At 39.8% G+C, this 288,358-nt stretch overlaps 2 protein-coding genes and 1 non-coding gene across 9 annotated transcripts in view; 2 read left to right on the forward strand and 1 right to left on the reverse strand.

Annotated features, from left to right (window-relative positions):
- The first annotated feature begins 15,438 nt into the window (after positions 1 to 15,438).
- LOC126293416 (tubulin-specific chaperone D) lies at positions 15,439 to 192,985 on the forward strand. Of its 2 annotated transcripts, none has more exons than XM_049986639.1 (18): positions 15,439 to 16,050; positions 26,261 to 26,442; positions 26,608 to 26,740; positions 41,700 to 41,895; positions 45,677 to 45,956; positions 63,779 to 63,927; positions 72,715 to 72,944; positions 92,244 to 92,383; positions 100,108 to 100,213; positions 113,686 to 113,866; positions 117,281 to 117,439; positions 121,675 to 121,881; positions 128,943 to 129,113; positions 135,016 to 135,137; positions 144,357 to 144,508; positions 152,285 to 152,483; positions 164,049 to 164,378; positions 191,996 to 192,985. In XM_049986639.1, the coding sequence occupies exons 1-18, from the start codon at positions 15,703 to 15,705 to the stop codon at positions 192,320 to 192,322; spliced, it is 3,612 nt and encodes a 1,203-aa protein (XP_049842596.1). In that variant the 5' UTR covers positions 15,439 to 15,702; the 3' UTR covers positions 192,323 to 192,985. The 2 variants fall into 2 exon arrangements, with proteins under 2 accessions (XP_049842596.1, XP_049842597.1); XM_049986640.1 differs by lacking the exon at positions 191,996 to 192,985 and adding an exon at positions 172,634 to 173,788 and having other exon boundaries at positions 15,653 to 16,050.
- Trnat-ugu (transfer RNA threonine (anticodon UGU)) lies at positions 33,591 to 33,665 on the forward strand. Its single transcript has one exon. It is a non-coding gene; the product is annotated as a tRNA-Thr (tRNA).
- An 80,170-nt stretch (positions 192,986 to 273,155) lies between the features above and the next one.
- Positions 273,156 to 288,358, reverse strand: part of LOC126293440 (CUGBP Elav-like family member 4) — a 669,441-nt gene continuing 654,238 nt past the window's right edge. For all 6 annotated transcript variants that reach the window (XM_049986670.1, XM_049986672.1, XM_049986673.1 and 3 more), the window contains one exon: positions 273,156 to 282,695. The gene's annotated coding sequence lies outside the window, so the exon portion shown is untranslated. The remainder of the gene's footprint in view (positions 282,696 to 288,358) is intronic.

Raw genomic sequence — 288,358 nt, forward strand, 5'->3', positions numbered from 1 at the left:
CAAGCAGTAGAAACTCTCGCCATGTGCAGGCAGGTGTTATCTTACTGAAATATAAGCCCAGGATAGCTTGACATGAAGGGCAACAAAACAGGATGTAGAATATCGCTGATGCACCACTGTGCTATAAAGGTACCACAGATGACAACCAAAGAGATCCTACTATGAAAAGAAATGGGTGTCCCAGATCATCACTCCTGACTGTCAGGCCACGTGGCAGGCGACAGTCAGGTTTCTATCCCACCACTGTTCAGGGCATCTCCAGACATATCTACGTGGTCATCAAGGCTCATTTTGAAGCAGGACACATCACTGGAAGACATTTATACTCAAGTCAACGAGATTACAGGCCAAAGAATATTAAAGTACTGTGTTGTGCATGTTAGCCCTGTATTTAGCCACATTTGTAATTTTTGCTTTAGGAACAGTCAGTTTCCTGAACAGTTCAAGTACTCAGTAGTAAAGCTTCTTTATAAATAGGGCAAAAAGGATAATGTAGACAATTTAGACCTGTTTCTATGCCACTACTGAGTGCTAAAGTTATTGAAAAGTCTGTGAATATAAGGATAATTGATCATTTTATATCACACAATTTGCTATCAACTGTACAGTCTTGCTTTAGAAGTTATTTAACAACTGAAAACGCTATATTCTCTTTTCTCTCTGAGGTTCTGGATGGATTAAACAAATGGTTTTGAACACTAGTCATATTTTTTTATTTAACTAAGGCATTTGATTGTGTTGACCACTAAATATTGCTCCAGAAGTTGGAGCATTATGGAATATGGGGAGTAGCTCACAATTGGTTCACCTCTTACTTTAGCAACAGACAACAAAAGGTCATTATTCACTATGTTGAGAATGGCAGTGGTGTGGGGTTTCAGTGGGGGGGGGGGGGGGGGGGGAGTGCCCCAGGGATCTGTGTTGAGGCCACCCCTGTTCCTTATTTATGTAAATGATACACCCTCTAGCATTATGGGTAAATCTAAAATATTTCTGTTTGCTGACGACACTAGCTTGGTAGTAATGGATGTTGTGTGCAACATTAGCCCACTTTCAAATAGTGCAGTTCATGACCTAAGTTCATGGCTTGTAGAAAATAAACTAATGCTAAATCACAGTAATATTCAATTTTTTCGGTTTCTAACACACAATTCAACAAAACCTGATGTTTTACTTTCACAGAATGGGCATATGATTAGTGAAACTGAACAGTTCAAATTTGTAGGTGTTCAGATAGATAGTAAACTTTATGGAAAGCCCACATTCAGGATCTTGCTCAAAGACTTAATGCTGTCATTTTTACCATTTGAACAGTATCTGAAGTGAGTGATCGTTTGACACAAAAATTAATCTGCTTTGCTTATTTTCATTTACTTATGTCATATAGTATTATATTTTGAGGTAGCTCTTCCCATTCTAAAAGGATATTTTTGGCTCAGAAATGAGTGGTTTGGATGATTAATGGTGGATGTTCTCGAACCTCTTGTCGACCCCTGTTCACAAGTCTGGGTATTTTGACATTGGCCTCTCAATACATATATTCCTTACTATCATTTCTTGTTAACAATATTATCTTATTCCCAAGAATAAGCAGCTTTCACTCAGTTAATACTCAACAGAAATCAAACGTGCATTGGATCATACTTCCTTAACTCTTGTGCAAAAATGTGTGCAGTATACTGCTGCAATAAGCTACCCCTTGAATTCAAAAATCTTAACAGTAATCCAAGTGCTTTCAAATTGAAACTGAAGAGTTTCCTCAGGGGTCACTCCTATTCTGTCAAGGAGTTCCTAGAAAAATTAAGCTGATTCTTATTGTTTTGTTGATTGCATTTACTTAAACTTATGGATTGACTTTTTTTGGGTTCATAAACATTTTATTTTTATCTGTCACTACTTTTATGTTGTAATTTCATGTACGGACATGTTCTATAACCTTGGAGATTTGTTCCTCAATTTGGTCCTACAGAACGTGATGTGTAAATAAATATGAAATAAATCTAAACACAAAGATGATGTAACTTACCAAACGAAAGCGTTGGCATCTTGATAGACACACGTGTCTATCAACATGCCAAAGCTTTCGTTTGGTTAAGTTACATCATCTTTGTTTTTAGATATATTTTTCCCACATGGAATGTTTCCCTCTATTATATAAATATGAAATAAGATACAACCCAGAGAGTGATGGGATACCATCCCAACTGCGGCCGGAGTGGCCGAGCGGTTCTAGGCGCTACAATCTGGAACCGTGTGACTGCTACGGTCGCAGGTTTGAATCCTGCCTTGGGCATGGATGTGTGTCATGTCCTTAGGTTTAAGTAATTCTAAGTTCTAGGGGACTGATGACCACAGCAGTTAAGTCCCATAGTGCTCAGAGCCATTTGAGCCATCCCAACTGTTGCCCACCATACTGCCCGACAGCCCTGAGGGGTGGTCTGGGGTGCCATTTCTTTTCATAACAGGACCCCTTTGGTTGTCATCTTCGGCATCCTTACAGCACAGCTGTATGTTGATAATATTCTACAGCCTGTTTTGTTGCCCTTCATGGCAAGCTATCCTGTGCCAATTGAGAATTTTTGGAGTATTATGGGCAGGCTGCTCCAATCATCTCAGGAATTTGATGATCTAACACACCAGTTGGACAGAATTTTTCATAGTATCTCTCAGGAGGACATCAAACCACTCTATCAATCAATGTCAAGCCAAATATGTGCTCGAATAGAGGCCAGATGTGCACCAATGTATTATTGACTCTCTCAATTTGAGAAGCTTTTTCTCTTCAATAAATCATCCAATTTTTCCAAAATTGTAATCTGTGTACATCACATGTAGGTGCTTCACTTTTTTTTGTCATGTGGAGAAAAATACTAAAAAGGTCACAGTACCTACTTTTTGGAACTAACACATTCTAAGACAAAAAATGAAGGAGTTATCTGAAAGGACCATGAATCAGTAGATGTGAAGTATGTGTACAAACAAATGATTACAATGTCAGAAAAACTGGACAATTTATTCAAAAGAAAGACCTTCACAAATTAAGCAGGTTGATAACGCATTGGTCCACTTCCTGCCCTTATGCAAGCACTTATTTTGTTTGTCATTGTTTGATAGAGTTATTTGATGTCCCCCTGACCGATATTGTGCCAAATCCTGTCCAACTGACATGTTGTGATTTTCAACCAATTTCGGATAATTCTGTTGTCTTGTGTCACTGTTTTTGTCTTAGAGTGTAGTTCCTTCAGCTGGGAAGAGAGAGAAGCATCTTGGAGAAAGTTAAAGGGTTAGGGCCAGTGATCCATGCTGTAGCACAAGAGAGACCCACTTGCATGAGGATGTGTGTAGGTGAATCTCTCCTTCCCATTGCAAGTGGGTCTCTCTCAAGCTAGTCTTCCTCTTTAACCTGCTCCAATATATCTGTCTCTCATCCCTGATAATGGAACTATTAGTTCTGGAAAGTAGGCAAAGTGATCCTTTTACTATTATATGTATCTATCGGCAGAATTATATATTTCTCCTTCTTTAGATAGGTACCATCCAGAAATTCTGTCTCCTAAATTACTGCTAGATATTAATATTATATAGGATGGTGGACAATCAGCTACTGATGAAAACATATTTTTTACCCCCAATAATAATAAACACAAATTATTATTATTGTTGTTGTAATCATTATTAGTCATATGGCAATTACACATCCCTTAAGAAATGTAAATAGAATGTCTACATAATTTAAAAATATAGTATTTACATATTTGATCATGTGCTGTAGTGTCATGAAGTGTGAAGGGTTTCCCGAGTAATAGTTTTGAGGTCCCTCTTCAATAATATGTCTGACAGTCTGTCTTGAAAAGCCACAGGTACACTTCACAGTGGTAAATTTCATGTCCTTTGGAGTGTTATTATTCCATTCTAGCACTGAGGCTTTGCAGAGACTGGAGTTATGGTCCACCAAGTCACTAAATGTTCTGAGTGGAGGGATGTCAGGAATGGAGTCTACTGATTCAGATGGAATGATTAAGGTATGTCCTCAGGAACTGAAGGCCGCTGTCTCTTGCAGATTTTGTTATAATTCCTCAAAAGGATATATTTTTTCTTCTTAGGTTAGGTGGTGAAATACTGGAGTGGACTTAATTGTACCAGTAACAGTCCACATTGTTTGCTTTCATTGCACATCTACAAGCTTCATGTGGTTTCTGTTTATTCAGGTAGGGCTCTAGTATTCTGGACAGGGCCAAGGCCAGATGATTGTAAGGTCAAAGCTACAAAACACAATGTTGTACATGTTGCACTAATTCCTCAAAAGGATATATTTTTTTCTTCTTAGGATAGGTGGTGAAATACTGGAGTGGACTTAATTGTACCGGTAACAATCCACATTGTTTGCTTTCATTACACATCTACAAGCTTCAGGGGGTTTCTGTTTATTCAGGTAGGGCTCCAGTATTCTGGACAGGGCCAAGGCCAGATGATTGTAAGGTCAAAGCTACAAAACACAATGTTGTACATGTTGCACCACATAATTTTTGCAGAATATTATTCATTGACCTCAGTTTAGATGAGGACTGCTTAAATGACAGCATTCTGTAAAGTATAAATCCAAGCTACTGTGGATTTTTGCTTTGGGTCACACGATTACCCTCAAAACATATGTCCAGTTCACGGTTGGCCAAAATATTACTCAGATGGAAACATGTGAATCCAGTTTTTTGATGTCCATGTTTATGAAAATATTGTCCCATTTTGTTGATATATATAACCTCAACATGGGAAAAATATATTAAAAACAAAGATTCCAAGACTTACCAAGCGGGAAAGCGCCGGTAGACAGGCACAATAAAATAACACACAAACACACACACAAAATTTCTAGCTTTCACAAGCAATGATTGCTTCTTCAGGAAATAGGGAAGGAGAGGGAAAGACGAAAGGATGTGGGTTTTAAGGGAAAGGGTAAGGAGTCATTCCAATCCCGGGAGCGGAAAGACTTACCTTAGGGGGAAAAAAGGATAGGTATATACTCGCGCACACACACACACACACACACACACACACACACACATATCCATCCATACATATACAGACACAAGCAGACATATTTAAAGGCCTTTATATATAACCTTTATATATATAATCTCAGTTTGTTTGTTCTGTGTCACTATCACTCAGTCATCAGCATAATCAAACTTCCTCATTTAAGTGTCTGGCGTATCTTCAAAATACAAGGTAAATAGTAGTGGAACTAGGACTGTTCCTAAAACACAAAATGTGAAGTGTTCATAAAAACAGATAAATAAAGTAGGGATGGTACATCAGTGGACAGATGGACTGTAATGAACACAGACTAGTTCTTACTAAATAAATGAAAAGTGAACCACACTGACTAGAAGTAATGTTTAAATATGATGTAAGCCATATTTCTTTTCTGAAAAACAACAGATGGTAGAAATATGTAATGAAAATATAAATTACTTTTTTAGAATAAAGGAAAGTTTGTTATGGAGTTCCTCAAGGCTATCTGTGAAGCCCTCTGTTATTACTGATTTTTGTAAGTGATTTACTGTGCAACTTCTCAGCAACAGAGTTAGTGTTGTTTGTGGACGATGAAACTAATTTAGAGTTGAATATCTCTGTAACAGGAGAAAAAGCAGGAGTATGGTTTTGGGTACTGCTACGTGGAAGCATGTATAATATTTAATTGTTTTTGTACCTCATTAAGATTCAAAAGTGATATAACCTACATTTTGTGAAACCTACACATTCTTAAAAGTTACTTGTGTATATCATTACCCATAATGAACAAAGGATGAATATTTATTTTAGCTGGCAATTGGTAGGATAAATACTATACAACCAAATAAATTACACAGACACTTCGAATAGTTGTTACACATGTGTCCTTAAATATTTATTTTCTGAAAATTGCATATTTAGTCATAATGTACAAGAGTTTATTCTTTCATTTGAGAAGATGCAAAGAAATTAAAATGTCATCCGATATATACAGATGGAGCTGGCATGAAGAACTGTGAGATAACCACAAGATTCTTGGTCACAGATTTTTTTTCAAATCTTGCATAGAGACCTGTCTGTGAAAACTGCATTTAGAACAAGCAAACAAACTATGATTCAGCATAAGAGATATTGTCGTATTCAGAAGAAGGGGAATTCAAGATTTATAATTGGTAATGACTTGCTGGGAAGTATCCAAGGTTGAGTGCATTTCCATCACACTTGTTATCAATTTCCTTGTGAACTTTTTGTAACTGGACAAAGGGTTAGGTGGAACAGCTTTATTTATATTGAAGCATACCACTTCATCTACATCTACATACATACTCCACAATCCATACGGTGCATGGCGGAGGGTACCTCATACCACAACTAGCATCTTCTCTCCCTGTTCCACTCCCAAACAGGAGGAGGGAAAAATGACTGCCTATATGCCTCTGTAGGAGCCCTAATCTCTCTTCTCTTATCTTTGTCATCTCTCCGCAAAATATAAGTTGGCAGCAGTAAAATTTCTGTTACAAGCTACAGATAAAGTTCAGTAGTCTTTCCAACAAGTATAATAATTTTTCTCTTCAACCCACAGATTGAACAGTGATATAGGAGTAGATGAGTGACAGAAAATTCCTGATATTATTGATTGCAGACTTTGGTAATTGCTCTACCTGATCATTGTAAGTAATTCCCATGTGTGAAAGAATCCAAATGAAAGAAGAAATGACACCTTTATCACTGTTTTCATATTGTTCTCTTTGACTGCCAAATATTAATGCTTCTCTGATGGCTACCTTGCTTTAGCTGTGAAGATGGAAGAGGGGTCTGGTAGGCTAAACTGTCTGATCTGTGTTAGTTGTTGACATAAAAAAGTGAGTGGTCCAGTTTATGCCTGGATGTGTCAGTGATACAGTGATATCTGCAATAATGTTGTTGTGTTGAGTTTACAGAATAGTACAGTGTCGGCAGGGTGGCAGTCAGTGGCAGGTGTAACCATGTTCTGCAAAGAAGTGCTGATGCCTCATCAGAAAGACACAATATCAACCCACTGGTCAGTGAGCTGTGGCTGTGTGCTGTGCTGGCGGCAAGGTGTGGTGAGAAGGTGTTGCCCACATGAAGTTCCAAGGTATAGTGCAGCTCTCACCTCAGCACTCTCGAAGACAGTCCATTCCATACTCAGGTGGGGACTGTTGCTGTGGTTCAGGCTGTAGTTGTCATGAAGACTTGACCTCAGTCTCCCACTATGGATCAACTGAGACTGTAGCAAATACTCATAAATCAGCCAGGTCACAGTATGAACATGATGTGTCTGGTCGATGTGGAGATGGCAACTTCCATATCATCTGTGATGACCCGTAATAGAGAAGGGCTGTCTGCACACCAGTCTTCTCATTAGTGATGGTCCACTTGCAGCAACAGAATGCTACAGCTGTTGTATGCTCCAGGTTGGCTCCATTTCGCTGTTGAAGTCAGCAGGAGGATAGCAGGCAGATCTTCACTGATCAGCTTGTTGTGGTTTCAGCAAAGTTCAACAGACTGTCAATCTCTCTGGTTCTAGTGACACAGACAGAATGACAACATGACTGAACATATCTCTGAGCTCTGAAAGGTTTGTTATTTAAAGGGCCAGCCAGGTCTGTGCCTATGATGCAGTGGTTCTGGGTGCACAAGTGTATTTACCCTTATTTATCAGTCACGTCTGTGCTTGTTTTCTTGCTGTGGTATTAAAGAGCTGTATGGACCTACCCGCTACTCATCAGGAACACTGAAAGCTGCTGACAACTCCACCATTCTTACTGAAAGTCAGGACATCTTAAATCGTTGGAAAGAGCACTTCAGCTCACTGTTAAACCGCCCTTCTACTGCTGCTGGAGATTTTCTTAAAAATGTCCCACAGCACCCTCCACAACCATGGACGGCTGAACCTCCAACTTTTCAAGAATTTTGCGAGGCACTCAAGAGTGTGTAACCTGAGAAGGCTCCTGGACCTGACAGCATCCTGATGGAGCTTATGGAGGGTGGCAGCTTGCCTCTAAAACCTAGACTCTTCTCACACATTCGATTAATGTGGGAAACCTGCAAGGTACGAGCTGACTGGAAGAACTCCACAATTGTCACCATCTTCAAGAAGGGCGACAGAAGCATCTGTGGTAACTACGGGGGAATATCTCTACTGTCTGTCACTGGCAAAATTTTTGCAAGAATCCTTTTAAATCGCCTCCAGACACTTTCAGATACTATACTACCTGAGTCTCAATATGGGTTTCAACCTTCAAGAGGGACAATTGACATGATTTTCTGTGCACGACAACTACAGGAGAAGTGCAGAGAACAGCAAAAGCCTTTACTACTTTGGCTGCCCTGAACATTTTGTTGACTTGATTGAAGGTCTCCACGATGATATGACTGAACAGGTCCTCTGCCAGAATGAAACAACTGGTGAATTCCCAATAACAAGTGGGCTCAAACAAGGATGCGTTCTTGCACCAACATTATTTGCATTGTATCTGGCAGCTATTCTTTACGAGACATCCATAAACAATACAGGAATAGAACTAAAGTACAGGTTCGATGGAGGATTATTCAACCAGTCCAGAGTCCATTCAAAAAGGTTCACCAGTTCCACTCGTGTGACTGAGCTGCAGTATGCTGATGACAATGCGTCTCCAGCTCATTCACCTGCAGAGTTGCAGCTGTCAGTTGATTCCTTCAGCAGGACGTATGAACGATTTGGTCTCTCCATCAATATTCCAAAGACAAAGGTGATGGCACAGCCAACTTCTGGCTCCTCCGTTCCTGATTTCAGCATATCCATTTATGATACACCCTTGGAATAAGTGGACCATTCCCTCTATCTGGGAAGTACACTGTCATCTAACTGCTCATCTGTGAAGGATGTGGAGAATAGATTACATGCTGCCCATGTAGCATTTGGACGTCTTACAAAATGTGTCTTCCTGAATAAAGACCTAACACTGTACACCAAACTGTTGGTGTACAAAGCTGTAGTCATTTCCACCCTGCTATATGGTTGCGAAACCTGGACGTTACGTTGCTGTGATCTGTAGAAACTAGAACGCTTCAACCAACAGAAGCTAAGATATATCATGAACGTGAAATGGGATGACTTCATATCCAACACGGCTGTTCTTGAGAAAGCAAACATGTATAGCATAGAAGCTCTTATCATTGGGCATCAACTCAGATGGGTCGGACATGTCCAGCGGATGAAAAATGACAGACTTTCAGGCCAAATGCTGTACAGCGAAGTGAGCATAGGTAATAGGCCACGAGGTGTCCCTCTCAAATGTTATAAGGATCAACACAAGAAAAATCTGAAAAACTTGAACATCAATCCGAGTAACTAGTCCACAATAGCAGAAAATCGAAGTCGCTGGTGGTCAGTTGCCTCAAATGCTCTTCAAAACTTTGAGCTGGAATGTAGAAGAATGAAGAATGACAAACGCCGGAGACATAAACTCCTCCAGGCTCAGCCATGTCCTCCACCTTCCATCAGCTGTAATGTCTGTGGCCGCCTGTTCCACACTAGGATTGGATTGCTAAGCCATCAACGACACTACCACACCTGAACCATGGCAAAGGAAATCTCAGGTGAGAAATGAATACTCGGATACGAGTATCAGCCGACGACAATGATTCAATAATTATTCTGGGTTGCCAAGTTGGGTCTTTCGCCTACCTTTGACTTTGTGGTAGCCACATGAAAAGAAATGAGTCATGCTCGAACAGTGCCCTGTCACATTGTGTCTTTGAACTCAGCCTTCGGTATAGAGAACTGTCGGGTAACAAGTTGACGTGGGTGGCACAAGGCGGGTGGTCTTGGCATAGTCATGACATGGCAGACTGTTGAATGTCTGACATCCCTCGGTGCACCAGATGGGCTAATGATTTTGGGAAATTTGTCCAGAATGTCTGTGTACACTCTGGGGCAGATCAGACTGAAGGTCCACGCAAATGTGCAGCATAGTACAGATTCTGGTGATGTGTGCTGTGCTGTATGTTTTGACTGTTCACAGCTCTGAGGGACATTGCCTCAGTGGTCCAGTGGCCCCTCAGCTTAGCTCGTGGGGCATATGGAGAGGTCAGTACCCATGTCAACAAGGTATCTATCTGACACATGTCACAATCACACTGTTCCGACACAAAGAGATGCTTCAGTATGGCACTGCAGCCAGGTGCGTCTAAGCTTTGTTTCACCTAGCATTTGTGACTGCGCAGGGCAGCTAGTACTTTGGTCATGTCATTACTGAAGTGGGCACGATACCAGCAAATGGTATTCCGCAGATGCTCTGAAAATGGTGGGATACCACTAGAATGGCAGGTGCTGCACTGTGGGTTGCGTGAGCCGGGTTTCCAGTAACTGGATTAGCTGCCACTACAGTGCCTGTTGCCCTCTGTCTGTGGGTGCCCCAATGGTTGATCAGCATACTGAGTGCTGCCACTTGGATAGCCAGATTTTGTGCTGGGTGGTGCAGATCGGCATCCGAGGTGGGAGATGTGATAGGCACATGTTACTGCAGACTGCAAATTGCTAGGGCTGGGGCTTAGTAGGTTGCCGTGCCTGAAAAATTGGGTCCCGTTGCCAGTGAGTCGTGCAACCGATCAGCAAAGTCCACAATGGCATTGCTGTCTATACAGTATCTTCTTGCACTTGGTCTGGGAGGCTGCACACCCAGATACCACGCAATAGTGAGTTCAGAACCGTGCTAGATTGTGTGATTGTCCACAGGTGGCGAAAGAACTGAGATGGCATGCTGTCACTGCATTAATACTGGTGCAGCAACTGATGGACACATTTTCCGGTGGTGATGAAATGCACATCGGCAGCTTAATTCCGGATAAGCTGATTCAAGTTATGTCCGATTTTGGTGAGGTCATAGGTGATGTTGTTATTCACGAAAAACTGCCTCCTCTGGTCTGAACCACCTGAATGGGAGGTAGCCTAGCTAAAACCCTCGCCTGGTTGTCGCCACTCTAGTAACAGTAGGAGGTGTCAGTGGGGTGGCACTTTGCATGTGTTAGATGCTAGCTCTGGATGGGCAGAGTCAATTCCTGTGAGGCATTCCTGCAACTCAGCCTCCAGCCTCTGATTGTAGTCTTTGTTGGAGGGCCTTGCTCATAATGCACCAAATGTTCTTAATTGGTGAATGATCCAGTGACCTTGCTGGTCAAGGTTGGGTTTGACAAACACAACAACAAGCAGTAGAGTCTCGTAGTGTGTTTGGGTGGGCTTTATCTTACTGAAATGTAAGTCCAGGATGGGAGTGGTGAGATGCCAACCTAACTGTTGCCCACTACTCAGCCCGGAAGCCATTATTGATGGTCTGAGGTGACATTTCTTTTCATAACAGGACCCCTTTGGTTGTCATCTGCGGTACCCTTGTAGCACAGTGGTATGTCAGTAATACGAGACGTGTTTTTTAGCTAAGGTTCGTTTTGTTGTAGACACTAGAAGTTCGAGCGCATACCGCAACAAGGCATGCCTTGGGAACAACTGTGCTCAGTTTCAGCTCTGTAGCTAACCTGTACGGTCCTTTACTGTGCTTTCAAAATGTTTTAGACTAACAACTTGCCTGCTGCGTGTGGGGTTCGCTCAGTGATACGGTTTTTGTCAGTAAGGAACCTGTTGCTGCAGAAATTCATTGAGAGATTTGTGAAGTGTACGGTGATAGTGTTATGAGTGAAAGCAAAGAGCGTATGTGGGTACGAGCATTTAAAGATGGCCGTGACAACGTCCGTGATGAGGAACGCTGCGGTCGCCCTTCTTTGATTACAGACGATTCAGTGGCTTCAGTTGAACTGAGGATTCATGAGGATAGGCACTTCACAATGACAGGTCTCTCAAACGCAGTTTCTGATGTGTCGATATCAGTTCTTTACAACATTGTTTCTGAACACCTAAAGTTTAGGAAACTGTGCTCCCGTTTGGTCCCGAAACAGAGGACCACAAAAACCAAAGATTTGAATGTGCGATGAAGTTCTTGACTCGTTATCACGAAGAAGGTGATGGCTTCTTGAGTCAGATTGTAATTGGAACCAAAACATGGGTTTCGCATATCACACCTGAATCGAAGCAACAGAACATGGAATGGAGACACTGTCCCAGTGCAAAATCGTGGCGTCGGTGTTTTGGGATAGGCACGGTGTATTGTTGGTCAACTTCATGCAACGAGGAACCACTATCAATGTAGAAGCATACTGCCATATCCTGAGAAAGCTACGCAGAGCGATTCAAAACAAAAGACGCGGCATGCTGACAAAGGGAATTGTACTTCGCCATGCCAATACAAGACCTCACACTGCAGGTCAGACCCGCGATTTAATGGACAGTTTTGGCTGGGAAGCTTTAGACCACCAACCTAACAGTTCTGATCTTGCGCCGAGCGATTCCCATCTTTTCCTCCATCTCAAACAACACCTCAGTCGCAACCAATACAATGATGACGACGACGTGAAAACGGAAGTGAACTCTTGGTTATTGGAGCAGGCGGCAAGTTTTTATGAAGAGGGTATTTTAAAATTGGTTGAGAGATATGATACGTGTGTGAACAAACTTGGCAACTATGTCGAAAAATAGAGGGAAGTATATACTTTCTGAAAACAAATTTACTTTTTTGAAATAGCCTTTCGTTGTGTACTTATGTTCAAAAGGGCCTTACTTAAAAAATACCCTCGTATTCTACAGCCTGTTTTGTTTCCCTTCATGGCAAGCCAGCTTGTGCCAATTGAGAATGTTTGGAGCATTATGCGCAGATCCCTCCAACCATCTCGGTATTTTGACGAGCTAACATACCAATTGGCCAGAATTTGGCACAATATCTCTCAGGAGGAATCCAACAACTCTACCAATCAGTGCCGAGCCGAATGTCTTTCAACTGGCAATCACAACAGTGGCATCTGCACGATAGTTCCACTCGAAAATTGTCCTTGAGGGTATACACTTTACAGTGACAACCTCATTGACTTACATGTAACTGCAGGAAAACAATTGACACATATCTGTAATCAACTGAACTTTATATACCGTGTGCTTCATAGACATAATGAAATGAAAACAAAAACGACTGAATAGTGCCAAAAAAACTTCCATTTGTGTTGGTGAGGAGCTTGCTTTGAGCTCAGCCCACGTGGTCTGCAGCTTGCCGGAATAGACACTGGAAAAACATGTTTCCATTGTATGGTGGCTCAGCTTGCACTGTTTTGCGTCCCTTGCTTCAGTGCACTGCACTGTTGCAATGAAGCCACACGCTTTGTGTTGGCTGTAATGGTATCCCTGCTGTTCACACACTGCTGTAGTACTGGTGCCATTACTTTGCAGTGGAACTTTGATTTGAAGTTATGTAATGTTACTTCACAATGCCTTGTTATGTAGCACTGCAAAATTTGCAGTTCCGCCTTCCTCGCTCAGAAGTTGTGTGGCAATGCTCGCTTCATGTCCTGACGTTCATCACACGGTTGATACGTCTTGTTGGCATTCTGACTGTTACACCAGCCCAGAGGTAGTCTTCTCTGTTCTGAGCTCGCCTGACAGAACTTTAAAAAATTTAAAAATATACTGTGAATATATTCTACTGTGCAACATTCCTTCCCTGTTTATAGAAATTCATCCTGAATTTTGTGTTTTATTATCTTCTGCAACAATTTCATAGATGTATGTACATAATTGACCATTGTGCCTGTTGAACTAATGCAGCGACCACTTCCTGTCACCAACATTGAGACCCGGTCACTGGGACCGTGGTCTGAACAGGAGGCCGAGCATAGATTGTGGACAAGTGGTTCAGTTTATGCCTGGAAGTTCCAGTGACATTGTGCCATCCACAATAAAGTTTATTCATTGTGTTGCATTTATAGAGTTACGGAGGGTCTTCAGGGCATGGTCAGCAGCCAGGAGTAACCGTGTGCCGGGAAGAAGTACTGTTGGCTCATCAGCGAACAGTGATGTTGCCCTGCAGATCAGTGTGCTGTGGTGGTAGCAGCACGTGTTCAAGAAGGTGTTGCCCACACGTTGTTCCACAATACAGTGTAGCTCTCAGCTCAGCCCATCGCTCGCACATGTAGAGACTGCCAGCTGTGGTACAGAATGTCTGTTGTCTTTAAGGCTTGGCCCTGATTATCCACCATGAATTGACAGAGACCGCAGCAGATATTCACGGGTTGGCAGGGAGGCACCATGAAATTGCAGTGCCTGGTCAGTGTAGAGATGACGGCTTGTAGATCATCCGAGATGACACCTAGTGGAGGAGGGCTGACTGCACACCAGTCTTCTCATCTGTGATGACCCAGTAGATGGCAATGGTAGACCAGAGCTGTGATGTGTATCAGATTAGCTGCATCTCGGTGTTGAAATTAGGAAGGAGGAGGCGGGCATACCATCATCCATCAACTTGTTGTAGTTGCACTGAAACTCAACAACTGTCATTCTTCTGGTTCTAACGACAAGGACAGAATGGTTGCATGACTGAATTTGCCTTTGGGCTGTGTAAGCCTCATTATTTAAAGAACCAAACCTATGCCTATGACATGGTGGTATGGTGTATGCAAGCATTTGCCTACCTTTATTGGTCCCATCAGCACTTCTTGCCTCACTGTGATAATTCAGTAATTGTTCTTGGTACCCGATCTTATGTGTTTCTGCCAACGTTTGGCTTTGCAGTGGCGCTTTGACTTTGAAGTTATGTAGTGTTACTTCAACGTGCCTTGTTATGTAGCACTGCAACGTTTGCATTTTTACCATCCTCCATCGGAGTGTGTGTGACAACTCTCACTTCATGCACTGACGTCCATCACATCGGTGATATCCGGTACCGGTACGTCTTGCTGACACTCCGATTGGAACATCGACCAACTTGTTTGTTGGTGCCTTCTTATCGAAATTGGCCTTCTCTGTTCGGAGCTCGCCTGGTAGAAGTTCGAAAAATTTAAATATGGAGACCTACACTAAAATTATCCTGCTGTGCAACAGCATATTTTATTTGTGTAAATATTACGTTGCTCTCGCAGATGGGATCCGCTAATAATAATAATCGTCGTACAGGAAACTGACTTTAATTTAGATTGGCGATATAATCCACTGATTCAAATAATGGAGGGATTCACGAAAAATGACTTGACTCTTGCATGTGGTTTAGAAGAAACTTGTTTGTTGGTGCCTTCTTATCGAAATTGGCGTTTCCGCTGCTTCACCTAACAATGCATTTTCTTGGTGTTGATCGCATTATTTTGTATTCTCGGTATCCTGCAGCTTTCATTACGTTAATACACGAAGAGAGAGAGCGAGAGAGAGAGAGAGAGAGGGGGAGGGGGCTGCTTGTTTATTTTATTTTTGCCGTTTTTTAACATGTATCACTATTTCATCCATTTAGCTGTTGTTTCACTGTTGACGTTGCCATAACAACCGGCCAACGAAATGGTATCTTTCACTGTGCATCTTATTTCTATAAGTATTAAAAATAACAACAGCTATCTTATTATGGAGACTTTAAAATGAAATGTTTGAGATTAAGAAAGGGGAATAAAATAAAGAAGAGACTGCTAAATCCCTATTTAATTAAAAGTTCGACCCTGCATTTAATATCGATGAGATGTGTCGAGGCATAGTATCGAAACGAGTTATCTCGTATTTACGAATACGAATGTTGTGAGTAGTTCGACAGTGTCAAATTTGGGAAGCGCACGATGGAAGTTATGAATGTCGAAGATGAATCCGAGAATATTGGTCTCGGATGTGCCCTTGAATTGTTCAGTGAAGTGGATGAAGTTATGGATATCTTCGATAAGTTACAGAATAATTTTTTTGAAATTGTGCAGGAGAAACAATATGAACGCTTTCGTTATGTGTTGTCTTTGTACCAAGAACAGCCTCATTTGCTGGATCCACATCTAGATCGAATGCTTGAAAAACTTGTTAACATAATACGAAAAGATGACAATCCAATGGATCTAAAACATGAAACATTTAAGTATCTACACGTGATTACGAGCGTCAGAGGTTATAAGTTTGTTGTTAGGCGTTTGCCGCATGAGGTTTGTATACGAACATATTTTGATTTATAATAGTTTTTGTAGTAGGTTTGCAGCTGTGTGGACAACCTTATACAGCAGTACAACTGAGAACAAAATTGCCGCTGGACGTTCGCTGCTAATAATACAGCAGTGATGATGAGCATCGTCCTCTCGTTCGTACATAAACAAACAGAAATGCAAGTTAGCACATTGATTTTATCAACGTCGTGTACCATAAATACCACCACAAAAGAGATGTTTGAGGAATATATTAGTTCACGGCAGCAGTTACTTCAAAGATAATACTGTCAATTGCGTAAAAAAAAAAAAAAAACCCCAGATTATGCTTTGTGTTCAGTGACACATGAGCTTCCCCACGTTTCTATTGCCTTTGAGAAAAAGCGTGTTTAAGATAATATGAATGCATTTACGGTTTTAATGCAGGTCAGAGACAGCATATTTCCACACTCAATAAAATTTGTTTTGTTTTTGCTTCTTGCAGGATACTATTTACCTACCAGATTTTAATTAAAATGATAGTCAATACTGTGCAACCTGTAACAATTATCAGCCACAGTGAGGAGAGAAGACTGTCTTAAATGCGAGTTTAGAATATGATGGGGATTTTCATTCAGTGACAGTACTGGATTCAAGTGAAAGTAAATCACTTGTTTCTATGAAAGTTGAAATTCAGTCCTTGTAGTCAGATTGATAATTGTAACTACTATGAAATATGTCTTCTTCAGAAATAAATTTGGCAGAAGTAGCATATTTACTCCTGGATGGATCTCCTACAACTGGGATAGTAGGCCTACATAGTGGTTGACAGTGGCCAAGCCTTGAAAGTTCCTGTAAAAAAAATGACTCTGCTAATCTCATGATTGTTTATTCTGAAATTATGGCAAAACTATGGGGTATTTGTCTATCATCAGCTGTGAATCACTACTGTTCTAAATTTCCCAATAGCGAAAGGAATGTGCAATAAAAAAGTTATGTATGTCAAGGTGTTGCCATGCTGTTTTAAAATCACTTTTCGGCTTACTCTGATTTTAATTACAAAAGAAAATTATGGATATTGTACCGGAAATATTTGTTGAACAAATGACTCTAACCATAATTCACCGTGACTGGAATTAGGTTTGTATTAAAATAGAATTATCTTTCGATACACTGATCAAATATTTTCAACACTTAACTTCTTTAAGGAGAATATATATTTTAATTGGAATGATTATTTTAATAGAACTGTGTTAAAATTTATTTGCTTAAAAGCTTCTCTTTCTGTGACTCTAAAAAATTATTTCGGTGGTCATCTAAGTTTTCATTTGTTTGCTGCTCTGGCAGTTACTACCACCCTAACAATGCATCAGAAGCAAGGCCCAATAGTTAAGCAAAGCTTTGAATGATTAATTTGCCAAACTGATTATGTAATACAAAATTGAAAATTCTGTTATCCTTAGAACATATAATTGTACCTTAATGGTGACATATCCCTTATCTGTTTTGTTATTTCACCATTGGCTGACCTGTGTTGTATTTTGGCTCTCAGTACTGTTTTGACTTTTTTCACATCTTAAGTGTTGCTGGGTCGACAGGCGCCCTCAATATGCGTCATTGGCTTCGGCCAGTGACATAATATTAACGGTTACTGTTGCATCACCTGGTGATGCCACTGGTGTCACATTATATTTGCTATGTTATTTACGATGCTTGTCACGTGTTTCTTATACCACAGGTCAAAGCCTATGACTCTTGTTGAATATCCTCTTTATCTGGCTTACTACTGATTTCTTTAAATTCTGATTTTGCATGAATTACACACATTTTCACTGTATTCATCTTGAAGAGTGAGAGGAAACTTGTGTTCAGTGTTAGAACATGTTGGTGAAATATACTTCAATAGTATAATTCGCCTGAGAAAAACAGGTAGTCTAATCCCTTTCAGAAGTTATGAGATGAATTTCCATTGGCACACAATGATAGTTTTTCACTTACAAGAAATAAAGTGTATACTTTGCAAATAACACACTATTTATGCCATAGCAGAACCTTAGTAGACTGAGGCACCAAAGAAACTGGAGTAGGCATGCATATGCAAATACAGAGACGTGTAAACAGGCAGAATACAGCACTGCGGTTGGCTATGCTTATATAAGGCAACTAGTGTCTGGTGCAGTTCTTAGATAGGTTAGTGCTGCTACAATGGCAGGTTATCAAGATTTAGTTGAGTATGAACGTGATGTTATATTTGACACACAGGTGATAGGACACTGTATCTCCGAGGTAGCTATGAAGTGGGGATTTTCCCGAACGACCATTTCATGAGTGTATTGAGAATATCAGGAATCCGGTAAAACATAAAGTCTCAGACATCGCTGTAGTTGGAAAAAGATCCTGCATGAATGGGACTAATGATGACTGAAGAGATTCATTCCGTGTGTCAGAAGTGCAACCCTTCCTCGATTTGCTGCAGATTTGAATGCTGGGCCATCAACATGTGTCAGCGTGCAAACCGTTCAACGAAACATCATCTGACGGCTTTATGCCTGGCCTGGGCTCGTCAACACAGACATTGTACTGTTATTGAGTGGAAACGTTATCTGGTCGGGTGAGTCTTGTTTCAAATAGTATCGAGCGAATGGATGTGTATGTGTATGGAGACAACTTCATAAATCCATGGACCCTATATGTCAGCAGGGGACTGTTCAAGCTGATGGAGACTCCGTAATGGTGTGGGGCGTGTGCAGTTGGACTGATATGGGACACTTCCGATATGTCTGGATATGACTCTGACAGGTGACATGTACGTAAGCATCCTGTCTGATCAGCTGAATCCATTCATGTCCATTGTGCGTTCTGATGGACTTGGGCAATTCCATCAGGACAAACGCTTCTGGTACCCACCAAATTATCTAGGCACGAACATTATTGAGCATATCTGGGATGCCTTGCAATGTGCTGTTCAGAAAAGATCTCCATCCCTCATACTCTTTACGGATTTATGGACAGCCCTGCAGGATTAATGGTGTCAGTTCCCTCCAGCACAGCTTCAGAAATTAGTCGAGTCCATGCCATGTCGTATTGCAGCACTTTTGCATGCTCGTGGGAGCCCTACACGATATTAGGCAGGTGTGCCAGTTTCTTTGGCTCTTCAGTGTAATTATCAGATAATGATCCTTCAGTAAGATATTTAAATATTACTTTAGGGAGGGATTTTAGTTTTCTTCGGTTATCTTTCTACTAAAAGTCTATTAATAATTTTTTAAACAATATTTTGATATGACCATTTCTCATAATTTTTTTGTTAGTACATTAAGCTATGTATCTGATAATACAAGTTTAATTTAGGTTAGTTTGAGTTTTAGGTTCAACCACCCCCACTTCCGAAATCTTGATTGTGGCAACTTGTTAAGCCATAGTTTATCCCGTGGTCTAGTGTAGATTGAAAGTAACAGTTTACTTGGTCAACCCAGTGAATATGAAATGAAGGTTGTGGTAACAGATTGATTTAGAGAGTAGTCAAAGATCTATATTCACTTCATATTTAAGCAATTTTTCGATATAAACAACCTGCAGGGTGAATTCAGAAAAGCCGCGTTACACAGTAACCAAATCAAAGTTTTTAGTGCATCTTGTATATAGATATAATTAATTAACAATGGTATATAATTTTATTGTGTTCCTTTGTACATGTATGTCAATTTTCTCCTGTATTCTTTTTTCGGAAGCTCTTAAGTTGTTTTATTCCTCTCAGGTGTTTTCTGTATGAAATTAGTGTTTTAACTGTGTCCCCTTCGCATCAGTTTTACCATTTGTCATTTCAGGTGTTATAACTTGTCCTATATCATTACACACTTTCCTGTACCATGTGTGATTTAGAGTACCAGTAAATAAGAAAAAGTGCATTGTCTCTTAGGTACCCTGTCTCGAGATTTTTTTCTATCAGTCATCAAATTCCGAATACACTTTCTTTTATGTTTGACATTTTGTAATTGTCCGTGATGTTAGCTGGTGCAAAGGCAGGGAGAAACTTGGACTCCAGGAGATAGATGAAAACTACTCCTTGGTAGAGGCATGAAATACCGGTAACGACAGAAAAAAGTCTTGTTATTTTAATTAGAAACAGAATGATACATTCCAATTTTACATAACATCAAATCAGTTTGGTACAACAGATAATGAAAGATTGCTTGTTCATAGCAACAGGAGAACCTAAAAAAAATTAGTAAACCCACAAAAAATTCTCTTGTTGGGGCACAGAAAATGCGAATATATTTCTCTTTAGAAGACTCGAACAGAAAGTGGGAAACCAGCTGCTTCAATACTCATTCTAACCTTGGAATCAAGAATTCTAGTGTGTGAACATAAGCACACTCTTTTAACACACAACAATTTATATAATTTTACCTAGTCTCTCTTTGTAGTTAAGCTTTCATATTCAGCATCTCTCTCTCTCAGTGCCACTTCCGTGAAACTGATGGCCATCTGTGGGGTCCCTGGGTTTATGAAATGATCCTCCTCACCTGAGTTTTGTTATGTACAGACTCATTGAATGGCCTTCTGAGTACTGTTCAGTGTTTTTTCCGCCATTTTGTGGTGTCTGTCTTGTCACTCATCTTGGCACTGCTGCATGTTCAGTTGATTTGCTTTGTGTTCCCAGCCATGTGGGTATCCCAGATAATTAACTTGTTGATCGTCTGCGGTCTCCATGACCCCTCTTTTCTCTCTCTCTCTCTCTCTCTCTCTCTCTCTCTCTCTCTCTCTCTCTCTCTCTCTCTCTCTCTCTCTCTCTCTCTCTTTTTTATTATTGTGGACTGAATGGGGGCTACACTCTTGTCTAATAAACTTCATGCAACCAAGGAGACATGTGCCATGTGGCACTCTTCCCCCTGTCTCAACCAGTGGGTATCTACCATCCTCTGCTGTCTTTGTATTGGGCATACTAGGTTGACCAGTGTTTTTCATACTCTGCAGTGAGCTGCCAGCTGGCCCCTCCCCCCCCCCCCCCCCTCCCCCCTTTTGGAATTGTGGACCCTCCCACAATGTGGTCCATATTTTGCTGGACTGTTCCTGCCTTTTGGTCCTTTGCATGAATATGCTCTCCCACTTTCCTTGTCCTCTGTGTTAGTAGATGGCACACTTTTCTGTCAGAGTCTTCTAAAGGGCAATGTATTTGCGTTTTTGTGCTCTAACAGTAGCATTTTTGCACTGATTTTCTTCTTTTGCCTGTTGCAGTAGACCGTGCTGCTTATATATAAGGGATGTTCAAAAAGAAACAAACTGGAGTCTGGAATGTGCATACCAGTGACAGGAGGGTAATATCGAGGCATGTGTGATGAAGTGAGGTTCCAAGCAGTGTGTGCAAGTCCACAGCCCGTCGCTAGAGGGCATGTGTGCACATCTCGTGACTATACAGAGCTACCAGCAGCTTGCATCAATTGTCCAACGCTGCCGTTTTTCTGTGAACAAGATGCCCCCCTTCTGATTCATTTCGTGCAGCACGGGACAACAGTGAATGCCCAGTGTTACTCACAAACCTTACCCACCCTTCACCAAGCGATCAAATCAAAATGACTTGGCAATCTCACATGTGGGGTCGTTCTGCTGCAAAACAATGCGAAGCCTCATACGGCCAACACAGTTGCGGCACTCCTGCAGAAATTCAAATGGGAGGTTCTTGGTGACCCACCATACAGTCCAATACTGCTCTCCCTGTGATTACGCCAATTTTGGTCCCCTTAGAAAGGATGTGAGGGGCAAACGATTCACCTTGGACGACGACGTCGAGCTGTATGTGCAAACTGGTTATCGCAGCCCTGGGAATTTTATGACACGATCATTCACCGCCTTGTGTCACAGTGGGACAAGTTTCTCAACAGCCAGGGTCAATACTTCTAACATACAGTTACTGGTTTCTGTAATTATGCCTCCGGCTTGTTTCTTTTTGAATGCCGCATATAGAATGAGTGCTGTATGTCAGTAAAGGTTTGACAGTTTATTTGTACCCTTTGACACATTTATGTACTTTTACACATATAAACAACAAGTAAGTATGCGTAATTCAAGGTTAAAATGCCGGGCGTTTGATTGGTTAAAAAACTTCCTGGCAGATTAAAACTGTGTGCCGGACTTTGCCTTTCGTGGGTAAGTGCTCTACGGTCTGGCATACAGTTTTAATCTGTCAGGAAGCTTCATATCAGTGCACACTCCACTGCAGAGTGAAAATCTAATGCTTGAAACATCCCCCAGGCTGTGGCTAAGCCATGTCTCCGCAATGTCCTTCCTTTCAGGAGTGCTAGCCCTGCAAGGTTCGAAGGAGAGTGTCTGTAAAGTTTGGAAGGTAAGAGACGAGGTACTGGCAGAATTAAAACTGTGAGGAAGAGACGTGAGCCGTGCTTGGGTGACTCCGTTGGTAGAGCACTTGCCCGCGAAAGGCAAAAGTCCCAAGTTCGAGTCAAGGTCTGGCACACAGTTTTAATCTGCCAGGAAGTTTTTTAACAAATCATAAGCCTGCTGGAATGAAGTCGCACACAGCACCACCCTTACATAATGAGTCAAAGCAGACTGGTGGAATCGGATGCTCCAATTGAACCTCAGCTGAATAATATACCAAGCAAGTTGTGTCCATTGGGGCTTCTAAAATTACACTTTAAATGCTTCTTCCCAAGAAAATAACAAAATATAATGCTGACAAGTTGTAAAAAGTTATGGATTGGAAAAGAGATCAAACCATCATATATAAAGAGATAAATACACTCCTGGAAATGGAAAAAAGAACACATTGACACCGGTGTGTCAGACCCACCATACTTGCTCCGGACACTGCGAGAGGGCTGTACAAGCAATGATCACACGCATGGCACAGAGGACACACCAGGAACCGCTGTGTTGGCCGTCGAATGGCGCTAGCTGTGCAGCATTTGTGCACCGCCGCCGTCAGTGTCAGCCAGTTTGCCGTGGCATACGGAGCTCCATCGCAGTCTTTAACACTGGTAGCATGCCGCGACAGTGTGGACGTGAACCGTATGTGCAGTTGACGGACTTTGAGCGAGGGCGTATAGTGGGCATGCGGGAGGCCGGGTGGACGTACTGCCGAATTGCTCAACATGTGGAGCGTGAGGTCTCCACAGTACATCGATGTTGTCGCCAGTGGTTGGCAGAAGGTGCACGTGCCCGTCGACCTGGGACTGGACCGCAGCGACGCACGGATGCACACCAAGACCGTAGGATCCTACGCAGTGCCGTAGGGGACCGCACCGCCACTTCCCAGCAAATTAGGGACACTGTTGCTCCTGGGGTATCGGCGAGGACCATTCGCAACCGTCTCCATGAAGCTGGGCTACGGTGCCGCACACCGTTAGGCCGTCTTCCGCTCACGCCCCAACATCGTGCAGCCCGCCTCCAGTGGTGTCGCGACAGGCGTGAATGGAGGGACGAATGGAGATGTGTCGTCTTCAGCGATGAGAGTCGCTTCTGCCTTGGTGCCAATAATGGTCATATGCGTGTTTGGCGCCGTGCAGGTGAGCGCCACAATCAGGACTGCATACGACCGAGGCACACAGGGCCAACACCAGGCATCATGGTGTGGGGAGCGATCTCCTACACTGGCCGTACACCTCTGGTGATCGTCGAGGGGACACTGAATAGTGCACGGTAACGGTACATCCAAACCGTCATCGAACCCATCGTTCTACTATTCCTATACCGGCAAGGGAACTTGCTGTTCCAACAGGACAATGCACGTCCGCATGTATCCCGTGCCACCCAACGTGCTCTAGAACTTGTAAGTCAACTACCCTGGCCAGCAAGATCTCCAGATCTGTCCCCCATTGAGCATGTTTGGGACTGGATGAAGCGTCGTCTCACGCGGTCTGCACGCCCAGCACGAACGCTGGTCCAGCTGAGGCGCCAGGTGGAAATGGCATGGCAAGCCGTTCCACAGGACTACATCCAGCATCTCTACGATCGTCTCCATGGCAGAATAGCAGCCTGCATTGCTGCGAAAGATGGATATACACTGTACTAGTGCCGACATTGTGCATGCTCTGTTGCCTGTGTCTATGTGCCTGTGGTTCTGTCAGTGTGATCATGTGATGTATCTGACCCCAGGAATGTGTCAATAAAGTTTCCCCTTCCTGGGACAATAAATTCACGGTGTTCGTATTTCAATTTCCAGGAGTGTAGTATGCAGTTATTAAGGGGAGTTGGAACACCCTATCCCAACAATGTTAAATTTATTGGCTTGGCTTCCCTGTGTTTCAGGAACCTCTGTAACCATTAACATGAAACTTTTACAGGACATTAAACTGTATGTTCTGAGTCTACAGAACTACAATTAGGCCTATTGCATTTCAGCCACTGCTTTCAGAAATACAATTTTTTAATTACATGGTTACAATTTGGTGCACTTTTTTTGTACTTTACCCTAAATAATTTTAATTATACATAACATTATGTTCATCTTTTAGTTCATTAGGCTCAGGATATGTATGTTATTACTACCAGAAAATTTGAATACTCTACTCGAAGTAGTTTCTGAGATTTAGGAAAAAATGCAACAGAAAATCTAAATTTTCAGAAATGGTTTCTAAATTTTAAAAAGACTGTAATTCACTTAATATATGCTTATTATTTTGTTTTTAGTCGCTCAGATGCACCCTGCACCATAGTGTATATCATCCTCTTGATCTTTTTCCAAGTTTTTTCTTTTGCCTGGCGTCCTTAGTTGCCAACTGTGCTGCAGAACAATTCGAACCTCGTCCATCTGTTCAAGTTCTCTGATGCAGTTTGCTCCAGGATTAATTCCCATGTGCTGTAGCACTTTCTCCTTACCCATGTTGCCATCATTAAAAGCAATAACAGCATCACTGATCCCCCACTTTAGTGCCTTCATTTCAACAAAAATATTTTTTGGTAAGCAAGTCCTTATAAGATTATTGAACGACTCTTTGGGATTTTGAGTCGGACCGTGCAGACACTTCTTCAGTAATTCAGGATTTGTCAGGTCTCTGTAAATAGGTTTTACGATATCCATGACTGCTGCTTGGATGGAATGTTTATGGCTGTTTGAGTACTAGGCATTGCGGTAATTGCACCATGAATCAGATCCAGGAGGGCAGAGGTGGTCTACTGGTTTTTCATCAGTTGACAGTTTGAAGAAGACAGACCAAACTGCCCACTTCATTTTCAACAAATCCTCATTATTATTTCTAATGGCCATCCCATAATACTGCTGTAGTTCATCAATCATTTTGTTTGTCAGCCTGCCTGTTGTGGTTTTACCATCAGAAAGTTTCTTGTCTCTCAAACTTTGTTTCAACTTCCTCAACCTGGTGCCCACCCTCTTCTGGACATGACAGCAATGCACAGCCTTCTATATAAAAAATTACCAATTTTATTAGATCTTAACGTAATGCACTTAAAAATTCTAACATTTTCAACCAGTGTAGGTTATATTAAAGCAAAAAAAAAAAAAAAAACTTTCTACATGAGTTTATAAGTGATATATAACATTGATTCCAACACTTACCAAGCGGGAAAGCGCCGGTAGATGGGCACAATGAATAAAAAAACACACAAACAAGATATTTTTCCCATGTGGAAGTTTCTTTCTATTTTATTTACATCATCATTATATATAACATTGCAAATTTTATAATGAGATAAAATGCGAAAATATGAATTTTTTTTTCTCTAACTCCCCTCAAGACGAGCAAATCAGTAGGATTACTTTCATATTAAAGTAAGTGTGCTTGAGTGGTAAAGTGCCAGACTACTAATTCAGAGGTCAATGGTTTGATTCATCCATAGTCACTCCTTGAATGATTTTAATCTCTTGTCTCTCTTAACATTTTCACCTCTGGCAGTGTTTGTTAATGTGAAAAATGCTTAGTTGAACCATCGGCTGAGTTCATGTTAGACTGTAGCTGTCCCTGCAGCTGGCTGGTTATCAGTTCAAAGTCAAAAGATAGGGGTATGACCTCCAATACGACTGTGGTGTCAAAGCCGTCCTTTAGGTTGGTGGGAGCTGAACTTAAAAGAAATTGTGTGCTGTCTTAAAATTGTTAACAACTTCTGTATGCATGAACAGTTCAAATAGTAAAATTAAATCTGTGCGGTAAATAAGAGAAACCAACCAATCAGAAATGGAATCTGAGGATTTTGTAGTTAAAGAAAGTATCCAAATAAGTGATAGCACTCAGATTGATAATTATTGTTATTTCATTTTCAGGTTTCGGATGTGGAACCTGTTTTACACATGTTAGAGTGCCAGGACCCATCAGATACGGAGACATGGCAAACCCGTTATATGTTGATACTGTGGCTCTCGATCATTGTCATGATACCATTCCACATGTCACGGTTAGACAGTTTTGCTTCAGGAGAAGGAACGAGAAAAACTGTCATGGAAAGGTACGCAGAAAGTGAAAAGTATCTGGTCATTTTGTTGTTCTTTTATATCAATGATTTCCTCTCCAAGTTTAACATATAATGCAGATAATTCCAGTTGTATTTTTGTATTCTGATTGCTTCAACTACTTTTTGCAAGTAGAACTCTCTGTCTCTCTTCTTTCTTAGAATACTCGAGATATGCAAGATACATGCTGTAAAAGACTTATTCAGAGTGTCAGCATTTTTGACATCGCATTTTCTCACACGTGTGGACGTTAAGGACCTCTACCTTGTACCCTTCTTTGATTGGGCCCGAAATGTAAGTTGCAAATGATTTTGTGCTTAATTTTAGTGGTAAAGTGGTTTTGTTCAGTAGAGCAGTGACTTGAGAAGTTGTCAGATGTCAGTATTTGAATTTTTATTATTTTCTTTTTCATTCATGAATTCATTAACACACTGTTTCATAACCATCGTAAAGAGGAGCTTTCAGGGTTGAGCAACTTTTGTAAAGTATACTAACACCAGGTTATAACTAGCACTAATCTACTCATAATTATGATTTTGAATTACGTAGACATTACTTAATGTATGTGATTTAGCAGAAAAGCCACTGCCTAAAAAAAAAAAAAAAAAAAAAAAAAAAAAAAAAAAAAAAAAAAAAAAACACCACTACATCTCTGCTTACAACTATTACCTACAGTTATTTTCTATAACTTGAAACTTTGCAGTTATGTAATTTTCCACAATCCACTATCAGCTATCAAAAGAAAGTTGAGGTCCAGTTAATACAAACATAAGACCATCTGGCCAATTTAGGTTTCTTGCACGATGTCTGCATCGGAATATGAAACTTAATTTTTAAACTCTAAATAGGGAGCATAATCTATATTGAAATAGTTTTTAGTTTCAGTCTTATGGTTCTGAATTGCACAGTTCATCATAAATTTATTCAAATTATTAACAAATTGACTACTATAGGGCACCATCACTGTACCAGAGGCATGCTGTGGCCACCGTTGGCCACACGGCAGTCAGTGTGTTAATCACATTCCGTCCTTTTTTCATTCATCCATTCATTCATTCGTTGATGGATTGTGTTCTGTAAATCTCATGATAAAGAACAGTCTGGGAGGTGATTACAAGAGATCAAGTCCAGGAGGATTCTGTAATGCAGTGATATATCTGGAGTTTAGGAAAATGAATAAGAGATGAGAGAATCCAAATAGCTCATGTGGTGTAGCAGACACTCAGACACATTGAGTCATGCTGTAGAACAGCGATTCGCAGTGGGGGCGATACTGCCCACCAGTAGACATTGAAGAGATTCAAGAGGGCATTCTTGATCTATGGAAAATTTAAGACTGGAGGCATTGGGGATCAACTACCGTATTCCCATCCCCCTGCCATGCTCCCTGACACACACCAAGAAAATCACTACAGGAGGAGATGATAGAACTGTCAACAGATGAAGAGCTAAAATTGAAATTAAAAAATGGATATTAAGAATTTTGACTTCAGAGGCAAATTCCAATATTATATCCAACTTTATGTTACAGTGAAGTAGTTTTTCACCACCTACGCACTATCACATGTAGCCCAAATGGATTTTATGTTGTCAGCAGTTTACTGACAAATGAAAGAATCAGATTTCCAGTATTAGATTTAAGATTGGTGATGTCATAAATGACACCAAATATCGAAAAATTTGTCGCTGTTTTGCTCACTAATATTACTGTTTTAATAACATATGTATATTAATCATTTTTGAGGAATAAATCAATATTGTTTATATCGTTTAGTACAATTATTTTAAAAATCTGATCTTTTTTCCAAAATATATAATATCTTTCACCCAAACTGCCTGAATAGCCAAGCATATGAACACACTGCTTCCATGATTTGGAGAGGGTAGCAAGCCCGAGACTGAATCTGCCACGTGGATTAACAGCGAGGACTGGTGAGCCAGATAGCCTGGATGCGGCTTATACACATCTTTCCACATTAGAGCAGGTGAACACTGAACTGATCCCTATGTCCCACCTCAGATACACACTATGCAAACATTTAGAAAACGTTCTCATATTCAAATGTGAGAACTCTGTATGCAGAGAGGTGGGGTATGCGCGTTCTATCCTGGGGAGACTGGTGACATCAGGAAGAGGGTCCGGCTCCCTGACTATCACTAACATTGCCAGAACCAATGACGAATGGTGATCCCATAAGGAAAAGGTGAAGATGAAGAAGGAGAAGAAGAAGAAGAAGAAGAAAATGTTTTTCGCCCAAGGGAACACCATTGAATCATCACATGAAAATGAGCTATGATCCAGAAAATCAGGAAAACTACGAGTTAACTTATTGGTTTCTGTGTGTGTGTGTGTGTGTGTGTGTGTGTGTGTGTGTGTGTGTGTGTGTGTGTGTGTGTGTGTGTGTGTTCTGAAAATGCATCGGTAAGTAATTTTGTTTTATCAAAAATCAAGACAGGTTGGGAACCTGTGCTTCAGAGAATGTTCGTCAACTCTGTACTTGGTGTCTACTTTTAAATGCATGTAGTAGCAATGTTGGGAATTTTGCCTCCTGAAAGTAAATTACTGGCTAGCCATTCTGATTCTCTACTTTGAATAAATACTGCGATGGTCACAGTTGATTAATAAAGTAATGAGACAGAGAAACATTCAGTTGAGAAAACTAATAAATTATGAGACAAAATTGCTGATCTCAGGAAGCGAAATGTGTAGTATTGTCAATAGACACTTTAATAATTGTGCTACAATTTTCAAATTTACAAAAAATGACAAATTCTTTGTGTCTTTCCACTTCCACTGCTTTTGAAAGATATTGCTAGTATTAGAACTGTTTGTAGTAGGATGGTACTTAAGCTCACCTTGTTGTTGTAAGGACATTTATTGATCTTACTTCACTGTAATATATTTTTATGACTGGATTGACCATGCTTGTGCAAAGAAAAAGTTAACACACTAATTATGCAAATAAGGCACATGTGACTTTGAAGTTCATTTCCACTATATTAATTGAAACCAGTTTTTATGAACATTTTCACATACTGTCTGAAGCAGGCAAGCAAACAAAGCTCTGCATTCTGGCCCTCGTGGGAAAGTCATGACTGACTGACTGTCTGTCTGTCTATTGTCATCCTCTGTCAAATGCATCATTTGGGTGCAGTGTGGAAAAGTGTGATGTCGACACACTGCTCTCCTGGCCGTTGTTGGCTCTGTTGACCTTGTCACTCATCTATCTCCTCAGTTGGCCTCATGAGGCTGATTCCACCTCACATATTAACCGAATTAATACAAAATCTGACTTGATACTTACTCCCAACAGAGACCATCTCACATTGCCACTGATGCACCACATTAAATAAAATCACAACTACATATATTATTATTGTTACAGCAATTAAATTATAACCAACATTTTATGTTTTACAAGAAGTTTGTATATAAGTCTCCAGATATTATAAAATTTTTGGTTGAGCAGCATTTTCATATGACAGTGAAATAAATGCTGACCTTTTCGTTATATATTTTTTCATTATATTTTAATTACTTTATAAATCCGATCACTTAAATGTTTTCAGTGTTTGTATGTATTGTTGGTTTGTTGTAAATATACCTTTTGAGGTGAATAAACATTAGTGTCTGATCCCAGAGCTGTTGACTAGATGATAATACTAGAATCTCTATGTACATTAGATTTATGTAATAAAAATAAATGATGGGTCTAAAGTACCTTAAATATGACACAAAAGTGAAAATAAAACCCTCAACAAGTGAAAATACGAATAAACAAAACATAAGTTATCCAAAATGTACCAAGAAAATACGTGATTGTAGGACCAAAAATGTCACTAGTTGTGATATTAGTCATTTTAATATGTACTTCCCTGTCTGCCACATTACAACACACACAGAAATGATGACACTACCTAGCCTCTTCCCCCCGACACCTGACTGACTCTGACACCTCCCCTTTCATATTTTGTGCTGTTGTCCTTACTACAGGTGGCTCCTTCTCATCTTACCATCCTGGGGTCTCAGAGATCTGCAATTCCCCAATCTACCCCTCTCTCTTTCCAGTGCAAAAACTATTGGTTCTGAAAGCTGAGTAAAATGTCACTTTCTTTTGCATGCATGTATTGGCATTGCATGTTTTACTTCTTGAAGGTAAGTTCTGGCCACAGATTATGTCATACTATTTATTAAGCAGGTTTGATTAGGAGACAGTGAGATAACAATATCACACCTGGAACTGTTTTAAGTAAGAAGTTTCCCCAAGTTTGAAACCTAGTTGTTGGACAGTTCTATTTTCTGGCCGAACGTTGGCCTGTGAAAGTGTAAGGTAACTCTTTCACCACAGTTCTCTCTCTCTCTCTCTCTCTCTCTCTCTCTCTCTCTCTCTCTCTCTCTCTCTCTGGTTATGATTAGTGAGCTAATATGCATGTATTAAGAAATGTGGTAAATGTGCACCTTCAGCGTGCTGCAGCTTTTCCATTAGGTGCTGCAGTTGGTAACTGTTTATGCAGTGAATGATGTTAAGTGAATCCGATGAATCAAGTGTCTGATGACTACAGATTAGTCTGTCACCACAACCAGTTTTCTTTCAGTCAAATTCTGGAAAACAAACTTGGCCGTGGTTTACAACACAAATCAGTCCTTCACCATAGCCAATATTTTGTCAGTCACATTCGTTGGCCTTGCCAACACACAACCAAATTATAACAATGGAATATGAAACAGTGGCTCAATAAATCCTGTTACCTTCTGAGAAACATACAGTTCAAGAAATAAATACAAAAATCAGAACCAACGTCACAATCGATAATAGCCATATGAATAATTTTATCTCCCGCACTCTGTATTGAAAACAAAAGTAATCTATTCATCAACCACTGAAAGAAGTCAGTAGATTGACCGATTCTCATTGGCTACTGTATACCATCACCTGATTGGCTACAAACAACAATAATAAATTTATCAACAGAAGAACTGTAGTATGCAGTAGTGCAGTGCACTTTACCTGGAAATGCAGATGTTCTCAGAACCCAAATAAAATCATAATTTAAATATTTTATAAGCTAGGTGGAAATGAGGGGAATGAAAATCAGTTACTTTGTTACTGTGTGTGTGTGTGTGTGTGTGTGTGTGTGTGTGTGTGTGTGTGTGTGTGTGTGTTTCACACCACAGAAAATGTTTGTTGTGGGTTTTTGAGAAAGAATCAACCAGAGATGATGCTATGAGTGCTGTCTGGCTGTTAATGATAAAAACTTGAAAATGAATCGCCACAGTTTTAATTAAGCGGTGTCTGTGAAATTATTCAAAAAATGCAATGTTCTTTGCATGGTATATGTACCAATGTTAGATATATTTTTTCTGTAATTTTTTAGAGATAGATGAGAAAAACTAAATGGGAGATGAACACTGAAAACAGTTATTAAAGATTGTATACATATGTATTGTAATTTGATTTAGACTGACTATAGTACATTATTGGAAAGAGCTGATTTTCATTGTCTGGACTGCAACTTTCTGTTAAGGGTAAAATAATTTCTGGAGTTGCAAGTATTAGATGTTGGTTTGCTCTGATAGAAGTAGTAATTTTGAATCTGAGCATTGCATTTCACTTACATGTGGCCGATTTACAGAGAGCAGCATAGCTCGCCATTGTATCTTCATGCAAATAAAAATATAGTCAGCTTCACAAGAGTTGACAGAAAATATTACTAATATGATGGCAGTTGTGTTACTGTATTCTTATGAAATGCGTTGGTTAGACATCTGCACACTGTTCTGTGTATGTGTGGTAAATATTACCTCCTATTGTGTTAGTGGGAGTGGTAGTAACATCTTTAAACTCGGATACCTTTTTTTTGCAATAGTCGGACTGCAGATTGTTAGTCTCTGAAGTTGCCACACCAATAATTAACTTTCTAACAGCAAACTCGCCATCATTTCTGATAGAATTGGTTTGATTTACAGTGTACTGTTACTGCTACTGATATAGTAGTAGTAGCAGCAGCCTCTTAAGAGGATTTACCAGAACCAACACCTGCTTAGAGAGGGCTGTGAAATTTCAGCAAGCAAAGTATCTTAGGGTCACTTAACTGTTAGCACCCCTGAAAGCCAAGTGCAGATATGTTGGTGCTGCCCACATAAAGAGGAGAACTTGAACAAATATTTAATAGGGACTTGCATAAAACAGCTAAACTGAAGATTCCAAGTTACCAATAGCAAGATGCAAATTCCATTGGAGATTCACTAATAACTTGTATGAGGGCATGCTGAAAAGTAATGCTTCCAAATTTTTATTCTGTTCTTAGTATCAGTTGGGGTATTACATGTCACGTGTATTACTTTACCACTTTGCTGACACAAGTTGCAATCCTCTGTTGCTAGAGGGCTGTGAATTGTAGGATGTAACATGGCAGTGTAACAGAACTATGTCGGTGCCTGAGAGACCCCTCAGAAAAGTGTAAGCACAAATTTGAAGAAGTTACCCGTATGTGGAGCACCCTCTTCTTTAGCATGACAATGCAAGACCATACACGAGTACTGGAACAACCGCAACAACCCGCCATGTTGGGTTCACTGAACTTGAACACGTTTGAGGGCTTAATTGTGATAGTGATGAGGTGGTCCAAACTGAGGTGAGATTGTGGCTCTGTCAATAAAATCAAACAATCTACAGCGACGGTGTCAATGAATGGCCCTCATTGGGAAAGACATGTTTGTCGACAGGGTGACTTTGTTGAGAAATAAATATGTAAAAGTGAAGACTAAAGATGTAGAATGTTAATAAAATTGGTTTTATTTGAAAAGCTTTTAGAGTTTTCGTGAAAAATTCAGAGGCATTACTTTTCAGCATACCCTCATAAAAACACACAACAGCATGCAAACATAGGAACCTCGTTACTTTATGTAAGACACCATATCCATATAAGTATATAGTTCTGGCACCACCGACCATGACCTCCTTCTGTGCGGATGCACACATATTTCCCGAACTTTTACGGGACTTGATAAGAATGTCTTCCACGAGTAATGAGTGTGTTGGAGTAGGACACTACGAATGTAGTGTGTGGACATACAAGGTGAGAATGTGGGTCTTGCGGGAGGTGTGTGTGAGATAGTTCCTGCAGTCGCGCTATCCTCTGTGCCCTCAATGGCTCAGATGGATAGAGCATCTGCCATGTAAGCAGGAGATCCTGGGTTCAAGTCCCAGTCAGGGCACACATTTTCACATGTCCCCTTTGATATATATCACCGCTTGTTAGCAGCAGAAGGTGTTAATATAATTCCAATTTCATATGGTTCATGGCCAGCTGATATTGTGGCTTGAGACTCGCAGTCCAGTAACCACTGTACAATGTGAATTTTTTGAATGCTGTTTTGCAGTTGACCATTTTGTCACTTCGTGAGCCCATGTTGTGAATGTTTTTCTCCAGAAATACCACACTATGGCCATGTTTTTTGATTTGGAGAAAGCCTACGACACCTGCTAGAGGACTGGTATCCTCCATACTCTATACACGTGGTGCTTCTGAGCCTGCCCCATTTCCCCCATGTCTTTTTAAAAGACAGCGTGATCCAGTCTGCTGTGAGTGAAACATCAAAAAATCGTCTTCACATTTTTGCTGATAGTCATGGCAGAAGCATGGCTGATATAGTGAAAAGCAGTTTGAATGGTGCCGATGTTTGTGGTATCGTAAAACCAGGTGCTAAACTTCAAGAAGTTGTAGCGGGGTGTGATCCTGAGAAAGTAAAAAACGAGTGTGTGATCTTAATAGGTGGCTCAAACAACGTTGCCTGCAATGAAGGGAATGATGTCGTACAGTCGCTCAGGAAGAAAATATCGGCGCTTCATCAGTCTAAGGTATTTGTTGTGAACATTCCAAAGAGACATGACTTAATCCCACAGTCCTGTGTAAATGAGGCTATCTCACAAACGAACTCTAAGTTAGCAAAGTTGTGTAAGCATTTTAACAATACTTGTGTTGTAGATATAAGCAGTTTTGGACGAGAATTATTTACAAGACACGGTATGCACCTGAACAGATCAGGAAAAAAAAGAATTAGGTACCCTTTTAAAAACAAAAATATTGGAAGATGTCCACAAATGTACCCCAAAGTTGGAACCAATCGCACTTAAATGGCTCCAGCCAGCAAGTCAGACTCAGTTTCAATCTCAAATATTTCAGGAAAGTGTTAGTAATGAACGTACTGCTTGTGTAGCTTCAGATAATTTTTTAGGCAAAAGTTTACATCTGCATCTAACTCCAAAGCAATGACAATTTTTCACCAGAATGTGGGAGGACTTGGAAATAAAGTAAATGACATTACTGTTCTGTTAGAGGAACCACAAGGAATAAAAGATACTGATGTATTATGTTTTAGTGAACATCATGTGAAAGATATTGAAAGGTTGCAGCTAAGCGGTTACTGTCAGGCAGTGCATTACTCTAGAACCATCATGGAAAAAGGTGGAATGGTAATTTATGTAAAAAACAACATATCTTACAATGCATTAGGTTTAGAGAGCCATTGTATAGAGCAACAAATTGAAGTATGTGGCGTTGAGATTACTGTAAATGACATCACGGTTATAGTGTTAGCACTGTATAGATCTCCCTCAGGGAAATTGAATGTATTTCTTAAGCACTTTGATTCTTTATTATCCAAACTGTACTCAAAGTCCAAGAACTTAATAATTACTGGTGACTTTAATGTTGATTTCCTAAATGAGAGCAATAGTAAAGCTGGTTTAGTACATTTAATGGAGTCTTATAGTCTGATGGCAATTGTAGATTTCCCAACTAGGGTTACTGTTAACAGTAAAAGTCTGATAGATAATATATTTATAGATAAGTCTAAATGCAATGAGATCACTGTACATCCAGTCCTTGGCCTTTCTGATCATGGTGGTCAATTACTTAGGCTCAAATACATCAGTGTGTGCAACAGTCCTGAGCATTCCTGGAAATCTTTTAGGATAATAAATGAAGAGGGCCTTATGAAATTCAATGACAGCCTAAAAGAGATAGATTGGAGCCCAGTATATAGGGAAACAGATGTAAACAAAAAGTACAATTCATTTTTAAATGAATTTATGTCCTTATTTGAGTCCATCTTTCCCAAAAAAAAAATAGTTAGAAATAGTCATACAGGCAATGCCAAGAAGTCTTGGATCACTACAGGGATAATAACATCATGTAGAACAAAGAGGATGTTATACAGTTCTCTCGGGATTTGTAATGATCCAAAGAAACGACAACACTACAAACTTTACTGTAGCATTCTCAAGAAGGTTATAAATAAATCTAAAAGTGTGTGCATAAAATCAGAAATTGAAAGCTCAGAAAATAAAATTAAAACTATTTGGAATGTAATAAAGAGGGAAACTGGCAGGAAAACAGAGAACATGTCTCAGGTAGAGATTATAACAGGGGACAGTATCATAAAGAAACCTGAGTTGGTTGCAGAAATATTTAATAACCACTTTTTGAGAGCAGCAGAGAAGACAGGCTGTAATGGTTCTATGGAAGAATCATTGTCCCTCCTACAGAAAGCTATTAGCAACAGAATCCCACAGTTATCTTTACCTCCAGTTACTGTAAGCAAAGTCATAAGAGTAATCAGATCATTAAAAAATAAAAATTCTGCTGGTGTGGACAATATTTCTAGTACAATACTAAAACACTGTTATAAATTTGTTAGTCCTGTCTTATGCAACATATACAATACATCCCTACAAGAAGGGATTGTCCTTGACAGACTAAAATTGGCTGTAGTGATTCCTCTCTTTAAAAAAGGTGATAAAAACGATGTAACAAACTATCGCCCAATATCCCTATTAACTACCTTCTTGAAAATTCTTGAGAAACTCATACACGGGAGGATTGTGGATCATCTCAACTTCCACAGTATCTTAAGCAAAAATCAGTTTGGTTTTCGTGCTGGTCTTTGTACCGAACAGGCAATATTCTCTTTCAGCAACCAAGTTTTGGAAGCCATTAACAAAAAAATGTCTCCAGTGGGTATTTTTTGTGATCTTACGAAAGCCTTTGACTGTGTAAACCACCAAATTCTTTTGAAAAAGGCAGAATACTATGGTTTAGGTGGTACTGTTGGCTTGTGGCTGCAATCGTATCTGAAGGATCGGAAACAGACAGTAATGCTAAATGGCTCTTCTGGAAAACCTGCCTCGTCTGAGTGGGGCACAATATCATGTGGGGTGCCTCAAGGCTCCGTTTTGGGCCCATTGCTGTTCCTCATCTTCATCAATGATCTTCCTCTTTGTTCTGAGACGAACAGCAAATTTACGCTGTTCGCTGATGATACCACAATTCTAAATGATGATTTGATAGATCACAATCTTGAACAAACTACAAATACTGTCTTTAATGACATCTTAAATTGGTTCTCCTCAAATGGTCTCTCACTCAATGCAAATAAAACTCATTATATGAGGTTCCATACATCACAAAGTAATCTCAATGAAATTAACATAAAATGTAGAGATCAACCAATACAGAAAGTTGAAGATACAAAATTCCTGGGTGCTTATATAGACAGTAAATGTAATTAGTCAGTTCACATTCTACATCTATGTAAGAAACTTAGCTTGGCAACATTTGCATTACGGGTAATTTCTTCAGTGGCTGAAGTTGATGCGATTAAGGTTGCCTACTTTGGCTACTTCCACTCATTGATGTCATATGCTATCATGTTCTGGGGGAACCAACCACTTGCAAAAAAAGTTTTCACCGTCCAAAAAAAAGCAATCAGAATAATGTGTGGGGTCCATCAAAGACACACTTGCAGGCACTTGTTTCGAAAGATAGGTATCCTAACAACTGCCTCACAGTATATTTTTTCCTTGCTGACCTTTGTGTGCAAAAATTATTCTACCTACCAAGACAACAGTAAATTCCATGGCTTTAACACCAGAAACAAAAACAATCTACATGTCGAAATGAAACGTCTCACTCTGGTACAAAAAGGAGTTTACTACTCCAGCATTAAGCTGTTCAATGCTCTCCCACTACATATCAAATGTGTTCATACAGAACTGCCAAAATTTAAACAAGTTCTCAAAGATTACCTGACAGAGAGATCTTTTTCTACTGTGGATGAATATTTGAAAGAAAGTGTACATCATTACTAAACTTAATGTGTCTAGAACTAGTTCAATTGATTTTATTGAGCATTTGAGCATAATCACAGTTTTTGCAACACCAAATTGGCTGTACCTGTATTTACTCATGTAGGCCTAACGTCTGATTTAACCTTGTGCTCTTATTTGTAACTTTTATTTGATACTTTTTTCTGTTAAATAGTTGTTATGTTATTTAGCTGACATTGTATATATTACTGTATTCATAGTATGTCTTACTTAGACTATGTACAATTTTGCATTGAATTGCCCTTGTATTTATTGTAAGTTTGACACGTTCCGTATCCTTGTGATTGACTCACTAACTGGATCTACGGAACATGAAATTAATAAATAAATAAATAAAATCAAGATACACGTGGGTTCAGCTTATTTGGACACCTTTATCCGGGAGAATGGGGTGCTTCAAGGATCCGTCCTGAGTATCATTCTCTTTGCTATGGCCATTAACCCTATTATGGACTTTCTCCTGTGAGGCATCTTTGGCTTGCTTTTCATCATCAACCATGCAATCTATTGGTGTTCTCCTGGACTTTTGTACTTGATCGATGTCTTCAGTGATGTCTGATGTGTGGATCGTCTTTATTCGTGGAGCTGTCAAATTTCTACTGACAAAACTGGTTTTATAAATTTATGGCAGCACAGTGGGTTTCTTCCAGTGCCTTTACATATTGGGCCTGTTGGTCTTCCACTTGCTGAAACTTCAAAATTCTTGGGGCTCATGCTTGACAGGAAACTTTCGTGGTCATCCCACGTCTCACCTGGCTGCTCGCTGTACCCAGTCCGTCAGTGTCCTGTGTCTCCTAAGCGGCACTTCCTAGGGAACGGATCGGATTACCCTCCTCTGTTTGTACTGAACCTGTATCTGTTTGAAACTAGACTGTGGGTGTTTCATTTATTGATCAGCACATCTGTCCCTCTTTCGTTGTCTTAATACAGTCCACCATTGTAGAATACTCTTGGCCACTAGTGCCTTTTACACTAGCTGGTTGAGAATCTCTCTGCAGAACCTGCCGAACTACCACTGTCATACTAGCATGATGTCCTCCTCCTCCTCCTCCTCCTCCTCCTCTTCAGTGGATACCCATGTCGTTTTTCTCCCATGTCTGGCCACCCATCCTATGCTCTGTTTTTTGATGACTCCCTTGACCACCAGTATGGGATGCACCCTTCTTCTCTGTTACCTTCTGGCATTTGCATTCGGCTACGGCTCCTGCAGCTTTAACTTCATGCTACTTGCCATGCTCCTGATGGTTGTGAATCCTTCACTGGCTTGGCTTTGTGCAGCACTCCATGTTCATCTGGAACTTCATTCGCTTCCCAAGGACACTACTCTAGATTCAATCTATAGCTGTAAGTTTCTTGACTTTCACATGCAACTTAGCAACAGCACATTCATGTACAATTATGGCTCTAAGCCCGACTGTGGTGTTGATTGTGCCTTTGTCATTGGCATCAACTGTTTTTGGTATTGGCTTCCAGAGCACTGCTCGATTTTTACAAAAGAGCTCTTTGCCCTCTATCAAACTGTGTAGTACATCTGGCAACAGGCTTTTTAACTGATATGCTCTGATTCTCTCAGTGCTCTTCAGAGCCTCTGCATTCAGTGCCCTTTCAGAGCTTCTGTGTACACAACCCATCCCTTATTGAAATGGATCCAAGAAAGCTCCCACTTGTTCACTGTTGAGGACTTCCTGCTCACATTGGTCTAACAGGAAAAGAGGCTGCTGATGCTGCCACCTAGGCTGCAGTCCTGCATCAGCCTGCAGTCCTCCTACATCAGCCTGCTAGCTCTTCTATTCCTTCGGATGATCTCTGTGTTGCTGTCTGTTGGCAGATGGTGTCACTTTGGCACCACCACTGGTTTTCTCTTTACGAGTACAAGCTCTGTTGAATTAAACCACTCCCAGCAGTTTGGCCGACCTCTTCATGACCACCTCATTGTGACATCATTTTAGCTAGGTTTCCCATAGGGCACTCTCATTTTAGCCATTGCCATTGCCATTGCCATTTTTTAGGTGATGAACCACCACCACTTTGAGCTCATTGCCATCAACTTTCAAGGGTTTGCCATTTCTTGACCGAATGCCCTTTTTTCAGCCGCTTGTGTTCCAGTGTATATTTGCCATCTGAGTTATCGGTTGTTTTAGTGAACAATGCTCGTACTGTTGAACATGTTTTATTTTTTATCCACCATAGAAATATGACAAAGACATTTAATTTTCAGTTTGGGACCTCCACTGTTTATACGAGATATTTTATGGACATTTCTCCAAGGGGAAGTCCTTGTTTTTAGCTCTTTCTTTCCGTCGTTTTGGCTTGAAGTATAGTCGCTTTTAACTTCTCTTACTTATTAGAGTTAATAGTTATGACATGTTCACTCATGACCACAGTTCTTGTTGCGCCTTAAAAATAAACAGACAAATAATAATAATAATAATAATAATAATAATAATAATAATAATAATAATAACAAAAGCTAATTTGGTTGTTACCACACAGTCTATAGAGGCACAACTCCATTTAAAAAAAAGTTTTCACCTGGTGACATAACAAAAGGAGTAATTCATTCTTCCTTTAGCACTGTGTACATGGCTGGCAGATGGCATTGTTATCACAACAATTTTTAGCCACAAAAGAACCAGTATTTTTTGTTAAATAAATACTTTTATTTAAAACTTTACACTACTGTGTTGTCTAGTTTAGTCAGTCATATTGACTTTAACTAATTGCATTCATTTAATGCTGTAATTAATAAGATCTGCACATAAAATTTGATAAGAGCACAATCATGCACACATCTGTGATGGGCTAATACTTAGCAATTTTTGAGCCAAAGACATTATTTTATGTCCATTCATGAACTCAAGTTCCCCATACAGTGTATCAACTCACAGGTGATTTTATCATTGGTGTACTTAACAGAGAGTGCTTAAGAAAGCTTGCAAGGTGAAGTGAGCACATTTATAATTGGTCTCATAGTTAGTTGTAAATCTGTAATCAGGCACCATTGCAGCCCTACAGTTCAGTAATTTTGGACATGCACTCCACCTAACTAACTTAAGGACATCATACAGATTCATGCTGAAGGCATGGCGCCTAGAACCTCTCAGCCACTCTGGCCGGCCATGCAACCCTCACACTGACATATTTGTGGTTGAACGTTACTTATATATCAGCATTAGCTAAATCTGAAGACAGTGTCTAAAAGACCAAATAAGGCATGAGCAAGTTTTTTCAGAAAGATATAATATGAAAGTAAGCAAGAAGAAAAGCAAAATCCTCGTATGAAAGTAAGCAAGAAGAAAAGCAAAATCCTTGTATGTACTAAAGTTGCAATAAAAAGAAACCTATTTCTGATGGGAGAGAATCAGAAGGAAATTGCCAGCTTTAAGTACCCAGGTAGTAGAACAACATAGGAGGGTATATCATGCCATTGCTTGGAGCATTGCCCTTTATGGCTCAGAGACGCAGACAGCTGAGGAACCTGAATGGAAAAGACTGCAGGCTTTTGAGGCACAGTGTGTGAAAAGTCCTAAAGATTTGATGGACAGAGAGAATGACCAATGGATTCTTCAACATTGTAGAAGGGGAAATATCATTGTGGAGTACTGTAAAGGAAAGAGGAGGCCAGTAAGTTAGATACCTAGATCCATTCTTTGTAAACTTAATAGGAGGAAAAATACTTGGGACGAGTGGGCAAGGAAACAAGACTCTGATATTTTGAACAGATTGAAACAAGACCTGAAACTGTCAACATATTTGGAACTGAAGATACTTGCAGAAGAGAGAGAAAAATGAAGAAGAAAATTACTGGCAACCAATCAACAAACAGAGCACAAAAGTAGAAGAAAAATAAGTGTATTAATTTACAATAATGTTTGCTCATGATTGCAATCTTTGTAACAAAGACAAAAGTTAAAAGAAAGTATATTTGCTTCTGCAGACTAAAATAGTAATTAAACACCAATGTACTTTGCGAGCTGTATAAAAGAAGACATATTTTATACAGTTTATAATTCCTCCATGTTTGTGTGTGTTTTAAAAGTAATTAAAGTAGACTCTTGACGGCATTTGCTCCTGCTCCACAGATAATTGCAGATGGAAACAGCCCAATAGCTGCTAAGTGTGGGTGCCTGGCAGCCATTGCAGCTATTCTGAAGCACGGGAAGCGGGAAGACCTGCTGCCACACGCGCCCGACTTGTTGCGGTTCCTGCTCGGTATCAACTACCGTAACGACTCAGAAATTGTTCGGCGGTATGCTGTCAAGATTATGCAGAGGATAGGTGAGCGGTGTGTCTGTCGTTCTTTTCATGTGCGAGTCATTTTTATCCATTTTTTAGTTAAATTTATCAGTATTACTTGAAACTGAGAATGAGTACGTAGGACTGATGAGCCATATTTTAAATACATGGCATGCAGTGGTCATCCTCCTAACCACAGAAACGTCCTTATTATTAAACCATATGGCTTTCCCAACCAACATCCATACCGCATCTGCATAAAGACCAAAGACATCCGCTGTATTGGACTTATAATAAGCAGATGGGAAGAGTTGACTTGATGGATTCTCTGCTTGCCCTTTACAATAATGATAATAGAAATCTTAGAGGTACATGACAATTTTCTGTGACATGCTAAATGTACCAGTGATAACACTCTGGAAGTTGAATGAACAAGAAAAATATAGATCCATTAGCATTCAAGAGTTTCCTTTGGTAGAATGGACACCTACAAGGGGAAAGTAGAGATTAGAAAAAAGGATAGAGGTTGACTTTCAGTCGAAGTTGTTGTCGAGACATTAAAAAAAGAGAGCCTGTCATTCCATATCCAATGAGTTAAGATTTAATGATGGATCGCAGTGGCCTGCTAAGTCAAGTGGTCCAAATTCTGATAGATATTAGAGTCAGGACTATTGATGTAAAAAATGTTACATCTGAGATAAGTGTAGTGTTTGTGTTTCCCTGGGTATATGAAACATTTTCCCTCCACAAAATAAAATTCAAAATAGTGTGTACACTGACTTCATGAAGTATTTGTTATTACTAATAAAAGTTCCGTGTAAGATGTAGTAATTTTTTTCTCACAGTCCCTGCATGAGGACACCTTCATAATGGTCTAAGCAAGTATGTTTTGTAGCAAATTCTATATAAGATAGGTCTTAAAGTACCAAAAATAAATCAACATTTTTATTTCAATATTGACTTCATAATTTGTGTGAGAGAGGGCTAAAGTTATGTTTATTGCTGGTCACCTTTGTATCGAAGTGCCCACATAACTACTCTCAACTCAAAGAGGTGGCACATTGGACAGCACACTGGACTCACAGTTTGGAAGATGACAGTTCAAACTCGCATCTGGCCATCTTGATTTGGGTTTTCCATGATTTCCCTAAATCAAACAAGGCAAATGCTGGGATGGTTCCTCTGAAAACGCAAAGCCAGTTTCCTTCCCAGTTCTTTGGAAATAATCCAAACTTGTGCTCCAGTTCTAATTACCACGATGTTGGCAGCATGTTAAACCATAACCTCCTCCTCCTCCTCCCTACTACTATAATATTTTATAACTATGTATTACAATAGTTTGTTTATCTACTATCTTTGACCGCCTACTCTCTGTGACAAGGAATCTGTAAGGGTGAAGCAGCAGGTGTACAGGATAGGAATGTGGCTCGGGCAACAGAGCTGGTGACACTGTACGGCGTACAATGATGGTGATACGAAAGTGAGGAATAGGAGGGAGTGACAGGACAGTGTACAGAAGAATAGTTAGGTTAAGGGTGAGGATGCAGTGAGTTAGCTGAGATTGAAACCAGGAGGATTGCAGAAGCAATGGACACATTTCAACGATACGTCCCATTTGTGCAGGTTAGGAAAGCCGATGCTGGGGGAAAGATAAAGATGGCAGCCATTGAACTCAAGAATGTTGTGCACAGCAGCACTGGGTGGTCATCTCTATTGTTGGTCACAGTTTGGCAGTGACCATTTATTCTGATGGACACTGGTCATGCCTACATAAAATACTTCCCAGAAACTGCACCAGAGCTGATAAATCACATGGCTGCATTTTAGGTGACTGCTTTTGTTGTAGTGGGATGAGCCTACTCCAGTCCTGTCACAAACTTATCCTCCATATTCTTTGGCCTTTTTTTGCAGTGTATTTTCTTCTTATTGCAACCACGGGGTGATTGCTTGTTTTTAGGGTTCTGTACCTCAATCGGTAAAAGCGGAACCATTATAGGATCAATTTGTTGTCTGTGAGTGTGACTGTTCAAAACCATATATCTTAGGAGTGGATGGATGTTTAAAGTTGTCACACTCTAACTCTATAGTCACTTGCTCATGTAAATAAATCTAACATTCTAAGCTAGTGCAACCTGAAGATATGGCGATTCATGTAACATATTTTGATACTCGCAAACTGAGCTATCAAAACCTACAGGCTATTTCCCATTGGCATAATCATGAAATTTGCCAGGAAGCAAGGTTTCACACAACAACCAAAGGAAAAAATCTAATTTTTTTAAATTTGTTATTCTATCCCTTGAAGAAAAGTATTTTTGTCATTTGCTATCATACTGTCTGCCTATTAAGACCCCTTTTCCTCAGGAGCAGATAGACATATGAAGTTAAAATTTATATCACACACTAATATCTATAGTTGCTTGCTAGTGTAATAAATCAAACATTTTAAGCCAGTGCAACCAAAAGATATGACCATGTATGTAACCTATTTTGATACTCACAAACACATTCTTCAAAACTTTCCCCTTGATGTAGAACTTCAAACTAAAACATTCTTGAAAGCCTTTGAATCCCTGGAACTGACATCTTGGCAGTATCAGTGTTGATATGCCTCGATTCCTGGAATGAATGAACTGTCTACATACATAATTAAGTTTGCCCGGGACCCTCAATGCGCAAGTCATACTCCAACTGCCCAATTATTTCATTGACTGTTTCTGAGTACCGAAAACAACAGCAGGCATAATTCAGGAGTCAGTTCCCTTTGTACTGAACAAATTTAAGATTCAATGTGAATGACTCGGGTTTCTTCCAGGCATCCCTTAAGAGTCAGTCAAATGAAAATGAGGAAAAAAAGTATCAAAAGTAATCACCATGAATGTTAACACTTTTATCCCACTGAGAGAAAAGATGGTTACTGCCCCCGTGGAAAAAATATTTATGATTGTCTATATAACCATGATTGTACCTAAGTGTGGACCTCTTCATTCGAAGCAAATCAACAGCCGTGAAGGGCTTCCCAATAAAACTTCTGCAGTGTAGCATCATTCTGTAGCAGGATGATGCCTGCCCACATGTTACCAGTTTCATTTAATCATGTTGCAGAAGTTTCACTGGGAAGCCTTCACACATCCTCCATATAGTCCCAATTTCTCCCCATGCAATTTCTATATTTTTGGAGCCCTGAAGAAAGATATTCGTGGCCACCAGTTTGCTTTGGATAAAGAGGTGCATGCCTACATAGAATAACGGTTTCATACACTACCATTAACATTTTTCCATGAAGGCATTGACTGTCTTGTCTCTCAGTAGGATAAATCTATTAACAATTATGGTGATTATTCCTGAAATAATAAACACAATGTATTATGACTACTCTCTGTGGCTGGCTGCACTCTGTTTGGTCTGGCTTCAGCAGCCTGAGGCAGTGGTCGCATTTGTGTGTGTGTGTGTGTGTGTGTGTGTGTGTGTTGTCTAATTCAGAACAAGGCCTTTTGGACAAAAGCTTACTTATTTAACAGTCTTTCTGTTGTGCTTGTCTGCAATTCAACATCTCCATTGTCACTATTCAATCCTGGATTTTCCATTGTTTGAAATAATAGACAGTTTACTTACTTTTTCCATTTGTCTCATTTCCATTAGACTGCTCCAAATACTAATTTGTGTGTCCTGTGTGAGGCTTAATATGAAGTGGCAATATGCTATTTTTTCTAGACTCAAAGCCCCTTGCCTAAGTACATGTGAAGATAGTGTTTACTGTTTTTTCCACCTCCAAGCTGCAACAAAGTGTAAAAGACTGAACAACACTTGTTAAATATATCAGGTCTGACATTCCTGAAACCCCGAGTTGCCAAGTGGCGGTACAACCGTGGCAGCCGTTCACTGGCGGCAAACCTGAGTGTGACGCGGACGACTGCCAGTGGTGACATTGGCAGTAGAACTGCCAACGGCGCCCCAGCAACTATCCCTGTCATGCCACAACACCAGCAGCCCGTGGTAGCAGCGCCAGAAGATGATGATGACGATGTGGAGGTGCCAGAGGAGGTGGAGGAAGTGATCGAAGAACTGATGCAAGGGCTTAGGGACATCAACACGCAGATCAGGTAAGACTTAATTTTCACTACAGTTTTTAGATTCTTTTCTGATTCATAAAGAGACTAGATATTCTCATTACTGAGGAGTCACACAGGTGAATGAAGCCTATAAAATTTTGTTTAGGTTTACCTTAGTATTGCGTTGTTTTTACAGAATTGAAGATGTGGTTGTTAAACATTACTATTATCTTGAATTACCACATTCAGCCATTTGATATTGTTCTTATTGTTGAACAAAGCATTTGGAGAGAGAACAATCTCCCTTCTTCTACCTGTACGTCTACACATGTACTCCACAAGCCACTGTATGGTTCATGGTGGAGAGTGCCTTGTTCCATTCTTAGTCATTTCTTCTCCTGGGCCCCTCATACATAGAGCAAGGGAAAAATGACTTTCTATGTACCTCCATATGAGCCCTCATTTATCTTATATTCTTGGTTTTTACATGCTCATCATCACTTTGTAGTGTTACGCCTAGATATTCAGTTGATGTTACTGTATCAAGCAGCACACTACTAATGCTGTGTTTGAACATTACATGACTTTTTTTTCTGCTCATCTATGTTACATTGATTTTTATGTGTGTCCATACGAGATTTTCATTAACAACATTTCCCATTTGCAAAGTGTTTATATAGTTAAGAACCATATACCACATATTTAAAATGTGCATCCCATGTCCGTATTAACATTTATTGTAGTATAATGTATTAATTTGAAATAAATTTATCAAGAACTTTTCGAGAATTTTGGTAACATCTTTAAAGAGCAACTTGTCTTTTTATAATAGTATAGGTTTGTGGTTCTTACACAAAATATATGTTGACGCCAGTAGAATCGTTCTGCAGTCAGCTACAAATGCAAGTTTGCTAAATTTTCTCGATAATGTCCTGTGAAAAGAACATCATATTTGCTCCAGGGTTCCTTTTTGACTTTGCAAAGCATCTCCGTAATAGGTCCCTGCCCCACAACCTCCTGATGCTGTTCCTGTTGGCGGTCTAGTCCCTAAACTCTCTGCCAAACAGTGCTCTCTCTCTCTCTCTCTCTCTCTCTCTCTCTCTCTCCCTCTTGCTCCCTCCCCCCCCTCCTCAACCATACACTGCTATTCCTTCCCCTCCCCTGCCCCTCCAGATTGGTGCCTCCATTCCACGTGACAGTTGCATTGTGGTCTGAGCTACCAAAGTTGGCTGCCGTGTGTGCGTGAGGTGTGCTTGCTTGTGTGAAAGAATGGTATGTGTTTCTCTTTCTTTTTCTGATGACAGCTGTGGCCGAAAGCTTACGTATAACTGTCTTTTAAATGTGCCTGTCTGCAAATTAACAAGTCATCTTTATGGTAAGTAGCAATCTGTATTTTCCTACATTGTTGATATTCCACTCTGGAGTTTCCATTGTTTGACACCTATATATTTAATTGATGCGACCGTGTGAAGCAGCATGCTACTTGAATATCACAAGATTGTTTTTCCTACTTGTCTGCATTAACTTTCGTTTATCTACATACATTATTTGAACTAGAAGTTTTGTCTAAGTTGTCCTGTACACACACTCGTACACCCCCAGCATCATCAGCAGATTGCTGCTCACCATGTCTGTCAGATTATTTGTGCGTATAGAGAATAAGAATGCTCCTATCACACTTCCCTGGGGTACTCCTGATGATATCCTTGCCTTTGAATATGCAGGCCTATACCATTTTCTTTGGCACTTCAGTGTATATTCCAAGTACTTGTGTATAGTTGTGAACTTATTTTCGTGTCAGGAACTAGTGACAAAGTTTGTTATTGTTTGTGAAGGTCAACAAAGACCATTTGTGTTGAACTCATTGTGTGTTTAAATGTAGAGGATGAATTACATGCTCGTGTGTTTCTTTTGGAAGTGTTCCAAGTGCACTTCATATTCGACCTCAGTACAAGCATTGTTTTTGTCAACTGCAATGAGCACACTCCTTATTACGTCATCTAATCCAACTTCCCAGTATATGTTCCATGACTTTCAAAATGTTTCAGAACTTTCTGCTTCAGGTTTCAGCCAGTTCTGGGTACCAAAATAATTTGAGCTTAAGAAATTTCCTGGAGGGCAGTAAATTCAGAAACTTCATTATGAATACTTTGACAGTTTACTGATAAAATTTTGCCAGATGAGCACAGTCTGATTTTGCTATCTGTGTGTTGACTTGCAAGTGTTTTCAACTCTGCTATTTTGAAACCTAACTCTTCTAATGAACAAGTGCTCATAATTTTTTAAGGTATGCATTTTAGAGCATGCCTGTACTGGACACTCTTTCTTGTTTTGGTCCATACTGCTACTTCCCAAAATATGGAAAGCAAAGAGCTTGCAGTAGAAGAGATTTGTTTCACAGTATCGAAGATGAAAAAATGAGTGTAACTCTTAAGGTATGCATTTTTGACCCTATGTTTACTCAGACTTTTTTGCTTCTAGTATTGTGTATTTTCAACTTTATTCATTTACACCATTGATTATGATATGCCCTGCTTGCACTTGCATGGGGACTATCACAAAAATTTCTGTTGTCACCTTTGTGAAACTTGGTTAGCTAATACTTAGGAAGTCATGGGATGTGAATCTGCTGTGTTGTCTTTGAGTGTGGGAAAGTTGGACATTCTCGGAGAAATTGAATTTACTGAAAAAATTGAGGAAATCTCAGAGAGTTTTGAGAAGTTATGAGGGGAGGTGAAATGTTTATTGACAGACATGAATATACTTAGTCATTTTGATAGAAATCACTCTGAGTCTGCTCCAGAAATAATCAAGTGTGGAGTCATATAAGGAAAGGTGAAGAAGTGCATTGAGTTGTTGTCATTTTTTTCTAGTGTTTCTCTTTTTGCTTAGTAGGGAGGATGACATGGTTATGTAACTGTGTTTCAAAGTATTACAGTTGGATATTATTTCTCTATCAAAGAAAGAAAGGAGTCAGTTTTGTTTATATCTCGTTTTCAGTCCTAGCTGAACTTGGAATAGTCACTATTCATGACATCGCAATTCTAAGACTAGTGAAGTTAAATGTACTCTTACAAACAACAAAAAATGGTTCAGGGAAATTTGTAATTTCAACTTGGAAGATCCTAGAATATCAGAGAAGTCTTTTGATGATGTAAAAGTTTCCATCCTGTGAACAGAGAGCTTTTGAAGAGCAGCATGTTGGGTGAAGAGGAAGAAAAAGTACTGTGCCTACTGCCATTAAATATAGAGAGAAATGAGAATTTCCAATTACAGTTACAGCACAAAATTGTGGAGGTTCTATGTATCTAGCAATTTTTGTTTGACTCGTGGACACAGCGACAGTTGGCAACAGTATTGTTTGCCTGGCATGTGTGCAGAAGGCCATAGCTTGGCTCCTGCTAAAGGGCTCTAATGACATTACCATCATATTCCTGCAAACAATGCTATCATGTGTCTTCAACTTTCAAACAAGGTCACCATACAGATTGTCACACTGTGGACAGTGGCAGTTGCTACTTGCCAGCAGTAACAAACAGTCATCACCTAACAATGTCAAACAGAAACCTCGAGGAAATTTTGTGGAACACATAAGACAATTATCTGGTGACAGATTGGAGAGTCATATATTGAAAATTATGTAATTGGAGGCTAAGAAATTAAATGCAGGTTTTTGGTATCTGCACGATCATGACAATGCCACGAAGCCGTCCAGTTGGCACAAATGTAACTAATATAGCTGGCGATGGCTTGATTATGGAAGCTGCAGAGTTGGAGCCTGTGAGAGGAAAACAAACTCGGCGGGTGGGTCAACCTATGAGGGAGCAGAGAGTCCGAACCCTGCACAGAAAAAGGCACAAAATGTGACCGGTACAAATGACTTACAGCTGGCATGCAGAACTAAGAGCATGGCATGACGCGAAGGTCTTGTCCAAGTTGATCAATTTCAGCGTATGAACTGACTGGTCAGGCTGATCGTCACTGGAAAGTAAAGTGCAGGGTCAGCAGCTCTGCCCATATGAAACTTTGTGTGCACCATCTGATACATTTTGCTGCACTATGCTGTCGCGAGACCTGCACCAGCTTGTCTATTGATGTCCACTGTCAGGGATACTAAACAGGTGATCAAGGAAAGGTTAAGAACTGTGACTGTGAGCCCATCACTAATTCCATGCCCCTTCTTCCATCTTTTGATATAGTTGTCTGTACTCTTATATTGAGATTTAGTAGTTAATATAATGTCCTTGGTTGTAGTTAATAATTAATAAGAAATGTTTGCAATTAAAGTCACTGTTTATTGGTTAGAATTTCAATGTAACTATGTTTCAGTTCGCACTAACTTATCACCATCTTAACATCACTAGTTTCATTCCAGTCAGTGTCACTCTGGAATATTTCCCTTGTAAACTACTGAATCTTAAATCAATTGCCATTTTACACAAATAAGTAACCCGCTGCCCACTCTGATCATTTAATGAATGGAAGTCCCATGTATGAAACACCAGATTTCCTTAACTGTGTGTTGTAAAATGATTTAGGCCTAATTTTGAAAGTGCATTCAGTGGTATATTTAACACTGTCTTCGAATAGTGATAAAGAAGTAATAAATTAAAATGTCATTCCTGACACTGTAGTTTTACTGCATCAAAAGTGAAAAGGTAGTAAGCAATCAGGTTTTATCCTTTCCTCATTTTGTGGGGGGTGACAGCAAGGAAAACTTTTGTAAAGATTTGAAATTACATGCAAAGTTTGTCAGATGTCGCTAAGTGCTCTCATTCCCAAGTGCTGGATGAATATTATCTGGGTAATTTGTTGATATAGGTTATGCTGCGTCAAGACATCTACACAGTTTCTAACTGTAATACTTATCTTACTGTGTTGATATAAGATTATATCTCTTAAAGAGTATATTATGACAGAATTTTAAATTTGGTCGATAACTGTACAAAATATTCAAAACCTTGCTTTTATTGTAGACAGGCAACCTGCAACAGGGATTGTGTCCTCAATTAACCATTTAGTAATGCAGATTCAATTTCTCATTTAACCACTAAACCTCTGACACATTCCATTCCATTCCATGGAAGTCCTTAATTAATATGTTTCCTTTTATTGCAGTGCAATTCTTATTTCCTGTTGCCATTTATATCACTGAGAACAACATTATGTTGCCACTCACTGTAAAGACAACTCGTTGAGTTGAAGACTGGCAAAACGAAAAGACTTGTGCAATGAGCGTTTGGCCAAAGCCTTCTTCAGAATATAAAAGAAAAAAACACACACACAAGCACACTTCGTGCATACGTGACCAATCTCTCTGTGGCCAGACTGCAATGGTCTTGTGTTGAGTGGTAGCAGCAATCTGGAGTGAGGTGAGGAAGAGGAAGGGATAGCAGGGTATGAGTGGGGGAAGAGAAGTCAGCATTGCCTAATGGAATATGCAGGAACTAGGTGATGGCCAGACAGCTCCCTGGGATAGCTCCGTCTTGCGTTGTCGAGATGCTGTGGGCGAGGGATTGGTGGGGGTGGAGGTGGGAGGATGGGGAGCGGGAAAGATGTAGAGAGGGCAAAGGCTGGTGGCGCTGGCAGAAAGCAAAGCAGCATGATGGTGGGGGACATAAATTGGGGTAGGTGATAGGACAGAGGGGGTGGTATCTGTTGAGTGGAGGGTGTGGAGACAGTATATTACTGTAGGCTGAGGCTAGCCAGATTTTGGCAGCAGATAATGTGTCGTAAGAATAACTCCCATCTGCATAGTTCACAGAAGTTGGTGGTGGTGGGGAGGATCCAGATGGACCGAGATGTGAAGCAGCCAATGAAATCAAGCGTTTTACATTCAGCTGGTTGTTGTGCCACAGGGTGGCCCACATTGCTCTTGGCCACAGTTTGGCAGTCTCCATTCATCTTGGTAGAAAGCTGATTGGTAGTCATACCAATATAAAAAGCTGCGTAATGATTGCCGCAAAGCTGGGATATGTGACATGGTCCCGCCTCTGATGGGGCAGGATAAGCCTGTAACACTACTAGAATAGGAGATGCTGCATGGGCAGATTGAGCAGGTCTTACACCTGAGTCTTCCACAGTGGTATGATCCCTGTGGCAATGGATTGGGATTGGGAGTGGCATAGGGAAGGACTAGGGTGTTGTGGAGAATGGGTGGGTGATAGAACAACTTTAGGAGGTGTGAGAAGGCGCCTGGTTGGGATTATTGTTATTAATTTTTAAAATTTGCTTTCAGGGCATGTCATTACAGCAATCTCAGCAGTGGAATATTAGTATTGATGATACGAATGTGAGGACAACACAACACTCAGTCCCCAACTGGAGAAAATCTCTGACCCAGCCAGCGATCTAACCTGGGCCCCTCCAGTTAGCAATCCGCTGCAGTGACCGTGCAGTTACCATGTCAGACATCATCATCATCACTCATTTCAGGGAATGATAATAGATAGCCAAAGCCCTTTCAAAGAATGTTGTTCAGTTGTTCCATTCCAGGGTGGTATCGGCTACTTAAGGGTGTGCTCCTTTGTAACTGGTGTGGTTAGGTGGTGGTTGGATTAGGGATGTGTGGTGATATGTCAGTAGAAATTGAATTGTGGACAAGGTTTGGGAATAATGCCTGTCTGTTAAGTCCTTTGTGAGACCTTCATTATTCTAGGGGAGGGAGTTCTTATCACAGCAGATATGCCATCCCTGGCTATTTGGGCTGTATGGTAGAGATTTTTTGGTGATGTAGGAATGACAGCTGTTGAAGTGCAGGTATTGTTGGCGAGATTAATGACAGATGTGTGGACAGAGTGATCAGAGAGGAGGTTGACATCCAGGATGATGACATGCTGGCGTAAGGAGGACCAGGTGAATTGGATGGGGGAGAAGGTCTTGAGGTTGTGAAGGAAGGTGGATAGGGTGTTGTCTTGGCCCTAAGTTCTGATCATTAAAGTCTCATTGTTGACCAGGTGTTTGATATTCCAACTTGGACTTTCCGTTGTTTTATTCCATTTAAGATATTCTGAACCTCTGTACTGACTACTCAAAAATGCGTACACTCTCAGTTCTAAAAACTTGCATTGATGAGATGACATTGGGTGCGAAAATTCCATCCCTCAAATAACTTGTCACCCTGGGATTCTAATGTGTAAATAAATAAGATGTTTTCAGTCTCAGTTACACAAAACATTTCAGCAACTGTTAACTGACTACTTCACTTCTGTTTTTGCAGAAACCAACGTATTAACACAGTGCTGAATAATAAATGAAAAGCACCAGTTATTATAATGTTGTTCTACCAAGAACCGACGGAAGATTCAGTTAACAGTGTTGAATGTTTTCTACAGTTAAAAATCAGTTAATACCAGTCAGTACCATCGAATCTTTATTGATTACACTACTCCTATCAGCCACCTGTCTGAGAGTCGTCTTTACAGTGCCAGTACTGTTAGTATTGCAGCAAGTTTAAATGTGGAGAACCCTGTTGCTCTGTGAGGCACAATTAGGCAGCGTAAGGGATAGAGCTCTGCGAACGAAAAGTAGATGTTAGGCTTTTGACTTTCAGTCTTACACTCTGTGTTAACTCCTCACATCTTCTGACAAGGTACAACATTATGACTGCTGCCTGCTGAGAGACTGAATGCTACTTGGTGACATTGCAAGTATATGATGTAAGGAAAATAGAGTGGGGTAGAGATAAATGGGTGATTGTTAGAGTGACGATATGGGCTGTAAGCAGTTTTGAGCAGGGCAGATTGCTAAGGCCTGGGACTTTGGAACAAGGAACTTGGAAATGGAAGAGCTGGTTGGCAGTTTGTGTGCTACTGTTGTGAGCCTCTATTGAAAGTGGCTGTATGACAGTGACACCATGAGCAGGTGACAAGTTGTTGAAAGTTCACACCCCATTCAGATCTGATGTTCGGTAGCTTACACAATCTGTAAAGCGGGATTGGTGGCAAACTGTGAGGGATCTGATGACAGAATACAATGGTGGTGCAGGCTCAAGAGTTGTGGTGCACACTGTTCAGGACACACTGTTGAGGGTTGTGTTCTTCAGCAGACAACCCTTACGTGTTCCTGCATTTGCTCAATGATGTCATCAGTTATGATTGTTGTAGGCACAGGGCCATCGAGATTGGACTGTGCATTAGTGGAAATGTGTTGCCTCGTCAGAAGGATGAAATTTCTTGTTACACTAGGTCAAAGGTCGTGTCCGTGCAGTGCAGAAACGTTTGACACGGTGCCCCTATGCAGACTGTTAATGAAGGTACAAGCATACAGAATGGGTTCCCAGATTTGTGAGTACCTTGAAGACTTCTTACATAATAGAACCCAGTATGTTGTCCTCGACAGTGAGTGTTCGTCTGAGACTATAGAGTATCGTAAGTAGTGCCCCAGTTATCTGTGACAGGACCACTGTCATTTTCTATATACATAAATGATCTGACAGACAGGCTGAGCAACAATCTGCAACTGGTTGCTTATGTTGTATGGGAAGGTGTTGTCATTGAGTGTAGGTGGGCTTTGAACAAAATTTCTAGTTGGTGTGATGAATGGCAGCTATCTCTAAATGTAGAAAAATGTGAGTTACTGCAGACGAGTAGGAAGAACAGTCCTGTAATGTTGAAATATAGCATTAGCAGTGTCCTGCTTTACACGGTCACATCATTTAAACATTTGAGCATAACGTTACAAAGCAGTGTGGAATGAAATGGAAAGAGCATGTAAGGGTTGTAGGGGGGAAGGTGAATGGTCGACTTTGGCTTATTGGGAGTGTTTTAGGAAAGGGTGCTTTATCTGTAAATGGGATCATGTGTAGAACATTAGTGCAACCCTTGCTTGCATACTGCTTGAGTGTTCAGGGTCCCAACCAGGTCAGATTTAAAGGATGATGTTGAAGCAATTTAGAAGTGGACTGCTAGTTTTGTTACCAGTAGTTTCAGTCATTGCACGAGTATTACAGAGATGCTTCAGGAACTCAAATGCACATTGCTGGAGGGAAGGCAACATTCTTTTTGGAACACTGTTGAGGAAATTTGGAGAATCGGCATTTGAAGCTGACTGCAGAGCAAGTCTGCTGTCACCAACTTACGTTTCACATAAAGATCATGGCAATCAGAACAGGAAGGTCCACTGTGGGTCTAATTTTTTCTGTAAGACAACTGCAGGAACAGCATCATGAATATGGAATAGATCTACTAATGACCTTCCTGGACATTGAGAAAGTGTATGACAGTGTATGTAGAAGCAAAGTGTGGAAAGCCCTGGAGAACAGAGGAGTAGGAAAACAGATTATTTGGAGGATAAGGGAAATGTACCATGGAAGTGTGAGCTGTGTGAAAGTGGGAGAGGAGAGATCAGCTTGGATTGAACAGAAGAATGGCTTGAGGCAGGGAAGTGCACTTTCACCATTACTCTACATTGTAGTGATGGGTGATATTAGGAGTACAGTAGCACAAGTAATTGGTGAAGGAAAGATGAAAACTATGGTGTTTGCAGATGATATGATGATTTGGGGGATAAAGAGGAGGAAGTACAAGAGCATTTGGACATATGGGAAAGAACCGTACAAGAATATGGGTGAAATTTAGTATAAGTAAGAGTGAGATGATTATCAAAAGAAGAATGAAGAGGAGACGAACAACTGGAATAACAATCGGAGGGGAATGATTGAGGAGAATGAAGAATTTCAAGTAGCTAAGAAGTGTGATACAGGAAGATGGAAAAAATGACAGAGAAATAAAGGAGTGGGGGAGAAAAGCAGAAGCAATTTGGAAGAGTGTCAGAAGCCTGATATGGAGCAAGGATGTACCCCAAATCAGTAAAAAGGTAAAATGTTGGTAATACTATGTCCCGATCCTGACACACACATCTGAAACCTGAGTTATGAAAGGAAGAGAGAAAAGCAAAGTACAAGCTAGTGAGATGAAATTCTTGAGGAACAGTATTGGAATGACAAAGATAGACAGGTTAAAAAAATGAGAGGATCAGGTAGTTAATTAAGGTAGAACCATTACAGGAGGAGATAGAGAAATCAAGGCAGAGCAGAGATGGTATGGGCATGATAAGTGAATGGAGGAGAAGAGGATACCCAGGAGGATACATGAGATGAAACTGAAAGGATATAGACCAAGAGGAAGACCGAGAGACAGATGGCTGAAAGGAGTGTAGGAATGCATCCAGAAGAAAGGAGAAGACTGAACCAAGGTGAAGACGGAGATATGGTGGCAAGACAGAAGATGATGGAGAGGCTTATGTTCTAAACAGACCTAGTCAGAGGCTGGAAACTATCCAAGATGATGATGATGACCATGGTGAGAAGAGAAAATAGGGCTCGTTCAGAGGCACATCATATTTCCCTCGCTGTATTTGCAAGCATAACAGAAAATGAAATGACTAGTAATGATACAAGACACCCTCTGCTGTGTACCATATGGTGGCTTGTTGGGTATGCACGTAGCTTTGATGTAGATGTAGGACCGGTGCCATGGATGTAGGCTTATGCAGGCAATATTAAACAATGGGAGACATTCATCTGGGCTTCCATGGAGACCCTGAGGAAGTAATCAAGGGTTCAAGGCCAGAGCTACTTTACAGTCGTTTTAAGAGTCTTATAGTAAAAAAAAGTTGATGTTTTTGCCACCAAATTTGCCTTATCTGAACCTTATGGATTACATGTGGTGCACTATTCGGCATCAGCTTTGCACCCACAAATGACTGGCTCATACTCTATGGGAATTATGGCTATGTGGTGTCACACACCTTATGGAAAGTACTAAGGACTTGTCAGAGCCATGCAATGCAGACTCATGTTGCTGTATTGCTTTTCAAACTGGTCTGACACACTATTAGGCAAGTCATAACTTTTGTCTCATCAGTGTATGAAAAACGAAGAACTATTATGTAAAAAAGTAGATGAATTGGATCTTGATAGACTGACAAAATTAAAATACAGAACAATTTAATATTACACATTTCGCCAGGGTGACTTTCCAAATCTTCCTTACTACTGTTGATAAGACGAAAGTAACATCTAGAGTTGATACATGGCAAGTACAACTATCAGTTAAAGATATCTGCACTTATGTGATTCTCCATAATGTCATATTTCAAAATTTCTACAATATTTTTTTTTTTTCTAAATTATGTTTTCAGCCTAAGGTCATGTCAATAGAAAGTTACTTATTTTCATGACTTAGCAAGTCATCATGGAAGGGGATGTACTGTTGCATTTTGATGAATTACGTCATAAATTCCAGAGATCACATCCAGTTATGATACCATTTGTCTGACCTGACTTAAAAAGTAACAAAAATGTTAATGCTGGAAGCTCCACAAGGATGTTTATGAATAATGCTGTTGTATGCAGAGAAGCCACAACACTATTAAACTGTAGCAAAATATGTAGGACTAAGGCAAGGTGCTGGGGTTGGCAGCTGATCCTCAGTATAAACAAATGAAATGTATAACTGAATATGAGTAGCTTAGCCTGTGAGTTGAAGTGGTTCCATTGTCGTTTCAGGTAACAATTGTTTGTATGTCTTATTTCTCAATGGATTCATTTTTTCTCTCATATTAGTGTTATTGCCTTTGCTGGAATGGTAGGCCTCCAATGGTTTACTGTTTTCTTTGGAATGACCTCATTTAGTGGCTTTCTGACTGTGTTGTCTCATTGTGTGGTTACATATTCTAGGTTGCCATTATCTATCAGACTTAGAGGTGTCGATAATCCATCTTGTATTATGTTTTGGTATTATGTCTAGCTTATGACCAGTCATAAACAGATGCAAAGTCCCAGTGAAACACACCTATTGAGATAACCAAATGTGCCAACTGCCAGGGCAAACACTCAGTGCTGTCCTATAAATGCAACAACCCCCCTAAAGAAACCCTTAACATATACACTCAGGTGTCAGCAAGGCAGTAGCTGAGCCTACCCCCTGCCCCACTCAACAGTAAAACTCACAACAGAAGCAGTCATGAAAAATGACTTTGTCAGGCTACTAACAGATGTTTTCCTGAATGTGTGTTGAGACAAGAAACACAAAGTGAAGACAGTAGTAACAAAAGTAATGGAGCAGCTTCTAGGGAAGGATTTATAAGTAACACAAAGGAGCAACTGTATCCACGTGACAGTCACTGAAACAGTTAAGTGGAACCATCTCAGAAAAACAAAGGCCATTTAGCCTTTATGATGGTAGGGCAGGGTGACATTAATCGAAAGACAGAAGACTGACATAATGTTCATCAATGCTAATGAATTGACACACAAAAAGACTTAAGTGATGCACAGTTAGAAACAAACAAACATCTACATCCTTAGGGTTGCTGAAACATAACTAACAGACCAAAGAACATGCAAGTTCAATAGGTACGACTGCTACTTCGTAAACCACCCAGATGGCTGCGAGGTGTGGCTGTCTTCAGTGACATAAATGCCCCCATAATTGAAGTTGTGCTCCCCAAACATCTCCAAGGCACAGAGGCTGTTCGAGTACTGATGAGGGCACTACAGTGCAAACTAACATTTTCTTGTTTATACAACCTGCCACAATAAGCAGTTCTTCATGACTTCCAGCAATACCTAATGATTCCCAAACACTTCTTAGAAACACAATGATCGACAGCAATACACGAGCACTCTTCAACATCCTCATCATTAATCCTATAGTTAGACTCCCATTAAGTCAACTGACTTTCATAGTCCACATGGGCATGTCAACCTCTGACAGTATTCTCCATAGTCCATACCTAACTTTCCACCCTGACTGAACCACAGTTGGGATACCCTGTGACTATTGATCATCTCTCCTTACTGTTCTTCACCACAGCAGTAAACTCATCCATCCCCCAGTCGACACAGCACACTGTGCAACTATAAGCAAAGACGCACTGGACATGATAACAAAATGTAATACAAGGTGGATTGTCAATCCCTCTAAGTCTGGCAGATAATGATAACCTCAGAACATGTAACCCTGCAATGAGAAAAAAAAGGTCAAGAGGCCAATAGATGAGGTCACTTCAAAGAAAAAGGTAAACCATTGGAGACCTACCAACCCAGCAAAGGCACTATCACTAATACGAGAGAAAACACGAATCTACTGAGAAATGAGAAGTACAAACAATACTGACATGAAATAACAATGCAACCATTCAATCTCAAAATCCAAGCTATTTATATTCAGTCACAAACAAAAAGAACTGAACGACACCTATAGAAAATAGAACTGCAGAGAGGGCAGGAAATAGTGGAAGAAATTTAAAACACTTTCTGGCCAAGAACAGATCAGAAACAATACATTAACAATTTGAGTGCCGCATCCATAATGTTACACTGTCTTCAACATTAGAAAGAAAGCAATACCCATATTATGGACTTGATATCCTAGTGAGGAGTGATACAAGTAATATAACAATCGTGGCAATCCTCACTGAGATGTTGTGCACTTAATATTATGCGTATGGCATTTTTTATAACATTAAAGAGAACACAATATTATGGTCATGGCATTCAAAGTGTTAATAATAAACAGTGAAGCCACCATGGATGCCAAAAAACAGAGCCAATGAATTCATAGAAGTCTCATTTCCAACAGATAACAAATTCAGTGACTCTTTCAGGTGCCTAGTAGAGGCTGACTTACCTGATACACTTACAAGCACCACAGTAGAGTAAGAGGACGACACGCAGAACTGACAAAGCCAGTCTTAGACACAGAAATCACTGAAGCAATCCCAGGACTAAACATCAGTCGAATCCATCTCTAGAAAACCATCTTCTCTATCAGTCTCCATACTATCCCTAATATACAACTACTGTATGATGACAGAAAAAGTACCTGAGAGATGGGTGACAAGTAAGACTATAATTATCCCTAAACCCATCAAACTAAGGACTGGTCCACTCTTGTACAGACCTATATCACTACTAGACGTATTAGGAAAAAACTTATGAATGAATAATGATTGACAAACTCCGAACACACACACACACACACACACACACACACACACACAGAGAGAGAGAGAGAGAGAGAGAGAGAGAGAGAGAAATACTGCCGCTCATACAGTCAAACTTAAAGAAAAACCATTCCACCTGTGACCCACTCATTAAACCGACCAGTGATGTAAAGAAAAACTTCAGCAGACCCCAATGCACACTAGTCCTGTTCCTTTCTGTAAAGCAGGCATTCAACTAATTGTGGTGTGGTGGACTATTTATGAACTAGTTATGTAAGGACTCCTGACCAAAATATTACAAATCATCAGAATACCGATAGTAGTACAAACGTGTTTTGTACTCGTAAAGGATATCAGGTCAGAAGCACCCCAGAAGCAGGAATCCCACAGGGAACTACAATATTCCTGCTACTGTATGCACTGTGCAACAATTACATACTGACAACTATTGACCAAGATGAAAAAATAGCCCTTTATGTAGATAACACTGCCTGCTGGGGTGCAAGATTTTGCAGAAACACCATATGGTGTAAAACAAATAGGTACCTAGACAAATACAAAAACTGGATGACTAAATAGAGAATATGACCTAACCTCCACAAAAATACAATCCATGTTATTCCACCGCAGTAACTTAACAAAAAAAAGTCAACAAAGATGCACAGACATAGAACTCAGACTCTTGAACCAACTTCTACAATTTAATGACATACATGGTATCTCATTAAGTAGAAACTCATAAACCTAAAGACACATCTCCAATACTTGCTGAGTGAGATGAGAAAATGTCAAAACTTAGTGAGACAAATAGAAGGATTACTATATGGCTGCTCCACCAGGACAGCTATATACAGGACCCTCATTAGACCCATCTACGAATACACTGCTGCTCCTGTAGTAGAGAAGCTTGCTGAGAAGTATGGCAAAACTACCAACCCTCACCCGAAACAGTGATGTGTACAAAATAACAGGAACGGTTCCTCTAGAGATGAGACTTACAAAACTGAGGGTAAGATACGGAAACCACATCATCAACAGACCAGACAAAATGCTTACTAACTACAAACCACTAATGACTAGGTGACCCAGGTTTTCACACACACACACACACACACACACACACACACACACACACACACACACGAGGGGGGAGAGAGAGATTTGCACAAAACATTTGTAATGAATACCCCTGCCATGACACAGCTGATACACGAAGAGACAATACTGACCCACCTAGACAACAGGGATCAGAGATGACACAATGCAATACCACAATGGCCTCATGAGAGAAAAAATGGCAAAAAACTGGTCTAACAGTAAACTAAACATGAGGATTAAGAAAACGTGTAATACTCAGGTTCCAAATACTGTACCATCAGGAAAGAAGAGCCTCTACACCTAGATATAGAATCTATAATAGCAACAATTTTACATGTAAAGCCCAGCTTTTAAATACTGCTGTGAAATGAAATGTTGTGATACGAGGGCCTCCTGTCGGGTAGACTGTTCACCTGGTGCAAGTCTTTCGATTTGATGCCACTTCGGTGACTTGCGCGTCGATGGGGATGAAATGATGATGATTAGGACAACACAACACCCAGTCCCTGAGTGGAGAAAATCTCCGACCCATCCGGGAATCGAACCCGGGCCCTTTGGATTGACAGTCCGTTGCACTGACCGCTCAGCTACCGGGGCGGACAATACTGCTATGACAGGAAGAGAAGGGCCTGTGCACCTAGAATATTTCTTTAAATTTTTGTCACAATCATTATGATTAATTAGAACTATAATGACAAAAAAATTATTTTATTATTATTTTTTCTCCTTCTTTTTCAACTCATATAAACCCACATTGAAACCCTATACATGCATTGCCATGTAATTTAGATGATAATAAAAGTGTATATAAATAAAATAAATTGTAACCCTCTGGCTGGAGAAGGGCAAGCCAGATAAGCCTTAAAGCAGCCTGCCTTTTCCCTTAAGGAAAGCAAGTGCAACTTGCTTAAAAAAAAGTAGTATGCTTACACATTTGGCAAACAGTCACTGGAAGCAGTCACATCCATTAAATATCTGGTAGTACCCATATGGAACTATGTGATGTGGAATGACCCCATAGAAGTAATCACAGAAAAAAAAACAGATTCCAGTCTCAGATTTGTTCAAATAATCCTTAGGAAGTGTAATCTACCTCTGAAGGAGGCTGTAACACCAATCACAAGGGAGTGCAAAATGTAAGCATTGAATGTTACACGGTGAATTTCTGTATATAATACTTTCAACTGAACAAGAAATGCCAGCTGCTAGATTTGCAGAAGATTCTCAATCTAACATCTGCATCCATTTCTGATAGCAGAACTGAAGGCAGTTTGCTTACCTCTTGTCTTGTAAACATGACTCATTGTCTTCGTCCCGATTGGTTTCTTCTCTGCTGGCTGCAGACTCTAAAATGCGTGCATAACGGAAAGGCAAATGGGAAAAATCTCAATGTTACTATAAAGAGAATTGTGAAATATTGGGATACCACCTGGTTTTATTTTTAATGATAAACATCACAAAATCAAGAAAATGATTTCTAGAGCCAGTCTAATATTAATGTTTGCAGCAAAATTACCAGATACTAATCATTATTTCTCGATCACTGTAAAAATTCATGGAAAATACTTGACACACTCTTAAGGATAACATGAGGTTGCACATGTACATTTCCCAAGGCAGCTTTTAACAAACTGTTCTCCTTATATGCAAAATCACACTTCACACACAGTCTTGCTTGTTGCCTCTTTGGAAACTTACTGAACTAGCTTAACTGTTTGGTGCCTGTCTGCTCCTGGCACACATGTGATGGGTCGATTCTGACCACTAATGATTATCAACATTAATTACAGTTTGCAACTAGTTTCTAAGTGTGAATTAAGATTTCTTGAAATTATTGATAACGAGTTATCACTGTGGGGAATGTTAAGAGCATTTCTTGGAGACGTATATCAGTGTATAAACAGTAAATTTAAGTAATGAAAGATACACTTATTTGTGCCAAGCCTCGTAAGTGAATCAGTGCTGTTTCTATATGTTCTTGCATGATATGGTTTCTACCTGTCTCATTGTTCTCGCGCTCTGAGACCACCTGTCATTTAGTCAGATGGTAGTTCTAATGATACACTTCTTGATAGCTTACAACAATGTGAATCTATTAAAATGTAATAACAAAATGTAATAAATGTAGACGGATATGTGGCATGAACAGTACAGTGTAGCTTACAAAACCGCAGTTTCACGAGTACTTGAATATTGCACGTTAGTCTGGGAACTGTGCCACAAAGGATTGATAGAGGAAGTAGAGAAGACCCAAAGAATAGCAGCACACGTCATCACAGATTTACACAGTAAGCACGAAAGCACAGTAAAGATGTTTATCCAATTCTGGTGGCAGACACTAAAAGAGAGGCACTGTGCATCACAGTGTGGTTTCTGTTAAAATTTTAAGAACATGTATTTGTAAAAGAAACAACTGATACATTGCTCCCTTCTATGTATGTCTTGTGAAAAGACCACAAAGTTAAAATCAGAGAGATTCGAGCTCACACGGAGGCCTACAGATAACTGTTCTCCAGCGAACCGTTTCTGACTGGAACAGGAAAGGAGAGGGAAGCGGCATATACACTTGTTCTCGACAAGACGTGGTGGAGTGTAACTCTGGGACTACAATCATTTTTTCCCCTTCTCCTTTACATTCACAAATGGGTTGTGCAAAGAACAACTGTCAAAAAAATAAAGTGGTATACAAAGTACCTAAATCACGCAATGTACAGTGGCTTTAGACTCAGTATACTGCTTTATTGTTTCCTGTAATAAGCAGCATTTAAAATAGCACATAATTTATCTGTGATTAATGTTTACTGATTCTGAGTTTTATTGTGCAGATGGTCAGCAGCAAAGGGCATCGGGCGTGTAACTGGCCGCCTTCCAAGGGACCTCGCAGATGAGGTCCTTTGCTCTGTCCTGGAGCTGTTCAGCCCACGAGAGCTGCACAGTGCTTGGCACGGGGGTTGCCTCGCACTCGCAGAGCTCGGTGAGTTCTGTGTCCTGTCGGTCAGAGTGAAGAAACTGTGTTAATACTTATCTCGTCCATTCTTGACATTATTCACCACTGTGATTGGAGTAAATACAGCCAGTCATGATTTATTGGTTTAATCCCCTGGCGTTTTTTGATGAAAACTCATTGTTAAAATGTTTGAGTGGAACCAAAGCGACTCCCTAGTAGTTACACAGTCGATTTTTTTGTCCCATTTTTTATAGCCAAACAAAGAGTTGGAAATGGACAAATAAGGTATCAAATTGACCACCATGAGCTGAAAAAAAGAGTGATTTGAAAGTAATCAGGATAGTTAAAAAAAGGAAAACCATTGATCATATGTTTTATGAAATGATTTGTCTAGGAGTAAGATATAAAATACATTAAAGAAACATTTGTTGTGTGTTTGAATGTTACTCAAAACTGTGTATGGCAAATGAGACTGCATGGTCTACATAATCGTCCAGGCAATATCATGTAGTACTCTTTACAGATCTAATCTAAACAATGAACTTTTAGTTCTCTGTCCTCACCCTTATTTGCTTTACATGATGTTGAGCATAATTCAGAGGTATGTCAAATGTTTCTCTAATCTATTTTATTTCTTACTTTTAGCCGAATCATTTCACAAAACATTTGACCATTTTTTTCACATTTCAAAAATAAAAGCTCAACACACGATTTTCAGTATCAGATCTTCCTACATCTCTGTTTTTACCTGAACTTAGATAAAGGCACAAAACACTTAGGCTAAGAAACTTAAATAAACCAACTTTTGCTTCTAATCTGGCCTAGCATGGAGACATAGATAATAGTGTGGAAGAAAATCTAGAAGTACTACATTTCGCTGAGCAAGCAAAGAATTTATTGGAAGAAATACAAATATAAACTACATTCACAACAAACCTGACTGAAGGCTAAATTACTAAGTAGAATTAAGAAACTGAATGTTCGCAAAAAATTTCATCCAGTTATAATGTTGTACTGTTAGAGGGATTATGTCTACTGGCATAGTTAGCTTAGTAGCTTATTTATAAAAAGAAAAAGAAAGAAAAATCAAATATTACTGGAAAAAATACCTTCATTTGACAAGTCACTACTTTTTTCATATTAAATGTATAGGTTTTCATGACAGTCTTGGCTAAGAACTAGAATCATAACTGTAGAAGTATTCCATTATTTAATCATCTTGTTCTATGCGACCGCCAATCAAACCAGTAACAGTCTGACATCAACTTTTAACACATGTCTAACATCTTGTCTTCAGTCTAGCACATGGTTTAGCATATCACACACAGATGATGCTGACTCCTATGTCATATTTTATACAGCTAAATTTTTCCTTGAGTAAATAAAAGGTAAAGACCTTGTGTATAATGTAAAACCTATTTGTAAACCAGATAATCATGACTATTCTGTAACTGGATTGAACAAGACTGTGAAATTCGTACGAGAAATCCTCACTTCTGTGTGCCTGACAGCAGGCTCAGGTCTGACACTAGTAATGGTGAATTAAATCATTCATTTATTAGATGTGGCTGGGTGCAGATATTCCTTCACTAATAATACCATTTATGTTTGTAGAGGAACATGATCATAGTTGTAAATACAGAAATATATAACAGACCAATGTCATAACACATTTTTTTCGTGACAGTGAAAAACAAGCTTTACCACATAGGAATTTTGAGCATAAAATGTGAAGATGCCTTTGACATATCACATACCAATGCTTTTTACATTCTATGTTGTTTTCTGGGACGTATTTGTCCCATTAACTGCAAATGTACAAACCAGCAAAATTTCTGAGGAGTGTTGTAGTATTGTTTCAAAACACTGTCTGTATTCTGAATAGATAAGGAAACACAATTGCCCATGTAAGAGGTTCGTAGAATGGAGAAATTGGTGACTTGATTTGATATTTGTGAAATAGTTGCGCTGTGCCAGCCATAAACTCTGCCCTACTTGACCACTTGCTGCCTTCTCTATATCCAGCTTGTGATTCAGAGTATTTTTCTCCAAGTTCTAAAAGCTTCTTGCTAGATGGTAGCACTAGACTGATGTGGGGGCATAGATACCCCAACACTCAAAACTGCATATTACTTTAGCAGGACATACATTGATGAGCCAAAATATTGTAACAAGGTACTTAATAGTGTGTTGGTCCACCTTTGGAGCTCAGTGCACCCACGATTCTGTGTCGTGTGGGTTCAAAACATCTTTGGTAAATTTTCAGAGCTGTGTGGCACCAGTTGTCTACACATAGAATATGTAATTTCCATAAATTATGCACCGTGCTTTGTGGACATGGAGCTAGCACCTGACAGTATCTCAGATGCATTCCACTTCTGGTGACTGAGAACATAAGTGTGAGTGCACTATCATGTTCCTCAAACCACAGTAGTGTGATTATGGGCTCTGTACGGGCTTGGGACCCCGCATTCCTGAGATAAGGTTTGGTAAGTGCTGCCAGTCCTCTGTCACTGTAAGCTCTGGGCGTGCTTCAGCGACCACTGTATGACGTGGCAGTGGAATGTTGTTTGTCACAGGGAACTGGGGTTTTGGCTTGACTGCCCAGATCATGTGGATGGAAAAAGCCTCTATAATAAAACACTCAATCTCAAGGTGTGCTGTGTGGTGATGAGATGCATGACTGTTGATGTGGAACAGTTGTTAGCTGGCAATCTCTGGAAAACCTGCTGCACCTGAGGTGTATAAGGCTTACCTAGGCTCATGGGGCTCTGTGTAGGTGGACTTTTATATTTTCTTAGCTGCTCATGGAACTGAGATGGATTCTTCGAAGTTTTCTCTTCCACCTCCCAGTGGAATGGATGGGCTTCTAGTAGGTACCAATACCCAATACCCAATACCCAATCAAATAAGATGGCTGGTGTGTGTAGTAAGAGAACGCATGCTTCTGGCCATATTGTGTTTTTATTGGTTAAACAAAAAGAGGGAAGTTTTGAAAAAGTGTTACCTTTTTACATACAAAAGGATTTATAGGGGATTGCAGGTACTTTAAAATCAGTTAAGCGGCTATGAAATAGGACACTGCTGATGGAAACAAGTTTCTGACAATTACAAACCTGCAGAAGGCCAAAACTTCTGGGGAATATGCCATTGAGACTGACCTCCACACCACATTAAACTACATTAAGGACATTGTGGCATGTAGAGAATAGTGGACATCCCCAAGGAATACCTGAAAGTTGAATGGGTCCAAGATGGCATTGTAGATGTGCAGAATATTGTGAAAAGGGTGGAAGGTGATATGATTAAATCAGACTTATTCATCCTCACTTTTAATAGCACAAAACTCCCAGAACATATTAAGGCGAATTTTCTTCACTTAACTGTGCAGCCCTTTGTCCTTGACCCAATGCGCTGTTTTAAATGCCAGAACTTTGGGCATGCCACCTTAGGAAGTAAGGGTGAAGCCACTTGGGACAAATGTGACAAGGAGTTGGTTGCTCCTCCTTTCTGAAGTGTATAAATTACTCTGGGGATCACCCTGTCTGCAGTAGTAACTGCAGTGTTTCCCTTGAAGAAAGGAAGGTACAGGAGATTAATACATTGAAACGCATGCCATATGGTGAGACCAAAAAGATTTATAAGGTCATGCAGCCTTCCACATTCATTGCATCTTTTGCTTCGACCCTTAAATAGCCAGTTTCGACAGTCAACTCTTCTATCCAAATGGAGGTTTCTGGTGTCAGCACTGGTAACTGCGTCTGTCAATGCACTAGTCAAGCTGCAGTTGTTTCAGAGCCCATAGCCCTCCTAAGGAAATTGTATAAAGCAACGGTTGCCACTATTGTGGAGTTCCTGTACCTGCAAAGGCAGAGCTTGGTAAAAAATCTTGCACTGCCTCCACCACTGCTGTGGTAGCTCGTACAAAGCCCTCCTGGACCATAAAAGCAAATGAAAAGCTTCCACTGCAGGTGAAAACAGGTGGTAGGTCATCAGACCAAGCTGATGTCGTTCAACTTCACGATCTATTGCTTCTGCTCCAGAGCCAATGGGCTGCGAAGTCTGCCTGCTCCAAAGCTGAATGTCAACCTGTTGCGAGCTCCCCACCCCAGCGGAAAGACAAGTGAAAGTGCAACCCCCACGATAAATGTTCCCATGTTACAGTGAAACATAAATGGGTTCAGGACTTGCAGAGGAACTGAAACATTGGCAACGCCCCCCACCTCCCCCTCTCGTGCTTGTATTTACAGAAAACACATTTCAAAGCCACAGACACCCCTGTGCTGTGGGGCTGTACCCTTCACCAAAATGATGGCCTGACTGGAGAAAGAGCCAAGCGAAGGGTTGATGTGTTTGAAAATAACACTCACTGCTCCTCTGTTGTCTCCTCGATTACTGACCTACAAGCGATAGCTGTTGCTGTTCACGGGGATTAGAAGATTGCATCTTCATCCTGTATTTACCTCCGCAGGATGCAGTGGACTCAGAGGCTCTCACAGTGCTTATAGCACAACTTCCCCACCCATTTCGCCTGCTAGGTGATTTAAATGCCCATAATGTATTATGGGGTTCGACCTAGACTTCCCAGAGGGGTTGAGTCTTGGAGAACCTCATGATATCTCAGGAGCTGTGCATCATCAGCACAGGCAGTCCCATTCGTTTCACACTGGTACTGGGTCGTCCTTAGCCATCACTACTTCCCATTGTGGAACCAGCTACTGGATGGAGAATTGCTCAAACAGAAATGGATGGTCAGCAGGGCTAACTGGAAGCTGTTCAGCCAATTGGCTGTGTCTGAACACTGTGACATCATCTAGGAATGGGTGGTCCACATCGTGGAAGTGATCCGTCGTGCTGCTGACTTATGCATCCCAAAGTCTTCAGGCCATCTTAGGAAGTGATCTGTACCTTGGTGGACTGATGAGCGCCGTTCAGCAATCTGGAACAGGCATGCGGGTCTTCGTCGGTTTAAATGCTGCCCAACAGCAGACAACCTCACACCCTTTCAAGCCGCAACAGTCAACCTTGTAGCCTTTCAAGCTGCAAGAGCCTAGGCTTGACGTGTAATTAAGTAGAGCAGAAAATGGTTGTGGCTAGTGTTCCTGGACTTCACCAACTGTTCCACTTGTATAGGAAACCATCCAGATGATTTCTGGTAAACACATTCGTTTACCAATGTGCTGAAATGGGTGTCTCCAGACAATGTATGGAGACAGTGCTCAGACAGTGGCATAGCATTTTGCAGTGACTACTGCCAGTGCCAGGCAGGATCTGGCATTTTGCCGCTACTGTGCGACTGCAGAGTGGAGCAAGTTGGACTTGAGATCCCACAATTCTGATATGTACAACTGCCATTTCTCCCTGTTGGAGCTGGAATTGGCACTGTCTGAGACTCGTGATACTGCACCTTTTCACGACCCTATCCAGTACTGCATGCTTCGATATTTGCCAGCACCATCCAAGGAAATCCTCCCCAAATGTTTTGGCCTTATATGGCAGACAGCCAACTTTCCCAACTCGTGGAGAGAAGTAGTTCTGATTCTTCTCTTCAAACCAGGAAAGGATTGCACATGGCTCAGTAGTTACCGGAGTGTTGCCTTAACAAGCTGTGTAGGAAAGACCCCAGAATGAATGGTTAACCATCATCTGGTGTGGTTGTTACAGATCAGGCAACTGCTTAGCTGCTCTCAGTGTGGATTCCAGAGAATTTGGTCCACTATCGACAACCTGACCTTACTAGAGGCAGCCATTAAACAGGTTTTCCTATGTAAACATCACTGTCTAGCTATATTCTTTGATATAGGCAAGGGGTGCAGGACTACTTGGAGACACAATAATCTCTAGCAACTCCATCAATGAGGCTTTCATGGCCACCTCCCCATTTTTGTATGGTCCTTCCTAAATAAATGCTTTTTTTTAGATCAAAAGTTGATGATGTGCTGTCAGACCTTCTTGAGCAGGAGAATGGTGTTCCTCAGCGCAGTGCTTTAAGTGTTACCCTCTTTGCCATAGCCATAAACAGGATCATGTCTGTGATAAGGAGTCCTGTACAGTTCTTCTTATTTGTGCATGATTTTGCTATTTTTTGTTCCTCCTCCAGTCAATGACCCGTCAGTTGCAATTTATAGTACAGAGGTTAGAGGAATGGACATCAAAGACAGGTTTCAGCTTTCTGCAGATAAACCTGTTTATGCTCAGTTTAAAATTGTTCTCATCATGTGTTTAATTTACCTGACATGCATATGAGGGACACCATTCTACATTTTAAAGATTCAGTGAGGTTTTTGGGCCTGATTTTTGACTCCAAACTGTCGTGGTTACCACACCTGAGAGACCTGAAAGCCAAACCCAGACGGCACTGAATATTGTAAAGTGCCTTAGCCGCAGATCCTTGGGAGCAGACAGTGTGCATCTGCTCCAGTTTTATAGGACTTTTGTGTGTTCACAGCTAGACTACGGATGCTCGGTGTATGGATCAACGAGGCCATCTTTCTTTAAGATTACTGATGCTATCCACCATGAGGGGATTAGGTTAACTCGAGGTGCTTACACGGCCAGCTCCTTACCCAGCTCTCTGCTGAGGCTGGTGAATCACCATTTACTGTCCGACAAGAACAACTCATTGTGCATCAAGCATGTAAGTTCCTCTTAGATCTTATTTCACTTGTATAGCATATACTGTTGCTTGTCCACCTCAGGTACGCCTCTTTTCTGCAAATGTTCACAAGCAACAATGGCTTTTGGGATCCACGTGCAGTGTGTGCTGGAGTCACTTTGTGTGGAGCACATACAGCCCCAAGTCCAAGTTTTTAATCAGCTGTCACCATGGTTAATGCAGAGGTCCACTCCTGCATATGTTTTTAATATATTATTTTCTGCCATTTTAACTGAGCACCACAAGTCTACAGATGTCTTTACAGATGGGTCGAAACAAGGGACTATGTTGGTTACTCTGTTGTTTTTACTGATTGTGTCCTCAAGATCCAACTGCCTCGAGTCTTAGAACTGTGTACAATCTTGCAGGTACTGGAGCAGATGAAGCATGCATGGAATGCTAAATTCCTTGTCTGTTCCAATTCTCTGAGTGCTCTTCACTTTCTACAACATTTGTACCTGGCAGACAAAGTAGTCCGGAATATCCAGGATGCCCTCCTCCAGCTGCAACAGTTGTGGAAGGATGTGTCTTCCTGCTGAGAACCAGGGTACATGGGTACTGCAGGGAATGAAAGGGCAGGTGTCACAGCCAAGGATGCATGTAGTGATCCTCAGTTATTTCAGTGTGCTATTTCCTTGTATGCTGTCACCTCGCTGTTGAGGTACAGAGTCATGTGTCGATGGGAAGATGTGTGGCTGGAAGTGACTGACAGTGAGCTGCTTCTAGTAAAGCCCACTATGCGATCATGGCGTACTTCCTTTCAGCCACAAAGACAAGATGAAGTTCTCCTTACCCATCTGCACATAGCCCATATTACTGTGGCACATGGCTTCTTGCTCCAGTGAGAGAATCTTCCCATGTGTGGTGCTTGTGGCATACAGATCACTGTGTGTCACATTTTACTAGACTGTGTTTTATTTTCAAACCAGGGCAGTGATAGATTTGCCAGCAGATCTGCCCTCTATTTTAAGTTATGTTGAAACAAATGTGATTCATGTTTTAGGGTTTTGTGATCTATCCAACTTCTTTCCTAAAATTTTAGCAAGATGTTCTTTGTGTGATAACAGGGTGACAGCCCCCATTTTTTTCCCCTCGAGTGGTCAGCCAATAACGTTTCCCTTTGCCTTTCGTTTTGATCTTCTGTGATTTTACTTCTGTTTTAATTCCATGTATAGCGCCTTTCACCCTTCTCTGATGTATTAAGGCCTGTGAGATAGAGTGATTGTGTGGTTTAACCTTAGTGAAGTGGGAGTGAGTGAATGAGTCTCATTTTATAGGTTTCCTCTAAACTGTGTGATAAAGGGGTGCTGGTGGCTTTCAATAATGTTCACATAGTCCACTGCTATAGTGTTGCTTTCAGTTACTACCACAGGCCCCATTGGAGCTTAGGTGAATGTGTTTCACAGAGTAATACTGCCTCCCCCTCTTAACCTTAGTGAAGTGGGAGTGAGTGAATGAGTCTCATTTTATAGGTTTCCTCTAAACTGTGTGATAAAGGTGTGCTGGTGGCTTTCAATAATGTTCACATAGTCCACTGCTATAGTGTTGCTTTCAGTTACTACCACAGGCCCCATTGGAGCTTAGGTGAATGTGTTTCACAGAGTAATACTGCCTCCCCCTCTTCTCCCCTTCTCTAACCTTCTCTCCCCTCCTCCCTCCTCCTCACTCCCCCCTCCTCCCTCCTCCTCTTCCCTTCTCGCTCCTCCCTTCCCTCCTCCCTCCTCCTCTTCCCTTCTCGCTCCTCCCTTCCCTCCTCCCTCCTCCTCTTCCCTTCTCGCTCCTCCCTTCCCTCCTCCCTCCTCCTCTTCCCTTCTCGCTCCTCCCTTCCCTCCTCCCTCCTCCTCTTCCCTTCTCGCTCCTCCCTTCCCTCCTCCCTCCCCTTCTCGCTCCTCCCTTCCCTCCTCCCTCCCCTTCTCCCTCCTCTCTTCCCTCCTCCCTCCCCTTCTCCCTCCTCTCTCTTCCTCCTCCGCCCCCCCCCCCCCCCCGGCCTTTCCTCCCTGGCCTGTGTCTGTATAGCAGGGCGCATAAACCACATTATTGAAGAAACAGAAGAAATATGAAAAAAAGAAAGAAAATAGTTTTACAGACTACTATAACCTTTTTTTATGCTTATCCGAATGCCAGAACAGACTAATGAGCCTAATATTTGGGGTTTTCAGGTCGCAGGGGCCTGCTGCTGCCAGCCCGCCTGCCCACTGTGGTGCCGGTTGTGCTGAAGGCTCTGACATACGACGAGCCCTGTGGCAGTTCCTCTGTGGGGATCCACATACGGGATGCGGCCTGCTACGTTTGCTGGTCGTTTGCCCGTGCGTACGATCGAGACGTGCTCGCACCCTTTGTGAAGGACATTGCGGCGACGTTGCTTGTGGTTGCATCGTTTGACAGGGAGGTGAGTATCTAGCCAAATTTCTGCAAAAGTACCCTGTTGAAGGTGTCGGAGAGATATAGTCGTGAGCCACATGGAACTACGATTGAGATGCAGCAGTTTAAAGTTTCACGGAAATCTAAAAATGTTTAATACAAAATAGAAGCCTTCTTTGTCCTTCAAAGAGTTGCTTAATACTTGCAAAGCATGTAGTGGAATAGTCATTTCTCGTCACACTACATAATATTGATTTTAGATTCAGTGTAATTAAGATGTAGACAATAGTGCCTTATGAGTATTTCTCCCAGAAAATAATTTAAAACATAAAATATACATTTGTAAGAATTTATCTTCACATATTCTTATGCAGTGACCAGTATTTATAACTTTTACACAAGTATACGTACATTATAGGTAACTGACAATAATAATTATTTTACACTGAGACCATTACATCAAGGAAGTTCCTCTACCTCATCATTGTTCACATTATTTCCAGCATATGACCAAAAAAAATCTTGTATGCAATAAGAGACAGTACATCACGAGTTATTTTTCTGACTAATTGGAAGGGCCTTCTATACTTTATTGGGAGCTGATACAGATCTGGTTCAACAAACCTTCCTTTCCTCTTGATACGAATATCCACTGAAATGACGGTTCCTACATCTGAATAACAGTGCTTTACACTTATCTTGAAGGGATCCTCAGACTCAAACTGTATAGCTTCACTGAAATAAAGGGAATCTTCAGACGTGAATAACATAGATTTTGAGATCATTGTCTTCAGGGATTCCAGGCTTCTGAAGTCTTCTCTTTCCATTTTAGTCACAATGAAATTTTTTGGACTATAGGATTTATTACCTCTGCCCAGTCATCTAATGTGTAGAGTATTAGATGTTTGTTTCTTGCATACACTTCATTGTGACCAAAATCACAATTGCAAGGGAGTCTGATGTGGCCTACCACAGGGAAGTAATTCAGAACAGATTGAAATCTTCTGGTAGCAAGAAGGGACCTCTCCAAAGCAATAAGAGTCCAATTCTTTGCCTCTCCCTTGCAGTCCTTGTATGTAAATGTTTTTTTGAGGATTAATCATTTCTAAGTACTTTAACAAGCAGCTCCCAATGTCAACCGAACCCCTCTCTGTATCTTTCTCACTACACAGAAACATATAACCCTTAATTGATCTGCAGTCATGGATACCAAAGGCGTATGTATATATGTTCCTCTTGCGGAATGTTTGTTGCATGTCTGTTGCTGTCACATGGTGCTCTTTGAAGTTATGGCGCCCAATTGCATGCTGTACAGTAGGCACTATGTGGAAAATTATTACAATGGCCCTCTACGCTAAAGACTGATAAGACAATTATTATGACCTGCAGTGCCTACCCTACTGTTGCTTTTAGGCAAACATTAAGAAGTTCCTTGTCTGAACCAAAATGATTGTATAGTTGTGAGCATTTAATTCAAGAGTTTGTCCATCAGTTGTTTACGCCATAGTAATGAACATCCCTGGCTATCAGCGAGTCATTTATTGCGATCTGTTCCTTCATGTAGCGAAACTTTACTCATTTGTAACAGTGGAATATATTATGGTGCACTTAGCATATTATTTGAAAGCTAGTAACAGCAATGTCTCTTGAAGATTTTTAAGGCTAGTATCTGCAACTGAAGAATTTTCATGTGACACGCCACTCGAGGATATTAAATATTGCAGTGAACACTGGGAAGAAGAGCTGTAATTTCTCACACAGCTTGACGACACTTCACACAACCATCTCACATACAAGGAGTATAGCATGGACTTAGTTCCTTTTGACAATTAACTTGACAAGGCGAAATGTGCAATTTTCAAAGCCTGAGATGCTATCAAGAAAAAATTGTCTGTTTCTACTGTGACATTGTGTTCGAATGATCCAGTCTCATATGTGGTTCTGATTTCTATGTCAATTAAATTGCCGCCTATATAGCTTGAACCTTTTTTGGAGACACTGAGAACTGGCCCAGATTTTGCGAACTGTTTGAAAGCTGTATTGATAGTAATGCTTCTGTGACTACTATTAATAAATGCGTGTTCTTAAGAGGATATCTTGAATGTGAGTCCAAACAACTGTTCTATGGCATTGCAATGATTTCTTCAACTTATGATGACACTAACTATACTCCTCAGGTACGGTATGGAGACTGCAACCACATTATACAGGGTTACTTGGCGTACTTAGAACCATTCAGGTTGAATGTCTTGAATCTAATAATACAACATGTATAGAATACAGTAGGCATATCCGAGCTCTGAAATCCTTGAGTGGAGATGTAAATGCCTTTGGTAAATTTCACATGCCAAAAATTTTGCGCACTTTCCGCACAGACATTTGTCCTTGCTGAGTAATCTACATAAAGAGAGAGAAACTATCCAAAGAAGACATTCTATGTTTAATGAAATTTTTAGCCAAAGAGATTGGTAGTGCACTCACTGCACAAAATATATGCAAAGACACGGCATTCACAAGCACATTACCTGCTGACACAGCTCTCCCTAATTTTTAATTTCAATCGTGGACATTCGGAGCATAAGATCACATGTGCCATGAAGCCTTATTGCAGTTTTTGTGAATGTAGTGACCCCTGGGCACGAGAATGCAAGATGATAAAGGATATTCCAGAGCAGCTCAAGATATTAAGCTCAAGAAATCTGTGTTTTATCTGTCTCTATCAGGGCCACAATGCCAGAACTGTTTGGAGAAAGAAAGAGCAATCTGCTCTTACTGGACAATATACCTGATTGCAGACCAGCAGCGAGTAGTTCGCCTCTCTTGAAAATTCTCCGTCTTTCCACTCAACAACTTTCACGATGGTTTTGCTGCCTTTAGATAATGCTGTAAAGATGGTCTAAGACGTGTTTATGGCAATTGAATGCCAGAATACATTAAATAGATCATGTTGAGTTGGCTCCTACAGAAGAATCTACAAATTCATTTTATTTGCCTCATTACTTGGTCAGTATCTGTGCATGGGAAGAATGATTCTAAGTCTCTGTATTGGCTCTAATTTCTATAATTTTCTCGTCATGGTCATTATGTGAGATGTATGTTTGTCTAACTCTTCCTGGAAAGCTCTCTTTCGAAATTTCAATATTAAGACTCCATGAAGCACAACACCTCTCTTGTAATGTCCACCAATGGAGTTTGTTGAGCATCTCAGCAATGCTCCCATAGGGTGCATCCCATATTATGAACAGCACATAAGACTCGAATAAACAAGCTCCTTATAAGCCACTTCCTTTGTGGTTGAGTTACATTTCCTTAAGATTCTTCCTATGAATCTCTGTTTTACATTCCATTTAAGGTCACTCTGATAGTTACTCCTATATATTTTACAATAGATGCTGTTTCTAGCAGTTTGTCATGAATAGTGTAGTTGTATGGTAGTGGCTTTCTTTTTCTATGTATGTGTAATATGGTACATTTGCTTTTGTTCAGGCCCAACTTCCAGGTCCTGCCCTATTCGTCAATCCTCTGCAGATCATTCTGCAAATCAGTACTGTCTTCTAGCATTGACCACATCATTCACGAACAGTCTTAAATAGCATCCAATGCTTTCTACTAGATCATTGATATATGTTGTAAACAATAACTGTACTATCACACTTCCTTGGGGTACCCAGACATTACCTTTACATCTATCAGTTTTGTTCCATTAAGAGCGACTTGTCGAGTTTTATCTGCAAGGCAGTCTTCAATCCAGTCGCAAATGTGGTCCGATACTGGTTAAGCACATTTTATTTCACTGGAAGGTGGTGTGGGAAGGTATCAAATGCCTTCCTGAAGTCAAGGAACAGGGCATCAATCTGAGCACTTTGTCTGTAGCACTATGGATCTCACGGAGAAACAGAGTGAGCCAAGTTTCACAAGCTCTCTGTTTGAGGAATCTACGAGGGTTGACTGAAAAGTAATGCCTCCACCTTCATAACTCTTCAACAGTTGGCAGCATTGGTATGCGGCAGGAACTGGCTTGTTCCGTAGCCTCTTCTCTACTGCTTCAGTTGGCAGCAAGCCTCAACATTGAACAGTTGTGTTGTTACAGTGTTAAGTATGGAACCCTGTGCAGATGGTCTGTCAGTGCGATTTAAGCAATGTGCAGTCATTGAATTCTTGACAGCAGAAGGTGTCACCCCAAAGAAGATTCATCAGAGAATGAAAGCAGTTTATGGTGGTGGTGTTGATGTGAGTACTGTGTGTCATTTGGCAAGTAATTTTAAAGATGTCGACGTGGAACAAATAAAGAGTTGGACATCCTGTGTCAGCAACCACCGAGTTTCACAAGCAGAATATTGACAGATTGATTCAGGACGATCGTTGTATCACTCGGAGAAATTGCAAGCACAATTGGCATTTCACAAGAATGTGTGGATCACATTATTGCTTTGCTTGGCTATCGGAAGATCTGTGCACGATGGGTACCCCAAATGCTGACTCCTGAAATGCAAGCGCACAGACTTGAAATTTTCCAGGAACTCCTCTTGTGTTACAAGAATGCTTTCAGGGACTCTTCTCGCGTTACAAGAATGAAGATTACACCTTTATCCATTCAGTTGTGACAGGAGAATGGTGAAGATGATGTGAGAACTGTGAGGCTGTGGTTGCAGGAACAGTGTGACGACTTATTCTGTGACGGCTTCAGAAAACTTGTTCATCGTTGGCAGAAATGTATCCAATTCGCTGGTGATAATGTGGAAAGGTGAAGGTTTGTATTTAAAGATCACGTTGTAAGGATAATTTTTGAGTTTGATTTATTAAAATATTCCCATCAAAACCCAATTAACAAAGGTGGAGGCATTACTTTCCATTCAACCTTCATATGCTAATTTTTATAGAGGAGATTTTTGTTCTCCAAAAATGTCATAATTGTTGAGCATTAAACATGTTCCATAATTCTACACCAGAGTGACATCAATGATATAAGTCAATAATTGTGTGCATCTGTCCTGTGTCCTTTCTTTAAAATGGGAATGACAAGTGCTTTCTTCCAGCACCAAGTACCCTTTATTGCCCCAGCAGTCAATGATAAACTGCAGCTAGAAGGGGAGAAAGTTATTTCACATAATCTTTGTAGAATCGTATATGTATCTCATCTTGTCTTGATGTTTTTCCACTACTGAGTGATTGTAGTTTGTGATATTACCCTCCCACGCATCACTGTTAAATTCACTGTGTTAGTATCATTACTATTTTCAAAAGTTTCGAGAGGTGTAAGATATACAAAATAATAACTTTTTCTTATCTTCATTATCTAATTGTTGTTGTTGATGGCTTGAAGTCTTGTGTAGGGCTACATTCTTGCAGCTGGAAATTTTGATTTCTTAGGTCCTTGAAGACTAATATCTGTTGAAGATTGGTCTGTATTATTCTTGAATTTTATTTTATCCCATTCTTCTAAAACACACTGACTTTACAATTTTCACTTCTATCACACCACAAATTACATTGTTGTTGACAAGTTTAGCAAAATACATGCGTTTCCATCAGAGGCATACCTATCACTACTTACATTCTGCAGTACTCGCAATTTCCAAAGACTTTCAAAGCAAAAGAGTTTAAAGAACAAAAGATGAATCATTACTAAAATATATCATTATTTTACAAATAAACCCAGAATTAAATTTAATAATTAGTGTTAGATTGTGCAATTAATAATATGAATTTTAAATATTCCAGATATTTTCGTAATTTCAAATATTTTTATAAGAAGAGTAATTTTAACGATTATTACATATCGATTGTAACACATTAATTTCTTTTATACATTTTAGCCTGAAATATAATACATCATATACAAAATCATATGAATTCTTTTAGTGAAACAGCTGAGATAATTTTTATCTATGCAAGAATCGATAGTATACATGTATCAGTTATTTCTATTAAAAAAATTTAATGTTGGAAAAGGGTTACTCACTATAATCTCCCTCACAAAATTTGAAAACAACATGTTTACAATATTTTATGACCGACTATAAGGCTTGCCAAATGGTATACAAAATGATGCTCAGGATAGGAGGTAGATGTATAGAAGTATCTGATTCGTAGCATATTACAAAGAACATAAGAAAAATATCTAATAAACAAATCATAATCTATACATACATCAGGATATGGCACTCAAATTTTCAGATCTGGGGAACATACTGTCATAAGACAAATAATACACGGTCAAAACTACAGCATTACACCACTAAACTATAGAAATAAATACAGATACAGTGTGAATTACTAGTATTACAATTTTTAAGTTAAGACCTGTATATCACACCTTCAAAAACTTCAAGTGAGAAGAGAAAAAATTTCAGAGCCTTAAGTGTACGACAAGTGAGTGCATTCGAAAAACTCGCAACAATGCGTACAGACCAGAAGAATATGCTGAATAACACTGTCTTTAGCAACCTTGGCTAACAGTTCACATATATTAGTCACAACACATATCCAGCAAGCAGATGCTCAAGTATGTTACCCAGTAAGATGACTGGTTCAGCAGGGTACAGCCCCACATCTTCTTAGATTTAGGTAAATGTCCATAAACGTCCGAATACATGAAATCTAGGTGACTATTTGGCAGTATGTTTTGCATTTGGTCTCTACTTGTTTGGTTACTTACCTTCGTTCTTTGACATCTGTCACAGCTCGCAATCTTCTTCTTGACACTTCTTCCTATGTTATAAAAATAGATGTTTTCCCGAATCTTTTGTGCACATTTGGTTATTCCACAATGACCAAAACTCTCATGTGTATAAGTAATTAAAGTATGATTAGACTGTTTCGGCCAATCCTCTGAGTCAGTCTTATGTCTCCTGAATAAAATAACCTTGTGTACCTTATAATACTGTTCTGTTTTTTTCCTCCTTTCTTAACCAACATGCTCTTACCCCATTTCCAGTTTTGAACATGATTTTGTTACCTGTGGATGTGTGTGCAAATTTTCAAGATCTCTCTTTCCTCTGTTACACCTTTCAAATACATAAATTCAAACTCTTTCTCACCTTCTCCAAAGTTGCTAGATAGTTCACCTCCTAAAGGTAGCCTAGACAAAGCATCAGCAACTACATTGTTCACAATTAAACTTTTGTAAAAACAAGGCCCAGTGAGTAATTGTGTTATGGTACAGTTTACACACCTGAAGATAACATAATGCTTTATGATTAGTATAGATGATGGCTTTGGGATCCAGTAAATAATTTTCAAATTTGTCGAACACCCAATGTAACTTTCTCAGTTACAGTGTATGTATTTTTATGTTTGTGCAATACTCTTCTAGCAAACGCAAGAGATCTACACTCCTGGAAATGGAAAAAAGAACACGTTGACACCGGTGTGTCAGACCCACCATACTTGCTCCGGACACTGCGAGAGGGCTGTACAAGCAATGATCACACGCACGGCACAGCGGACACACCAGGAACCGCGGTGTTGGCCGTCAAATGGCGCTAGCTGCGCAGCATTGGTGCACCGCCGCCGTCAGTGTCAGCCAGTTTGCCGTGGCATACAGAGCTCCATCGCAGTCTTTAACACTGGTAGCATGCCGCGACAGCGTGGACGTGAACCATATGTGCAGTTGACGGACTTTGAGCGAGGGCGTATAGTGGGCATGCGGGAGGCCGGGTGGACGTACCGCCAAATTCCTCAACACGTGGGGCGTGAGGTCTCCACAGTACATCGATGTTGCCGCCAGTGGTCGGCGGAAGGTGCACGTGCCCGTCAACCTGGCACCGGACCGCAGCGACGCACGGATGCACACCAAGACTGTAGGATCCTACGAAGTGCCGTAGGGGACCGCACCGCCACTTCCCAGCAAATTAGGGACACTATTGCTCCTGGGGTATCGGCGAGGACCATTCGCAACCGTCTCCATGAAGCTGGGCTACGGTCCCGCACACCGTTAGGCCGTCTTCCGCTCACGCCCCAACATCGTACAGCCCGCCTCCAGTGGTGTCGCAACAGGCGTGAATGGAGGGACGAATGGAGATGTGTCGTCTTCAGCGATGAGAGTCGCTTCTGCCTTGGTGCCAATGATGGTCGTATGTGTGTTTGGCGCCGTGCAGGTGAGCGCCACAATCAGGACTGCATACGACCGAGGCACACAGGGCCAACACCCGGCATCATGGTGTGGGGAGCGATCTCCTACACTGGCCGTACACCTCTGGTGATCGTCGAGGGGACACTGAATAGTGCACGGTACATCCAGACCGTCATCGAACCCATCGTTCTACCATTCCTAGACCGGCAAGGGAACTTGCTGTTCCAACAGGACAATGCACGTCCGCATGTATCCCGTGCCACCCAACATGCTCTAGAACGTGTAAGTCAACTACCCTGGCCAGCAAGATCTCCGGATCTGTCCCCCATTGAGCATGTTTGGGACTGGATGAAGCGTCGTCTCACGCGGTCTGCACGTCCAGCACGAACGCTGGTCCAACTGAGGTGCCAGGTGGAAATGGCATGGCAAGCCGTTCCACAGGACTACATCCAGCATCTCTACGATCGTCTCCATGGCAGAATAGCAGCCCGCATTGCTGCAAAAGGTGGATATACACTGTACTAGTGCCGACATTGTGCATGCTCTGTTGCCTGTGTCTATGTGCCTGTGGTTCTGTCAGTGTGATCATGTGATGTATCTGACCCCAGGAATGTGTCGGTAAAGTTTCCCCTTCCTGGGAAAATGAATTCATGGTGTTCTTATTTCAATTTCCTGGAGTGTATGTTTAATAACACCATCAACTGTAACCTCCTGAAATAAATGAGCACCCAATCCGACATCACTACTGTCTGTCATAATACAAAAAGGAAGAGACAAATCTGGTCTGAACAATATCTGACTCTGACACAACTATCGTTTGATCTCATTGGAAGCATCTTGACACTCTTGATTCCAATCCCAAATGGTATTCTTCTTCAAAAGTTTACACAAGCATGGAACATTCAAAGCTTGGCTGCTACAAAATTTTTTCTAAAATCTAGTTAATCTAAAAATGATTTAAGCTGTTTTTTGTTGTGAGGAGCAGGAAAATTAGCAATAGCATCAAGTTTCTCTTTATCAGATGCAATTTCTTTTTCAGATATAATGTGTCCTAAAAATTTAGCTTCTTCCACACCAAATTTACACTTACCTGTTTTCAAAGTCATGCCTCCTGATTCTAATTTTGAAAACACATCTCATAACAGATCCAAATATTGTTCCCAAGTCTTTTCAACGACTATATTGTCATCAACAAACACAATTAATTTTGAACTCACTTCACTTCCTAAGAGAGAATCCAGAGCTCTAATGAATTCGGCTACAGATACATTTAGCCCAAATGGCACCACACAGTACTGAAAACACTTACCTTTATACAAAAATGCTGTACACTTTCTAGAATTGATTTCAAGTGGGATCTGGTGAAATCCAGAAGTCAGGTCCAAACTTCTCATGTATTTTACATGATCAAATTTGTGTAACAGCTCGTCCATGTTCTCAGGATGGTCATTCTTCCTGATAAGAAATTTATTAAGAGGTCTAGAGTCCAAAACAATTCCAACTCCACCATTTCTCTGACTTACCACAATGAAATGATTATTGTAAGCACTCCTACTTGTCTCTGTTACATCTCATGTTTCCATTTTCTGAATTTCTTTCTTTACATCTTTCCTTTTTGAAAATTGTATATTATATGGCTTGAGAAAGAAAGGTTGATAATCTTCAAGGTAAAGCATGCACTGATAGCCTTTCACTCTCCCTGGTTTTTCACTAAACACATTTCAAAACTCCAACAGCAAATTTCTAAGTTGTTCCTTTTGTATGTCATTAAGAGTCGTAGCTACCCTTACTTTAGAATCCACTTTACTTTCAAAATCCTGATCCTCAGTCTCATCAAAATTTATATAATCATCAAACACCTATACTCACTGTGGTTCACAATGTTTTGCAAATAGTTACAACTTTCCTCACAGTTTAAGATACAGAAATTAGTTTTCACATAACTATTACTTTTAGGTTCCAAAATAAACATAGCATTCCATCCATAACAAACCTCAACTTTCACTATCCAATCCATACCGAGAATTATATTTTCTTCCAGACTAGAGATAACGAAGCATCGATGTTCAAAGCTTTTGCCTCCTATGTTAAATGTTAAAAGCACCTGAGATTTTAGCAATTTGCTTTGCTTACCTGTAGCTCTTCTTATCTTTACATCTACAATGGGCATTTCCACAAAATTCTTCCTAAATTTAATCTTGTTTCTAAATTGTTCAGATACACCACAAATCAATCGAACAGTTCCCTTCCAACTGATCGATCTTAATCTTAATGTAAGGGCATCCAAAATCTGAATCATTATCCATGTTATTAGACACTTCATGTGAAAGTTCACTTTCAATTTCATCAAATGCTACTTCTACACTGTTTTTGCAAGGTTTTAACAACTTGACTGGTATCATAGCATTACTTTGGTGACAAATGTTGTCAGGTAAAGATTGAACACACTGAATGGATTCCATAGCACAGCTAACATCACTTATTGCAGAATGAACACAAAATATATCACTGTCAAAATTACACTTCCTAATTAATCTCCTTTCATTTCATTCCACCAATTTGGATTCAAGTTCTGACTAACCACAGCTAACTTATTGCAGAATGCAAATTTATCTATGTTATCATCAATATGTTCCCAAACAAATTTCAAAACAATTTCACCTTTATTCTCTAAGTTTACTGATAACCCACCTTTACTGTTTGGATCATTACTCTGCATGACATTAATGAAAAATTGTTTCGACTGGACTGGTATTCCATGACTCTCACATCATCACACACATCACTTATCTTACCTGTATTCATAAATAACACTGAAACTTCATTATTCTTAAACTCCACAAAAATCTAAGAATAGTAATAATAATAAAACCGCGGAGGCCCGGGAAAAGAATAGGCCTCTGGTATGTTCTGTCAGTCGTAAAAGGCGACGAAAAGAACAAACCACTAATAGGGCTAACCCCCCTTTTAGTGTGATTAGTTGGTTCAGGACAGAACTAATGAAGCCTCGGACAAGCGCTGTCATGGTCGGGGACGACACTTGAACACTATGCCCATCCACAATGGTAACAACACTGCTAGCCACACGGAAAATGACTTAAATCCAAATAGAGGTGTTTTGCACGATATGTTTCCTGCAACCACTCTAGAAGGAAAACAAAGACAGTGGATGAGATGGTCAGATTAAGTTAACTGACACCTCATGTTCTGTTATTACCAAGCAACAAACTTAGGAACAAACACAACTGGATACAGATCACAAGTATACACAACATTTATTACCAGATACCCAGAATTAAAATTTTTAACAGAACAGTGACTAGCTGATCAGATTCATGTAATAATAAAAATTAACAGGATACCCCAGTCAGAATTAGAAAACATCAAACAACAAGTACAACAAATACTAGAATAAAATAATGTGCAATCAGAAGAAGAAGAATAAGAAGAAGAAAATACAGTAATGGACTCAAACATCCCAGAGCAAACAAACAAAGAACAACACGCATCAATTAAACAATCAGAGGAAAACGAAATCTTAAGACAGCCACCAGAACAAGCACAAATAGAGCACAAAGTGACACACATGTTAGATATAGAAGAAAAATTTCAGCTGACATATATAGAATACAAAGACACAAATACAGACATTAGACCATTCTTGCATAGACCACCAAATAACCCACAAGTCGAAACAACAATAACAACTATCACCACAATCATACACAACAAAATAAATGAAAACACAACTATGGAAGAGTTACAACTACTGGTTTATATAGGAGCACTCACTACTCTAAATATACACACCAGGCAGAGATCAGGACCAACCAACACACAGAAGAAACCCACAAAACCAGCTTGGCAACACAGACTACAGATCAGAATAGAAAAACTGAGAAAAGACATTGGACAGCTAACACAATTTATAAGAAATGAAATATCAGACAAAAAACGAAAAAGGTTAGGTAAAATCTCGCACCAAGAAGCGATACAGCAATTAGCTGAAAAGAAGCAGAAATTACAAGCATTGGCCAAACGGCTTAGAAGATACAAAAAAAAAGTGAAAATAGAAGGAAACAAAACCAAACATTCAACACAAACCAAAAGAAATTTTACCAGACAATAGATAAAACACACATTAAAATAGACAATCCACCAAACATAACAGACATGGAACACTTCTGGAGCAACATATGGTCAAATCCAGTACAACATAACAGGCATGCACGGTGGATAGAAGCAGAAACAGACACATACAAGATGATACCACAAATGCCTGAACTGATAATTTTGCAACATGAAGTCACCAAACCAATTAATTCTACTCACAATTGGAAAGCCCCTGGAAAAGATAAAATAGCAAATTTCTGACTAAAGACATTCACCTCAACACATTCACATCTAACTAAATTATTTAACATATTAAAAACAAAGATTCCAAGACTTACCAAGCGGGAAAGCATCGATAGATAGGCACAATGAATAAAAAACACACACACACACAGCATTTCGAACTTTCGCAACTGGCGGCTGCTTTGTCAGGAAAGAGGGAAGGAAAAGGAAAGATGAAAGGATGTGGGTTTTAAGGGAGAAGCAGCCGCCGGTTGCGAAAGTATGAAATTCTGTGTGTGTGTTTGTGCGTTTTATTTATTGTGCCTATCTACCGGCGCTTTCCCGCTTGGTAAGTCTTGAAATCTTTGTTTTTAATATATAGAAAGAAACTTCCACATGGGAAAAATATATTAAAAACAAAGATTCCAAGACTTACCAAGTGGGAAAGCTCTGGCAGACAGGCACAATGAACAAAACACACATACAGAATTACTAGCTTTCGCAACCGATGGTTGCTTCTTCAGGAAGGAGAGGGAAAGACGAAAGGATGTGGGTTTTAAGGGAGAGGGTAAGGAGTCATTCCAATCCCGGGAGCGGAAAGACTTACCTTAGGGGGAAAAAAGGATAGGTATATACTGGCGCACGCGTGCGCGCACACACATATCCATCCATACATCACAGACACAAGCAGACATCTGTTACAAATTGCTTTTCTATTCTGAGATCAGTACTCTCTATATCTGGCATTTCAACCATCTTAAAGTGATTGAAAGCAGGGACCATGTAACGATTTTCCACGGTGAAACAAGTTCAGAAAACCGAATTCAATATTTTGGCCTTCCTTCTGTTATCTTCCATTTTGGTGCCACTATGGTCACCGAGTGAATGAACAGAGAGAGGATTTAAACCTCACAGGCTTTTTATTCAAATTGGTTAACAAAGTTTTACTTTCAGTGTCATTGAATGCTTCCTTCATTGCTCTCCTTACACTCATTTTTGATTTGTTCAACTGCTGTTTGTCAGCTAGGTTTTGACGTCAGTGTGAGAAGAAGCTGTCTTCAATTATGGAGCAGTCTTCTGACACAGCTACTAAACCACATCTGGTCTGCAAAGTGAGGAGACAAGAGAGCACAAAATGGCAAATAGTCTTCGATGGTTCCTTGCATGAACAGTGTGTACTCTCTCTTAAGGATACTTTGGAAATTTGGCATAACTTGTTGCCTGAAGTGATTGACCTCCTCCTTGAGAGTCCATCTGTGAACTTTGCAGTCATTTCTGAAATTATTAGAGCCTTTGAGCAGCTCTCTCTACAGTACAAGAATCAACACTAACAAAGTTGAAGATCACATTAATGCAAGACAAAGGACTATTTATTGATTCTCACGTCTTTCTTTAAGCCTTGCTTGCCCAGTTCTGCACAGCTGCTGCCTTACTGAATCAGAACATATACATGGATGACTTTGCTGCAGGAATTGATTCAGGGGGCTGCCTAGTCTCACTGTTTTAAGAAGCAAATAAAATTGCTGACATCAAAATGATGACTAATTCACATCAGTTATCCCCAATTTGAAAAATGGAAGAAAGAGAGATCCAAATGAAAATGATGGTTCTAGGAATGGTATGGTACTGGAAGATGATACATTCTCAGTGACTTAGTGACAAGTGATTGAAAAATTTTCAGAGACAACAACAAAAAGCAGGTCTTCATGATACTCTGGGATTAAAAACACCAGTTTCTCTTCCAACACACTTATTCAGACTACTTTGGGATGAATGTATCTGTTAAATGGTGCATCTGAATGTCAGTCAAACCTTCCTGAGCTATCTAATGCTACCATTCCAAGATGAATCCTACAGAGAATGAGATCTTGTATATTGCTATTTTTTTTTGATGCATCTGAGAAAGCATAAGACACTATCTTATATATCCTTTCGCTGATGACATTCCCAAAGTAATTTATAGTAAGAGGAAATTAGCATCCATGAAGACAATAACACTTCCTTGACTTGAACTGTTAGCGGTATTGACAGTGATCAGGCTGCATTGCTGCTATTGCAATGTCACAGCTTGTGATCTCAGCAGAGTGCCACTCTGGACTGGTTCTGTCATAACACTTGCATGGATAAAGTGTGACTCCACTATGTGGAAAATGTTTGTACACAACAGGGTTACATAAATACCATACTGTCTCAGTGGAGACATTTCCATGCAAAGATTTAGTTTCAAGAGGATCCATGCCTCAGATGTTGCAAATATTGGACATGTGGTATTATAGGCCACCACACCTAATCTAACACCCTAATTTGTGGCCAAGGAATTATCATGCATTTCTTAAATCTAGAGAGATTTCCTCAGACTTTCATCATTCAGACTTAACAACTGCTCGTAGATGCAAATATATTCAGCTCTTACTCGAAGCTGTTGCAAACCACTTCCTACATTATCTTCCTACATGTGAAGAATTCAGTGCATAAGAGATAGCAGGGGCTCGTTTATATTGGATTAAGATCATGCAGCAAGAATTCTTCCCCTCGAAATTTGCTGCTTTAAGCAAAGATTTACCACTTACTAGGACATAAAAAATAAAATGCTTCAACCCCATATTTACATGGCGACTTATTGCACGTACAGGATTGCCTGCAACATGCCGAGTGGTTAGCACACTGGACTAGCATTTGGGAGAATGATGGTTCAAACCCATGTCTGTCCATCCTGATTTACGTTTTTTGTGACTTCCCTAAATTGGTTTAGGCAAATCCTGGGGCGGTCCCTTTCAAAGGACATGTCTGATTTCCTTCCCAATCCTTCCCTAATCCAATCTTGTGCTCCATCTCTAATGATTTCGTTGTTGATGGGACATTAAATGCTAATCTTCTCCTCTGCTGCTACATTGTGCCGAGGCATCCGATGAAGAATGGCATTCCCACATTATAGAAGAAAATTGTCTCTTCATCAAACTTCTGATTATGTGCACGCATTTCAGTGTACACTCTCTTGGATTAAGAGTGGTTCTTTTACAACTAAGAAAGTCATTCTGGATACTCCACAGTCATCTTGTGACTGAAATGGTCCTCATAGTCTTCCCTGTAAAATTGCACATACCATTGCTGGCCAACAGATATTAGTGCTACAACCAGCTGAAAAAGTGAATCCAGTTGTTTGAAGTTTCCAGAATTGATTTTGCTGGTCCCCTATATGCAAAAACAGGCATCACTATAAACACATGTTAAATTCTAATAATCAATAATCACCTGTGTTGTAACCAGAGCCGTACATATGGAACTAACCACAACACAACTGCAGACCTATTCTTATTACCCCTTCAAATGTTTACAGGTTGGTGTGGCATTCCACACACTATTTACAGTGATAATGCTCAACCTTTCCATGTAGCAAACTCAGAGATAACACAAATATGGACAACTAACTGAGAGATATCAGAGGTATTACAAATGTGGGCCTTTATCTTACTGACAAGACAGGTCAGTTTATTGCACAACAGGTTATCACGTGGAAATTTATAGCACCACAAGTGTCTTGGTAGGGAGGATGGTGGGAACAGATGATTGGCTCAACTAAACAGTGCCTCCACAAAATGATAGGATGCTGCAACAAGAATGAGGAAGATGTACAAAGAATACTTTTGAACATAGAAGCCGCACATAATTCAACACCTGTCACACTGAGAATGAAGTGCTTACCAGAGATCACTTTCTCATTGAGGCCCTGAGCCACAATAAACTATAGACTTGGTAAGACGATTTAAGCTTCAGCACTAGTGTGGAGCAGAGATTTCTAATTGGTCTATCGGACTTTCCATCAAGTCAAGAACACTGGCAAATCATTGAAGGTCCGGATTGGAGAGATTGTACGTCTACTAGAGAATGTCGTTTCCTGCCGTTTAGGGAAAAGGGTAGGGTAAAAGAACCATGAACAGTTCAAGATGGACTACCTAGAACTGTAATCCTCATTACCACAGATGGGAGGGATGTTACCAGACCAGTCCAGTTGGTCACCCCACTGGAAGTCAACCAGGGTGGGGAGGATGTGGATCTGTGACACCGTATACCATTTTCCTAATAGCTTTATCTTTGCACTTCTGCATATGTAATATCACTGCTGTCATGTAGATATAACTAAGTCAATAAACAAAATAAAAAGAAACTTCCACATGGGAAAAATATATTAAAAACAAAGATTCCAAGACTTACCAAGCGGGAAAGCGCCGGCAGGCAGGCACAATGAACAAAACACACACAGAATTACTAGCTTTCGCAACTGATGGTTGCTTCTTCAGGAAGGAGAGGGAAAGATGAAAGGATGTGGGTTTTAAGGGAGAGGGTAAGGAGTCATTCCAATCCCGGGAGCAGAAAGACTTCCCTTAGGGGGAAAAAAAGGACAGGGCCTAAATATGTCTGCTTGTGTCTGTGTATGTGCGGATGGATATGTGTGTGTGTGTGTGTGTGTGTGTGTGTGTGTGTGTGTGTGTGTGTGTGTGTGTGCGCGCGATTGTACACCTGTCCTTTTTTTCCCCCTACGGGAAGTCTTTCCGCTCCCGGGATTGGAATGACTCCTTACCCTCTCCCTTAAAACCCACATCCTTTCGTCTTTCCCTCTCCTTCCTGAAGAAGCAACCACCGGTTGCAAAAGCTAGTAATTCTGTGTGTGTGTTTGTGTGTTTTGTTCATTGTGCCTGTCTGCCGGCGCTTTCCCGCTTGGTAAGTCTTGGAATCTTTGTTTTTAATATAAGTCAATAAACAGTTTTTGTTCAAGTGATCAGTCTTGTACTTCCTTGTATTCATGACTCAGTAACAGAACAAGTGGTTATGGTCTGCCCGCTGGCCTATATCCGTGTCTGACACGCAGCCCACTTGATACTCCTGTACCTCCTGGTGTGGCCGGAAGCAGTGATTGTCATAGGAATGAGGTGTAACACCTGTGAATCACAATCAATACCTTTATAGTTGAGGATACTGAAACCATGAAAAAAAATTGAGCTTGACTGTGAAACTTTTTAATGGAGTTAATCCTTTTCTAAATCTGAATCCTTTAATATGACATTTTCCCCACCAGTGGATGACTTTGAGAAGTGATTGAATAACTCTGCATTCTAGCTGTTCAAGAAACGTTTCACATTGAAAATAACCTCATTGTGGTTATAGAGATGCTTGCCAAGCAAGTAAGATTTCAATTTCTTCTAGGATATTGAGTATCCAACCTTTCTCTGGCAGAATTAAGACAGATATGTTACCATTAACCTGCTGCAGCTGATGTTGGTAGTCAACCAAATGCATTGTCAAAGCTGACCTGGAATTAGCTTAGGTCTTTGAATTCTTTAAATCTCATATGAAAATTCCTACCTGTGTGGCCAACATATGTGCTCGTGCACATCCAGCTTTTGTGGAATTTCATGTAATTCCCCACAGTATATATGTTTTCTTCCTGTTTTTATTGCACCTTACATGTTTTGTGCTTCTGGTGACTTTCAGTGTCTGGTTGTGATGGTTTTTTTAGATGTTTCTACGTCCCCTCGTTTTTACTCATTTGACATGGAGCTTTCATTACATGACAACATTGGGGTGAGGATGACCTCAGATGGTTAGGAGATATTATGTATATACAACACTGTGTTCTCTCTTTTATTTTTCTAAATTTTGCAGATGATGGAACTTAGTGTTCTGAAACCAGTCCTTTATGCCATAAGAGATTGTTGAATCAGCAACTGTAGTGCAGTTTCTTCATTTTACAAAATGGACTTATATGCTATTTTGTCGAAAGTTGACATGTTGAGAAATGTGGCTGTTGTACTATAAGGTTTATAATTTATAAAAAAACAGCTACCAGCCACATGTATGGTTAAAAAGGTTTATTTTCTTCAGACCATGACCGGTTTTGGATTTTTCTTCACAAATCCATCTTCAGATGCCAGTTACAAGCATTCTTAGTTGGACCTAGTTTTGTTTTTGTTATTCGTTTGCTGCAATGCATGTGTAGTTCTGCCTGACGAAATATTCGTGCGTTTTTGTTTTTGAACGCAAGCTTAATACACTTTTCAATATGCACTACGCGAGTGCTATGCACTGCAGCAAACGAATAACAAAAACAAAACTAGGTCCAACTAAGAATGCTTGTAACTGCCATCTGAAGATGGATTTGTAAAGAAAAATCCGAAACCAGTCATGGTCTGAAGAAAATAAATCTTTTTAACCATACATGTGGCTGGTAGCTGTTTTTTTATAAATTATAAACCTTATGGACTTATACAGTTGCAGCTGTCCCACAGTATTTCTCCTTGTGTCACTAGAATGAATCTCCATTTGTCTCTGCTCCATTTATATGCTTTCCTCACCATATCACATTTCTACAATGCCATCAGGTGGTAGTTGGTATCACAATGGCCAGTGGTCACAATGTTGTGGCTCATCAGTGATAAGTGCATGGGAGATAACTGCAGATAGCTAAAGGCAATCGTCCTGCAATTTGATAGAAACAAGTAGTTGTTCTAACAGTATTAAGAATGGGGCATTTCCGTGTGCCACATGTGTGTCTCTCGAAATGAGAGGGTTGGTCTTTTTGGGATATCAGTAGTAAGGCACTATTAGTGCACTGCATTTAATGACATTTTATGTTCTGATGAGGCCACAAACCAAAGTCTAGCGTGCCATCTGACCTCTGTTTCAGATAATAATGCTGTGAACAACACCTAGAATTCTTCTAGAAATGTCACAAGAGAAATTTTATTATTTGTCCATAGTTTGTACCATGCACTTCTTGACGATTTTTCCATCCTGCAACTAGTGTTACTTCTTTCTTCATTTCTATTTGTTCTTCCATCCTGGAATTTATATTATTTCAAAATTATTGGTCAGCTTAGAGGTTCCTGTTCTGCTTTTTTAGAAGGTGATGTCTTTTTACAGATAAACTGCCGGAAAGCAGCATCTGCAGCATTCCAGGAAAATGTGGGTCGTCAAGGAACTTTTCCCCATGGAATTGATATTCTGACTACTGCAGATTTCTTTGCAGTTAGCTCAAGGACTAATGCATACCTCAGTATCAGGTATTTAATCTGCTTTGGCTAATATATAAGTGTTGTAGGAAAGTTCTTGGAGAATGTAAATACTTTAGGCTTCAAGGAGACTACTCACCGAAAAGCCGAAGTGTTGAGTCATTGATAGGTACTCACAAAAAGGATGGAAAAGTTGGTAGCTTTCTCAGTTATCCTTTGATGAGCTACAACACACACTCACTCACTCACTCACTCACTCACTCACTCGCACTCGCATACGTATGCCTGTGGCCCTACATGGTGCCGGCTAGAATCTAGTTTAGCCAGCACCATATAAGGGCATAGGGGTGCGTGTGTGTGTGCGTGCACTCTAGCTCATCACAAGATAACTCTGAAAGCTAGCAAGTCTTCTTTCTTCTGTGTGCCTATTGACAACTCAATACATTTTCTTTTTGGTGAGTGGTCTTGATTAAAGCACCTAATATATAGTTTGTGTGCTTATGGTATCTTAGGTATGTATTGGTTTGCTTCCTGCCAACATTGGCTCTCAAGGAATCATTAGCTATTTATGTAATGTGATATCTCATATTTTCTCAGTGCAGTTGGTTAATAATGAACTTCTAGGTGTTCTGCAGAGTAATTTCCATTTACTACACAATATTTTGACAATCGATTCGGCCGTTTTCCTCAGATGATGTGAGTTTAGCTGGTCTCATGGCACAGGCAGCAAATACATATAACAGCAAAACTCACAGCACGTGAAGAAGATGGTTGAGTCAAGTGTTGAAATATTGTGTGGAAAATGGAAACAACAACTTGGCAGAGCACCTGGAAGCTCACTATTAATTTGTGTAATACTTGCAGGTAATAGAGGTATGTAAACCTGTTTTATAATCACTAACAACAGTGTTTTGTATAGCTGTTTGAATGGTACTCGCACATGACAAGAGTCTGCAGAAATCCGCCTCTCTCTGTGTATTGGCATCACTTTTCTACAACCTGGGTACTGTGAACATATGGCTGTGACAATTAGTGATATTTCGATAGTTGTAGATTTCCAACAGAGATATCTGTGAAACAAATTTTAATAGAATTTCTAGCAAATTCTTTTGGCCAACATAAACATAGGCTGTGCATTTGAAAATTAAATTAAATTTTTCAAAAACAGTCATGCTTTAAAATCAGATTGTTGAGATGAAGAAACTTCTATGTGTACAAGGTTTTTCATTTGTTGAGCAGGACACTTCCTCTTCGTAGAAAATTACATTTATGCAGGAAGGTTGCCTAGAATTGATCCTCTTGTGCACTATCTTCCAATGGAACAGGGATAGGGGAGGACTGCTGGTGGTACCTGAAGCGCCCTTTGCCACCCACTCATTGTAAGGCATCTGAGGAAGTATGCTTGCATCTGTCATATCAGTCACTGAAATGCTAATCACTTTGGAATATTTATTCGTCTTAGAACAACAATATTATGAAAAGGCTAGATTGCTACATGCAACATAGAGGAGATGTTGAGTTGCAGGCAGAAAAGCACAATGAAAAGACCACTAAACATGTAACCATTTAGACAAAAAGACCAGACACACACACACACACACACACACACACACACACACACACACACACACACACACACACACACACACAGATATTAAGATATTAAAGCAGGTATAACTCACACACACGTGGCTACTGTTGCCAGCTGCTGTTGCCGGACTGCAACTGCACGTGATGAGTATAGCAACCTGGCATGGGTGGTGAGGATAAGGAGACCACAAGGGGGGGGGGGGGGGGGCAGGGAGTGGGAGGAATAGCAGGGTAGCAATGGTGGGAGGTGTAGTGCTGTTCGTAGAAGCATGTTGGGATGTAGTGGGAGTAGGATGGGCTGTGGAGTGTGGATTCATGAGGCTGTGCTGGGAGGATAGCAGAGGAGAGGAGAGACATATAGATAGGGTAAAGCCTGTAAGGGCATTGGTGGAATGTGTAGTACTGGAGTGGGAGCAGGGAAGGGAAAAAACAGGGGAGCACAGGGACTACCAAAGGTCGAGGCCAGGGGATTATGAGTATGGGAAATATGTTGTAAGGAGGGTTCCCATCTGTGCAGTTCAGAAAAGCTGATGTTGGTAGGAAATACCCAGATACCGCAGGTTGTGAAGCTGTCATTGAATTCACACGTGTTGTGCAGCATGTTCAACAATTGGATAGTTCAGCTGTCTCTAGGCCACAGTTTGTCAGTGGCCATTTGTGTGGATGAACAGCTTATTGGTTGTCATGATCATATAGAATGCAGCACAGTGGTGGGGCAGCTTAGCTTGTAGATCACAAGACTGCTTTCACATGTAGCTCTGCCTTTGGTGGGATAGGTGACACTTGTTATTGGACTGGAATAGGTGGTGCTTGGAGGATGTATGCGACTGTCCTCACATCTAGTTCTATTACAGGGACATGAGCCATGAGGCTAGGGGTTGTGGGCAGTGGTGCCATAGGGATGCACAAGGCTATTGCTTATCTTTGGTGGGTGGCAGAACACCTCTGGAAGGAGGATAATGGGTAGGATGTTCTTCATTTCAGGCCATGATGAGAGGTAGTAGGAACCCTGGCAGAGAATGTGATTCGGTTGCTCCAGTCCTGGTGGTTTTGAGTCATGAGAGGAGTGCTCCTTTGCCGCCTATCACTGGGAATATGGGAGGGTGGGAGATTGTAGGTGACTGGAGAGATCAGACATGGGAGACCTGTTTCTGTACTAGGTTGTAAGAGTAAATTCAGTCTGTGAAGCCCTCGGTGAGACCCTTGGTATATTCTGGGATGGACTGCTTGTCACTGGGTAGTTAGGCTGTATGGAATGGGTGATGGCTGTCGAAGTGGAGGTATTGCTGGTGGATGGTAGGTTTAATATGGACAACTTTGAGGTAGAGATCAACATTGAGGAAGGTGGCTTGGTGGGTTGAGAATGACCAGGTGAAGTGAATCAGGGAGAAGGTATTGACGCTCTTTAAAACATTTTGATGTCTCAATGACCAGTTATTGAATGACTGCAGGTTGATCATCAGTTGGCAGGAAATTTAAAATTTGTAGCAAGTGGGTGCAAGTCACTGGAATTGTGGCAACACATAATCCTGAAATTTGTGATTACGACATTTTAAAGGATCCATTGTGGATCAGTGTGGAGTATGAAAGCACCTAGTGAGATGGGACACTTCACCACATGTTGATCTCTGGTAGAGTTGTAATATCGTACAATTTTGATGTGTGTTCGGGATGACTGGCTCACCGATGTTTTGCATAAGTGATCATAAAGTCACATTCGTGCAAATCTGTTTTAGTTTTCCTCTTGTCTTGTGTTTTAATTGACAGTTGCAATACATCTTACCATTTTAATGCTATCGTTCATTGTGTGAGTTAGTGTGATTGTGCAGGTGATAATGGGTGAGATTGGAGAGAGTGTGTGCAGTTTATCTCAGACTTTGTTATATTTCTTTTATTGCAGTTTCTGTGTTTTAACCACATTTGTTACTACTAAGCTTCATATGGGCACTGATAACCTCATTGTTGAGCACTCTTCCCCACACACACACACACACACACACACACACACTATATCATTGCATAAAGGACATAAAGTTGGTTTGAACGAACACTGGAAATTCCAGGATGGAATTACAATATTAAGTAGCACGTGGAGACAGCAATGGCTATATGTATGTTTTGTTTTACACGTGCAGAAGGGATTTGTCTGAGAGCTTATAATATCTGGCAGTCTACTATCAATGTGTCTGTTTGCCTTTCAGTACCTATTCTGTGGTGAGTAACAATCTATCCTATTTCATAACACCACCATACAATAATGGAAATCCCTGGATGGAGCAGTGTGTAAAATGGAAAAGCAACCACTCATCTACAGTGGACTGATGCTTGTACCACAGAAACATGTAACAGAAAACAGCATTCACAATAGCTTTTGAGCATTTGCCCTTTTTCTAGCAAAACTACAGACATTTACACACACAATGGGAGTGTGTGTGTGTGTGTGTGTGTGTGTGTGTGTGTAAACATGAGTACTCTGGGTAATGTCAGTTTAGCTATATACCAGTAAACTCCCAGTTCTTTAAAGAATCAGACTGCCATGTATAAATTAGCTTCAAATATCGACAATTATGAAAACTATATATATATACATTGCTACTTACTGTGAAGACGACACATTGAGTTGCAGACATGCACAATGAAAAAACTGTTACACACTGAGCTTTCAGCCAAAGCCTTCTTCAGAAAAGAAAGGAAAACACCCACATTCACACAAGCAGGCACACCCCACGCACACATGCACATTGTCTTGGGCCGCTGTAGCCTAGTTGTAATTGTTGATATTCAGACGTGAACTTCAAAAATGAAGTTACTCTACATATGAGTTAATGTGTGAAATATTTGATGTTAAGCATGTAAGTGAGAAAAAGTTTAGCAAATTATTGAAATTATTTTTAAGCCTTGCAACTTGATAAATAACAAGAAAAGAATTTTAGAAAGAAAAATGTAAAGAATACTTTTCAGAACTCCTTAATTTCCTAGATCAGATAGACATTACCAGCAGACACCACTTAGGAAAGGAAAGATGAAGAATAACGGGAAGTGACTGAAGAAGTTATGATGATTTCAATTTAAAGACTCACGAACAACGAACCCCTAGAGCAGGACAGAATAACAGGAAACTCAACCCAACAGGGGGGTGGGAGATTGCACCTAGAAATATAAAAACTGATCCAATTGTTACGGAAGAATGAAACATTGCCAGAAGAATGGAAATTGGCCATAATATGCCCAATATACAAGTAGTGAAGCAAAATGGAGTGTGGTAACTGCAGAAGTATGCTGTATTTAACTACAAGGTACTGTCTATCATCATCCTCAGAAAATTACAACCATTCATAGAGAACAAACCAGTTGAGAGTAGGTCACATTTTCACTCTAACACAGTTGTTTGCAAAGTGCTGGGAATATGATAAAGATATCTACAGTCGATTTTCATTGTTTGTACAACAGCAACTGTATGAAATGCACTGTGTCACTTCAGAATCCCTGAGAAGCTATTGAGAATGGTGCAAACTTGTTTGGATGGGTTAAGAGCGGCAGTGCATTTCCGAAGGGTCACATCAGAAGTGTTAGAGATTGAGGCAGGTTTCAGACAAAGGAATGCTGTCTCCTGTGTTATGGTAAACAACATCTTACAGAAAGTAATAAGTGAATGTAGAGCAACAGGAGTGGGCTGGAGCACAGGTGGATGGTATTTTCAGTTGTCTCACATGTGCATAAGATATAGTACTACTAAGTGAATCAAACCAGTAGTTAAAAGAAATATACCAGAAAATGGACAACTATGTGTGGAAGATTGGGATAAAGGTGAAACAAGACAAAGTGGAGTTCATGCAACGAGGAGAAAGACAAGAGCAGGAGGAATTTCTTGATGTAGATGCCATGAGGTTCAAAAGAGTTCAAATACTTGGTTTCTACATTTATCAATGACAACAGCACAGAAATGAACATCAAGGAAAGAATAGTGGTGGGAATGAAATGTATGTATTCCCTCAGGGGGATGCAGAGCTCAAAATCAATATAAGCGAATACAAAGATAAGAATCTATAACACAGTGATAAGCCCAGCAGCATGTACGGTTCAGAAACCTGGAGCATGGCTAAATGAGGAAAGGAAAAACTATGAGGGTGTGCTGAAAAGTAATGCTTACAGAATTTTTGTTCTGTTCTCAGTATCAATTGAAGTATTACATGTCATGGTTATTACTCGGTCTCTTTTTCTGCTTTGCTGTCACGAGTTGCAACCCTCTACTTCCAGAGGACTCTGAATTGTAGCGTGTAATGTGGTAGCATGTAACATAACAATGTTTGTTCTGTTCTCAGTATCAATTGAAGTATTACATGTCATGGTTATTACTCGGTCTCTTTTTCTGCTTTGCTGTCACGAGTTGCAACCCTCTACTTCCAGAGGACTCTGAATTGTAGCGTGTAATGTGGCAGCATGTAACATAACAATGTTGGTATGTGGAAAACCTCAGAAAAATTAAAGAGTTTGTTCGCACACGGAGCATCCTCTCCTTCAGCATGATAATACTAGGCCCCATCCGATCTTAATCTGTTTCCAAGACTTGAAGAACACCTTTGAGTACTTCACTTTGATAGTGATGAAGTGGTGTGAGCAGAGGTCAGGTTTTAGCTCCGTCAACAAAGTCCAGTATCAAAAAACTGGTCTCTTGTTGTGAGAAGTCTGTCACTTGGGTGACTGTGTTGAGAAGTAAATATGTACACATAAAGAGTAAAGATACATAATGTTAACAACATATGTTTTACTTTAAAAATTTTAACAGTTTTCATGTAAAAATTCGAATGCATTACTTTACTCGTATAATATTTTAAAGAAGAGTAAAAGAGGAAGGTGTGGGGAATGATCTCCGATGAAGGAGAATGGATGGGCAGGAGGAAGAACAATGAAATGTACCTCGCGATGCAAAATCCAACAATCCTACAGAAGCTGAAGAGCGAAAGAATCCAGTTTGTTTGTAGGAAGTCAATAAGTGTCCTCATTATGAAATGTTGGCTGAATATCATCTGGGCAATTTAAGCTCCATTTTACTCAAAACCACATTTTTTACACATCTTTACATTTATGTTGTCATATTTCCTGAACTGTGTGTTGTACAATTATATATTTTTCCAAGTACATTCAGTGGAATATATTGCAACTGAAGTTAGTAGTAAAGAGATACTAAATTAAAATATCATCCCCTATGCTGAAGTTTTACTGCATGACCAGCAAAAGTCTAGTGAAGCCATAAACATTTTGCCTTTCGTCATTTTGTGGGGGGGCCGCCAGCGGGAAAATGTTTGTAAATGTTTGAAATTACGTGTAAAGGTTGTTGCGAGTCACTAAATGCTCTCATTCCCAAATACTGGTTGAATAATGTTGTATTTGTGAGACGTCAGTTATGCTGCCTCAAGACACACACACACACACACACACACACACACACACACACACACACACACACAGTTAAAATTTGTTGCCCCATGAAGCTCTAAGATAATTCTAAATGGTTCTGGTTTCCGGGATAGTCGTGTATCAAAACTGTGATGCAGTGAAATGTGTTACCTAGTGCATTATTACTCTTAGTGATTAAACTGAATATTTGTAAGCTCTGTGTTAAACCTCCTGTCACCAAGTGCTGTGTTTTCCACACTGGTTTTGAAGTGCTTTGTTCAAAATGTATTGGTTTATGTGAAGTGTATGTAGCCAAATAACACAGCTGTCTTATTTCTGTGTACAGTTTGAAAACTTATCTAAAGCAAATGTGTCCCAGCTTTAACTGTGCCTCATGTGATGATGAGTCTGAAGTGCCTACAAACTACCCGCAGGAGCAATAAATTTTTTTAAAAACATTGAACCAAGTTGTTACAGTTTCCATAAAAATCATCTACTGTTTAACCACAGGCTCACTGTTTAGCATCTCAAATAGATAAGACAGATGTAATTCGTTGTTGTTGTTGTTGTTGTTGTTGGTGGTGGTGGTCATCATCGTCGTCGTCATCTTATTTTTGTAAGCTGGATTCTTTTTTGACTTTGCCTATTCTGGCTTTCTGGCTACCATTTAAATGTTTTTGGGGTATTGCAAGTAACATTCTTGTAATTGTTAGTTTAATGTTTTGCAGCTTTAGTATTTTTGTGCATTTTTTCTTTGACCCTAATTTTTATTTCTCCGCATTCCACAGTGTGTATATAGCACAATTTGAAGAATATACTCTGCCTCTCATAAACCATTTGGTTGAGAGGAAGGTAGACCATTGGGATATTGCCATTCAAGATCTTGCTGCAAAGGTGTGTATTTGTTGGATCTACTTTCCATATTTAAAAAATTCTTTTTTAGTTACAAATTTATTTTGTGAGATATGTATTTGGTGAGAGAATCAGTATAACATTGCTTCTCAAGTAACGTAACTTGTTGAGTGGCTTTGGTGCTGGAAAGAAGTGAGGTTAAATGTTATGTGTGGCAGGTAAGATAAAGGACTCCTCTGTGTGTGGGTTGGTTTGAGCACTGTAGTGCTGTACTAGGCACAGTTGTATGGGAGGTTTTACATTATTGCCATCCTCTCCAACCTTTGAATGAACATACCCTGTTGTAGGGTGTGAGATATAATCATATGTGGACGTCAGACCACAGTGCAATTTGTCATTCTTCAAATAAGGTAAGAATGTATGAGAGTAAAAAGTATCTGCACTATATTTACAGTGACATCATTTCTCAACATAGTCACTCTTCTATCTAATGCCCTTGATCCACTGTTGCACAAGTTTTCACTCTTGAACAGCAGGCCACATATGCACTGCTTCCTTGAGGTCTTCATCGGAGCTGAATTGATAGTAAATAAATGAAAAGCTGGCAAGGCAGGATGCTACAGTACCTGTAAATGCACATTGTGAAGAGCATGACTGGCGTAAGTAATGATAAATGGGAGCATGTTTTGTGCAAATAAGAATGCTGTTTGACAGTAGCCCTTGGCATTGGTTCTGAATTTTAGCCTGCAACTTCTTGCAAAACAAATCTCTCTTATGATAACTGTTCACTGTTGATTAGTTTCCTGAGGAATGTTACAGAAAATATTGCGGAACTGGTGTTTGTTTGTCCCAAAAAGTTACCATTTTTCTGGAGAGCGTCGACTCTTGAATTTATTTTGGTTTGAGATCTGAGGTGTTTCTGTTCTGTGCTCTGGTGTTTGCTCACTGCTTCAAAGTGATGAACCTGTTTTATCCTCAATGATGATTCGCATCAAAGATATTTCACCTTCATTAAAATAACAGTGCAGTAACTGCTGACAGATTCTCACACAATTGTATTTGTCTCTCCACAACTTGTTTTGGCGCTTCTCTTGCACAAACAAGTTGGGCCTTTTACGGATAAAGTTGTATGCAGAATTGTGCATTTGGTTTGCCACTTCAGCAACAGTCACTCTCCCGTTATTCAAATTTTGCTCAGTGTCGGCTAAGGTGTGCATGTGACTAGATCTCCTGCTCTTTCCTCGTCCTTCCCACTTTTTTGACGACTTTTGAATTGTTCATTCCACTGCTAGATTCTCTGTCACGGTAAAACATTGTCCCTGTATTATGCTGAAAGTCTGCTATGGATTTCAGCTGCTAGTACACTTTCAGGAAAAAAGGATTACAAAAGGCTGTTCTTCATTCATGCAAACAAAGAATGTTGTAGTTGTGTTTACTTCACAAGAACACCATGGTTTTTTTTTTCCTTTTTTCGACGATAACACAAAATACCTTATTGCGTGACATCGAAACCTGCCACGAATGAAAAGAATGGTGCTGTGTATTTGCTGGCGAGCACACTGAGCTGTACTACTAACCAGATGATGATTAGAATGAAAGGGCTGATACTCAGTGACTTGCCATTGTATATTACAGTGGTTGTGCTGTACTTACCTTCAGGGTGTGAAATTCCAAGTACACACATTAAAAGTAGAAAAAGGAACTTTTCTTTCTTTGGAGAGGAATAGGAAAGGATGAAATGGGTTGGAAAGGAGATGCAGGCCACTCAGATCCTTAGTTGCGAGGAACCAACAAAAAATCACTGTGCACAACAGTATTGTTAGTTACATATTTGAAACTGTTGCTTTCATTAAAGTTCATTATCATGGCTTCTAAAAGTGAACCTGTTACGTTAGACCACAAGCAAAGTCTTGAAATTTTAGATAAGCTGAACCAGTGTGCTTCACTGAAAACGAATGCTGCTGAGAAGAGTGTTGGACGAGCAGTTTTTTTATGACCCTTTCGCTTTTTTGTGAAAATGAATGTGTCTTTGTATTTACTAAAGTGTAGTCCATGTGTGTTGAGACTAAATTTGAGACACTCTCAGTAATCCCACACTTCTGCTAATCTGGGTCCCATGTGTAGAGGGAATGGCTAGATTAGTTAGAGTCTAGTGTGTAGTCTAGTGTCTCCCATTTGTTTACAAACAATTTCAAAACCTTTTATGGCTTCATGTTCAGGCACTTACATACAGTTACCAAAATGAAATACAGCCACTAAATATCTTTTGCGCTGTACCATATGTTCCTCTAATATGAGTCTAATATTTACAGTATTATGAAAAGGATAGATTGCTACTCACTTTATAGAGACATTGAGTTGCAGACAGGCACAGTGAAAAGACTGCTGTACATTACCGAGCAGGGTGGCGCAGTGTTCACACTGGACTCACATTTGGGAGGACAACAGATCAAACCTGCATCTGGCCCGTGAGATTTATGTTTTCTTTAATTTCCCCTAAAGTAGCTCCAAGCAAATGCTAGGATGGTTCCTTTAACAGGGCACGGCCTATTTCCTTCCCCATCTTTGACACGAATCAAGCTTGTGCTTGCTCGATGTTGACGGGATGTTAAACCCGATCTTCCTTCCTTACTACACATTATACTTTTAAGCTGTGAGCCAAAAGGGCTTCTTTTGAAGTAGAACACACACACAAAAATCACTGTCTCTGGCGACTGTGGGCAGACTACGGACTGCAACTGTACCTGAAGGGAGCAGCAATCTGGCATGGGTGGTAGGCATGAGGTGGGGAGGGCAAATGGTGGGGGAAACTGTATTGCTGCTGCTTGTGGGAGTATGGGTGTGATGGGACAGGGTATAGATAATAGGTACAGTTTGGAGGGGGAGGGTGGGATTTAAGTGGAAAATGATAGAAGTAGAGTAGGTGTTTTGGTGGAGTAGGAGGTGGTGTAGTGCTGAAATGGGAGCAGGGGACGATTTTTACGAGTTTTTACCACATACTTTTACACATTTTTTTAAACATCTATTATGGATTATTGCTTCTTCCATCTGTGCCAATACACAAATGTTTCCCAATTTGCACCCAAAACCCTGTCCCACATACTGTTCCTACATTGTTGCCTAGCTCATGGAATCCTCCCAAATGGGCTGACCATCAATTTATTTCTCCCCAGCTGCAACCCTTTCTTTCACAATTACCTCTATCTGTTCACAGTCCATCAGTTCACACTCCTCACCAACCTAGTCCTACAAAATCATGTAAATCAGGCCAAACTGTCTTGCAATACCTCCTTTCCATATGTAAAATACCTCCTCCTCTGTGACCACAAATTCCTGTATTCCATGTCTCACATTAGAAACTCTTGATCTCCTGGAACTTTAGTAGCATGCACAATGCAAACACTTGCAAATCTATTCACCACCTACTCCCACCTTCAACTACCAATATCCATAACCTTTAGAGGAGCCTCCAAACCTCCCATGCGTTCTCTCATAGCTGACAAACTGTGTCTCGCAGACCTGCTACATAATCCACACCCTCCAAAACTCCCTGCCACCACCACACAGATCCAGAACTTAAACAGACCCGAAACACAATAATGAACCCTTCCTCCAACAGCCTTAGTCTCACTGAAGTATCAGTCCTTTCCAAAGGTCTTACTCTTTGCCTTATTCCCAGACTCAGTCACGCAGGACTTGTTAAGACCTTTTTCACTACCGACCATGCCAGACTCAACCCAAAACCAATACTCAATCGTACCTGACTTGATTGACTCCTACATCCTATGGTTATGCTGCCTCACAGGTTCAATATTCATTTGCTGAGTACGGGCTTGGTGACCCCAGGGTTCCTTAGCTGGGGACGGGTAAGCACCGCCAGCCCTCTCTAACCGTATGCTTAGGGCATGCTTCAGCACCAACTGTGTGGCACAGTGGTGGAATGTTGTGTGTTTTGGAGATTGAGGGCCTTGGCTTCAATCCCTGGACTGTGAGGAAGGTACACACCTAATAATATAATAAAAAACTTCATCCTCAAGGTGTGCTATGTGCTGATGAGGTGAATGGCTGTTGAGGTAAAGAAGTCTGTAGCAGGCAATCTCTGGGGGCATCTGCCACCCTCCAATCATATAAGGCTTGCTCAGGCATGCAAGGCTCTGCCTGAGTTGACAGTTATTTCCCTAACATCTCATGGGATCCCTATGGAATGGTCTCGTCAAACTACCACTACTGACAGGACGCGTGTACTGTCAGATAGTACCTACACCAACTCATCAAAGAGAGCTCGGTTGGTCAGTTCTGCCAGACAGAAGGTTCAGAATCATAGTAACAGGGCATTATTGTACCATAACACTTTTCATTGTAACCAAACAAACAGGGAAACCTTTGAGAAGGTCTCCACTTTTTATAGCCACAAGGCATTGAAAGGTATTGCTGGGTCTCTAAAAAGTGTCAAACAACTTCATAATGTAACGCTTCTAGTTGAAACTGCTAATTCAAACCAAATATCGAAGCTTCTGGGATGTAAGGCCTTAGATGAATACCCAGTCAAGGCTGAGTTGCATAACACCCGTAACTTTGATAACCCCACAAAGTTACAGGAAGAATGGAAAAATATGGGTGTTCCAGAAGTGCAGAACGATATGAGGAGAGTTAATGGCAAATTGGAAAAATTGGCAACATTTATTCTAACATTTAGTTCTCCTTAATTGCCTGAACATAACCTTGCAGACTGTATCCGCCTTAAGTTTCGCCCATTTGTTCCTAACATAATGCAATGCTTCAAATGTCAAAGATTTAGCCATACCACTATGGGATGTAATGGGAGGGCTACGTGTGGCAGTTGTGGAGGCTCAGCTCCTGAATCAGGCAATTCTTGTGCACTTCCTCCGAAATGTGTAAACTGCTCTGGGGCTCACCAAGTGTGGAGCAGTAAGTGTAAGGTTTACAATGAGGAAAGGAAAATTTAGGAGTGGGAAGTTAAGAGACGCATACCCTATGGAGGAGCTAAAAAACATTTCAAAGCTATGTAACCTCCAGTTTTTGCTACTTCTTTCACATCCACCCTTAAGACACCAGTCACCAAGTATGATGCCTCCACACAAACTCAGACCATAGATTCAAGTACGAGCGTATGCACTTGTGGGTGTGCCTGTGGGGGGAAACACTCCAGTTGAAACGGAAGTCATTCAGAAGCCGTCAGCAATGGGCTTACCATCTAAGCCCCATATCATTGCCCATGATCAGAAGCCAAACTAAGCAGCCTCGCAATCCAAGCAACCACCTCCTTTCATAAATAAAGAAAAACGACCTTCAAAAAGTAGTTCTGGGTCCAAGAAAGTGGTAGTTAAACCTTCGTATTGGCGAGCTCTCTCTCTCTTTGATGGGGGCTACGCCATTGAGCATATGAACTTCCAGTCGGACGAACCAGGGGGCCAGGAACTGGCTAAGTTCTTCCTGACTTCCGTGGTCATTGATGACAGATGTCACTTCTCTCCTGTCCCTCTTACCATGACCATACAAGCAATTGCTGTGAAGGTTCTAGCACCCTTTAATATCACAGTGTGTTCTTTCTATCTTCCACCTAATGCTACTTTGGATGCAGACACACTGAGAGAACTTTTCCGGGCATACCCATGCCCATTCCTCCTAGTGGGGGACTTCAATGCACACAGTGTGCTGTGGGGTTCGGCCACTATTTGCTCCAGGGTTGGGATGATTGAGCAACTTGTACATTCTGAGATATTTGCCTTCCGACTCAAAATTAACTTGGCTCTCACACCTAAAAGACCTATGAACAAAGGGCTTCCAATCATTGAATATTTTGAAATGCCTCCTGCAGTTTCATAGGGAATTTGTTCGATCACATTTAGATTATGGCAACATGGTCTACAGATCAGCCCATACTTCCTACCTCAAGATGTTAGGTGCCATCCACCATGAGGGCGTTTGGATATCGACTGGAGCCTTTCGGTCCAGCCCAGTTTCGAGTCTGTGTGCAGAGGCTGGTGAACCACCACTCTAGATGTTGCACTCTATCCTTTTGGCTCAACTGGCACTGAAAATCTCACCGGCACTTCAGTCATTGGAATTTAGTGCAGTGGTCCAACCCACCTCTGTGTTCAGAAATCGGCCCCATGCGACCAAGCCATTTGGGATACATGCTACAGACTGTCTGAATGATCTGGATCTATCAGACATCAAAATACATAGCCAGAGATGGACAGCATTTCCGCCTTGGTGTCTTCAGTGGCCCAAAGTGATTATAAGCTTGATACAGTACAAGAAAACTCGTACCCTGGATTATGTTTTTAGAACTTTGTGTTCACCTATGTGGGTAAGTACTACAATTTTATCGTTGTTTATAGAGATGGATCCCAGCAAGAGAATGTCCTCAGTTGTTTTGCTGTTCTCCCTGATAGGGTTTTTAAAGGGTGTCTTCCTGATCAATTTACAAATTATGCTGTGAAATTATATGGCATTCTGATGGCACTGAAGAGGATTACAGACATCACCATACAAAATTTCTTATCTGTTCTGATTCACTTAGTGCACTGCAGACACTTTACCTTTACCAAATATACTCGGTAGACCACCTGATTAAGCTCATCCATAACACCTTACTATGGCTCCAACACCATGCCAAGGAGGTGATATATTGCTGCGTACTTGGCCACATCAGGATACAGGGTAGCAACAAGAACGACAAAGCTGCCAAGGAAGCATGTTGGGATGGTGCTGTCCATCAATGTCCAATCCCACAGCACGCCATCATCTCATTTTCTGACAGATGCATCAGGTGTCAGTGGGAGACTGAATGGTTGCAAAGGACAGAAAAGAAACTGTGGTCGCTCAAATTGACCACAAAGGCCTGGCGGACTTCATGCCAGCCTCACTGCTGGGAGGAGGTTCTGCTTACCAGACTGCACGTCGGATGTAGCCCTTTAACACATGGCTTTCTCCTCTGGTGGGATGATTCACCATTCTGTGATGTTTGTGGCTTGCCACTTTCAGTTCAGCATATTTTGGCAACTTGTGTCCTATATACTGATATTAGGTCAGGCCTTAGTTTCAATGGAGAAAGGCCCACCATCCTCGCAGATACTGATTCCAGTGTTACAAGAGTGGCGAATCCCTAAATTGGCGAGGAAGAGAGGCAGACTTTAATACATTATAACCTGTCCCGCATGTGGGGACAGCCTTCGTTATGAATTGGCATGCTGACTTTTCATCATAGCACTGATGACCGTGATGTAGAGCATCCCTCACCTCAAATCATCATCATTGGTGGTTATCCACCCCCACTGCTCTCATATAACCCTCTGTTAACATCCCAAAATTTCTGAATCTCAAACCTCACCATTGTTTGCCAGATTCCTCAACATGGAAACTAACTTTATACTGGCACAAAGATCTGGAGTCCACCACCTAAAATCTCCCTTCCTTGTTCCCACTCCAGCACTACACAGCCAATGCACCCACTACCCTTTCTTTCCACTTCTCAACTACTCTACTTCTCCCCTCCCAACTGCACCTAGCAGCCCTACCCTGTCCCCACTGTCTCTCTGTACATTCCCAAAGCAGCACTACATCTTCCCTCACCCCTCCCCTGCTGTCCCTTCCCCTCCCTGCCCATGCTGTCTACTTACCCTCAGTACCCACAACTGATTGTTGGTCGCATCAGACACAACTTCACAGTCCTGTGGGCTGCAGATTCCTTGACTTGCGCCATAGGGTGGTGGGGTTTCGGGTTCCGCTGGATAGGTCAGGAGTCCACTACTCGCAGCAGGCAGCTACACAGGTAGAGGGGTTTTGTGGCATGGACTGGGCGGGTTTTTAGGTTAGATGGCCTCAGGCAAGTACAGAAAGGGCAGCAGCCTCAAAAGGTGTGGGGCAAAGTCAGGACATGCAGGGGCCAAGCAGCAATCAGTATTGTAATTGTGAACTGTCGAAGCTGCATTGGTAAAGTACCGGAACTTCAAGCGCTGATAGAAAGCACCGAAGCTAAAATCATTATAGGTACAGAAAGCTGGCTGAAGCCAGAGATAAATTCTGCCAAAATGTTTACAAAGGCACAGACGGTGTTTAGAAAGAATAGATTGCATGCAACCGGTGGTGGTGTGTTTGTCGCTGTTAGTAGTAGTTTATCCTGCAGTGAAGTAGAAGTGGATAGTTCCTGTGAATTATTATGGGTGGAGCTTACACTCAACAACTGAGCTAGGTTAATAGTTGGCTCTTTTTACCGACCTCCCGATTCAGCAGCATTAGTGGCAGAACAAGTGAGAGAGAATTTGGAATACATTTCGCATAAATTTTCTCAGCATATTATAGTCTTAGGTGGAGAATTCAATTTACCAGATATAGACTGGGACACTCAGATGTTTAGGATGGGTGGTAGGGACAGAGCATCGAGTGACATTATACTGAGTGCACTATCCGAAAATTACCTCGAGCAATTAAACAGAGAACCGACTCGTGGAGATACATCTTGGACCTACTGATAACAAACAGACCTGAACTTTTCAACTCTGTAAGTGCAGAACAGGGAATCAGTGATCATAAGGCCATTGCAGCATCCCTGAATATGGAAGTTAATAGGAATATAAAAGAAGGGAGGAAGGTTTATCTGTTTAGCAAGAGTAATAGAAGGCAGATTTCAGACTACCTAACAGATCAAAACGAAAATTTCTGTTCCAACACTGACAATGTTGAGTGTTTATGGAAAAGGCTCAAGGCAATCGTAAAATGCGTTTTAGACAGGTACGTGCCGAGTAAAACTGTGAGGGACAGGAAAAACCCACCGTGGTTCAACAACAAAGTTAGGAAACTACTGCGAAAACAGAGAGAGCTTCACTCCAAGTGTAAACACAGCCAAAACCTCTCAAACAGAAGCTAAACGATGTCAAAGTTAGCGTAAGGAGGGCTATGCGTGAAGTGTTCAGTCAATTCGAAAGTAAAATTCTATGTACCGACTTGACAGAAAATCCTAGGAAGTTCTGGTCTTACGTTAAATCAGTAAGTGGCTCGAAACAGCATATCCAGACACTCCAGGATGATGATGGCATTGAAACAGAGGATGACACACGTAAAGCTGAAATACTAAACACCTTTTTCCAGAGCTGTTTCACAGAGGAAGACCGCACTGCAGTTCCTTCTCTAAATCCTGGCACAAATGAAAAAATGGCTGACATCGAAATAAGTGTCCAAGGAATAGAAAAGCAACTGGAATCGCTCAACAGAGGAAAGTCCACTGGACCTAACAGGATACCAATTCGATTCTACACAGAGTACGCGAAAGAACTTGCCCCCTTCTAACAGTCGTGTACCGCAAGTCTCTAGAGGAACGGAAGGTTCCAAATGATTGGAAAAGAGCACAGGTAGTCCCAGTCTTCAAGAATGATCGTTGAGCAGATGCGCATAACTATAGACGTATATCTCTGACGTCGATCTGTTGTAGACTTTTAGAACATGTTTTTTGCTCGCGTATCATGTCGTTTTTGGAAACCCAGATTTTACTCTGTAGGAATCAACATGGATTCCGGAAACAGCGATCATGTGAGACCCAATTCACTTTATTTGTTCATGACACCCAGAAAATATTAGATACAGGCTCCCAGGTAGATGCTATTTTCCTTGACTTCCGGAAGGCATTCGATACAGTTCCGCGCTGTCACCTGATAAACAAAGTAAGAGCCTATGAAATATCACACCAGCTGTGTGGCTGGATTGAAGAGTTTTTAGCAAACAGAACACAGCATGCTGTTATCAATGGAGAGACATCTACAGATGTTAAAGTAACCTCTGGCGTGCCACAGGGGAGTGTTATGGGACCATTGCTTTTCACAATATATGTAAATGACCTAGTAGATAGTGTTGGAAGTTTGATGCGGCTTTTAGCAGATGATGCTGTAGTATACAGAGAAGTTGCAGCTTTAGAAAATTGTAGCGAAATGCAGGAACATCTTCAGCGGATAGGCACTTGGTGCAGGGAGTGGCAACTGACCCTTAACATAGACAAATGCAATGTATTGCGAATACATAGAAAGAAGGATCCTTTATTGTATGATTATATGATAGCAGAACAAACACTGGTAGCAGTTACTTCTGTAAAATATCTGGGATTATGCATGCGGAACGATTTGAAGTGGAATGATCATATAAAATTAATTGTTGGTAACGCGGGTACTAGGTTGAGATTCATTGGGAGAGTCCTTAGAAAATGTAGTCCATCAACAAAGGAGGTGGCTTACAAAACACTCGTTCGACCTATACTTGAGTATTGCTCATCAGTGTGGGATCCATACCAGATCGGGTTGACGGAGGAGATAGAGAAGATCCAAAGAAGAGTGGCGCGTTTCGTCACAGGGTTGTTTGGTAACCATGATAGCGTTACGGAGATGTTTAGCAGACTCAAGTGGCAGACTCTGCAAGAGAGGCGCTCTGCATCGCGGTGTAGCTTGCTCGCCAGGTTTCGAGAGGGTGCGTTTCTGGATGAGGTATCGAATATATTGCTTCCCCCTACTTATACCTCTAGAGGAGATCACGAAAGTAAAATTAGAGAGATTCGAGTGCACACGGAGGCTTTCAGACAGTCGTTCTTCCCGCGAACCATACGCGGCTGGAACAGAAAAGGGAGGTAATGACAGTGGCACATAAAGTGCCCTCCACCACACACCGTTGGATGGCTTGCAGAGTATAACTGTAAATGTAGATATAGATGTAGATGACAGTGGTCATGTGTGTATATTTTGTTCTTGTGTGAATGTGAAGACCATTTTTTTCAAAAGTTTGAATGTATAGGACTCTTTTCCTTGTGGCTGTCTGCCATTCAGTAGCTCCTCTGTATGGTGAGTAACAGTTTATTCTTTTCATAATACCGTTGCTATTCCATCCTGGACTTTCCTTTGCGTAGTCTATTATTTTCCCTTTTTCCAAACTGGTGGCTGCCTCAATTGATTCTTGCCTGCCAACCTGTGCACTTTGAGCCTTCATGCTTTTGTCTCTTAATCAAAAGATTTCCCAGAAAGAACACAACTTTTTAGTGAATAACATTGAAATTTATCACTGAAAGTAAGTAATTCACATATTACTGCTGTAGATACTACCTGTCGTTATGCATGAAATGCAATATTACTAAAATACTCTCCACGACTGTTATAGGCGTCCAGATAGCTTCATAGTAACACTCAAAATCAACCTCATAAGAGACAATATTTGTTTTTTCACTGCAGTGACCCCCCCCCCCCCCCTCCCTCGTCCTATAGCACCTAATCTGTCTCTCCAGTATATGTTCCATGATTCGCTAAATACATCAGAAATTTCTATGTCAGATTTGAGCCACCTCTCGGTACTGGGAATAATCTCAGTGTGAAAATTTTTCTGGAGGGTAGCAAATTTAAGAAATTTGTTATGAATTTTTTGACAGTTTACTGATTTTTGACAGTCGAAGCATCTTTACTCTGAATGCGGTCTGATTTTGCTATATGCATGTCTACTGACAAGTGTCCGTCAGAGTGCCTCAAACAACTGCCTAGCATAAAAAAAGTCCAATGTTCACTCCAGAAGTACTCTGCTATCTAAATAGCTGACCTGTCAAGGGGAGACTTACAACTCAACACCCAATAGAGCAGGTCTGGAAATCTGCCCCCAAGACCGTCATAGACTGACAAAGCCTTTGGTTGAGACAACTCTACACTCAATGAAGGAGGTCCGGAAATCTGCACCCGAGACTGTCATAGAGATGACATAGCCTTTGGTTGAGACTCTCCACTTGGCTCCAAAATCGTTAGGACCCCAATCAAACCCTGCGAACAATGCTTCCAATTGTGTGCTCTGCTGGCACTCCACTTATAAGGTCAGCAGCTTTCGTCACTACTGCCAGCCATCTGTATGAACTGAGGATGGCCACAGAAGCCAGGCAACAGGTGTTATTGGAGATAGTGAGAGTCACAACTTACAGACGACTGCACTCTACATGCTCGATAGTTGCAGACATGGCCGCCTACACATCTCCGATGAGGCCCCTCGGCAGAAATACTGAGGGCACACTGACTTTCTTTTCTAGCTCTGAATGCTGTCTCCCTAGGGGGCTTCACAAGGTGCCTAACATTAGCGCTCCTGATAACTAGCAAACTCTGCCCATGTGTGCCTGCTGGGACCCTGCTGAAGGAGCGGCCACCTGCTCAGGTACAGGGAGAATAAGCAAGGCCAGCATCAATATTGGCCCTCGACTTCAAGCATCGCACACTCGTTACCAGCTGTCAGTTACTCTGTGGTGAGGATGGGCTCCCCATGACAAGTCCACCAGAAGGTGCCTTGGCAGCAGAGTCTGTGGGTGAAACAAGTAACATCTGAGGTGTTCCATGTGACTGGTCCGATGCTCTGCCACCAGTACACCCCGAGGCAGCAAGCTGAAGACAGTGCCTTCAGCTGTTCGTGAACTGCAACCAGCTCCTCCTGTGTCTGCACATAGCATGCACACACCTTGCCCATCCTAGCACACAGCACACAGAAAAAGCTGAATATATAACTTGTTACTCTGTAGGTGTGTAGCAGATGACAGTTGGAACCTGATATTTAGGTAATATTGATGAACAGGGAACTGATCCATAATTTTCACTTGACATGTATTATTCATTTTACATTGTCAATATCATAGTGAACAACACCTTTGAAAATTTACATTTTGGGTAATTGATGCTACTAACATAACAATTGGTTGCAGATTCCCCAGTTGTAATCTAAGTTATGGTAAATATGTATTTGTGGAAAGACTTCAGCTGTCAAACATCACCTATTGTGTTGTGACCTTACATGACAAGCCCTTCCCGTGACCATTGTCCACCCTATTTGCCACACCGTCTCCACAGCTGTGGGTCAAGTTGTTTACTATTCACTCGGCATTAGTAAGCACTGTACAAACTTCAGTACAGTGCTGATAGGACGACAGGATGAGAATAAAAGGTGATAGAGAGGAAGAGAAATGAAATCAATACTTAATAATGATGGGGAAAGTGGAAAAGGAGATAGGGAAAGACCAAAGAAGGAGGGAGAGGGGGGGAGGAAAAAGGGAGGGAACAGTGATGAAGTCTTGGAGGGTGGCAAGATGTCATGCTTTTTCTTTTTTGTCCTGTATATTGGTAGTACTTAGAGTTTTGCATTCTCAAAATAAGTACTGACCAGCCATTTTGTCTTTGTAGTTTTATTCCTAACCTAACCTAACCTAACCGTAGTTTTATTCTTCTTTTCAAGTGAATGTTCCTTTTGACTCGGGAATTACATCATTACAACTGAAAACAGTTGCAGGGGTTACCAGTAACTTATTTTGCATGCAATCACACGCATGCTCGTCTGAAAAACACACACACACACACACACACACACACTCACAGAGAGAGAGAGAGAGAGAGAGAGAGAGAGAGAGAGAGAGAGAGAGGGGGGGGGGGGGAGGATGTATTTGTATGTGTTCTATTATACTGCAAGATGAATTTGTTAAGATGTAAGATTTTTCCCTCTAGGCACTGCACAACTTGACACCTAGAGCACCAGAGTATATGGCAACTGCAGTGATGGATAAACTCCTGATGCAAACCTTATCTATTGACATGAAAGCTCGCCATGGTGCTGTGCTTGCAATTGGTGAAATTGTCCACGCATTGTCATTATTGCCTGGAGAAAAAAAAATTGAAGACCATTTAGGTGAGTGAGGAATGTATAACTTTAAATGCAGGTAACTTTTACCATAGTTTATAACTTTTACTGTTTTCAGTACTAATTTTCCTATTGTAACTGTGGAATTAATATTCCTTTCCAAAAGAGGGTAAGAAGTCATTCCAATCCCGCCCCTAAGGGAAGTCTTTCCGTTCCCGGGATTGGAATGACTTCTTACCCTCTCCCTTAAAACCCACATCCTTTCGTCTTTCCCTCTCCTTCCTGAAGAAGCAACCATCGGTTGCGAAAGCTAGTAATACTGTGTGTGTGTTTGTGTGTTTTGTTCATGTGCCTGTCTGCCGGCGCTTTCCCGCTTGGTAAGTCTTGGAATCTTTGTTTTTACTATAAACTTTGCTTTTTTTAAATTTTTTTTTCCTCTCTCTATCAGAAATTCTGTGCCCTCTTCACATCTTGCTTTCTCATAAATGGACATTTCTGCCACCTACAAATTCAGCATGTTATCTTCTCATCTTGTAGTGCTCTATCAGTTTTTTACCCATAATCACTGCATAAGATGTCAAGGAACATGTAATACGTTGGGCAGTCATTTCAGTTTTTCTCATACAACCTTTCTCTTCTCAAACACAATACATAGGTTGATTATTAATAAAATGGACAAACTGCAGGGTGAGATTCCTGACTGGAAATGGAGGAAAAAATGTCGTGTGAGAATGTGTCCAGAGATGGACGGTGTGTGTGCAGTGAAAACAAATCATCACTGAACACAGTAGACAGCTGCATCAAATCCGCATTGGATTAGATGTTTAAAGTGGCCTCCATGGGATGTAATGCATGGGTCCACATGTCACATCATGGATTGCCATACGTTTTCGCATGCTCCAGCTTCTCTCCAAATAGTGTCACAGACATTGTGAACACACCGTTGAAGGATCTGCACATCAGGAATTGGTTCAACATATACAGCACTTTTCAGAAGCCGCCTTAGATAAAAATCTAGGGGGTTGAGTCTGATGATATAGCTGGCCGTGCTACAAGGCCTCCGCATCCTATGCAATGTCTTGGAAAAATGTATTGAGGTGTCGGCTAACTGCAATGCAAAAGTGGGGTGCTGCTCTGTCATGCAGAAACCACATAACCTGCCAGGTTACCAAAGGCACGTTCTCAAGTAGCCCAGGCAGAGTATTTTGCAGGAAGTCCAGATACATTCCTCCGTTGAGATGTTGCAGGATAATAACCAGTCCAAATATGTGGTCGCCAAGAATCCCTGCCCACATATTGATGCTGAACCTAAGCTGATGAGATGCCTTGAACTATTCCCTGAGGATTTGCCTGTAGCCCACAGCTGATGATTAAGCAGATTGATGATGCCAGTTCTGGTAAAGATTGTTTCGTTGATAAAGAGGACTGATGACGGGAAATTCATAATTGTTATGGTATGGTGCAAAACCATCAACAAAGTTCTTCCCACAGAGGGAAACACGATGCTGATTCCCCTTGCCATTGTTGCAGGTGATAGGGATAGTAGCAGTTGTTGTGAAGGATACATGTAATCGTACTTCAGCTTATACTAGTTGGCGAGCCACTTGCCTGGAGCTTGAACTATGTTTCATCTCAATATCCTGTAGAACCTGGTCCTCCAAATCTCGTGTATGCACAGTCCACTGCATCCCAGTACATTAGTCTGTCTGAAAGGATGCTGATCACACAGCTGCCCCCTAAGGGCTTGAAGTGTTGTGTGATGATTTTGGTGTCTGTGAGGGTACTTGTTTTGGCATAGCGGTGTTGCTTCACTACCATTTCCATCTCCTTGGCTGTGCACAAACACCATCTCAGCTTGTTCCTGACATGAAAACTGGACCATTCTCCTGCTTAACAGTACACTGTGTCAATCACACAGCCTGCAATGCACAAGTAACACACAGCTCGTAGGCAGAGGAACTTTCATTAGTCAGCACTGTCTACCATGGCAATGATGTATTTCCAGACATATGTTCATAGAATCTTCTTTCCTCCATTTTCACTCAGGAATGCTTCCCTGCAGTTTGTTGGTTTTATTAACGTTCAGCTTGTATATGTTGGGGCTACTTTTGCTCTTTCCTCTGCGTATCTTCTTATGCATGTTCTCCAGAGTGAACCCAAGATATATCTGACCTGTGGTCCTGTTCTTTGCTACATGATTATAATCTCTGGCATTTATTGCAGTGGGCTGCTACTAGATAATCCTCCATACCTATAGCACCAAAGCCTTCAAATGCCTTCTGCTTGTTGAGGAGGGACTTCTTCATGTCAGGTCCTACCTTTATTACGTTATGAAATACTTTCCTTTTTTTCAGTGCAGTTTTAAGTTTTTAATAAACTGTGAATCATAATGACCCCCTTCAAGTTCCCCTTCAAATGATCTCTCTTATGCGCTGCATCTCCATGTCAGTAGGGATTAGGTATTATCATGAGAAGTTTTCTCTCTCATAGTAATGTCCAAATGAGGCTCTGCTGCAGTATAGTGTAGTTCATTTGTTTTGCAGTATAATCTGCTGAAGCAGATTCAGTAACTGTACTTTTCATTTGATGCATCTGCTTTATGTAGATTTTTCTCCGTTATTGAGTTGACAATAGTTAATTTTGGTTGTACAGCTTTTGCATCCTCATTTATATGAGACTTTACAAAAATAGAACTGCTGTGTTTTTTAATTGCATCATTAATTTTGGTGGCTACATTTGCTCCTTTATTTGTGTACTGGTGTGTCTAGCCATTACACTGGGATTAGAAAGTGTGTTCATTTTCTCTAGTTCAACAAGAAGAAAACAATATATTGAACTGTTCCAGGATTTGTGAAATACGGACCTGTTTCATACAAACAGAAGAATGAGTGCAGTTATTACTTAATAAGACTGTGCCGCAGAGGACATTCAATTGACTAACATTGTATGTGATACTCAAATAACATTTTTATCGTTCGTATTTTCAGGGATATTTTACATTACTGCTGCTACTTTTAAAATGTCTCTTTATTGCTGTATGTAATTAACTCACTTTCTTTTACATTCAGAAGTTAACCATTAACCTACAAAAATGATTCAGATGGCTCTGAGCACTATGGGACATAACATCTGAGGTCATCAGTCCCCTAGAACTTAGAACTACTTAAACCTAACCAACCTAAGGACATCACGCATATCCATTCCCAAGGCAGGATTCGAACCTGTGACTGCAGTGGTTGCGCGGTTCCAGACTGTAGCACCTAGAACCGCTCAGCCACTTAGGCCGGCATTGACCTACATTTTTTTTTCTTTAATTATTTAATTTTCCATTATTTGGGGTCATGAGTTCGTATGGCTTAATAACATGATTGTGTATATATATATGACTGCATAATTATTGACAAATAAGCTGTTTATTATTATGAACATTTCTTATACTCATCAGTACAAATGATATTATAGGTTCTGAAAGAGTGGAAAAAATCCGTGGTCTAGTTCCTCAGTTCGAGCAGAAATTCTACTTCCGAGGCATGGGAGGCGAACTAATGAAACAAGCATGTTCACATCTTATCCAGAGGTGTTCAATGGCACATCTGCCATTTCATGGCACATCCACAATTGGTAAGTGGACTGTGGAAGATTTGTGTAACATTCCTTCAATAAAACTTTTGTAATCAGATCGAATAGTGTTTGATGTACATTCCAATTACATTACTGTAATCTGAGCTCAAAATTGTTTTAGTTTGTATCTCTTCTTTCGTAACTGCTGATAAGCAAATGTATACTAATAAAAATAATAGCACGAGTGCTAAGTTTATCAGATAATGAAGGGAATGTCTGTCTTTTGTCCAAGTAATGATGTAGAGTAATATTGTCTTCCATATATAGGAGTAAAATGGTTAATAATGGTGTGAGAAAGAAGTAACTATGTTTTTCTGTTTCTGAAGGAAAGGTTTCTGTGAATAAGAACAGCGCTTATTATGTAGAAGATATGCAGAAAATAACACAGCCTTCTGGAATTGTGAATATGCTACAAAAATCATTGGAGGTGGCCTCCATTCTGCGATTCACATAATCGAAAACTACATTGTAGCTTTGTGTTGAGGATTTGTAGCAACACATTGTTCCATTCATTTGTGCTACTCAAGAATAATGTGAGGTTGACGTATGCAAGTGACATCCTTAAGATATGCACATAAAAAATGTCAAGTAAGGATAAATCAGGGACCGAAGAAGGCCTCATTTCATGTCATGTCATGCAAAATGGTCTAGACAGTAAACAGGAAGATGCTTCCAAATAGCTGCAAAGGGGCACTGGCTAACTTGATATTTTGTGAAGTAATTTGAATGAAGGGAATGAACAGCAATACAAAATTTTCGCTGAATTTCTGTTAAAGGTCTCCTAAGTGAATGCTCTGAAGGTACAAGAGGTGTCTGAATATGGAGACAAAATCCCCTCGGAGGAGGTAGATGAAGCTAAAAATCGAGTGGCAGAGGTAAAATAGAATATAAGTCTGGACCCCGGGCTCGGCCAATATGGAGTTGTCCTACCAACCTCTTGTACCAAACTAATTCCCCACATCCAATCCATGGCAGCCGTATTTGCATGCTTGTGACATTCCCTGTCACACATCGAATCAATGCTCTAGTTGATGGTTCATAGTGGCTACTATGGCAATCCTTTCATTCACATCTACATTGTTGAAACTGGGATATTGGTATGTGCTTGGGTTTCAGAGCAAGAATTCTAGTTGTGACAGGGGCAACATGACAGATCAGCTGTAACTGCCATACACCAATATATACCAATGTTGTTGTTTTTGTTGTTGTTGTGGTGGTCTTCAGTCCAAGGACTTCCGCAAGGCGTTCGATACAGTTCCCCACAGTCGTTTAATGAACAAAGTAAGAGCATATGGACTATCAGACCAATTGTGTGATTGGATTGAGGAATTCCTAGATAACAGAACGCAGCATGTCATTCTCAGTGGAGAGAAGTCTTCCGAAGTAAGAGTTTCAGATGTGCTGCAGGGGAGTGTCACAGGACTGTTGCTATTCTCAATATACATAAATTACCTGGTGGATGGAATTGGAAATTCACTAAGGCATTTTGCAGATGATGCTGTGGTGTATAGAGAGTTTGTAACAATGGAAAATTGTACTGAAATGCAGGAGGATCTGCAGCGAATTGACGCATGGTGCAGGGAATGGCAATTGAATCTCAATGTAGACGAGTGTAATGTGCTATGAATACATAGAAAGATAGATCCCTTATCATTTAGCTACAAAATAGCAGGTCAGCAACTGGAAGCAGTTAATTCCATAAATTATCTGGGAGTACGCATTAGGAGTGATTTAAAATGGAATGATCATATAAAGTTGATCGTCGGAAAAGCAGATGCCAGACTGAGATTCATTGGAAGAATCCTAAGGAAATGCAATCCGAAAACAAAGTAAGTAGGTTACAGTACGCTTGTTCCCCCACTGCTTGAATACTGCTCAGCAGTGTGGGATCCGTACCAGATAGGGTTGATAGAGGACATAGAGAGGATCCAACAGACAGCAGCACGCTTCGTTACAGGATCATTTAGTAATCGTGAAAACGTTACGGAGATGATAGATAAACTCCAGTGGAAGACTCTGCAGGAGAGACGCTCAGTAGCTCGGTACGGGCTTTTGTTAAAGTTTCGAGAACATACCTTCACCGAAGAGTCAAGCAGTATATTGCTCCCTCCTAAGTATATCTTGCGAAGAGACCATGAGGATAAAATCAGAGAGATTAGAGCCCACACAGAAGCATACTGGCAATCCTTCTTTCCACGAACAATACGAGACTGGAATAGAAGGGAGAACCAATAGAGGTACTCAGGGTACCCTCCGCCACACACCGTCAGGTGGCTTGCGGAGTATGGATGTAGATGTAGATGTAGATGTAGATGTAGACTGGTATCATGCAGCTCTCCATGCTGCTCTATTCTGTGCAAGTCTCTTCATATCTTAGTAATTACTGCAACATACATCCCTCTGAATCTGATTACTGTGTTCATCTCTTGGTCTCACTGTATGCTTTTTAGCCCCCCCCTCCACACACACACACACACGCTTCCCTCTAGTACTAAATTGGTGATCCCTTGATGTCTCATATGTGTCCTGCCAATATATCCCTTCTTTTAGTCAGGTTGTACCACAAATTTCTCTTCTCCTCAATTCCATACAGTACCTCCTCAAAGGTTACATGATCTAACCGTCTAATTTTCAGCATCCTTCTGTAGCACCACACTTCAAAAGCTTCTGTTTTATTCTTGTCCAAACTGTTTATCATACATGTTTCACTTCCATATACGGATTCACTCCATACAAATACTTTCAGGAAGGACTGCCCGACACATAACTCTATACTCGGTGTTAACAAATTTCTATTCTTCAGAAATGCTTTTCTTGCCGCCGCCAGTCTACATTTTTATATTAAAAATAAAGAAATTCCTCCAGCTGTATTTAAGGTGACGGTTTTGTTTTGGCAACTAGTTTCAACGTTGTAACAACGTCACCTTCAGGCCCATACACTTCGTGAGGTCAACTGCGCGCATCTGATACTAGAAGTCAGTGGTGAGATATGGACGTCCAGTTATTTGGTTGTTGTGGGGTTCCAAGAACAGTAGTAATAACAAGATATTTTATTCAGCACTACTCGTGCAGCTACTGTGCGTAATGTCTTGGTGACACCATCAACCCAATGCAGCAGTGCTCACACTGCCAAACACTCAACAGCACGTGTTGGTGACAGTAGTAGTTGTGCTCGGCAAAGAATAGTGGCACGTCAGGCTCTGCAGTTACTGTGTCCCGATGACACTGCATTGGGTGTTGCAGTGATCCGCCTGGCCTCGGGCTACATGCTTCAGTCAGCAATGACACTTGTAGTGGGCTTGGCCTGTAGCACTGGCCGGCAGCTTAAATGCGAGGTGAGTGGTTCCCCAAATGCGGGACCTGGACAGAGAGCATTGCGTCAGTGCTCTGGCAGTACATCAGGCACATACTGCAAACTGGAGACCCCTAAAAAATGGTCAAGAGTCAGTTGATGTCAGTGTGCTGTAGCCCCCAGCCATATGGTACCAGTTCGGGCTCTTGTAGCATGAGTACATGGAGCAACTCGTAGACCAGTGGCTAGCAGAGGCAGTGGCTAGTTGTAGACAAGACTGGACAGCCCGGATTGGTTCAATAGTTGGTGTGGAGGCACTCTCCAAGTAGGAATCAGTCAACAACAGATACAGCACATCCAGAGTGCCTCGGCCCAGTCTAGTTTTCATTAAGTGCTGGTTGCAGCGACATAGAAGGGCCCAGGCAGCATGGCGCTCGGTAACCCGACATTCCACCGCACCGGACCAGTGGCCCACATTACATAACCCCAGCAACCTTGTGGCCATGCCAGTGGAATTTTGAAGGCAGGATCCTGGCTCACCAGTCTATTTGGTTGCGATGCCGCCTCGGGATAGGTGCTGGTGCACCAATGCTTAATGGTGCTTAGAATTATTAGAGGTGTGTTGTACTGCTTTAGGGAACTGACGTCCAGGCTCTGGCCTTCAATGCTTCAAGTGTGAAGAAAATAAAATAGGACCTGACCATAAGGTCCTTTGTAATTTTGTTTTATAAAGTGGACAGATTTCTTTTCTTTTCCTGTCTAATATGAAATTTAGTGTAATTTTGTTTTATAAAGTGGACAGATTTCCTTTCTTTTCCTGTCTAATATGAAATTAAGGGAAATAAATAGCTTGGCAGCACCCAGTTATCAGATAGTAGGTTGTTATAATCTACTCTCACTGGACCCTACCTAATTTAGAAGATGTGTACGTCTGCGTTTGCAGAGGAGTGGCAGGCCCTGCTGGACCAGTGCCTGCCCAGTGAGGTGGAGGTGATACGCTCTCGAGCCTGCTCGGCGCTGCCTGCCTTCTTCACGGAGTATTACCAGGGCCCGGCAAATGCTGCTAAGCGGGATGCAGTTGTCGACCATTACATGAAGCAGCTGAATGCTTATGAGCAAACTGTGAGATTGGGTTTTGCATCAGCTGTAGGTAAGTTCTGGTGATATTATCGCAGACAGATTTGTTAATGAGGTTTCCGCCAACTGGTGCTCTGCTGCACTCAGACAATTTAAGTGTGTTTATTCTTCTTAGGCCAAAAACACGTTTACAAGAATGAGTGTATCCATTATGAATATTGTAGAACATGTGGCCATATATTAATTGAATACAAATACGGATAATGGGAACCAGACATTCATGAAATATTTGTTAGTTTTTGTAAATTATTTTCTTATCCCTTTTCTGACAAGGCATGCAAATGTTACAGAATTATATTTGGAGTGTGATGCTAGACACTGGCTCTGTGATAAGAAAAATGAAAACCTTTGAATTAATCACCTCGAATATCTTGCCAAATGGGCAAGTTGGCTGCCAAGTGACGTATGTCCAAAAGTCAACTTCCTCAGAAGAGCAAATTTAAAGTTTGCAGCTCACTATAAATTCATAATTATATAGTTGTTGTGTGTATTATGGCATGGCAATAACTTATAAACTTTCAGTCACAGGTGCTACTCTATTGTTGTAAAATGTAAACTGAAAACAAACTTTCAGTACGTGCAGTCTACTTTACGGAGCATTTTAGTTGGCATGAGTCTGTTTGAACAATCTGATACAATTTCCCACGGTTTTAAAACTTTTTTGTGATATCATGTTGATGTCCATCATATTTTCTAATCCTTTTCGACCGTGGAACTGCAGCAGTCAAATCCAAATTTTTACGGTCTTAGGTCCCATTATTTTTGTCTTGAACAACACAAACCTAATAATAGGAACATCACACAGACAACAGAACACAGAGCACACAGGTAATTGAGTTTATCACATGGTGATAGGAGACTCAGGTGCCAAAGTGCTTAGCAGTTTTGTTCAGTGTAATAAGAGTCAGTACTCTCTGTGAGCAAACTATTGACCTAGGACCCACACCTGTTCTCGGATGCAAAGATCTGCCTTTCTAGTAATGATAAATGATGTCAGTACATTTTTGAACAAATTTTTGTGACTTAAATCACTTTATAGCCATCCCACCCACATCTATAACACTCAAGGTGATCCATTAAAGTGTATCCCATCTTCTTGTCACAGAGCCAATGTCCAGCATCACACCACAAATATAACTATGTAACTTCTGTATGCCACACCTGCAAATGAGTCTCAATTGGCCAAAAAACTAATTAATGGAAATAAACAATTATTTCATTCAGTCATTGGTCACAGTTATCTGTTATTTTATTTTATTTTTACTTTTTTTATTTTATGGCTTTCATTGGTCCACCCTAGTCAGTTATATAAATATTCGTACAAGTTGTTATTCAATACCACAATGGAGTTCAATAATAATTCACTAGACAATCCAGTATTACATTGCTTATATAATGATTACTATAATTTATTATTGTATGAAGGGTGTTTTGCTCTTCTGTCTGCCCAATACTTCTTTGTTCTTTCAGATATTTTCTTTCTTTCTTTCTTTGTCTGAGTCCACTCTTCCTGCAGTTCCAGATATCTATACTTATATTCAAGCAAGTTTACATGCTAAGCTGTTGTATTAAATTTCTTATTGATATAGCTATTCGTTGTGCAGCATCTGTTATTCAGAAAGTCGTTGTCCTGTTCCTTGATAAGACTGTTTCTAGGCATGGAAAGAGCAATTTTATTTTCCTTACAGAGTACACTAAAGGGATATTGTGGGGTGGCTAATATTGGTACAAATTACTATCTGTCGTGCCCTGTACAGTAGTTTATGGCATGTGGAGTCCCAAATATTTATCGACAGTATCATGTAGTTGGTAGTCAGTACTAAACTAACAATTTTGAGACAAGAAACTGGTGTTCGCATATGATGATTTTTGTTTTTTACTAACACAACCATCTTCCATCTTTTAGCAACAACTCGAGTGACAACTGCCTGTCACATTACTCATGCCATGAAGGCACTTCAAATTATTCTGCACACCCTCTAATGTCTCTTTATGTGCTGTTCAATGTGACATGTAGTGAGAACCCTCACAACCACATTCTCTTCAGTTTCTATTGTGGTTTCATAAACAAACCTAGTGAAACCTTACAGGCAAAAATTGATAGGAGATTGTGCTGGCCATGAGTTAGAACATCCACTTTGAATCCAACATTTAGTCCGTGGGGGAGGGGGGGGGGGGCAGATTTTTGGTGGGGGGGGGGGGGGGTGGGAAGTGTGTTGTGTAGGAAAATACGACGCAGGAGGTATCAACTCCATTAACAGTGGCACTATGTCTCAATTAAACTCCAAGTAACTTGCACCATTTCAATGAGATCCCTAACCTCCTGCTCCATCTTTGTTCATTGTTAATTTATTAGACCATTTGGTTATTGTCACATGATCCCACTGGGAGCTCGTGCATTTAAAAATTGATTTTAAATAAGAGGAAGAGTTCAATAATATTTTCTTATTAAGATAAGGTCAATAGATTGCCGTGCAATAAAGCAGCTGGGGTGGATGAAATTAAGTCGGAACTCATCAAATACAGTGGAATGGCTACACGGGATAATTGAAATGGCTTGGGAGTCGGGACAGGTTCCATCAGACTGGACAAAAGCAGTAATCACACCAATCTTTAAACATGGAAACAGAAAAGATTGTAACAACTACAGAGATATCTCTTTAATCAGCATTGTGGGTAAAATCTTCTCAGGTATTGTTGAAAGGAAAGTGCGAGTATTAGTTGAGGACCAATTGGATGAAAATCAGTGTGGGTTTAGGCCTCTTAGAGGTTGTCAGGACCAGAACTTTAGCTTACGGCAAATAATGGAGAAGTGTTATGAATGGAACAGGGAATTGTAGCTATGCTTTATAGATCTAGAAAAGGCATATGACTGGGATTTTAGGAGGAAGTTATTGTCTGTTCTACGAGATTATGGAATAGGAGGCAAATTTTGCAAGCAATTAAAGGTCTTTACATGGATAGTCAAGCAGCAGTTAGAGTTGACAGTAAATTGAGTTCATGGTTCAGAGTAGTTTCAGGGGTAAGACTAGGCTGAAACCTGTCTCCACTGTTGTTCATATTATTTATGGATCATATGTTGAAAACAATAGACTGGGTGGGCGAGGTTAAGATAGGTGAACACGAAATATGCAGTCTTGCATATGCGGATGACTTAGTTGTGATGGCAGATTCGATTGAAAGTTTGCAAAGTAATTTGTCAGAGCTAGATCAGAAATGTAAGGACTATGGTATGAAGATTAGCATCTCCAAAACGAAAGTAATGTCAGTGGGAAAGAGATATAAACGGATTGAGTGCCAAATAGGAGGAACAAAGTTAGAACAAGTGGACAGTTTCAAGTACTTAGGATGCATATTCTCACAGGATGGCAACATAGTGAAAGAACTGGAAGCGAGGTGTAGCAAAGCTAATGCAGTGAGTGCTCAGCTACGATCTACTCTCTTCTGCAAGAAGGAAGTCAGTACTGAGACTAAGTTATCTGTGCACCATTCAATCTTTCGACCAACTTTCTTGTATGGGAGCGAAAGCTGGGTGGATTCAGGGTACGTTATCAATAAGGTTGAGGTTACAGATATGAAAGTAGCTAGGATGATTGCAGGTACTAGTAGATGGGAACAATGACAGGAGGGTGTCCACAATGAGGAAATCAAAGAAAAACTGGGAATGAACTCTATAGATGTAGCAGTCAGGGCGAATAGGCTTAGATGGTGGGGTCATGTTACACGCATGGGAGAAGCAAGGTTACCCAAGAGACTCATGGGTTCAGCAGTAGAGGGTTGGAGGAGTCGGGGCAGACCAAGGAGAAGGTACCTGGATTCGGTTAAGAATGATTTTGAAGTAACAGGTTTAACATGACAAGAGGCACCAATGTTAGCACCGAATAGGGGATCACGGAGGAATTTTATAAGGGGGCTATGCTCCAGACTGAATGCTGAAAGGCATAATCAGTCTTAAATGATGACGATGACGACGACGACGACGATGATAAGGTTAACAGCTTCACACTTAGCTGAGTGCACCATCTTTCCAACAGCAAATGTTGCTTTCAGTGTCCCAGTTGTCTAAAATGATTCCTTGCTGTGAGAAGTTTATTGGCTTCACGTTCACCTCAACGTACTCCTGTTGATAAAAATGAAATATTTCAAGCACAATTTAACTGATTTCTTAAATTCTTATTCTTCCTGTGTTTGCAACAACAGTTCTGCGTCAGAACACTTTCTCACAGTTTTATAATTTATACAGAATACATGTTGTTCACTCAGGCTCCAGGATGGAATTGCAGTGAAAAAATTACATGCAACGAGAGCTCACAGTTGACCCTCTCCAGTATTTGAGTATTTGACGACATTCCAATTTATTTAGAAGTCCCCTTTTCTTTCATAGATATTTTTGGTTTATGTAAATAACTATTTGTGTTTCACAAACAGATAATTTTAATATAAATGTCATTAAATTTATATGTTGCTGATACAAATTCCGTGACACCCATGCCAAAATTTCATGAGGAATTTATGAATATATTTGTATTTAAATTACTTTGTATTTCAGAAAGTCAAAATTTCTTGTAACATACACAGAGGAGAGCTAATTTTCAAATAGTACAAAACTTTAAACATAGTACAGGGTGTTTTGAAAATAGTGACCTGATTTTAGATGGTAATAATTATGAAGCATGCCACATGCTGGCAAGAAAATGTGTGTTGTTTGTATGGACACATCCTATAATTTCATAAAATTGTTGTTAGATTTCAGTCATTGTGTTTTCTCAGTTTGCAGTCAGTCAGAAGAAGATGGTGTCAGCTCAACAGAAGGCATTTTGCGTGCTGCAATTTGCAAAGAGTGAGTTGGTGATTTCGGTCCAGCATCCTTTTGTCAGCATATTGGCATTGATCCACCTGTACACAAAAACATACGTTGTTGGTATCTGCAATTTGAAAAGGTGGGATGCTTTTGCTAAAGTAAGAGTCCGCGTTGAGCTTGCACTTCTGAAAGGAAAACACTGTAACTGGAATGACGTATCTTCAAATACTGGAGAATTGGCTTTTTTTGCAACTTCTGGAGGACTCTGATAACTTCATTTTCCACCAGGCTGGAACTCCAACACAGTGGCACAGCAACATGTCAGTTTCTCAGCGACACTCTGCCTCAACTCTGGATAGGGCACATGGAACACCGAGACACTGCGTATTCTTAGCCTCCACATGACATGATCCTATGCAATTTTTTTCTTGTGGGTGTATGTGAAGGAAAGTGTGTTCATCTCCCCTTGACCTTATGACATACAAGAAGTGAAGAACAGAATAACAGCTGCCATAACTTCTCTGAAAGCAGATACACTGTGTAAAGTTTATGATGAATTTAACCATAATTTAGATGTCGTTCATACTGGTGCAGGTGGACCCACAGAGCATTTATAATAGCGTAGCAGAGCCTTTTACAATTTATCACACATTTGTAGTATGTTTACATAAAAACATAGTGGAGTTTTGAAATCATGTCAATGCTCTGTGTATACATCACATTTTGTTAAGAAAAAGCACAGTTTCAACAATTTAATTTTTACTTGTATTATTTTGCAAGAAATATTAGTTTCTCGGTCATTTACATAGAGATTAAGGTTACAAACAATTACATACACATTTTAAATGAAGCAATTAATAGCTTATGAGTGAATACTAATACATAATGAATTAAAAGGTGTCAGACTGTTCCGAAATTTCAAATATTTGTGGATGAAACAGTTATAAACAGGAATGTTTGTTTTACTCGCCTTTTTGTAAATGGAGAACAGTGTTGACTTCTGCTCATTACATTCATTTCCAGTGATTGTTCTCCACAGCTAGAACATTCTCTTGGCTTTTCTTCAGTCACAGTCACGATGTCAGAGCAAAGAGGTACCTGTCATCTATTCCACAGTTTGTTGTAGTCAAGTTTTGCATGCCAGAGGGTGCAAAACCATCCAAAGTTTTGAAAAGACTTGTAGCACAGTTTGGGGAAAACACCCTCGGAAAGAGTGAAGCATTAGCACATGACACAACCAATTTTTATGAGGACAAGAAACAATGGAAAATGCAGCTCACTGATGTCACCCAATGACCAGCATGACTGAGAAAGGTTTTTGAACAGTTTTTTTCTGATTTTAAAGGAGTTTTAATCGATTCTTTCCACGAATGATGCATATTATTACACACGTTTGGACCAACAAAACGTTCATACCATCCAAAAATGTTCACATTTCAAATCTGTGAGAATGATTATGCTCCATGTCAACACTCAACCGCACACAGCTGCCCAAACTCAATAAAAAATTCAGTAATTGTTCTGGACCACACTAAATCATCTTCCCTACAATTCGAACTTGTTGCCCTGCAATTTTCATTTGTTTGGAACACTATAGAAAGCAGTCGGAGGATACCTTCGGCGTGAGAGGCTTTGTTGAAGAATTTGTGCACAATTGGCTGCTGCCGCAACCATGTTCTTTTATGAAAACCAGATCAAGAAATAGCCTATCCACAGGAAAAAAATGTTTTTTTTTCCATTTGGAGCCTATGTAGAAAAATAAGTTTGTGTCTTTGAATTTTTCTGATGCTCGAATAAACTGATTAAAAAATTTCGGTTTATATTTGATTCGCTCTTGGTAGATCTGTAATAAAAATTACCTGCTAGTGACTGTCATCAAAATTTATCTTGGAAAAATGTTTTCATTTCACTGTTCTGCCAAATAGTCTGATCACTGTTGCATGTGATCTGACATGAGCATGGGCTATGGAGTTTTATCACTCCAGAATTGCTATACTGGTTATTTTCACAAACGACGCAGAACTTTTCATATTTGCCTCAATGTGCATGTGCCAGCTTCCTGTTCACAACACTTGTACAACCATGACAATTTTGATGTTTCTGTTACACTTTTTGTAGTTCTTATTGACATGTTATATGCATTAGATAGTTATAGCCACTTGTAATTTTTTTTAATTATCTTGTACAGTACTATTTTTTGTATACAGTTGGTATTTTCTGATAACTGCAATACAGTATGAGCTATATAGTGACACCCTTCACTTTTGCCCCAGGTTCATTCCCGAAGTTCATGCTGAATGGTAAGGTGGCAGATGTTCTTACAGCTTTGGTACACTGTTGCCATATCACAGATTCAACATTAAAGTGGTCGGAAAGTAGGAGAGATGCCATAAATGCAATCACAGCTGTTGTCAAGACTGTTGGAGTCCAAGGAGTTATGCAAGGTAATTGTGAAGCTCATGTAATTAATTGTTCATGTTTTGAGACTTTAGCTTCTGATTTCCTGCAGTCATAGAAAGGTAAAATCTGCACTGTTCATAAATATTTTTCCTCCACACTTTTATGTTCTTCCATGAGCTCTTCTGAAATAACACAGTTTATCATACATAAGAAAATTGTATTGACAGATCGTAAAGAGACTGAGACAGCCATGGAAGAATATTCTTGTGAGTATTACACACTAGTATACTTGAGGTGGTTTAGTAAGTTGCATGTATTACACTCTGCAAAAGAGATTGAGAGAGAACAACAAGAAGTTGAAAGAGAAAATATGAGATCCCGGAATCGGAAGAATCTGTGTGAAGTAGGAAATTTTTGGCTGTAACAAAACATGGTGTACATATAACCAGAAATAATAACGAAATTGTCCAATTTGTTGTGACATATGTTCCATGGATGAGTAATGTAGATTATGTGGGGCAAGTCAAAAAGTATTTGCCCAACTTTTTCTAATTTATTATAATGACAGCACAACATTTGTTATGGTGTTATATTTAGTCATGGCCATTATGCTTTTCAATGCACTTTACAAAATTTCCTTGCGAACTCTCTCGTCATTGAACGGCGAAGACGAGATTACAAACAGTATGGGACTTGATTGCGCTTGGATGAGTGACCGTTTGGGTTTGGCGAATGCTGTTGGCAAGTGGGGTGCACTCAATCCTTCCGAGGCAAACTGAGGAGTTACTTGACTGAGAAGTAGTGGTTCCACTCTTGTAAACTGACATATGGCCGGAAGAGCAGTGTGCTGACCACATGACCCTCCATACCCACATCCAGTGATGTTTGCGGGCTGAGGATGATGTGGCAGCCGGTCAGTACTGTTGGGCCTTCATTGCCTCTTCGGGAGGAGTTTAGTTTAGTTTTTACATTTAGGATTTTCACCTGTCTCTAGGCTACAAGGCCCGTCAGATGAATAGTAAAGTGAGGTGACACCAGTAATTGCGTAAATTAGCAAAAGTGTCAGTTTTGCCTGCTTTACACATAAAAATCTTTTTCATTGTGCAGAGCTTTCGCTCAATTCTGCCCAACAGCATAATCTGCTGTGGCATTGCAACTACTGTCAGATAAGTATTTATTCCGAGAAGTGTGCTTCAGGGAGACAGTTATTTTTACACAGACTTGCCAATACATGCATCCCCTAATCATATTGTGGTTAATAGTAAGAGTGAATGTAGGAAAAACTTCGCAATTCACGGTCACAGTACTAGATGTAAAACAAGTGTTCTTAATTTCATTTATCATATTAAATGTTTCAGGAAAGCCTGTAACTATATCATTCATGATTTAAATAATGAAAACTGCACCACTTACTTATTTTTTATATTCTTAGCACAATAAGTTTCGAGAATTTACTCTCATTTTCGAGTGTATTTGTGAATTTGTTTACATGAATATGTTTGCTGATGTTTGTATGTGTGGTTTTCTGCCTCTCTTGCTTCTTTTTGAAGTTAGACTGCAATCGGAAAATCGGACAAAATGAATCTGTGTATGTTTTTATAGGCTAATGTTAGAAATGTTATTTTGTTTATCTGCTTACAGGTATTGTGCCTCCTCCATTATACAGAATATCACACACACAAATCATCACTTACACTGTTTGTTTACAAATCTTGCTACAAATGTATTATGGCACTACGAGGAAATGTTCATATTTGTGAAAACTGTTACAGTTGTCACATGTAGGAGAAACATTTGAAGAAAATAACTGATTCACTATCTAGTTTGTAACAGAGAATTTTTTCTCTTTGCTTTTTGTGGTGTACAGGAATTCCAGGTTCCTCCATTAGAACCGTTGTATGAGATTTTTGAAAGTGGTTGAGTATCTTAAGATCTTTCTCTATGTTTTTGAAAGGGTGTTCAGTGTTTTTATGTTTGTTGCTATTGCTGATTTGTAAATTGTTTGTGTGTAACAGCTGATGTGCTCAGTCTCTCTAATTTAAAAAGCCCTGTCAGTTTGTCCTATGTAGCAGCTTGAGCAAGTTTTGTGTGTTATTTTTTATGTTTATGAGTCTGAGAATTTATCTTTTTTATTGTTTAAGATGTGGAGTAGTTTGTGTTGTTGTTTGTAGAGATAGCTACTTTCACTTTATGTCACCTAAGTAGGTTTGCTGTGTTTTGAGAAATGTTCCCTACATAAGGTAAGCTAGACAAACATTTGATTGTATTATTGGTTCCTTGTAAAGAACCAGAAATTTCATTCTTTCTTTATCTGTCTGTGCATACTATCTATCTTGAGCTGTGGAAGTCATTGGCCACCGCAGTTTGCTTAGTGATGTTTAACCCTTTGCTCTTTGTTCATTGGGATTTTGTTTTCTGTGTGTATCATCATGTGATATGCAGCTTTAATGTGTACATCTGGGAGACATGATGTAGCACGAATTGTGTTGCTAGAGTTTCTTTTTTTCAGTCCATCTTAAAATTGTGCCTGTTGTTTTTGTTTTCTATGCAGAAATATAGTAAATTAATGCCACTGTTTTTCTTTTATTCAGCTATGAAATTTATTGTGTTGTGTACATTATCAAACAAATTTATGATGTTACTGGTGCCTTTGTTGTTATCTTTGAGTTACATTAATATATCATCTACATACCTTTTGTAATATACTATATTTTTTTCAAGCAGTGTGATCCTGGGTATTAAATATTTTCTGTTGTATGCGGCTTAAGAAAGTGTCTGCTATAGTGCCGGGGATGAGGCTGTGGGTAGTCACTCCATCAGGTTGTTGATAAATGTTACCATGAATACAAAGTAGTTGTTGTTGAGCATTATTCCTAGTGACTCTATAAATTCAGTAATTTCAGCTTGTGAACACTTTTTGTGCTTTAATAAGTTGCTCTTTATTACTGCAATGGCTTCTTTAACAAGGCTATTGGAATACAGGTTTGTGATGCCTAGTGATATGAAATGGGCACCATCTCGAATTTTTATTTCTTTTATTTCAATGACTATTGTGTTATTGTTTTTGCAGTATATGTTGTTTCATATGTGAAATACATTTTAAGAACTGATTGAGCTTGTGAGATATTTTGCATGCGTGGCTGTTCATACTGTTAAATACATCGGCATCTACATCTATACTCTGCAAACCACTGTTAGGTGCATAGCAGAGCATACATCCCATTGTACCAGGGTTGTTTCTTCCTGTTCCATTCACTTATGGAGCATGGGAAGAATGATTGTTTGAAAGCCTCTGTGCATGCAGTAATTATTCTAACCTTATCCTCACGATCAAAATGTGAGCGATACATATGGGGTGATGACGATGTTTGGTTTGTGGACTACTCAACTGCGCAGTCATCAGTGCTGATACATATGGGGCTGTAGTACATTTATGGAGTAAACATTTAAAACTGCTTCTTGAAACTTCGTTAATAGACTTCTCATTCTCTGTGACACTCTCCCGTGGATTAAACAAATCTGCGACCATTTGTGCTGCCCTTCTCTGTATATGTTCAGTATCCCCTGTTAGTTCTATCCGGTACGGGTCCCATGCGCTTGACCAATATTCTAGAACTGGTTGCCAGAGTGATTTGTAAGCAATCTGCTTTGTAGACTGGTTGCACTTCCCTAACATTCTACTAATAAACTGAAGTCGACCACCTGCTTTACCCACAACTGAACCTATGTGATCATTCCATTTCATATCCCTACAAAGTGTTGCAATCAGGTATTTGCACGAATTGGCCAATTCCAACAGAGACTCATTGATATTATAGTCATAGGATACTACTTTTTTCATTTTGTGAAGTGAAATATTTTACATTTTTGAACATTTAGAGCATGCTTCCAGTTTCTGTACAATGTTGAAATCTTATCTAGATCAGACTATCTTTTTGATAGTATTTCATTATAGATAACCGCCTACTCTGCAAAAAGTCTGATTTTGCTATTAATATTGTCTGCAAAGTCAGTAACATACAGTATGAATAACAGGGCCCCCAACGCACTTCCCTGGGACACACCCAAAGTTACTTCTACATCTGACGATGACTCTGATATGCTGTGTTGTCACTACTAAAAAGTCCTCAACACAGTAACAAATTTCACATGATACCCCATATGATCATACTTTTGACAATAAGCATAGGTATGGTACTGAGTCAAATGCTTTTCAGATATCAAGAAACACCACATCTACATGGTTGCCTTGATCCAAACTTTTGCCATTCTGTTCAAGATATACCACGTTATATTTGCGCTCAGAATACGTTCTAAGAGTCTTCAACAAATTGATGTCAAGGATATTGGACAATAATTGTGTGGATCACTTTTACTACCCTTCTTGTATACAGGTGTGACTACGCCTTTTTCGAAGAACTGGGCATGGTTTTTTGTTTGAGGAATCTATTTTAGATTATAGTTAGAAGAGGGGCTAACTCAATCACAAATTCAGCATAGAATCTGACAGATATTCCATTGAAGCCTGGAGTTTTCTTAACTTTTAACGATTTCAGCTGTTTCTCAACACCACTGACACTAGTAATTATTTCATTCATCTTTTCAGTGGTAAGAGGATTAAATTGGGCTTTCCTTTGTAAAGGAAAATTTGAAAATGGAGTTAAGCATTTCAGCTTTTGCTTTGCTACCTTCAATTTCAGTTCCTGTCTCATTCGCCAGGGACTGGACACTAACTTTGGTGCCACTAACAACCTTTACATATCAGAATTTCTTTGGGTTCTGTGAAGGATCACTTGACAATATTCTGCTAGAGTAGTCATTGATGACATCACACATTGCTCTCTTGACACCCAAATGAGTTTCATTCAACATCTCTCTATCTGTAGCTCTCTCTCCTTCATTAAATACCCATTTGTGACCGATGAAATAATGCTGTTCTGTGATAGCTCACCAGAGAGTACCATGGGGCTGACCAAGGTGGCCTCTGTAAGCAGGCCTGTAAACTGTATGGACGCATGCTCTCTGAATTCACAGGCATCATGAGGGAAGGTACATCATTCCACTATTAAGATCCAAACGTAAGCTACACAGGAAAGGATGTCCTGTAAGCTCAATCATTTCCTAAAAATGTATTTCATATATGGAAAAATGTATACTGTAAAAAAACAGTAACACACTAGTCACTGAAGTAAAAGAAACATTCCATATGGTGCCCATTTTATATCACTAGACATTGTAACTCTGCACTCCAGTATCCTTGCAGTAATAAAGAACAACTTAACAAAGCACAAAAAATTATTGAATTTAAAGAGTTACTAGGAATAATCCTCAACAACTACTGCTTTGCTATCAATGGTAGCATTTATCAACAACCAGATATACTATCCATAGCCTCATCCGTTTCTGGCACAACAACAGACATTTTCTTAAACTACTTAGAACAGGAGCACTTCTTAAAAAGCATAGTATACTACAAAAGATATGTAGATGATACCCGAAATTTACTCAAAGGTGTCAGCAAAGGCACCAGTAAAGCCATAAATTTGTTTAATAATGTATGCAAGACAATAAATTTCACAGCTGAATAAAAGAAAAACAGTAACATAAATTTTTTTGGTCTGTGCATAGAACACAAAAACAACAGGCACCAATTTTAAGATATACAGAAAAAAGAAATGTTCATCTAGTCCATTAAAGACAGGATGATGGTCCAAGAAAAAATATTATGAGACTTCAAGAGACGTAATTCCAGCTCAGTAAAGTTACAAGACTTTTGTGTCATATTTATTGTGCCTGATTTTGTATCGTCACATTGCTCTTCTTCACATTGGGATTTACAGAACACGATGAATGACCGACTGAATGAATGAATGATTGCATGAGTGCCCATTAGAATGTGTACTAGATAAAAAACAATTTAAAAAACTTATTCTCACTTCATTACAGCTAGCCGGACTTTAATGGAGGAGGTACTGGAGTGCTTTCTGACTGGCCTTTCAGAGTACACCCTGGACAGCAGAGGAGACATTGGCGCCTGGGTCAGGGAAGCTGCCCTGTCTGGGCTGCAGGTGTGTGCCATATGTAATGTTAGTGACACACACACACACACACACACACACACACACACACACACACACACTGTTGGTTCAGTTATGGCGCAAGCAACTACTAAACAAACCAGATGATAAAATAAGCAATGGAGAGAGTAATGTTTACCACTCACCAGAAAGCTGAGTTGTTGATAGTCCCATGAGCCAGACCAAAATTGTGTGATTTTTCTGATTTCTCATTGAAATTGATGAAATCTAAGTTGATATGATCCAGTGTCTAGTGCAACCATTGTTGATACTGCCTGGATGACAGGATATCTGCAAATATGCATCAACCTGGTGTAACAAGACAAGTTAAAGCTTTATGAAGACAAGCTTAATGGCATGTTGTCTCACATTTTGATATCAATACAGCAGGAATTCTGCATGGCATTTGACAGATCGTTCATAGGTTTCCAGCAGTATATAACACCAGATGTCTACACAAAGATCATGCAATTCCTGTCAGTTACGGGCTGCTAGTTTATGGGTGTCAAACTGGCACCAGTAGCATCCCAGACATGTTCCAAGGGGTTCAGATAAGTGAATTTCATGGCAAAACATTAGCATGACTTCTCTGTCATACTCCTTGAACCACTGCCGCATGATTCTGTCCTTAACAAACATTTATCCTGCTGGAAGATGTCATTGCCGTCCAAAGATTTTGAGCGTAAAAGGATGTAGGGAGTCTGTAATAATATTCATGTCGTCCAAAGCTGTCATGGTGCCTTTAATTACTACCGTATGTCCCATAGAAGCCCAGGTGAAAGTCCCCCTGTGATGGTTTGCCTTCTTTGTTTTTTCGTTTGTTGTCCTCAGTGTTGACCTACTATGTTGTGATACTGGCTGAAAAAATAGGAGGTGGACATGCAGTACCGTCTACTGTAAATGGTGTAGCCGACAGATGCACTGTTGCGTTTCACAGTACTTAATTTCACTGTTCACAACCACCCAATATTACAGTTATACGGACATTGCACTATTGATTAAACTTTCCATAAGCATCGTTAACAGATTGCAGGTGGACATCTGCATACTGCTACAATAGTTTACTGTTGAACATCTAAGAGCAGTAAAAGCCTAACCACACAGTTCACAGTCTTTCAAATAAATTGAACAGACACTATCATTGCTTTTAACACACAGCCTATTGGTGTAACACTTATTTCACTGTTAAGTTGATGCATAGTTGTTGTTCTAACCAACACAGGTTTCTCGTCTGAAACAGGGCCGTGGACTGACTGTCTCGTGACAAAAAACTGGGTCCTTATATATCCTCACAATAATAGGTACTGAAACTACACATTGAAGTTAATTTTACAGAAATTACAATTAAAACTTAACTCATTCAATCAATTGAATATATCGAAAAATTGATTCTTTTCAACAGTTTCTTCTATTACAAAAGTTAGGCCGAATTATTTGTTTAAATCATGAAATTAACATATATAGTTACACAAACAATACTTTTGACAAAACTGTTAATTACTTAGGAATTAATTAAGGCCTGGTTTTGCTAACACATTTCTGACTAGAACCAAATACATACTTTAAGAGTGCTATTGTTTCATCTTCCAAATGTTTGTAATTAGTACAGAACTTATATTTATTTATATGTCAGCAATAGAATTTAAGTTACGAAACAATTACTGATTTCACCCTATAACAAAAGATACTAACTAGGAATAGTCGAAATAAATTAGAAAAGCAATTACATACCTAAGACTAAGCATAAAATTAGATCGGGTGTTATATTCTCTAAAACTAAGGGCCAATCTTTCTCTTGTATGAAAATGCAGATTATATTGAAGTATGTTAATGGTAATTAGTTAAAACTGGGAAAAAAAATTAAGTAGGCAGATGGCAAAACAAGAGGGGAAATAAAAATATCCCAGCTTGCTTCGTCACACCCAGATAGCACGGCACTGTGCCCACTGACCTACATCTGTGGTGTGGTGCACGTTTCGAGCAGCCTTTTAACATAATGGTGGTGTATCTGCAAATGAGTGTAAAAACGGTATAACGAGAAACATGATTCACTCGATTAGGTGACACATTTCCGTTGAACCACGGCCTGAGCTTGATGATCTGACACCTACTCCCAACTGTTATTGACAGTGACTGGATGAGTGTCTACTCAGTGTATCAATAAAAGTGATTCACTTGACTAGACTACATGTTTCCATTGGTCTACAGTCCAGTCTCAATGATCCAGTGTCTAGTGCAACCATTGTTGACAGTGCCTGGATGACAGCATATAAGCCTCAACCTGGTGTAACAAGAAACGTGATTCATTTCATTAGGCAACACATTTCCATTGACCCAAGGTCCATTTTTGATGATCCCATTCCCTCTGCAATTGTTATTGATGATGTCATTGCAGGTATATAGTGATCATCTGCCGCGGATCGCCAGGTTCGACCGTGTGCTCTGAGCAGTGCGGTCTGTAACAGTTGTGTTTGCACCATCTGTGTACTCTGTCCTCAGATCTGGCACAAATAGTCGCCTATCCTGCTTTACAGAGTGGCCAAGCCACCATGTTATGTGATGAGGCGTAGACATGAGAAACCTTGTCACCTATTCACAGATTCACTGTTCTTCAACGATTTTTCCATATACTCTAACTACCATACCGTGTGGAAAGCCAACAACAGTAGCTGTTTCTGAGATGCTTTTCCCGGGTGCTGGGTCATAACGTTCTGTCCTTTCTCAAAGTTGTTTGTCAGTGTATTTTGCCACATGCAGCCCTTATTGTCACTGATACCCCATTTGTCTCTGCTTCGTTTTTGTAACTTCCATACATCCTCGTGTGTCCGCAGCAGTACCAGCACCAGATGACATTCTGTGCACTGGGCTGTGCTCATAATGTTTTGGTTCCTTGGTGTATGTTCGTTATGTACTACATTGCATTTGCACTATGGTTGGATGCTAAAGACAGTAGTTTCAACAGTTCTGACTACTGTGCATGTTGTGGCATCATTCTGGTGCATTATAAACAGTGAAATTGGAGATACAATTTCCTGAAACTGGTCTGCAAAAAAATAAAAAAAAAAAGGTTAAAAATTTAAAGAAAGTCTAAAGTTGTTACATGGATTTTCTTTCCCTACAAAATAGATTATACGGTTGCAGACCTAATGAGGAAATGCATGAAGATATGGGTGTTGTCTTCTTAAACACAGAGGGTTGTTTTCTGCTTGAGCTTCTTTGGCCCTCCGCACCTCTTCCACACTCATTGCACATTACATCGTGCATTGCAAGGAAGAAGATTATCCTTCTGCATGACAATGTGTAGCCTCACACTGTACACTCCCTAGAGAACTGATTTGTTACCTCCAACTACATTCTTTCCGATTTTCCCAAAGAACAACTCCGAGACCAATTATCTCAGTTGCTGGAGTTGACTGGTCTGTCTTCTGGCAGCCAGAACAGGCTACTGTCACATCAGAGTTATAAGATTTACACAATGATGAAAAGAATTTGTACAAAAAAATTGCAGACTGAAAATTTTTGGGGAAGTGGGTGGGTAGTTGTCTTACATGCACAATAAATTTGAACAACAGAACAAGTTATTAGCATCATATGTGTTGATGAACTGATGCTAAAAGGCTGGGGTACCTACTATTTATACCTCTGGATGCCGTCAGTGGATCAAGTCATTCTGAAGAAACTTATAATAGAAGAAAATGGCCATCTACAAAAAGCAGGAAAACAAATAATAAAGGATTAAAAAAAATTACAAAGCCATCTGCACTGTGACCCTGTTTTTCTCCTCTGAAAGAACTATTGAAAGACCCATACATATAACAAAACCAAGCATGTGTGTGGCCACCTCAGGGCCTGCTGCCAATACAGAGTTGAAATTCCTGACCAGAACTCGTAAAACAAGATGGCAGAACATGTAATATTTTGTAAAAGTGACACAGTGCATTTTAGCAAATACAGCTTACATTGAGGCATTACAATATGGAAATAAAAGAAGCAAGCACAAACAAATTACATACACCCTCACTTCCCCTTCCCCCCACCCACAAATTTACAAAGCTCATCAATAGCTACATATGTTCACAGTATATATAGAATGTTGGGAATACAAATACAATAATCCCAAAATTACATACACTATCATGCAAAACTTACACCCGTTATTCGACAGAAAAGAAAATGAACCCACTAATGTTAAATCTTGACGGAAACATGTGGCTGTTAAAGAAGAAAATTTTGTTTACCTAAGGCAGAACAACAACGCGGGAATTGTGAGTCCGCCTTGATGGAAAACACTTTTGTTGTTTTCTTATTTATTCCCCCAAACTAGTTTCAGCAACAAATATCACCATCATCAGTGGGTTTTTAAAAATCTTATTTATTATACATTACAGCTTTGTTTTAAGATTGTTGTCACTGTTTGTGGCATATTTTCTGTGGTTTTCTGTTGCCATTTTTCTTGGCATCTGCAACTGTGCGATTGCCTATTAGTAAAGAAATTTAAAAAAAAAATAGTGAACTTAATGCATGTCAGCATTATACAATTGGGATTTTGCTAGTGTTGTGGATACAGTTTTCGTGTTACTTAATTTCTTGTTTACTCACTTTCATTGGATGGCTTGCAGCTACTTTTATATACAGAAAAACATAACTTCTGCTCTTCGTTCATAATCCAAAAATCTCCACCATCATGAAAAGTGTATCACTTGTTGCAAGAAGGATATGAAAATTGTAGTGGGAGTTCTGACGCTGGCTGTTCCTCATTAATGTCTCTGCGTGTAATGCGGGGAATGGTTCTTTTGCATGTGTGTGCTTTCTCTTCTGTGTCAGTTCTCTGTAAAGAGTGTGTTGTTGCAAAGTTTTGTGTTTTCATGTATTATATTTTTCCCTTTCACTATAGCCTTTTGTATGTGATAATTTTATTCTACTATTTCTTGTCATATAGACTGTGTTTCAGGATGGTATTGGTGGAGTCATGGTTTCTGTTCATTACGTTTTCTGCAAAAGTAGAATTTGTGCTGTCACTCCTTGGAACTCTCATGTGCTCCGTGTACCTAGTTCAGAAATTTCTGCTTGTTTGTCGTATGTATTGGACCTGACAGAAGTTACAAGTGAGTTGCTATATTCCAGCATTGCTGAATTCATCTGAGATTCTTTTTTTTTTTTTTTTTTTTTAACTGTGTTATTCATTCTGAATATTATTGGGATCCCTTGTTTTTTGAAGATGTTTCCAATTTTATGTGATATTTTATTATTATATGTTAGTGTGTACCCTCTGTTTATTTTTCCTAATGTGGTGCAGTCTGCGTGTTCTGTCTCAGGTTTTCAGATCTGTTGGTTGTGCTCTTGAGTGAGTGGCCACTATTTTTGTGTTTCGTTTTTATCTTGCTGTTGAGTTTCTTTATTATGTCTGTTTTGCAGTCGTTTTTGATGGCAACTTTCTTGAGTGTATTTAGTTCCTGTGTGTAGTTTTCTGGTTTAAGAGGTGTTCTGTTTATCCTGTGGAGCATGTGTGTGGAACTGGTATATTTATTTACTAACAGCTGCTCACACAGTTGCAGATGACACGATGTATGCTGAGAAAAACAGCAACAGAAAAACACATAAAATATGCAGCAAACAGTGGCAACAATCTTAAAACGATGCTGTAATGTATAGTAAATAAGATTTTAAAAACTCACTGATCGTGGCGATATTTGTTGCTGAAACTAGTTTGGGGAAATAAATAAATAAACAACAGAAGTGTTTTGCATGAAGGTGAACCCACAGTTCCCAAATTGTTGTTTTTGTATGCAAACACAGACAAAATGGAAGAGTTCCAGATAAAATAAGGCAGAACACTGTTTCTGTAATTGTATATTTGAAAGCAAAAACTGACAAAAATTGTCCTTCAACCACAAGATGTTGTTCAGTACTGACCGCCGGCCGCGGTGATCTCGCGGTTCAAAGCAGCAGTCCGGAGCCGTGCGACTGCTACGGTCGCAGGTTCGAATCCTGCCTTGGGCTGGATGTGTGTGATGTCCTTAGGTTAGTTAGGTTTAAGTAGTTCTAAGTTCTAGGGGACTAATGACCACAGCAGTTGAGTCCCATAGTGCTCAGAGCCATTTGAGCCATTTTTTTCAGTACTGACTGTGTGTCCCAGCTTCCACTTGGCTCACTGTTGATACATATGGCACCCCACCATTAGTCTGTCCAACTTGCTACTTTTCCATTCAAGTACACTGATACAGATTCCCTAAAGGACTTGCTGTGACAGTATCCTGAGGTTAGGTTAATAGGACTACCTGTGATTCCAATTTCAATGATTTCTGTTATGATGGAGTCATGGAATCATAATTTGGAGGTGTATATTGGTACTTTTGTATAGTTGAAATTTATGAAGTTTCCCTAACTCGTTCATCTTAAGTCTGTGTGTACCATTTTACATTCATCCACTGTTCTGACTGTTTTGTCTGTATATGATAAACCACACGGGCGAGGGATTGCAGCTTGGTGACCCACGAATTGTGTTTTACACTACCCAGGAGAAATGCTGTATTGGTGTTTAGACAGAATGTGCATCACACCCCATCACTTCCATAACTCGATTGGTGATGGCCAGGTTCTGTTGGCGTACCGGATGATAAAAACTCATTTTGCTCTGAAAATATTGTGCATGTCTGACGTGACAGTCTGTTTGTTCATCCAAGCACTTTTACTTTGTGACATATACTGGAAAAAGCCAAAAATAGAGACTACATTGAAAAGTGAAAGAGAAGGTTATAGAGTAAGATAATGTATGTGATGAGTGGTAACCTTTGCTCTCACTGTTTGTATTGCACCCGAGACATATAGTACTGCGTAAGTGATAAACTGAAGTATGTTTACCCAAAAAAAGTATATAATTGTAATGTCAGAGGAAACTGACTGGAATACACCCTTTAAAATTTAGGAATTTGACTGCAGTCAAAGAACTTGAAAGGGAAGCAGTAGTATAGAACGTAGTGAGATGCGGTTGTAACCTATATCCCATGTTGTTGAATCTGTACATGTGGCAGGTAGTAAAGAAAACCAATGAGAAATTTGAAAAGGGGATTAAACTTTGGGAAAAGAAATAAAAACTTTGAGGTTTGCCAGTGAAATTGTAATTCTGTCAGGTACGGTGAAGGACTGGGAAGATAAGTTGCATGAAGTGGGTAGTTTGTTAAATAGAGCTTATAAGATGAACAGAAGTAAAACAAAGCTTTGTCTGCATGATTAACACTGCCAGACTGTAGCCAACAGACAGCTGGACCACTCGGTTGCCGAGCATGCCACACAACACGACGTGCTTCAGTTTGACAACTGCTTCACAGCCGCTGCCACCTGAGTTCTTCCTCCTGACAGCAGCTTTTCTGAATTACATCAAGTAGGAACTCCCTCTGCAACATATCCTTCATACCTGTAATCCCCGTGCCCTTAACCTTCGTCAGTCCGTAACCACCACCCGCTGCCTCTATTCATTTCTCTGCTCCCACTCCAGTTCTGCACATGCCTTCTGTCCCTCCAACTCACCTGCATGGTCTTTCCCCCTCTCTACTTTCCTCCTCATCCCTTTGTGATGCTCCATTTCCACCCCCCTTCACCCGTCCTGCTAACCGAGCGAGGTGGCGCAGTGGTTAGCACACTGGACTCGCATTTGGGAGGACGACGGTTCAATCTCGTCTCCGGCCATCCTGATTTAGGTTTTCCGTGATTTCCCTAAATTGTTTCTGGCAAATGCCGGGATGGTTCCTTTGAAAGGGCATGGCCGATTTCCTTCCCAATCCTTCCCTAACCCGAGCTTGCACTCCGTCTCTTAATGACCTCGTTGTCTATGGGACGTTAAACACTAACCACCAATACCCTCCTGCTATCCCATAACACAGCCTCACAATGCTGGCCCTAACTGCCCCCACCATATCCTTGCATTATCCCAAAGGTAAGTGCTACTATCTTCTTCCTCCCAATTTCACACTTCTGTCACTCACCGAACAGTCCAAGATAACTGCTCACCTCAGATGTAGTCACAGCTGGCCATTAGTGTATAGAGATGACAGTGAACGTGTGTGTGAGCTACGCATGTGGGAATAGGTCTGTGCGCGTGCGCGCGTGCACACACACGCACATTTCATCTACAGCTGATGAAGGACTTAATCCAATGGCTAAATAATATCTATTAGCCTTCATTTAATGTGCCCATCTGCTACTCAGTGCTTCCTTTATGTGGAGAGTAGTAGTCTTATTCATTTCATGTTGTTAGAATGGAGTGTAGTAGAATTAAATCAGTTGATGCTGAGAAAATTAGATCAAGAAATATCAATCTCAGTTTTATAACAATGAAAACAATCAATTATTGATAAAATTATTTAATTGGGAAGATAAAAAAATCTACTCACCAAAGGGGCAGCAGAACTCACACGTGAAAGACTGTTGTGATTGGCAAGCTTTCGGAGCCAGTGGCTCCTCCTTCAGGCGGAAGGGTTGAAGACCTCCTTCTGCCTGAAGAAGGAGCCAATGGCTCTGAAAGCTTGCCAGTCACAACAGTCTTTTATGTGCGAGTTCTGCCGCCACTTGGTGAGTAGATTTTTTATCAATATGTTTTGTTGTTTGGGCCACAGATTAACTGATGATGGTAGTAGTAGAGTGGATATAAAATTGTGAAAAACGTTTGTGAAAAAGGGAAATTTGTTAACATCTAATACAAATTTAAGTGTTAGCAAGTTTTTTCTGAAGATATTTGTCTGGAGTGTTGCCTCGTTTGGAAATGAAATGTGGATTATAAACAGTTTAGAAGTAAGAGAATAGGAGCTCTTGAAATATGGTGCTACAAAAGAAGGCTGGAGACTAAATAATGATGAGGTACTGAAAATAATACAAGAAAAAAGAAATTTGTGTCACAACTTGACTAAACGAATGGATCGGTTGATTAGACATATTCCGAGATATCACTGAGTTATCGGATTGGAAACGGGAGAAGGAAAAGTGGGAGTTAAAAATTGTAGAGAGAGATCAAGGGTTGAGTAAAATAACCAATGTCAAGTGAATGTTGTAGTTGTTCAGATGTGAAGAGGCTTGCACATAATAGACTGGCATAGAGAGCTGCAGTTTGAGGTTTGAAGTACACTGTAACAAATTGTTTGCAAAACAGAGAACTGCCAATTCAACCTTTTTTTTTATGAATACTTTTTGTTACTGCTTACTACTTATGTGTGACAGGTTGTGGTACTCTTGCTGGCACGGGAGATGCCAGAAGCTCTTCGTCCAGACACCGTCAACCGCACAATGGTTGGAGTGGTACAGCATTGCTTGGAGAAGATTGAGAGGGTGCGAGCTCATGCCGGGCGGGTGTTTACGGCGCTCCTTCATAGGTAATTCGAACTGATTAAACATTGTGAAAAGGATCTGTTTTCTTTCAGGTATACCAGAAAACACTCTTGCACTTTAAAGATGAACATTACTTCTAATATGGAAAACATCAATTTTGAAGTAACAAATATGTTTAGTATTTATTCCGAGAACATAATGTCAGTGGAAACAGTTCATGGTGAACTGTCCAAAATCTATTGTTTCGCCCCATCTCATGTAACCCAGATGGACATATAAGCGAGGCATCAGGCAAGCAGTAGGCACAATCCTGAACCACTGACCAATGTAAAATCTGACAATTTGGTTTGATGTAGGGAAAACCCAATTGTACAAAATATTATAATTTTCCAAATGTGGAGCAGGGTGTATACGACCCGGGACAACCAGGAAATCCGGGAAAAACCTGGAAATTTTTTCATCTGGAAGAAAACCGGGAAAAACCCGGGAATTTTTCGGAATTTCGAGAATTTTTTATTGTTTTAGATTTCAGTTAAATTTTTGTAATTTTGACTGCAGAATTGATTCTCTAGCAAAGAATGTTATTGTATCCTGCTACTGGAGAATGATACTGCAGCAATAAAATATAAACAAGAGGGAAAAGGTAAAACTTTAGTGGCAAAGGGACTGTGCAATTTACAACAACAAAAAACTGTGTACGCACAAGCGTCTGCAAATAGCAAAAATATGTCAAAGGCCGTAGGGTGCAGACTGTAATTCTTCATAACAATAAACTGTTTGCTATCAGCATGACGTCACAACTGTTCACATTAGATTCATTTGACCAATTGCCAACGGTCTGTTGCGCATGCGCATTTGACTCGCGTACAAGCAGTACCTTCTCCCACTTCCCGCTAATTGAAGTTTGGCTGTTAGCTGTATCGGTAGTAGCAGCAAGCAGCCAGATGCAAATGAGAAAAAATTTTCTCGCGCGCCCTAGCTGCCAGATTCCCGTTTGCACATAGTTGTCCGAGTTGTAGTGGGGAGGGGGTTAACTTCCACATGACCCGTGTTTACGTTAAGTGATTTCGCTGCTTCTCTTCGTGTACAGCTCCCATGTCAAATAAAAACAAATCGGATTTCTGTGGCCGGGAGCTATCAAGTGAATTAAAATACATTCACATATTATGGAGGGCAAAAATACATTATTAATTTCAGTTTTCTGATTTCAGTTTATTTCCAAGTTAGTAGCAGTCAAGTATTAATCGCCTTGCAGAATAGTGAAGTTATTTTTGCAAGTTTGCTAAAGAAATTTGGCTTTATTAATCTTTCCGCTGAGGCAATCATTTTATTTGAAACGAAGTGTTTTATTCTACAGTATTGGCTACTTCCAACTGTTCGTTGAATTTCAAGTGCAATTTCAAGTCCACATTACTATCTTCTGCTATATATGGCATTATGCCATAATAAAGAACCAAAAATGAGATAGTAGAGTACTGGTACTCCAAGAAAATTTACATCCCAAAAACCACACTGAAAAGCTTAATATCATATGGGACCTACTTCATTGTGAATCTGGAAAAAGCCAATTTGCACTTCAAGCCGAATTATGCATTTTAGTATGGTTTACGAAATTCAGATGCTCTTTGGAGTATCCTCTGATTCACTGTTTCTTTTATGGTGTAATGTATGCTCTCTTAGTGCTTAATACACACGAACATACGGGCTTCCTAAACCACTGCAGTTGCACACGCACAATAATGCCTGTTTTCTGGCGCTCTCTGGCAACTGGAAAATCGAACCTATTTCTAACAGTCTCCGGATAGTAATGCGAACGATGGTTAGAAAAGCATTACTTTCAAAGTAAATTTCTTTTTACGCAAGATGAATTATGTTACATGTGAGAAAGTGGGATGGATATCTAAATCGCAGAGTGTTCGAAACTGAACAGTTTGAGGACCAGCAACTTACAAGAATTTCAAGCCGAGACATTTATGTCACAATTTTAAATTTACTGGCACATTTGTGTAATGTGCCTTAAAGTATAACACATGCAAAAAAGATCACTATTACATGTGAAAGCTTAGCTTCTGTTGTAGTGTGTTAATGTTAGAGACTAACATTAAATGTGAAAGCTTAGCTTTTCTTGTAGACATACGGTACTGTGTACATTAATGTAAACCGTTAACTTTTCCTCTTTCGTGTTCATGCTATGTAACCAGTGATCTTGCTATTGGCTGACTATAACACGTGTCCTATGCTCTGAATAGTTGCTGTCATCGGCTGACGAAATCTCGTGGCTTGAGATATGACTTGCTTACAAAAGGACATCGCAACCTTGGTTTCAAAACGCTACGGAAACTAATGCGCTGTGTTTGGTGCAATCTGAATTTATACTTTCGTAATACGAAAATATGCAGCGTATATGTTGCTGCAAATCAAAGGTCTTTCCAAAACTTCTCTCCTTTTTTTCAATTTTTTTTAAAAAAAAAAAAAAAGGTCTCTCCAAAACTTCTTTGCCCTGTCTTGTCTTTTTTTTTTCCGGGAAGTTCCATGCGATTGTGTAAAACGTTAACCATTCAAAGGATTGATAAGTTTTACAGTTCCGAGGGAAAATCTACGGAAAACCTACTGTCACTTAGCACAGAAAAAGTGTATTTTCGCCCGGGAAAAAGCATATTTTTTTATACAGGATATCCGGGAGAAATCTGGGAATTTTTTTTTCCTTGTCCCCGTATACACCCTGGTGGAGGCTTGCAAAGCCACACTATGGTTTTCTTAGAGCTTTATTGGAACATTGAAATAAAGGATAATTTCAACAATTCTTTTTTAACTGTTGGCAACTTACAGCGGGATAGTTTCAGTCATTACATGTACAATCAGTAACAGGGTATGTTTAGAGAAAAGATCTTACAATTTAAATCCAATTCTTTATCAGTAGTCTTAAAAATTAATATCAATAGTGTTTATTTTAAATGGTTCTCTTACATTGTAGAAAAGGGTGTTCCAGAAACCAATCATAATCATTGACTTAAAAAATGTTTTAGGGCAAGTACTGAGCAGATTTTAGAAATTGATTTAAAAGATTCATACTAGGTAGTTTGTGTGCATTTTTGGTCTTTGCCAGAAAGCAATTTCCTGTGACTATTGTGTATGCTGAAGTCAGTTTCCGGTAGGAAGGAGGTTTTCTCCAGACCTGAAATGATGGGATGGTGTTTCCTTAGTCGTCGCACATTTCGTCATGTTGGAGGACTACGAGGCTGGCTCAAGGGTGAGTGATGGCAGGAGTTTCCAAATATCTGTTGGAAATAAACATCTGAACACCTGTGGCAGGAAGCAGTACTCTGCAGAGCAGTGATTAATACATGTGGTAAATGGCCACTGAAATTGCCTGCATGTGGCCACCTACACCGATTGGCTGAAAGACCCGAATGTTAAATAATTTCATGGACTAGTGTGGAGCTCACGAAATGAAGGAGCCAGGAGCTCGTGAGGTATAGGTGGCAAGTTGTGGGACATTTGAGTGGAGCCACTGTTTTAAAATGTGTTTAGTTGAAGTTAGGAGTTAGTGATCCTGCCCAACCAACACAGTTACTTTTCAGATATGAAAATGCTACAAGAATCAGAAGTGTGCTCCCGTGTACAGGTATGATATTCTGTTTAGTCTGTTTCTAGTCTTTTAGGTGGCTGTTGCTTTTTAGTAAGTGTGAAAGTGGTGATAGGAATATGTGTCTTACATCAAAGAGTGGAGCATTAGCTAACTGAAGGTAATGCTCACTGAGTTAAGGATCCGAGGTGAGGTGTAATTGGCACAAGTACCATTTGTTTCTATGAAAATATGAATGTGTTTTGTTTTGTCCTATTGACAAACTGAGTGATTGTTTCGTTTCTGTGGAGATTAGCTCCTAGATGAAATGGAAAATCATTAATTGGAATGAGGAAAAGAAATGGACTGAGCTCTGTGGCCCACCAGTCCTAATTTCCTTCAGTGAAGAGCATCTGTTTCTAACTGAAACACACTGCCTCTTGTTGCATAAATAGGACATGATTACAGATAAAGACAGCCTGTGTATGCCATAAAATAACAGCTTCCCAAGTAAACTGTGAAGGGCTGCTTAGATAAAAGCTTTACTGAGATCACAAAGTGCAATAGATATCAGATCCTTATTTTCAAATACAGTTATATCTGGTTATATGCTCCATGAAACCATTTCCATTTGGAGCCACAGGCCCAATTCCAAGTGTGGGATTGGATAATAAAAGATGATATTGCCCTCAGCTGCATACCTAGAAATGTCCAATATTGATTTCATCATAACCACGACCCTTTTAGCAATGTAGGTTACACCCCCTTCTGAGACTACACAAACTGTTCCATCTTTTGTTGATAAGATCTCCCCTATTCTCACCTTCTGAGTTTGTTTATATTTCAACATATTCTCTGTTGTTTGAGTAAAACACTATGTGCCATTTAGTCTGGTTAGAATATGATGTACCATTTCTTGTACTTTTCATTATCTTCTTTTCTTTTCACTTTTAACTCTGCCTTTTAAAATTATGCCAATTAGAAAATATAAGTACCTCTCGTCTGTGTACTGTTTATTCTGCTTTCAACATTTTGTCAAAGAGAGCAATATTACCTGTACAAGGGAGCACACTTCTGATTCTTGTAGCATTTTCATATTTGAAAAATAACTCTGTTGGTTAGGCAGGATCACTAACTCCTAACTTCAACTAAACGCATATAGAAGTTCTGGTTTTAATATAACATTGTGAACTATGATTCTTGTCATTTGTTTATGAAAGTTTGTTTTTAATATTCTGTTTAATTTATTCCAACTTGTTACATTTTTCTCTGTTTGTTTGGTTTGCAAATTGCAAAATATGACCCCAAAAACATAAAGTTTGTTCTGTTATTTTATTATTGCTTGAAATGTGTACTCTCTCGTGTATTTTTTCGCAGTTAATACTTTTGTTTCAGTTTCTAGGCATGTAGACAAGACAATCTCATATCATTTGTCACTAAGTGACTTTCCCACCATAACTGATATACACTGAGGTGACAAAAGTCATGGGATAGTGATGTGCACATATACAGATAATGGTAGTATCACATACACAAGGTATAAAATGGCAGTGCATTTGCGGAACTGTCATTTGAATCCATGTGAAAATGTTTCTGACATGAATTAACAGAATTTGAATGGATAGTTGTAGCTAGACGCATGGGACATTCCATTTTGGAAATTGTTAGGGGATTCAGTATTCTAAGATCCAGAGTATCACGAGTGTGCTTAGAATACCAAATTTCAGGCATTACCTCTCACCACAGACAATGCAATGGCTGACAACCTTCACTTAATGACTGAGGGCAAGCAGCAGCATGTGCTTAGACTTGTCACTGCTAACAGACAAGCAAAACTGCGTGAAATAACCATCAGAGTCAGTGTTGGACATACGACGAACATATTCATTAGGACAGTACGGCGAAATTTGGTGCTGATGGGCTATACAGGTGGCAACCAATGCCAGTGCCTTTGCTCACATAGCTTGCAGTGCCTCTCCTGGGCTCATGACCTTATCATTTGGACTCTAGACGACTTGAAAACCATGGCCTACTCAGATGAGTTCTGATTTCAGTTGACAAGAGCTGATAGGAGGATTCAAGTGCAGCCCAGATCCCACAAAGCTGTGGATCTAAGTTAACAAGGTGCTGTGGAAGCTGGTAGTGGCTCCATAATGGTGTGGGCTGTGCTTACATGGAAGGGGCTGGGTCCTCTGCTCCAACTGAACTCATTATTGACTGGAAATGGTTATATTCGGCTACTTGGAGATCATTTGCAGCCATTTGTGGTGTTCCCAAACAACAATGGAATTTTTATGGATGACAATGTGCCATGTCACCAAGCCACAATTGATTCCCATTGGTTCGGAGATTATTCTGAAGAATTCAAGCGAATGATTTGGCCACCTAGATCTTCCGACATGAATCCCATCAAACATAATAAGGGATATAATCGAGAGACCAGTTTCTGCACAAAATCCTGCACTGGCAACTGTTTTGCAATTATGGACAGCTGTAGAGGCAGATGGCTCAATATTACGGCAGTGGACTTCCAACAACTTGCTGAGCCCATGCTGTGTCGAGTTGCTGCACTATGCTTGGCAAAATGAGGTCTGATACAATATTGGGAGTTATCCCATGACTTTTGTCACCTCAGTGTAATGAACATAAATGTGGAATAACTTGCTTTCGCAACCGTCTGATAAGTGTAATGCTGACCTATATGTATTGCATAACCAATTAAAGGTCTGTAACCTCCTCCTCCTCCTCCTCCTCCTCCTCCTCCTCCTCCTCCAACTTCTGTTAAGGAATTGGTACAGTTCCATTGGGAAACTCGTATCATTGACCTAATTACAATTTTTTTATTCATTCCATCTGACGCCATTATTTGAGCAGTTCTGAGTTCTAAGCAAAGAAGGGAAATCAGAAAGGTGAAAGGAGTATATAGTGGGTCTATACAAGGGTGATGTACTTGAGGACAATATTATGGAAATGTAAGAGGATGTAGATGAAGATGAAATGGGAGATACGATACTGCATGTAGAGTTTGACAGAGCACTGAAAGACCTGAGTCGAAACAAGGCTCCCAGAGTAGACAACATTCCATTGGAACTACTGACGGCCTTGGGAGAGCCAGTCCTGACGAAACTCTACCATCTGGTGAGCAAGATGTATGAGACAGCCGAAATACCCTCAGACTTCAAGAAGAATATAATAATTCCAATCCCAAAGAAAGCAGGTGTTGACAAATGTGAAAATTACCAAACAATCAGTTTCATAAGTCACAGCTGCAAAACACTAACGCGAATTCTGTACAGACGAATGGAAAAACTAGTAGAAGCCGACCTCGGGGAAGATCAGTTTGGATTCCGTAGAAATGTTGGAACACGTGAGGCAAACTGACCCTATGACTTATCTTAGAAGCTAGATTAAGGAAGGGCAAACCTACGTTTCTAGCATTTGTAGACTTAGAGAAAGCTTTTGACAATGTTGACTGGAATACTCTCTTTCAAATTCTGAAGGTGGCAGGGGTAAAATACAAGGAGTGAAAGGCTATTTACAATTTGTACAGAAACCAGATGGCATTATAAGAGTCGAGGGACATGAAAGGGAAGCAGTGGTTGGGAAGGGAGCGAGGCAGGGTTGTAGTCTCTCCCCGATGTTATTCAATCTGTATATTGAGCAAGCAGTAAAGGAAACAAAAGAAAAATTCGGAGTAGGTATTAAAATCCATGGAGAAGAAATAAAAACTTTGAGGTTCGCCAATGACATCGTAATTCTGTCAGAGACAGCAAAGGACTTGGAAGAGCAGTTGAACGGAATAGACAGTGTCTTGAAAGGAGGATATAAGATGAACATAAACAAAAGCAAAATGAGGATAATGGAATGTAGTCGAACTAAGTCGGGTGATGCTGAGGGAATTAGATTAGGAAATGAGACACTTAAAGTAGTAAAGGAGTTTTCCTATTTGGGGAGCAAAAGAACTGATGATGGTAGAAGTAGAGAGGATATAACATGTAGACTGGCAATGGCAAGGCAAGCGTTTCTGAAGAAGAGAAATTTGTTAACATCGAGTATCAATTTAAGTGTCAGGAAGTCATTGGATATAGTAGCATGGAGGGCTGTATCAAACCAGTCTCAGGACTGAAGACAACAACAACAACAACTGATTGCCGAGATTGGTGTTGGTATTACTTTGCCCGAACAAAGTAGCAATGTTATGTCATCTCTGTTCTAACAAAAATATTGTACTTTTTTTTCCTTTTAACTGTTTCAGTGAGTATCCAGTTCCGAGCATTCCAGACTGCAATGAACTACGTTGCATTTTTCCTGCACATGACTGTACCCATGTGATTAACTGGAAGTGCGAATCAGAGACATATCCTTCCTTCTGCCAGCTGCTTCCTCTCACACCCTACACAGCTTGTGTCATGGAGGGTCTCCTTACATGTATGGGAGGTGACATTATTATACTGGTGAGTAATTTGGAAATTAGCTAAGCTTTGAGTATGCTTGGAAGCTAGTCTGGTACGTAAGTGTGCTTTTGAGCACCTGTTGGATTTGCTTCTTTCAACCTTATTTTGTAGTGCACAACTTTAACCCAACTGATATTTAACTGAACATGATTGTGCTGTTAGAATGTAAAATATGGTGGAAGATTCTTTATCAGAAATTAATTTTTATGAATCACACTCTTAGATTTAACAACAAATATTTTTACCAATTGAAAGACATGATCTTTGATATTCATTTTTTTGTTATGTTTTATTTTCTTTTACCTTAAGTCGATTTAAAGTAGAAGATCCAGGATGGAATGTAATGAGTCTGGCTGCAGTAGCCAGAGACTGTTGACATGAGTGTTTGCGTTGGGTGTGTGTGGTGTGCGTACTGTAAGACCTTCGGTACACACACCTTCAGATTATTTGACTTGTCGCTCTAACGAAGTAGGCGAGTGTCAGCAATAAGTCTCGTGGTCTTATCGTGGCGTGTTTATCTTCTGCCATTTGGTCAGACGATAGAAATGCCACTTGCACACTTAGAGTAGCAGATTGACAGTGACAAACTTTAAACAGAACTTGATTAAATTTTCACTCACATTTATTAAAATAATAACAAGCATAAAATTACTTAACTTGATTCTGGATGCTATTTACAATTGATAATCCGAAGTTCCTTTGGTCTTGGTACGTTAATCTTATTCTCACATATCTCTGATACTTTAAAAAGTTGTTCCATTAAGTTTCGGGTGTGCAGCCACAAGAAATCTCCTTCTTCTTCTAATATTTTGTCCGTATAACGTTCAGCCATCTTCAGAGTGAGTCGAAATATTAGAAGAAGAAAGAGATTTCTTGCGGCTGCACACCCGAAACTTAATGGAACAGTCTTTGCGCCACCAAAACCTGAAGATTCACTTGACAAAGTGTCTATACATTTATCTTCATGGCTATGTACAGGAATATGATAATCTTATTAGGTGCAGACTGAAACTTGACTATAGACCGGTACAGACTTATGTAGACTTGTACAGACTGGTGCAGACAAATGCAGACTGACTAATCGGAGGTCTGTACACTCGTTTAATACCTCGTGCGTTCAGGTATCACTGCGCGAGTGTGATCCTCGAGGAGAAAAGGTTCTACGTTAGCAGCAATCCCGTTGGCTGCATTACATATTAATACGCGGATCAGCAGAAGCAGAATTTTGTCCATCTCTAAGGCAGCGCCATTTCGTAGTGCAGAGACAGACGAGCGCTGCACCTGCGCTGTTGTGCTTAGCATGGCGTGCTCTAGTGGGAAAGTTGTGTACGCACTGACTACACCGAACTATGTACACAACAGTTTGTGTGTGTGTGTGTGTGTGTGTGTGTGTGTGTGTGTGTGTGTGTGTGTGTGTGTGTGTTTTGTCTGTTTCCAACAAAGGCCTGGTTGGCTGAAAGAGCACTTTCAGACAGCAGCAGTTTCAGCGGTGTTTCTGTATTGCTCATAGGTTAATAGCATGTCAGTTTCACCTAGCCAATGGGATGATAGTCTCACATAGTCGGTGAAAGGCGAGAAAAGAGGCAATGTATTTTTAGCACCAAAATTGAAACCATTGTGTTGTTTTCTGTTGTTCGGTGTGTATTTTTTAGTTTTGTGAGATATTTTTGCTATAGTTGAATTGGAGTCCATAAAGTGATACAATTTAAGTTATTTGGTTTCGCATGGTGACATCATCCGACAGTACATATCTGGTGAATTAATTGTTAAGACATGAAAATATGTAAAATGTGGTAGAGAAATGGTGCTGAAAGAGTCAAACATTTCTGTGGATGGAATCATTCGCAAGTGCAGTGAAAGCCGTCACTTTTTTTAAATACTCTGTCTGAAAGAATTCCTTATTTTCTGGAAGCAAGTTGAAAATTAGTGTCATACTGCAGTTTATGTATTTGTGGGTTTGTGAGTATAAATCAAAATGTATATACCATGAACTTCACTTGGCCAAGTAAACTGTGTGGGAGACTGGAGACAATTTTGTTGAGAAATTAGTGTGGAAGTGTGTGTGAGACAGGGCAAGAAACTTGGTGATGAAGGACAGATTGTTGGTGTCAGTAAATCTGTTTGATAGTAATAAGTTTAGGAGAGGGGTCAAAAACAGAAATAGAAAGATGGGTATTGGGGGGGGGGGGGGGCGGTGTACTCAAAGATGTACGTACAATTGTTTTCATGTTATTTTGTAAGCATTCAAAAGCTGTTCTCCTGAAAATTGTTAAAAGAGAATGTTTTACCAGGGACAGCAATAATGTCAGACAGTTTTTCTACATATAAATGCGTCAAAAACAAAGATTTCAAGCACCTTACCGTGAATCACAAATTCATTTTCATGAATGCGACAACAGGTGCCCATACATATATTACAGAGGGCACGTGGTCTGCTATTAAATGGTTTGTGTATGATACAGTACACTGGAAGACGTATTTTGACAGCTATCTCTTCAAATATCTGTGGAGGAAACAAATCAGACTTATTTTTAGATGTTTTGTGGGCTGCTGCATTGATGGATAATCAAACTAAATAAAATTTGTTCCAAATTCATTTTTCTTAATTTTTACTTGTTATTGTTGTTTCTAACATGAGCAAATGTTCTATAATAGTATCGGTTGCCACCAATATTTGACTAATTTTCACGTTTATATCAGTTATTACAAGGTTTTTGTTAAGTTTGGATGTGAAAGCTTCCTTGAAAATTGGCAAAGGCAACAAATCTGAAAGCTAAAGAAACGTTCTTGTGGTGAGCTGTAGCTTGCACACGAAGTCTGCGTTAGGTTGGAATGTGACAGTTTGACTCACATAAATTAAATTATTAATATTTCCCTTCAGAAATATTTTAGTGCAATTTTCCAAACATGTCACGAATTACAATGTTGTGCTGACTTTAGGAGTGAGTAATGCAGTTTACATAACTTGCTTCAAGTAAACAAGGAGAATTACATTAATTATAGTTGTTGACAAATATTTCATTGCTTTTTTCCCAATGTGCCACAAATTATGATGTTATGGTTAGACTCTGTTGTAATAACACAGCATAAATTGCTGTGTGTGAAACAAGTAGGAATTACGTTAATAATATTTATTGTCCCAAGTACGTCATTTTTCTTTCTTTTTTTATGTTATGAATTATGAGATTATTATTGGATTTGGAACTGAAAGCACAGTTTATAAATTGCTGCAAAGAATCAAGCAGCAATTACATTTATAATCTTGACTGCCAAACCTGTTTCACTGGTTATTCAAGTGTAGTTCCTCTGACGTTAACAGATACTAGCACAATTTGACTAGTTGTGAGTCATAGAAGGAATAATTAAATGTATAATTGTCTCTCCATTTCAACACTACTATGCTTCAACGTCTCTTACACACTTTAATTTATTATTCGTTTCAAGTAACATGCCTATTTGCACTTTCCTGTCCTTAAACTTCTGGAACAGTTCTACATCCTCCGTACAGAGACATCTTACATTCTGTGATATTAACTCAAGAGAATCTGTTACTCCAAAATTGTTACTCTTGTTCACCTTGGCCATTTCCACTGAGATCCATCTGGGTTTGTTTTCTGTTGAAGACTGCTAATGATTCAGTGTACCCTGGCCTCATTATGGGCACTTCAGAGGGATAACTCAGTAGTGGGACTACCACTTCACTGCCTCTTAGCCAGCAGGATTTGTCTTATGTGCTTTCTCCACTAGGCAGTTAGCTCCATACAAACATCGCCAACTGACAATCTTAGACTGTGCTGTTGCCACTTCCTAAGCCTTCACCACAGGGAAGGTTTGGAAAAAGAAAGAGTAGGTTTTTTAGTGATCTGTCTTCTGATTGATTTGATGCAGCTCACCACTAATTCCTACCCTGTACATCTACATCTACATCCATACTCCGCAAGCCACCTGACGGTGTGTGGCGGAGGGTACCCTGAGTACCTCTATTGGTTCTCCCTTCTATTCCAGTCTCGTATTGTACGTGGAAAGAAGGATTGTCGGTATGCTTCTGTGTGGGCTCTAATCTCTCTGATTTTATCCTCATGGTCTCTTCGCGAGATATACGTAGGAGGGGGCAATATACTGCTTGACTCTTCGGTGAAGGTATGTTCTCGAAACTTTAACAAAAGCCCGTACCGAGCTACTGAGTGTCTCTCCTGCAGAGTCTTCCACTGGAGTTTATCTATCATCTCCGTAACGCTTTCGCGATTACTAAATGATCCTGTAACGAAGCGCGCTGCTCTCCATTGGATCTTCTCTATCTCTTCTATCAACCCTATCTGGTGCGGATCCCACACTGCTGAGCAGTATTCAAGCAGTGGGCGAACAAGCGTACTGTAACCTACTTCCTTTGTTGTCGGATTGCATTTGCTTAGGATTCATCCAATGAATCTCAGTCTGGCATCTGCTTTACCGACGATCAACTTTATATGTTCATTCCGTTTTAAATCACTCCTAATGCGTACTCCCAGATAATTTATGGAATTAACTGCTTCCAGTTGCTGACCTGCTATTTTGTAGCTAAATGATAAGGGACCTATCTTCCTATGTATTCGCATCACATTACACTTGTCTACATTGAGATTCAATTGCCATTCCGTGCACCATGCGTCAATTTGCTGCAGATCCTCCTGCATTTCAGTACAATTTTCCATTGTTGCAACCTCTCGATACACCACAGCATCATCTGCAAAAAGCCTCAGTGAACTTCCGATGTCATCCACCAGGCCATTTATGTATATTGTGAATAGCAACGGTCCTATGACACTCCCCTGCGGCACCAACTTTTTCATCTCAGACTGGCACTAGCAATCTACGTCCTCAATTATTTGTGGTTATATTCCAATCTCTGTCTTTTACCATGTGTCCTATCATCCTGTTCTTTCTTGTTGTCAGTATTCCTTTCCTTGCTGATTCTGCAGAGAACCACCTCATTCATTACCTTACCAGTCCACCTAATTTTCAGCATTCTTTTATAGCACCACACCTCATATGCCTCAATTTTCTCCTGTTCCAGCTTTCCCACAGTCCATGTTTCACGAACATACAATGCTGTGCTCCAGTCGCACATTCTCAAAAATGTTTTCCTCAGATTAAGGCCTGCGTTTGATACTAGTAGATTTCTCTTGGCCAGGAATGCCCTTGTTGCTAGTGCTAGTCAGTTTTTATGTCCTACATGCTCCATCCATCATGGGTTATTTTGCTGCCTAGATATCACAATTGCTTAACTTCATCAGCTTCATGATCACCAGTCCTGATGTTAAGTTTCTCGCTGTTGTCCCTTCTGCTACTTCTCATTGCTTTCATATTGCTTTGATTCACTCTCAGCCCATATACTGTACCCATTAGACTGTTTTTTTTTCCATTCAACTGATCCTGTAATTCTTCTTCACTTTCAATCAGGATAGCAATGTCATCAAAGAATCTTATCATTGATATTCTTTCACTCTGAATTTTAATCCTCTGCTTGGATCTTTCTTTTATTTCCATAATTGCTTCTTTGATGTATAGATTGAACAGTAGGAGCAAAAGTCTATGTCCTTGTCTTACACTCTTTTTGACCCAAGCACTTTGTTCTTGGTCCTCCTATCTTATTTTTCCCTCTTGGTTCTTGTACATATTGTATGCTACCTTGTCTTCATTCCCAGCCCTTTATTTCTCAGATTTTAAAACATCTTGCAGCACTTGATGTTGTTGAATGGTTTTTCCAGATTGACAAATCTGATGAATGTGTTTTGATTTTTCTTTAGTCTTGCTTCCATTATCAGCTACAACTTCAGAATTGCATCTGTGGTGCCATTATCTTTCCTAAATCCAAACTGATCGTCATCTAACACATCCTCAATTTTATGAAAAAGATTGTTGTTGCTAACCATATAATGGAGATGCTGAGTGGCAGATAGGCACAACAAAAAGACCATCAGAAAGTGAGCTTTCAACCAACAAGGCCAATGTCATAAATACCTCTCCCCCCCCCCCCCACACACACACACACACACTAATCCACACACACATCACCACTGTCTCTGGCAGCTGAAGCCAGACTGGCTTCAGCTACCAGAGGCTGTCATCATGTGCATGTGACTTGCATTTGTGTGTGTTTGTGTGTGTGTGTGTGTGTGTGTGTGTGTGTGTGTGTGTGTTTTCAATGGAGGCCTTGTTAGATGAAAACTCATTTTGCGACAGTCTTTTTTTGTGCTTATCTGCATGTCAGCATCTCCACTGCATGGTGAACAACAGCTATCCTTTTCATAATATTGTTACATCTCATACTGGATTTTCGACTGTTTGACATCCTTGGCATTCTTTTCCATTCTTCTGTATGTTATTCTTGTTAGCAACTTTGATGTATGAGTTGTTAAGCTGATTGTGAAATAATCTTCATGCTTGTTGGCTCTTGCTATCTTGGGAATTGCGTGAATATTGTGTTTTCAAAAGACTGATGGTATATCGCCAGTGTCATACATTCTACACACCACCGTGAATAGTAATTTTGTTACCACTTCACCTAATGATTGTCGAAATTCTGGTGTGATGTTATCTGTCCTTTCTGCCTTATTTGATCTTAAGTGCTTCAAAACTGTTTTAAATTCTGACTCTGATGCTGGATCCCCTGTCTCTTCCCCTAAACTCATGCTTCTTCTTCTTCCACGTTTTCAGACAAGCCCTTCCCCTCATAGAGGCATTCATTGTAATCTTCCCGTTTATCTGCTGTCTCCTCTGTGTTTAACAGTGGAATTCCCATTGCATTCTTAATGTTACCAACATTACTTTTAATTGCACCTAATGTTGTTTCGACTTTTCTGTATGCTGACCCGGTCTTTCGAACAGTCATTTCTTTTTTTATTTCTTCACATTTTTCATGCAGCCATTTCACCTTAGCTCTGCTGCACTTGCTATTTATTTCATTTCTAAGAGACTTGTATCTCTGTATTCTTGAATTTTGCTGAGCAGTTTTGTACTTCATTTGTCGATCAGCAGAAGTATCGCAGGGGTAGGTAGGGAACAGAAGTAAGGAAGATCAATTGTTATAGTGCACACTTTGTCTGGCCCCTGTGCTGAGACCTGCCGGGCTAGGTTAGACCTGGCAGTAGCTACACTACTGCTGGTATAGCTCTTGGCTTCATTATCGCGCACACACACAGTCTCCCAGCAGTTGAGGAAAGTATGAATAGCAGTAATTTTCCAAATGTTATGATTGCACAGTTTCATGCACTCAGGCAGTTTAATTGTCGGCGTTCATACGCTCAGCCAGTTTAGTTGTCGGCATTCATGAGCTCAGCCAGTTAAGTTGTCAGTCGTTCATGCACTCAACCAGTTTAGTTGTCGCCGTTCATGTGCTCAGCCAGTTTAGTTGTCGCCGCTCATGCGCTCAGCCAGTTTAGTTGTTGCATTGATGCACCGAGCCCGTTTAGTTGTCACGTTCATGCGCTCAGCCAATGGGCACAGACGAACTGTCTGCCTAGGAGATGTCCAATACCCAGTAGCAGAGCATGCCCTCCAGCATAATTCTAGGGACCTAGGAACCTGCTACACCTTACATGCCATTTGGCTTCTCCCACACAACACCAGTACCTCGGAACTGCGGAGATGGGAACTTGCACTCCAACACATCCTTTCATCCCACCATCCCCCTGGCTGAACCTACGTTAACCAACCTCACTCCCATTTACTCTTCAGTCTCTCCTTTTTCCCCCTCTCCTCTTTAGCCATTGACGCATCTTTTCTCCCTACATAGTTGTGTTTATCTTTATACTATGTACCTCTTTGCTTCTGTATGCATCCTCTTTGGTTTGAAGCTGGCACAGTACTTACAGTAGAATATCTTTGACTTCCCTCTGACGACCATACCTCCATCCTTACTACCCTCCCTGTTTATCTTTCCCTGATGCTTCATAACCTGGGTTGTGAGTAACTGAATCTCTCTCCTCCCTGATGAAGGAACAAAGTTCCGAAAGCTAGGAATGTAAATTTTCTGTTTTGTTTTGTGTATCTATCGGCTGTACTGAGCTGAGGTAAGTACCGGCCTGCCCCTCAATCTCTTTGTTAGTGTACAAGTAATTTATTTTTTTCATATAGAACATAATTCAATAATGTGAATGTGTTCAAAATAAGCTAAAACCTTCTCTCCAACTGGAACTGAAGGGATCTGTGTTAGTCATGCTGGTAATCCATTGTTATTCTGTTCTTAGATGGAATTGTTTAGTCTTCTGTTAAAAAGGAAGTTATAACGTTAGCTTATCTCCTTGTAATATAAACCGTATCTGACAATTGTTAATACCTGATTTTGCTGCAAGCACAATATGTAAGATACACAAGTGCTTGTCATGTTGTAGTAGATGCCTCATTTGATCTTCCACAGACATAATCAATATGCTACGAGCTATAATACTCTTTCAGAAGTGCTGCTTGGATCAAAAATTGTCTATAAAATGACTTAGAACTTACAGGAAGTGCATGTCACAAACTGTTGACACATCTTGCAAAGTTTTACAGCTTTACCACATTTATTTGCTGAAGTGCAGCACTCAGGCTTATTCAAAACTTTTGAAATATCATTGCAACACTTCATCACTCTTCATCTGAGAGGCTCCTGCTGCTGAAGTATTAAAATGTTTGCACTAAAAATTTGTATCTGAGCTGTTCGGTAAACCTACACATAAAATGTGAATAAAACCTGAGATGTGTATGTAATGATCCCTAGACCACTCGACATTTAATTAACCAGTACGTTTTTTTTAAAATTACGTGTAAATTTTCAGGTCACGCAAGCGATGGAATTATCAGTTCAGACCTATTAACCAGTCATCACCAGATGAGTTGAATACTTACATAGCAATTCATCAGTTGAAAAGAACTGAAGTGATTCTCATGAAAAAAGAATATTCACTTCCTGGCAAAAAAAGTGTAGCACCTAGAAGATATGCTCGAATGTCAATGCAACTTTGTACATATACTTGACATTTGGATATGTAAATGATTAGAATTGCAATAAGTAGTGTCTGCGGTGTCATATGTTGAGTAATCACCATTTTAGACAGATCTGCTGCGTACTCGTGTGAGGCAGTGTTATCAGCACCTGACGACACAGTTTGTAAAGGATCTCATTATCAGTCTCCATTTGGCTGTCTGTTTAGATGTATTTGTGGGCCATTCAGCTGTGACAGTAGCTCAGTGTTAGTTTGCATGGAAATGTGAAGGCAGACATATTCATTGTCAAAGTTCCGGAGGACCACACCAGACCACCACAAGGGAGGATTGCAGTATTGTGCACCAAATACACTGTGAACCCTCCACATCTGCACCTGCCATCTGAGGGCAAGTAATAGACTCCTTGCAATATTCTGTGTCATCTCACACCATTGGTTGGAGACTAGCCACAGCCGGACTGGGGAATTACCCTTCCGTGTGTAGGCAGCCGTTAACACCGCAACACCAATGACTGTGTTTGAAGTAGTGCTGTGACCGGTGATTGAAGTGTCACATTCTGTTCAGTGATGAATCGTGGTTCTGCACTACCTCGGATGACCGTAGTTTGTGACTATAGCAGCAGTCTGAGGAATGGTCCTATTCTTCCAATGTTTCGGAGAGGCATAGCGATGTTACTCTTGGTTTCATGATGTAGGGGAACCATTAGATAGGACTTCAGGTCATGGCTGGTAGTGATTGCTTACCTGATTTAGACAAGAGACTTAGGATTTTTGACCTTTTCTCCTGCCTATTGATTATTCCATATTTATGTATCATTCATATGCTTTTGGGCCTTGGTTGAAGTATTTTGTTCATTAGTCTTTTTTAATCCATGTACATACCAAAGTTCAAAGAAATCAGAAAGTTGCACACAATCTGCATATCAGTTGTTATTTTCCTCATTCACATGAGTTTAGTAGAATGTGCATTCATATTGCTCAGTGGTGTGCTCTGTTTGGACTTGGGTTTGGGTGTCTTCATTGTGCTTAAGTGTTGTGTGCTGTCATTGTGCTTAAGTGAAATTGCTTGTTATTCATGTTTTATAATCAGTATAAATGGATGTTTAAAGAGTTATTTTGTTACCTGAAACCCTGAAAGACTTCATTTTGTATAAGCCATTACTTCTTGTGTATCGTATACATCATATTCATAGTATTTTGATTTTGTGTTTTGTTTCTTATTTAGTACTTTTTGTCGAAGTGACATGCTGGAAAAAGCAATGTTTCAAAATGTGTGAACGAAGAAGCACCAAGAAAATCCTAAGTGTGTGAATAGCAATAAAAAACTGGAATTCATTGTTAAAAATGAAAGTGACTGTGTGATAAATGTTGAATGCTAATTTACATTGTTTATTTTACAACACAGTTTGCCAATAAATTGTGCAGACCATATGAGTCACCTGTTCAGGAAAATGTCCCTGAATAATATATGTATATAGTGGACTGGTGTGTGGCACACAGAAACACATAATAGAAAACAGTTAACACAACAGTTGAAAACTTATGATTGAGGTGTTATAACAGAAATAAATGGCAAGTGACTTGTTTTCTATTGTGTGTTTCTGTGCACCACGAACCAGTCCACTATAGGTAAGTGGTGCCCTTTCCCTTACTTCACAGATTAACATTTTAGGCAGTTCTAGTCTTTTCATTTGAGTTTTTAAAGCCGTTATATAGCTTTGTGACATCAAAGGAAAAGACATCAGTTGTCTCAAAAGATTGTACTGATAATGAGACACAGTTTTAGTCATTTATACCTCCCAATTTTGAAACTGAATCTCCTGATTTTTTTTTATTTTTGAAAGTTGCTAGGTATGTGATTGACAGAATGGCACAGCAGTATATCACAGACATCCTGCTTACTCACATGCTACCTCTCATGCGACACTTTGTGGTCACTTTTTTGACAGGACAGTTCCTGTCTGCATGTGAAATGTGTGTCTTTTAACTGTCTGGGTGATATTGAGGTACTCAAAGGCCAGCAAAATACCAGATCTGTCCCCCATAGAACTCGTGTGGGACCAACAGGGACATCAACTCTGTCCTAGTACCAGTGTCCAGGATATCAATGTCAGTTACAACAGTCGTGGACCATCTTGCCTCAGAAGGGGATACAACAGCTCTGTGCCACCCTTCCCGAGCTTCCAGGAGAGGATAGAATGGCTTCATGATAACCTTCCCAACGAATCGCTGCATGCATCCAGGCCTGAGGTGATGCAGTGTTATACTGATAAGTGGTTTCATACTAGCAAGTTCTTTGTAAATGTGGCTTAATTTTGTAATCACTGCCATAACATCACATGCTGTCTCAACCAATGAAGGTTCATTCCTTTTCTCTTACCATTTTGCGTGCTTCTCCTCCCCCCCCCCCCCCCCTCCTCCCCACTCCAGGTAGTGTATAGTTGAAGAACATTTACAGGATGGTCAGTGTGCACTTAAGACAGTATGTCTAGTGTGTCATTCAGTACTACTATCACGACAAACCAAATTGACAGTAAAAGAAAATCTGTAAAAATTGGAAACAATATCAGCACAAGCTTAATTTGATGTTTCTCCTCAGGCCAATCGTGCAGGGGCCACGCTGATCGCCCACCTGCAACAGTTACGTACAACCCGGGATACTCAAGAGCTGACTCGCCTAGCTGCAGCTGCCGTGCTCATTTGGCGCGAGAACCAGTACAGTGAGCGTGTCGCCGTGCCTGTGATGAAAGCACTCAACCAGCTGCTGGAACGTGGCTGCTTCGACGTGATCCTCAAGTCCGAGGATGGGAATGAGGGAAGCAATTTGGCGAAGGACCTCCTAGAACTGGCACTAGCTGAAGCCAACAAAGCTGGTCGCAGTGCGAAGAGGATTGGCGCCATCATTCCACTACTCTGCCAGCTAATCCAGGTGTGGCTTTACAACTCTCCCCCTGTGTGTGTGTGTGTGTGTGTGTGTGTGTGTGTGTGTGTGTGTGTGTGAGAGAGAGAGAGAGAGAGAGAGAGAGAGAGAGAGAGAGAGATGATCATTCATATTTAAGCATTTATGCATTTATCATATATTTTAATGAGCTGACAGATTCTCTCCGCACAATACACTGAGTGTGTCAACCACAGACCAATATCACTGACTTACACATTTTGCAGGATCCTAGAAAGTATTGTGGTTTCAAACATTATGAAATTCCTGAAGGAAAACAAGCTTCTCTTAAGGATTCAGCATAAATTTAGAAAAAAAATACTCTTGTGAAAAACAACATGTTTTATTCATAGACAGCATCTTGTAAACAATAGATTCCATTGAACGAGTAGAGTTTATCTTCCTAGTGTTACAAATGTGATTGGCACTGTGCCACATTGTTAACTACTAACTGCCATAAAAACATGCGGAACACACACACACACACACAAATATGCGATTCTGAAAAATGTATTTCTAGCTCGAGCAATGGTTAGGTGTGTGTGGTGTCCTGAAAGTGTGGCCATCTAAGTTACTCCTTCAATACGAGTGACCAGCGAGGGTGTTGGGGTGGCTGGCTTCGAGTGTGTGTAACACATTGTCTGCTGCTGTAGGTAGAAGCAATGGAAAGAGTCGTCAAAATACTTTGACTACAGAAGGAGACCCTCAGTAATGTGCTACTAATAACAAGTACAAAAAACCATAGTCATTATTTATTAAGCACACATATGTAACAATAAAAAGAGGTATTTAACTTAGGAAAATGTTTGTTAATGTTCCTTTGCCAGAATTAACCCTTAACTACTATGGATGTTGACAGGAAACAGTTATTACAGTGTGGTGTCTTAGAGCACCTCTTTATTTTTTATATACAAAACCGGTGTCTTGCTGAATATTTTTTTCATTACTTCCTGACATTAATTACACTTATTGCAAGTAGATTTTGTAAAAATTTGGATTTAAAACACTTAGACAAATAAAACTCAGCAAAATTTGTGGTCTATTTTTAATTTGTGTATTACAATAATAACAGTAGATAGAGACTCCGCAAGATCTCTTTCTAGAGTTTTCATGAAGATCAATCTCATCATTACTTCTTGCTTAGGATAAGTTTGCAGCACCACATAAGACTTCAGATCACAAACAACATCCACTAATATGAAGAAAATGACCGAAGGCCATCTTCTTGTCCAGCAACTTGATGAATAAGCTGCACCCCTCTGGTAGAGACAGTCCACACCACCTTTTGTCATGTTACAAAAACTGGATGATCTCAAGTTTTCCTTATTCAGGACCACTGTTTACTGCATGATACATGGAAGTGATCAGATTGGAGCTTTGGACTTTGTGGGCACAAAGGAAACCAGTGTCATGTCTTCTGTAAAACCATAAACAATTGTATTCACACCCGTTTTCTTATTAGTTATAAACTGCTGTGGTATATCAGTTTTATTTTTTTTCCATTGTACCGATGTATGTGAGGCCTTTTTTCCAAAAGTTCAATGACTCGTTTTACTGATGAGTATGAGTTGTCACCTGTAATATTTCTCCATATATTTTCAGTAGGTTTTACCAGTCTCAGAAGAGCATGTGTGGGAATACTGTGATCTACCTCAATTTGAAAGGATGTGATCATCACTGCCTTTTCCAGAATAAATGTATGTTTGTACAAGTAATTTGTACGTACGTGAGTAAGCATTGAATTTTCAGTCTGTATTTTGTCAGTTTGTTTGACATATAAAATCTAAACCCACACCTTCCACAGAAATGTACAACCATTTCATCAGCACACACCATTGCACCAACAGAGTAGCAGAGTTGACTGTTCTCAGTGAAATGCAGAAAGATTTGAGAAATTACAACTTGTAACATTACAGGACATATTTGGACATATTGAAGTATTCGATACTGTAGACTTTTAGGGGATGTCGATACAGATATGCAAAATGTAAAGGGAAACTTTGGTGATGTTTAAATATTGTACTGTGTCAATATTAGGACATTTTGCACAGAAAGAACAAAAATAGAATTAATGTAAATATATATTAGTAACCTATTTTCATTCAATTTTGTAATTATATTTCATTTTGTAAAAGAAAGACTTACTGTTTGCTGTAGTTCTGATTAATTGTATAAATTATCAGTTTTGAGCTAAATTATTTCGTATAATATGGACAAGATACTTTTAAAAACTCACCAGCTAAAGAGAAAGTCTATAAATGAACGTTTAATGCACACTTCTGGAACTTTCTATGGAGAAATTCTATATTATGATCGCAAAAATATGAAAACTTGTGAAAACTGTTTCATAACCCAATTTCGAAAGACAATTTGTATCAAGAAATATTGCTAAAAAGATTTATTTATGTTTTGAAACACGATTTAAATCATTTTACATATAAATAGTTGTTCTAAATCACTCAAGAAATATCCAGAATCAAATGTCAAGATATTTCTGGAAACGTCGGTGCAAGTCTGGTGAAGGTTATCCAGAAGCTGGTAGAAAAATGTTATAAAATCTATTTGGAAATTATGCTTGTAAGAATTTATATGTACTGATCCTTTTACTTACTTTAATCTGTACTAAAATTCTGTAATGTCTAATTTAGTTTTAAGTCGTGAATTGCTATCGTATTGTAAACAAAACATTGTCAAAGACTCTCATTGTTTGGAAAGATATTAATACACCTAGGAGTTGTCAGTTGTCAGTTCAGTGCGGATATGCAGTGCGGTTAGCTCGGAGAGTCAGTTGTTGAGTCTGTGAAGTCTGTCAGTTCTGTTTGTAAATAAACGTCTGTAATGAAGAATTACTTGTTGTCGTCAATATGAACTCAAGACCTTTTGCACGAAGCAGACACCTCCTAATGCAACGTTTTAATTTGGTGTTGAGGAGCTGAAATGTTATAATTTGGTGCAGAAAGTCCTGGGACGTTATAATTTGGTTGAGGAAGCTGGGATGTTTTAATTTGGTGGAGGAGCTGGGATGTTATAATTTGGTGGAGGAAGCAGAGGATTTGACGACCACCCGGTGATTCTTCAAAATAAAATACGTCTCTTCTGGGATCACAAGAAGAAAATACGTCTGTTTTGGGACCACAAGAAGAGGATATACGACGGACCAGTCATTCTTCAGAAGTAAATACGTTGATTCTGGGGTCACAAGAAGAGGAGTGAATCAACCGAGCGAAACCATCCTGGAATTGAAGAAATTTCGCAAAACACGGACACCAACGACCGCCGACGGACACTAAGATAAGTACCTGCTTTCTAAAATAATGCAAAAAGACGCAGATTTCAGTATTGACAGTGGTGTAGCAAGTACACCTATTAGGGAAAGTGCTTCTGACAGTGTAGGAATGTTGGAAATGTTAAAACAAATGTTTTCAGAGTTAAACTCGAAGATCGACGATTCTCGTGCCGAATTACGTTAACAAATTGAACAGACACAACAACAGATGGACAGGTCGATTTCGAAGGCTGTGTGTGATTTAAAATCAGAAATAAATTCAAATACAGAACAGATTGCTCACACTAATCAGGTTCTCGAAGAATGGCGAATTACTTTTGAGTCAAACCAAAAAGAACTTAGTTGTCGTGTGGACACGGTTGAGAGCAAAATTTCTGTCCTTGAAACTGATTTAAGTAACGAAATTTCAAATAACCAGTCAAAACTTAAAAAAGTTGTTGATTTTGTAAATGAGGAAAATTCTCAATTGAAAAATGAATTTGACCAGACAAAACGATTTTTTGAAAGTGAAATTGAATCTTTCAAATCTGATTCTGACAAAAAGGTCACAGAAATTTGTAGTAGAGTAGGTAATGTCGAAAAAACTGTAGACAGAAAATTTGTAGAAATACAAGAAACTATGTTGCAAAAAGGTTTTAGTAATAGTTGTAATGGGGTATGGGGAAATTTTCCCATTAAAACTTATCCCGGTGACAAGAATATACACCCAAAAGACTTCATGCAATTCTGCAAGGAGCAGTTCACGTCCATAATGACAGATAGTGTTAAGATAAAATTTGTAAAGAAATTACTTGATGGTGAGGCGCTTTCGTGGGCCAATCAGAGTTGTTCCGCGGAAATGTCCTTTGAAGATTTCGAAAAATGTTTTCTAACCAAATTTTGGTCTGAAACTGAGCAAGCTCGAATCAAAAGTGAATTCTTGAATGGTCCTAGTTACAGAGAATCTGATGGGTCAATGAAAGCCTATTGTGAGAAACAGTTGCAAAAATTAGTGCATCTGGATAAACCATTTGATGAGCTAACTCAAATTGATGCACTAAAACGGAGACTTCCAAAAAGAGTACAATGGGGTTTAGTATATGGTCCAGATGAGTCCATAGAACAATTCTTGAAATATGTGGACAAACTTGATAGAGCCTTTGAACAAAACAACAGATTTAACGACTTTGTAGGTTCATCACACAGAGGGTGGGAACCGAACCGTGGAAATAATAACAATAATAGTGAACGAAGAAACTTTAACAACAACAGGGATAATTATAATAGCAATGACAGAAGAAATTTTGGTAGGAATGATCAGCACTGTAATTCAAACAGAGAATGGGAAAATCGAAACAGGTCCTAGGGTAATGACATGAGAGAAGGTAACCCGAGGCAGGGAAACGACAGACATAGGCCTTTAAACAACTAAATGCTCCACTGGGAATCTGTCAGTTTGGGGCAAGGAATTTTCAAAATCAGGCTAATTTCACCTGGAACAGACAGCACTATAATCAGAGACCTAACCAGTATAGACAGTATGCTTATGATCGATCTGTAGATAGAGGTAATGAAAAAATTAAATTTGACAGGAAATTTTGGAATGTCATCAGAGAAAATACTAAAAACAACTGTAATAGGAACCAGGCTACCTTTGATGAAGTAGGCTTAGAAGATGATATAATTGCAAATTTATATAATCAAGAAGAAGCACCTAATGCTGAAATGAAACGTAAGGATAACTTTGATAATTTTGGATTGTACAAACTTATGTGTGGTGATGTTTCAGATGTAAGTTGTCATAATGATGTTCGTACTGAAGTTTATGGAAAGTCTGATATTCATGTGGATGTGGTTGGTGAAGATGGTGGTGTGAGTAATGTTGGTGATACTAGTAGTGTTTGTAGTGTAAGCTCAGGCAATGATGATGATAATGTTGATGTTAAGGCTAATGGTGATTATGTACTAGAAGATTTTGATGGTGAATTGGATGGAATAGTTTATGTTGAAGTTAACGAGGATGTTATAAGCAATAGTGTTGAGAAGAGTTGTGCCAGGAACTCTAACTACATTCCACATGAGAATCAGATTGTGCCAGTCCAGCTTAGTAATACATCAGGAGACAGGGGGGTTGATTGTGCTGATGCATCTGAGATTATTTTGAAATCTGTTTGGGACAAATTTAAAGATTACAGTGATGACAATGATGTTAAGATCAAATTAAGGGAAATTTGTGAACCAGTTTCTGCTTTTAAGCCTAATGAAATCATCAAACGGGGTACTAGTCAGTATGTGTGTGAGGTAAATAGTAATCCAGACATTCCAGTAAATTCCAGTAGACCTAAAAGTTTGAAGAAAGTATTGCCTAATAAAGAAAACCTAAATATGGAACAGAGGTATGATGAGATAGCAGAAGATCTTTTGTATGAAGAACAGGAAGAAAGGGAAAACACCACTATTGGTAGTCCATACATAAAAATTAAAGCTGCAGGTTGGAAAGGGTATTGTTTGATTGACACAGGGAGTCCAATTAGTGCCATTTCAAGCAAATTAAGAGATATAATTAAGCATGATCCTGACTTTGTTGAATTACCAGTTGTTGGAATAAAAATTGGAGGCATTACCGGCAAACTGAGCAAAATTGTTAATAGACAGGTGTTGTTGTCCTTCAGTATAAATGATGTACAGTTTACTCAAGGATGTCTTGTAATAAGTGACCTAAATGAGAATGTACTGTTGGGTATGGACTGGATATTAAAAGCTAATGCAGCATTTGATTGGGAAAAGAGTTTGTTTACCTTTATTGATCCTAAGACGAGAGTATGTTCCAGTACTGACATGTCGGTTCAAAACTGTGCTGATAAGGGAATTGAAATTAGGGACGTTACATTTTCTAAAGACAGTGGTTATTGTGTAGAGGAAATTACTGAGGATTATGATGATGGTGAATATGGGGATATATTTCAAGAAAAATTAAGGGAATCAGATAATTTAAACCAAGAACAGAAGGTAGAGTTAGAAAGATTGTTGTGGAATTACTGTGATGTTTTTGATGATAAACCTGGCAGAGTAAAGAATTATCAGTGTAAACTCAGATTAAAACCACATGAGCCATTGTTTATAAATCTTATAGTGTACCCATTGCAAAGAGAAAAGATGTAGAAAAGGAACTTCAAAAGATGGAAGAGTGGGGCATCATTGAGAGAAATAAGAGCCAATACAATAATCCTTTGGTAGTGGTTGCAAAACGTGATGGCAGTGTCAGGCTTGTACTAGATTCAAGACGCCTAAATAAGTATCTGGAAAGAGAGACCGATCATCTCGAGAATATAGACGAATTACTTCATAAATTTGAAAGAATGAAATACATGACCAGTTTAGATCTCAGATCAGGATTTCACCAAGTAGAATTAGAAAATGATTCCAGAAAGTATACTGCCTTTTTGTATGGGGGAAGATGTTACCAGTATTGTGTGGTACCATTTGGGCTGAATGTCTCAGTAGCCGAATTCATTAGAGCACTAGACTTTGTTTTGGGAAAAAATCTTTTATCAAAATTAACTGTGTATGTAGATGACATTTTGATCATTGGAGAAACTTGGGAAGAACATGTTAATACTTTGAGGGAGGTTTGCAATAGATTAAGGAAAGGGGGAATGTCACTTAAATTATCTAAATGTAAGTTTGGTATGAAAAAATTGAAGTTTCTGGGGCACAGTATTTCTGAGGAAGGTATTTTGCCAGATCCTGAAAAACTCGAGGCAATTGCAAAATTCCCAATTCCAAAAACCAAGAAACAACTAAAGTCATTTTTCGGGTTTGTGCGGTTACTACAGAAAGTTTATTAGTACCCAAGCTCTAAATGCTCCAAGTCTTAACAGATTGCTGAAGAAAAACGCAATGTGGGTTTGGGATCAGGAATGTGAAGCTGCTTTTGAAGAAATAAAATCACAGTTATGTAACAGTCAAATTTTGTACCGTCCTGATTTAAGTTTACTTTTTTGCATTATGGCAGATAGTAGTGATTATGGCCTAGGTGCTCACCTTTTCCAAGAAGTAAATATAAATGGGAAAATAGAACACAGGTCTAATTCTTTTGCTAGTCGAACCTTGAAAAAACATGAGAGGCAATACACTGTTACCGAGAAAGAGATTTTGGCCATTTACTGGGCATTTTCTAAATTCAGAAATTATTTATTGGGAAACCAGGTAGTTGTCTACACAGACCATAAGGCATTAATTTATATTCAAGAATGTAGGTTGCATCATGGAAGGATTACCAGGTGGGCACTCTTGTTACAACAATTTAATTACTCAATAAAATATCTTAGAGGACCCGATAATGTAGTTGCTGATGCTTTATCTAGACTACCTGTGGGGGTTGACTTTGAAGATGAAAGTGGTGAATTAAAAAAGTTTTTTGACATATTCATTGGACCGTTCAAGATTCAGGACAATCCTCGTCCGAATGCTTACCGTCTAGTCTACCCAAATTCTGGCAGACTGTTTGGCCTACGAAACGTGACCGAACTGAAATTGTATTAAAAAAACGTAAAAAAGTATTTTAGATAATAGATGTTTAAAGACTTTTATATGTAATCTTACCAGGATATTTTTGTATACTTTGTTATGTTGTATTTATCTGATTCCTCAGGGGAGCATACATTCTTTGTGTGCTAAGTGTTTGGCGAGCACTGGGTCCCCTAGCTATGCAATTGTCATATTTCATTTTCGTATTCTGGCATTGCATCTTACACTTATTCTGTGATCCTGTATAATCAATTTTCTCCACCTGTCAGTCTATCCTCTCTTAGCTTTAAGAAATTATTTAGAGTAAATTTTCCTGAGTAATTAGACTTTAGAGAATTCAAATTTCTGTGTCATTAAAAACCGGTCCACCGACTATTAAATGCTTTTACTAATGTTTAACTGGGTTTGACCACTGTATGCTGTATATTCATAGCGGACTGTGCTATTGCAGCCTGTGATAGCCTGCAGTGTATATGGAAACCATACGGACTGTGAAGATGAGACTGAAATACAGTGTGTGGCATTGAGGTATACCGACCTTCAAGAAAGAAGATCACCGGTCTTCAAGAAAGAAGACACCAAAGATATGTGTAAAACTTTTCTGTTTCGTAATGTAAGGACATCAACCCTTCCGTGTTTCACGTGGAAGTGCTGATGGGGGGGGTTGTGTAACATTACAGGACATATTGGGACATATTGAAGTATTCGATACTGTAGACTTTTAGGGGATGTCGATACAGATATGCAAAATGTAAAGGGAAACTTTGGTGATGTTTAAATATTGTACTGTGTCAATATTAGGACATTTTGCACAGAAAGAACAAAAATAGAATTAATGTAAATATATATTAGTAACCTATTTTCATTCAATTTTGTAATTATATTTCATTTTGTAAAAGAAAGACTCACTGTTTGCTGTAGCTCTGATTAATTGTATAAATTATCAGTTTTGAGCTAAATTATTTCGTATAATATGGACAAGATACTTTTAAAAACTCACCAGCTAAAGAGAAAGTCTATAAATGAACGTTTAATGCACACTTCTTGAACTTTCTATGGAGAAATTCTATATTATGATCGCAAAAATATGAAAACTTGTGAAAACTGTTTCATAACCTAATTTCGAAAGACGATTTGTATCAAGAAATATTGCTAAAAAGATTTATTTACGTTTTGAAACACGATTTAAATCATTTTACATATAAATAGTTGTTCTAAATCACTCAAGAAATATCCAGAATCAAATGTCAAGATATTTCTGGAAACGTCGGTGCAAGTCTGGTGAAGGTTATCCAGCAGCTGGTAGAAAAATGTTATAAAATCTATTTGGAAATTATGCTTGTAAGAATTTATATGTACTGATCCTTTTACTTACTTTAATCTGTACTAAAATTCTGTAATGTCTAATTTAGTTTTAAGTCGTGAATTGCTATCGTATTGTAAACAAAACATTGTCAAAGACTCTCATTGTTTGGAAAGATATTAATACACCTAGGAGTTGTCAGTTGTCAGTTCAGTGCGGATATGCAGTGCGGTTAGCTCGGAGAGTCAGTTGTTGAGTCTGTGAAGTCTGTCAGTTCTGTTTGTAAATAAACGTCTGTAATGAAGAATTACTTGTTGTCGTCAATATGAACTCAAGACCTTTTGCACGAAGCAGACACCTCCTAATGCAACGTTTTAATTTGGTGTTGAGGAGCTGAAATGTTATAATTTGGTGCAAAAAGTCCTGGGACGTTATAATTTGGTTGAGGAAGTTGGGATGTTATAAACTGACTTGTCTACTTTCTTTGTCCCCTCCGATCATGTGGGTTGCGAAATCATAATGAAGATAAAAGAACGGAAATCTTTCTTTAGTAACAGTGCATCAGAAAACATCTCTGCCTTTTCCATCAATTGCAAACAAGCTGTAAACTAACTCATTCCCAGATTTGAAAATGGCTGAATACACTAATAGACCAACTGTTGTTGTTGTTGTTGTTGTTGTTGTGGTCTTCAGTCCTGAGACTGGTTTGATGCAGCTCTCCATGCTACTCTATCCTGTGCAATTATCTTCATCTCCCAGTACCTACTGCAGCCTACATCCTTCTGAAACTGCTTAGTGTATTCATCTCTTGGTCTCCCTCTACGATTTTTACCCTCCACACTGCCCTCCAATACTAAATTGGTGATCCTTTGATGTCTCAGAACATGTCCTACCAACCGATCCCTTCTTCTTGTCAAGTTGTGCCACAAACTTCTCTTCTCCCCAATTCTATTCAGTACCTCTTCATTAGTTATGTGATCTACCCATCTAATCTTCAGCATTCTTCTGTAGCACCACATTTCGAAAGCTTCTATTCTCTTATTGTCTAAACTATTTATCGTGCACAGTTCACTTCCATACATGGCTACACTCCATACAAATACTTTCAGAAATGACTTCCTGACACTTAAATCTATACCCGATGTTAACAAATTTCTCTTCTTCTGAAACGCTTTCCTTGCCATTGACAGTCTACATTTTATATCCTCTTTACTTCGACCATCATCAGTTATTTTGCTCCCCAAATAGCAAAACTCCTTTACTACTTTAAGTGTCTCATTTCCTAATCTAATTCCCTCAGCGTCAACTGACTTAATTCGACTACATTCCATTATCCTCGTTTTGCTTTTGTTGATGTTCATCTTATATCCTCCTTTCAAGACACTGTCTATTCCGTTCAACTGCTCTTCCAAGTCCTTTGCTGTCTCTGACAGAATTACAATGTCATCAGTGAACCCCAAAGTTTTTATTTCTTCTCCATGGATTTTAATACCTACTCCAAATTTTTCCGTTGTTTCCTTTACTGCTTGCTCAATATACAGATTGAATAACACCGGGGAGAGGCTACAACCCTGTCTCACTCCCTTCCCAACCACTGCTTCCCTTTCACGCTCCTCGACTCTTTATAACTGCCATCTGGTTTCTGTACAAATTGTAAATAGCCTTTTGCTCCCTGTATTTTACCCCTGCCACCTTCAGAATTTGAAAGAGAGTCTTCCAGTCAACATTGTCAAAAGCTTTCTCTAAGTCTACAAATGCTAGAAACGTAGGTTTGCCTTTCCTTAATCTTTCTTCTAAGATAAGTCGTAAGGTCAGTATTGCCTCACGTGTTCCAGTATTTCTGTGGAATCCAAACTGATCTTCCCCGAGGTCGGCTTCTACCAGTTTTTCCATTCGTCTGTAAATAATTCACGTTAGTATTTTGCAGCTGTGACTTATTAAACTGATAGTTCGGTAATTTTCACATCCGTCAACACCTCCTTTCTTTGGGATTGGGATTATTATATTCTTCTTGAAGTCTGAGGGTATTTCGGCTGTCTCATACATTTTGCTCACCAGATGGTAGAGTTTCGTCAGGACTGCCTCCCCAGGGCCGTCAGTACTTCTAATGGAAGGTTGTCTACTCCGGGGGCCTTGTTTCGACTCAGGTCTTTCAGTGCTCTGTCAAACTCTTCACGCAATATCTTATCTCCCATTTCACCTTCATCTTCATCTACATCCTCTTCCATTTCCATAATATTGTCCTCAAGTACATGACCCTTGTATAGACCCTCTACATACTCCTTCCACCTTTCTGCTTTCCCTTCTTTGCGTAGAACTGGGTTTTCATCTGAGCTCATGATATTCATGCAAGTGGTTCTCCTTTCTCCAAAGGTCTCTTTAATTTTCCTGTAAGCAGTATCTATCTTACCCCTAGTGAGATAAGCCTCTACATCCTTACATTTGTCCTCTAGCCATCTCTGCTTAGCCATTTTGCACTTACTGTCGATCTCATTTTTGAGACATTTGTATTCGTTTTTGCCTGCTTCATTTACTGTATTTTTATATTTTCTCCTTTCATCAGTTAAATTCAATATTTCTTCTGTTACCCAAGGGTTCCTACTACCCCTTTTCTTTTTACCTATTTGATCCTCTGCTGCCTTCACTATTCCATCCCTCAAAGCTACCCTTTCTTCTTCTACTGTATTTCTTTCCCCCATTCCTGTCAGTTGTTCCCTTATGCTCTCCGTGAAACTCTGTACAACCTCTGGTTCTTTCAGTTTATCCATGTCCCATCTCCTTAAACTCCCACCTTTTTGCAGTTTCTTCAATTTTAATCTACAGTTCATAGCCAATAGATTGTGGTCAGAGTCCACATCTGCCCCTGGAAATGTCTTACAATTTAATACCTGGTTCCTAAATTTCTGTCTTACCATTATATAATCTATCTGATACCTTCTAGTATTTCCAGGATTCTTCCATGTACACAACCTTCTCTTATGATTTTTGAACCAAGTGTTAGCTATGATTAAGTTATGCTCTGTGCAAAATTCTACCAGGCGGCTTCCTCTTTCATTTCTTTCCCCCAATCCATATTCGCCTACTATGTTTCCTTCTCTCCCTTTTTCTACTCTCGAATTCCTGTCACCCATGACTATTAAATTTTCGTCTCCCTTCACTACCTGAATAATTTCTTTTATCTCATCATACATTTCATCAATTTCATCATCATCTGCAGAGCTAGTTGGCATATAAACTTGTACTACTGTAGTGCTTTGTGTCTATCTTGGCCACAATAATGTGTTCATTATGCTGTTGGTAGTAGCTTAGTTGCACTCCTATTTTTTTATTCACTATTAAACCTACTCCTACATTACCCCTATTTGATTTTGTATTTATAACCCTGTATTCACCTGACCAAAAGTCTTGTTCCTCCTGCCACCAAACTTCACTAATTCCCACTATATCTAATTTCAGCCTATCCATTTCCCTTTTTAAATTTTGTAACCTACCTGCCCGATTAAGGGATCTGACATTCCACGCTCCGATTCGTAGAACGCCAGTTTCCTTTCTCCTGATAACAATGTCCTCTTGAGTAGTCCCCGCCCAGAGATCCGAATGGGGGACTATTTTACCACCGGAATATTTTACCCAAGAGGCTGCCATCATCATTTAATCATACGGTAAGGCTGCATGCCCTCGGGAAAAATTACGGCTGTAGTTTCCCATTGCCTTCAGCCATTCGCAGTACCAGAACAGCAAGGTCATTTTGGTTAGTGTTACAAGGCCAGATCAGTCAATCATCCAGACTGTTGCCCTTGCAACTACTGAAAAGGCTGCTGCCCCTCTTCAGGAACCACACTTTTGTCTGGCCCCTCAACAAATACCCCTCCGTTGTGGCTGCACCTACGGTGCGGCCATCTGTGTCATTGAGGCATGCAAGCCTCCCCACCAACGGCAAGGTCCATGGTTCGTGGGGGGGGGGGGGGGGGGGGGGGGGGGGGGGGGGGGATAGACCAATTAGTGCCTTCAATTCAGTGATATCAGCATCTTGTAAGTAGGACAAGTGATATTTGCATACTGTACTCTAAGCTTAGTTATTTTCAGATTTATCCATGGAATGACTTCGTCTACATTATCTTGGGTAAAGAACAGCTTCCATACCTCTAGAACAGCAGGGTTTTCTCTGAGTCTTTTCGCTATCTGTTGCAGTCCAGGAAGCTTCAAGACAGTGTTGTGTTACCTTGTTATTATGTTAGCTGGCGGATGTTTTTTTCTCCAGCAAAAACACGAATATGTATGTTAGCTGGCGGCTGTTGTTTTCTCCAGCAAAACCATCTGTTCTTACCGAATATGTAAGTATCTCCATCATCATCAGGTGTCATATCTTCATCACTTTCAGTTTCCTATTCTGAATTATTGTCGTGATACTAAATATCTCAAAATCAGGATTGTTATTGCTGTCATCAAGGCCTTCACCTGAGGATTCACTGAGCTGTTCTTGAACATCCACATATTGCATGGAAGGTCCAGCTGTCCTCACAATTGAGAAACAGCACCATTCGACAGAACGATGATGCACAAACACTGTGGTACATCTGTGAGACCTCTTAAGGCCCATAAATGAGAAACGAAGAGAAGCAACAATACAAGAGTTCACATGTAGTTTGTCATTCAATAGAAAGGCACGCAAAAGAGTCCATTTTGCTTCACAGGAGCATGTGAGATATCATGAGATAAAAAATCGTAGCAATCTGAAGGGTGATGCTTAGTAGTTAAGGTTTAAGCAATTAATTTGTCCTCTTACCTCCCATATTGCCACAGTCTATTACACCATTCTGAGTTTCATGTCCCAATTAGATATTTTCTGCGAAGGGGCACCGTTCGGTTTTTATGCATCTTAGTTTATTATTCAAGGCCCCATTTAATCCTCGGGGATGAAATGTTCTGAGCATATTTAGCATTATGAACATTTATTTTGTACTCTTATTTGGATTGAGATACCTATTTGCACTGAAAGAAAATGTTTTGTTTGGTAACAGTGATGTAGAACATCACGAGTTTTGTAGGCAGTCTTCTACAGTGAGCAATGGAGCCATTACTACTGCTCTTATTTGTTTCAAGTAAATTTTCACTATAAAAGTAGGAAGCACACGAAATTCACTGCCCCATGAAACCAGTACTACGTGAAGACTGAGGTTAGAGACTGAGTCCGGTTTGTTGCGGTGTCTCGCCAGTGGTGCCAAAGCAGTCATTTCGTGCAGGAAGCCAGAACAAATCCCCCTGTCTAGAACATTATTCTAGACAGAAAATGTTCCACAGAAATGTGGGTAACACCGTATGTGCCCTAAAGAAGCATAATAGGACCTCTTATCTTCTCAGTATATTGGGTGAGTCACTAACTATTGCCACCTAGGATAACTCCAAAAGTATGATAGTAGCTAAAACGTTTGTGGGAAAAATGCTGCATGGGACAACAGGATCCATAATATGATGTTGGTTTTTTATTGCTAGGTGGGCTTGTGCCAGAGATTTGGAGGTCAACCCTTTTTTTTTATTTTTAAATGGGTTGCTATAATTTGGTACCTATTTCGTGGTAACAGCTACTGAGATGAATCCAATGATGTATAATAGTAAGGTCTTTGACAGTCAACAAAGGTCAAAAAGGTGGCATGAATGTCTATTTACAGAAGGTGTCCGAAGTGATGACCATTGGTATCAATGCAGTGCTGCAATCTTCTTCTCATGGATTGATTGGTATTCCTTATCACTTCTGCACTTACCGTAGCACATGCTCTGACAATTCTATCGTGCAAATAATAAATATTCGCCGAACACGGCGTATCCATCTAACATGCCATTGACATGTAAGCACCATTTGACAGTTCCACAATACAACACTTAATAGGAAAGGTAAGACTAACATCATCAAATCAAGTGAATGTGAATGATGTATTCCTTCAAAGAACCAGTCGATATGCTTCTCATGTATGGAGAATGCCAATGAAATTCAGTGAGAGCTAGAGACTTATACACTTAAAGATATCGTCAATGTACTCACCCTACATGTCGTATGTTTAAATATGTCTATGATAAATTGAGAACAACTGGATCTTTAATGCATTGGAAACATAACCGGCAAAGGAAAGTTACTAACGAGTGAACAGAAATTGGTACTCTTGCCACTGTGGTTCAAGATTCTTGTGTTAGATTACATCAAATCACAAGGGAATTTGGCATGAGCCAGAGTAGTGTTGTTCATGTTTTGCATCACCGTGGATATCATCCTTATCATATCAGTCTCCACCAAGAATTAACTGGTACAGATTGTGTGCACCACATTGAATTCTGCCAATGGGCTCAACTTCAAATTCAGAGGGAAGGCACACTTATTAATTTGATTTTATTTAGTGACAAGGATACATTCACGAACCATGGAAATGTTAATTTGCATAACTTGCCGTATTGGGCAACTGAAAATCCATGTCGGTTGCAGCAAGTTGCACACCATAAACCGTGGTCAGTGAATGTATGGTGTGGGATTCTGGAGGACAGAATTGTAGGCCTCTATTTCATCAAAGGAAATCTTAATGGTAGGAAGTACACCACATTCCTGCAAGAAACATTAGCTCTGTTATTGAAACTAATACCTTTAGGAACAAGGGACTGAATGTGGTATCAATATGACGGGTGTCCAGTATATTTATTGCTGATGCCTAGAAATGAGTTACAGAGACAATTCCCAAATCGTTGGATTGGACGCAGAGGAGATGTGTCGTGGCCGGCTCGTTCACCAGACGTTATGCCTCTTAATTTTTCCCTTGTGGGGATTCGCGAAAGACATTGTTTATAAAAAAAAAGTTCTAACCACACCTACAGATATGTGAGAGAGAATTGTCAGAGCATGTGCTTCGATACGTGCCGATGTGATAAGGAATACCACTCAATCCACGATGATAAGATTACAGCACTCCATTGATACCTTCTAATGGAATTCATGCTACCTTTGTGACCTTCGTTGACCTTCAAAGACCTTACTGTTACACATCATTGGATTCGTCTCAATAGCCACTATCAGAAAATAAGTGCCACATTATAGCATCCCATAAAAATTTTTTTTAAAAAAGTTGACCTTCATATCTCTGAAGCGACCCCACCTAGCAACAAAAAACCAACGTCATATTATGGCCCCTGTTGTCCCATGCAACTTTTGTCCTACAAACTTTTCAACTCCTGTCATACTTCTGGAGTTATTGTTGGTGGCAATAGTGACACACCCTGTATATAAAGTGTTTATCAGGTTGTGTCATCAGCACTATAAAACTGTTCAGTGAAGACGCATTTGTGTACAATGAATTATTTTCCTTTGAGAATTGCAAGGGATTGCAAGAGGACTTGGACAAAATTTTCATTTGGCATAATGAAAGGCAGTGCTGGTGGGTAAATGTAAGGTAGACCCTATAGTAAAGAGAAAGAACCTGATATTATCTGATTAAAAGATTAAAGCAGAGCATTTTGATAATGTTCCATCATGCCGTAAAGGCCTTGTAGTGCAACGGGTATCCATACAATACTGTTTCCCCCCAGGAATGATGTGACAAGCAACAAGATGCAGCAGGTGGCAGTAGTCTGGTGTATGGCATGTCACTGCCAGCCTCGGCAACTTCCAGATATGCCCTATATTTACTCAAGACTGGAAAGTGATATGCCTCTCCTTCCGGCATTAAAAGCAATTGCAATATGTTAGCTACATTTCATGCACAGCATTGTATGACCTAAAATGCACCAAATGTAAGCTGGCAAGCAACTCCATTTCTTACCACAAGTTTTTCAAAATATGCACTGTAATTTTACTTAATTTCGAAGTATGACAATAACAGTTGACAGTAGTGGAAAACAAACCAATTAATTGTCAAGCTTTGATATTAGATTGTAAGATACCAAAAAATCAATTTTTTTTAATGAATAGTTTTTGCAAAATTGAATGAGAAAGATTGCATATTGGAGAACACACATGAATCCCAAAACACTAGTTTTTAATTTTTTTACATGAAGCGTAAAACTCTTACCACAAAACTGCAGTAAAACCCCTTCTTAAGGGTATACGGAACGCCCTATGCTAGTTTTTAATTTTTTTACATGAAGCGTAAAAGTCTTACCACAAAACTGCAGTAAACCCCCTTCTTAAGGTTATACTAAGTGCCCTATGCTTACAATATTAAATTGAGCTAGAAGTTAGGAACATTTTCTCATTTGTTATTTGGACGATACTCTTGATTTTTTCACAGAACGCAGAGATATGTTCTGCTTTTATGCTGAATTATTAATTTTGAAAAAAATAATGTATAGTTTTTCGGATATTTTATTTTCTGTAAATGTTAAAAAAGTTATACATTTTAACAAGTATTTTAAAATTTACATCCATTAATACAAAATAATTCCATATATCTTTTAATTCAGATATATTAAAAGGTCTTAAGGAACAGCTACAGAAAATTTCATCTTTCTACTATAAATAGGCTCTGAGAAAGTGTACCTTATACACAAAAAAACTAAAGTTACGGGAAATTAGCTTCAAAGTTTTTACTTCAGTACAAGCCTGCTCCATAGCTTGTATCACCAGAATTGTCCAACAGCTTCCTCTTGATGACTCTGCTATGCTGTCTAGCCATCTTTGAATATACTTTTATGGCATTACCTGAAGACCTGAGCCGTTCCTTGTCCAAATAAAGTGTAGCTGCGGCAGTTCGTAGTCCTACACAGAGCCCCAACTTCTGCAGAACTTTGCACTTTGTTATATTGCCCTGATTGAATGATGACACAGCATCATAAACGCCAAAGTGAAGTGTGTTTATACCCACAAACACAGTTTTAGGTAGTCTATTCCATATCACATGGTCCACACACTCATTTGTATTTTGAGTCCGGCCATTAAGACATTTCTTTAGTAGACTAATATCTGCGAGGTCTCGGAATATTGGTTTTATTTCATCCATTATGGCAGGTCGCAGGTGATGAGGGTGACTGTATTGTTTCTTAGTTACCTTGCCTCTGTTGTACTTGCACCAACTATCGTCTCCTTTTGGACATAGCCCATGTTGGGGATTCTCATTGTTTGAAGCTGTATGAAAAAACAGAGCCCAGACTGCTCTTCTCATTAATTCTGCATCTGCTGTATTCTGTCTTATTGCTAGACCACATCACTTCTGAATATGATCTATTGTAGCATCTGTCAGTCTATTTTTCCCATCTAAAGTTTTTCCATCGCTCAATTTCTTCCCTTTCATGCTAGCCTTGAGCCGTCGAAGTCTTGATCCCATCCTTTTCTTAACATGGCCAACACACTCCAGTTTGGAAATTTTCACATCATTACCATAGGGTCTCAGTTCCTCAATTTCTTTGAAAGCTTTTGAGTCACCATCTCCAAGATAATTCATGTATCTAACGTTGTACCATTTTACTGAGCGTTCATAAATCCTTCTAACACCAGCAACTTCCATACTGCCACTTGACCCATAGTAATTTGCCATGCACTCCTCTTCATGTTTATTTTTCATTTTCTCCTTGCATCTGCAATGCTTGGAAAGTATTGCCACATCAACTACCTTACCAGTGTCCACACTTGTAGCTGTTACTACACCATTCAGAGATGTGTGGCCTCTCTTCTGCCAACTTCCATCAAAAGCTATGGACAAGTCTCTGCTATTATTATTTTCAACAACTGCTTCCTCAACAGCATCTTTCATGTTTTCCTGTGCCACATCTTCTACAGCAGAGCCCATTGCAATTATATGTTTGTTAAATTTTGAAGGTGGAGGAGTGAGGTTCATCACACGACACAACATGGCACCTGCAGCCCTGCCCTTTCCTATACACCGTAATCCATAAACCAGACTAATGTTTATATCGTATAGTTTCCCTTTATATGCAGTAACATGTGAGGAATTGAAGAAAGTAACACTGTGTTTCCAATAACTGCACATCAACTCTTATTCACAAGCAAGTCCTACATGTAAGTTTGTTTTCAATGAAACACCACATTTTCCACATTGTTTGCAGCACACATTGTTCTCCAAAACGTCTGATAATAAAGAGACGTTAATTACCTCATATTTTGTTGTCCCAGCATTTAGTTACTTGTATTCTTCTTCAATTCCAGCTAGTTTTCTTCTTGAAGCACTTTCCGGTGTAGTGGCAGCAGCATCACTCAATTTATCACTACCAGTGTTGAGGTTAGTCGCTACTGGGACATCAGATACTGATGAAGATGAATCAGACGAATTTTTAGTACACTTTACTTTCTTGTGCCAATGTACACGCTTTCTAAATACCTTCAGACTAGGTCTTGGCATGTTGAAGGAAAGAAAACTCAATGACTTCTCCACATACGACTTTCACAACACTGACATGGATGTACTCACAAAGGAAACAATAGAAATGGTGCAGAATCTATTGTCAACTGTCTAGCAGTGTAGCCAACAGAAAAGCTAACTCTCTTGTGCTCAATTATGTCTCTGGCAAGGCTGTCTATATCAGGTATATTTCCTGTCTCATATACAAGGTGCGGAACATCGTGTGTCAAAATTATTTTAAAAAATTATTTTAAATAGTTCTATTCAAATAATCCAAATATTTTATACATTGTATGAAACAGGAGAGTCTAAATTTTTCGAAAATGCATTTACCCAAAAATCGATTTTCTCATCAAAAAACTCGTATCGCATACCCTTAACTAATCTCTTGGGGGCCCATATATTTTTTCCTTAAATAGGGGTGTTCTACAAATGGGGAAAGAGGTACCCAGAACCATATTTTAAGCATGTTTAGGTGATACACATGCTATTTAATTACAAAATTACCAATATCCTATGCTGCAAATTTAAATGTAGTAAACATACAATTATGAAAGTTATCACACCATTTCGCTTTTTAGAAAGAATCTAGAAGTCATGGTTGTTTTGTGCTTCTGGCGTATGGCAGTGAAAGAAGTTGTCGCCCAGCTGGTTGATGTAAATTAGAATTGATTCATCCACATTAAGAAAGGAAAAGAAATTCCTGGCAGTATCAGTTCCTTGCATGGCATCAGCAAAACTTGAGGCAATGTCCTTCTTCTTCTTCTTCTTCTTCTTCTTCTTCTCCCTCATTATCACTGCCAGCTTCTACCTGTGTTGCTTCATAAGCAGTTTATTTGCATCAATCTCAGGTACGGAAGTCAGGACGTAATCATCACAAATCTTTGGAATGTTTCATTTTCAGAAATGCCAGTTTTGCTTCTTCATTCTGCTTCTGGAACAGTGTATTCTTCAGTAGCTACTGGTGTGACACAGCCACCCTTTGTGAAACTGTTTAACTCAGTCTGTTGTGTTACGTAATACCTGGCAGCAACAAATGTATACACAGCCTGTACACAGCCTGTACTCCTCGAACAATGGCAACAGTAAACCATCCGTTACCATGACCAAACGTATTGTTTATATCTAAACTAAAATTAAGTCTACAACCGACGAAAACAGCAAGACCATCCAGCAGAGCTTGTGCAGCGACAGACTTAACTGGAATACGATTCTTCTTGTCTCAAGATGTTGTAGCAAATTCGATGTTCTCGATGGTCTTGTAAACTGTTTGTTTAGAACGGCGGCGATATCTTCTGTGTACAGTTTGGAAAAAAAAATTTATTTATGGAAATATACAGTACAATCACCAACAAATTTTACATATTCACATACACCTTTGCCTTTAACCCAAATGAATACAGATTCGTTTACAGATATTTTCCTCCTGTTACGAGTATACAATGACAAGGAAGAAGGAGAAACATATGCAGATTTACCAAAATCCTTATTAGCCAATTCGGAAATATGATAAGTGCGAAAGGCAATAATGTCTCTGTCAACAAAACTTTCAAGTCCAGGAACACTTGGTACTCCAGTACCTCCTCGAACAATGGCAACAGTAAACCATCCGTTACCATGACCAAACGTATCGTTTATATCTAAACTAAAATTAAGTCTACAACCGACGAAAACAGCAGGACCATCCAGCAGAGCTTGTGCAGCGACAGACTTAACTGGAATACGATTCTTCTTGTCTCCAGATGTTGTAGCAAATTCGATGTTCTCGATGGTCTTGTAGACTGTAACCGATATAAACGATACGTTTGGTCATAGTAACGGATGGTTTACTGTTGCCATTGTTCGAGGAGGTACTGGAGTACCAAGTGTTCCTGGACTTGAAAGTTTTGTTGACAGAGACATTATTGCCTTTCGCACTTATCATATTTCCGAATTGGCTAGTAAGGATTTTGGTAAATCTGCATATGTTTCTCCTTCTTCCTTGTCATTGTATACTCGTAACAGGAGGAAAATATCTGTAAACGAATCTGTATTCATTTGGGTTAAAGGCAAAGGTGTATGTGAATATGTAAAATTTGTTGGTGATTGTACTGTATATTTCCATAAATAATTTTTTTTTTCCAAACTGATTTGTAGCGTAGCTTATAATCGGACATGGGTACATCTAGAACCGGGGGGGGGGGCTCAAGGAGGCAACAGCATGTCACGCCACAAAGGCGGCTGACGCAATCCGCCGACCAACTTACGTAATCTTGGCAGCGCGCCTGGCTGGCGCACAGCGGACGCGAGCACCTAGATATACTAGTGCTCGCGTCCGGTATAACGCTCCGCCAGCAGGCAGAAATATTCTAAGTCCGAATCAAGGTCACGCGTGTTCGGACATGTATATAAGCGAGCGAGTGCCGCGTAGCGGCTATGTCGCGCTGCTGCTGCTGCACAGGCACCTGCATTGAACGCTGCCAAGGTGCCTTACAGAAGATATCGCCGCCGTTATGGTGTGAGGAATCCTAATGTCGTATCAGTGTCCGAATCAAGGTCACGCGTGTTCGGACATGTATATAAGCGAGCGAGTGCCGCGTAGCGGCTATGTCACGCTGCTGCTGCTGCACAGGCAACTGCATTGAACGCTGCCAAGATGCCTTACAGAAGATATCGCCGCCGTTCTAAACAAACAGTGTACAAGACCATCGAGAACATCGAATTTGCTACAACAGCTGGAGACAAGAAGAATTGTATTCGAGTTAAGTCTGTCGCTGCACAAGCTCTGCTGGATGGTCCTGCTGTTTTCGTCGGTTGTAGACTTAATTTTAGTTTAGATATAAACGATACGTTTGGTCATGGTAACGGATGGTTTACTGTTGCCATTGTTCGAGGAGGTACTGGAGTACCAAGTGTTGCTGGACTTGAAAGTTTTGTTGACAGAGACAATGAAATTGATTTCTGCACAACTGCTACTCTGTATCTGGGTTTAACAGAGTGTATTATGTCCAGGTTCAGAGATACAGTGGCTGCAGATGACTTGTGCAGTTTGGAGAACACAACATTTACATTCCTCAGAAATTACGCTTCCTTCGAATGTACAGGGCAAAGGTCAATAATAAGTGTACTTCCTTTCTGCTGCACCCGTCTTGGTATCTAAATGCCTGAAAAAGTTGTATAGATTTCCAACATTTCCAGGATCTGCTGTTTTACTCATAAGTACCAATTAGAGTTTTATTATTTTGGAGACACATGATAATTAGTAGAAACAACTTTTTCAGTTCCATTATATGAAATGGGACGATCGCATAAATTCAGTGTTAATGAAGGTGAATGGAAGACTTAGATTTGTTGAAACAGTTCTGGGAAAGTTCAATGAATCTGTAAATGAAATAGCTACAAGACATTAGTGTGACCAATTCTAGAGTACTGCTCCAGTATTTGTAGTCTTTACCCATTAGGCACAACAGCAGGCATTGAACATACTCGGCAATTCGCTGCCAGGAATGTAACAGGTCAATATAGTCTTAAGAGAAGTGTAACAGAAATGCTCTCAGAGCTTAAATGTAAATCCTTGTGGAAGAGAGGTGACATGGTTCCTACAAAACACTGTTGGGTAATTTTAAAGAACTTACAATCAGAGGAGACTATATGGCCACTATTGTGCCACTTATGTATGTTGCATAGGTGTTGTGAGAAAAAGATAAGAGAGATTAAGGTGTGTGTCAAGCTGAATATAGATAGTCATTTTTCTCTCACTTAATACATGATAGGAGTAGGAAAGAAAATCTGAATTATTGGTATCATATAACTTCTGCCACACGGTGTACAGTGTCTTGCAGAGAAAATATACAGATATAGATATAGGTAAAATTCTGCCGTATGATGTTGCAGTCAGTTGAAGATAGCATCCTGAAGTTCTTCATTGAAGGGTAGGGATCCAAGCATTAGCATAGGAAACCCATGTCTCATCACTGGTCAAATTTCTGTTCGATAGGCCTTCTGGGAAAATTTTATGAGAAACTGTCCAAGCTCTGACTTCCCAAGTGTACATTAGTAACTCCAGCTGTGAATTGTAGTGGTAAGTTTTGATGGTTGAACAGCTGATTTGTACAGCCAATGTTGCTAGAATGTTTACATTTCAGTCTTGGAAGAAATAAATAAGTGTTTAGCATAACAACAACTTAAAGAAACTAGAGTGCAATCAAAGTGAATGCTTGCAGGGACACATACCCACAAACGTATAATAAATAACTTAATACAGAGTTTTCATTATTTACTTTTATCAGACTTTTGGGGTTCATGGTGTTTTTAAAAGAAAAAAAGAGCCCACTATTATCCTCTTTCTGGCTCCTTCCATCTCGACACAGAGAAGGCCTTCTCCTTCCACATCGTAATAAAAAAAGACGTCCAGACAAACATTCATCAATTAAGTTTTGTTGTTCTCTGAAGGTAGTTTTGGATCCAGAATGTGTTGGGTACCCTTTGTCTCCTCCCCTCTGCCTCCCCTCCCAAGCACAGAACACCACAAAAAGTTTCCTCCGTCATAAAATCATCATGAACATTCATCCTCTCATGCTTAAACAGACAGCAGAATTGATATATAACATTTACATTCCATTGAGCTTGCAGTGTTGAAGATATGTCTTAGAGACTATATGTAATAAAATCCAGATTGCTGCTGTAGTAATTTAGTTATGTATTTCCTGTGATGGATCCATTTAAGCTAATTTCCATCTTCAGATCACCCGCGGAAGTTACATAATATTTTTTTAAATTTTTTAATAGTGTTCGTTAAGTGTATTTTTGGATACACAAATTTGGTGATTATATCCATATGTCATCAGTGGTTGCTGTCACTCTGTATTGTATTACGACATGGTATAGATTTAGGACTCTTATGCTATAAACTGTTTTGCGGTTTGCTCATGTTGTTAATCATCCATTCTTGTAATTTTTGTAATTTGATGTTTTATTTTCTAATTTGACAGATTAACAATAGTGACAGTTGGCCAAAGATGTTATATGGTTACAGTCGGCATGGTGTGTTGATTTTGTCATTTTGGGCTGTATGTATGATCTTCGTGATTAGTGTGTCTGTGGGTAATTGTTTCTGTGTACCCATTGTCTTTGGTTAAGAAATTAATAATGATGTGAATGAAATGTTAATGTTTTAAATACATTCGTTCATTTAAAATATCACCAGGACATTGTAATGTGTGTACACAGACTTTTCTTTCTTCAAGTATGTTCAATGTTAAATCTTTGAGTAATAGTTGTAAAATTTTCATTGCTAGCTCTATTCATTCTTCTTTAAGGTTATAGCTCTTTAAGTGGTTGAAAATGTAGATGGATAATTTTTGCTAAATCTTGCATGCTCTCGATATCTTATACTGAAGTAGCTGTCCTAAGTAAAATTTATTGCAATTGACATTCGATTTTGTGTAGTTCTGTGTATGTTGGTAATTTTGTTTTTCCTGACTGAAGCCCATGCTGTATAGTATTGTTGGTTCTGTATGCGAATTGGAACTTGCATTCTTCATTAGTGTGTTTAATTTGTTTGATACTGTACGTAAATATATTATAGATATGAATGTTGGTTTAGTCTTTTTTGATGGTTCTCTTGAGAATTTTATGTCCTTGTGAATTTTTGGTTCTGTTCTCGAGTTCATCGACAGTCAGAGTATTGAGATTTATAAGAAAATATATGGCACTCTAAACTAAAACCAATCCGTTGCTTGCAAATATTCTGAAGTGGTTCACAGTAAACTCATAAGCAATAACAGTACAGACAGTAGATGTAGTTTGTATTGCCAAGATTTATTGCTTATGAGTTTACTGTGAAGCACTTCAGAATATTTGCAAGCAACGGATTGGTTTTAGTTTAGAGTGCCATATATTTTGTTATAAATCTCAATACTCTGACTGTCGATGAACATTCTGAAGTTACTTGCTTTGTTGGAGGACAAAAATAGGTAAATTAATTTATAAGAGAATCAAGGGACCTAGAACAGATCCATGTGGGACTCCATAATGTGCCATTCAACAGTCATACCCTACTCTTGTTATCCATTCCTCTTTTACATCTAAATCTGATGCCTGCGCTGTAAGTAAGATCCTAGTCAGTTACCAATTAGTCCACTGATTCCACAGTGGCTTGCTTTCTGCAGAAATGCACTGGTGTGCAGAACTTAAGAAAAAAAGTATCTTTCTCATGATGTATCACTGTCAGTGAAACTTGGACCATGCATAGGACGAACTGCTGCAATATAGTACAGAAGATAAACCGAAAGAAATAAGCAAGCTGCAATATAGTACAGAAGGTAAACTGAAAGAAATAAGCAATGAGATGAATATAAATGACACATTTATTCAAAGACAGTAATTACACTGCAGTAACTGCAATGTACGATGGTATTCTGGACGTTGCCAAAGGCAGCATATGGTTCCTTAAAGTATGTGTGATCACCACAGACATCAGTGCAGCTCTGTGATGTGTTCCTGAGCTCTGCAATGTGCTCTTGTGCTGGCCACAGAGTTGGTAAGGAGCTGTTTGTGGTCAGGTGTTCCATTCTTCCATCCACACAGCTGATAACTGCTGGCTGGACATTGGTGCATTTGGATGTGCTGCAGTACATCCACCAACACATCATACACGTGCATGAATGGATTTAAAATGGCTTTAAATTGAGGGAATGGGCAGGCCAAACCATTCACTGAATATCCTCTCTTTCCAAGAGCTGGCCCCCCCCCCCCCCCCCCCACTGCTGTTCAATGCAGCCAAGTGTTGTCACCAATAAAAATGGATTCAGGGCTAAATGCATTCCTGAAAAGATGCATGCACATAGTAGCCAGTCTCACAATAGTGTTGACCGGTGAGCGTAGCATGTTCAAGGACTTGGAATCAGTATGCCCATGCATCATTATGGCTTCCCACATTGCAACACACAGACCATCAAAATGATCAAGTTCAACACGATTCTGGACATACCCTCATATAGTGAGAAGTGGGAACATGTAATGCATCCAGGAACACTGTCTAACATTATCGTTTCGGTGGTCTAGGTGTTATGGTGTGAGGAATCCTAATGTCGTATCAGTGTACTGACCTCCAAATCTTTGGACACAGCACACTCACCAGGCAACATTATTTTGGCACTGTACTCCTGCATGTGCCTTGTTTCAGGGGTGCATTCAGCCCAAATTTAATTTTTATGGGTGACAATGGGCAACCACATTGAACAGCAGAGATGGAATGGAGGAGCTCTTGGAACTACAGGATATAAAGTGAATGGATTGGCCTGCCTGTTTCCCCAACTTAAAGCCCACTGGGCATGTTTTGGTGGGTTGGGGAGACGTCTTGCTGCATGGTCCCATACCGTGTACCAACAAACATCCAGCATTTGTCAACCGCATTCATCACATTGACTTCATTGCGTTTATTGTCTTTGAATAAAAGTGTCATTTCTGTTTGTCTCATCGTGAGTTTCTTTCAATTACCTTCTGTACTGTCGTGTAGCAGTTCTTTCTATGTATAGTCCAAGTTTAATTGAGCTATGTTACTGGGGTGTGACACATCATGCAAAAGTTATTTTCATCCTTATGGTTTGCATACCAGTGTATCCTGTGATGAACACAGTCAGACTCTTTTGAAAGATCGCGGAATATACAAGCATGCTTTCCAAGTTAGCATTAATCCCCCCAACTAGTAATATGTTAGGTATGTGGTTACAAAGGGAAGTGGCTATTCCCCCCCCCCCCACCCCCCTCCCCCCCACAGAAGCATGGACTGGTTTGAGAACATCTTCTCACACAAGCAATTTATCATTTGGTCATTTGGCGTGCCCCCCCCCCCCCCCACACACACACACACACACACTCTCACTCACTCACTCACACTCACTTTTCGCCTGTGTCAGTTATTGCTACAAATTGTTATGCTCACTGTTTACAAATCGTGCACTTCGCTGCCCCTCTCAGCTCGGTACCCCAAGCAACCGCTACTAATTGTGATACATCTTATTTAGAAATCTTCCAGTTGTAGTGCCTCTGTAGCGCTCTCAGCTTGACACTCCAAGCAGTGACTTGTGTCCTTTGGGCCTTAAACTGGCTCTGAACATAGGCTAAACCTACAAGTCGCTGACAACATTACTAATTGAGCAGGAAGTGTAACAAAATTATTTTGCTCTTTTTGTTACAGGTGCCAGGGACTGTGCGTAAACGTGCCCTAGGTCGGCTGGCTAGGTACATATGCCAGCCGTTTGTGTGGGCACGGAAATTGACAGCATCTCAACTGTACGAGGCCCTGCTGATGTACGGTGACGAGATGTCTGAAGCTCCAGATGTCGACGGAGCGATGCAGCTGCTTAGTGAAACTTCGTGGAATGAAGCTGTGGAGGAGATAAGACCTATAAGGAACAAAATCTGTAATATGTTGGGAATACCTGCACTTGTACCAGTGAGTGAGATAAAGCCTGGAACAGCATCATCAGCTAATTTAGAAGGAAGTTCCAGTAAAAAGTCTTAATTTAAATAAGGATAACGAGGAAGCACAGGCAGAGCTACCCACATGGGAAGTGTCACACCTATTTGAATAAAAAAAAATACTTAAAAGATTTCACTCTCGGGCTTTGGTTTCAAACTAACTATCTTTTGAATGCACAAACGTAATCCAGTGATAAACTTAAGGAGCTTAATTTAGCATTGCGTACTGCTGGCAGGATATTCAAATTACAAAGTTTCATTATGTTGCCAATTACATTAATGCACAGAGTAGATAATGCTTTGAGATCACAGAAACATTTGTTCTTCAGCCATGTTTTTATATGAAATACATAATCATTACATTTTGTTGAACTGTTTTTAATTAGGTCAAAGTTCCTAAGCTCGACAGATCCACAGTATCAGTTATGAGTGTGACCAACTTTAGTATCATACTACAGTACGATATGCCACATTTATTGAAAATTTTACTGTCTGGAAGCTAAGTGAAGCAAAGCATAAATTGGGATGTGTATGTGAATAGTATTTGCATATATTTGTTTGTAAAAATTGTATTAACGTTTTGCACTGTTATGTTTATACTAATTATTTAATTTTTTACTGTGTCAGTCATTCCTTGTTCTTTTTCATACTTGATGGTCTATGCCTTGTTCAATTTGTATAAAGAATAAACCATTATTTCCAAATAGTGAGTAGCTTGGTTGTGAATATGTATGGTGCTTAACCTCTAGAGTTCTGAAGGTTGGTCTGAAGTCTGATTTTATTGAAACTGATATTCACAAGCGTTAAGGACACAGATAAATAAAAAATGCAGAGGAAAATGTTATTTTCATTTTTATATATATTTTTCAGATGGTATCATATGTGATACCTGCAGTCTATGTTAATGCAAAGTAATACACATGAATGCTACAACAAAATTATTCTTAACATATAAAATAATCCTGATTTTATGTGAGAAATGTAACAGAAGTTCAAAGTCACTTCTTATGAAAAACAGCAAAACAATTTCTTTCAGATGTAAAGCAAAGGAACATTTGACATATGCTACATGGTACAAATGTTAGTCCTCTACGACCCTCTAACCTGCATTTTGATTTTTTTTTTTTTTTTTTTTTTTTTTTTTTTTTTTTTTTTTTTTTTTTTTTTTTTTTTTTTGTACATTGTTCATCATTTGAGGCATGTGCTAAGCATTTGATACCTTGAATGGCAAAGTTGGTAAAGCTTTGGGTGCTCTTGCCCGCTTTGCTGGTGGACCTTCATCATCAGTACCCTCATCATCATCATTGCTTCACTCTTATCTTTGCTCATTTTCTGATGCACCATAGAAAATAAGATTTTGTGCAACATCAACCTTGAAAGCTTGATATTGCATGATGTCTTTTCTCTTAATTTTTTTACTTTGTGTTGCTTGCCTGTATTCTAGCCAAGCTGCTGCAACAGCAAAATCTATGAAGTGGTGGGTCACACACACTGTCCATTTGTTAGTTCTTCTCCTCATTGGGTATTTTCCTACTACCCTATCCAGGAGATCCACACCACCCACATATTTGTTATATTTGGTAACTGCATTTTGTGTAGGAATTTGGACATAAACTTCATCTTTCTTTGACCAACATCAAATTCGGACAGTGGGATGAACGCCAAAAGCAGAAGATGCAATGTAAATACGTTTATTGTCAAACCATTTCATTGCAGCTATTTTTTCATCACTGCTTACAACCTGATCAAAAGAACCTCTGCCCTCTGTTTTCAAATCTAAATCTCTCTTGAAATTTACAGCTTTTGGAAGATGATTAGCCATGATAGTCCCATTTGCTAAGATTGGCCCATAAGTTAGGAGTCTATCTAGTAAGGGAACAGATTTGAAGATTTAGAACAACACATCCTCCAATATCAAGGTTGTCAGGTACTGGAGTTTTTCCAGATGTGATGTCTTCATCCTTTGGTTCTCTTTGCAGATGACACAAGTATTGTAATCAAGCCTAAAAAGCAAGAATCAGCTGAGGTAAATGCAAATAATGTTTTTCAAAGAGTTATTAGGTGGTTTTCTGCAAATGGACTTTCATTGAACTTTGAAAAAACACTGTACATACAGTTCAGTACAGGGAAAGGCATAACGGAAATAAATATAGAGTGTGGGGGAAAATCTTTAGCTAAAGCAGATTGTTCAAAATTTCTGGGTGTCTGTATTGATCATAATTTAAACTGGAAGACACACATTGACAATCTACTGAAACGATTGAGCTCAGCTACCTATGCTATTAGTGTCATTGCAAATTTTGGAGACAAGCACATCAGTAAGTTAGCTTACCATGCATATTTTCATTCGTTGCTTTCTTACGGAATCATCTTTTTGGGGCAGTTCATCACTAAGAAAGAAGGTATTTATTGCACAAAAACGTGTTATCAGAATAATGTCTGGGGCTCATCCAAGATCATCTTGTAGACAATTATTTAAAGAATTAGGGATATTGTCAGTAGCTTCACAATATATATACAGCCTAATGAAATTTGTTGTTAGTAACCCAGATCACTTCAGAATTAATAGCACAGTCCACAGCTACAATACTAGGAGACAGGGTGACCTTCACTACTGTTCATTGAATTTGACATTGGCACAAAAGGGGGTGAATTATACTGCCACAAAGATTTTTGGTCAATTGCCAAACAATATCAAAAGTCTGACAGACAACCAATCGGCATTCAAAAGTAAGTTAAGGGAATTCCTGAATGACAACTCCTTCTACTCCATAGATGAATTTTTAGACATAGGCCAAAGAAATACAGTAAGCATTAACAATTGTACCGTATATAAGACTAACAATGATTATTTGGGATAAATGAATCTTGTGTACTTTGACACGTTCCACATCATTACGAAAGAATCGTGTTCATGATCCATGGAACAAGTAATATAACTAACTAACTAACTTGGCTATGTACCCATTTTCAAAAGTGTGGTGTAACTCATCAAATGGACTAACTGGGTTACAGTCAAAACTTTTGTGTAATTGTACACTGATAAAATTTAGCAAGTTGGCTGGACTTTAAAACTATGAGGGGAGATCAAATATGAAAAGGAATTTTTTTTGTAAGCTTTATTGAATAAACCAAAACAAAAATACACCCACCTCTTTTTTCTACACAGTCACTTATCTTGTTACATATTTTTCCCACCGAATTGGCGACTCTTTCACGCCATCCTTGAAGAAAGAAGGGGCACATGGTGTGCAGCCACTTGCACATTAACTCCTCTACCACTGGGCTGTCATCAAACCAGTGTCCTCCAACTTCTTCCAGCAGTCCAAACCTGTGGTAGTGGCAGGATGATACCCGTAAATCTAAACTGTAAGGAGGATGCTTCAGAGTTTCCCAATTAATGTCCTCCATTTTCCCCCTGTTAATGCAGCAGTGTGTGGCCTTGCATTGTTGTGCAGAAAAATCACATTTCGGATCAATTGCAGAAATGTTTTTTACAGTATATACTATTGGCTGAACAGATGATTTCTGCCCAAAACTGAACACACATTCTCCTCTAAATTTCTGCAGGTTCAGTGCCTTCTTTCATGAGAAACTTGATGGTTATGCATTGTGCAAGAGACATATGTACTCTTACTCACTCATGGAGCTGTAACTCGAATGGTTTTGTCACGCTAACTATGGCATCTCAATGCTATTCCGGACACCCACCAACATCCTGCTGAGGTCGCATCCATTTTGTCTACTACTACAGCTGCCAGATGTAAATTCCAGTCATATTTGATTCACCCTCTTAACACGGTACCAACTGTTTGCTGATTAACAGTGATGTGGCTTACCACTTACAAGTGTAAGGATGTCTGACAAACACACAATATTTGAACACTTTATGTCTAAAAAATGTTTTGATTGTAACCCAAATATGTCCATTTGACATGTTGTACAATGCACTCTAGGAAATGGCTGCACAGCCGAAACTGTAGTTGTAGAGAATCCAAAATGCAGTGGGTTGGCCATATGGGGAGGAATCTTTTTACCAAATAATTGTGCTCATTAGTTCATGGTACACAAAGAAAAGAAATCAGATGAATCCAGATGTGTCCATAAAAAGAATGAGGAAATGCTCCCTAGCCAAAGTAAGTAATGCATTGTTATATTGTAGCTGCTGTCTGGGGCTGAGTCTTGTTGTGGGCAGATACACCACCCCACCAGTGAACATGGCACACCTTTTGTTTCAGAATGATGATATTGACAACATAAGCCTTGGTCCTTATGGTTTTATCACTCTCCAAAAAGTGAATCGGCAATAAACCTTGTATGCTCTAGAAACCTGTGCACAGGATCTTCCTAATGGGCACAAACATTCTGAATTAGGTCTTCTGTGGCAAGGGCATACGCCACCTTTCTGTGGAACAACATTTTGTTTCTAGAGTGTATCTTTTTCCCTGTCATGCTATAATTCAGATAACTACCACCTTCCTCACATAACTATGTCAGTACCAATAATGAGATCCCTATTCCTCTGCTTTGTGAAATACTCTGTTAGCAAATGTCATGCAGAAACAGCTAGCAAATTTGTGGAGAAGGCACAGAAAAGGTTCTGTGGTGAATTTCTGCTTCTCATGTACTTTCTCTTCCATGGAATTTACCAATTTGCCAGTTAGTAGAGGTGGTCACCAATTTTGTTCCTCATTGTGCAGTTTCATTTGCCCTGTGTTGACTATCGTCAATCTGTGGGGCATTGATACACTTCTGATCTGTCCTCCATAGAACTGCATGGCGAAGGTTAATAGCTAAACGATTGTGTGCATTGAGAAGACATATGATTGTGCTCACTTGATATATAGTAGGATTATAAATGTTGTCGGATATTTCAATAACCCACTTTCATGTGACTACATTGCTGTCATCTTTAATAGTGATGCCTCTCTTCCACTGTTGGGTCCAATTAGTTGTAGCATGTTGAGATAGTTGCGCATGTGCTGCATAAAACACAAAAGGAACTTACATCTGGATACTGCTTGAAATATTTGTTTACTAGATTGGAAGGTAGTTGCAGGTCAAGAAAACACACACAGTTAAATGAAATATTTGGAGCAGCAATAGCAATGTCCAGAAGTATATCAAAGAGGAAACGGGGGAAAATGTAAGGTCAAGATGAAACTTAATAATTTCCCTCTTGACTATCCTGCTGTCTCTCTTGTGTTTTGAGGGTCTTGTTGAATGTTGATTCTTTAAAATTCTATCTTCTTCTGAAGAAATACACAAAACAAAACATTCCAAATTCTTCATTCTCCTGTATGTGACTTAACCCCTCTCAGTAATGTAAGTAAACTTTTTCTGCCTTTATTTGGCTGAAGTTTCATTTTCTATAATTGCTTCCTGTATTATCGAGCTGAATTTGTCTTAGATGTAATTAAAACCAGCAACCAAAACAGCTAAAAACAAGGACGTTGCAATAAAGATAAAATGTATTGTCGGCCAAACTGGCAGAGACTGGCTTATCCATTGAGTAAATTATTGACATTTTATCCACAGTCATGTTTTTATTGTAAAGAAGTTCGAAGAAAAGATTGTCATCATTTATACAATTCTATAACCTGAATTCGAAGTTAGAATGAAAACTCTCATGTCATTGTTTGCTTCCTTGGTGACTTCACATTTAAACTCTCCTGTGCTGTGTACATGCATTTTGAAATACATGTGGTTCTGGAATGTACAGAGAATGGAGCAAATAATTAGCCTCAATTTTCATTTAGTGTAGGCCTGCTCCCTATGGGAGAAGACAAAAATACATTGAAATTAAATTTTTGGGAAAGGGAATACATGAAAAATTATGTAGGGTTAAAATTAAGTTATGAGCAAGGCACAGTGTATTGAAATTGGGTTTTTTAGGGACTGGCGAACCCGTGTTTAATTGAGGAAGCCACGTAACAAAACATGATTTTGTGCAGTGAGTCGTCATATCTTTGATCATAACACAGTCCCCTGTTAAGGTGTTGATACTAAGGAAAATCACACATTGTATACTTACTGATCATTACTGTTTAATGAAACATAACTCTGTGTTCTTACACTGATGACATCCATGTGCTTGGGAAAATCTTAACGATTAAGCTACATAATGCATATATTGCTAGCTTGTGTTGAAAACCTATCCTATTGGCAATAGAAATATCATTCTGCACTGTTAGTTGGGAGACACCTGGGTAGAGGTTCAGCTGCTTAATTATCTTCATGCAGGATGACAGCTTACTTTTGTGCAGTGCAATATATGTGTCTTAAATGTATATGTTGGGTTTTAATGTTGTTGCTGATAATGAGGGAGAAGTGTGGGTGTGAAACTCAGTGCTGGTACAGTCCCTATTTGTCTGCAATGGCTTAATGTACTCATCTGACATGCAAATCACCATGACAGAGCCACATAGTCTCACTCCATGAGAGACTTTGAAGGGGTTCGGAATTTCACCTGAAACATAGGCGCAGAGATAGGTGATGGTGAACTGTACACCATTCCATCTTCTTCCCTTGTGGGCCAAATACTGGTGGTCAAATTTCCTTTCACTATCAGGATTCAAAGCAATTACCTCCAACATGAGTATTGCCCCACTATAGTTAGAGTCACAAACAATGGAGGTAGAGTTTAGGTTTTTTCTGCGCACCTCTGTCATGCATTCTCCGGCAGCCAACGAGTGTTCAGAAGTGTTCTGAGTGCTCTGTTATGAATGCCGTAGCTGATGCGAGCATTAAACATTATCATAGTGACTTGTTTAGCGAATTTTTGTTTCATTTGTTGCGAGCAGTCATTGCTGATGGTGGTAATTGATACATTCCGCATAAGGAAGTGAGAGACTTAATTTGTGGGATATACACTTTCATCAAGTGGAAGGCACACGCATGCACATACTGCAACTGTCGCGCGGAATCGTCAACAATGCAATCCTCGTCCGTGCCTTGTTGTGCGTCAACCGCCATCGTCCGTGGCTCGCACTATTCAAGGTATTTCTAAAAGAACTTTACAACTTTAAAAATTCATATAAATTAATTGAAGTGTTATTTTGTAGGGAAACACATCAAAAGTTTTTTTACCTTAAACTAAAAATGTTGTGGCTTCTATTGGTTATCCTGCACACATCCCACAGACGTCAGTTTCTTCCCAAACTCACTGTAGCAGTGCAAGTGTAACTTGCTCAGTGGCAGCATAAATTCTTGCTCTAAGTTCAGGTAGAGAAGCCAGCACAGCAGGTACAAACACAATATTTTTGACGAATCCCCATGTAAGCAAAATTGAGCGGCGTCAGGTCTTGGGAACATGGGGGCCATGCGACTGTCACATCATGGTCAATCCATTGACCTGGAAAGCAGTCACTGAGAAAATCCCAGACATCAGCCAGGCAGTGGGGTGGTGCACCAATCTGCATGAAGTAAACATTTTGTTCTTGGTTATCCTCATCGATCTGTGGTATCAAAAATCGTTCTAACCTATTCCGGTACACTATCCTGTTGGTGGTTCTCTTATGGACAACATGATGATTTCCATTGTCTTACTGAGCACCCTGCTTCTACAAAACATTTATGCCACACACAAATTGTAAGCTTACTAGGACGATCTTTAGTGTACCTGGTATGGAAATTACGCTGAACTGTTGTTGCCGACTTTGATTCTTCAAACCAAAACACACAGCTAGCATGTTCAGTTCCTGTGAAGGCAGCCATCTTTAACGCAACTACCACTAGCACTCCTTATGGTGTACTTCAGTACTAGCAAACTATGCGAGACAAAACTTGATGTATTTCCCTAAAAATTGACATTACACTCACCTCTGTAGGTACTATCAATTGATTTATATGAATTTTGAAAGTTGTAAAGTCCTTTTTGAAACACCTTTATCATGTGTCACTTACCTCCGCTACAGAAGCAAGTGCTAATATCTTCAGAATACACAGAATTATAAAAAAAATGTTGTTTGTAAATCTAAATTTACCTTCTGGTATGGGACTGCTGTTGCAGTTGCTTTATTTAGTGCTTCCTAAGGAGAAAAGACAAAATTATCTTTTTGTGTGATTGAGGACTATCACCAGCATGAATGTTTTAAATGAAAATACTTTTTATACTTAATGATAGTGCTGATTGTAATGGATATGGTCGTTTTATCAGTATTCAAAAGTAATTCTTATTTGCTCAAAGAACTCACCAGACATTGTTAAATATTGCAAGTGGTAAGAATCATTATTTTCTTAGATTTACTATTGGATACCATGTAAACAGGGAATAGAGTGTTAATTTGTTCCAAATCTTTAAGACTGTTGAATATTTTCATTTTAATAATTTTGTGTCAAAAAACATTAACTAAGGATCAAACTGTGGTAATAAACATTAGTATAGATGTGCACTAAAAGAAATTCATTTGTAGAGGTATTACTTTGTTTCAAGGTAGGTAGTGATTAATTAATTTTATTGATATTGAAAGTTAAGCGACTGCAATTGCACCACCAGATGACAAATTTCTTGGAAAGTATTAAAAATCACCAAAGTTGCTCATTTCATTCAGATGTGTATTTGTTGTCATGAAAGCTTTAATATTGATGTGTTGTGAAAATGATAATATGTTGCTCTTTTTGTAAGGTATTTATGCCTAATAAATTTATATTATTGTTAATCAGTGTTTTTCCTGACAAATCGCATCAAGTTGATGTTGACATTCATAGAATGTTATGGAGATGTCTGTGGTAATCAAGTAGCACTTCACTGTAAAGCCTATGGGCGATATTTTTTCTGTGGTTATTTCTCTCCCCTCTTCTTCTTCTTTTTTAATTACCTATAAAAATGGTTTTGAACATGGCTGTCTTTCAGCAGCTGTAAGTAAGTCTCAGTGGAGAAATATTACAGCCAACCAGGTGCAAGTAATTGTTTAGTACATTGACCTAACTTTCGACACTTCAAAGGATGTCTTCATCGCAATGAAATTTTAAAAGTTGTAAAGTTATATTGTGAGAAGGTAATAATCAAAGTTTAGAGCAGACATGTTCAGGGGAAAAAAAAAAAAAAAAAAAAAAAACGGTCTTTGGTACATACGTCTTGCAATGAACTACATCAGACTTAGGTTGTTGGTTTTAGTGTGTTACAGAGTGGCTGGCTCATCCTTTATTATTCCAGTGATCATCCAGCCAAGAATTCTGCTGCACTATTGAATATTGAGTGAAATGTTAAAATTTGTGTCAGTCTAGTACACAAACCTGTATTTCCTACTTTCCGGAAAGAATCACCTTAATGATTAAGCTGTGTGCAGATGTTTCCTGGACTAACCAAACATCTGCTGTCGATATCACTGTCGCTAATTCTTTCCATCTATGATTTCTGAACACTGTGAAAATCAACAAACATGCAGCTATATAATTACTTACTGGGTTAGTTGAACTGATTATTACATTAGCTAGAAGCGGCAGTCAAATGAAAATTAGATAGGTGGAAAAGAGCAAGTAAAAAGGTTATTATTTCAAACTTAATTGCTTTAATTGTTAATACATTTATCCCACTTTGAGACAAGATAGTCATTGCCTTCATGGACAGTGGTTTCCAGTTGCCCACGGGACCACAATTGCACGCAGACATTCACTTCTTCATCCAAAGCAAATTGACAGCCAGGAATGTCATTCTTCAGGGCTCCAAAAATATGGAACTTACATGGGGAGTGGTCGGGACTATATGGAGGATATGTAATGGCTTCCCAGTGAAACTTCAGCAGCATATTTGAAACAGCCATGGTAACATAAATGGGGGAATGACCGATGATGACCAAAGGGATTGCAGAACATTGGAACAAACATTGTACCATATTTTTTGCACAACTACCCAAAAATGAAAATCATCAGTGTCTGGAAAGGGTTTGCAGATGCAACGCTTGCAGTGGTAACTGTCTTGAGTCACTGGATATCCAGCTATGACAGGAAATAGATGTCTCAACGTCTTTTAGCTACTACCAGTCCTCCAGCTTTCATTATCACCTATACACATGTATGCATGTAATTCTTTTTCCAGAACGTAGCCATACATCCATCTCTGTAGACGAATGTCAGTTATGACAATACAAACATAAGGACAACACAATACCCAGTCCTCGAACAGAGAGAATCCCTGACCAGGTCGGGAATTGAACCCAGGTGCCTTCAGTTAGCAATCCATCCTGCTGACCGCACAGATACCAAGGTGGACGAACATATATGTATCTGATTTTACTATTTCATCTTATTTTACTGTATTTTGTATTAGTTTACTGTACTTGTAAAATATAATTCTATAAGCCATACACTAAACAAATAAATCAATAATTCTCTGTCAGGAAATAGTGTTTACAGTTTTGTTGAATTTTTTCAGTAATGTGAGTTAAATTTTGTTCAGTTTTCTTAAATGATACAATTAGTCACCATTTCTTTAAACAGTTTTTTACAATGGGCCTGATTATTGCTTCTTGCTAGTCTTGTGACCTTGTTCTATAGTTTGAATAATGTGGCAATATTTAGGGAACTGTATCTGCAAAAAATGAAAGTACAGCTAAGGAATGTATGTACACAGGAAAGTACCTATGTAATTACAAGACACTTAATATTATATTCTGTTGATGAGATTCTAAAGCTATAACATGCTTTGTTAGGCTCACTTATAGATCTTTTATACATTGTCAGAATATTTTTGCATCTCATCTTCATATTGACAACTTCAGAAGCGAGTCTTTATAAGATCAGAATTTAAGTTATAATTTCATAGTACTAATCAGCTTGTGACGTGCTGAGTTACTAAGATATAGACAAAATTCCAAGTTTTTTTATTCTACTGCTGTAGCATACTGCACTGTGAAGTACACATGAAGCAGAACACTAAATAAAAGACTGGAAAAACTTAATATGAAGTGTCCTGCTGAGTGGTGGACTAAAGTAATGAATGAGCAACTCACACGCTTGAAGTAACACTGTTTGTTTATTATACAAGAGCGAAGTCTGTACTGTTCCAGGAAAAAGGGGAAACATGAAATAAACTGAAAATATCCTTCTGTGATACTTACGGAATACAATGGAAACAATCTTGTGTGGTGATACTTAGCCAGTACCCAGAAGACGAAGTTGTGATCATCGGTAGAGGTGACGGAGCTGTGGAAGCGGGGTCTTCCGGAATGGTGATTGCACAGAGGTGCCTAGGAGCTAGGTGAAGATGTGAGATGGCACTGTCAGTTGTGTTGCTGTACTGGCAAGCATCAGGAGTCTGTAGCGTAGCCTCACGATACGGCTGGTGATCTGTCTGGAAGCCAGAGTTGAACTGACCATTTAGTGGCTCGGCAGTGACCTGACTACTCACTGTGGTCACGTGTCCAGCTGACTGTGTGGGCACAAGTAGATCTCCCACTGTTTGCACATCATGTAGTGGCATGGACTGCAATCCCAGATGCTGTGGTGGCCACAGGAGGCTTGGTGGTAAACAGTGATAAACAGCTGCGTGCGGTAATGCATGGGCAGTGCTTGGCTGGTGTAGCATATACATGAACTTGGTGGCCAAATAGGCGGCGGGGGTGGAGGGGGGAGGGGGGACAGTCCTGCATATATCACATAATACACTTTACTTGGTACTGCTTCTATGAGAGCTATACTTTTTAAAATTAAGGCGCAAAAGGTACAGCTCTGATAAAAAAATTCTCTTACAGTCATCAGTTTTGTATGTACACTGTCAACATAAATAACTGTGAGTCCATCTTGACAGAAGTTATTCAGGTTACCTTCCTCAAAGGCTGAAGAGATAGGGTCACGGGGAACCTGTAACATTTCCTTGTTCATTGCAAAGAACTCCAGAATACTTGTAACTTCACACAAAATATTCAGCCAGTTTTCATTTTCTTCCAAGATGACTGATGTGATGTTGTTGTAACCCCAGTGTCTAAATCACTTGGTAGATGTGAAATACAGGGTGATGCTTAGAGTACACAAAATAAGATTTAACGGTGTGTTGAAATAACAAGTGAGTCTGATTTTTCTCTGTCCGTGTATTTTGCCAATCACTATCCATCATATTGAACTCTGTCAACTCATACTATTACTTCAGTGCAACAATTTATATGGACAGGAAGTGGAATTATCTTCTAAGCTTAATTGTAGGTAAAGCAGGTGGTAGGTAGAGTGCTGGGATAATGCAGTCAATCTACAAAGGAGAACATCACTCGAGTGTGGGTCCCATACAAAACAGGACTTACTGCTGATATAGGACATATTACAAAAAAGCCATCACAAATGAATTCAGGTTTCGTCATCGGAGAGAGTCACAAAATGTTGAAAAATCTAAACTGGTGGATACCTGAAGATAGATGTCAATTATACTGTAAAACGCCTATTCCAGAATATGTATAGATATTGTGTAAGTTTTATATTCCATTTTGTATTGATGTCCCACGTATAAAACACTTTCAGATGTCTGATTACTTTACAAATCAGTTAATGTATTAAATATATGGCACAAATCAGTTAATGTGTTAAATATATGGCACAAATCAGTTAATGTGTTAAATATTTGGCAGTAAGCATGTAAGCAAGACAAGGATTAGAGAAGGGTTGAAATTCTGTTTACAGTTTGTTGGAAGTTGCAAAGAGCTCTCATTATGTAACACAGGATGAATACAGTCTAGTAATATGCATTTCATTTGTAGCAGAAACTATTTTCCACGCATCTCACTGTTTTGTTGCTGCATTTCCTGAACCAGGTGTTGTACAGTGTTATAATTTTGCAGGGATATTCAGTATTATATGTGGACACCATCTGCAAAATATTTTGTGATAGTTAATTGTAAAGAAGTAATGATGAAGTTTTACTGCATGAGCAACTAAAATATAGCAAGTATTATTTTTTTTCCTTTCATTTTGTTGGATGTGTCAGTGAGAAAAAGTTTCAGTAAGATTTGAAACTACGTGCAAAGTTTGTTGTAAAGTCGTTAAGTACTCTAAGCCTCAGCCACTGGATGTATTTAGTGTGGGTAATTTGCGCGTCATGAGTTATATTGCCTCAAGACAAATGTAGAATTGCTGACTGTAATACCTGACGTACTGAAGCTTTTAACGTGAAGATCATACCTCGTGGAGAGTAGATTATGACAACATTTTAAATTTGGTTGATAATTGAATGAAATATTGGAAATAAATTTGCCGTTGCCCCCTGGAAGTCCTTCGACAGGCAACCTGCAAATGAAACAATGCACCAAGAACTTGGGTTAGCCGTTTAATAGATTATTCACTGCTGGCCATCATCAGTACAATTTAGAGATCCCTTCAATTAGCTACTGCTTCAGTATTTGTGGAGTTAATTACGTATTTGCATGTTCCATGTTTAATATGTCTGACTTGCTGTGATATGCAATGAGTCAATACAAACCATTGTAATGATGTTCTACAAACAGTGAAATTGGTAATTACCAGGGTTAGGAAAAACACAAGGAAGGACTGGGGCCCTTTAACTAACGCCATGTAGCCTTTTGACAACAAACATATTTTTATATTAAAAACAAAGATTCCAAGACTTACCAAGCGGGAAAGCACTGGTAGACAGGCACAATAAATAAAACACACAAACACACACAGAATTTCTAGCTTTTGCAACCGACGGTTGCTTCTTCAGGAAAGAGGGAAGGAGAGGGAAAGACGAAAGGATGTGGGTTTTAAGGGAGAGGGTAAGGAGTCATTCCAATCCCGGGAGCGGAAAGACTTACCTTAGGGGGAAAAAAGGACAGGTGTACATTCGCGCACACACACACGTTTCCATCCGCACATACACAGACACAAGCAGACATTTGTAAAGGCAAAGAGTTCGGGCAGAGATGTCAGTCGAGGCGGAAGTACAGAGGCAAAGAAGTTGTTGAAAGACAGGTGAGGTATGAGAGGCAGCAACTTGAAATTTGCGGAGGTTGAGGCCTGGCGGATATCGAGAAGAGAGGATATACATATTTTTATATTTTTTACGTATTTTTTTAGTAGCAACAGTTTCCATTGAAGAAAAACAGGTAGGAAAATTCCAGGTTAATTTGCCATAGTCAGTTTACAGACATGATGGCGTTCAAATTATAGAATGACACACGTCACCTTTGCCTCAAACAAAATTCATTATAATAAGACTTTAACAATATTGGCCTTTGAAAAGATTTAAATAAACCAGCCAAAAAAAAAAAAATTAAAACTAAGTTCTAGAAAAATTTCTTCAAGCGAGCTCAAATCTGAGATGTTTGGCAGATCCCCAAAAGATAAATATTAACTAGTTAACAAGAGATAACAATTGCCCTTTACAGCTTACCCAAACGGTATACACCAAATAATTTACAATAAAATTTAGTGCAAGGGTACAATGTGTATTAAAAAAAATAACATTAAAGGGAAAATTTCCTGTGTGAATCAAAGGCTCCTTGGCCAACAGTAAAATTTTATTTACAGTGCATGTCAGATAACATAAGAGCTTGAGCACAGACAGTCAAGACCCATGACTACAAGAAGCTGCTGACCCAGAACACTCTTCCGGCAACTTCGTAGGTGCTATTAACAGACACTGAACATAAATGTCTCACTGAATTACACTACAAATGAAAGTAATTGTTTAACCATGATTGCACTTTCAGAGCCTTTTCAGTAATGTCATATGCCCTGGAAAATAAGCTTTGCTAAAAATGTAAGCTGTAAAAGGTAACTACTGAAAGGGAGCTGAAAACTGTCCCAGGAATGAATATAAATAGGAGACTGGTTTGAAAAGTTGTCAGAATCACCACATGAGGTCGTGCAAGTACGAGTTGTTCACATGATATTCATTGGACTGTTGCCTGTAAACACGTCAGTGCACTAGGAAGAGAGCTGTGGCGGTGACATCGCTCTGTTGTTGTTCCCATGTAGTAATTTGTGAAGATGAAAAGAATCTTGAGTCGAGCAGTGATTAAGTACTTCGTAAAGAAAGGTATGAAAGCAAAGGACATTCATGCCGATTTCCAGAATAGCTGGGGGACTCTGCTTCTTCATATTCAGCTGTTGCCAAGCAGCCAAATGAATTTAAATTTGGTCGGGAGAGCTTAGATGATGATCCATGCAGTGGTCGGCCAAGATGTGTCACTATTCCAGAAATCATTGCAAAAGTGCACAAAATAGTCATGGAGGATCGCCGATTGAAAGTGCGTTAAATTGCTCACACTTGCCAGATGCCATCTGAAAGGGTATATCACATTTTAACTGAAGAATTAGAAATGAAAAAATTATCTGCAAGATGGGTGCAACTAAAGTATGAATCGTTGCCACACCCACCTTATTCACCTGACATGGCTCTGTCAGACTTCCATCTCTTCCCAAAATCTTGGTGGACAAAGATTCACTTCAAACAAAGAATTGACAGCCGGAGTTAACAACCATTTTGCAGGCCTGGAGGAAACTCATTTTTAAAATGGGATCAAGGCACTGGAACATCATTGGACCAAGTGCATTTATCTACAAGGAAACTACATTGAAAAACGAAAAAAGTTTCTGTGATGTAAGTACCTTTTTTTTTCTCTTCTGTTCCAAGAACTTTTCAGACTACCCTCATAACAACTTAGTAAGGTCTTACCATTTGCATCTCAAAGCACACAGAACTGAGAGGGCTGGAGAATAGTAATACCAGAGAGCACACCAACTTCTAAAACATAGTGATAGCAAATACTAAATATCAGAAACGGTGTGTTTTCTTCCAAAAAAACAAAAAACAAATTTTAAGAAACTAGCTAATTCATAGGCTCCTGATATAATTATGTGTGAGAGCTGGACACATTATGAAACCATGACAACATTAAGAATGGCAATTTTTTAGAGACAATGCTGGTAAGTTACTTCAAAATCACACAGAGTGGGCAGGCCAGTAAATGGATCCTAGAATCACGTAGAGTCAACAAAGGTGTGCATAATGACTCATTGAATATAAACACAAACAGCTTGCAGAGAGGGAAATCGGTGCACAGAGCTGAATAACTAGATATGTATGGCATAACCGAACCTTTAGCCTACTACGTATCCCTGGCAAAGAAGGGTGTAGAATGACCCAGAAAGACATCATGCCTATTCGCACCATGTGTCTCTTGCTCTGAGTAATGCCACTGGCCCCAGCTCCATACTGCATGAAAACTCCATGTAAACTGCTTGCACTGCACTGTTGGAAGGCCTCTGGATGCCACTTAGTAATGGGGTGACAAAAACTGTTTACTATAGAAAGTTACCCTGGACATTTGTGTGAGTAGGGTCTCTCTGATGTACTCCACCACATAATTAAGACTTTCCTGCTTGCGTTTCGACGTTGTTTTCTCTTTTCAAAGTAACTTTACACAATACGAGTATATGTACATGATATGAAACTTTACAAGACCTAACATGGACTCAGCACAGACTAAATTGACTAACTCAGCTCTCTCTACACTCAGTGCTGACTTAGCGGACATCATCACTGCTGTATGTATAAATACACAAAAGTTGCCGTATCACAACCTGTTATTGAAATGTTAATAAAATTAGAAGCAGAATTAAAAAGTATGAGTTTACAAAACTGTGAGAGGACAATACTATATTTTGCAAATAGAAAAAAAAAATGCCGTTACCAAAAATTTGGAAAAAGGTTTTTTTACAAATTCTAGCAGGTAGGGTTTTTTAAACAATTCATTTCAAACAACATTAAATTTCATACTAATCACAAAATTAATGATATGAATATAATAGAGGGAAACATTCCACGTGGGAAAAATATATCTAAAAACAAAGATGATGTGACTTCCCAAACGAAAGCGCTGGCATGTTGATAGACACATAAACATACACACAAAATTCATTCCAATCCCGGGAGTGGAAAGACTTACCTTAGGGGGAATAAAGGACAGGTATACACTCTTGCGCACACACACATATCCACCCGCACATCCACAGACCCTAAGGTAAGTCTTTCCGCTCCCAGAACTGGAATGACTACTTACCCTCTCCCTTAAAACCCACATCCTTTCGTCTTTCCCTCTCCTTCCCTCTTTCCTGATGCAGCAACCGTTGGTTGCGAAAGCTTGAATTTTGTGTGTATATCTGTGTTTGTTTGTGTGTCTATCAACACGCCAGCACTTTTGTTTGGTAAGTCACATCATCTTTGTTTTTAGATATAATTTCAAAATTATTTAGTCTGATTTCATGTTCACAAAATCTTGAGTTTGCTTAGTTTCTAATTACCTTATAAAATATGACATAAAACAGAATCAACATTGTTATTTTCGGAACATTAATTTTACATGAGATTAGATGTGATGTAATTTCAAAGTAATCATGATTTTAAATACAATATAATTTTTTATACACATAAAACATCAAATAACAAATGATAAAGGGGTAAACTGTATTTGTAAAATGGTTTCCGTACATGTGATCTAGTGTCAAGTGCTTCACTATTGAAGTGTATACTGAATGGTAAACTAAAGGATTCTCAACCTAGTACATTGTATCAATTTTTCACATCACTTGGTAGGTGGTCAAAAATTTTTATGTCTGAATAATTCACACCAGTAAAAATAACATAACTGGAGAGATTAAAAAGTCTACACAGCAAGCAGCAGCTCACAAATATAAATGTTACAGAAATATGCAAGCTTTTGGGGCCAGTGACTTGTCCTCCTGGCATATGGGTTGAAGGGGAGGGAAGAGGGATGAAGAAATAGAACTGGTGAGGTTTAGGAAATGGCGAGTTTGGAAAAGATGCACAGAACCCCATGTCAGGGAAGGCTTACCCACTGGGATAAGAAGGAAAGACTAATTAGTTGGAGACTTCGCTGGATGTGATGTGAAAACCTGAAGGCTAAGGGGTGGAAGATAGCATAATACGCAAGACAAGGGTTACTGACAAAATGTCATGCAAGAGCAGAAAGCTAAGAACATTGTATGTGGTAGAAGTAGGGCAGGAAAAATTGGCCAGAAGAAAAAAAAATAGAAAACTAAAAGGAAGCGAAGAAAGGAATAGTTTAATGAGAAGAAATACTGAGACTGAATAAATTAACATAAATTAAGGCCAGGTGGATGGCGAGAACCAAGGCCATGTTGTAGTGCCAATTCCCATCTGTGGAAATGTGAGAAGCTAGTGTCTGGGGGAAGAATGCAAATGACACATGTGTGAAACAGCCACTGAGTTCATGACTGTCACGTTGTACAGCATGCTGTGATACAGAATATTGTGTGTTGCCATTGTACACCCTCTGTCTATGTCCATTCATCCTGACTGATAACTTGTCAGTAATCGTATCAATTTAAAAGGCGAAACACTGTTTAAATAGTAGCTAGTACATGATATGTATCGTTTTACAGGTGGGTCTCCCTTTGATAGTTTATGTTTTGCTAGTTAAAGGGCTGATATAGATAGTGGTAGAAGGGTGCAAAGACCAAGTCTTACAGTGGAGTCTGTCACAGAAGTAGGAACTATAGGGTAGGGAAATGGGAGCAGAAGTAGCATAAGATCTGACAAGGATATTGTGGAGGTGACAGAAAGCTATTCTAGGTGTGGTGGGCCGATTTTCAGACAGGGGGGATTTCATTTCATGACATGATAATTGAACTGGTCCATTATCTGTTGTCAAAGATCTCAGACTGTGAAAACCTGCCACCTCACTAGGAGATGATAGTCACAACTCTCTGAAATAAAAGAGTATGCACAGTACAGCTAAGAGGTCTCTGTGTCCTATCTGCAAGTGCTGCTCTGTGTGACACCGGACAAGTAGTGTCTGTTGTTGTTGTTGTTGTTGTTGTTGTTGTTGTTGTGAGTTGAGAGAAGATCCTGTAAGAGGTGTTCAGTGGTGCTTTCGCAGTTGAATGTGTGGCATTGTTCCTTAGCTAATATCATGCACCTTCCAGTGGAGTAACTGCGGTAGCCATAGTGGATGGTTGGTGGGTGAGGCATATTAATAAAGGTGCTCCATATCATCAACCAGAAACACCAGACGGAGTTGTGAGCCACTCCCAATATTGGTTGTCTACTGTGGATGCATCTTTAGATATGTTTGCTGATGGACAACAAAGCTGCAATTCAGTACATCGTGAGAATCATGTCTGTCTGCAGGTAGTTTTTCACTGGCATTATGACAAGAGGCTCATTTGTGCTCTGAACGCTCAGCATGTGTCTGGGCTTTGAAGTTTGTGAATCAGATGGATCCTAAGGCTTTGTTGACTTAAGAATTGTTGTTTTAAAAATAGAGGTTAAACTGTTGATATTTCATTATGTTTTTGTTGACATATTAAATTTTTTTACTATGTTGGCCCACATATTTTAGTGCTGTTATACTTCTTGTAGTTGGTTCTGAATTTAAGTGGTTATGATGCTTGAAATATGTTACAAAAGATTACAGTTAGCTTGTAAAGGCTTGTAGCTATCTGTCAGCTCATTATACTGACCCAAAATTGAGTTTACATAATTTGCAAGCGTTAAAAATCTACCTTGAAGTAAAGTGCATTTTCTGTTAAAAATGTTGTTTGGTCCTCATGACTGTAACCTTTTTAGTAAGTATTAAGTTTTATTACTGGTTCTTAAGCTCCCTTAATTTAAATTGATTTTTACCTCATGACTGGTTACATAAGTGTCAAGCAGGTTTCCTTTTAATTATGTTGAATGAATATTTGGTGGTGTACGAGGTGTGTCAGTGAAGTAATGAGACTGATTTTCTTTGCAAGATGTGGCACCCCTGCAGCCTTTCATAGTCATAGTATCTTTGACCTTGGTGGACACACTTATGTTTGTTCTGTGTGGAGCAGGCAGGAAATGGAGCACTATTCTTGGGAGAAAAGGGAAGACACGTACTATGTTTACAGGGTGGCAGGTGGAAATGCTCACGCTGCTCACCATTTGTTTGGTGGTTTGTATGTTTGGTCAAGCATCAAATCCACACACATTTACTGTCATCCACAGATCCCTATGAGCTTTTAGTCCAAGCGGAACATTGATGCAACTGCTCATTCGTGAGTTGTGCTGTAATAAGGTAACATGTGTTTGTGTCTCTCACCACGGAAATGGAACCACATAATATTGTGCAACGGTATGCCATTTCTTTTTGCGTTAAGTTGGGTGTTATCACTGGTGATGAATGTTGGGTTTTTCAATATCATCCTGAGACAAAATGCCAAAGTTCACAATGGTGCTCAGAGGGATCACCCAGACCAAAAAAAGCTCGCATGTCAAAGTCAAAAGTCAAATGCATGCTTGTGTACTTCTTTGATTCCAAGGGAAATGTTCATAAAGAGTGGGTGCCTCCTGAACAAACAGTTAACCAATATTACTACAAAGAGATTTAGAAAGACTTTGTAAAAGAGTTTTTCATGTCCGTGCCAACATTGCTGATAATTGGATTATGTATCATGATAATGTGCCATCCCATACTGTTCTGTCAGTACAGCAATTTTTAACCTCAAAACAAATTTCAGTACTACCACTGCCATCTTATTCTCCAGATATCACACCGTGCGACTTTTTTCTATTTCCAAGAGTCAAAACGGCGGTCAAGGGACACCGTTTTCAAACAACACAAGATGTCCAAAAAGCTGTGACGAGGGTCTTGGAGGATATTACAGAAGATGAGTTCCAGAAAATGTTAGCCTCAATGGCAGAAGAGCTGGAAAAAGTGTGTGCAATCAGAAGGGAACTACTTGGAAGGAGACAACACTAAACTTGACTAAAACGGTAAGCAACTTTTTTTCACATCAGTCTCATTACTCTATTGTCACACCTTGTACGTTTTGTAATATTTTTTTAATCAAGTTTGTTTTAGATTTTGTCTTTACCCAACGTGTGTTAATGTATTCCTTGTAGGCAATATTCGGCAAGGCCATAGGGGCTCCTCGAAAGAAACTTCCACGTGGAAAAAATATATTAAAAACAAAGATTCCCAGACTTACCAAGTGGGAGAGTGCCGGTAGATAGGCACAATAAATAAAACGCACAAACACACACACAGAATTTTGAGCTTTTGCAACCGGCGGCTTCTTTGTCCCTCTTTCCTGACGAAGCAGCCGCCAGTTGCGAAAGTATGAAATTCTGTGTGTGTGTTTGTGCGTTTTATTTATTGTGCCTATCTACCGGCGCTTTCCCACTTGGTAAGTCTTGGAATCTTTGTTTTAAATATATAGAAAGAAACTTCCACGTGGGAAAAATATATTGAAATCAAAGATTCCAAGACTTACCAAGCGGGAAAGCGCTGGTAGACAGGCACAATAAAATAACACACAAACACACACACAAAATTTCTAGCTTTCGCAACCAACGGTTGCTTCTTCAGGAAAGAGGGAAGGAGAGGGAAAGACGAAAGGATGTGGGTTTTAAGGGAGAGGGTAAGGAGTCATTCCAATCGCGGGAGCGGAAAGACTTACTTTAGGGGGAAAAAAGGATAGGTGTATACTCGCGCGCGCACGCGCGCACACACACACACACACACACACACACACACACACACACACACACATATCCATCCATACATATACAGACACAAGCAGACATATTTAAAGGCAAAGAGTTTGGGCAGAGATGTCAGTCAAGGCGGAAGTGCAGAGGCAAAGATGATGTTGAATGACAGGTGGTACGAGTGGCGGCAACTTGCAATTAGCGGAGATTGAGGCCTGGCGGATAATGAGAAGAGAGGATATATTGAAGGGCAAGTTCCCATCTCCGGAGTTCGCATAGGTTGGTGTTGGTGGGAAGTATCCAGATAACCCGGACGGTGTAACACTTTGCCAAGATGTGCTGGCCGTGCACCAAGGCATGTTTAGGCACAGGGTGATCCTCATTACCAACAAACAGTCTCTGCCTGTGTCCATTCATGCGAATGGACAGTTTGTTGCTAGTCATTCCCACATATAATGTGTCACAGTGTAGGCAGGTCAGTTGGTAAATCACGTGGGTGCTTTCACACGTGGCTCTGCCTTTGATCGTGTACACCTTCCGGGTGACAGGACTGGAGTAGGTGGTGGTGGGAGAGTGCATAGGACAGGTTTTACACCGAGGGCGGTTAAAAGGGTAGGAGCCAGAAGGTAGGGAAGGTGGTTTGAGGTTTCATAGGGATGAACCAAGAGGTTACGAAGGTTAGGTGGACGGCGGAAAGACACTCTTGGTGGAGTGGGGAGGATTTCATGAAGGATGGATCTCATTTTGGGGCAGGATTTTAGGAAGTTGTATCCCTGCTGGAGAGCCACATTCAGAGTCTAATCCAGTCCCGGGAAGTATCCTGTCACAAGTGGGGCACTTTTGGGGTTCTTCTGTGAGAGGTTCTGGGTTTGAGGGGATGAGGAAGTGGCTCTGGTTATTTCCTTCTGTACCAGGTCGGGAGGGTAATTGCAGGATGCGAAAGCTGTTTTCAGGTTGTTGGTGTAATGGTTCAGGGATTCAGGACTGGAGCAGATTCATTTGCAATGAAGGCCTAGGCTGTAGGGAAGGGACCATTTGATATGGAATGGGTGGCAGCTGTCATAATGGAGGTACTGTTGCTTGTTGGTGGGTTTGATGTGGACGGATGTGTGAAGCTGGCCATTGGGCAGGTGGAGGTCAACGTCAAGGAAAGTGGCATGGGATTTGGAGTAGGACCAGGTGAATCTGATGGAACCAAAGGAGTTGAGGTTGGAGAGGAAATTCTGGAGTTGTTCTTCACTGTGAGTCCAGATCATGAAGATGTCATCAATAAATCTGTACCAAACTTTGGGTTGGCAGGCCTGGGTAACCAAGAAGGCTTCCTCTAAACGACCCGTAAATAGGTTGGCATACGAGAGGGCCATCTTGGTACCCATGGCTGTTCCCTTTAATTGTTGGTATGTCTGGCCTTCAAAAGTGTAGAAGTTGTGGGTCAGGATGAAGCTGGCTAAGGTGATGAGGAAAGAGGTTTTAGGTAGGGTGGCAGGTGATTGGCGTGAAAGGAAGTGCTCCATTGCAGCGAGGCCCTGGACGTGCGCGATATTTGTGTATAGGCAAGTGGCATCAATGGTTACAAGGATGGTTTCCGAGGGTAACAGACTGGGTAAGGATTCCTGAAATCCATCTGTATATGTATGGATGGATGTGTGTGTGTGTGTGTGTGTGTGTGTGTGTGTGTGTGTGTGTGTGTGTGTGTGTGTGTGTGCACGAGTATATACCTATCCTTTTTTCCCCCTAAAGTAAGTCTTTCCGCTTCTGGGATTGGAATGACTCCTTACCCTCTCCCTTAAAACCCACATCCTTTCATCTTTCCTTCTCCTTCCCTCTTTCCTGACGAAGCAACCGCCGGTTGCAAAAGCTCAAAATTTTGTGTGTGTGTTTGTGTGTTATTTTATTGTGCCTATCTACCGGCCCTTTCCAGCTTGATAAGTCTTGGAATCTTTGTTTTTAATATATTTTTCCCATGTGGAATGTTTCTTTATATATACGTGTGTGTGTTTTTTTCCCTGGGTTTGTGTCCATGGTCCTTCCATGACAGGAATGAACGTGCTTAAGTTTTTATGTAGTAGTATGACCAAGACAGCTCACTTTCTTTCTTGCCCTGGATCACAATAATCACTACTTACAAAGTATTTTTATATTATATATCCTTTTCTTATACAAAGAATAATGATAGGGTACATACAGATTTTTTAAGTGTGGGTATTGTTACTTATTGGCTGTGTTTCCAATTGTGGAATATACTAGTCAGGCATGTCCTGGGTCAGTACTCTAAGCAACAGAAATAATTACACGGAAAGTGTTAGTACATCAGACTTTCTAGACCCATGCATGATGTGGCTTTAGGGCCCTAAAATTGCAGAATGAGATGCAAAACAGCAAATCACAAAATACGCATATGACACAAACGGTCAAAGCATAAAAGAAATTTCTTAATTATTTCATATGCTCAAACTCTTACAAAACAACCTATGGTTCAGTTTGCCTTTTGACACCATAACAGGAGGATACAAAAAAGAATTGAAACAACACTACAAGAAGAAGAAGACAAGTTATTGTAATTACAGTGTATTAGTATAAACACAATATAATGCTCTTCCATCCAAGCAATCATTTCCTCTGGCTTGCTACTTAAACTAAGGAATATTACTGTGTATAATTTTTCACACAATCATTTCAACATACACACATACACTACTATTGGCAGAAGGTTCAATTCTAGTTAGGGAGTTCTGTTTTGTTAGTCTCAAAACACACCCAGTCTAAATTATTTGATTCATCTAAATTATTTGATTCATATACAGGAGGCACACCAAAATTGTGGCAAAACCTCATCATAAAAAGAGAACAACTTATGTTAATAACAGCATCCTAATAATTATACACAATAAAAGAGCTACACTAAGTTATTCCTTGCTCAAATTATCATTATGGCCTCTATGAATTCTTCTGCTGGATAATAGCATTTCCCTCAAAAAATCTTCTGGAGCTATTTTTTAATAAGAATATCTGGTGTCAAATTAAATATGTATTTATCTCTTAATTTATTATACTGGGTGTATCTAAAATGAATGTAAAAAAGGAGAGGGCTGGTAGAGTCGATCATAACAAACATATTTCATATAGCAACCCATGTCACCATGCCGTCATGGTAGCACATCTGTAGGGCAGCATTTTCAATGTATTTGTGGCATCAAGGTAAAAGAGAAGACAGGATGGACTTTTATAACCTTCATTTGAAAACATTTGCAAAAAGTGCCCAAAATTACACCCTCCTACTTGAATGCATGCTGTGCAACAACGCTGCAGTGACTGTCGCATTCTTTCAAACATTTCTGGTGAAGTGTAAATTCCATAGGGGGGCTGCCATAGTGCACACAATCAGCTCTTCATCAGTCTCAATGGTTGTTTCATAGACAACAGATTTCAGATGGCCCCAGAAGGAAAAACTCAATGACCATCATCTTGGGGGAACATGCAGGCCGTGCCACTGGTCCACAGGACCCTATCCAGTTCTCGCCAAAGGTTTCATCCAAATGTATTCACACTGCATATGCAGAGTTTCTTGTCAAAAGATTAAGTATCTGTTTGTGTTCTATCACAAGGGGAGCATGCATGGACTATTTATCACCTACCAAGCCAGTCAAGATGTTGACAGCGAAGCAATCTTGGTGACCACGAGCAAAGGCAGCATGTGGATTTTCCTGTGCCCACCAGTGTTGATTGTGGCTGTTGAACATACCCTCTTGAGGAAATGATGCCTTATCTATAAAAGGAATACAGTTTGGAAAGTCTGGTTGAATGGCACACCTTTGCAAAAACCACTGGCAGAATTCAGGCAGTAGGGGTACAAATTGTCTTCATGTCACGCATTAAAATATCTTCCAACATATTTTGTCAGCTAAGTTAGGCAAAAAGATCATGCAGCCCACTGTGTGAGAAATTCTGTGCAGAGATGGAGTAATCCATGGATGCCATATGTCTGGGGAGTGGTTGGGGTGTCAAAACATCGCCACCTGCTGTGATGTGGGGCTGCTTACTCCACGCTGGCACTGTAACTAAGATGAGCTCGACCCACGGAATTGTGTTGCCGATGACAATGTGAACCAGCTTCTTCCCTGTGCAGATACATCAAATTTGTTGATTCTGGACCTAGGATGACGAACTGCCACTTAGAGAACACTGTCTGCTCTGGCGACTGTAATATTAATCTGGTGCTCTGAAAACTGTAAAACTTAGTGAGGTGGCGCAGTGGTTAGCAGACCGGACTCACATTTGGTAGGATGACAGTTCAAACCTTCTTCTAGCCATCCTGATTCAGGTTTTTTCCAGCCATCCTGATTTAGGTTTTCCATGACTTCCCTGAACTGCTTCAGGCAAATGTCAAGAAGGTTCCTTTGAGAGGGCATGATCAACTTCCTTCCCTAACCTGATGGACTGATGAACTTGCTGTTTGGTCCACTCCTCCAAATCAACCAACCAAGATGTTAATGTGAAATGTTATTTATGAGACTGAAGAATATACAAGTTGAACTGACATCTGAGTATTTCTCGATTTTTCGACATTAGTTGGAGAACAGTCTCTCTTACATCTCCATGTATAACTGTCATGTAAAGAAGAATGATTAGCATAGAAAACCAGAATGGAGTAGTGGGTGTGGCCCACTGCTGCAAATATTGATTGAATTATTTAAGAAAATCATGAGTATTCAGAACACTGGATGGGACAGTATATGCACTTTCATGTACAACATACATAAATATAAGCATCTATAAAGCCACCTCAACATGACAAAGTAAATAAAGAAGTAAGAATAGTAGTAAAGTTTGTACAATTCAAAAGGCCTCTCTATAAAAGGAAACAGCTGCTGACACCCAAAAACATAAACCTTGAAATCAGAAAAAAAAGAAAAAGAAAAAATACATGAAATGCTGTATTCATAACGCAACTCTGTATGGGTTCTAACTGTGAATGGTAGTGGAGACAGAAATGAAATAGAATAATTTTTAATGTGGTATTACAAGGAACTGTTCAAGCTTAGATGCATTGATTCAGTGAAGAATAGTGATTCTCTACATAGACCTACTACAGTAGTAGAAGTTTATATGCCAACTAGCTCTGAAGATGATGAAGAAATTGATGAAATGTATGATGAGATAAAAGAAATTATTCAGGTAGTGAAGGGAGACGAAAATTTAATAGTCATGGGTGACAGGAATTCGAGAGTAGAAAAAGGGAGAGAAGGAAACATAGTAGGCGAATATGGATTGGGGGAAAGAAGTGAAAGAGGAAGCCGCCTGGTAGAATTTTGCATAGAGCATAACTTAATCATAGCTAACACTTGGTTCAAGAATCATAAGAGAACGTTGTATACATGGAAGAATCCTGGAAATACTAGAAGGTATCAGATAGATTATATAATGGTAAGACAAAAATTTAGGAACCAGGTATTAAATTGTAAGACATTTCCAGGGGCAGATGTGGACTCTGACCACAATCTATTGGTTATGAGCTGTAGATTAAAACTGAAGAAACTGCAAAAAGTTGAGAATTTAAGGAGGTTGGACCTGGACAAACTGATAAAACCAGAGGTTGTACAGAGTTTCAGGGAGAGCATAAGGGAACAAGTAACAGAAATTGGGGGGAAAATACAGTAGAAGAAGAATGGCTAACTCTGAGGGATGAAGTAGTGAAGGCAACAGAGGATCAAGTAGGTAAAAAGACGAGGGCTAGTAGAAGTCCTTGGGTAACAGAACAAATATTGAAATTAATTGACGAAAGGAGAAAATATAAAAATACAGTAAATGAAGCAGGCAAAAAGGAATACAGACGTCTCAAAAACGAGATCGACAGGAAGTGCAAAATGGCTAAGCAGGGATGGCTAGAGGACAAATGTAAGGATGTAGAGGCTTATCTCATTAGGGGTAAGATAGGTATTGCCTACAGGAAAATTAGAGACCCTTGGAGATAAGAGAAACACTTGTATGAACATCAAGAGCTCAGATGGAAACCCAGTTCTAAGCAAAGAAGGGGAAGCAGAAAGGTGGAAGGAATATATAGAGGGTCTATACAAGGGTGATGTACTTGAGGACAATATTATGGAAATGGAAGAGGATGTAGATGAAGATGAAATGGGAGATACAATACTGTGTGGAGAGTTTGATAGAGCACTGAAAGACCTGAGTCGAAACAAGGCCCCCGGAGTAGACAACATTCCATTGGAACTACTGACAGCCTTTGGAGAGCCAGTCCTGACAAAACTCTACCATCTGGTGAGCAAGATGTATGAGACAGTCGAAATATCCTCACACTTCAAGAAGAATATAATAATTCCAATCCCAAAGAAAGCAGGTGTTGACAGATGTGAAAATTACCAAACTATCAGTTTAATAAGTCACAGCTGCAAAATAATAGCGCGAATTCTTTACAGACGAATGGAAACACTAGTAGAAGCCGACCTCGGGGAAGATCAGTTTGGATTCCGTAAAACGTTGGAACACATGAGGCAATACTGACCCTACGACTTATCTTAGAAGCTAGATTAAGGAAAGGCAAACCTACGTTTCTAGCATTTGTAGACTTAGAGAAAGCTTTTGACAATGTTGACTGGAATACTCTCTTTCAAATTCTGAAGGTGGCAGGGGTAAAATACAAGGAGCAAAAGACTATTTACAATTTGTACAGAAACCAGATGGCAGTTATAAAGAGTCAAGGAGCGTGAAAGGGAAGCAGTGGTTGGGAAGGGAGTGAGACAGGGTTGTAGCCTGTCCCTGGTGTTATTCAATCTGTATATTGAGCAAGCAGTAAAGGAAACAAAAGAAAAATTCAGAGTAGGTATTAAAATCCATGGAGAAGAAATAAAAACTTTGAGGTTAACTGAAGTCATTGTAATTCTGTCAGAGACAGCAAAGGATTTGAAAGAGCAGTTGAACAGAATGGACAGTGTCTTGAAAGGAGGATATAAGATGAACATCAAGAAAAGCAAAACGAGGATAATGGAATGTAGTCGATTTAAGTCGGGCAATGCTGAGGGTATTAGATTAGGAAATGAGACACTTAAAGTAGTAAAGGAGTTTTGCTATTTGGGGAGCAAAATAACTGATGATGGTCAAAGTAGAGAGGATATAAAATGTAGACTGGCAATGGCAAGGAAAGCGTTTCTGAAGAAGAGAAATTTGTTAACATCGAGTATAGATTTAAGTGTCAGGAAGTCTTTTCTGAAAGTATTTGTATGGAGTGTAGCCATGTATGGAAGTGAAACAAGGATGATAAATAGTTTGGACAAGAAGAGAATAGAAGCTTTCGAAATGTGGTGCTACAGAAGAATGCTGAAGATTAGATGGGTAAATCACATAACTAATGAGGAGGTATTGAATAGAGTTGGGGAAAAGAGGAGGTTGTGGCACAACTTGACAAGAAGAAGGGACCAGTTGGTCGGACATGTTCGGAGACATCAAGGTATCACAAATTTAGCATTGGAGGGCAGTGTGGAGGGTAAAAATCGTAGAGGGATACCAAGAGATGAATACATTAAGCAGATTCAGAAGGATGTAGGTTGCAGTAAGTACTGGGAGACGAAGAAGTGTGCACAGGATAGAGTAGCATGGAGAGCTGCATCAAACCAGTCTCAAGACTGAAGACCACAACAACAACAACAACAACACATAGACCCTGTGAGAAAAAATGCTTAATGAGCCAAAGAAATTTGGAATTGCCCTTGTGTCACACGCTAAACAATTTGAGAAGAGGTGGGAAAGAGCATGTACATTCTTTCCAGATCGAGTAGTTTAATGACCTAGGACAGTAACCAGTAAACCCCCTGAATGTTTAAATAATTGAACTCCCATTTATAACAGCTTCAAATGTCTGAGTGCTGTCTAAATCAGTTAAGATGTTAAAACTTTTTGTTAAGTATATACACAGAAAAAAGTTTAGAAAAGGTCTGAAATTATGATTTAAATTTGTTGGAAGCTGCTGAGTGCTCTCATTATGAAATATTGCATGAATATAGTGTAGGTTTTCATGCATCTCAGTGTTCATGATGTCATATCTCGTGAACTGTGTGTTGTACAACAGTATAATTTTGCAGATGCTTTAAGTGTTATATGTGGTAACTGTCTGCAAAATGTGTTGTAAATAGAGTTGGTAGTAAAGAGAGAATAAATTAAAATGCCAAGCCGGATGGCGAAATTTTACTGCATGAACATTGTATTTGTAGTAAGTTATATACTTTTTTTATTTTCATCATTTTGTGGAGACTGTCAGTGAGAAAAAATTTCGTAGGTGTTTGAAATGTTATTTAAACTTTGTTGGAAGTTGCTAAGTGCTCTCTCATTCTCCAATACTGGGTGAAAAAAGTCCAGCACTTGTGGGCCTATAGTGCTGCCTCAAGGCAAAAACACAGCGTTAAACTATCAATGTGAGATTGTAGCTCTTGATGAGTAGATTATGATAGCATTTAAAATTTTTAAGTTCAACCAATAATTACATGAAATACTGTAAATGAAATTTTTGTTGCCCTTGCAAACCATTAGATAGGCAACCTTCAACTGTTACTAGGTTTCAGATTCCAGGATCATTGCCTCTCTCTCTCTCTCTCTCTCTCTCTCTCTCTCTCTCTCTCTCTCTCTCTCTCTCTTTTTTTTTTTTTTTTTTTTTTTTTTTTTTTTTTTTTTTTTTTTTTTTTTTTTTTTTTTTTTTGTCATCAGTCTACTAACTGGTTTGATGCGGCCCACCACGAATTCCTTTCCTGTGCTAACCTCTTCATCTCAGAGTAGCACCTGCAACCTACGTCCTCAATTATTTGCTTGACGTATTCCAATCTCTGTTTTCCTCTACAGTTTTTGCCCTCTACAGCTCCCTCTAGTACCATGGAAGTCATTCCCTCATGTCTTAGCAGATGTCCTATCATTCTGTCCCTTCTCCTTATCAGTGTTTTCCACATATTCCTTTCCTCTCCGATTCTGTGTAGAACCTCCTCATTCCTTACCTTATCAGTCCATCTAATTTTCAACATTCATCTACAGCACCACATCTCAAATGCTTCGATTTTCTTCTGTTCCGGTTTTCCCACAATCCATGTTTCACTACCATACAATGCTCTACTCCAGACGTACATCCTCAGAAATTTCTTCCTCAAATTAAGGCCGGTGTTTGATATTAGTAGACTTCTCTTGGCCAGAAATGCCTTTTTTGCCATAGCGAGTCTGCTTTTGATGTCCTCCTTGCTCCGTCCATCATTGGTTATTTTACTGCCTAGGTAGCAGAATTCCTTAACTTCATTGACTTCGTGACCATCAATCCTGATGTTAAGTTTCTTGCTATTCTCATTTCTACTACTTCTCATTACCTTCGTCTTTCTCCAATTTACTCTCAAACCATACTGTGTACTCATTAGACTGTTCATTCCATTCAGCAGATCATTTAATTCTTCTTCACTTTCACTCAGGATAGCAATGTCATCAGCGAATCGTATCATTGATATCCTTTCACCTTGTATTTTAATTCCACTCCTGAACCTTTCTTTTATTTGCATCATTGCTTCCTCGATGTACAGATTGAAGAGTAGGGGCGAAAGGCTACAGCCTTGTCTTACTCCCTTCTTAATACGAGCACTTTGTTCTTGATCGTCCACTCTTATTATTCCCTCTTGGTTGTTGTACATATTGTATATGACCCGTCTCTCCCTATAGCTTACCCCTACTTTTTTCAGAATATTGAACAGCTTGCACCATTTTATATTGTCGAATGCTTTTTCTAGGTCGACAAATCCTATGAACGTGTCTTGATTTTTCTTTAGCCTTGCTTCCATTATTAGCCGTAACGTCAGAATTGCCTCTCTCGTGCCTTTACTTTTCCTAAAGCCAAACTGATCGTCACGTAGCGCATTCTCAATTTTCTTTTCCATTCTTCTGTATATTATTCTTGTAAGCAGCTTCGATGCATGAGCTGTTAGGCTGATTGTGTGATAATTCTCGCACTTGTCAGCTCTTGCTGTCTTCGGAATTGTGTGGATGGTGCTTTTCCAAAAGTCAGATGGTATGTCGCCAGACTCATATATTCTACACACCAACGTGAATAGTCATTTTGTTGCCATTTCCCCTAATGATTTTAGAAATTCTGATGGAATGTTATCTATCCCTTCTGTTTTATTTGACCGTAAGTCCTCCAAAGATCTTTTAAATTCCGATTCCAATACTGGATCTCCTCTCTCTTCTAAATCGACTCCTGTTTCTTCTTCTATCACATCAGACAAATCTTCACCCTCATAGAGACTTAAAATGTATTCTTTCCACCTATCTGCTCTGTCCTCTGCATTTAACAGTGGAATTCTCGTTGCACTCTTAATGTTACCACCGTTGCTTTTAATGTCACCAAAGGTTGTTTTGACTTTCCTGTATGCTGAGTCTGTCCTTCTGACAATCATATCTTTTTCAATGTCTTCACATTTTTCCTGCAGCCATTTCGTCTTAGCTTCCCTGCACTTCCTATTTATTTCATTCCTGAGCGACTAGTGTTTCTATACTCCTGATTTTCCCAGAACATGTTTGTACTTCCTCCTTTCATCAATCAACTGAAGTATTTCTTCTGTTACCCATGGTTTCTTTGCAGCTACTTCCTTTGTACCTATGTTTTCCTTCCCAACTTCCGTGATGGCCCTTTTTAGAGACGTCCATTCCTCTTCAGCTGTGTTGCCTACTGCGCTATTCATTATTGCAGTATCTATAGCGTTAGAGAACTTCAAACTTATCTCATCATTCCTTAGAACTTCCGTATCCCACTTCTTAGCGTATTGATTCTTCCTGACTAATGTCTTGAACTTCAGCCTACTCTTCATCACTACTACATTGTGATCTGAGTCTATATCTGCTCCTGGGTACGCCTTACAATCTAGTATCTGATTTCGGAATCTCTGTCTGACCATGATGTAATCTAATTGAAATCTTCCCGTACCTCCCGGCCTTTTCCAAGTATACCTCCTCCTGTTGTGATTCTTGAACAGGGTATTCGCTATTACTAGCTGAAACTTGTTACAGAACTCAATTAGTCTTTCTCCTCTTTCATTCCTTGTCCCAAGCCCATATTCTCCTGTAACGTTTTCTTCTACTCCTTCCCCTACAACTGCATTCCAGTCGCCCATGACTATTAGATTTTCATCTCCCTTTACATATTGCATTACCCTTTCAATATCCTCATACACTTTCTCTATCTGTTCATCTTCCGCTTGCGACATACCTGAACTATGGTTGTCGGTGTTGGTCTGCTGTCGATTCTGATTAGAACAACCCAGTCATTGAACTGTTCACAGTAACACACCCTCGGCCCTACCTTCCTATTCATAACGAATCCTACACCTGTTATACCATTTTCTGCTGCTGTTGATATTACCCGATACTCATCTGACCAGAAATCCTTGTCTTCCTTCCACTTCACTTCACTGACCCCTACTATATCTAGATTGAGCCTTTGCATTTCCCTTTTCAGATTTTCTAGTTTCCCTACCACGTTCAAGCTTCTGACATTCCATGCCCCCACTCGTAGAGCATTATCTTTTTGTTGATTATTTAATCTTTTTCTCATGGTAACCTCCCCCTTGGCAGTCCCCTCCCGGAGATCCGAATGGGGGACTATTCCGGAATCTTTTGCCAATGGAGAGATCATCATGACACTTCTTCAACTACAGGCCACATGTCCTGTGGATACACATTACGTGTCTTTAATGCAGTGGTTTCCATTGCCTTCTGCATCCTCATGTCATTGATCATTGCTGATTCTTCCATCTTTAGGGGCAATTTCCCACCCCTAGGACAAGAGAGTGCCCTGAACCTCTATCCGCTCCTCCGCCCTCTTTGACAAGGCCGTTGGCAGAATGAGGCTGACTTCTTATACTGGAAGTCTTCGGCTGCCAATGCTGATTATTTATCAAAATTTAGGCAGTGGCGGGGATCGAATCCGGGACTGAAGACTTTTTGATTATGAATCAAAGATGCTACCCCTAGACCATGGGTACAGATCATTGCTTAGTGGTGTAGATACTGTGGAGAAGAATGGGGAGTATATTTGTACCACTGTCAATGCTGCGCCAAATTATGCAGTGGGTGAGATGGTGTAGTAGCCAGCACATTGGACTTCATTTTGGGAGGACGACAGTTGAAACTCATGTCCGGCCATGCTGATTTAGGTTTTCTGTGGTTTCTCTAAATCGCTTCAGGCAAATGCTAAGTGGTTCCTTTGAAAGGGCATGGGTGATTTTTTTCCCACTCCTTCTGTAATCTGAGCTTGTGCTCGGTCCATCTCAAATGACCTCATTGTCGATGAGAAAAAACGCTGATCTCCTCCTCCTCTACCATGTAGTGGGGAGATACTGTTCCGAGATGATGGATAAAATAGTATGCTATGACTTAAAATACCAAACCATCAGTCGGGGAAAGTCAAGGTTTGTAAATTTTTCAGGCACATAGTTTTACTAAATCATTCCACACACGTACCAGAATAACTCCTGCAACACGGCCGTATCCACTTTCCTTGTTAGTGCTCTATCTGCAATAATGTTGTTGTTAATGGGTGGTCATTTGACAATGAGTGATTTGAGTTCTGTATTAAGTTCATTTGCTGTATTGGTCACCCTGATATACCTGATCTATTGTTCAGTCAGTTAATAAAAATTGACGGCTTGCAGTGATTTGTTATATTTTTATAGGTTTTGGTATGTCATGTCATTTTTAACTTGTTGTTGTTGTTGTGGTCTTCAGTCCTGAGACTGGTTTGATGCAGCTCTCCATGCTACTCTATCCTTTGCAAGCCTCGTCATCTCCCAGTCCCCACTGCAACCTACATCCTTCTGAATCTGCTTAGTGTAGTCATCTCTTGGTCTCCCTCTACGATTTTTACCCTCCACACTGCCCTCCAATACTAAATTTGTGATCCGTTGATGCCTCAGAACATGTCCTACCAATCGATCCCTTCTTCTGGTCAAGTTGTGCTACAAGTTTCTCTTCTCCCCAATCCTATTCAATACTTCCTCATTAGTTATGTGATCTACCCATCTAATCTTCAGCACTCTTCTGTAGCACCACATTTCGAAAGCTTCTATTCTCTTCTTGTCCAAACTATTTATCATCCTTGTTTCACTTCCATACATGGCTACACTCCATACAAATACTTTCAGAAAAGACTTCCTGACACTTAAATCTATACTCGATGTTAACAAATTTCTCTTCTTCAGAAACGCTTTCCTTGCCATTGCCAGTGTACATTTTATATCCTCTCTACTTTGACCATCATCAGTTATTTTGCTCCCCAAACAGCAAAACTCCTTTACTACTTTAAGTGTCTCATTTCTTAATCTAATTCCCTCAGCATCACCCGACTTAATTCGACTACATTCCATTATTCTTGTTTTGCTTTTGTTGATGTTCGTCTTATATCCACCTTTGAATTGAATTGAGATTCCAAGACTTACCAAGCGGGAAAGTGCCGGCAGACAGGCACATGAACAAAACACACACACAGAATTACGAGCTTTCGCAACTGGCAGTTGCTTCGTCAGGAAGGAAGGAAGGAGAGGGAAAAATGAAAGGATGTGGGTTTTAAGGGAGAGGGTAAGGAGTCATTCCAATCCCGGGAGCGGAAAGACTTCCCTTAGGGGAAAAAAAGGACAGGTGTACACTCGCACACACACACACACACACACACACACACACATATCCATCTGCACATACACAGACACAAGCAGACATATTTAAAGGCAAAGAGTAAGGGCAGAGATGTCAGTCGAGGCGGAAGTACAGAGGCAAAGAAGTTGTTGAAAGACAGGTGAGGTATGAGTGGCGGCAACTTGAAATTAGCGGAGGTTGAGGCCTGGCGGATATCGAGAAGAGAGGATATACTGAAGGGCGAGTTCCCATCTCCGGAGTTCGGATAGGTTGGTGTTGGTGGGAAGTATCCAGATAACTCGGACGGTGTAACACTGTGCCAAGATGTGCTGGCCGTGCATCAAGGCATGTTTAGCCACAGGGTGATCCTCATTACCAACAAACACTGTCTGCCTGTGTCCATTCATGCGAATGGACAGTTTGTTGCTGGTCATTCCCACATAGAAAGCATCACAGTGGAGGCAGGTCAGTTGGTAAATCACGTGGGTGCTTTCACATGTGGCTCTCCCTTTGATCGTGTACACCTTCCGGGTTACAGGACTGGAGTAGGTGGTGGTGGGAGGGTGCATAGGACAGGTTTTACACCGGGGGCGGTTGCAAGGGTAGGAGCCAGAGGGTAGGGGAGGTGGTTTGGGGATTTCATAGGGATGAACCAAGAGGTTACGAAGGTTAGGTGGATGGCGGAAAGACACTCTTGGTGGAGTGGGGAGGATTTCATGAAGGATGGATCTCATTTCGGGGCAGGATTTTAGGAAGTCGTATCCCTGCTGGAGAGCCACATTCAAGGTCTGATCCAGTCCCGGGAAGTATTCTGTTACAAGTGGGGCACTTTTGGGGTTCTTCTGTGAGAGGTTCTGGGTTTGAGGGGATGAGGAAGTGGCTCTGGTTATCTGCTTCTGTACCAGTTTGGGAGGGTAGTTGCGGGATGCGAAAGCTGTTTTCAGGTTGTTGGTGTAATGGTCGAGGGATTCAGGACTGGAGCAGATTCGTTTGCCACGAAGGCCTAGGCTGTAGGGAAGGGACCGTTTGATATGGAATGGGTGGCAGCTGTCATAATGGAGGTAGTGTTGCTTGTTGGTGGGTTTGATGTGGACGGATGTGTGCAGCTGGCCATTGGACAGATGGAGGTCAACGTCTAGGAAAGTGGCATGGGATTTGGAATAGGACCAGGTGAATCTGATGGAACCAAAGGAGTTGAGGTTGGAGAGGAAATTCTGGAGTTGTTCTTCACTGTGAGTCCAGATCATGAAGATGTCATCAATAAATCTGTACCAAACTTTGGGTTGGCAGGCTTGGGTAACCAAGAAGGCTTCCTCTAAGCGACCCATAAATAGGTTGGCATACGAGGGGGCCATCCTGGTACCCATGGCTGTTCCCTTTAATTGTTGGTATGTCTGGCCTTCAAAAGTGAAGAAGTTGTGGGTCAGGATGAAGCTGGCTAAGGTGACGAGGAAAGAGGTTTTAGGTAGGGTGGCAGGTGATCGGCGTGAAAGGAAGTGCTCCATTGCAGCGAGGCCCTGGACGTGCGGGATATTTGTGTATAGGGAAGTGGCATCAATGGTTACAAGGATGGTTTCCGGGGGTAACAGACTGGGTACGGATTCCAGGCGTTCGAGAAAGTGGTTGGTGTCTTTGATGAAGGATGGGTCTTCCTCCTCAACACCTATATCATTAAGAAATACATTAAATAACAATAGCCCCATTACCGAACCCTGCGGCACTCCATATTTGATGGATTTGGTTTCTGATTGGTACGAGTTTCCTAATGATACATACTGCTTGCGGTTGCACAAGTATGATTTTATCCATTCACCTGGTTGCCCCCGAATGCCATAGTTGCTTAATTTTTGTATCAGCATTTCATGGTCAATGGTGTCAAATGCCTTTGAAAGATCCAGAAACATTGCAGAGACAACCTTTTTCTTATCCAAGTACTGTAAAATGTATTCTGTTAGACTGACAATTGCTGATTCTGTAGATTTACCCTTTCTGAAACCATGTTGTGTGGGCATGAGAATGTTATGTTTGTCCAAATAGTTAACAAATCTGGTATACATAAGCATTTCTAGGATTTTTGAGAAACCTGTTATCAGTGAAACTGGTCTGTAGTTGTTGGGATCATCCCTACACCCTTTCTTGTACACTGGCACTACCTTTGTTATCTTCAGTTTTTCAGGAAAAATTGCATATCTGAAAGAACAGTTTGCTATGTTCTTCAGTGGTGTTATTATCTCCTCACATACCAGCTTTATTACATGATTTGATATTTCATCATCACCAGCTGATTTCTTGGACTTCAGTTTCTGTATAGTTTTCTGTAATTCATCTTCTGTGACTGGTCTTAAGAACATAGTACTGCATGATCTTTTTGGTACCTTAATATCCTTATGTTTTTGACTATTTCTTTCCAATTTTAGGTTTTCTACTACACTGATATAGTTATTATTCAGTATGTTTGCTATTTCCATACCATCTGTGACCACTGTGTTGTCTATTTTAATTGACCTAATACCTTCTTCTTTGTTTGACCCATCTCTTTTTTTCTTTCAGCATTGATTGCATTCCAAGTTGCCTTTGCCTTGTTTTTTGAGTTCGCTATAGTGGTGTCAATTGCTCTTGCTTTCGCTTCTCTTATTGTTTTTCTATACTTCTTTTTTAACATTTTATAGTTTTCAGCTTCGCCCATCCGTCTCACATCCTGAAGCTTCCTTTGCTGTTCTAGTATTTCACTGGTAATCCACTGTGTTTGATCTTGCTGCCTTTCTTGTTTCCTTACTTTGGGAAATGCTACATTAAAGTGGTACTTAATTGTTGAAATAAATGCATCATATTTTTCATTTACACTCTGGGCCTGTAGGGTTTCATTCCAGGTTTCCTTACTTAACATTGTTCTAAAGATGTTGATATTTTGTTCACTGATGATCCTAATTTCTTTGGTTTTTTGTTTTGGTTCTGATACTGAATCATTACTTCCGCAAAAGCTGATTAGTTGTCCATGATGATCAGATACTTCTGTCTGAACTACATGTGATTCATAGTTACACATATTAGTAATTATGTTGCCAATAATTGTCTCACTTTGTGAAGTCACTCTTGTTGGTGCAGTTTTTGTCACTTTCATGTTATGCTGTATTAACAATTCTTCAAAATCCTGTCTTATTTTTGTATCTTTTCCCATGTCAATGTTGAAGTCTCCACATATAATAAGATTTCTCTTCATTTTCATTCTCAATAAGCTAGCAATTTTTTTTAGGAAGATGCTAATATTGCCACATGGTGACCTGTACACACAAAACACACTAAAATCCTCTGCCACTATACCAGTAACTTCAAAGTCTTTTTCTCTAGCTATGGGAAATGTAGCAGCTTCACTGTTTACATTCTTTGATAGAGTACCTGTTTTAATATATATACAATCTCCACCACCCTTATATTTAGATCTGCAGAAGTAACTAGCTAGTTTGTAGTCCTTTATTGCCACATTATGTATTTCACTTTCAGTTAGTCCATGTTCACTTATGCAGAAATATCTGCTCTTACTCCACTCAGGAGTACTTCTGCTTCTAATTTTTTGTTACCAAAATATTGAATATTTTGATGAAGTACTTTTATGTAATTTTTCTTTTGTTGGTTTACATGTTGTTAGCTGTATTCTGGGGCAAATTCTTTAGTATCATCTTTTTTTGTATGGTGTTTATATTTTTCTTTTCCAGCTGGAGTGTATGATTTTTCACCCCCTTCAGGCCATATTAGTTTCCCTTGCATCTAATGATTTTGCAGACATCTGCAAACATTCTGCTGAATGTTACAGACCCCAGTCTATTTAAATGCAAGCCATCCTTCGCTAGTGAGGTTTCACATAGGAATTTGTTTGGGTCTATAAAAATTGCCCCAAGACGATCACATTGCTCTTTAAGAGCATAGTTTATTTTGTCGATATATTTTTCACTCACCGACCTTCTGTTTATGAATCCGCTAAGTATCAGACGAGATCCTGCATACATATTTCTTGCAGAACGGATCATGTTTCTTGTTTCGGTTGTCATTTCTTCCTCACTGCTGCTCCTTAACGAATTCGTTCCAACATGTATAAACACCACATTATAGTTATGTCTGGTTTCAGAATCTGGTTCTGTAGTATCTTGTCTTGCATTTACCATATTTTTAAAATGTTTAGCGAGTTGATGCATTCTAATACCAGGTCGTACGTCGATCTTGCAATTGGGGACAGCTATATTCTTCAGCAGCGAATCGCCAATTATTAAAAAGTCATTTTCCTTTTGTTGCGTATCTGTCGCCTTGTATTTCCTTTTGCTGTATGTCACCACCTTCCATTTATATTTATCTTCCGGTTTTTGGCTTACTGAGTTTACCGAGACATCAACGGGAACACTCGAAATGTTGTTTTTAAAGTATGATCGGTCATTCGTATTTTCGCGATCTTCTTGCTTTTCCGTTTGATGGCTTTTACACACACAGGACTTCTTTTCTTGTATTAATGTATCGTTTTCTTTCTTGATGGTCGAAAGTTTGGTTTTTAATGCCTCAATGTCACTTCATAGTAACTTTATAATTTCGTTTTTTGTATCAATTGCACTTACAAGATCGGCCGTTTCGTCACGTAAACAACCATGACATGTCCACGGAAAATTATTGCTGATGAACTTTAGATTTACTTTTGAGCACTTTTCGTGTAACCAGAATTTGCATTTGATACACAGAATACCCTTCATCACACGCTTTTTACATTCTCTACACGAAGAACTGTTCATTTTTTGCCTTTTTAATGAGATAGAAGCGTCACTACACTTTCCTATCGGCGCCATCTTTCAAGACACTATCCAGTCCTTTCAAATGCTCTTCCAAGTCCTTTGCTGTCTCTGACAGAATTACAATGTCATCGGCGAACCTCAACGTTTTTATTTCTTCTCCATGGATTTTAATACCTACTCCGAACTTTTCTTTTGTTTCCTTTATTGCTTGCTCAATATACAGATTGAATAACATCGGGGACAGGCTACAACCCTGTCTCACTCCCTTCCCAACCACTGCTTCCCTTTCATGCCCCTCAACTCTTACAAATGCCATCTGGTTTCTGTACAAATTGTAAATAGCCTTTCCCTCCCTGTATTTTACCCCTGCCACCTTCAGAATTTGAAAGAGACTATTCCAGTCAACATTGTCAAAAGCTTTCTCTAAGTCTACAAATGCTAGAAACCTAGGTTTGCCTTTCCTTAATCTAGCTTCTAAGATAAGTCATAGGGTCTGATAAAACATCAAATCTCCAACATTGCTGTGGCCAGAAAAAGATCCTGCCAGTATGGGACCAATAGTGATTGAAGAGAATCATTCAAGGTGACAGAAGTGCAACCCTCTGCACATTGTTGCACATATCAGTGCTGGGCCTACAACAAGTTTCAGCATGTGAACCATTCAATAAAACATCATCGATATGGGCTTTCAGAGATGAAGGCCCACTCATATATCCTCAATGACCGCATGACACAAAACTTAATGCCTCGCCTGGGCTCATCAACACTGATGTTGGACTGTTGGTGATTGGAAATATGTTGCCTGGTTGAACAAATATCATTTCAAATTGTATCAAGCAGTTAGACCCGTATGCTTATGAAGACAATCTCATGAATCTGTGGACCTTGCATTTCAGCAGGGGCTGTTCAAGCTGGTGGAGGTTCCGTAATGGTGTGGGGGGCGTGCAGTTGAAGTGATATGGGACTCCTGATATGACTCTCATAGGTGACATGTACATAAGCATCCTGTCTGATCATCTGAACACATTCATGTCCATTGTGCATTCCAATGGACTTGGGCAATTACAGTAGGACAATGTGACAACCCACATATCCAGGCTTGCTACAAAGTGGCTCCAAGAGCACTTCTGCTGGCCACAAAACTCCCCAGACATGAACATTATGGAGCATATCTGGTATGCCTTGCAACATGCTGTTCAGAAGAGATCTCCAACCCCTTGTGCTCTTACAGATTTGTGAACAGCCCCACAGGATTCGTGCAGCACTACTTCAGATGTTAGTCAAATCCATGCCACATCATTTTGCAGCATTTCTGCACACTCACAGGGATCCTACGTGATATTAGGCAGGTGTACCAGTTCCTTTGGCTCTCCAGTGTAGTTAGTAACTGTGTGCTTGTCTTGGGACAACATGACTGACAGCGTGCAAATACCTGGACTTTATACATCCAGTATTTCAGAAGCACGTATAAAAATTTTTTCCATTCACACCTCTCACAAAATGATGAAAGGGAAAAAGTTTATGATTTACTATGTTTTTGCTGTTGATGAAGTAAAAATTCAGCATCATGCATGATTTTTTAATTGATTACTCCTTTACTACTGCATCTATTCACAAAACAGTTTGCAAACAGTATCCACACATATCACTGAATGTTCCTGCAAAATTATATAATTATATGATTTGTGATCAAAAGTAACAGGAATTTTTTAATTTTGTTGGTTTTACACATCTGATTTCCAAAACTCAAACAATGTAAAATCAGGATGGAATGTAACATTATTATGGAAAGGGAAACTACTACTCACCATATAGTGGAGGTGTTGACTCGCAGATAGGTACAACAGAGCTCACACATACAGCTGCAGTCTCAGGCAACTCAAACCACACTCCGAGCAGCAGCACCAGTGCATGATGGGAGTGGCGACTGGGTGGGGGTAAGGAGGAGGCCAGGGCGAGGAGGAGGAGGAGGGATAGTATGGTGGAGATGGCGGAAAGTGAAGTGCTGCAGGTTAGGTAGAGTGCAGGGGAGAGCTGGGGAAGTAGCAGGAAGGGAGAAAGGTGAAAAGACGGGGTGTGGTGGTGGAATGACATCTGTGTAGTGCTGGAATGGGAACAGGGAAGGTGCTGAATGGGTGAGGACAGTGATCGAACTAAGAATGAGTGATAATTTCCAATTTCTTTTTTTTTTTATCTTGTTGGTATATATGTTTTTGACATATGTTTGCATTTTCACCTGTTTTGACTATTTATTTTATTGTTGACATTCAAAAGGGATGTGTGTGTTTTCAAATGATTGGGGAATTTTCACTTTTGAAGAAGATGTATCACAAAATTTGCATTAAGTTTTTGCTTGAAAAGCGGAATAAAGTGCACCACCACATCTGAAATGTTGACTGTTACTTTTGGCACATCTATTATGAGTAAGACAAGAGTTTATTAGTGGTATAAACATTTCATTGAGGGTTGAGATGATGCTGAAGATGACAATTGCCCTGTGCAGCCTAACACATCAGTTATTGATGACCATGTGAAAGAAGTAAAGAAAATGGTTCTGGAAAATCGTTGAATTACTATTGGAGAGATTGCTTATAATGTCTTTAGGTTTTATGTGATTTCCCTAAATCGCTTCAGGCAAATGCCGGGATGGTTCCTTTGAAAGGGCACGGCCGATTTCCTTCCCCATCCTTCCCTCACCGGAGCTTGCGCTCCGTCTCTAATGACCTCGTTGTCGACGGGACGTTAAACACTAAGATCCTCCTCCTCCTCTTATAATGTCAGTATATCCTATGACTCAGGCCAAGCAATTTTTTTTCTTTTTTGATGTTTTGGGTGTGAAACGTTTAGCAGGCAAGTCCGTTCGAAAATTGTTGAATTTTGTCCAAAAATGATGATGCATAGACATTACTCAGGAATTACTAAATGAAGTTGACAACAATCCAGAACTTCTAAAGAAGGTTGTAACAGGTGATGAACCATATGTATATGAATATTACATCAAAACGAAGCCCCAGTCATCCCAGCGCAAACTGCCTGAAGGGACGAGACCGAGAAAAAAATTTGACTAGTTCCATCACATGTGTTATTTGATAACTAACTATGGGATAGTGCATCATGAGTTCCTGCCTTATGTTCATACAATCAATAAGAAAAACTGCCTTCAAGTTATCCACCATATGCATGAAGCTATCTGAAGAAAATGGTCAGAACTGTGGCAAAACCACTAGTGGAAATTGCATCACTATAATGTTCCCACACACATATCAATAGCTGTTCATGATTTTTTGGCAAAAAGCAAAACTGTTATGTTGCTTCAGCCACCTTACTCATCAGACAAGACCTCCTGTGACTTCTTTCTATTCCTGAGGCTGAAGAGAACCATGAAAGGATGTCGTTTTGCCAACATTGATGAGATAGAAAGAGAATTGTTGAATTTGAGTAATGAAAAGCAAGTTCCAGAGGTGCTTCCAAGACTGGAAAAAGTACTGGTACAAGTGCATTATATCTGAGGGCGATTACTTTGAAGGTGACAAAGTTAATGTTGATGATTAATGGTTCTTTAAGAAAAATCCGATATTTTTTGTTCACACCTCGTACAACACATTGTTCAGGTGATCTGACATCATAAGGATTCAGATGGATGAAAAAGTTGCTTTTGCTTAAACACTAATTACCCAGACTACATTCATTCAGTGTTACATAATGAGAGCACTTAGCAGCTACCACTAAACTTTAAGCTTAATTTCAAACCTTTCCTAAACTTTTCCTTGTTTACATGGTTAACGTCAAATATTTAACGCATTTACTCATTTTTAAAGTAATCAGATTATTGGGGCTGTTTTATAAATGGGTGTCAGATTCTGTAAAGAATTTTCTGGTTTGGATATACTTCTGGAGTTATTTTGGGTAATTATACGAAAGCTAAAATAGATTCATATTAACAGAATCTTCTGTCAGTTCTTGGTAGAACAACAATATAATAAATGAAAAGCACCAGTTAGAAATAGATTCGCTAAATGAGACTGAGTAATGATCCTCCGGATTTTGACAACATTCACCAGTTAGAAATAGATTCGCTAAATGAGACTGAGTAATGATCCTCCGGATTTTGACAACATTCTTTTCACTTCACCATCTTCCCTAAAAATCATACATATGCCCAAAACCTCCTCTCATTGTTATGCCTATATTTAACTTTCGACTATCTATCTGTAACCAGATTTGTATGTAAACTTCTGGTGGTTCTCGTCTCACTTGAACTACGGTATTGAAATTTGGGGGGGGGGGGGGGGCGGAAGAACCAAAGCTAATCTAGATAAGCTACTCATTCTTCAAAAAAGGGGTGTCAGAATAATCTGTGGAGCAAAATATAGGGAATCTTGTCGCAACATGTTTCCAAAAACAGAAATGTTAACTGTTACAAACACATACATTCTAAAAGCCATATTGCTTTTGAAAAGACTGCACCCAAACACTTATTCAGATTTCCACCAGTACAATACTAGAAATAATGAAAGATTTTACATTGGCAGCCTCAGAACAGCACTTTACGAAAAGGGGCCTCAGTATGTTGGTATAAAATTAGCTAATGCGCTGCCTAGTGCAGTCATGGCTCTTCCTACAATTAAACTGAAACATCAGCTTAAGAAATTTTTAGTAAAACACCCTTCCTACTCATTAGAAGAGTACCATACTTATATGAAGAACAAAAAATGCTTTGTGAAATTATATGAATAGAAATCAGTAAACATCTTCCAGAATGAGATTTTCACTCTGCAGCGGAGTGTGCGCTGATATGAAACTTCCTGGCAGATTAAAACTGTGTGCCCGACCGAGACTCGAACTCAGGACCTTTGCCTTTCGCGGGCAAGTGCTCTACCAACAGAGCTACCGAAGCACGACTCACGACCGGTACTCACAGCTTTACTTCTGCCAGTATCCGTCTCCTACCTTCCAAACTTTACAGAAGCTCTTCTGTGAAACATGCAGAACTAGCACTCCTGAAAGAAAGGATACTGTGGAGACATGGCTTAGCCACAGCCTGGGGGATGTTTCCAGAATGAGATTTTCACTCTGCAGCGGAGTGTGCACTGATATGAAACTGTGTACCCGACCGAGACTCGAACTCGGGACCTTTGCCTTTCGCGGGCAAGTGCTCTATCAACAGAGCTACCGAAGCACGACTCACGACCGGTACTCACAGCTTTACTTCTGCCAGTATCCGTCTCCTACCTTCCAAACTTTACAGAAGCTCTTCTGCAAAACACGCAGAACTAGCACTCCTGATAGAAAGGATACTGTGGAGACATGGCTTAGCCACAGCCTGGGGGATGTTTCCAGAATGAGATTTTCACTCTGCAGCGGAGTGTGTGCTGATATGAAACTTCCTGGCAGATTAAAACTGTGTGCCCGACCGAGACTCGAACTCGGGACCTATGCCTTTCGCGGGCAAGTGCTCTACCAACAGAGCTACCGAAGCACGACTCACGACCGGTACTCACAGCTTTACTTCTGCCAGTATCCGTCTCCTACCTTCCAAACTTTACAGAAGCTCTTCTGCAAAACATGCAGAACTAGCACTCCTGAAAGAAAGGATACTGTGGAGACATGGCTTAGCCACAGCCTGGGGGATGTTTCCAGAATGAGATTTTCACTCTGCAGCGGAGTGTGCGCTGATATGAAACTTCCTGGCAGATTAAAACTGTGTGCCCGACCGAGACTCGAACTCGGGACCTATGCCTTTCGCGGGCAAGTGCTCTACCAACAGAGCTACCGAAGCACGACTCACGACCGGTACTCACAGCTTTACTTCTGCCAGTATCCGTCTCCTACCTTCCAAACTTTACAGAAGCTCTTCTGCAAAACATGCAGAACTAGCACTCCTGAAAGAAAGGATACTGTGGAGACATGGCTTAGCCACAGCCTGGGGGATGTTTCCAGAATGAGATTTTCACTCTGCAGCGGAGTGTGCGCTGATATGAAACTTCCTGGCAGATTAAAACTGTGTGCCCGACCGAGACTCGAACTCGGGACCTATGCCTTTCGCGGGCAAGTGCTCTACCAACAGAGCTACCGAAGCACGACTCACGACCGGTACTCACAGCTTTACTTCTGCCAGTATCCGTCTCCTACCTTCCAAACTTTACAGAAGCTCTTCTGCAAAACACGCAGAACTAGCACTCCTGAAAGAAAGGATACTGTGGAGACATGGCTTAGCCACAGCCTGGGGGATGTTTCCAGAATGAGATTTTCACTCTGCAGCGGAGTGTGCGCTGATATGAAACTTCCTGGCAGATTAAAACTGTGTGCCCGACCGAGACTCGAACTCAGGACCTTTGGCTTTCGCGGGCAAGTGCTCTACCAACAGAGCTACCGAAGCACGACTCACGACCGGTACTCACAGATTTACTTCTGCCAGTATCCGTCTCCTACCTTCCAAACTTTACAGAAGCTCTTCTGCAAAACATGCAGAACTAGCACTCCTGAAAGAAAGGATACTGTGGAGACATGGCTTAGCCACAGCCTGGGGGATGTTTCCAGAATGAGATTTTCACTCTGCAGCGGAGTGTGCGCTGATATGAAACTTCCTGGCAGATTAAAACTGTGTGCCCGACCGAGACTCGAACTCGGGACCTTTGCCTTTCGTGGGCAAGTGCTCTACCAACTGAGCTACCGAAGCACGACTCACGACCGGTACTCACAGCTTTACTTCTGCCAGTATCCGTCTCCTACCTTCCAAACTTCACAGAAGCTCTTCTGCGAAACATGCAGAACTAGCACTCCTGAAAGAAAGGATACTGTGGAGACATGGCTTAGCCACAGCCTGGGGGATGTTTCCAGAATGAGATTTTCACTCTGCAGCGGAGTGTGCGCTGATATGAAACTTCCTGGCAGATTAAAACTGTGTGTCCGACCGCGACTCGAACTCGGGACCTGTGCCTTTCGCGGGCAAGTGCTCTTGCCCGCGAAAGGCAAAGGTCCCGAGTTCGAGTCTCGGTCGGGCACACAGTTTTAATCTGCCAGGAAGTTTCAGTAAACATCTTATTGTAATTTTGTTTAAAATTATTAACGTATTCAGAAGAATGTGTGTTGTGTATTATACAAATAACTTTAATTATTACTGTTTCTTTGTACATGTGCAGTGTACCATTTGATGTTGAATAAAGTTATTACATTATTATTATTAATATTATATTACTATTACAAATGAAAGTGATTAAAGAGGGATAATGAAGTTTGTAATTTATTAATTCAAACTAGATTTGTACAACAGTTTACTGAAACAACATGTGACATTGAGTATCTATAGCATCCACTGAGAAATAAATTCTTTTCTATTGTAGGCCGAGACTCGCTGCCGACTGACAATTGACACTGTCCTATAACTTCTCCTACACAGAGCACCCAAGCAGCGTTTCATACCAAGTCAAACTTAAGAAGTCATCACATTACAGGACAAGAGACAGAAAATTTTGTAACTACTCCGGATAGTCGTGACACTCAAAGTTCTCAAGGCTCATGTCCTTGGTCATTATTCAGCAGACAATTTCCTATGAGATCAAGATCAGCAGCTCTTGAAAGCCATTCATCAAGAAATGAACAGACTATTGCTCCAATGGAATATAAAATTGTTTTAGGCACGACATAAATACCAAGACCGACCTATAGCAAAATGACATGTTTCTTCAGAATTATTGCAGCCACAACAGATACCATTCATAATGAGATTCAAGCTTCTGCCCAACTGGTATGTGCATTGTTACTTTGTCTTTGTTGTTTGCCAATGATATTATCATTTTAAGAGATAAAATTATATATAAATTTAAAAATTTGTTGTACACATGATAACCAGATAAATATTCTACATTACAGATACATCGGTATGAATAATTTTGATTTTTAACTGTTGACAGAGGAGCATAGTTGTTTTTCCAGAAATACAGTCAGCAGCTATAAAGAAACACACATTCCACACAAAAGAATATTTATACAAACAAAATCATGGTCTCCCAGATAACAGAATGTAGTGTAAGTTTCTGAGATACACCATGTGTCAAATAATAAAACATGTGCATACAGAGTAGCAATGAAAGCCTCAGCAGACTTAGATGGTGGTTGTGTGTGTGTTTTTGTCTGCTTCAGAATAAGGCCTTTTGGACAGAAGTGTACTTGTTTAGCAGTTGTTTTGCTGTGCCTGTCTGCGACTCAACATCTCCACTATATGGTGAATAGCAATCTGGCAACTGTATGACTTATCAAGCTGATGTGGAAAATCTATCTGAGGAGACACACCATTTTGGAAAACTATTGCCACACGCTTTGGTGCTGTGTGGTGTAGTGTTCAACGACTGATTGGGGTTGTCAGTTCAAACCCAACCACAAGTAGTTATTTATTATTTCATGTTTATAATTTTTGAGGGTTCTTGATGTATCTGTTGTTTTTAGTATAAGTGTATCTGAAACAATGTTGATATAAAAGTTCAAAAAATAAAGTATATATTAATCAAAATGATTTTCAGTGTCATTGAAAGGCATGTCAAACCTTTCTTTAATCAGTTTTATTTCTTACTTTTAGGCAAATGATTTCAATAAACATTTGACTTTTTTCACCCACCTTCTTTCCTACACACTACAATTATTGTAAGGCAACATCACATTTTTTAAATTCATACCTCTGTCACCCCTATATTTATTTGTTATATTGAGACATACTTCCTATTTTACAAATACACAAGGGTTTATCTTAGGACTATCTTCTAAGTACTCGTTATACCACCTTATCCAGTAATCACTGTAACTGACTTACAAGTGACTTATTTTAGTAAGCATTATTTACAGTTGCTTTGCTTATTGTTTAAATTATATTATTTTCCCAAAATGATAATTTTGTTGCTATAAAGGCTTACAATTATTCTTTAATATAATTTTAATGCTGGCATGTCATAAAGTATGAGGGGCAGTCAAATGAAATCCAGACACCCACCACAGCAGGGCCATGGAATGCTTCCATTGAGATACATTACCCCACTGGGAGATGAGTTGATAAATTCCTGTTTTGTAGAATACAGATAGCTGCTGACAACCCACAACCACACCCGCTCTTATACTACTTACGTCCACGCACATCTTTCTTCAGGTTGCTAAAGATGTGAAAATCACACAGTGAAATATGGGGGCTATATAAAGGATATTGCAGTGTTTCCCAACCAAATTACTGAAGCATGGCCTTTGTTTCATTGGTAGTATTGGGGCGGGCATTATTGAATGGGATGGTCCTGTCTGACAGCAGTTATCTATAATGAGGGCAAATTACAAAGCCAAGAGTGGAAATATCCCACATCTCCCCTGCCAAAGCAATCCATAGCTCTTCACAAAATTTCAGTAAGATCATCTCTAGTTGAACTGCTTGTGATTGGCAACAGTGTCTCAAAAGTTGGCTACACTGCATTTCATAGCAAAATGAGTACAGCTGTGTTCGTGCATTAGTTGTTGTGAGAAGCTCATATTTTTGAGTTTCTACAAAACAGTGAATTGATATTGTGGAGTGTTAGACAGGTTCCATTGAGGAATGTAAAGAAATGTTTCAAGAAAAGTATCTTTAAAAAGTCCCCTGACCAGCACTATTGAGATTGGTACAAGAAATATAAGGCTTTAGTAGCCATTCAGAATGTGCAGAGGAATAGGTGATGAACAGTGAGGACCTCTGAAACTATAGACAAAATTTGCATGGACAATACAAGAAGTCCCATGATTTGGTACGGAGGTTATCACAGTAGGTTTGGTGTATATTGTATGTTGTATCATTGAATACTAAAAGGTATGAAATGGAAATCCTGTGATTTGAATGTGGTGCAAGAGTTGAAATTTGAAGGTCAGAAAAAAAGAAGGAGTTCATTATTGTAACTGGCTAATGGTTACTAGGACCTCTTGATTTACTTTGTCGTGAGAGGCCTGGTTTGATTTGTTATGTCTTGTGAATTCTTAGAATTGCAGATACTGGTCACAGGACAACCTACATATTCTGCACAAAGAACCTCTCCAATCAGAGAAGATAGGTGGTTTGGCGTGTGTTGCCTGGCATGCGCATCGTGGGCCCATATTTTCCAATTACACATTAAACAGTGCCAGATATCTAGAGGTCTTTGACTATTTCTGTGCTCAGTTAACAAATGCAGCGAATCTGTATGCAGTATTCCAACAAGATAGAACAACTGAACACACATCCAAGCAAAGTATAGTTCACATCACCCATTTGTTCCCTGAATACAGAGTTGTCAGTAGAGGCTTTTGGCTCCTGAGGTCCCCAGAAATAAAATTTTTCTTTCTTTTTTTTTTTTAATGGGACACACAAAAAAACATAGTGTAAGCTGACAATACTCACACAATAGACGATCTTAAACAGAACATTACTAGAAAAATTAACATCATACCTACAGAATTACAGCATGTTGATGGTAGTGTCATCACACCAAGTTAGTGATGCCTGAATGCCCATGGCTATCACTTCCAGTATCTCTTACAAACAGGTAACTACATGTTTTTTTAACATTACTGTTATCTATTCTTTTCTAGTTAGTTCACTGTTACTCGAATCTTGTGTGTGAGGTGTACCAGTTTTAAGCGGGATACCCTGTACTTTATATTTATGAAAGAATTTCTCTTAGTGAACTTATAATCCTGGGATATTAAAAAAATGGAAAATAAACTGGGATGCAAAAGAAATGGGTCTTGCATTGAGGAATGTTAAATGTGGAAAGAGGGGACGATATAGCTGGCACCCAAAAGAGAGAAAGAAGAAAGAAACAAAAGACCAGGAATGTTGAGACCTAAGAAGGAAATTAGATGGCCTCATAGATAAACACCTTTCTCACCCACCACCTCATAATTACTCGCTGGAAGGTAGTGCACTGTTCTACATGTACATCTACATCTATACTTTGCAAACCATTGTGAGGTGTGTGGCAGAGTTTATGTCACACTCTACCAGTTATTATGGTTTCTTCCTGTTCCATTCACGTATGGAGCATAGGAAGAATGATTCTTTGAATGCCTCTGAGTGTGCAGTAGTTATTCTAATCTTATCCTCATGATCCCTACAGGAGCTATATGTATGGTGGTGTTGTATATTCCTAGAGTAATCATGTACAGCCAGTTTCTGAAACTTTGTTGATAGATTTTCTCGGAGTAGTTTATGTCTGTCTTCAAGAGTTTGCCAGTAAAATTCCTTCAGTATTTCTGTGACACTCTCTCATGGATTAAACAAACCTGTGACCATTTGTGCTGCCCTTCTCTGTATATGTTCAATATCCCCTGTCAGTCCTATCTGCTATGCGTTCACACATTTGAGCAATATTCTAGAACTGGTCGCACAAATGGTTTGTGAGCATTCTCCTTTGTAGACTGATTGCCCTTCACCATGAATGAACCTTCGTGATCATTCCGTTTCATATCCCTACAAAGTGTTACAAAGAGGTATTTCTATGAGTTGGCCAATTCCAAAAATGACTCATTGATATTGTACTCATTGGATACTACATTTTTTCATTTTGCGAAGTGCACAATTTTACATTTATGAACATTTAGAACAAGTTGCCAATCTTTGCACCATGTTGAAATCTTACACCAAAATCTGACTAAATATTTATGCAGCTTTTTTCATAAAGTAATTCACATCAAATTCTGTCAGAGACAGCAAAAGACTTGGAAGAGCAGTTGAATGGAATGGACAGTGTCTTGAAAGGAGGATATAAGATGAACATCAACAGAAGCAAAACAAGGATAATGGAATGTAGTCAAATTAAGTCGGGTGATGCTGAGAGAATTAGATTAGGAAATGAGACACTTAATGTAATAAAAGAGTTTTGGTATTTGGGGAGCAAAAAACTGATGATGGTCGAAGTAGAGAGGGTATAAAATGTAGACTGTCAATGGCAAGGAAAGCGTTTCTGAAGAAGAGAGATTTGTTAACATCGAGTATAGGTTTAAGTGTCAGGAAGTCATTTCTGAAAGTATTTGTATGGAGTGTAGCCATGTATGGAAGTGAAATATGGACAATAAATACGCTCCTGGAAATTGAAATAAGAACACCGTGAATTCATTGTCCCAGGAAGGGGAAACTTTATTGACACATTCCTGGGGTCAGATACATCACATGGTCACACTGACAGAACCACAGGCACATAGACACAGGCAACAGAGCATGCACAATGTCGGCACTAGTACAGTGTATATCCACCTTTCACAGCAATGCAGGCTGCTATTCTCCCATAGAGACGATCATAGAGATGCTGGATGTAGTCCTGTGGAACGGCTTGCCATGCCATTTCCACCTGGCGCCTCAGTTGGACCTGCGTTCGTGCTGGACGTGCAGACCGCGTGAGACGATGCTTCATCCAGTCCCAAACATGCTCAATGGGGGACACATCCGGAGATCTTGCTGGCCAGGGTAGTTGACTTACACCTTCTAGAGCACGTTGGGTGGCACGGGATACATGCGGACGTGCATTGTCCTGTTGGAACAGCAAGTTCCCTTGACGGTCTAGGAATGGTAGAACGATGGGTTCGATTGTGGTTTGGATGTACCGTGCACTATTCAGTGTCCCCTCGACGATCACCAGAGGTGTACGGCCAGTGTAGGAGATCGCTCCCCACACCATGATGCCGGGTGTTGGCCCTATGTGCCTCGGTCGTATGCAGTCCTGATTGTGGCGCTCACCTGCACGGCGCCAAACACGCATACGACCATCATTGGCACCAAGGCAGAAGCGACTCTCATCGCTGAAGTCGACACGTCTCCATTCGTCCCTCCATTCACGCCTGTCGTGACACCACTGGAGGCGGGCTGCACGATATTGGGGCGTGAGCGGAAGACGGCCTAACGGTGTGCGGGACAGTAGCCCAGCTTCATGGAGACGGTTGCGAATGGTCCTCGCCAATACCCCAGGAGCAACAGTGTCCCTAATTTGCTGGGAAGTGGCGGTGCAGTCCCCTACGGCACTGCGTAGGATCCTATGGTCTTGGCGTTCATCCGTGCATCACTGTGGTCCGGTCCCAGGTCGACGGGCACGTGCACCTTCCGCCGACCACTGGCGACAACATTGATGTACTGTGGAGACCTCATGCCCCACGTGTTTAGCAATTCGGCGGTACATCCACCCGGCCTCCCGCATGTCCACTATATGCCCTCGCTCAAAGTCCGTCAACTGCACATACGGTTCACGTCCACGCTGTTGCGGCATGCTACCAGTGTTAAAGACTGCGATGGAGCTCCGTATGCCACGGCAAACTGGCTGACACTGACGGCGGCGATGCACAAATGCTGCACAGCTAGCGCCATTCGACGGCCAACACCGTGGTTCCTGGTGTGTCTGCTGTGCCGTGCGTGTGATCATTGCTTGTACAGCCCTCTCGCAGTGTCCAGAGCAAGTATGGCGGGTCTGACACACCGGTGTCAATGTGTTCTTTTTTCCATTTCCAGGAGTGTAGTTTGGACAAGAAGAGAATAGAAGCTTTTGAAATGTAGTGCTACAGAAGAATGTTGAAGATTAGGTGGGTAGATCACATAACTAGTGAGGGGGTATTGAATAGGATTGGGGAAGAGGAGAGGTTTGTGGCACAACTTGACTAGAAGAAGGGATTGGTTGGTAGGACATGTCCTGAGGCATCAAGGGATCACAAATTTAGCATTGGAGGGCAGCGTGGAGGGTAAAAATCGTAGAGGGAGACCAAGAGATGAATACACTAAGCAGATTCAGAAGAATGTAGGTTGCAGTAGGTACTGGGAGATGAAGGAACCTGCACAGAATAGATTAGCATGAAGAGCTGCATCAAACCAGTCTCAGGACTGAAGACCACGACAAGTTCATTATAGATAACTGCATCATCTGCAAAAAGTCTGATTTTACTTTTAGTATTGTCTGCAAAGTCATTAATACACAACATGAACAGAAAGGGTCTAAACACATCTCATATGGGCGCACCTAAAGTTACTACTACATCTGATGATAACTCTCCATCCAAGATAACATGCTGTGTTGTTCTTACCAAAAAGTCCTCAATCCAGTCACAAATTTCACTTGATTCCCCATATGATCGTACTTTTAACAATGAGAGTAGATGTGCTACTGAGTCAAATGCTATTCAGAAATTGCATCTATCTGGTTACGTTGATCCAAAGCTTTCAGTATGTCATGTGTAAAAAGTGCAAGTTGGGTTTCACATGATCAATGTTTTCGAAATCCATGCTGCTGGTTGCCATTGATGATCTCATTCTGTTCAAGATACATCATTATGTTTGAGCTCACAATATGTTCTAAGATTCTACAATGAATCATTGTCAAGGATATTGGACAGTAGTTTTGTGGATCACTTCTACTACCCTTCTTGAAGAGGGCTGTGACATGTGCTTTCTTCCAACTACTGGGCACAGTTTTTTGCTTGAGGGATATACACTATATTATGGTTAGAAGAGGGGCTGACTCAGATGCAGATTCAGCATCAAATCTGACAGGAATTTCATTGGAGCATGGAGCTATGTTCAATTGTAACACTTTTAGCTGTTTCTCAGTATCACTGACACATACTTATTTCATTTATCTTTTCAGTGGTATAGAGATTATATTGGGGCAGTTCTCTTGGGTTTTTCTTTGTCATGGAAGATTTGAAAATGGAGTTAAGCATTTCAGCTTTTGCTCAATTTCAGTTCTTGTCTCATTTGCTAGAGACTGGACACTAACTTCGGCACCTCTTACAGCCTTTACAGATAACCAGAATTTCTTTGGGTTCTCTGAAATATCACTTGACACTTCCTGCTACGGTAGTCATTGAAGGCAATGCTTGATGCATTGCTCTCTCAACAGGCAAATACATTTCATTGGGTATCTCTCCATCTATAGTCCTACACTTTGTTTTGCACCTACTATACAATAATTTCTGTTTCTTCAGAAGTTTCTTTATAGTGACTGTATACCATGGAGATTCCCTCCCATTATGAATTGTTCTACTGGGTACATATCTATCCAGTGAATGGTTAACTATTCTTTCAAACTTGAGCCAGAGTTCATCTATATGCTCCTGCTCTGTGCCAAAAGTTCATTGAGATACGACACTATTAACTTTTTATCTAGTTTCCTGAATATGTGTATTTGTGGATGGATATGTGTGTGTGTGTGTGTGCGAGTGTACACCTGTCCTTTTTTCCCCCTAAGGTAAGTCTTTCCGCTCCTGGAAGTGGAATGACTCCTTACCCTCTCCCTTAAAACCCACATCCTTTCGTCTTTCCCTCTCCTTCCCTCTTTCCTGAAGAAGCAACCGCCGGTTGCGAAAGCTAGAAATTCTGTGTGTGTGTTTGTGTGTTTTATTTATTGTGCCTATCTACAGGGCACTTTCCCGCTTGGTAAGTCTTGGAATCTTTGTTTTTAATATATTTTTCCCATGTGGAAGTTTCTCTCTATTTTATTTACATCATCATATATATAGTGTTTTCCTTTGTGCTTTGGTAATCATTGTTGCTACAATTGCTTCAAGGTCACTGATACCAGTTTCAATGTGGACATCCTCAAAGAAGTCCAGTCTGTTTGTAGCCACTGGATCCAATATATTTCCATAATAAGTGAAGTTTCTAACTATCTGTTCTAGGTAATTTTCTGAGAAGGCTGGGCAATTTTCTGAGAAGGCATTTAGCAAAGTTTCACAGGAAGGCTTATCAGGCCCACTACTAACACAACTGTAATTTTCCCTATTAATTGCTGGGTGATTAAAGTCTCCACTTATGATTGGTGAACTTATGTGTAAGTGAACTAGGCAATAGAAGGATCCAATTATCATTTTATCCCTACCTGATACCGAGTCTTGTCCAAACAGTCTCACATGCAGCTTCAATTTCTATCATGATGAATCTGAGTTTCTTGTCTGCTGTGACAAATACACTGCCTCCATTTCCCATTTGCCTATCCTTTTGATATGCACTTCAGTTTCCCCCAAAAATCTTACTGCTATCAGTTCCATGTTTCAACCAAATTTCTAGTATTATATGAGCTTCTCTGCTTTTCACGAGCACTTAAAACTCTGGCTCTTTGTTGCAAATGCTTTGGCAGTTTACCATTAGGATTTAATACTTTCAACTGTTGGAGGCATTTCTTTCAGTCTTACACTAATCTGTTGGGTTTCCTACAGCTGTCAGTATCTAGATTGGATGGAGAGTTGCCTAAACTAAGAAACTATTATGTGCACCCCACACAGTCAGCTACATGTGTAGTGCACACCTAACCCATTCTAGGGCCTCTACAGTTCTCAGCACTATAGCGAACGTCTAGGAAGTTGCAACCTATCGTGTCACAGAACTTCCACTTGATTCAGGATCAGAGGTCCACGATCAGTGCTGCAGACAATGCTGAAGGTTGTGAGTTTCATTGAAACTCCATGCACAAGGCTGGCATCCTCAACCTTCTCTGCCAGTCACCGGAATGACCCAAGAATGAACTCAGAACCCAAATGACAGCTGTCATTTGTTTCAATGTGCACCGCAATCTACAGTTGGTTGCAACGTTTCCCCTCAATGGCTACTGGAATAGCCTCTTCAATGTCTTGAGTAGGCCCCCAGGCACACACACTGAGTGGACCTGGAACAATTAATAGACACCTTCCTTTTGCATTTGCCCCTCCTAACACTGTACAAAACAGGTTTTCACAGAACAGATCAAGTGAGTCCCACTGGCTCGGTATTGGTTTCAGTGAAAGACAGCAGCTCTAAAACTTTAAATTAAGCCTGCTGATTATCTTTTAATCAATTGACCTGAAAAGTTGCCAATTCTCTTTAATAATTGAAGCAGATACACAAAAAGAGATTTCTATTAAGGCTGTGATAAAAATTACCTAAAATGCAGATAATATATAGGGCTACTCCTGTTTAAGGGAAAACTAGATGTAACACAATACATTAGTTAGAAAATCTGCTTCAGTAACTAAATCACACATGCCGATTCATTACAAATTACTTGCAGAATTTGCAAAAGTTGCTGGTAATTTCTGAAAATTCTCAAAAATGCATGTTTATTTTTGTCGATATACAATGAAAGTTAGGTTTTCTTTGACCAAACTCTGGGGTCAGAGAACAAAAATGGTCATCAGTACAGAGTGGACACCATCAGCTTCGTAAAAAAAAAAAAAAGTTTTAGTGAAAAAAAGGATATCTCCTTTATAAATTCAATAAAGATGGTAATTAGTGATAATAAAAGAACATGTAATTAAAGTATATAGCACAGTAGAAGAGGAGGACAGTTGTACAGAAAACAAAAGAATGAAGAAACACAGTGATAAGCTCCTGTCCTTGTAGGCATCAATCTACATAATTCACAAAGAATGTGAATTGCTTGAGAACTTCCTTTTAATATGAATCATTTAACCATACCTATTTTATATAATCCTCCCTCCTTGTCAATAGATGTCGGATGCGGAATATCCACCTCCCTATAAGGATCTTCATTTTCTGTGGAAAAATTTACTACTCTCTTTCTTTATATTGGAACTAGGATGATAAGCCTTGATCAGCACCATATCAGCCACCTCAAAATTAGGCTTTGCAGTATTATGATTATGTTGTCTTTCCTTGTATTTAAATCTTCTTCTACATATTCATGAATATCATCCTTTTGTTGAAATGTAGATTCTGGCTGATTAAATAATTTTAAAAAGGCTCCTCAATAAACTTATTGGTTAAGAGTTCCACTGGTGACAATCAATTGAATAAAAGAGGTAATGTGTTTGAAATAACTTCGAATTCTGGTCTCGGTTGTGCCCCGATAGTGTGTGAGCTTGAACAATGAGTATGACCATGGTCCAGTTTCCTTCATTACACATGCTAATGGATTAGAGTGTGAATGGTATTTAGAAATTGTAATATGATGGACCCCTTGCAAGCTAAAAATACCTTAAATTTATTGCTTATAAATTGTATACGATTATCAGTAAGTAATATTCTAGTTCTGGCAAAATTTATAAAATAACATTTTAAACAATTTGCCAAAGTCGCTGTCTTTGATATTTTATTTGTACATAGTGTGACACATTTTGACCAACACTCAGGTACTACAAAAATGTATGCCATACCTCCTCTTCCTGTTGGTAAAAGTCCAAATGAATCTGCAGCTATCAAATTGTACAATGCTTTTGGCATTATATGATTCATTTTTAATTCAAAGTGTTATTCATTTGTTTAACTCTGAGAAGTAAGTCACATGATCTTCAAATTTCTTTTACTTATCTACTTAAATTTCTAAAATAGTGTAAATTAATTTTGTGTCTATTATACTTTTGTATTCCAAAGTGTCCATGTCATTTGTGTAAGTACCATACTAGATTATTAACTACCATATTAGGAATACTTATTTTCTGAGGCTTCAACTTTCATTTTCTCTCCAAAACAAACTACCATCTTGTAACAACCAGTTAATTTTATAATTTTCAGAGTCAGACCATACATTTAAGTTATCTTCATTCTTGACTGAATTGCATTTTGTTGTAGTAGATATTAAGAAGGGAAATTAATGTGGTCCTGACAAAAGAATCTACCTGCAGGACCGTGCACAGCTATCCTGAATATGTTGCCTAACAGATCAGACTGTGTTCTGTCCCCATCGCAGAAGTACATTATGATTTACATAGCTTTTTTATCTCTCAAGAAAAAGGATGTTGAATGGCAGGCTACAGTGAAATATACTTAGAAAAGACTCATACTTATTGCGTGAGAGACAATGTGAACCTTCATTTAAATCACTGAAAATGCTCACTTTCTTCAAATATAGCATTTATCTTGCCAGGTGAAAATTATTTGTTTCTAAGCCTAAAATTTGTGTTTGCTTTTAACTCCCTTTTTACACCCAGTTTTCACTTGATAACTACCAGTTCTGTAAGCACTGTTGGATAATAGTTTAATATAATATTTAATAGTTTGGTGAAATATTGGATGTCACTGTTTTGCTTCAATAATTTATATTATATTCTCCCAGTGACTATTCTTGTATCTGTTACATATTTTCTTCCTTCTGCAGAGTCATTTCCGTTCAGATACATCAAAGAGTAAACCATCACCATATACTTTTCATGAAGAATTGAGGAAACAAGTCACAAGCCAGAGGTAAGTGTGAGAAGAATAAAAGTTTGCCTGTAGGGAATTTGTTCTCATAAAGTACTGGATGTGAAAGTGTCAGAATGTGTGTGATTATTATTTTTATATTTCTCTCCTTTTTTCTGCTCTGTTACTGTGTATGTACAGATACAGTTGAGGTCATTATCACTGCAACATCCAGATTGTTTGTGTAGACTTCAGTGCTTTACATTTCCATTCAGTTGCATTATGTTTTCATTGTATTTGCCGAGTTCCTAGTTGATCTCAAAGGCGAGCTGGTTATGCAATGTCCTGTTGCATTAATGTAACAATCTGTCAAAAGACTTAATAACTATCTCTTGCAGTGTGAGTTGCTGCGAGACATATGGGAGGTGTCAGGATGTTCTGGAATGAACCCACAGGGATCTAGAGCCGTGCCGACACCAGTGTAGTGACACCCGAGATACTTTTTTCAGTCAAGGATCTGTAGGGTGAACAGCCCGATTGAGGTAGTCACACAGATTCTCGACTGTGCTAAATTTTGGGGAGGTTGGAGGCCAGGGAAGAATGATAAATTCATTCTGATACCTCTCGAACCATCTACAGTGTGACATGTTGCATTGTCCTGCTTGTAGATACCATTATGCTGAGGAAAAACAAACTCCATGTGGAAGTGGACTTGGTCCCCAAGGAAAGATGCCTACTTTTGTTAACCCAATTCGCCTTCCAGAATGATGAGATCACCCAGGTATACCTCTGGCCTGGACTCCTCTGACAATTGTTGCAGGGTGTTTGCTTTCACCTGAACATGCCAATGGCCACCTGTTTGATGATGTATAGGACATGATTTGTCTGAAAAGACTACTTGCTGCCACTCGGAGGATGTCAAATTGTGGCACTGATGTGCAAAATCCAGCCTTCGTCGCTGATGAACGACAATCAGCGTAGGCACGAGAACCTGGCACCTTCTGCGGAGACCCGTACGCAGCAACACTCACTAAACAGTTATCAAGGAGATACTGTTGGTAGCCCTTTTATTCACCTGTGTGGTCAGTTGCCTGACAATTGCACATCTGTTCATTCATATATACAGCTCCACAGCTGGCATTCACCTGTGTAATCTATGGCTCATGGTGCACCTCAGTTGCCTCAGTGTCAGTTTTGGAAAATGTCATTTTGCCATGCACTGCATACTTGAACCATGGCGGTATGTGAATAGTTTACAAATACAGCCATCTAGGAAATGGTTCCACCCTTGGCCTGATAGCCAGTGATTGTGCACATTTGAATGTCAGGTAAATCTCTCAATTTCCTGATTATGACAATGATTGCAATGTTCTCTGCATCCCCCTTGAGATAATTTATGTGCTCTCCACTGCTAGTGCTGTCACTTTCCATCCGTGACTGGTTACGGCATGTCGATGTTAAATATAACTGATGGTTGCATTAATGTGACTGGACCATATGACTTCCTCTTCGTATATAGGGTGTTACAAAAAGGTACAGCCAAACTTTCAGGAAACATTTCTCACACACAAAGAAAGAAAATATTGTTAGCTCATCTTATTACTTGTCTTCAAATCACATTAATCATGGAATGGAAACACACAGCAACAGAACGTACCAGCGTGACTTCAAACACTTTGTTACAGAAAAAGTTCAAACTGTCCTCCATTAACGAGGATACGTGCATCCACCCTCCGTCGCATGGCATCCCTGATGTGCTGATGCAGCCCTGGAGAATGGCGTATTGTATCACAGCTGTCCACAATACGAGCACAAAGAGTCTCTACATTTGGTACCGGGGTTGCGTAGACAAGAGCTTTCAAATGCCCCCATAAATGAAAGTCAAGAGGGTTGAGGTTAGGAGAGCGTGGAGGCCACGGAATTGGTCCACCTCTACCAATCCATCGGTCACCGAATCTGTAGTTGAGAAGCATACAAACACTTCGACTGAAATGTGCTGGAGCTCCATCGTGCATGAACCACATGTTGTGTCGTACTTGTACAGGCACATGTTCTAGCAGCACAGGTAGAATATCCTGTATGAATTCATGACAATGTGCTCCATTGAGCGTCGGTGGAAGAACATGGGGCCCAATCGAGACATCACCAACAATGCCTGCCCAAACGTTCACAGAAAATCTGTGTTGATAACATGATTGCACAATTGCGTGCGGATTCTCGTCAGCCCACGTATGTTGATTGTGAAAATTTACAATTTGATCACATTGGAATGAAGCCTCATCTGTAAAGAGAACATTTGCACTGAAATGAGGATTGACACATTGTTGGATGAACCATTCACAAAAGAGTACCCATGGCGGCCAATCAGCTGCTGATAGTGCCTGCACATGCTGTACATGGTACAGAAACAACTGGTTCTCCCTTAGCACTCTCCATACCGTGACGCGGACAACGTTACCTTATACAGCAGCAACTTCTCTGATGCTGACATTAGGGTTATCGTCAACTGCCCGAAGAATTGCCTCATCCTTTGCAGGTGTCCTCGTTGTTCTAGGTCTTCCCCAGTCGCATTTCATAGGCTGGAATGTTCCGTGCTCCCTAAGACGCTGATCAATTGCTTCGAACGTCTTCCAGTCGGGACACCTTTGTTCTGGAAATCTGTCTTGATACAAACGTACCGCTCCACGGCTATTGCCCCATGCTAATCCATACATCAAATGAGCATCTGCCAACTCCGTATTTGTAAACATTACACTGACTGCAAAAGCACGTTTGTGATGAACACTAACCTGTTGATGCTACGTACTGATGTGCTTGATGCTAGTACTGTAGAGCAATGAGTCGTATGTCAACACAAGCACCGAAGTCAACATTACCTTAATTCAATTGGGCCAACTGGCGGTGAACCGAAGAAGTACAGTACATACTGACAAAACTAAAATGAGCTCTAACATGGAAATTAAGCGTTTCCGAACACATGGCCACATAATATCTTTTCTTTATTTGTGTGTGAGGAATGTTTCCTGAAAGTTTGGCCGTACCTTTTTTGTAACACCATGTATAGCTCCAATCGAAAAACCTTATACGTGACCCTTCCTTCATACAGCTGTACTTCATCATGAAGTTCAACCAAAATATATAGTAACTTAAATGACAAAGTACAATAAATGAAATGTCCCCAGGTGCAAGTCTTTCGATTTGACACTACTTCGGTGACACGCGCGTTGATGGGGATGAAATGACGATGATTAGGACAACACAACACCCAGGTCCTAAGTGGAGAAATTCTCCAACCCAGCCAGAAATTGAACCCGTGCCCTTAGGATTGACATTCTGTCACACTGACCACTCAGCTACCGGGGGTGGACACAAAATACAATGATTATGTGTTTTACCAAAATTTGCATTCTCATTGCATTTAAAAAATTGGATTAAGATGGAAATACTGCTGGATCTGCTTATAAGATGTTTCTGCAGCTCAGTTACATGCTGGATTAACTGGCCAAAAATCCACCAGTCGTTTTGAAACTTGAAACATCACTAAGGAAACGCCTGGATGTAGCTGATCTTGAAGAGTGTACCAGCGGTACTAGTTGCTGAGAGTGATGTATATGTAGAGTGGGAGTACTTCCTCTTATGTGACTTTTATCTGGCATATTTTAGCAATAACTGTAAATGCCATTGAAACTTTTGCTATATGTTTAGAAAGAAGTAGGCTCCAGCTTACAGAGATAAAATTTGTGAGGTCAGTACTTTAAAAAAAAATTCAAGGAAAGAGAAGATCCAGAATAAACATATCCATCAAGAAACACAAGCAAAACAATCATTTAGGGAAAGCATAAGAATGTAAAGATTGAAACAGTTTGGACATGTAAAGATTCTTAAAATGAAGAGACCTAGAGGCTGACTTTGAAACTGTGGATCACTCTAGTGGAACAGGATCTGGAAGCAAGAGTTATAAAATGATACCAAACTGAGAGTAAAGAAGTGTGCCTGGTCAAAAATTGAGGTGAAAGGAATGTAGGAAAGCAAAAGGGATGGGAAAGAGACAGGAAGGAAACAATGATTCCAACTGCACAAGGCACATTGTGGCAACACAGACATATCAGACAGAACAGACACCACTGATATCTCTAATAGTATAGGTGCAATCCTTGTTCGATGAAAAGTTTTCAGTGCAGATGTACAACCACTCTCTGAAATCCTACGGGTGTTCCAGTGAAGTGGGTGGGATGTTGGGAATTTGTATCTGATGGAAATTGTATCCACACGGCCCAGGTAGTTAGGCAACTGTCCGAGAGGTGCAGGGCATCCGAGTTAAAGTCCTGAACTGTCACAAATTTTCAACTCTTGCTATTGCATTGATGCAACATCCTGTGCAGATGGAAGTTATTATTTCTTTCACATCTATTTCCCACCCCTTTCTTTTCCATTCCTTCAGCCCAGTTATTGATGTATATATCCCAGCTGCTTCATCACGAGGTGTCTGTTCTGTCAGATATGACAGACAGAACAGTCACCACTCGTATCTATAATGTGTCTATTGTGATGTCAGATTTGCATTATGCCTTACCTTTGCCTGAAAGGTAAATGGAAAATTTCCAGTTGCTCATGATGTACAAAAGAGAGTACCCATCCGAGTAACGGCCACACCTGGTGTGCTTAACTTCGGTCAGTTGACAGGACCCGGTGTATTTCATCAGGCAAGACCACAGACTTTAATGTATGTGAACACAGCCTCATCCATGATGGGTCTGTAGTTACACAACATTAGGGACACTGAGACTGCCGAGGCCGTAAATTCTGAGTATAGATGCACCATTGAAAAGCTATGCATTGAATCACATTATAGGAGTCCCACGGAAAAGCACACAAATATATGTTGTTTCCAGTTTACCTTTTTTCGCACTAGATCTGATATATTTCATTGATGCATTTATGGGAAAAAGGAATTAATTCAGAATATTAGGATTTCTAGTTTATTAGTTTCTCGTGGAGGATTATTTTGGTCATGTTAAGTCATCACAAATGTCTGACCCCATCTCAGTTGTGTCTGATCAATATAAAATTGAATTGTGTTTGTGTGTGTGTGTGTGTGTGTGTGTGTGTGTGTGTGATGTCTCTTCTGTCATACATGTCTGACAGAACAGACACCACATACTCCTTACCCTCTCCCTTAAAACCCACATCCTTTCATTTTTCCCTCTCCTTCCTTCCTTCCTGACAAAGCAACTGCCAGTTGCGAAAGCTCGTAATTCTGTGTGTGTGTTTGTGTGTTTTGTTCATATATATATATATATATATATATATATAAAACAGAAAGAAACTTCCACATGGGAAAAATATATTAAAAACAAAGATTCCAAGACTTACCAGGCGGGAAAGCGCCGGCAGACAGGCACATGAACAAAACACACAAACACACACACAGAATTACGAGCTTTCGCAACTGGCAGTTGCTTCGTCAGGAAAGAGGGAAGGAGAGGGAAAAATGAAAGGATGTGTTCACACACATACATTAAAGTCTGTGGCCTTGCCTGATGAAATACACCGGTTCCTGTCAACTGACCGAAGTTAAGCCACCCTACCTAAAACCTCTTTCCTCGTCACCTTAGCCAGCTTCAACCTGACCCACAACTTCTTCACTTTTGAAGGCCAGACATACCAACAATTAAAGGGAACAGCCATGGGTACCAGGATGGCCCCCTCGTATGCCAACCTATTTATGGGTCGCTTAGAGGAAGCCTTCTTGGTTACCCAAGCCTGCCAACCCAAAGTTTGGTACAGATTTATTGATGACATCTTCATGATCTGGACTCACAGTGAAGAACAACTCCAGAATTTCCTCTCCAACCTCAACTCCTTTGGTTCCATCAGATTCACCTGGTCCTACTCCAAATCCCATGCCACTTTCCTAGACGTTGAACTCCATCTGTCCAATGGCCAGCTTCACACAACCGTCCACATCAAACCCACCAACAAGCAACAGTACCTCCATTATGACAGCTGCCACCCATTCCATATCAAACGGTCCCTTCCCTACAGCCTAGGCCTTTGTGGCAAACGAATCTGCTCCAGTCCTGAATCCCTCGACCATTACACCAACAACCTGAAAACAGCTTTCGCATCCCGCTACTACCCTCCCAACCTGGTACAGAAGCAGATAACCAGAGCCACTTCCTCATCCCCTCAAACCCAGAACCTCTCACAGAAGAACCCCAAAAGTGCCCCACTTGTGACAGGATACTTCCCGGGACTGGATCAGACTCTGAATGTGGCTCTCCAGCAGGGATACGACTTCCTAAAATCCTGCCCCGAAATGAGATCCATCCTTCATGAAATCCTCCCCACTCCACCAAGAGTGTCTTTCCGCCGTCCACCTAACCTTCGTAACCTCTTTGTTCATCCCTATGAAATCCCAAAACCACCTTCCCTACCATCTGGCTCCTACAATTGCAACCGCCCCCGGTGTAAAACCTGTCCTATGCACCCTCCCACCACCACCTACTCCAGTCCTGTAACCCGGAAGGTGTACACGATCAAAGGGAGAGCCACATGTGAAAGCACCCACGTGATTTACCAACTGACCTGCCTCCACTGTGATGCTTTCTATGTGGGAATGACCAGCAACAAACTGTCCATTCGCATGAATGGACACAGGCAGACAGTGTTTGTTGGTAATGAGGGTCACCCTGTGGCTAAACATGCCTTGATGCACGGCCAGCACATCTTGGCACAGTGTTACACCGTCCGAGTTATCTGGATACTTCCCACCAACACCAACCTATCCGAACTCCGGAGATGGGAACTCGCCCTTCAGTATATCCTCTCTTCTCGATATCCGCCAGGCCTCAACCTCCGCTAATTTCAAGTTGCTGCCGCTCATACCTCACCTGTCTTTCAACAACTTCTTTGCCTCTGTACTTCCGCCTCGACTGACATCTCTGCCCTTACTCTTTGCCTTTAAATATGTCTGCTTGTGTCTGTCTATGTGCGGATGGATATGTGTGTGTGTGTGTGTGTGTGCGAGTGTACACCTGTCCTTTTTTTCCCCTAAGGGAAGTCTTTCCGCTCCCGGGATTGGAATGACTCATCCCTTAAAACCCACATCCTTTCATTTTTCCCTCTCCTTCCCTCTTTCCTGACGAAGCAACTGCCAGTTGCGAAAGCTCGTAATTCTGTGTGTGTGTTTGTGTGTTTTGTTCATGTGCCTGTCTGCCGGCGCTTTCCCGCTTGGTAAGTCTTCCTGAAGAAGCAACCATCGGATGCGAAAGCTAGTAATTCTGTGTGTGTGTTTGTGTGTTTTGTTCATGTGCCTGTCTGCCGGTGCTTTCCCACTTGGTAAGTCTTGGAATCTTTGTTTTTAATATATTTTTCCCATGTGGAAGTTTCTTTATATTTTATTTATATATGTGTGTGTGCATGTGTGTGTGGTGTCTGTTCTGTCAGACATGTATGACAGAAGAGACATCACACACATGTGCGCGCGCACACACACACACACACACACACACACACACACAAAATTCAATTTTTTATTGATCAGACACAACTGAGATGGGGAAAGACAGTCTCCCATCCTTCATCAAAGACACCAACCACTTTCTCAAACGCCTGGAATCCTTACCCAGTCTGTTACCCCCGGAAACCATCCTTGTAACCATTGATGCCACTTCCCTATACACAAATATCCCGCACGTCCAGGGCCTCGGTGCAATGGAGCACTTCCTTTCACGCCGATCACCTGCCACCCTCCCTAAAACCTCTTTCCTCGTCACCTTAGCCAGCTTCATCCTGACCCACGACTCCTTCACTTTTGAAGGCCAGACATACCAACAATTAAAGGGAACAGCCATGGGTACCAGGATGGCCCCCTCGTATGCCAACCTATTTATGGGTGGCTTAGAGGAAGCCTTCTTGGTTACCCAAGCCTGCCAACCCAAAGTTTGGTACAGATTTATTGATGACATCTTCATGATCTGGACTCACAGTGAAGAACAACTCCAGAACTTCCTCTCTAACCTCAACTCCTTTGGTTCCATCAGATTCACCTGGTCCTACTCCAAATCCCATGCCACTTTCCTTGACGTTGAACTCCATCTGTCCAATGGCCAGCTTCACACAACCGTCCACATCAAACCCACCAACAAGCAACACTACCTCCATTATGACAGCTGCCACCCATTCCACATCAAACGGTCCCTTCCCTACAGCCTAGGCCTTCGTGGCAAACGAATCTGCTCCAGTCCTGAATCCCTCGACCATTACACCAACAACCTGAAAACAGCTTTCGCATCCCGCAACTACCCTCCCGGCTTGGTACAGAAGCAGATAACCAGAGCCACTTCCTCATCCCCTCAAACCCAGAACCTCTCACAGAAGAACCCCAAAAGTGCCCCACTTGTGACAGGATACTTCCCGGGACTGGATCAGACTCTGAATGTGGCTCTCCAGCAGGGATACGACTTCCTATAATTCTGCCCCGACATGAGATCCATCCTTCATGAAATCCTCCCCACTCCACCAAGAGTGTCTTTCCGCCGTCCACCTAACCTTCGTAACCTCTTGGTTCATCCCTATGAAATCCCCAAACCACCTTCCCTACCCTCTGGCTACTACCCTTGCAACCGCCCCCGGTGTAAAACCTGTCCTATGCACCCTCCCACCACCACCTACTCCAGTCCTGTAACCCGGAAAGTGTATACGATTAAAGGGAGAGCCATGTGTGAAAGCACCCACGTGATTTACCAACTGACCTGCCTACACTGTGATGCATTCTATGTGGGAATGACCAGCAACAAACTGTCCATTCGCATGAATGGACACAGGCACACAGTGTTTGTTGATAATGAGGATCACCCTGTGGCTAAACATGCCTTGGTGCACGGCCAGCACATCTTGGCACAGTGTTACACTGTCCGAGTTATCTGGATACTTCCCACCAACACCAACCTATCCGAACTCCGGAGATGGGAACTTGCCCTTCAGTATATCCTCTCTTCTCGATATCCGCAAGGCCTCAACCTCTTCTAATTTCAAGTTGCCGCCGCTCATACCTCACCTGTCTTTCAACAACTTCTTTGCCTCTGTACTTCCGCCTCGACTGACATCTCTGCCCTTACTCTTTGCCTTATGGGCAGAGATGTAAATCAAGGTGGAAGTGTGGAGGCAAAGATGATGTTGAATGACAGGTGAGGTATGAGTGGCGGCAAATTGAAATTAGCGGAGATTGAGACCTGGTGGATAATTCCAGGAATTTCTCTCTTCCAGCCTTGCCTCTCAATCTTTCTTGAAAAACCTTAATCCTACTCCCAACATCACCACAGCCGAAGCCCAGGCTATCTGTGATCTGAAAGCTGACCGATCCATCATCATTCTTCCGGCTGACAAGGGTTCCACGACCGTGGTACTTGATCGTCGGGAGTATGTGGCTGAGGGACTGCGCCAGCTTTCAGACAACTCTACATACAAAGTTTGCCCAGGTAATCCCATTCCTGATGTCCAGGCGGAGCTTCAAGGAATCCTCAGAACCTTAGGCCCCCTACAAAACCTTTCACCTGACTCCATCAAACTCCTGACCCCACCGACACCTCGCACTCCTACCTTCTACATACTTCCTAAAATTCACAAACCCAAACATCCTGGCCGCCCCATTGTAGCTGGTTACCAAGCCCCCACAGAACGTATCTCTGCCTACGTAGATCAACACCTTCAACCCATTACATGCAGTCTCCCATCCTTCATCAAAGACACCAACCACTTTCTCGAATGCCTGGAATCCGTACCCAGTCTGTTACCCCCGGAAACCATCCTTGTAACCATTGATGCCACTTCCCTGTACACAAATATCCCACACGTCCAGGGCCTCGCTGCAATGGAGCACTTCCTTTCTCGCCGATCACCTGCCACCCTACCTAAAACCTCTTTCCTCGCCACCTGAGCCAGCTTCATCCTGACCCACAATTTCTTCACTTTTGAAGGCCAGACATACCAACAATTAAAGGGAACAGCCATGGGTACCAGGATGGCCCCCTCGTATGCCAACCTATTTATGGGTCGCTTAGAGGAAGCCTTTTTGGTTACCCAAGCCTGCCAACCCAAAGTTTGGTACAGATTTATTGATGACATCTTCATGATCTGGACTCACAGTGAAGAACAACTTCAGAATTTCCTCTCCAACCTCAACTCCTTTGGTTCCATCAGATTCACCTGGCCCTACTCCAAATCCCCTGCCACTTTCCTTGACGTTGACCTCATCTGTCCAATGGCCAGCTTCACACATCCATCCACATCAAACCCACCAACAAGCAACAGTACCTCCATTATGACAGCTGCCACCCATTCCATATCAAATGGTCCCTTCCCTACAGCCTAGGCCTTCGTGGCAAACGAATCTGCTCCAGTCCTGAATCCCTGGACCATTACACCAACAACCTGAAAACAGCTTTCGCATCCCGCAACTACCCTCCCGGCTTGGTACAGAAGCAGATAACCAGAGCCACTTCCTCATCAACTCAAACCCAGAACCTCTCACAGAAGAACCCCAAAAGTGCCCCACTTGTGACAGGATACTTCCCGGGACTGGATCAGACTCTGAATGTGGCTCTCCAGCAGGGATACGACTTCCTAAAATCCTGCCCCGAAATGAGATCCATCCTTCATGAAATCCTCCCTACTCCACCAAGAGTGTCTTTCTGCCGTCCACCTAACCTTCGTAACCTCTTGGTTCATCCCTATGAAATCCCCAAACCACCTTCCCTAACCTCTGGCTGCTACCCTTGCAACTGCCCCCGGTGTAAAACCTGTCCTATGCACCCTCCCACCACCACCTACTCCAGTCCTGTAACCTGGAAGGTGTACACGATCAAAGGCAGAGCCACGTGTGAAAGCACCCACGTGATTTACCAACTGACCTGCCTACACTGTGACACATTATATGTGGGAATGACTAGCAACAAACTGTCCATTCGCATGAATGGACACAGGCAGACAGTGTTTGTTGGTAATGAGGATCACCTTGTGGCTAAACATGCCTTGGTGCACAGCCAGCACATCTTGGCACAGTGTTACACCGTCCGAGTTATCTGGATACTTCCCACCAACACCAACCTATCCAAACTCCGGAGATGGGAATTTGCCCTTCAATATATCCTCTCTTCTCGTTATCCAGCAGGCCTCAATCTCCGCTAATTTCAAGTTGCCGCCACTCATACCTCACCTGTCATTCAACATCATCTTTGCCTCCACACTTCCGCCTTGACTTACATCTCTGCCCTGCAGATGCACCACATAAGGTTTTCTTTCCTCCTATGGGAATAAAGGTCAAGCTGCGAGCGGGAGGTACATGGAAATTTGCAATTTGCATCACGGTTCAGTTTCAATGACCTAACAAAGCCGGTGTCAGAACAATTTCCCTGAATACCTAAATCCATTTTATTTAGTGACAAACCTGATCTAGGTTCATGCTTCCAGTTGCAGGTTGCCTATCTAAAAGTTTTCAAGGACAACAAAAATTTTATTTTCAATATTTCTTATCATTATTCACCAAACTTAAAACGCTATCATAATCTCCATGTTAAGATTATAACCTAATGTTAAAAGTTTAATCTAAAAGAGGCGGAGCAACCAACAGCACGCAAATACCCGGACTTTATTCACACAGTATTTGATAATGATTGCACGTAGCAACTTCCAACAAACATAACACATAGTTTCAAACAGTAATGAAACTTTTTATCACTGAACCCGCCGCATTCCCAACACCACACACAATGATGAAAAGAGAAAAGTTTATTGCTTACTACATTTTCTTTGCTCGTAAAGTAAAACTTCAGCATCAGACATGACTTTTAATTTACTAATTCTTTACTATCGACCTTATTCGCAGCACAGTTTACAGACAGTACCACAAATTAATTGTACCTGCAAAAGCATATTATTCTATGACACATAGTTCAGAAGATATGATGTCATAAGAATTGAGAAGCATGCAAAACTAGTTTCTGATTAAAATGGCCTGCGAATACCAGCACTATATTCATCAAATGTTACATAACGAGAGCACTTCAACAACTCCCAACTTTAAACATATTTCCAAACCTTTTTTACTCTTTTTCTTGCTTACATGCTTAAAGTCAAATATTTAAGATGTTAACTCATTTGTTTTATACATGATAGTTTGATTCTTTAAAGAATCATGTGCATAGAGTATAAATATCAATAGATACACTATGTGATCAAAAGTATCTGGACACCTGTCTGAAAATGACCTACAAGTTTGTGGTGCCCTCCATCAGTAATTCTGGAATTCAATATGTTGTTGCCCCACTCTTAGTCTTGTAGACAGTTTTCCCTCTCGCAGGCATACATTTAATCAGGTGCTGGAAGGTTTCTTGATGGTAGTTCATTCTTCACGGAGTGATGCACTGAGGAGAGGTATCGATGTCGGTCAGTTAGGCCTGGCACGGAGTCGGCGTTCCAAAACATCACACAGTTGTTCTATAGGATTCAGGTCATGTCTCTGTGCTGGCCCGTCCGTTATAGGGATATTATTGTCGTGTAACCACTCCGCCACAGGCTGTGCAATATAAACAGGTGTTTGATCATGTTGAAAGACGCAATCGCCATATTCGAATTGCTCTTCAACAGTGGGAAGCAAGAAGGTGCATAAAACATCAATGTAGGCCTGTGGTGTGATAGTACAATGCAAAACAACCAGGGGTGCAAGCCACCTCCATGAAAAACATGACCACACCATAAAACCACCACCTCCGAATTTTACTGTCAGCACTACACACGCTGGCAGATGACGTTCACCGGGCATTCGCCATACCCACACTCTACCATTGGATCACCATGTTGTGTACTGTGATTTGTCACTCCACACAACGTTTTTCCACTGTTCAATCGTCCAATGTTTACACTCCTTACACCAAGCAAGGTGTCATTTGGTATTTACTGGCATGGTGTGTGGCTTGTGAGCAGCCACCCGACCATGAAATCCAAGTTTTCTAACCTCCCACCTAACTGTTGTAGTACTTGCAGTGGATCCTGATGCAGTGTGGAATTCCTGTTCGATGATCTGGATAGATGTCTGCCTATTACACATTACAACCCTCTTCAACTGTCGGCTGTGTGTCTCAATCAACAGACGAGGTCGGCCTGTACGCTTTTGTGCTGTACGTGTCCCTTCACATTTCCACTTCACTATCAGGTCAGAAAAAGTGGACCTAGGGATGTTTAGGAGTGTGGAAATCTCGCGTACAGGTGTATGACACCAGTGACATCCAGTCACTTGACCACATTCGAAATCCGCGAGTTCCCCTGAGCACCCCATTCTGCTCTCACACGATGTCTAATGACTACTGAGGTCACTGATAAGGAGCACCTGTCAGTAGGTGGCAACACAATATTCCTAATATGAAAAACTTATACTTTTGGGGGTGTCCAGATACTTTTGGTCACATAGTGTACATATATACTCTATGGTTTACTGATACACTGTTAAATGTTAATTTGTGCACTTTATTGCTGGCTGGCGCTCTAGTGCAAAAATGCCTTGACCCAGAGAACTTCCTCCATCTACGGAGGGATGCAACACTGGAACTGTTGTCTGCACACTGTACATGGTATTTTCCACCTTAGTTCCCTACAGGACTCAAAATAGGTATTCTGTCTCCAGCTACATGTTTCTCACTCAGTAGCTATTCACTAATCGTGTACTGTCAATTTTCTCTCTGTGGTATATAGGCTCAGTAGCAGGTAATACTCGTTTGTTAATTTTGAAGTGCCTGCTCAGTATGAGCAGTGTTCTCACAAAGAGTAGTTAGATGTAAATTTTTGTAAATACATTTTTTTTGGCAAAATATGATCTTGTGCAATATAAAAATAAATTTTTATTGTGCAGATTAAATATTTCATATTGCGTGGCAAAGCAATAAAAATAAAGAATTTGACGGGGTTTGGTATTGATGAAGCCAGTGTAATGACAAAAGAAAAAAAAGTGTTTGCGTCAAGTTGAGAAACTGAAGTCCCAGTTTCACCATGAATCTATGTGTATGTCATTCACTCAGTACAATGAGCGATTTCTTCAGCTTCAATGTGTTGGCAATAAATTCAGATTTTCTCTTGTGACAAAACTTATAACTGGTTTGCCTTTTCTGCTTGCGTCATTGCTCTGTTTGTTGCAATGAAGTTGTTCAGGTGTGTCATACTAGGTGGCTTTTGTCGGAAAGTGCATTTGTAGAACAATCTGCTGTGATTGGTATGAAATGAACTGATCGTATGGCATTGTTGGCCGGGAGCCCCCATTCGGGGAAATCCGGCCGCCGTATTGCAAGTCCTGGTTAGGTGGTGCCACATCGGCGACTTGTGAGTCAACGATGATGGACACACAACACCCAGTCCGCTGCCGGGAATCGAACGCGGGCCCCCTGCGTGATAGGCAGTGACGCTACCACTACGCTACGGACGCGGACTAAGGATACATAGGCCTACCATATTTCAAGGTGAAAAAGTTTGCATAGGCCTGTCTCATTTTTCGTCGTAGTTTTGGATGACGTGCAATGGCTCAATAAGTTGTTAGAAGCATAATCTGTAGATCCTTCTAAACTTCTGGAAGGCTTAACAGTTTTAGTGGAGTGCACCGCAAAAGAATTCGCTCTCGCAACATTCTCGAAAGAATTCTTGACAGAGAATTTTGAAAGAGTTACGTACATTTTCTTACATGTTTGGAATTTGAAACGGAAGAAAAAAATCAGACAATTTATGATTGCTTACTGAGGAAGAAACTGAATTTAGGAAAAGGTGAATTACTTAACTGCTGAAGTTAGTGAACTTTAATCATGACTTCTCGACAATGTCAAAGTATTGATAAATACGTCAGTGTCGCCAGTTTCATATTTGCGAATAGTCAGAGAACCGCATACGAGTGTGCCCATACGTATGTGCAGGTGTGGGGGGGAGGAGGGAGGGCAAATTTTACACAGGTTTTAACGTAGTCGGATGTGTAAATGTATTATGGCTACTTAGAAATCGCTATTCGTCTTCCAAAATATTAAAAACCACCACACCCTAGTTCCCACGCCCCCCTCCCCTTCGTCCACAAACTATTGTATAGGCGCCCTTTATGCCCACTCCAATAGTTTAACACCTGCAGTTTCCCAAGGAAACGATTACACTTTCATAGTCAAAGTTTGTTTAACATGTGTTCGTTAGAAAGAAACATGTGAGATTCTGCGGTTGTGGCACGAGGTAACGAACTTACAGATGCTTCGGGTGTCAGCTTGTGTTTTAGAGTATGTAGCAACTTCTTTTCTAGTTTAACCTTGATCAGATATATACCCGGGCCGCTGAAACATTGCACTTGACGTTTGCGTATGAAGTTGGCAGCGTAACAGAGTAACAAGTGGAGAACGATAGGCGCTAGGCGTTCAGCGTGGGGCGCCAGCCAATCACAGCGCAGTGAGCACTGCTGTTACTCACGTGCTGTGACGTCAAAGTTCCCGCGTTGCCGGCTTTGTTTAGTGCATGTGTATACAACGTGAGTTGTGTGTTGTTTACCGCGTGTTTTCGTTGTACTGTGTGCTCTATCGTTGTGACTTTTGTTACGTTGTGAGTTTACGTACTTGGAAAATGCCACCGAAAAGACTTCGTTCACCTAGTGACAATCCTTTGCGTCTAGGGGTGCCACTAAACAGCCAGGCACTGGAGTTGCTACGCAGAACTCGTGAGTTTTACGAGCAGGAGAAAAACTACGTAAGCATTCATGGACAGACAGCAATTCCTGCCGACAAAGTGGTGGAACGTACGTCGAAAACTCTTGGTATTAGTGCAAGAACGGTAGTAAGGGAGTATTACTACAAAACTTGGAAGATACTGAAGTGAGCCGTAATGATTCCGAGCTGTCTGGATCAAATAATACATTTTTATCAACCCCGGGAAAGAAGAAAAAGCGGCGAAGTCCTGTCACAGATTTAGATTCTTTCCAGACTGATGTAGTTCGTAGGCATGTTTATGCTTACTACAGCAGAAAAGAGTATCCGACTGTAGCTAAGTTATTAATCTCTTTAAAAGAAAGTGAACTCTTCAGGGGTGGTAAAACATCACTAAAAATTGTGCTAAAAAATATGGGTTTTCGTTACAAAACGCTAGACGGACGCAAAGTACTGTTAGAGAGGGCACATATTGTTACCGCTCGTAGCATTTTCTTGCACAGAATTGTGGGCAGAGACATTCATTCCATAATTTGGCTAGACGAAACGTGGGTTAATGCCGGGGAAGCTGTCAGTAAATGTTGGACGGATAACACACCCAGCAGTAGCGGCCATCAGCCGACGGGAAGAGGAGCTAGATTAATTGTGGTCCATGCAGGCTCCTCCAGTGGTTTTGTCCCTGACGCACTTTTAGTTTTTAGATAAAAAAAGACTGCTGATTACCATGAAGATATGGATCACGCACGATTTGTTGAGTGGTTCAGGAACCTTTTAAAACAATTTCCTGTCCCTACAACAATTGTAATGGACAATGCTCCATATCATTCGGTGATACAGAACAAAGCCCCAACTACAAATGATCGGAAAGAAGTTATGGTGCAGTGGTTACAGGCTCGAAATATTGCAGCGGATATGGGTATGACAAAGGTTCTGTTATATTCTCTTGTTAAAGAAAATAAGCCTACGACACCTACATACGTAGTAGACGAAATTGCCAAGGAGCAGGGTCATACTTTAATAAGGCTGCCACCATATCACTGCCATTTCAACCCTATTGAGTTAGTATGGACTGACGTAAAAATGTATGTAAGGAACAACAACAAGTCCTTTACAATAACAGAGGTGGAAAAGCTGTTGCGTGAAGCTCTTGTGACTGTAGATGCAGCCTCATGGAGAAAAAAAGTAGAGCACGTCGAGAAGCTTATACGAGCAGCAGAGACAATAGAAGGCATTATCAGTGGCCATGAACAATTAATGATTTGTCTTGCCGATGACGACGATGAAGACGGTTTTAGCGATGAATCGGACAATAGTGACGATGGCGAGCTGGATGGAATTGCGCCATTATCGCTGTAAATTGGTGAGTGAAAAAATTCTAATATTGGTTATTTATTGCAATCTCGGTTATTATTTATTTTGTAAACTACGTACATTATTGATTTTAAAGTACCAGTCGTCAGATGCTTGTTTTTTGTATTTCTTTTCTCCGTTATCGAAAGGGTGCGCATTGTTATGCTTTTACATGCATTATTATACGGTTGTTTACTTCCTGTCATTGTAGTACAACTAAAAACGAGTTTTTATATACATTGTAATTGCTCAATCGCTTGCATTTACGAGACGGGACGGAAAACTGTATCGTCTGCTGTGTGTATAGAGGCTGCTGTTGCAACATCGCTATTACAGTATAGCCAACCTAACTAGACAAAAAGCGAACTGTCAAGTGCAATGTTTCGCCGGCGGGGGTATAGGCCTATAGGGATATAAAGAGTTTTCTGTGCAGTGCACATAGCGAAAAACAAACTATTCGAACGCAATAGAATGCTATCAGAAGTGTTAATCTCCATAACTACAATAAAAGCAGCGCTTTTACGGATGGAAAATCTACTAGTTTCCAGCGAAAGTATTAAACAAACTACAAACTATGGCTGAGAGATGCGGGAGCGATCTAGCTGACCGACAGCGAAAAAATAACCTTTATCTTTGAGAACTACAGATGTTTCTAGAACAAGTGCAAGCAACTTCCTTCTTGTCGGTAACAGAACTCGAATTTGAATCTGATGAGCCAACAGAAATCTTTATTTAAAGAAGGTAATCAATTCTTTTGTTATTTTGTATAGTATTATAATGTGTTGTTTCATATTTCGTGGATCATTTGCAAGATACATCATAATGATGTGAACTAATCATTTACATTCAAATAACAAATTAATAAATATGGCTACATGCTGTATTATGTCAATAATGTTTAAGTATTGCCTTTGAGCAGTTACAATTATAATAACATAGCTACACAATCTAGCGTATTTGAATGCAAAATACAGTAGCTTATTTTCGAACGCCTGTTAGCGGATTTTTCTTTTCGGCATTTGGCGACATTGCTGCGCGCCGTGTGTTGCCATATCCTCGTAGCCGCCACATTGGAATGTGCATTCGTGCTGCACGTTAGAAAATCGCGAAAAGTAGTTGCACGAACGCCACAAAAATGAGACTAGCCTCTATTTGTTTCTCATGGTAATTCCCAAGACAGGAACAGTTAAAGAATGTAGAAACCAAACCCAGTGTTTGGTGGAAAAAACATAAATAAACGAGTGAAATTCAATGTATGTAGTTGATTGGTGATGGTTTACGGTAACATTGCAGAATAGAAGGTGAAGAAAAGACCTAATTTATAACTTGGCCACCCGAAGAAGCTGTTGCTTTATACCAGTGGAAATTGGGGAGCATGTTAACTGTTAAAATATTATGATACCGAGAATAAAGACTATTCTTTTATAGTTTCTCCCCACTCAGCTGTGTTATTATTTTTTAACCAGTTTGCAGTCCATTTCGAAGCTGCGATAGCACACACTGCACAAACGATGTCACTGCTCTATCTTAATATTCTTTTTTTTTCCTCTTAAAAAAAATGCGTTATATTAGCGGAAATAATTTTTTATTTAGATCAACATTCGTAATATTTCGGCATTTTCTATGTGTTTTACATTTAAAAGAAATACTGTACCAAATAACAGTTAGACTAATGACAACGGTTTTTCAAAAAAAGAAAAGGAAAAACCCTCATATAAGAATTCTGTTTCAATAGACACTGCAGCAACCTTTGTTAGTAGTAAAATAGAATACGGAAAGCACTAGGGCCTCTCGGATACTTTTCAGAATTTTAATGCTCACTGGTGCAATGAAAAGGATTTAATTTTAATGGTGTGATGTTACTCATTGTAAAACATTTACCAGAGTCACACAGTTGGAAATATGAAACACTGTTATCGAATCTGCACTAGTAGTATATTTAGTGTACAATGTTAACTTAGCGCAAAAAAGGCCCCAAAAAGACTAAAGTAACTATCCTCAATCGTTATATTAGAAGTTTGCAGGCTTTTCCAGCTCAATACCATCTACCACTTACCTCGGAGGTGTGATGTTGCTGAGCTGATGCAAATGTTTCTCCCATTTAGAAAAGTTGTCTTTTCCAATAGTATCCTATTGCTCTTTCACGATTATTATTTGATCACTAAAATGTACTTACTCTTCCTGCTATGAAGCTAACTCAGCAAAAAGCTTGACTTGACGTAGTATTGCTACCATTAAGTTACCCCTTTTACCAGACAGTGAGTCATGGTCTATTTCCTGAAAGCCTGAAGTATGCACTAGTAACAGCAATAAACAAAAATTAAAATAATGAACTGTATCCCAATTCCTGTAGTCTTGAACATTTTTGGAAAGGTAGATTGAACAGTATACTGAAACACCTTTTTGATGCTAGTGTTGAAACTCAGTTTGTCTTTTGTAAAGGCTTTTCTACTTATTGTATTAGGGCCTAGATGATCTTATAAACTCATTTCTCTTAGAACTAAACAAGAAATCTTACCCAGTTGGCACTTAGGCATTCACTTGTTTAAAACATAAAATTATGCTAGAAAAGCCGAAGTTTGCAGCTCTTGTGTGGATGGAATTATATCTGAAGAATAGAAATAGAGGGTCACATTAACAAATGATATGACAGGAATAAGATGAAATTCAGAGTGACAAACATTTAACAGGGTATGGCACAGGGTTCAGTGCTTGACCTATGCCTGTTCTTAGTTTACATGAACAATTTACCCATGAAACTGGATGAGTCTTCAGAAACTATTAATATTTGGTGCTGACGCAAGTATTTCAGTCCCGAACCCAGACTAATGGAACAGGCTCATAACTGATTCACAGCATGGAATATAACCCCTAATCTTACCAAAACTTCTGTTATTCAAACAAATAAAAATGTCTTATAGGTACCTCAAGTAGAGATCAGTGGACACGCACTAAATGAGGCTCCATGTGTGATGTTCATAGGTATCCAGACAGATGGCACAAGAATGTGGATAAGTTCACAAAAGCTGCAGTTTTTGGCACTCCAAAATGATTCTTAGGGATAGTTAAATTACACTTTCATTTATTTCTGTCCTCTGGCATAATCTTCTGGGGAATTGCAGCTATATATGAATGTCCTGCAGAATCCTTTTCAGGGATTCTTATACTTAAATGCCAATCCATGTGTTCCCAAATGGTATTTATGTTTAATAACAAGAGTGACTTCAGGAGAAATCAATAATTCACATTTACAAAACTAGAAGTAAAAATAATTTCCGTATATAGATTTTGCATGCATCTCAAGGGTTCAGAATGGAGTTTTATATTCTGATAGAGAAATCTGTAACACATTGCTACAGCACATCATTCAGGAAATAGAACATCTTAAGGAAAAAAAAAGTAAAATAATACTTCATTAGCCACTTCTGCAATATCAGAATACTTGGACTCAGGAATGTAAATTCTGCATAACTCTAATACTGGGTAATTGTTAAGTCCATGAAACATTTTAAAAAATCAGTATAGGTGAATGGCAAAAAACAATGATACACTATGTGAAAGACAAACTTTCAAACATTTTTAACATGGATCTGGCAAGTTGTTTTGGCAAAGTGCCAACAGGTGCACCACTGACTGTAGTTGCTGAAAATGGTGGCAAACCAGATAGAGAAAACATTTTGCGTGTTGGAATTTGTCCATTACCAACTGGTATTGAGTGTACAAAGAACTTCCTGTGGTAAGTTTTACAAGACATCATCAGTTTCAAACAGCATAGTGAAGTGATAAAAGACCAAAGTTGCACAGATGAAAACTGCTGCATAGCTGCTCGAGAGTTACTTGTTTAACCTCAGCGAAACATGACAGACCTTGTAACAATTGCCCCCATCATTCTTTGTGATACCTTATCATTTATTCTAAATATATTAAAAACAAAGATTCCAAGACTTACCAAGCGGGAAAGCGCCGGCAGACAGGCACATGAACAAAACACACACACAGAATTACGAGCTTTCGCAACTGGCAGTTGCTTCGTCAGGAAGGAAGGAAGGAGAGGGAAAAATGAAAGGATGTGGGTTTTAAGGGAAAGGGTAAGGAGTCATTCCAATCCCGGGAGCGGAAAGACTTCCCTTAGGGGAAAAAAAGGACAGGTGTACGTGTCTGTGTATGTGCGGATGGATATGTGTGTGTGTGTGTGTGTGTGTGTGTGCGCCAGTGTACACCTGTCCTTTTTTTCCCCTAAGGGAAGTCTTTCCGCTCCCGGGATTGGAATGACTCCTTACCCTTTCCCTTAAAACCCACATCCTTTCATTTTTCCCTCTCCTTCCTTCCTTCCTGACGAAGCAACTGCCAGTTGCGAAAGCTCGTAATTCTGTGTGTGTGTTTGTGTGTTTTGTTCATGTGCCTGTCTGCCGGCGCTTTCCCGCTTGGTAAGTCTTGGAATCTTTGTTTTTAATATATTTTTCCCATGTGGAAGTTTCTTTCTGTTTTATTTTTATCATTTATTCTGTTATTTATAATAATAAATGAAGGAAATAGAAAAGTAAACAACTCCAAATTAAATGTAGTTTAAAACAAAGAAAAAAACTTTAAACTGCAGCTATTTTAGTTCTAGTTTTGTCCTTTCTTTCCCATCTTACTTACCCTGTTTACCTCCTGCAGCAAACGAGATGAGTGCTTAACCTCACTTCCTTTTATACAACTATTTCACTTTACCCCATTATAACAATGATGGAGTCTCCTCTGTGATGTTTTTAGGAATTATTGATGCATTCTAAGTGTCAAATTTGATTGTAGACATACATTACAAACTGAGCAACCATATTTGAGGTATACTAGTACACAAACAAAATTTGCCACTTCTAATTACAATTCATCACAAATTTATTCACCTCTCATAACTATTTTATTGTTTTAAAACTCGAGTTTTTCATTTTAAAACCTATACATAAATATATTATTATCACCATTGTAACATACTTCAAGAATTCCCTGTATGATGTGTCACAGAAGTAGATATAAATACAATATGTATCTGTTTATGTATATAATTGTGTGTGTATATAAACTTGACCACCATGTAACAAGTAGTACAGTTTGATGCAGTACAATGAACTGTAAAAACTACTTCTGAAAAAGGGAAATAAGAACTTGGGCCCATGTCAACTGTGTAACCAAAGGAAATTTCATAACTTATCAAATCAATATGCTGGACAGTCACTTTGCTTTCATGCAGGTTACCAGCTTTTGTTTCCATTGTGATGAGTCCGTACAGAGGGAAAGGGAAATATGCTGGAAATATAACAGAAAGGGAAATGAAAGATAGAAAGAATCATTTGGAGATATAATCTTTCATATGATATTTTTAAAAATAAATGCAATGAAATAATCCCTTGTTTTACAGAAAAAAAGTCATGTTCACATTAATATTGGCTACATACACCTTCAGATATCTTGGTACAATATACTGAAGAGTAAGCTGGTAACCACACTTGTTGTGCTGTTAATGATCTAGGTGAAACATTTCTTATGGCCACTAAGGTATATTTATATCATCCAGTGTGGTATGTCCAAATATAATTGAGAACAGAATTTCTTACAAGTATTTAACAACACACTTTTCAGTTTATGGTTGCATTAATGAAAATTGTTACTTGACTCACAAAATGGACAGTACCAAATGATTCTTTGCCTTCTGTATTTAGTCCTGAAATACCAACTTTTATTTAAACATGTGATGTTGATGTTAAATAATGTCTCCATATGATAAAGATATTGTTTGCCAGGAGATGAATGCATGTAAAATGCCAGTACGCAGTTCTATGTGGCAGCTTCACTCTTCTCATGTCTCTTCATTTACCAAACTCATAATGCTTGGTCCCAAAGAATTTAAAAAAATTGGCCCAATTATTATTTCCGTTTTGCTTGCTTCCCTCACTGACATTTTTCATCTCCAAGCAAATGTAATATGTTTATTGAATGTGACAAATACATAAGAGAAAAAGATAACAGAGAAATAAATTTTTATGTTCTATATTTCTATTTGTGAGTAGCGTGCATTTTGAACGGCTAAAAACTCTCTTTTTCTGTGGTCAGGGAGGAAGGGGGGAGGTATGACTTCTACAATACTAGGTTAATTATTAATTGATTCTATTCAGAACTGCATATTACATGCAAATTAGTTATCAGTCAGGTATGAGAGAAATATTATCAATTCTAAAATTGTAGGGCACTTTTGTAAGATGCAAGTGCACCCATTTACTAATTCTTCAGGAAGTATGTGGATCTACAAACTGCAGTCTGACCTGAAAAGCCTGTAAAAAGCTTATAAAAAGTCTGATGTTTACTTTGGAGTCTGGACCACATGGTTGAACATGCCATTGAAAAGAAAATATGTGATTCAGTGTTTGCAGCTGCTAAATACTGCAGGATTTAGTTTTACCAAATGAAATGCACTATCTGTAGTTTGAGACTTCAGTCTTCAGCAGTACTTTCATCAGTCAGCCATCTAATTGAAAACAGACTACTAGCTTCAACACCTGCCTCAACTTTTTGATTGAAATATTTTCAGTGGATCGGTTATGTATCAAAAGATCCCCTTCAAATATGCCACATATGGACATAAAACAAAGCCAATCTGCATAAACAGCAAATGTGTATAAGTGTATATATATTTTATACATATTATAATAATTCAGTACAATATGTTTCTGTACATAGTACGGATGGTAAATGGCGAATTTATTTTACATTTATGAAAAATCCCTAGTATTCTGAGTGATCTCTGAGATCAGTGTACAAATAAATAATGTTAAAATTAAAGCACCAACAGTTGCCAGTATTTAAGTCTTACAACACAACAGTTTTATCAAAGAAAATGGCAAAGCAAGACTCTTAACACATGGACTGGTCTTGAGCTTCAATTGCACAGGTAACTTGCATCCAAGGCCTTACTCACAGCTTCATGGAGGCTTGTTTCAGTACTCTGTACACGTCGACATCTGGAATCTTTCACTCACACATCTGACAACAAACCATCACAATAATGATTGCCCGCCATGAACTAAAAAACAAAATTAACTACTAGCTTGTTTCATATAAACCAACAGTCCTGATTTTCTTTCAAAACACTGTTTAACACCACAAACTCTGCTAAAAATAAATCCTCTGTACAAATAAAATACTTTTCTTTGAGACGTCACAATAACAGTTCTCTGCTGTCTGTCCACCATGCATTCATGGCACAATTACACTTATATGCTACAATGTTTTAAGGAGATCACTATATTCTCATTTGATTCATCAAAAATCTATGGAGACGATACAACAAAGTTTGTTCCATATTATTTTTTCTTTGTTCCACAGGAAAACATTTACACAAATAATTGGAAAAAACATACCCTGTATCCAAGAATCACTTCACATCATTTTTTTTTTTTTTTTTTTTTACGTGTTTTGATTGTTATGTGACTTTATATCATATCATCAGTTCTAGCTGACATGTTTCTTTAAAAAAAGGAAGAAAATGCATTTCTAATTATGACTAAGCAACTGCCAGTTCACTGCTCAAGTTTTACTTGAGGAATGTCACTTGCAGTTAGTACAAATTTTGTTAAGTCATACTCTACATACCTTTTTAATTATAATATTTTTGTGCACTGTATTCTACATGAAAGGCAGAGCAATAATTGAACAGTTTGTTTGCAAGATCACATTAGTAAAATTTGTCAAAGTCACTATAGGGAACCTTCCAAAAAGTACAGTTATATATACAATGACATATAATAAAATGATAATTATTTTCACACAAAGTAAATGATGCCACCACAAATTAGTTCCACTTTTGCGAGAGACGATACCTCTTTTTTTTAATTTTTTTATTTTAGAATGAGAAATAAGTGTGTGAATACTTCTCACAGTCTGGCTACAATTTCTCCTCAAAAATGTTTAAATGTATAAAACTGCATAGCAGTAGGCTACTACTGTGCCAGTGAATACCCTCGTGTACATTTATTTCTCATGCCAATAACTCTTTATGTTAACTAGCTCCACAATAAGCAAAGTATAAAATATATCTTACATTTAAAAATGATTACTCTGTCACTCCAAGAACTATATCACATGATTTTGTTTAGTATGTAAGGAGGCAACATAGTTGAAAAATCAGTGGACTTTATGAAGTATCAACCTGATCATGATAACTCTTTAATAAATGTGTCATCAACAACTTCAAACATTCTCCTCCATAACATTCCCTGCCATTTTACTTGTGATACTGAAAATCTGTTTCATGTGACAGATGCAGAAGTGGCACCCAAGATAAAACTGAACACATTTACAGCTACCAACGAGAAAGACATGCAAGTGCTATTTTTGGTAAAATGTATGCTGAAGTATGGAAATAATTACAACTATAAATGTAATTTCAGGTATAAGTGCATAGGTCAAGTAAATGTAAAAATAATATTTCTTAATATGCTTATGGAGAAATGTTCTCGATAAAAGAGACCAGCTGGGGTATTACAAGATGAAGCTGTAGTGATGTACTGGTGGGCATGTTACATTTGTCAGTGTATGTCTTATAGGTGTTAACTTGGTTTCACAATGTATTTAGTTCGGTGTGAACGATCCATTACCTTGACAATAATGTTTAGCTTCAAGGTATCTAAACTGCTCCATGTAATTTAATTTCTCACTTTTGCAGTTAGGAGTTAAATGGAACAACACTATGTAGTATGAACATCTGAAGATATTGGTTGGAAGAAGAAAATACAGTTTTAGGATGTTCTGTGCAATAAAATCTTCTCAGGTTTCTTTTCATATCAGTTTGCAAGCAGCTCATGTTTTCTGTCTAGCACTGCATCTCAAATTGCCACAAGTCATTGCACCCATCTTATTGTTTCCACTGCAGGTTAGCATGCTGCACTAAGGGCAAATTTATGTCAAACATCACAAGATTTGATGTCATGTATTTCATTTACCTCCTCGATAATACTGTCCCAGAAATCACTCTCTGTATGTAACAGATATTGCAAATTGAAAGTCCATTAGAAACAATAAGGCAGAAGCAATGTGCTAAATTTTGTACCTCAGCAGTGGAGAATGAGCGTGGGATTTTGGTCATATGAATGCAGGGTTGTGTGTCATTTAAATGATTCTAGTGATTTAAATGTCCATTGCTGCCATTGACTATAGTTCAGTTTGAAGTAGCTGATACAACAGCTAACGGGCAGACTGTCACCAACAGCAATACTACAATGGGCGACATGCAGGCACCATCGGCTTCCACTGTATTGCCACTTCCACTGTGCAAATAACGTATTGTAGCTGACAGTTCTCAAGTAGGGAACTTTTCCAGACGTGAAAATTTTGTATAAGGCAAGGAAAAAATGTAACTTGGGTAAAAACCCATTTTTAACGAGCTGAAAGCCACATATAGATGTATACCATATGTTAATTTCAGAATATTATGTCATTTTCATAGAAGATGAAAACTTTAAAATTGATATATGTTAAGAGTTAAATATTGACAGAATTGAAAAAAAAATCTTGATTATTGTAGTTTATTCGTAGCAATTTCATACTCAACATTGGAAATATCCACTGCCAAACAATGTATTTTGGTAATTGCCAAAAATAAAAAGTATTTCAGTGAATTTAATAGTTTTCAGAATACGACATGATAAGTGTGAAGCAGTTTCTAAGACACAAGAATTTAATGTAACTCTGGTCCTGATTAAAATTAAGGACAGGATATTAGTATGATTAGAGACATATAGAGATTTTTACCATATATGAATTTGAACTTTTTCATGATTTTTGTAGGAGATTATTTTAAAGTAAGGGTATATCACCATGAAACACTGTCGGCTGCCTGCAAGCGGTACTTCAGATCATAAATGTCACATGCATAGTAATTTAAATCAAACTGTATAAGGACACAGACTGTGAGACATTAACACTTTGCCATAAGATTGAAGGACAGTATGTTTCTTCTGAAATAACTCCTACAGATACATAGAAAATTGATCCAGAAAGAAATCTGTGACAATTTTATTGCACTGACATGCCTCAAAAACATTATTCTGCATAGGATAGTCCAGATTTAAGAGTGGCTGATAGGCCACGTAGACTCACACATTATCATCTTCGGTTAAGTCCTGGTCAAAACTCTGTATCTTGATAGTGAAGGTAATCCAAAATAAGTTAAATGTGTGACTCATAAAGCTCTTGTGAATGTTCGCCAAAAAAAATCTGCCACACCTGATGGTGAAGAAAGCACGAAATAAAGATATACATTGAATGCCATAAATATTGATCCCTAACTCCAGAATAAATATTTTTAAAATTCAGTGTCTCTGAAACAATTTTACCTTGTGTGCTACTTTCTGTGAAACAGTTCTTCTAGTGTTCATAAAGTAATGCTGTATTAAGACACAAAACATACAAAATAATTTTGTGCTTTATTTCAAGTCCCAAATATAAAATTAACTACTCTGAAAACACACACACACACACACACACACACACACACACACACACACACACACACACACACACACACACATACACATCCCACAGACATACCGCCACACACACATTCATTTGTAACTGTCAAACTTCAGCACTGTAAAATGAGGCTACAAGCCAATTTCTTGTATATTTCCTCAACACATTTGACAGTTAGTCTGAAAGCCATATGATTTGGACACGTATTCCATTATTTGGAACGTACTACAGCCATAAATGACGTGTAGTGGTAGAGTAACAAAACCATTCTGTGGCACTCATAATGAGTGACCAAAGTATCCATAACAAATTATTACAGTGGGCAAGGGACTCATACTTATTTCACTTTTTTTAGAATCATAACAATTATTCACACTACTTCATACACATTCAATCATTTCCTCAGAACTCTCATTGCTCTCATGGATTATTAATGTAAGAGAGAACTTTGTAACTATATATTCTTTTGATAACTCATCTTTCCAACATTATTAGTATAGCTTTTAGTACATATCTACAGTCTCTAATGCTTTCTACAGTCTACCTAATCTTTCTCTGTAGTTATTTAAATATATATGAATAGCAATCTCTTATATGTCTTTGACTAATTTCTGTTCTCATCTAAGTTTAATGTACACGTGTTTTATACATGGCATCTGCAAATCCATCCTCTCATTTTGAGAGGGCAACAGGCACAAAAGAAGACAACATGTATTTAACGATGGTACTTTTGTGGCAATTTGGCAACAAATGTATTCTATATTTATTTATTCTAGCAATGAAAGTCTACAGAAAGGTGCACACTGGTGTGATCTCCACTATAGTCCAGTTACATTAATCCACTTAATCTAAGTCTGTAAATATGAAACTATGTAATGAAGAAGCATGTTCATGAAATTTTGGGCACTTGAGGTTTTGGAAATGCTCACTATAAATGTATTGTCATTTTATGTGTTTGGAATTGTGAGGAAGAACTGGCACTGCAAGAACAGTGGTGAGAAGTCATTAATCAGTTGAAGTATACAGTTACAGGGCAACTATGTATCGATAGTGATCGCAGCAATTTCCACAGAAGCAGTTAAATTATTATTTCAGTTTCAGGGTACACCTTCCAAGTCCACAGATAATGTATTGGTGAGATTTCTATAAAGAGTTCTACATTTATAATATTGCATGATAGAATGAGTGGAACAATGAAATTATTCTTTGTGAGTTGCATCCCAGGCAGCTGACAAGGGGCTATAAATGTGGAATGAACAAAATAAACTTCTAGACATAAAAATTCTGAACTTATTTTTGCTGGCTGTATAACAATAAAAAAAGAGTTGTATATGTGACTGTGATGTTATGTTGACCATATTTAACAACTTTGGATTTCGTAATGTGTCAGACAGTGTCTGGCTACAGAACATAGTAGAAAATGGGTTGTCTTTGACATTATCTTCTGAAATAAAGTAATCTAACACACTATCTGCGTAGGAGTAACGTCTGAAAAGTAATTCACATTCAGGTCAAACTTTGCTCAACAATGATTGTGAAAGTAGCGGAATGTTCAGTTCTGGAGGTTTCTCTAGAATTGCTCAGAAAACAGAGGAACAGTAACAGAACATGAAGGGGTGTGCCTGCTACCATCCAAAATGAAATGTAGAACTGCTGTCAATATGACATAAAACAAATTTAACAGCAAATGCTCCTGCTAAATTTCTCTTTCTACTGTTGGCCACTTGCCTGTATTGTATCAAAAAGCAGGCAAGATGTTTCAAATATGGCTGCATGTAGCTGCCTGCTTTGAAGAGCAATTTAGAAACAGGGAGCAAAGATAAATTACTGAAAAATGTAGACTGTTTGTATTTACATTCTTTGGTTTCTTTCTCTTTCTTTCTCTCCTAAAAAAAGATTCTGTGTTTATTTTTAAAGACTATATTTACTTTTAGCAATATATTTTGCAAGATCTATAAACTAACTTTAGATAGTTACAACTTTTAGTGTATGATGAATACTTTGGTTCTTGAGTTAAATTATCTAAACACCAGTAGAAGGTTATAAACATGTTTTGTTCCTTGCCTCAGACAAGTTCTATTACGATACTGTGTATAGAGAAATTATATGTATGAAAAATGAGTCGGGCATTGATAAATAGGAAATTAAAATGGCTATTGGCCCCATTCTTATGCCACAGAAATTGCTCTAAAGCTCCTTTCACAACCTGGACCAGTGCAGGAAATAACTTAGAACCTATTGCAAGATACAGTGCTATGAAAAATTTGTTAATGAAGACATACATGCATTCTGAATTCTGAAGACCTAAAACTTGTGTTAGAGAATAGCATGTCTCTGTAGTGTACTGAGAGAGAAGTGTTGTTGATATAAACATATTATTGTTACTGAATTAAGAATGTTAATTTTATGCCAGAATTTCACTGAAAAAATCCAGTGAAATTAATGAACTTTAAAAAGCCACAGAAGGAAAACAATTGCAAAGAAACTTTTACAATCTTGCTTTTGAGAAATTGCACTCTGCATTGAGCATTATACTCTGCATTGAGCATAACATTAGGGGGGGGGGGGGGGAAACCAGAAAAAAACACAACCTGTATATTAAGCTCAACTACTATCGAGGAGGACAAAATGAATGACACAAAAATATTTCACAGCTTCTGTCTATCAGGAACCATAGTATTGAGAAAATAATTTTAAGAATAGAAACCAAGTATTCAGTTTCATCAGATAAAATGTTAGAAGTCATTAGCAATTACTGGTAAGGCACCGTCTATTAATGAAGTGCTTATGTACAGAATTAATACCACATCAGAAGCAGGTTTTCTTCCCATTTGGCATACTTGGTCATTCTATGTAAAAGACATTTCCCTGAACAATAAAGTTTCATTGATAACACTTGTGTCAGTCAAAATGGGTGCAGTATGACTCTCAAATGGGGCTTGCAGAGCTAGGGAAAGTGGAATTAGAGTTAATTGACTTGTGCACATTAAAAAGTTTAGAGTGATAGCAGCACTGGAGAACTGCCTTTTCTGACAAAAACACGTATTATCGAGAGCGCGAGTAAGAAACACTTACATCTCGTACAAAAATCCATGCACACATCTTCTGGGTAACATTTGTCTGAAATTTCTTTTTACCAAGTAACTACATTTGAAACTGCACAAAGGCCAAAGCCAAAACTCTTGTCGGCATTTGTTATCTGGAACTAACCCGTCATCTAAATTAAACTGACATTCTTTCCAGTGGTTTCCTTAATGTTCCTTGCACCTGCATTATATTTCTGGAGCCAAACAGCCACGAACATTAAATCCCCATTAGAACATAACAAGCCAAGAATGACAAGCAAACAGTTTGCTGCAAGTTTTCTTTTGCTGTACTGCTCTCTTTCTGCCTCACTGATGTAAGTTGATATATTTCAGAAACATTATGATAATAAGTACTTAGTGTAATGATAGTTGTGTACAATAACATGATAAGAATATGAAGCTTTCTTCTGAGTAGTCTAGATATATGTATATTCTATTCTAAAGTAATTTTCTTTTATATACTAATATTTTTTCTGCGAGAAGGGAGGGATGGGAGGTTGCAAAGGGTGGTCCTACCAAATTTGGCCACGCACTTCATGAGTAACAATTTTGAGGGAGTATCAGAGGTCAGTTGATAAATTAACTGTGACGGTGACAGTGGTATGTGCCGTAGGTACCAGGTGGCAGCCCGCAGATAGCGGCAGTACCGTACGTGCCGCTGATGTGACTCTTCTGTCCCACGGTAGTAGAAGAGGGTCACAGGCTGTTGCTGTCATCCGAGACAAACTTTGGCGAGAGTTAAAGCTTGTTCTTGTGCTATTTTTAAGCCCATTTTTTAAAGGACAATTTAGTGGTTCTCATCACTGGGAAGAATCCATTCTGCAGATCCGGAACCTAAAGGAAACATAGAAAGAATTTTTAGAGGAATATCTTACAATGGCTGCTTGCAGTAAGCAAGCTAATAAATACAATAGAAAATGAAAACACAAAATGTTGCTGTTCTGTGATGGGGTAATGTTAAAGTTTTAATAATCAATTCATAAATAAATAAAGTTTTGTAAATACATTTTCTGATAAAAAAATGTACTTCCTAAGTGGAAATGCTAAAACACTCAAAAAAGGTACGGAAATGCACAAGGTTTCAGAGCTAGTGGTCTCTCTTTCTTCCTGAAGGGTTGAAGGGGAAGGAAGAGAAATGAACAAACAGGACTGTCAGGGTTTAGGAAATTGGGTGAGTTATGGGAAAGTTGCCCAGAACCCTGTGTCAGAGGAAACTTAACAGAGAGGATTTGTCAGAAAGACTGATTATTGGTGCTTGCACTGAATAACATTTGAAATCTTGAGAACTTAAAGGTATAAAAGAGGGTAATAAGCAAGACAGATATTACTAAAAAAACATTATCCAACAGTCAATAAGAGCAAAAAACTGTGCATTGTGCATGACAGAAATGTAAGTGGGGGGATAGACAGGTCAGAAAATAAGAGATATAGAAAAATAAAAGGGAGCAAAGAAAAGGAATAATTGCTGAGAAGAAATGCTGAGCTCACAGAAATTAACATATATTTAGGTGAGGTGGATGGCTTGAACTGAGCATGTTATAACATGCATTCCCACCTGTAGAGCTGCGATAAGCTGGTGTCAGGAGGGCGAATCCAAATGACTTGTGCTATTGTTAAAGCAAATAAAGTTATTCTTCCCAAATCAGATTTATTCCGCAAGAAACATAAAAATGATGAGAATGTATCAGTGCCTGTTTCACCACACATGCCATCTAGATTCCAACTCCTGACAGTGGTTTCTCAGAACTCTGGCACTGGGATCATAATGTGCTGAGCATAACACGCTTGGTTCTTGTCACCTATCTGGTCTAAATTTATGTTAATTTCTGTGGTCTCAGTATTTCTTTTCAGTAACTATTCCTTTTCTTTGCTCTCTTTTATTTTCTATTGCTTTTATTTTCCAATCTGTCTCTTCCTGCCCCCACTACTTCCTCCTCCCTTACTTGCTTCTATACAATATATAATGCAATTAATTAACTTTCCACTCTTATTGACTATAGTGTGATGTTTTTTCAGTAATCTCTGTCTTACTTATTAACCTGTCTTCCACCTTTGAGTTCTCAGGTTTTCAAAACTCATCTGGTGCAGGCACCCACAGTCAGTCCTTCCTTCTCATCCTGTACAATAAGCCTCCCCACCTGGGTCTGGATGGCTTTTCCATAACTCTCCCTATTTCCTAAACATCACCAGTCCTTTTCTTTCATTTCTTTTCCTATCCCCTGAACCTTCTGCCAGTGAAAGAAGCCACTAGCTCTAAAATCCTGTCCATCTCTGTATGTTTTGTATGTGTTTTGTCCTGTTACCACTTGGTGTGTAGATCTTTTTACCTAGCCAGTTATGTTATATTTTTAAACATTGATAATTTTTGTAAATAAATTTTTGTTCATTTGCAATTACATGTCTGCAGTCCTGGAACACTTAGAAATCTCTGTGCCACAGTAATGTAGCACACTGCCAGAGGAGGCAAAACAAAGAAAACCAATTGATGCAATCCATTGATAAAATAGAATATTATGTGGTAATATGTTTTTTGTGGCAGTGTAAATGTTGCAGCTGTGTCAGGTCAATCCAGATGACTTCTTTAGTTGTCTGAACTTGTGAACAAATTTTCTTTCTGCAGCAGAGTGCATACTTGTTTGAAACTTGTGAAGTTTGAAATGTCAGCCTGTGAGGGTGGGTCATGACTCATGCTGTAGTGCACAGTTTTCATCAGCCTGCAATCAGTCAAAACCTTTGAGTTCCCAGAATAATTTAAGATTGAATGACCACTAAAATCTAGATGTGTAGAAAATAATACTAGACTCAGATCAACTGGGAGAGTGTAAAGAAAGTGTAATTCACCTGTAAAATATGTTGCTTAGAAAACCCTCATTCATAGAATTCTTGAGTATTTTTCATCAGACCGGCTCCTTTATCAAGTTGGATTAACAGAGGTGATAGAAAAGACGCAAAGAAATTCTTCGCAGTGTATCACATTTTTTTTTTTTTTTTTTTTTTTTTGGTGGGAAAGTGTCACAGAAGTTCAGAAGAAAATGCAAAGAAAATGCAGTGATGCATGCTGTGTACCATGGAGAGTTTTAATCACAAAATTTCAAGAGCTCACATTCCAAAATAAGTCAAAATTGTATTATTTCCTCCAAAAACCAGTGATTGCCAAAACATTATGACCACAGTCCATGACAAGACTGAATTCTGCCTGGTGGCATTGCAGGCATGTGACTCGGTAAGGAAAGTGTATAATCTGAGCAGAAATGAAAACAGAATCATTTTAGTGATGCATAGCATTGAACATAAGGCTCCACAGCAGATGACTCGTACATGTTCCAATGTTGACACAATGACATGTTCAATTATTATAGCAGTGGACATGATATCATTGAGATTGATCTGTGAATGAATGAAAATTTGTTGCCTGGTCAGCTGAAGCACATTTCTCATTACGCCAGGTTAAAGGTTGTGTCCAGATACTCCATGGTTCAGGCAAACAGCTGCTTGCAACGTGCCCTGCACCACATGTGAAAAACCCTTGGATACCATATTATGCTTTATGGAACATTTACCCATGTTTCTATGGAACCCATGATAGCAATTAAACATACAGTGACAACTGCGGACTAAGTGAACATTATTGCAGACCACCTGCATCCCTTCACACCTTGTCTTCCCCAACAGCAGTACCACTTCTGGTCAGATAACTGCCTGTGTCACAAAGCCAAGATTGTGTTGCAACGGTGTGAGGCCATGGTAGTGAACACAAGTATATGTATCAGCCACACAGTTCACCTGATCTGAAACCACTGGCCCATAATTTATGGGAATTGTGTGACCTGTGTGTATATGTCTGATGCTGCACACTTCTACAAAACTATCAAAGACTTGTCAAATCTATGCTGTGCATTTGCTGTATTGCTTCCAAAAGTTGACCGAGCAGGTTGTCATCACGTTTTGGCTCATCTGTATTGTTAAATGGCTAGTCTGGAGAGTCACAGTTGCGGATTATCTGTCTAATAGCTTCCAGATGCAACAAAAATTTGATTTTCAGTTTTTAATTATAGATTAAATTTGAAAATTTAAGATGCTGTTGAATTTTACTCATTAAGAGTTAATCTTATGGCAAAAGTTTAACACAGTATGACAAGTGTTACAGTTGGAAACTGTGTGTATGTCTTGAGTCAGTGTAACTCACAGTGTGCAAATAATCTGAGACTACATCCAGTATTTGAGTATGAGAGCACATTATGACATCCATCAGATTTTACTTATTATTTCAAACCTTTATCCTTTATAAAATCTTTTATCACTAACCTCCACCCCTCCCCCCCCCCCCCCACCCCACATGCACACAATAATGAAAGGAAAAAAAGTTTTGTAGCTTACAACATTTTTGCTATTCATGCAGTAAAACTTCAGCATCAGGCATGGCATTATAATTCATTATGTTTTTACCGCTAACTCTGATCACAAGATGTTTTGCAGACAGAATCCCCATATACCAATGAATGCACCTGCAAAATTATACCATTGAATGATCCATAGGTGAAGAGCAGTGATTTCAAAAACATCGAGATGTGTGAAAAACTAGCTTTTGCTTTGAGTGAATCCCATATTTGACAATAAGAGTGCTTAGCAACTTCCAGCAAACTTTAAACATAATTCAAACCTTCTTTGAACTTTTTCTCACTGACATACACAACATAAAATGCATAACATTACCTCATTTCTAAAGTACTTAGGCATTGAAACACAGGAAGCTGGAACTTCTAACTACTTATGTTCTCCTGTCAAATAATCAATTTGTTTCCCCTTTATATTTCAACTGTGTCTGTCTAAATGTACTGTGTATATGCTACATTCATTCAAAGTGACCAAAATACTGTACATGCATTATTTTTTATTAATTTAATATCCAGAGCATACTTTTCAATCCACTGATTACAATGTTGTATTTAGTTACACTAGAAGCCGCATTAATGAAACAGATAATTGAAATTATTAGTAAAGAATGCAATGATAAAAACAGTGTAAGCTAATTAACACACACACACACACACACACACACACACACACACATTCTGCCAGGCCAGACTGCAAGCAACAGTGCATGATGGGAGAAGCAGCTTGGATGGTGGGGCAAGGAGGAGGCTGAGTTTGGGAGGGGAGGGATAGCAGGGTAGGGATGGGAGACAGTGAAAGTGCTGCTTTTGGCAGCATACAGGGACGAGACGAGGACAGGATAGGCCAACTAGGTACAGTTGGGAGGTTAGACAGAGGGTGGAGTGTTGGAGGGGAGGTGGAAAAGGAGAGAAATAAAAAGACTTGGGTCACATCGGTGGAATACAAGGCTTTGTAGTGCTGGGGTGGGAACAGGGAAGGGCATAGGTGGTTGAAGGATAGTGACTAATGAAGGCTGAGGTCACAAGGGCTATGGGAACATAGGATATAGTGCAGTGAGAGTTCCCATCTGTGCAATTCAGAAAATCTGGTCTTTGTAGGAAGGATCCAAATGGCAAAAGCTGAGAAACAGCCATTGAAGTAAAGAACATTGTGTTGGCTGGCATGCTCAGCAATGGGATGGTCCAGCTGTTTCTTAGCTATGTTTAACTGTTGCCATTCTTGTGGATGACAGCTAATTGGTTCCAGAATGAGATTTTCACTCTGCAGTGGAGTGTGTGCTGATGTGAAACTTCCTGGCAGATTAAAACTGTGTGCTGGACCAAGACTCGAACTCGGGACCTTTGCCTTTCGCGGGCAAGTGCTCTATCATGTGAACTACACAAGCACGACTCATGCCCCATCCTCACAACTTTACTTCTGCCAGTACTTCATCTCCTACCTTCCAAACTTTCAGGAGTACTAGTTCTGCAAGGTTTGCATCAGAGCTTATGTAAAGTTTGGATGGTAGGAGATGAGGTACTGGCAGAAGTAAAGCTGTCAGGATGGGGCGTGAGTCGTGTTTGAGTAGCTGAGATGGTAGAGCACTTACTCGCGAAAGGCAAAGGTACTGAGTTCGAGTCTTGGTCCGGCACATAGTTTTAATCTGCCTGCAAGTTTCATATCAGCTAATTGGTTGTCATGCCTACGTAAAATGCACCACAGTGATTGCAGCTTACCTTGTAGTCAAATGCTGCTTTCACAGGTAGCCTGGCTTTTGTTGGAATAGGTGATGCTTGTGACCAACTGTCTACTTCAGTCCAGTAGCAAGCATTGCCTGTCTTATCAAAGGCTGGGCCCAGTGAAAGCAGTCATTTGATCAACAAGCTAAGTTGCAACCACTGTGCTATATTCTATGTGGGAATGACAACAAAAGGGCTGTCCGTCTGACTAAGTGGCCACAGACAAACTGTGGCTGAGAAACAGCTGGACCATCCAGTTGCTGAGCATTCTGCTCAACACAGTGTTCCTCACTTAAGTGACTGCTCCACAGCCTATGCTATCTGGATCCTTTCTACCAAGACCAGGTTTTCTGAAGTGCGCTGGTTGGAACTATCCCTGCAAAT

Source organism: Schistocerca gregaria, chromosome 10, assembly GCF_023897955.1.
Source record: "Schistocerca gregaria isolate iqSchGreg1 chromosome 10, iqSchGreg1.2, whole genome shotgun sequence".
NCBI classification, from domain to species: domain Eukaryota; kingdom Metazoa; phylum Arthropoda; class Insecta; order Orthoptera; family Acrididae; genus Schistocerca; species Schistocerca gregaria.

Coding starts and splice junctions, on each gene's coding strand:
- LOC126293416 (XM_049986639.1), top strand. CDS start 15,703: ATGGAAGTTATGAATGTCGAAGATGAATCCGAGAATATTGGTCTCGGA. Junction 100,214..113,685: donor TTCAAGATCTTGCTGCAAAG/GTGTGTATTTGT, acceptor TTTTCCCTCTAG/GCACTGCACAACTTGACACC. Junction 117,440..121,674: donor TCATGGCACATCCACAATTG/GTAAGTGGACTG, acceptor CTGCGTTTGCAG/AGGAGTGGCAGGCCCTGCTG.